Source organism: Brassica rapa, chromosome A02, assembly GCF_000309985.2.
Source record: "Brassica rapa cultivar Chiifu-401-42 chromosome A02, CAAS_Brap_v3.01, whole genome shotgun sequence".
Lineage (NCBI taxonomy): Eukaryota > Viridiplantae > Streptophyta > Magnoliopsida > Brassicales > Brassicaceae > Brassica > Brassica rapa.
The window spans coordinates 28,470,243-28,717,055 of NC_024796.2; the positions used below are offsets into that span (position 1 = coordinate 28,470,243).

Here is a 246,813-nt window from a genome sequence, read left to right on the forward strand (position 1 = left end):
AAAAGCATTTAAAAGTCATAATATTTAAATTCATAATACAAACCAAAATATTAAAAAAACTACATATCATCGAAGTAGTCGGTGGGGTTGCTCGGCTGTTGACGGGTTGGATCGGACTCTTGGGGATCTCGTACTGGCAACCCAAGAGCGGCTCGTCTCTGACTCAACATTCTCTGCATAACCGGGTTTCCCACGGCCATCACGTCTAGCAAATCCTCAAGAGAGTCTAAACGAACCTGCTGGCTATCCATTCGAGCTTTCATCTGAGAAGTCTCTTCATCCCGTCTCGAAGTGTATGACGAAGTTGCCCTTGCAACTTGGTTAACAGAGCCTATACCGACTATTCGTCCCTTCTTTCTAGGAGCCAGCTATAAAATTAAAACATATATTAATATAGTTATTAAAAATAATGTAAACAAAAATTTTTAGTTGTACTACCTCTTCGAAGATTCTGTCGGCTTCTTCGGTGGACAATGTGACGGGTAATCCATCGGGAGACTCCTGAGTTAGTTGCGTCTCCCGTTCTTCAATCCGAGTAGCCACTGCTTGAGCGAGTTTCTCAGATGCAGGATCCACAAAAACTCCGTCGGATGTGGCGTGAGTCATCTTGAATAGGTCAGACAGAGATGGTAAGACTCCCGTCTTCTCCAACTACAAAAAAAAAATATTAAAAATTATATTAATTGAATATTTTAAAATAAATATTTAAAAACAAAACTTACAACTTCTAGACGGATGCCTGCATGTGGTTTTTGGCCGGTTCTGTGAAGCATGGGCAAATTACCATCTTTATCCTTCGTTCTTCGAGAAGCCGAGCACGAATTGGCCTTTTTGATCGAAGAGGGGTGCTTCCAGTAGGCGATGAGGCCATCCCACACATCCTTCGTGAGCTCAGTGGGCTTTCCCTCATACCCGTCGAGCTCCCACTTGTCCTTCCAATCGGAGACTGTGTTGCAGAGGCGGATCTTTGCTTTTGCAACGAATTCCGCCTTCACCATCTCGGTGATTCCCAAAGACCAATGCCACTTTTGCTGAAACACAAAAAATTTGAAAAAATTACAATTAATAATAATATTTAAAAAATATATACATATTTAAAAGTGAAAATTTAATTAAATTTAAAAATCTTACCGCAAACATTTTAAACCAAGTGATCTTAACGTGATTTGGAGTCTTGCTCCAGTTCGGATATGCCCCGTCGTAGTAACCCTTAATCGTTTTCGAAACGCTCCGGCCAACACGGTTGTTAGCCCCAAACCTGAAAGGAAAACAATTTAACCGTTAAAAAATAAAAATAATTTAAATTTTAATGTAATAAAAATTAATAACTTACCAATAAGTTCCTCGGGGTCTATCGGGGTCTAGAACATCCAAACCCTCCCGTCCAGGCTGGGCAAGCAAATCCTCTACCGTATATCTCGCGAATGGGGCATATGAAGGCACACGCAAATCCGGATGAACTGCACCTTCTGGGACAGGCTCAGGTGCAGCCGCTGGAGGAGGAGGTGGAGGCATATGCGGTGGAGGCATTTGCGGTGGAGGCATATGCGGTGGAGGAGGACTCCAAGCAACTCTCTGAGAAGGCTGAGAGTCTGGAACTGCGGTGGAGGATGATGGACCGGAAGACGATGGACCGGAAGAAGATGTACCGGAACCATCGTCGCCAAACAAATCTCTATAGCTAGGTGCTCTGGATTTTCTTCTAGGAGCCATCTAAAAAAACTAAAATAAATTTAATCAATTACGACATAATAAAAATATTATTCCGTTACCTAACTAATCACCTAAACTAATTACCTAACTAATCACCTAAACTAATTCCGTTACCTAACTAATCACCTAAACTAATTTAAAAAAAAAAAAAAAGAGAGAAGAGAGAGTTTACCTTAGAGAGAGCAAAGGAATTTGGGAGGAATGAGCGAGGCAGCCTCGCTCTCGGCGTCTCCTTATATAGATTAGGATTCGTCGTAAAAGCGACGTAATTTTACGACGAATTTACCAGGCCCGCGTTTTTCCATTTACGACGAATTTACCAGGCCCGCGTTTTTTCATTTACGACGAAATTACCAGGCCCGTGTTTTTCGTTTTACGACGAAATTACCAGGCCCGCGTTTTTCCATTTACGACGAAATTACGACGCTTAACCCTAAACACCGAGAATGAAATCCCTAAACCCCAAAGTCACATATCATCTAACATCATATCTTATTTCATACTACTTCTTACTCTTTCTTTTAGAAAATGTTACAATAGAGAAATCCAACATTTGATACATATATTACATCACTCTAAATCGTTTTCGTTCTCATCACTATTACATCACTCTAAATCGTTTTCGTTCTCATCACTATCATTACAATCATCATCGTCGCTTCTCTCGAACTCGTCTTCACGTGCTTCATCTGTCGCATCTTCGGGAATATCTTCATATTGAAAGTTTTGCGGGTCGATCAAAAGGATTTCATCAGTTGGTTGTTCTGGTACCTCAACTTCAGTGATAGCGTCTTCTTCTTGCAAGGGCGGTTCTTCTCCAACGACAATGCGTCCACGAGGTGTAACTTTGATAGCAGTTACCCAGTTTATCCCGGAAGTTCGAAGCCGAGGATAAGGAAGGAAGCTAACTTGCTCGGCTTGTGAAGCTAAAATGAAAGGCTCAAATTTGTTGTATCTTCTCCCAAAATTGACATCCACAACACCAAATTTGTTATACCGAATCCCTCGGTTCACAACAGGATCGAACCATTCACATTTGAAGAGGACGCATTTTAGCTTCAATAACCCCGGAAATTCCACTTCAATAATCTCCTGCAATATCCCGTAAAAGTCTGTTTCACCTTTCACACATATTCCGTAGTTACTCGTTGCCCGATGTCTCCCATACTCGTATGTGTGAAAGGTAAATCCTCGTGTGAAATACATAGGTGATGTGGTGACCTTTGCAACTGGACCTTGAACCAATTCGTGAAACCATACGGGATAATAAGGATCGTCATAATCAACCTGCAAAAAACATATATATATTCTTAAACACTTACTTAATTAATATAATAGTATGAGATATATTACCTGTGATTTTAACCACTTGACAAAGTGCTTATCTTTACGTGTATCCACATCAGTTGCAGATATTCCTGGTATTGCTTCTTCAACTTGAGATACAAACATCCTGCAAATTGAACAAATAATCAAATCATACATAATTAATTTTAATTCATATAATTAACATTCACAAAAATATTTACCTTTCAAAGTAACGGGTCATTGCATCCTCGCAGTTGAGCAGAATATAAGTGTGGGCACTATGTTTATCTTCTTCACATGACCACCATACTTCTTTCGTTTTACCACCAAACCGTCCAATTTCGCAGAAAATGTCAGGAACACCATCAATTGGATATGATGTCGGTACTCCACCATCATCATATCTCCTAGGAACTCTTTTTCTCGTACGAACAGTTGGAGCAAAGTAGTATGATGTGAAGTTAGATGTTTCGGCTGTCAAACTCCCTGCAATTATTGAACCTTCTACCTTTGCAAGATTTCTTGCTTTCCCCTTCAAATGTTTCATCTGTCGCTCATACGGATACATCCATCCGTTGTGAACAGGTCCACGAAGCAATGCTTCATACGGTAGGTGGACAACTAGATGCTCCATGACGTCAAAAAATGAAGGAGGAAATATCTTCTCCAGGTTGCACAATATGATCGGAATGTTCTGATGAAGTTGTTCGATGACTTCTTCTTTGAACGTACGTGTGCTAAGATCTCTGAAAAATGCTCCGATGGCTGTATATTTTAAAAGGAATCAAATTAATAACATTTCGTAACATATGTATATATATAAATTTATAATTACCTGCAAGTGCTTCGTGGACATTTGCTGGAAGGAGCTCGGCAAAAGCAAATGGAAGCAGTCGTTGCATAAACACATGACAATCATGACTTTTCATTCCGGAGAACTTTTGACCTCGTTCAATACATCTTGACATATTTGAAACATAACCATCAGGAAACTTAACTTCCGATGCAACCCAGTCAAACAAGGTTGTTTTGGCTGCTGATGACAACCGGAAGATGGGAACAGGAACGTTTCCATTGCTCTTGATATGTAACTCACTTCTTGAGCAAATATCAGGTAAGTCCATCCTTGACTTTTTGTTATCTTTTGTCTTCCCAGGGACGTTAAGTAATGTATTCATGATGTTCTCAAAAAAGTTTTTCTCGATATGCATGACATCCAGATTGTGGCGTAAGAGAAGATCCTTCCAATAGGGTAGCTCCCAAAATATACTCTTCTTATGCCAATTGTGAGATACACCATACCCATCAGGCATATTTCCAGGAACATGCCAATTTCCTCCAACCTTAACTGTTTCCTGAGCTCCGTAATAATCAATGTCCGCTTCGATCTGCTGGCCGGTGAGATATGGAGGAGGACTGTCTCTCACAATTTTTTTGTGTCGAAACAATGTCTTATTTCTTCTGTACGGATGGGCAAGTGGAAGAAACCGACGATGACAATCAAACCAACAACTCTTCCTACCATTCTTCAGTTGAAAAGCATCCGTGGATCCAAGACAATACGGACAAGATAATCTTCCATGTGTTGTCCAGCCAGACAACATCCCATAAGCAGGAAAATCACTTATCGTCCACATCAGAACTGCTCGCATCGTAAAATTGTTTTTCAAGGAACAATCGTACGTCCTCACCCCTTCTGACCACAATTGCTTTAGCTCTTCTATCAACGGTTGAAGAAAAACATCAAGAGACCGTTTTGGATGCTTCGGCCCTGGGATTAATATGGTCAAAAATAGAAATTCTTGTTCCATGCACATATCCGGCGGTAAATTATACGGCGTAAGAATGACTGGCCACAAAGAATATTGTCTACCAGACATTCCAAATGGACTAAATCCATCGGTGCATAACCCAAGATAGACATTCCGAATATTTGTAGCAAAATCTCCGTGTACCTTGTTGAAATGTTTCCACGCTCTTGCGTCTGATGGATGTGCAACCTCACCATCTCTCTGGACATGTTCGGCATGCCACCTCATCGACGCAGCAGTCCTCTCAGATTGATATAATCTTTTCAATCTGTCTGTAATTGGTAGGTACCACATCCTTTGGTACGGTACCCTATTCCTCCCACGGCCTTGCGGTTTGAATCGTGGTTTTTTGCAGAATCGACACTCTTCTAACTTGTCATCTTCCTTCCAGTAGATCATGCAGTTGTCGATGCAAACATCAATCATCTCCGAGGGTAACCCAAGACTATAAACCAATTTCTGAATCTCATAATAAGATTCAGCAGACACGTTGTCTTCTGGCAAATACTCTTTAAACAACTCCGCCCATGCATCCATGCAATTCTCAGGTAAATTATGATCCGTTTTAATATTCATCATCCTAGCTGCTAGAGACAATTTAGAGAGACCTTCTCTACAACCAGTGTAGATTGGTTGATTTGCAGCATCTAGCATTTCATAAAACCTTTTTGCATCCAAATTAGGTTCTTCTACATTTCCAGTTCCATCTGCTATTGTTGTAGTTGTTTCTAAAAATGCATCACTAATCATATCTTGAACCCTATCATGATCTACCATCTGCTCCTCTTGATGATAATTATGTTCATTATGCACATGATTCAGTTCTTCATTATGATGAGCATCCTCAAAATTAGCATTACTACTACTAGCTTCATTTCCCCCATAACCCTCTCCATGTTGATACCAAATGTAGTATTGTGGTGTAAATCCTCTGTTTACTAAATGATTCCATACAGTTTCACTACGTGCAAATTTTGAATTCTTGCATTTTGAACAGGGGCAGAACATCTTACCGCTTTCCTGCGTGATCGGTGTACAGCCCGCCTGGTGCATGAATGTCTCTAGCCCGTTCAGAAATGCATTCGTCACTCTCCCGTCGGAATCTTTGTGCAAATACATCCAACTTCGTAACTCGTAAATACTACCGCCACCGACCATTTTTTCTTCTATTTTTTTTTTAAATTTTTTTTTTCCGTTTGGGTCTTGTGAGGAAGAGAGTTGTGTGTTGTGAGGAAGAGAGTTGTGGGAAATGACATATATATAGAGAAATTTTCGAGTTGGGTAGTTGAAATATAACAACGATTTTACAAGGAAACTTTTACATGGATTTTACATAGTTTTTTTACAACGACTTTACAACGAACTTCGATAAGTTTTTCACCTAAATATAACGGTAACATGATTCGTTGTAATATTGATGTAAAGTTTTCTTTTCGACGTACTTACGTCGTAATATTACATGGGGTTTACGACGAAATTTGGTTTCGTTGGTTTCGTCGTAATTGCGTTGTTAACCCACCATTTACTATTTCTAAGACAACGATAAGGAACCTGTGTCGTTCGTCTGTCTGCCAATTCAGTGGAACGACAAGGAGAAAGTGGACGGAAGTGCAGCTGGTTTGTACTTGAGAGGAACCTTTGACGATGATCGGAGGTTCCACTCAAGTATAAACCAACTGCACTTCCCTCCATTTTCTCCTTGTCGCTCCACTGAATTGGCAGACAGACGAATGACTCATGTTCGTTATCGTTATCTTCGAAATAGTAATTGGTGGCTGAATGAGGAGTTGTGTGTTGTGAGGAAGAGAGTTGTGTGTTGTGAAGAAGAGAGTTGTGGGAAATGACATATATATAGAGAAATATGGTAAGTTTTACATGGATTTTACATAGAAAATTTACAACGCGTTTACAACGAATTTAGGTAAGTTAAAGCACATTGAATACACGTTTTCACCTTTATATAACGGTAACACGATTCGTCGTAATGTCGATGTAACGTTTACAACTATTTCGCATTCCACGTACTTTCGTCGTAAACTTACATTGACTTTACGACGAAAACGTTTCGTCGTAAATTACCATGGAGTTTACGACGAAGTTATGTCTCGTCGTAATTGCGTTGTAAAGCGTATGTAAATTTACGAGGAAATTATTTCCTCGTAAAACGCCGTTGTTACTGCTACGTTTTCTTGTAGTGTGATAGTAACAGGTGATAAAAAAATTAAACACTGATGACAATGGTAGTCCAGTAGTGAGTACTACGTACCAAAGTAGAACCGATCATTGCCATTTGAGAAGACTTCGAGAGAGAGCATCCCGACGATCTTGTCTTGGTGTTCAAAGAAGAGCATTGAAGCCAATGAAAAGTGTTAGTTTCTGATTTGTTTCGAGTGTGAATTTCTCTAGGCATTGTAGAAGCTTCTTGTCTGTGTTTCTTTCATGTGATAGTTTATCTGACATGAGAACTGAGATAAAGTGAAAAGTAGACAATGTTGAGAAGCATTTTTTCCCAATGTAATTTTGGAGCATTCTTTTGTACTCTCTACATGAGTGAAGATCGAATGAAATACAAATAATATGATAACTATCCTCCATTCTGATAGCAACAGTAACAGTGCAAGCCACACACCAATCTGTTCATAGTATAACAAGCAGACAACATTTTTATTTTGATGCATCATGATCTGGCTGTGGGAATATACCACAACGGTCCAACCACATAAATAAACTATCCTAATGATAAAAAAAATGTTACAGTATACCCCTTCTTGAAGGGACAAACGTATAAAGAGAAACAAAGAAAGAATCAAGAATGGTTTTCTTGTTTAGATGGAGACAACAACAGAGGAATAAGGTTCAAAGTGACTTCTCTCAGTCTTGTTGTTTGTCATAGCCAAAGGCAAGGTCGAAGATCTTTCCATAGTCATCCACAAAGTGAACATCAAGCCCTTCTTTCACATTCTCCGCAAGCTCATCAAAGTCTCTCCGGTTTGCCTCCGGAAATATTATAGTCTTCACCTGACTCCTCCTGGCCGCTATGGTTTTCTCCTTCACCTGAAAATAATTCTGTGTAAGAAACTTGCAGCAAGTTCTGTACTAATAGGTTCAAAAATCATTAACAGAGTGAGACTAACTTACCCCACCAATAGGAAGGATTCTACCAGTTAGAGTGACTTCTCCAGTCATTGCAAGATCTTTCTGAACAGGTTTCTTCATGGCAAGTGATAACAACGACGTGATCATAGTGCAGCCTGCACTTGGACCGTCCTTAGGTGTAGCTCCTGCAGGAACATGGAGATGAAGCTTGGAGTTCGCAAAGAACTGGTTCTCTGGTTCTTTCTCAAGCATGATCTTTCTAGCGACCGTGTGAGCGATCTGTGCGCTTTCTTTCATCACATCGCCGAGCTGACCAGTTACATTCAAACAACCTTTACCTTCACCTTCCTCCACGACAGTTGTCTCTATGTACAACGTTGAACCACCCATTGATGTCCAAGCTAGACCCATCACAACTCCTACCGGTGTGGGCTCATAGATCTTTTCTGCGTGGAACACAGGCTTGCCTACATAATCTGCAAGGTTTGATTCATCAATCATAACCTTTTCAACCGCTTTCTTCTCGTTTTGAGCCTCTTCCTTTGGTTCTTTAGCAGCGGGGGCAGGGCTCTCTTCGACAACATGGTTCTCGGTGGATTCAACGTCAAGCTTGGTCACAATTTCAGCTTCTTCGGCATCAACTGCAACTGCAGGCTCTTCTGGGACTACTCCTTCACGTACTAGTTTAAGAGCAATCTACAAATGAAAAAGTAACTCATGTTAGATGCGGGCTTGAGAGAATAGATTGAGAGTAGGCATGCAGGTTCGGATAGTTCGGGTCAGATAGTTTGGTTCGACCAAAATTTCGCCAAATTGAACAAAAAAAAGTCCGGTTTGGTATTCGGATAGTTTGGTTTTTAAATCTTTTACTGAAACTAACCGAAGTTTTTGGTTTCAGTTATTTTCGGTTAAAAAGTTTTGGTTACTTAGGTTCGGTTCGAAATTTTGGTCAGTTCGGTTCGAAATTTGGTTAATATTTTTTTTTTTGAAATGCCGATTGTCGAACCGAAACCAAAAACCGAAGTTTTTTTATAAACCTGCCGAATCAAACCAAACTTTTCTTCAGCCAGGCCTAATTGAGAGTCTTGTAGCAAAACTCACCTTCCTGTAAATCTTCTCGATCTGTTTCTGGAGATTCCTAACTCCTGCTTCTCTGCAGTAATTTTCTATCAGTGAAAGAAGAGCTGCATCACTCACCTCAACCTGCAAGTAGTACAATAATTTTAAGAAAATTCCAGAAGAAAGTATGTAATTCCAAAACAATTACTCAAAGACCAGAGATAATTGGAGAGTAGGATAAAAGTGGAGACCTGCTCAGGCTTGATGCCACAATCTCCACGTGCGGTTTTTTCCAAATAGTCTCTTGCGATATGAACTTTCTCATCAGTGATGTAGCCAGCGATGCTAATCACCTCCATTCTGTCTAGCAGAGGATTTGGAATCATGTCTATCACATTTGCTGTGCACACAAATAAAACCTGTAGCGAAATGGATCAGCTCATATAAAACAAATGATTACCATATCCATTAATTGGTGGATCAGATCATATTAATAACCTTTGAGAGGTCAATGGTAACGTCGAGATAGTGGTCAAGAAAATTTGCATTTTGCTCTGGATCCAGAAGCTCCAACAAAGCACTGGCTGGGTCACCAGCATGGCCTCTCCCAAGCTGCCCAGGATATAAATAAAACAAATATCGTTGCAATGAAGGTGACAAAACTTCAAGAAGCTAATACAATTACTAACAAGATATATTACCTTATCAATCTCATCGATTAGAACAAGAGGATTTGCTGTCCCCACGCTCTTGAGACATTGGACCATCTTTCCTGGCATGGCGCCAACGTATGTTCGTCGATGCCCCTAAACATTGTATTACAAGAATGATTTGCAGTTTCATTTTTTGACTAAGACATGAAGCAAAAGTGTTTATACTACCTTAATCTCAGCGACATCTGCTAACCCTCCAACAGAGAACCGGAAGAACTTGCGATTAAGAGCACGTGCAATAGATCGACCAATGCTAGTTTTACCTACTCCAGGAGGACCCGAGAGGCAGATGATTTTCCCTGGTTACACATTTACTCAAACTTCAGAAGCAGGGCTTATATAAACAGGAAAGGTACCACTACTGTGTAAGTAATCAAACCTTGTGAAGTGCCTCTAAGCCTTCCAACAGCAATAAATTCTAGTATCCTTTCCTTTACGTCAGATAAGCCATAGTGATCCTCGTCAAGGATTTGTTGTGCCCTCACAACATCAAAATTTTCATCACTGCAAATTTTAATAAACAGATTCTCAATCAGTTAACACAAAGCATATACCACTGGTGCCTTAAGATGATCATGTATTCTCATCCCTCTAATAAAGTATAAAATAAAGAAAGAGTAGAAAACCTGTAATTTCCCCAAGGCAATATGGTCAACCAATCAAGGTAGTTACGGGTGACGTTAAACTCGCTTGAACTCGCCTCTAACAGCTGCAGTTTTGTGAGCTCTTCCTCTATGACTTGTAACACATGCGCTGGAATCTTTTCCTTGTTAGGATCAATCCTTTCCTTAAACTTTTCTGCAATTAAGAATCGGACCATAAGTTGCAGTTACTAAAAACACTGACGCCTCATGAATGTGTGGTGAATCTCTTATGTGGATATACAATCACTACTTGAGAATGAAGATACTTTTAAGTTAGTACTAACCAGACAGTGCAGATTTGTCATCTGTCTCCACACCAAGCTCCTGCATTGGATCACTTCAGAATTAAAAATGACTACCAAATACGCTAATATACTACACAAAACCTGGTATGTGGAACGAGACTAACAAGAAAAATTTGTGAAGGATACCTTCTTAATAGCCTTGAGCTGTTCATTTAGCAAGTAACGGCGTTGCTCACCGCTAATTTTTTCTTCAATTGCTTTTGCTATAGTTTCCTGTAAAGGGATTAAAAACAAATAAGAATCTATTGCCATTCAAACAGCTATCGGATAGGTAGGCTCCTTACCTGAATCTTGCTAATTTCCCTTTCTTTTTTCATCAATTCCAGCGTCAACCGCAGACGTTTATGAACCTGAGTCGAGGAATAAAAGAGATGAGGTTTTGACTAAGCATGTAATACCAGTAATGGTGAAAACTCCTTACATCAAGTTCTTCAAGAACTTCTTGAGCTTGATGCCTATTTGCACCACATATAGCCGCTCCAAAATCCGCTAACCGTGGATAAGTGAATTCACCTATATGCTACACAAGTTTGAAAGACATCTAACTAAGATACTTTTATATCCTGAGACTTATGTTTATCATGAAGAGAAAATAATACCTGGGTATATGTCTGGACGTGGTCTCTCCATAGTGAGCTTGTCTTTAATACATCCCTAAGCGTGGAAATAACTTCGAAGGATGTTGCCTTGATGACATCATCGTCCATGTCAAACGGCTTATCCTGCACAGAGAGCAATAAAAAAGGTTACATTCGTTACATAACTTCAAAAAGGAAAATCAAACAAAAGTCTTGCATCAAACGAGGAAAAGCATAGAAGCAGAAATGTACCTTAAGATGATCGACTTTGACTGTAAGTGGTTCTTCACTCACCTGAATAAAGAACATTAATTTATTTCAAAACAAAAAATTCTACAGACTATGAATCCTATTTCTCTAATCACTTACCATCTCCGTTATGCGAAGCCGTCTATGACCAACGAGGATAACTTGGTCCCCTTGGATACTTGAAATCTGAAAAATCAGCAGGGAAATAGTACTGCTAGTCATATCTTTTGATTTTATCACACGGAGAACAAAAAAGAAGCTAAAGAGCAGTAGCAGCAACACTACACCTGAGCAAGTGTGCCAACTTCGTGAAGACGTTTAAGCAAATCTTTCCCTTTCAGCTCATTTATGTTTTTCTCCACGTCAGCGCTTGAAGATGAATCAGTTGACGGGTCATCCTTCAGAAGGAAAGCTCCTGCATATGGAGCTTGTCGTCTTCTGCTCTCTTGTAACGCTGCCAGTACTTTAGGATCCTGACCACAGCAAAAAGCAGAAGCTGGTCAGTCAGAGACGCAAAATCTGAAATCTCCGAAACCAAAGATAATGTGATCGCTATGGTTGCACAAAAGTAGTTTTAGCTAATAATCCAAACTCACCACATGACCTATACATGAAAGATTACAATACAAGAAACAAATAGGCTGCAAATCAAAGTCTGTAAGCTAAAAATTTACCTATACGTAGAAATACAACAAGCATGTATGTCAACTTTTATAACTCATTTCTACTTACTGCCTCTACTAGACACCAAAAAATTGAATCTACTTCTAAGTCTTCTAGAGTTACAAACGGTTCAATTCCATGATATTTCTGAGGGTCTAAGTGAGACCAAGTTTTGTATAATGCATTAAGGTTATAAAAGGATGAATAGACAAACCTTGACATAGATTGGCATGTAAAAACCAGGAAAAAGAGGCCTATGTGCCACCGGCAATGCTAGAACCTGCAATTACAAAAGAAGAAACATAAATCCACTAAAATAGTAATGATTCAAATGTATAATTCTCCCAAAAGCCACTAGCTTTGCTTCAATCTAGATTCAAAAAATGCTATAAGAAACACAAAACCACCGTTGAAGCTTTCAAAAATTCTCCACTAATAGAACAAAGATGAAAAATCATCTCTCATAAGCAACACGCACTCAAAAGTCATTACAATTACAAAACACACGTACTAGACCACTGAATATGAATATAACCAAAGTTCACAACTTTTTAATCATCTCAACAAGAATGAGAGTTGAATCGCCAACAATCCAATAAAAAACATAACCTTTTGAGTTCCCCAGCCAGGGAACAAAATCAAAGTTTGAGCTTGAACACAATTGAACTAACACACATTCTATAAACCACCAAAGTTTACAACTTTGCAATCATTTAACCAAGAATGAGTTTTTTTTTCCCAATAACAGTTGAATAGGCAACGATACAATAAAGCCACAACCTTTATTCAATTAAGCTTTGAATACAATTGAACTAATACACATTCTAAAAACCAAAGTTCACAACTTTGTAATCATTTCAACAAGAATGAGTTTTTTTCCCAATTCAATTGAATAGCCAAAGATACAATAAAGCCCCAACCTTTATTCAACTGAGCTTTAAATACAATTGAACTAATACACATTCTATAACCCAAAAGTTTACAACTTTGTAATCATTTCAACAAAATTGAGATTTGCCCCAATTCAATTGAATACACAACGATACAATAAAGCTACAACCTTTATACAAATTCAATTGAGTTTGAATACAATTGAACTAATACACATTCTATAACCCAAAAGTTTACAACTTTGTAATCATTTCAACAAGAATAACATTTTCCCAATTCAATTGAACAGCCAAAGCTACAACCTTTAATGCAATTCAATTGAACTAACCGTTAAGCAATCTTCGGGTCTAGGGTTAGTGGGCACAATCGCCGACGAAGACTTCGCGTCAGACCCATCCGAATCTGACTCCGCCGCCTTCGCCTCGGCCTCAGCCGCCGCCGCAGCCGCCGCGTCGGAGGCGTTACCGGAGCAGAAGAAAACGCGGCGACCACCCAGCGAGTTCGATCTCCGATTCAACCCGGTGAGATGACTCAGCGCTTTGAAGAACGGAGACGCCCCGGGACGAATCGCCGGGGACAGATGGTGGTGGGCCCGTGAAGCGGTGGAGGAGGAGAAGAGCTTCAACATCGGGGGAGAGGAGGGAGAAGATCTAGGGCGAAAGTTTGGGACTTTGAGGTTAGTTACGCCTTGCCTTTGAGGCAAGAAACCATTAGAGAGCGAAGAAGGAGAAGGAGGTTGAAGACGGAGGAGATGTGTATCAAAGCCCTTCATAAACCTCGACGAAGAGAAGAGAGAACAACCATTTTTGCCTCGCTGTAAAACTACGTCGTTTTAGGTTCTTAAAATAAATAAAACACGTCGTTTTAGGTCGGCGTCATTAGTATAATTTTTTTTTTTTTTGAACACAACGTCATTAGTATGAGTAATTCTTGTGTCCACCCCCTAGGTTAAACCTATAGGTTAACCTAGCCAATAATAACTTGCCACATCATATTTAGTTTTTGGAAGAAAAAAAAGGTTAAAAACATAAATGGAATTATCTACAAAATTAAAAAGAGAAAAAGAATTAAAAAAAAAAAGAAAACAGAATATGACGTGAAGTTGTTTAACGCCGTGGAACACAATCTTATATCTTCCGCTACTCTGAAGGTAGCAAGCCATATGAGCTTTACAACCACACCTTGTGATTGGTCGGGTATATGATCTCTTGACTTTAGATTCTTTCCTAACCCCCTTTTTTGAACATACATACAGAATCCTTGCTGCCTTATTATCTTCTTTTTTCTTTTTCGTCCTCCTTTGTTTTCTTACGTTGAAACCATGATTGCATGCGTACTTACAATAAGCTATATGCGCAGTCTCATCAGAACTGAACTTCATCCCAATAGAAAATTCATCTTTCTTTTCATTCTCATTGTTTGCTTCTATAGCATTAACACCTTCAGTTTCAACTTCATCCTCTATGTTGGCTATTTCATATTCTTCCTTAGATTCAGTGACTGAAGTGTCGTCTTCCTCGACTAAAAACTCAACCAATTTTTGATGTTCCTCACTAGAATCACCTGAAAAGAGATATAACAACAGATTAAAAAAGACCTCATCATCTTATTGTCGACATGTGAGAACAAAAGTCATAAGAACACGTGTTTATTTTGTTACCTACAACTACTAATATAAATTGACTAAAGGAGAATCAACTTTGCCTGTAGCAATAAAACCTCATGTCCCTGACATGCTGACACCTAACTTCAGTTATCGTTTTTTGCACTAAAAGTCACCTTCTCAAGTCACCTTCTCATTCCCCCACAAAACTAATGGATTCAACTCTTTTAATTATGAACAGGTAAACTTAATGACGAATTCAACTATTTTAATTATGCATTTTCTTATTCTATAATTTGGAATAAATAGAGTTCCAACCATCAACCAACTTTTGATATATCAAAGTGGAATCACCTGAGACAACTTGTAAAGTAGATCCATACTGACCACCAAAAATAGCTTCCTGACCACTTAATTGATTATTTTCCATTCTTTCTCAAATTTTCTGTAAAAGCAAAGAAATTAAAAATCTTGTTAGGGTTTAGTTGACAAAAAAAAGATTATTAGGGTTACCAGTACATTGATCGGAGGTGAATTCGAGATTGGATTTGAAAGCAAGGAATTAAAGACTCAGAAAATCACAAACACAGATTCATCTCTTCTCTGTGATCTATTTTTTCTTCAGCCGACGAAGGAGAAAAATTGTATTCCACGGCGTTAAACAACTTCACGTCATATTCTGTTTTCCTTTTTTTTTTTTAATTCTTTTTCTCTTTTCAATTTTGTAGATAATTTCATTTATGTTTTTAACCTTTTTTTTCTTCCAAAAACTAAATATGATGTGGCAAGTTATTATTGGCTAAGTGAACCTATAGGTTCACCCTAGGGGGTGGACACAAGAATTACTCCATTAGTATCATTACAAATGATTGGCACAAGAAAGCAAATGGTTCTCTACTAATCTCATTACAAATGATTCTTACACTAACGAAACAAGCCACACTATCATCATTACAAGATGTGTCCGTCTTTAAACATTGAAGAGAAGTATTGTGTGCTTGGCCTAGATTATTAGTTAGCTCAACAAAGTAACAACAACCAAATTATGATGATTATATAATAACAAAGAAATAAATAATTTGAGATGTTCAAAAAAAATAATAATAATAATTTGAAAGTATGGAAAAAGGTTTAAGACCATCTCCAATGGTACTCTATAATTTTCTCTATATTTCACTCTAAAATAGAGTAACTCTATTATAGAGTTGGATTTGCTCCAATGGTTCACTCTATAATAGAGTTACTCTATAATAGAGTGAAATATAGAGTATTCTTATTTTTTCACTCTATATTTGGAGTAAAAAAATAAGATTACTCTATATTTCACTATATTATAGAGTAACTCTATTATAGAGTGAACCATTGGAGCAAATTTAACTCTATAATAGAGTTACTCTATTTTAGTGTAAATTATAGAGGAAAAAATAGAGTGCCCTTGGAGACAACAAACGGAAAACTCCGCGTGCTTATTCTGTGTCTCTAGAGACTTATTTAACATTAACAGAAACACACATAAATAAAGAAAATGAAAACTACTCCAATCAGTGAGCCGAATCAATTTTCATAAAGTATACCTTTCCCTTTCCCCAAAACATCTATATACTTGATCAACGGCTTAGGCAATTCTGTCACCGGTTGGTGTTTGCTATCAATAGACGTTTTGGAAAGATCTTCCAACCCCTTAAGCTCTTTGGCCACATCAATCATCGTACGCATGTCTTGTCCTGGAAACCTAATGCATCTCATAGCAAGTTCGAAAAACGCTTCCACTTGCACACCCGAAAGTTCATTCTCACCGTTCCAGATGCTCGAATCTATCACATCCCTGAACTGATCGATCAAATCTTCAGCATAAGCAGGAGGAAATGGGAAGCCAATCTGCCCAATGCTAGCCGATAACCACACAAGGCCAAGCTCGCCGCCTAGTAGAAACAGCATTGTAACTCCAAAGCTATAGACATCAAACTTTTCCGAAACTAAACCTGTTCCGTTATACTCCGGATCAGTAGATATCCCATGAACTACTTTATCATCAATCACAGATGATTGTCCCTCGGGGATTGATATGCTCAAACAGAAAGAGGAGAGCTTCGCCGTCCCATACTCGTCCAAGAAGATATTTTGAGGGCTTATATCCCTATTGATTATGACCCTAGGGAACGCTGAGTGAAGATATGCTACCGCGTTTGCGATTTCCTTGGCGATGGTCAACCGTGCAGTCCAAGGTAGCGGATCACCGTCCTTGTCCTCAAGTTTTAGAGGTCCTTTCTCCGCATACTCACAAACCACAACCGGTTTATAAAACTCCACACAGCAACCCACCAGCTTCAGAACGTTCTTGTGACCACTCATCATCGATAAAACAGCGATGTCGCGGTAAACGTTGTCAGGAGAAGGGAAAAATACATTATCTCCTTCCCATTTCTTGATGAGTACTTTTCGCTCTTCAATAGTACCCTTGTACCATGTGAATCTATCTTTTGCTATGACATGATCTGCATCGAAGTTGTTTGTTGCTTTGATAATTTGGTCAGAAGAAAACATTCGGATTGGATTGTATTTACCATCTGAAGATGCGATTAGCTCCTCTACCAACAAGCTAATTCCGTTTTTGTCTGAATGTTTACATTCTCCACTCTCCGTTTTAAAGAAACACTTCATGTCTTCGGAGATTACTAACTTCTTGGTACTAATGAAAAACGGAGGAATCTGACAAAGATTTAGACAAACGTATATTCAGACGTAATAGCCTCTATTGTGCTTAAGAAGAGAAAAAAAGTCGACGCAAATTGCGATTGTTTGTTATTGGGGGTAAAGAAAAAAGTATCACCAATCAGGCAAACTACTTCAAGTCTTCAAGACAATTTCTTTTGTCTTCCTTTGTCCAAGTCAGCAAGATAGCTTCTTGGAAGGTCTTACCCATTTTATTTTGAGTAAGTTGCACGCATATATAATCTCTCTGTTTCTATATATACTATTATTTGCAAAGTAAATTTTTTGGAATCGAACTCTCACGTTAAAAGTTAGAATAGTTAATATCGTTTATACTTTTAATTAATAAAACTAGATTTTGACCCGCGCTTTCAAAGCGCGGGTTTATTTTCTTTTTTTTTTCAATTGAAATATCATATTTTCATATATTTGTGTTTTATTTTATAAAAGACTTACACTTTTTATCTTTATTTATCGTATTTTATTTTAAATGACTATTTATGTTTAAAAAATTAAATTTTAATTCTTTAATGAATTAAATTGGTATAATTCTGATAAACTAATTTTATTATGTGGTTAATATTTTAATAAAAACATTATATACTTTTAATAAAGATTTATACTTTTCATTAAAAAATTCAATTTATTTTTTTTATGAATGTTTAAATTATATTAAGAAAAAAAAAACTAAGGATAGTTGAAAAAAAATTATTTGAACTTGGACTCAATGGCCCAAAAGGAAAAAAAAAATATGAGAATTGGATATGATTTCTTAATCGGCCCAAATGGCCCAAGAGAGATCTGATGTGGGCTGGATAAAAAAAAAGACCCAATATAGATGTGTTATTAAAATTACTTGATTACCCTTAATGAAACTTGCAATGTTAGTAAAGAAAAGGACATGCTAAGGTAAAAATGCAAATAGGATCCTGCTTTAATAGTATAGATGTATAAATAAATTAAAAAATAAAAACGAAATTTTAATTGATTTGATTAGATAATTGATTAATATTACTAATAGTAAGAATTATCCAAAATCTGAAAATATAATTAAAAAAAGAGATAATTTTTGTATATATTGTACTGTTATCTGAAAAAGTCTTTTAGTAAAAAATTAAAAATATAAATTATATAACTAAATATTGCTCAAATAAAATTCTTAATTATATAATTAAAAATATAATATTAAATTATCCAAAATCTAAAAATATAATTTAAAATAATAATTTCTATATATATATATTGCATTTTTATCTGAAAAAGTATTTTAGTAAAACGTTAAAAACATAAATTATATAATTAAATATTAATCAAATAAATTTCTTAATTATATAATTAAAAATATAATATTGAGTTATTTTAAGATTTATTTTAGTAATGAATATAGTGTACAAAGAACTTTTCACAAAATTTATGAAAATGTTTATGTCCGCATCGCATGTGTGGGCAGAACACCTAGTAATATAGTATATGAGTTTAGATAAATTAAATAGTATCTTATGATATTAAATGTGATTTAGTAGCCCATTGGCGCATTATATGTAATACTCTATTTATATGTGGCTTTATTTTTCACTAACCTTATCGGAATGAGTACATTGTAATTTGTAACAACTCTTAAAGACCTGATTAGGTATCCATGAAAATTTAACTATGCCTATATTACTTTATTAGACATAATTGTGTTTTATTTTAGAAGTAACATATAAGATTAAAAAAATAATCAGGTAAACAACACTATTTCTTTATTTTTATTTGACATAACATTTTTAGTTGTACACTATTGTTTAAGTGCATATAGCAATGATAAGCACTCATAATGACTTCAAAGTTCATGGACCAAACTTGGCCTGAAGTTCTTTGACAATGTTTTCATCCAACTGGAACGCCCTGGCTAGAACTTCTGGATATATAGGAGGATTTGATCCGAACACAGCGTTTGCGATTGTGATTACACCAGCATTCTGACTACTCAATCCTGCAAAAGCAACGGCAGGGACTTTCCCAATATTTACCTGAAAATGAATCATTCCAATGGGGAACACAAATACGTCGCCAGGATGCAATACTTTGGCGAATAAACGGTTATTGTCTTGATTGGAAGAAACAAACCCGACGTATAATGTTCCTTTGATAAGGACAAGGATCTCTGAGCCACGGGGATGCGTGTGAGGTGGGTTTTGTCCATGTGGAGCGTAGTCTATGCGCACCAATGATATGCCCATGGTGTTTAGCCCTGGGATCTGATCAACATTAACCGTGGTCACATTGGAGCCAACTTGATTACTGGTGTTCCCAGGCACGTTGAGGCCAGAGAAGAAAAAATCTTCTGCATTGACTCGCATCGGATCTTTACAGAACCTACCATTCACAAAAACTGCATGTAGAAATATATTTCAAAGATCATACATTATTACAACGTTAGGATCAATTTGAATGGAGAAAATAAAGGAAATAGATGAAACATGGTTTTTTTTCATACCACCATTTAGGTCATCAATGGCGACACAGAAATCTTGGAGTGGACTTGGATCATAAGCTTCAGCAAAGGAAATTACCAAAGCCAATATGGCAATAGGAATGAGGATGAGAGCCTTAAAAAACCTCATTTTTCAAATAAAAGGCTATATGTGAATGCTCTCTCTAGATTCGTTTACGTGTGTGGTTTGCGAAGCATGGTGCTTTATATTTATAGGACAAGCTCATAAGTCATATATATTATATTTGACATGGTTTAAAATTATTATTTTATGTTTTCGTATTTCACATGTTGTAACTGGTAGTTCAGATCGTTTAATAAAATGCATTAAGTAATTAATGAGATTACAGCGAATCTGGTAGACTCTTAGTTACATAAAAAAAAGTTAAACAAAAGAGACTGGTAGTTGGAATTACTTTAGGAAGAATGGAAGATACTGGCCAAATGGGTAGATGGCAAAATAACGTAGGCTATAAGCCTATAATGTTAGGAGAGATCCCACAATGGCTTAACTTATCTAACAAATGTTATCTAATTTGCATTTAATTATGTACAAAACACAACAGAAGTGTCACAGGGAAGATTTAGATTGCAAATAGTGTCAGTATAAGATGCATTAACGGACTGGACAAAGGAAATACACAAGATTATTAGGGAATGAAGAGGAACCAAATGAGAAGTCACTTAAGTGATTTTTGATTTTTTTTCCTGTTGTCAAATGATTTTTTATTATGTATCGCTCATATGTGAAATTTAAGTAAACTATTATAATTTGATTGGTTGATGATTTTTATTTATTACTTATTTTATTTAGTTTTGGAATCAAGCTCTCACAATCTGCACAAAGTAACATTCGCAAAATGTCACTATATAGCCTAGGCCAAACATTGGATTCTAGAGAGAAGTTTGCTAGAGTAACACTAGTAACAGTGTCAAGGGGGAATCTTATATACACTTACATCAAACGTAAACATATTTTTCTTGTACTTTTCAGCATGTCCAGAAGTATACCACAGTTTCATGTTGTACATATTCGGCGTTATAACCTGCCAAGTGGAAGGTTAGTTTAGCCGCTACACACTTATCAATTGCATTAAAAATATGAGATGAGAGCGTAGAAGAAACCTCTGTGTAACCCCTTTTCCAATATTGCTCTTTAATGAATTCCATCAACTTGTTATATACACGAGTGCCTAATGGAAGAAAGAACCAACTCATAGGACTGAAGATCAAAGATGGTGAGTATATATATCAGTATAGGTAAACGCAAAGAGGGAAGCATAATATATTAGCACTGGAACGAACCTGAGTGGATGACAAAAGAAGAGTTCCTGCTTCTGGCCTAAAATTCTATGGTCATACTTTTTGGCTTCTTCAAGAAACTGAAGATATTTCTGCAACAACCAAGACAAAGACAATAGATATAAACAATTTAGTAAGAGTTTTTATTAAGAATTTTTTTTCACAATTAAGGGACCTATTTCTATGTAAATTATCCTTCATAAACTAAATCACAAGTCACTTGCCCAATAAAACTTTGACACATGTATTTTGTTTTCAGAAAAAAAAAGCAAACAATGCCAATAATTTTTTTTTTCGGTTCTCAGTATTTCTAAAACTATTTCTTAATTTTCTCAGATCACCACAACACGTTCGATTTTCAAAGAAAATAAAGTATTAACCTTAACTTTCAACACGTTTCTTGCTCCTAAATTTTCTCACATCATGTTTTCAAACGGTTTCAACTTTCAACTATTATCTTATCTATTAAAATAGAAGTCATAACTTATTTCATGCGTGATTTTTTATTTGGACCATCCCTTAGAAAGTTACTTAAATGAATTTTTTGTATAAATATTTGAATTATTTTAAAACCAACTAATTAAATAGATATTTCTTTATTTTCTCTAAATTTGCATCAAAATAAAATCTTTTTATATCTTTTTTACAATATAAATTTATTATTTTCACTAAAACAAACCTTTTATTTTAATTATTTAATTAATTTCGTATTTATTTAAAATAAAAATATATTTTCCATCTAACCTATTAATTTAGGGTCCTAATTTTTATCTACTATTTAAAAGTCTTAGTAGGACCATTTGATTAATTATTTAATATGACATAATGATTATTATTAAAATCTGTTGAGAAACTATAGATTTAAATTTTATTTTTAATTATAATAAAATCTGTTGAGAAAATATTTACCCAAATCTTATTAAAAGTTATAAGTATTTTTTTAAATCATGCGATAATTAATTTCGTAATTAGTAATATAATATGATTATACATTAATATTAATTAAAATTTTATTATAAAACAAAAAAAAATCTTTGCTATTTTTATAAATTTTATAATATATTTTTTAAAATAGAAGTACTATATAATTAAATAAAACAAAACTATATAAATTGGTAAATTAACCTACTTTATTTTAAAATTGCTTTCATTTGAATAAATAAAATAAACTATCATTGCTTTCATTTAAATAAATAAAATAAACTATCATTCACCGCTAAAAAAGATTAAAATTCATAAATTATTTACATTTTATACAAAAAGTATTAGCATATATTAAATTTTTATATCTACAACTATATATTATTTAATAATTTGAAACTCGTATGCAACAATATATTATCTAAAATGATTATGTACAAAATATAATAGTCATAGCTAATTTTAGTTCATGCGATATTTTACAAAATAGGATATTAGGAATAATAGTAATTCAAAAGATATTAATGAAAAATCTATTTTAACTACAAATTTATTGAGAGTGGTCTTTTTTCATATTTTATGTTGTGGCACCTACTGATATCCCTATGTGCAAACATAATTTATTTCTATGTGCAAACATAATTTATTATTGAAAATATTAGCATATGTTAAACTTCAAACTCACAAGTCCTTGGGCTTTCTGAGATAAACTCATGTTTTCTTTCAACTTTGAGATAAATTAATAATGTATACAATGATAGTGAAACTAACTACACAATTTTAAAATAATGAAGACATTGCAATTTTGGCAGCCAATAATTTTCCTTAAAATTACATTAATATAAACTCATGTTTTCTTTCAACTTTGAAATAAATGAAGAATTTATACAGTGATAGTGAAACTAACTATACAAAATTTTAAAATAATGAAAACATCACTAATTTTGCAACCAATAAATTTCCTCAGACATCACATAAACTCAGAAAGTAATATAATAATGCTAATTATTGGTTTTAAAATTTTAATTGAGGATTCGCCGGTTAAAATCTTGATCTAGAGATTAGACCGGAAGTCAACTTCAAACTCACAAGTCCTTTCTGAGATTTGAGTTTGAATTTATACTAGTGAGATTATATAACTCATGTTTTTTTCTTTCAACTTCAAAATAAATGAAGAATTTATACACTGCTAGATAAACTAACTATACAAAACATCTCAATGTATACTTTTCAAATCAGTTCGCAAGAGGATCAAAGGAGAAGAGCCTTCTTTGTTCATCAGTAGGATTCCTCAGCAACCTACAGAATATCAAAGAGGCCGCAACTACTGATAAAAGAGACAGAACCGCAAGAAACCCGAAATGAGAAGCGTCATTGGCCGCAATGGCTACTCCCAGCATCAGTGACTCAGCTAGGCTAGCCACTGATATCTCAGTTGCACCGATGAGGTTAGCTTTGGACGATGGGATACCCGTTTGAAGAATCTGAGCTCCCACTACGCCGTAAGACATGTGGCCTAGCCTTGATAGTACCTGAGAAGTTGTTACCCCTTTTGTGTCAAAACCAAAACTGCAAAGAGAGGAAAGTGTTAAAGAGATAACTTACGATCATGGACAAGAAGAAGAAGAGTGGGCTCTTTTGGGATAGAGAAGAGCTCCAGTACACAGCAACAGCTACACCAAGGAGTGAAGCTTGGAAAAACAATCCTACTGCACCCGCCTGCATCGTTTTCAAAACGCAAATGCAACAAAACATTAGCCAGCTTGAACGCTAACACATTCTTAAGAGACTTTATACCTTTAGAATGCCAAATCTTTTGACCAAGTTTGCTGATAAGAAAGTTGCAGCGACTCCCATCACAGCACATAGTCCAGTAAAACCCCCAATAACCGATGGATTCACACCTGTTGAAAATAAAGTTTAGTGATGATTTTGGTTTACTTGGGTATCACGGTTTAGAGAAGCATACATCGTTGAGTTAGAAAGGCAGTCATCAAACTGCCTGGAGTGAGGACGATGTTGAAGCAGAGAAGGACATAAGCAAGACTAGCGGGAAGAACCGGCTGTTGAATGTATTCTTTCCATCCAAGCTTGATAGCTTCCATGCCCAAATCAACTGATGAACAAAGCAAATGGTTCATATAATATACTTACCCAAGTATTATATAGTAAAAGGTCTTCTTACATATACTCTCGGTTTCAGAACGAGGTCCTTCAGAAGCACAGCTGCTCTGGGAACATTTAGGACGGTCCAGAACTCCAGAGGAGAACTTGTTGGTCAGCCAAATGAGAGCCGTCTGAATAAAAAAAAAGAAACACATTTTGTCTATTAGAAACACATTGTGTTTCCTTTATTAAAGGTTATAGAGCGTTTCTCCTTACCATGGTAGGCAAAGAACCCATCATTAGAGTAGCAGCAAACTTTAAGCAGGTCACAGGGTCATATTTGGATAAAAGGATGCCAAATAACATAGTCCCAGCGATCTGTTTAAAAGGTAACAATCTTGTCATTTGATGAACTGATAGTGTTTAAAGAGCATAAACACACACATAAGGCCGAAGATAGAGTTAGTATACCTCGCAAAGCAGATCAATCCTGTTGAGAACAGCATTTGCTTGTGCAAGAGCAATTGGTCTGTTTATTCCCGCCAACTACCAAATGCCAAAATTAATTACTTCAGGTTGTCTAGACCCTCAAATTTGTTTTAAAAAAAATTTATGAAACTTTTACTAAATCGTCTACAACTCCCAAAATCTCAGGACCGGCCCTAACGAAAAATATAGGTATTATATTGTGGCATGACAAAGAAAAAGCATACCAATACAACCCAATCACGTTCTATGGCGACTCCAGAAGCTATCCCACATAACGTGTCAATGGCCCCTGCGAATATCAGTGCAAAAAACCAAGGCTGCAGAAGAATCGATGACCCCAGCGTGGAAGGAACCGTGTAAGCGTGAATTATCATTCCTGCAGACAGCACTTGAGCAGCTGCCTGAAAAGTAGATACAAGAGATGTTTTATGACAGTAGTTAACTAACAAGTTCATGTCCGATCATTGAAAGGGTTTTACTACCTGAACGACATTCAAGGAGATGTATGTAGGAACTCTCGGACTATGATCCATAAACTTCCCAACGACTGGACCGCAGATGATTATCGCCAGTTTGGTGACGAACCCCATGACTGCCACAGGTAGTAAGCTCGGATGGAGCATCGCAATGGCGGAAGGCCAGGCGAAATTCCAAAGTTGTTCAACCAAGTTCCCCACCAAACAACTCGCGTATAAGACTGACAAGTCAAATAAAACCAATGTTCAAGAAATCGCTAGGCGGTAATTAGATGTTTTATAGGAGATTCGGGTGTCTAGGCGGATTTTTCAAACGCCTAGACCGATTTTTAAAACAATGAGTAAAACATCTATCATGGTTTCTAATCTAATGAAGTTAATGAGAGTGAGATCTAACCATATAACCCTTCAGGGTGAGCAGGGGTGGCTGCGAGTGCAGTCTGCTCTTCCTCAGACAAGACCTAAGAAAACAAAAAGATTGATTTGGTTAAAGCAATAACTGTAGAAAAAGGTTGGATCTTTATCAAAGGGGATGTAAGTGTAACATTACGGGGAGTGCTGTTAAAACGGTGTCTACGTAAGTGCACTCAGTGAGTAAGCTGAGAGACTCGGTTACAGCGATGTTTGTATTATCAAGATGAACAATTGGGATTGGATGATCCTCTGGTGGTGATGGCAAGTCCTCGTCATCGGTAGTAGTGACAAACTCGTGACAGACGTCTGTGTTTGTAATCGAACATCTTGAGGTAAAGCTGTTTAGCCTATCATTCAGAGTAAAGGAATGTTTTTGCAATGAGTAGCAGTTACCATTCATCTCAAATGCAATAGACATTGTAATGAAACTAACAAACTAATAGAGAGACAGAAACATAGTTTGAATGTGTCTGAACTTGAATGTCTGTCTGAACTGAAACTTGGTAAGGCAATAGACATTGTAATGAAACTAACAAACTAATAAAGAGACAGAAACCTAGTTTGAATGTCTGTCTGAAGTCTGAACTGAAACTTGGTAATGCACACCTATCATGAATAAGGCAAATTCTTGCAAAGTAGCAATTTGCACTCATCTCAAAAACGCAATAGACACTGTATTAAATTACATGGTGATTCTCACCGGTCTGAATCAGCAATCAAACTAACAAAAGAGACAAAACCTAGTTTGAATGTCTGTCTGAAAATTGGTAACGCAAACTCTTGCAAAAGTAGCAATTTGCATTAATCTCAAAACGAAATAGACACTGTATGAAACACGTGGCGATTCTCACGGGTCTGAAACAGTAATCAAACTAACAAAGAGACGAAACCTAGTTCGAATGTATGTCTGAAACTTGGTAATGAGTTCGAATGTATGTCTGAAACTTGGTAATAATAAAGAGTCAAACACAAACCTGCGATAAGAAGATGAAGCTGGTGAGGTTAAACTTAACCATCTACAAGAAGGGAAACGATTGCGAACTCCAGACAAACCCGCCGGCGATAAAAAGCGGGTTCTTTGGACAGGACAGTGAAACAGGAGTTCGAAAGAGGGAGATTGTCTGAGAAGAGCCATGGAAACAACCATTTCTAGAAACTAATTATCCTCTCCGTTCTCTTCGGCTTCTAGAAGCTCATGCAGCCTCCGAGAACAAAAGAAAAAAAATCAAATGAATTCGAATCGTCTCTGGATTATTTTTTCTTTTCCCCTTATGGCTTCATCGCCACTAGATTGTTTTCAACCTCAGGGAGAGGAAAAAAAAAATCCAGAGAGAATCTTTGGTTATGAGAATCAGAAAGAATAAATTAAAAAAAAAAAACCTTATCTATGACTATGGTGGTTCATCACCGTAACACGAAAGAGCTCTCAAGTGGGCAAAAAGGAAGAGAGGGTTTGTGTAAGGGAGATTAAGCCACGTAGATTTTAATTTCACCAATGATATCTAGCCACGTTGGCTTACTAAATCCTCCATTGTTTTTCTTGTGGCCCATTTTTTTGTTCATAAAAGCCCATTAAAAACATACGCAGGTGAACGTTCTAGCCCAGCTCGTATATAAAAATGATTTGATTGAATTGAAAGCCCAAAACCATTAAGCAAAAGATAATGTTTAGTGGAAAGATAAGAATGAAAATGTTTTTTTTTTGGAAATAAAGTCAGGATTAAATTTCTATGTTTTCCATCTTGTCTATTAAGAAAGTCAAACCAGGTAATTTTTTGTTTCCTTTTGTTTTATAGAGACAAGCCTTTTTTTCTTATGTTCCGAATTTGGATTTGAATGTAATTTTAATAGAGTAGATTCATGCATCCCATAATCCTATATATAAATAATTTTTTTAAAGCAAATCATTTCCAAAAATGTAAAATATATTTCAGTTTTGATTGTTCCAGTTGAAAAGTTTATATATTTTCTTTTTGCTTATATATTAGAATCATACAAATGGAGAGAAAGAAAACTTCTAATGTCTTCATTTTATCATTTTATCTTTAATATTATGAAAACATAAATTAATATAAATATTTTTTAATGATTAAAATTGTAAGAAAATATAATATATAATACATTAAAATGTTGCGGATTCTGATTAATTTTAAAATACACAATTGCATCACCTATCACATACATTTAAAGACAATTAAAATTTATTTTAAACCAGCTAATGTAAATTTTCATGAATCAGCTCGAGTTTATAAAATTGACAAAATATATAAAGAAATTGTCTTCTTATTATAAATATATCATTTGGCTTATAACTAAAATGTTATTTTATATATTTTGAATATTCATATAGATTTTTTTGGTGCGCAATATTGAAACAACTAGAACATACTTTAATGGCCGTTTAATGACTTTAAATTTTTACCAGTTATTAGACATTATTATATAAATATTTTATTATATAAATATTTATATTTATATATCTTTAGTGCACAACGATAATGATACTGAAATAACTATAACATAGTTTAACGGTCATTTACTTATCTCTACATATTTTACAGTTAATTAAGACGTTGCTATATAGATTTTGAATATCTGTATAGTTTTTTTGGCGTGCAACTGTTACAGTTGAACTGTATCGAAACAACTATGTAATATATGTTTGTATTCTAATGCAAAGTTTAATTCATGCATACTTACAAAGAAAAATAAGTCATAGACACTGATATTCCCATTCATCATCAACTGGAATGCATAAGAGAAACACAAGTTCTACATATAATCTAATACATTTATTTTCTAATCACCCCTACTTCCCCAAGATAAAAAAAAAATATATTGTTTTACATGCCATTAAACTTTTTATTGAATATATCAATGATCTTTAACATATCATTTTGAATCTACTCACCCACACCCTTCATTCCAACACCGAGAAACAAAGCATGTTAACGTTAAAATCCCAATACATACCAATCACCATGCCAGCCACAAGACTCCTCCTCTTCACAAATTCTTCGATCCAGGTTTCACTCGTAGCAAAATTATCTTCATGAATGTCCTTCCAGAATGAAAGAGTGTGGACTGTGTTTGTATCGAGATCATTCACCTTTACATCGAAATGAGCAATAATACTCATATGTGCTAAATACATGACATCTGGTATGTGTCTCAGTATAGTAGCCTTGATATACAACATTGGAAGTTGGAGTTTGCCTCCGTACCATACTTCATGGGGCGATAGGTTTTTGGTGATATCCCAAGGATCAGGAGTTATGGGACGGATATCGATTTCTTGAGGAAGTAGTTGATCATTGTTGGCGTTTTCTTCTTGGTGTTTTGTTCGAAAGAAGGTGTAGAACATTGTTTTGATCATCTTTGAAGTAGCTACAAGAGAACTATAAGTTTTTGTTGTTTCTTTTGGTTTTGTGGTGATAAAGTTGGATGATAATATAGGTAGTAAGATTGGTTTGATAAGGCTTAGGGTATCTAAGAGTGGTTATTAGAAGAAGCTGATGTGGTCTTTTAGAGTTGTGAGAATCCAAATGCATATATTGATTTACATGATTTCTGGTTTGGTTATCTTAAACACTTGGTGGATAGAGTCTTGAATAAGATGGGCCTTGTGGGCTTTCGTTTATGGTTTTATTAGAGAAAGGAAACCCATAAATATGCAACAAACCTTATGTTTATGGTTATCCAAAGAGATCATTAAAAAACATAGCAAAAACATTTTCTTAATGTTAAAAAAAACATTTTCTTATCTCTCTCACGCACGTTCCTACATTTCTTCTTCTTTACTCAAATCATTGTCAGACCTTAACAAGTCTCTTTGTTGGCCAACGGTTTGGTTCTTAATAACCGGGACACCAATCCATTTGTGAGCCTCATGAACCAAGAGCCTTTTTAATTGATAACAACTCTATTATGATAACAATCCGAACGAAGAAAAGAAACAATCACGCCTTTATAGCGTCAGCTCTAGGTCTCCATAGCCCTAGCCTGTATTTGTGGCTATATTTTAGTATCAGTTTTCTCTGCAAAACCAGAATTCAAAACATGTGATAGTGACTGGAAGTATGAACAGGCAAACATGTAAGCATTTTGTTTTGGGTGATAATAATGATACTCCCCACTAGCAAGCTAAACCCAAGTTCCAGTACTAGGATAGAATACAACAACAATACAAAAGAATCTGAAACCCTAAGTGTCCTACTTTTCTACAACAACAATACAAAAGAATGCGATCGCAATCTGTGTAAACCATACATTAGAAGAGAGACGTGATAAAACTTACATGTTTGCATGGGATGCCAAACTTCTTGAGTCTGAGTGTACGAGCCACAAGCAGTTTCAAAAGATCACCTATCGCGGTTTCAAGTTTTGGAATGTGAGTCTCAACTCCTCTTCCAATTCCACTCAAGAACTCAGGAACCTTCACTGCATATGTCAGAAAAGATCAATCAAAAACTTAAAGTTTCAGCCTTTTTAGCCAAATTGGATTAAAATATTCACTTAAAATCATAAACGTTCAGCCTTTTTAGCCAGATTTGATACGAAATTCACATATGGTCTAACTGGTAACCATCACTTGAACATTGGGAACATATTAGGAAAAGAACGAACATGAATGAAATTATATGACTGAAGAAGAAGGTAATTCCTTAGCATATATAGTGAGGAACAAATTTGCTTTATATTTTTCTACAATAAAAAAGAATGAGAAGTAACGAAAAAGAAAAACTATTTCTTATGAATGGTAAAATTTCTTTCGAATGTTAAAGAATGCATAGTTCATCTTCATACCATTCATAACCTGAAAATCACAATGTATATGTTAGAGAAGAATTGCATACCCCATCAAGACCCATCAAATACAGAGCTCGACCCAATATCAACCAACAACTCGGCCTAGGACAATTCGGCCCAGCCAATTAGGCCAATGTCGAGTTGGAGTGTTTTACGAGGACTAGAGAAAGGGGATCTTGAAATCTTAATTTGCGGAACCTATGAAAATGGACAAGTTATACATCTAATTTACTTAATAATGTCATATTGGCTTATAAAGATTTTAGTTTACAACAATCATAAATAATTGAAAAATATTTCCAGTAATAATCATAGCCACTTTAATAATAAAATTTTGATTAAATATTATAAAAACTGTAATTAAAATATAATTAGAAAGAAACAACAATTAACTAGATATTTAATAGCTTGTTTAAAAATTTTAACTCCAATTTATTTTTAAAGTAGAAAGTAGAAAATTAAAAAATTAGTCCATTCCACATTTAAAACCATGACTTAGAAAAATGTTTTTGCATATATATGTTTTGTAGAAGAAAAATGTTAGAGAAAATAAAGTTAGAAGAAAAAACATAAAAATTAAAAAGAATTCTCTTAAAAACTTTATCTATAAAATAATCACTTGAGATATATAGCAAAGAAAACAAATAAAAACGGAATGTGTCTCAAGTCGAGGGGAAAAAGAATGTTTCAAATCAATATAAACATACAAAACACATGAAAATTCAGCCCCATAATCTTACATATACAGCTCGTTAAATTTCTACCCAAATGTATGATATCAAGATATGATTTAACACATGTTTATATTAAGTAGAATCATCAATATACTTATTTTCATTGGTTTCATATGCTTATAAACATCAATTGTATGAATACAACTATCATTTTCCTTACATCGAAGCAAATACATGAAAGTGTTCAATTCAAAAGTAAACAATATGTTTATTCAATCATGAAAACACAAACATATATAATCTATAATCTATAATCTAGAAACTAAAGACATGAAAAGAGTTTCCTGAGATGAAAGCAAAAGAAGAATCCATAAATAAGCATCTCATCAGACTGAGATGGGTTGGAAACGCGCCCTCAAACCGAGATGAGTTTGGCTTTGGTGCACAGCTTGTACATGAGACTTGACAGTTCCAACAAGGTTGGATCCAACACGTTCAAGTGAGATGATGGATATCACCGCCTTTTATACGCTTCCACGATCCTTCTACCGAAACAAAGGTATACTGTCTCGATTTACCAAAGAAAAGAAGGGAGTTGTCGACAACGCATGAACTGAGATGCATGTCAGTTTTACAGATGTCATCTCTAGCAGTTTCCAAAAAGTGAAATTATAGTGACTAATCAATTCATTAAAATTCTAAACCAAGAATTAACATTATTATAGACATACAATAAAAAAACAAGAAATTTAACAAATTCAAAATCCATAATCTACGTACGCATAGATAAAAATCATATTAATTATAATTATCCAGACAAAACACCGATAAAGAAGATTATTATTATTTTTGAGGTTTCTGTTCATAAGTTTTTATAGAATAATATGTGCTCTTACATAATAGTGATATGCAAAATAGAACAAAACTAAATAAACATTAGAATACTTTTTAGGTGTATAATACTAAAAGCACTAAAAATTAAGGAATCTACTTTGCTAAAGCTATCTTGGATAAAAAAAAACAAATGCTAACGATCAAAAGAGTCATTATGACGCAAAAGCAAATCTTTTTCAGCGGCCCATATTAGAGTCCAACTACGGCCCATTAAAACATAACCGCCTTTTAAGACCGGAACTCACGAACTAACACTCCTCATATATGTTCAGTCGTTTCAGATTTTCCCAATCTCCTCCTTCTGTTCGATTCCACTCCGACCTTACAAACATGTCGAAGGATCATCAAGCAATCGCAATCAACGATGCGGTTCACAAGATCCAGCTCGCTCTCCTCAACGGCATCACTTCACAAACCCACCTCTTCTCCGCAAGGGCCCTGATGTCTCAATCGGACTACGAAGACGTCGTCACGGAGCGAACCATCGCCAAGCTCTGCGGCTACCCTCTCTGCCGATCCCCCCTCCCTTCCGACGATGTTTCCAGGAGAGGGAAGTACCGCGTCTCCCTGAAGGAGCACAGGGTCTACGATGTTCGGGAGAGTAGGAAGTTCTGCTCGGGGGAGTGTCTTGTGAGCAGCCGTGCGTTTGGGAAGAGTCTGCAGGAGGTTCGTACCTCGGAGTTTGATGTGGTGAAGCTTGGTGGGATTGTTGGTTTGTTTGGTGGTGGTGGTGGTGGTGATGTGGTGGAAGAGGAGGAGGGTTTGGGGTTGGGGTTGGGGAAGTTGAGTATTTGTGAGAAGAGTGATGTGATGAGAGGTGGGGAGGTGGATTTGGAGGAGTGGATGGGTCCTTCTAGTGCTGTTGAAGGTTATGTTCCTGTTGATCGAAGCAGTTGCAAATTTAAAGATGGCAGTAAGGGTAAGTTTGATGATGGAAAACCATATTCTTCACTTACTATTTAAAAAAAATCAATGTTCAAGAAATCGCTAGTCATGAGATTATTGATCAGTCAGGCGCCTAGACCGATTTTTTTTAAGCTTCTAGACTGATTTCTTTTAATAATTGTTTCATTTAGGTATATACCAATTTTTAGAACATTGAGAAAATTGTAACTGGACATGTTATCTGTTTGGTTTTTGTTTTCTTATGTTTGTTAGTAGTTTGGTTTACTGTCTCTATACTGATTATGATATGAGATTTGATTGTTGACAGAGTCCAAGGCTAAGAATAAACAAAAGAAGCAGGAGGAACCGTCTTTTAACGAGATGGGTTTTACTAGCACGGTTATTGTTCCTGATGAGTGTAGTGTTCCTAGCAATTACAACTCTAAACAAGGTAAGTTCGATGATGAAACCATATCTGTTGGTGTCTGTCTCTATACTGCTTATAAGTTGGATGATGGAAACCATATTCTTCACTGACTATAAAAAAAATGGCTAGTCGTCAGTTAGACATTTTATATGAGATTATTGATTAGTCAGGCGCCTAAACCGATTTTTTTAAAGCTTCAAGACTGATTTTTTTTTTTTTTTAAATTGTTTCATTTAGGTCCGATTTGATGACTACACCATTTTTTAGAACATTGAAAAAAATTGTAACTGGACATGTTATCCGTTTGGTTTTTGCTTCTTATGTTTGTTAGTAGTTTGGTTTACTGTCTCTATGCTGCTTATAGTATGAGATTTGATTCTTGACAGATGCTAAGGCTACTAAGAATAAACAAAAGAAGCAGGAGGAGCCGCCTTTTAACGAGATGGGTTTTACTAGCACAGTTATTGTTCCTGATGAGTGTAGTGTAAGCAATTACAACTCCAGACAGGGTAAGTTTGGTGATGAAACCATATCTGTTTGGTTTTGTCTCTGTCTCTATGCTGCTTATAGCATGTGCTTGGTTTTGAACAGATTCCAAGGCTAAGAATGATCAAAAGAAGCAGGAGGACCCGCCTTTTAACGAGATGGGTTTCACTAGCGAAGTTATCATTCCTGATGAGTGCAGTGTTTCAAAGGTTCCGCCACAGACCAAACAAACTCCTCCTGTGGTGAAACCTGAGGATGGCCAAGGGAAAACACCAAAAAAATCGAGTAAGCACTAAGAAAGTGTTAAGAGTAGTAGGCCTTACGACAAAGTTATCCCTAAGAAATGTAGCTGTATATGTTACTTACTTGTATCATGAATCATTTGGTTTATTGTTAGGGGAGCTTTAGATGTTGTGATGGTTATTAACTTATTAGGCTATTGCTGCTGATGTGTGTGGCAATAGATACTGTTATATACCATGCTCTTTGTTTATATGGATGGTTTTGAAGTTCATTACCACATGTTGCAGGGTTTCGTCGTGAAAAGGAAAAGGAAAAGATCGATTTGGCGAGCTTTGGGTTTGATGCAATGGGCTGTGCGAGCCCTGTCACTGGGATTGATGGATACAGCGTTGAATACAGCGTGTCTAAGCAGCCACCATCTTCAACGGAAGACCCTCTTGATGGCCAAATGAAAGATAGTCTCAAGACTCTGGATGAGAAAAGTTCCTCTTCTGCGTCTAAAGGGAAGGGGTTTAAGCCTCCACCACGGCGCAAACAAGCTTCTCATGCAGGTGAATCAAGCAAAGGGAAAACAGTTGTAACAATCACGGAGAAGGACATTCAAAGTTCTCTGGTTGATGAGATGGGTGTAATGAGCGATGGATACAGTGTGGAATATAATGTGTCTAAGCAGCCACCATGTTCAATGCCGTTGGACAAGAAAAATGCTCTACTAGGATCATCATCTAGTTCTAATACAAAAGCCTTGGGAAAGAAAGTTATTTCTGATTCTTGTGAGGGACTTAAAGCTCATCAGGATATGTGTTCATCAAGTGAAACCGTCACTAAGTCATGCCTTAAAGTCTCTGGCTCCAAGAAGCTAAGCCATTCAGTTACTTGGGCTGATCAGAGTGACGTCCGTGGTGATCTTTGTGAGGTTAGAAGCGATGATACAGAGGATGTGAACAGTGTCTCACGCCTTGCATTAGCAGAAGCATGCGCTAAGGCGTTGAGCCAAGCTGCTGAAGCTGTTTCTTCAGGAGATTTAGATGCAAGTGATGCTGGTAAGTCCCCATAGGAAGTGTTAACTATGCTATAAGTTTCTGAATATTTGCACTTTTGTTATGTTTTATATTAGCTGCAAAAGCTGGAATCGTTTTGTTGCCAAGCACACATCAACTTGATGAAGAAGTTTCCGAGGAGGAAATGAGTGAAGAGGAGGAGGAGGAGGAGGAGGAAGCAACTCTTCTGAAGTGGCCAAACAAGCCAGGGACGCCAGATTCTGATTTGTTCGACCGTGATCAATCTTGGTTCGATGAAACTCCAGAGGGATTCAATCTAACTGTAAGTCTTTTTGTAGTTAACCATCAGGACTATAACATGGGAACTAACGTTCACTGAACTTTCCTCAGTTATCACCTTTTGCTATGATGTGGGACTCCCTTTTTGGATGGGTGTCATCCTCTTCACTGGCGTATATCTATGGGAAAGATGAGTCTGCTCATGAGGAGTTCGTGTCAGTTAACGGGAAGGAGTACCCCAGGAGGATTAGATTGGGAGAAGGGCTTTCCTCAGAGATCAAGGAGACGATTGCTGGATGTCTTGCCAGAGCTGTGTCTACAGTTGCCACTGTTCTCAAGCTGCCAGTACCTATATCCGAGTTAGAAAAGGGACTAGTAAGTACTCTCCTAAAAGGAAACTTTAGTGACCGCTGGGACGAAATTAATATAACATGGGGTTACTGGCTTCGGCCCGAACCTCCTGATATTTAAAAATAAAATGGCATTTGAAGCTCTTTATCTAGTTGTAACATAGTAATATCATCTCAGAGTTATGCTGGGAAGTTGTAATGTGGTGGTTGTGATTTGGTGTTGAGCAGGGAAGCTTGTTGGAGACAATGTCGTTGACAGGGGCAGTTCCGTCTTTTAGGGTTGAACAATGGCTAGTGGTTGTACTTCTGTTCCTGGACGCGTTGTCTGTGTGCCGGATCCCTCGGATTGCACCTTATTTATTGAACAGAAACAAGGTTAGTAGTTGCAGTTAACTTGAACATATAGACAATAAGTTGAAGTCTATTGAGTTGATTTTGTTGGTGAAAATTTTAAAAACAGGTGTTGGAAGGAAGTGGGATTGGTAATGAAGAGTATGAGACAATGAAGGAGATTCTGTTACCGCTTGGCCGTGTTCCTCAGTTTGCTACACTATGCGGGGCTTAGACAAAACCCGGTTTAGAGTTTTACTTGGGGAATATAAAAGCAACTTTGAAAAAATGAAAAAATCATTCAAAAGCTGGCTGTTATTTGGCTGATGGATTGTTTAGTTGGAAGAGAATGTGGTAAAAAAAAAATAAAAAAATCAGAAGTCAGGCTTGGGTATGAGTTTGATAAAAGCGGGGTGAGAGATGATGTGTATAAAAATGAAAAACTTTTTAAGTCGTGATTAGTGAGTTAGACCATCTCCAATGGTTTAGTCTATTTTTTTATTCTAAAATAGAGTAATTCTATAATAGAGTTTGAGTTTGTTCCAATGTTACTCTATTTTAGAGTAAAAAATAAAATGATGAACAAAAAAGAAATAAGTTACTCTATATTTAGAGTAATCCTATTTTTCACTCTATTATAGAATGAAAAATAGAGTACCATTAGAGTATTTTTTACTCTAAACTCTATTTTAAAGTGAAAAATAGAGTGGGGTTGGAGATGCTCTTAAAATAGTTGAATTGAAATGTGAAATTTGATTGACTCGGTTTTTACTGTTTTTAGTCTAAGATGGTGTTGATTCTATAGGACTCCCGAGTTTTTTCCATGTGAGAAGGAAAATAATAATATTGACCAAGGTTCTAAAAATCGGTCTAGGCAGTGTCTAGGCCTCCGTCTAGGCTGCAATTCAGTCATATCTAAAACGAAATGATTTTCTTAAATTCGATTTATACGATTCAAATTAGTTTAAACTTATCCTAAATTGATTAAAATCAGTTTAAATCGGTTTACATTTGTCTAAATATGTGAAATTAAGAAATAATATTATTACAAATCAACAAATTTATCTATTTCTTATTTTTTGTATATCTAATTTTCATAATTTTTCATAATAATTTTATAACTGAACATAAAAACTAAAATATATCATATAAATGTATAATATAAATAAAATAAAATAATGTCCTAACGCTTAGGCGAGTCCGAATAATCCGCCTAGTCGCTAGTTATCTATAAAGCGCTTAGTAATCTTTTAACGAATTTTAGAACATTGATATTGACCAAAGCAATATTACTTGCTAAGTATTTGGAAACGAATTAATAAACTAATTTCTTTTTTTTCTTTGTTATTTCACAAATAAGCCTTTTTTTTAGTTACTTTTCCAAGAACATTCATGTACAAACAAATAAAAATGGATTTTGAATAGTGGCATGTACAATCATAGTTATTTTGGCTGCCACCAAGGACATTCAGTTCTTTTATATATTTTCTTCGTTTCAGTTTAAGTGTCGTTATAAAGTAAAATTTTAGTTTCAAAATAAATGTGTTTTGTAATTTTAATATAAAATTTATTGAATTTATATTTCAATATATTTTTTTGTTGGTTGAAATGTGATTAAGTATATTGGTAATAATATTTTTATTTTAATAAATATATAAAATTAAATATATTTTTTTAACTTTGTGTGCAAGTTTAAAAGAACAGTTAAAATAAAACAAAAAGAATATATTTTTAAAACAGAAACATCACTTTTATATGCTGAATACGCATGATCACATAACATAAAAAAATACTATTCTAAAAATAAGAACGTCATCTAATTTAAAACAAAAGAATTCTTTTAAAATGTCATATATTTGAAAATGCCTAGAGTACAATAATCCTGAACATGAAAAAATATATGGACCTTTATCAAAAATCTCTTAGCCAAAAGAAAAATCAATCAAGATTAATCCATTCAAATCCCAAAAGAATGAACCAAAAATTTCTCTCTATATATTCCCTATAAAATTCGATAACATCACTATTGGTGGTGGATTAATTTATACTTTAATTATAGCTTAAAATATACAGTTTACTGGCTAAAAGATTACTATATAAGATTTGGATATTTGTATGAAAAAGTCTTCAAGATATTCATTAACTAAGAATTGTTATTATGTAGGTAGAAGCTGTTGAATATATTCCTCAAAAGAAGAAGAAACTCTTTGTCATATACAAACACATTTTCAGTGTGTCATCTTCCTTGATTTTGCATTAACATTATTGGACAACCTCCACTAAACCATAGTTGAGATTTCTTATTTATAGAATTATATGAACTTACTGTAGTTTAGTATACGATTTAATATAGTTATTGTAATACTTTAGTTATGTTGTTATAGTATTTGACCTAACGTGTTTACCAATTTGTTCAACAGAGATATTTAGTATTGAAGTATAAACATATGTTACTAGAGTCCATTTATATTAAAATATGCAGCATGTTACAATTTAAAGAAAACGTATATTTAAGTTTAAAATTTGTATATGATTAAGGGCTGAAGACAAAAATTGAACAGTTTTTCTAAAAAGCCAAAAGAAAATCATGACACTAAAAAGACCTTTCTTATTTACTTTGACTGATTTTAGGCAGATGAATCTAACTGTTAGAGTTTGGCACTTCGTTGAAATTTGAGAGAGCGATATCTAGAAGCATAAGTAAGATAAGGAAGCAAGAACCAGCAAAGAAACACTACTATGTCTGGACATCTATTACAATAATTCTATCTTTACATGTAGCGAAACATAAAATAATACACACTTTTTGTTTGATTCTATCACTCGAATAAAAATTGTTTGAAGAAAGATCAAAAGGAAAGACTTAAAGAGACAGAGAACTTGGATGACTTTAGTTAGGAATTAATAACAATAAAATAAACTAGAGCAAAGACTCTTAAGCTAAAGTGAATTCGGACCCCTTTGAGATTAAGCTTGTTTGATGAAATCTCAACAACCGTCTGATTGTAATATACCAGCTTCCACGTTTCTTCGTCTTCTTCCTTATTCCTCCATTTCAGATTCTCGCATAATATCTCTATTACTATGATTTTCTCATGATCAACACTTTTATGTTATTGTAGAAAATAATTAAATGAAAACATTTCATTGTACCAACAACGGATTAGCGAAAAAAACGTTATACCATAATCCTCATTATATGATTGATTAATTAGACAAAGATACATAAAGCTAATTATCTGTACAACGAGTTAGAAAATAAATTATACGAACATAACTTGTTAACATGTAGCTAATAATTTGCACCAAATGTTAGCAAAAAAAAAAAAAAAAAAAACATGTAGCTAATATTGAATAAGAAATTGCATGCAATAATATACTCCATAAAGTGTATGGATTTTATATTGTTTTATTACTACTAGCAGGTTTGAGTTACAATAAACGACACATAATCCCACAAAGGAATAGGTCCAAATAATTGCAAGCGACACATAAATGAACGTTGGTCCTACAATGTAGTAGCAGCTGAACGAAACTTTATTTTTTCTAAAATTTTTTATTTATTTTTTCTTTGATAATTTCTAAACACAACGTACCAACCAAGATTCTAACCAAACCGGACCATAAAGAACTCCCACAAAAAGCTGTTTTGCTCAGTCACCCTATAAATACACCCTCAAACCCCATCTCTCCACATAAACACAAACACATCAACCTTAAACAAATTTACAGTTTTTTTTCTTACATCTTGGTGTGTTCTTGTTCTAACTAATGGGAGGCAACAGCAGAAAGAAGTTCTCTCTCTTCAGCTTCTTTAAATCACGAAGGTCATCTCATATGATTGAAGCAGACGCATGGGACGACGGCGTATACACAAGAAAGGCATGGGCCAGCGACGAGGACAAGCGATATTGGGTGGCTGAGCCAGGTATTGACCGTAAGGCTTCTGCCTTTATCGCCAAGTTCCATGCCTCTCGTGTTTCTGAGTCCGAGTGCCAAACTCTCCCTCCTTGCCACTCTCATCATAACTAGCAATCATCACAATCATCATCATGATGATGATAAATGAAAGAATGCTAATAGCTAGCTTATTTTGTTTGGTTCTATGTATATTCTCTTTTATTTGATGTTCATGATGATGTCCTTACGATGATTTGTTTATAAAATGTGTTATATGCAGTTTAAGTTAATTCTATCTTACATTAATTACTATATTATAAATAGACTTGACCAGTCTATAATTCGCTACGTTTAAATGTTGAACACTATATATGATCCATAGAAATATTTCAAATATACTCACTCTAAACAAAAAAAATCTTATATAAATGATATATGCCAAGAACATCATGCCAAGACGTTCGGAGTACTAAGATAAATACAATGATATGGTTCTAGACTTCTAGTCTAGCTAGTAAACATCATGCCAAGACGTTAGGATCTTACACTATAGCATCGATCTCTAGGTAGCTAGTACTTGCACTAACACCTTCGCAATAAAATATAGCTATTCTGTTTATTAAAATTTTTAGCTACTATGTATAAGTAACCATCGTAAAATACCAAAAACCAAAATACCTATAATCTAGTATTATCTGAAGACGACTGTTATATTCGTAGTCAGTATGTAACATTTTGTTTTTGTATTACTTTGATACATTTTTTCAATTAGTAATTTAGTATCCAAGTAGCAATTAGAAATGACATGTATTTATTAGGGCTAATTAAATAAGAACAAAGATTTAGAGCCAGCTGTATAGAATATATAACAAGATGTGGAGGATATTATTTTCCCACATATATTGTAGCTTGTATTATTTTTACTCTTCCTCTCACCTTCTTTGGTTTTAAAAACATCTACATTGGTGAAAATCTACATAAATTTCTCAACAATAATATTTTATTTATTTAGTTTTAGTGAATTAAACTGTTATAAAAAAACATTTACATGTGTAGTTTGAATTTCAGAAATAGTAAAGACCATTTCTCATCTTTCTTTATTTTTAATTTTTAATTTTTAATTTTTAATTTTTTAGTAAGAAACTTCATGAGATATTTTCATGAAAAATGGCCTTAGCTTTTTGTTTTCTTGATTTTATATATTTAACGATAACCACTAAGGATCCTGTTTAGCTCTTTTGTTTTTCATGACTCAAAGGCGTTTGCCATTGCATGCATAGATCATGAAATGGATATATAAATCTCTACGATATATATGAACACTTTCTTTTACCATATATATGTAGGAATAAGCATATAAAACTTTATATATGAATTCATCAAACCATTCCTTTCTCAAAAAAAAAATGAATTCATCAAACCAATTCTCTATAATCACAAGAGAAACACAAATCTGTTAAATTTTTTTAAGTAGTTTAATGGTCCTGGTACGTATCTTCAGCTTTCCTTAAAGGTGAAGTGAATAAGTACTAGCCACAAGTTTATGTTAACTAAAAGTAACATTGGAATCATAAAAAGCCATCTGAGTTTTAGCTGCAGTATCTTTGCAGTTGAATGATTCGGCAGTAGCCAAATATCTCTTCTCTCTATCTGAATTGGCCAAAATGGTTTCCTGTATATGTTCTTTCTTCTCGTTTACATCTGTCAAGTATACCAACCCGGTCTGTTACTATTTGGTTCAACGGTATTTTTTCCGGTTGAACATAAAGAATTTCGGGAAAAATATCGATAGGCCCAAACCAGGGCCAACCATTCGCATTGAAAAATCCGGTATTTTTTAAACCGAAACATACCAAAGTTAACTTATAATCGAACGACGGAATCTAGCCGTAATATAAACACAACAAATTCAGGAGCATGAACAATAAAATTGATGTTATAATCATAAAGAGAACAACTAAAGGTAGGTTTTACTCGATTTGTTGATCACATCAACAACGCACAATGCATGATGATCGAAAGCCACACATAAACTGACAAAAATATTTCTTAGTAATTACAGTCAAAATGTCAAATCTATAGCTTATTCACTTTTTATGGGTTGGATTCTTATTAGCTTGCAAGTCCCAACAAATGGAAGATATATAATTATATCAAGAAAATTTAATTGACAAGTCTTTGAAAATAATAATATCATATTTTCTTTGAAATATATTAAAATATATCACTAAGAAATTTAAAAGGTGCGTACCTTTACTAATTATAAGATATCTATAATATAAGATATCTGTAATATGGTGCGTACCTTTACTAATTATGTAGTTTTTGAAACAATTTGTTTTGAGCTGGGTCTAATTCAAAATGTCAAATCGTTACTAAAGTGGATCATCAGTGGAACTAACCTAATAACATTGCAAAAATTTCGTGATCAATTATTATCTTAAAAATTATATAACTTCATCTAGCGAAGACCATGTAATAGTTGATTATACTCCATAGTCAATTCACTGATGAAAGTCAACTTTAGGGATGCATTACGTATTTGGTAAATTAAATGTTTTCGTATATGAAACTGATCTTTTTGGTGTATACAAATATATGAAATCGATTTTAACGTAAACAATTTAACTAAATTTCTAAATAAATCATTCTTATAAAATATAGGTACACTAGTAAATATTCATCATGTTGTTTTGTTGGTAAAATATATTCTTTTTTTTGTCGGCTGTTGGTAAAATATATTCATTTGGCAAAAAGTATAATTTATCATACATTTTTACATGTCCCAGTCAATAACAAACTCGAATAGTAATGTAATTTCTCGATCAATGTTAGTAACCATCCGTTCAAATTAAACACGATACATTTTTGAAAAACCAAGACACGTGATCATCCAAGAATAGTAGTGATATCTCTTACTTAAAGATTTGATCTATAGATTCTTTAATAGGATATATATATATATATGCTTAGACCTAGAAGAAACACAAGACAAAACCTAGAGTGTAAGTAGGCTATAAATTGTATACCAAAGTTGTTCTAAAATCGGAATAAACAGGTTCATTATTTGAAGATCAAGTCAAGCCCATCAATTTGGTTTTGAAACATTTTCTGTCAAAATGGACAAGACATCACTCCCTTCGTGTCTTTCGTATTAGAACCAACCATCTAAAATCTCTTCTTCTTTTTTCTACTATCGTTTTTATTTCATTTTCAGCTTTTTGTCTGCTATTTGATTTCTTTCCTTGGAGTATCTATTTACATAGTTGCCGAATCATATGGAATTAATAATTAGATGAATAAAGAGGATCGGTATAAAGAAGTTCTACCGCACACTGTAAAAGCAAAAAGACTGATTGTTGCTGAAATATAGCATTCACGTGTTAACCACTTTCTATCAAATCGAAAAATGTAAATATATCAACTAACATGATGTTTCTTTGGACTTTGCTAAGGACTACCAGATTTTTAGTAATACAAATGTAACCAAAAGAAAAAAAGAGGACGACTTGAGAACTTAGATTTCAGTAAAAAAATTCTGCAGAACAATGCAATAATACTAACTTTTTTTATTGGAAATTTTCCTTATTTTTATTTGATTTAAAACGTATTATTCCAAAATTTTCCATAAGACAAAATTGTGGTCTATTTTATTAATTTTTATTTTTCTTTATTTTTTCCTTATATTTATTTGATTTAACACATATTATTTTTGAAGTTTCTTAGGCTGTAAATAGTTTCAACTTTCAAGTATATATATACTTGGTTAAGTAGTAATAAGTTAATCAACTAGACAAATCAAGACATATAGCCAGCCTATTAATTGGATTGTTTTAGTATTGTGTTGTTTCACCACTGGAATTAAAATTCACATAATTAATGTTCTTGCCAAAGAACTAGAAAAAATGAAATGCCATTCAAGATAAAATACATTACTTACATGTAACTAAAACATAAAATGCTTAAATATATTTATGTGATTTAAGACATATTATTCCAAAGTTTCGTATAAGACAAAGATCTGGTCTATTTTATTTATTTATTTAGTTTTTTCCTTAGTTTTTCCTTATATTCATTTGATTTAACACATATTATTTCGAAGTTTCTTAGGCTGTAAATAGTTTCAACTTTCAAGTATGTACATAATTTGTTAAGGAATAATAAGAAGTTAATCAACTATACAAATCAAGACATATATCATATTAGTTAGATTGTGTACTGTGTTGTTTCACCATTGGAAATTAAATTCACATAATTCATGTTCTTGCGAAAATGAAAATGTCATTAAAGATAAATTACATTACATGTCAAAGCAATGAATACATGTAACTAAAAGACAAAATGCTTAAATATATTTATTTGATTTAAGACGTAATATTTCAAAGTTTCGTATTAGACAAAAATATGGTCTATATTTATTTAATTTAACACATATTATTTTGATGTTTTTAGGCTGTAAATAGTTTCAACTTTCAAGTATATATGTACTTGGTTAAGGAGTAATAAGAAGTTAATCAACAAGACACATCAAGACATATAGCCTATTAACTGGATTGTGTTAGTATTTTGTTGTTTCACCATTGGAATTTAAATTCACATAATTTAGGTTCTTACCAAAGAACTAGAACTTGAGAAAATGAAATGTCATTAAAGATAAAATGCATTACATTTAAAAGCAATGAATATTGAATACATGTATAAAACAAAAAAAATACTTAAATATATTTTTATTAATAGCTTGACGAAACAGAAACATGGTCAGAGAGACCTCTAAGGATGTTCACCAATGCTCACCATTGTTGCTGATTCAGATCCAAGCCCCCAACGTTCTGATTCATATTACTTTGAATCTGCTGTTGACGAATCATATCGCAAAATGCGGTTGAAGAAGAACCCAACTCAACTATAGGCATGGCAACAGATGTTGAAGCAACAACATGAACAGATGAAGAAGACGCTCCGTCGTTCTTACTAAGAATCTCAATCCTACGATTAAGATTTCTTAGGTACTGCTCAATGACATTACCACAACCACCAAGATCATTTTTCTCAATACGAGATGGTGAAGTCTTGCCACTAAGACAATCAAACATTACCTCTTTCATCTCCAACTCTTTGTTCTCTTTGGTCAGCTTCTTACATGTCTCAGATGCTTTGGAGATACTCTGTTTAAGATAAGACTCTTGGTTCAGCATCTTCTTGGTCCTGTCCATCACCGGCAACCTCTGCAACTGGGACAGAACATTGTCCATATCTTCTCTCGATGGCCACACCTCCGGGGTCAAGTCGTATGGACTGTCGATGATTACACCAACTGGGACGCCACAGAGAGTTGCTAACTCGTTGGCTTTCTTCAAGATACCTCTCTTTCTTTTCTTGTATGTTGCTTTCCTTGAGGACTCATTTTCTATGAAAGCCATCTTCACCTTTTGTCTTGTCATGATTAACTCTTTGTTTTTTTCTTTTTTCTTGTGTATATTATAATTTGATAACAATGGAGTATTGTTTATATATACATATCAATGTTTGAATTATTTTAAATGGATGTATATTATCTAAATCTAAACATATTTATCTACATATGAATATCATACCATTTCAGGGATATTATATCTGAATGCAAATTTTGTTTGGAGGAAGTCATTCAGTTTTGGAGTATAGTTACATTTTCATAGCCAAACTTTCATGATAAGGACCAATACTTGTATTAACAAGTATCTGGTTATGAATTATGACTGGCAAGTGGATGCAGTTAAAATTATTTTTCATAATTTAGGAGAAATATGATTTAGAAATATTTAGAACATATCTATATCTATATTTTTGTAAGAATATATTATATATAAAATATGCATACATATAGCAGAAATAAAAATTATTAGATATTATCAATTATAAACAGTAAGAAAATCGAATAATATTTTTATATCAGATTTAGAAGTTCATGAAAATAAAAGTTAAAATAAAGTAAAAAGTGAGTAGAAAAAAACAATAAAAATAATTTTATTATTCAAATCTATAATTTTGCTTTTATCAATTTAAAATATGTCGAAGTTAGTGTAGTACAGTAATCAAAATAATGAAGTGGTTATGAAAATGAAAAGAGTTTTTTTTTATGATCCGGATATCCAAACACCTTACGGAATCTGACTAGTGCTTAATGACATCGCCGCCGAAGGCATCCCAGAGGGCCGCCAATTTTACCCCATGTTAATTGACGGTGACCACACGCGGGGTTAATACTTTTCCTTATTTTAAGTTTTATTTTTTTTTTAAATTTTTTTTATGATACTTACACATTTGTATCTAGCAAAATAAAAACTTATTGGACAACAAGAATGTCAGAAACTTAATTAAAAATACGTCAAAAAATTTTAACGATTAAAATATATATTTTAGATTTTATTCTGCTTTCGAATCAAAATAAGTCAATTTAAAAATAATTATGTGTAATTTTTTATTACTATTTAAAATCAATAAAAACAATACAAACAAAAATATTATATTTAAATCCACAAATTTATATAAACTTTAAGATAGAAAAATAGAAGACACCTGTAGACATTTAGCTATGATTGGATAAAATGCAAAAAAACTATAATAATAATTAACATTCAAAACAAATGAAAATATAATTTTAAAATTACATATATTAGTTCTTAATTTATATGTATGTTAATAAAATTATTTAAACACAGCTTCTAACTTTGAAAATGCTGAAAAAACAAATATGAAAGAAATGTAAATCGATGAATTTAACAAGAAAATATATAGATAATAACTAATTAAAAAATAAGAAGATATTTTGATATCTAATAGCTATAAATATGTTTAGTATAGAAATCTAGAAAAATATGGTAGATAGTCTTGAATAAAAACTAAAATAGGAAGGGATTTTTTTCCTAATAAAAAGATAATTAAAATAATAACAAAAGGAAACATTTAGACCAATTCCTTGACTTGAATAAGTTTTTAATTAAAAAAAAAACTTATTTGTTATGATTAAAGAGCCCACATATGGGTCTTAGACCCAATTTACAAAAGCCCAATTCAAATAAACCTCATAATTTGATCATTGATTTCGATTCCTATCTCGCCGCACTTTTCTCTTGTATGTCGCAGTTCGCTTTTCCATCATCGCCGGTGAGTTTTCGAATCAAAATAAGTCAACTTAAAAGTAATTATGTATAAATTTTTATTACTATTTAAAATTAGTGAAAAAGAATACAAACAAAAATATTATATTTAGATCCACAAATTTATGTAAATTTTAAGATAGAAAATAGAAGACATGTCTATACATTTAGCTATGATTGGATAAAATGCAGAAAATAATAATAATTAACATTCAAAACAAATGAAAATATAATTTTAAAATTATATATATTAGTTCTATTTCATTATATGTATAATTGATATGTATATTAATAAAATTATTTAAACACATCTGCTAACTTTGAAAAATGCTGAAAAATAAATATGAAAGAAATATAAATCATCTATGAATTATAATAACTAATTCAAAAATAAGAAGATATTTTGATATGTAATAGCTATAAATATGTTTAGTATAGAAATCTAGAAAAATATGGTAGATAATCTTGAATTAAAGTTAAAATAGGAATGGATTTTATTCCTAATCAATACAATGTTTCTTGTCTTACAAATATGTATTAAAATAATAACAAAAAAAAAACCATTTTTAAAATAAAATAACTTATTATGAGCCCACCTAGTGGTTCTAAGCCCAGTTTCAAATAAAGCCCAATTCTAATTAAAGCCCAATTCTAAATAAAGCCCCATAATTTAATAATTGATTTCCATTCCCAATCTCGCCGCTTCTTCTCTGTAGCAGTTCGCTTCTCCATCATCGCCGGTGAGGTTTTGAAATTTTCTGATTGCTTTATTCCGTTCCGTTGATATCATTCTTACTAAGTTTCCAGACGATCAAATCAAGCCTTTACAGTTTTAGAGTTATAGTCCTCAAACATCTTGGTGTCCACCAGGTGTTCGATCAAATGTCTGAGAGAAATCAATATCAGAGATTATACTTTGTTTCTTCTGGATTTGATTGGTAGTCTATTGAAACTATCGAACTTTTGAGGGAAACTGAGATGTATATTCACTCTTTGTGATTAGTAATCTCTTTGCTAATTGTGAGTTTTAATTTAAAAATGTTTCTTTTTTTTTGTTTTTCTTATTATCTTATAGTTAATCTCTCTGTTTGGTGTTGTGTATGAGTGCTTCATAGCTTGGCGTTGTGTTTTTTTTTTTCATTTGGTGGGTTTGTAAAGCTGATGTAAGTTTTTTTTTGTTTCCTTCAGGAGAAAGACATGAAAGTCAAGATCTTGCGTATCCTTCTACTTCATTTTCTCTGCATATCATGCATCCAAAGCTTTGATGTTTAAAACATGATTTTTTTAAAAGATGCAGCTTAGGTTTCATGATTCATGAGATCTAAAGCTATTCTCTTTTCATGAAACTCAGTTTTGATTAACTGATTTTGATGAGTTTCTAATAGATTTTTTCGGTGAGGATTCTTGTTATTAACTCTCAACTAGTTCATATAGGGTAGGCGAAGATTAGCTCAGAGTTTCTTAATTTTAGGATTTTATTTTCAAAGAACTGTTTCTTCCTTGACTCTAAGTGCTACAATGTCTCCTGACTTAAAAAAAAAAAACAGAGTAAGTTTCTTTGTCCCATTACTACGTTTATTATATGCATTCTCGATTCCAGTACATGAACTCTTACATTGTAGGTGGCATGCGGTTGCGTCATGGACATGGGATGCTCAAGATGAGACATGTGGGATATGTCGTATGCCATTTGACGGTTGTTGTCCAGACTGCAAACTCCCTGGAGACGATTGCCCTCTAAGTAAGTTCCTCTCTTTGTCTATTTCAAAATTAAAACCCCTGCCTTAAATATTCTTACGCCTTGATCATTATGGTTATTGAGCAGTTTGGGGAGCTTGCAACCATTCGTTTCATCTTCATTGTATACTGAAATGGGTTAACTCACAGACGAGTCAAGCTCATTGCCCCATGTGTCGTAGAGAATGGCAATTCAAAGAGTAATAAGGAGTGAAGAGAGACCCTTTGTGTTGTGCCTTGATTAAATGTCTAGGTTTCCATCATTGTTGGATCATTGTTCCGAATTTTGTACGACCCTTGATGGATTGTTAATGGATGAAAAAATTACATCTAGACATACTTTTTCATTGTCAACTTACATCTAGACATACTTTGAGCATGTGCCATACTTTCTCTTGACAAAATATCTAAAAAGCCCTTTACATCTTTATTTTGTTTTCTCTCTACATTTCTTCTCTCCCACATATCTCCTTCGTCAAACACCATATCTCTTTTTCAAATTACAGAAACTATGATTTTTTTTCCTTTTCTCCTTCAATTTTCATTTTTCATTTTTCATTTTTCATGCATTCTTGTTTTTGCTCCTCTTTCCTTTTCTCATTTTCTTTCCTTTTTTTTCTAATTCAGATCTGTGAATTTTTTAAAACAACATTATCACCGTCATCACCGCAACTTCTTTCATCGCCATTGCCACAATTCTTCTTGCGGCCACCGCCGCACTTGCAGAACCACCACTACAATTCTTTCTCCACCGTTTTTGAGTAAACCCTGAACCCATAAACACAGATTTTGACCACATGAACAATAATCATGACTACATGAACACTGACTGTAACTTTGACCATATGAATACTGACCCCGATTCTGATCATATGAACACTGGCCCTAACCATCCTTTCTCTCCTAGAAATCCATGATTATGTGGTTTCCAACCGTAACCACCAGCTCAACGAAACCCCTAACCACGAAAGAGCAACCAACCTTTCACTATAACCCTGACCAAAAATGTCTGTTTTTATTAACCACATCAATCCTAAATAGACAAAATTTGCTCCTGACCACGCATTTCTGACTACAAAACCCAACACACAGATCAAAGTCATTTACTATTAATCCAACAATGTTTAGTAAATCTCAAACATACATAAACCTACCTAATATTAGTTACAAAAGGAGTTGCTTAACCCCTTTAGATTTAACCAAGGTTAGAAAACTTGTCCACCAAAAGGGCTTTTTGGGAAGTGAAATAGTTAAAGCAAGGGAAAAAGTACACCTCATTCACAAAGTATGTGAATATGCAAGAAACAATAAAAAAGTACCCTAACATGTAAACGTCTCTTAATGGATGCATATATAAGTAACTAACGATAAAAAATGTAGCAAAGAGTTTTTGGTCCATTTTATGCGGGCCCATGTATAGGGCAACCTGATTATAATTGACATGATTACTTGGTCACTTGAGTCAAGTGAGATTAAGACAAGTAAATTTTAACTTCTAAAATGTTGACTGAAAGTTCGATACGTGTTGATTACGTTAGGTTTTATGGTAGTCCTCGTTTGAAAACTTAACTCCATTATCAACTTTACAATACTTAATACTCACTTCGTCTCGATTTAATTGTCGTTCACTTCGTTTCGATTTAATTGTCGTTGTAGAGAAAACATTTAGTTTCAAAATAAGTGTTGTTTTAGAGTTTTAATGCAAAATTTATTAATAAGATTATTCACTTCATTTATCTATTGGTTGAAATATGGTTAGGTGTATAGGTAATTGTGTTTTCAATTTGAAAATATACGAAATCATTTTTTTTTTGAAACACAATTTTCATTAACTTCAAATTCAACGATTACAAAGCGATGAGAGAATTAAACATCCTCTCAAAGACAATTCATAAAACACACTAGGAAGTACAACTAAGCATAATAAATTTTCACATGAAGTTGACAGCGAATTCAAAACAAAGCTTAGATGCGTCGATAAGACTTTCACGACAAAGTAGGAGAGTTGAGAGATAGTCATAAGTAACGTCGAGAGACAGTCCTCACCAACGAGAAAAACCCAAGTATTCTCGATTGCACCTTCAGACCCCGTACAGACCGCTCCACAAGGTAACAAACCGGTGAGTAAACTGAAACTAAAGCTCGGAAAAGAATCCTAAATTTTTCTCCATTCATAGAAAGGAGACATGGGAGTGAAATATTCTCCAACACATAGGAGGAGGTGAGGATTGTGTGCCGACAAGTCCTTACTAGTTTTTGATGGCTCTGAACTGGATGCCGGAGTGGATTCCCACCTACATCGGACGCCAAATAAACAGACAGATAGCTCGTAACTGGACGCCGGAGTGGATTTCCACCTACATCGGACGCCAGATTTACGAACAGATGGCTCAGGACTGGATGCCGGAGTGGATTCCCACCTACAATGGACACCAGCTTTACAAATAATTGTGAGAGAAAGTATAGACCCAATCTCATAACTTTGTGGTTTCGCTCGATATGGACAGAGCAACCCCGGTGATATAGATTGGAGCATCGGGTTCAGTACATCGCCTGGTGAGTGAACAGTTTCGATTTGGTGAGATGAAGAACGCCGGTTCAGACCTCTGGTCGGCAGTTGTTGAGGTTACGTGAGGCATAGCTTGACGGAAGCTTTTCCGGAGAGGCAAAGGTCGCACCCGAGCAAGACCTGAAGGCGTAGACGGTATAGATGATGGATGGTAAGGCTGGTGGATGTAGTTGAACGGTGGAGAGATGGTCAGGGGATTCCCCCTGAGAGAAACAGATCTTGTTGAAATGGATCTGTAGTGAGAAAGCCAGCACCTTCGATCTTTGACGCCAAGAGGCCTTCGAGAAGATGTTTGAGTTGAGGTGTTGTTGGTAGCAGCAGCGACGAGATTTGACCAAGTTGTTGTCACCACGGAGACCCGAGGGAGAAAGCAGGCGGGAGATTGTGGTGGATCTGGCTGGGTCGGAGCATATCCTAGATACCACGGCGGTGAGGAGAAGATCCGTGTCTTTGTTAGAGAAACAAGGCAGTGAAGGGTGGTAAACTGGAGAGCATCCCAGGAATCTCTGATTGAACTAGCAGTTCCGGCGAGCTTTCTAAAGTGGCTAGAAACCATAGCGCTCACCGAGGCTCTACCCGGATGAGATGGATCTAAGACTAGCGAGGAAGAACCAAAAAAATACAAAAGATAAAGAGAGAGCATGAGAGGAGGGAGGAGAGGTCGATGCCAGCGAGCACGAGCTCCACCGACGTCGGAGGATGATGACAAAACGGGAGTCTCGATATTCGGGTCTGAGAGCGTTTTCAAATTTCAAAATCTTTCTTTCTTTCTAGTTAAACTTTATACGAAATCATATCCCCTATATATTATTTGAGAAGCATTGCAACATTTTTTTGTAGCCACGTGTCATCACTACAATGATTCTTAGAATCCTTAGAGAAATAGGTTGGTCCATCTAAATATATAATAAGTTTTTTATTAAACCACAATAAATATATTATTAATTACATTATTAATGTGCTTTATTATTTCCTTAAATAAGATTACGGAATTGCCTAATGTGGCTAAAGTATATATGACAATTAATAATTTTGAATAACAAAAATTTGAGAAAAATAAGTGTGTATTATAATTATATTTGTTTAATTTTAAGCTATTAAAATAAATTAAACAATCATAGTAACCATATAATAAAAATTAAAAAAATTATATATATATTATATTTTAAATTTTTAAAAACAAGTATAAATTACTAAAATCGTTAAAAGTTTCACATTCAAATTTTGTGATCTATGATTTAAAACTTTTGTTATGACATGATACAAATAATTTAAAAATAATATAAGTTGAAAGTCTCATTTAATAAGTATCAAAAATAAAAGATATATAAATATATGTATCATTTTAAATTAAACTATATGCCATATAAAAATACATAAATATCTTAATTTTGAAATATACTTTGAACATTTTTTTGATAAAAAGTTTGAAAAAATATTGACAACTTAATTTTTTAAAATATTATAAATTACTTAAACCATTAATCCCACAGTAAAAATTTTGTTATCACTAATTTAGACTTTTTGCTATAACAGATCCAAATGATAAGAAACAATATGAGCAAAAATCATCATCTAATAAATATTAATATTAAAATATACCATATATATGTTACTATTATTTAAATTTAATTATATATCATATCAAATAGAAAATTTTTTTTCGATTTATAAAATTTTTTTATATGTTCGCACCAATTTAATTATATAAGTAGTAGATAATGAATTTTTAATTATTTAATATATATTTATTATTTCATAATATGTTATAAACATATAAAATATAAAATAATTTATATATATAATGTTCATCCCGCGCAAGGCGCGGGTCTTAACCTAGTGTTCTATTAATCTGTGTGCATATGACAATTAAAATGAAATGGAGAGAATATAATTTTTTAATTAATACACAAGATTTTTTTAATTAATACACACTTCATGATTTTATTGTTTCGAATAAAGACTGAAGCATTTTTTAATTAATACACAATGGATATCATCAGACATAGTTATCTTGATAATCTGAGTGATTATTTATTGCATGACATGTGGCTTTGGGAAGATAATGGTGTATCTTTAAATAAGCATTCTATATCCATACACAATTACATGTCACCTAACTCTATATTTCTGTCTTTATTTTTTCCTTTTGAACTTAACTCTATATTTCTGTCTTATGGCCACATTTCTTGATTAATGGTTTGTCTGATAATAATTTTTTTGCGAAATGCTTGTTGCATTCTTCCTCCACGGCCTTAAGGAAAAAAAAATTTACTCTTTATGATTTAATATCAAAAAACAACAGTCTTTATTCAAAACAATAAAATATTCAAGGACAATATGGTACACGACACAACATTACCTGATAATCATAACTGATTTAAAGGCGAAAACCTTTAATCATTACAATATGAAAATTCAGAATTGCAAACGCAAAAACTTCAATCCAAACCAAACCTTGTTAGCCAACCATTGTTGATCCTATGACCAGAAAGATCAGCAGCGGCGGCAGCGGTGGTGGTGAGAGGCATCTGACTGGTGATTAGTAGTTGGTGATAGCCATTATTTTTGTCATCCATCGAAGCAACGATTGCAGGATCTTGACCATCACTCATCTGCTGAGGTTGTCCCATCAAAAGACCCACGAACGATTGGTTTGAATTTGGATACTGATTCGAACTCTGTCCCTGATCATGATTCAAACCTGTATACATATCCTGGCTCGAACCATAGAACATAGGCTGAGTCTGATCATCAAAGTTAGCAGGAGTTTGGTATTGAAATGGTTCTTCAAGATTCATATTCATATCCTGGCTCGAACCATAAAACATAGGCTGAGTCTGATCATAAGAGTTAGTAGAAGTTTGGTATTGAAATGGTTCTTGATGATTCATATTCTGATGATGAACATGATCATTAAAACCTCCAGGAGCTTCCTCCTTCACACTCATATCCATACCATCAAATTGACGCATATGATCATAAGCTTCAGTAGGGTTACTTACCAAACCCTCAGTTCCGACAACAAAAGGACCAGACGCATCTGTAGCAGCGACATTAGGAGGAACTGGCTCACCATTCGCCTCGAGGAACTCGATCCTGTGACTTAGATTTTTGACATAATCACCAATAAAATGATTTAGTTCTCCAATAAAACATGGATCATCATAGTGATGCGGCTTTAGCGTCTCCCCCTTGAAAAGATCGAACATAACCTCTCTAAGCTCAATCTCTCGATTCTCCGCTTGTAGCCTCATCGCTTTCGCTTGTCCCTTCTGGATCCTCTCCTCCAGATGCCTCTCTTGGTCGTACATCTTCTTGCACCGTTCCTCCGGCAGAACACCCATAAACGCCGAGTGCACTGCTTCAGCGTCTTCCCTTGACGGCCAAAACTCCGTCTCCGTGTTGTCGCAGCTGTTGATAACCACACAAACTTTGACACCGCAGAGAGTCGACAGCTCGTTGGCTTTTTTAAGTAAACCTTTCTTCCTCTTCCTGAAAGTTTGGTTCCTTGCAGTGCTATTAGTCATGGGCTCTATTTTTATCCTTCCCCTTGGCATTGTTTTGTGTTGGTGAATGATAGAGATATGTTGGCACTTGATAATGCTCTTGTTTATATAGTGTAATGAGGCTGGTATTACGTATGCAGGTCTTATCACTTTCTTTGGGATCATTAATGCAAAATTGCAGTAATGTATAATTATAATAGTTACAAAAAGAATGTATATATACTCATTAACAGTTGTCAGGAAATCATTGGATAGAGCAGATAATAATCATGTAACTTTAGATATTATTTGTATAACTCAAGATATGTTTCTCTTAGTTGAAGCAATTTAACCAACCAATAAGGAAACAGTAAATTTCAATGCAAATTTAGAAGAAAATGTTGCCAGCTAATGCTGCGTAGGTAGTAGAACTAAAATTACAGAGATATATCCAAAGGAAAATTTATACAATTCTAATAATACTACTAAACATGCTTATTTTCTGAATTAAAGAAAAAAACTTATTATATTAGTTAAACCAAAATTATAAATTTGAGACTCATTAAATTACTATAGCTTGTGTAACACAAGATAAATCGAATCTTTATAAGAAACCGGAAATGGCTAATCACGTCTTTATTTTTGGTTTGGAAATCCGCAAAAAGTCTTAAAGAATATAGGAAACCGGAAATGACATGTTCTTTCAGAAACTTCTGATACTTCAATTCTTGATATTATTTTTCCATCATTTAAGAGTAGAATACAATGTTGAAATACAAACAAATAAAAACAAAGGATTGCGGTTTAGCTTCTTTTGGGTTTATTGATTATATAAGTAACAAAATTCCTTCGCTACTCTAAACCTCTCCTCCCAGGATGGAGTGTATTTCCCTTTTATTGGATGAAAGGTAGTTTGTTAAAAAAAGATCATATGCAATATCTCATAAAGTTTTAGTTGAGGATTATAGAACTTTGGTTAGAAACTTTTGAGTTTGTATTAGGTTTGGTTGCTATTTATTATGTTGAAGATACCTTTTATTATATAAGTTGCACTCATTAAACTAATTAGTGAATTTAGGCTAATCCGTCCCGTCAATATATATTTTTTTACACTAGAGTAGTTTGAGATTTCTGAGTGTTTTCTGTTTTAAATTGTGTTATTTTCCCTCTTTCCTCGTCCTCTTGACTTGTCATAATGTAGCTGTAGATAAATTATTTTTATTCATTAATAATTGATCATCTTTTTATTGAGATTGTTTACTTAGTACATTATAGATGGAAAAAGCTCCTTATGTATGGAGCAAGTAGAAAGAGTGAGAGACATGCATAGAGATGATCTTGAGGGGAAAAAGTGTTTCATGCATCAGAAAGCCTCTTCTTCTGACTCTGGGAAGATAGGCTTGAGCGGAGGAAATCTTGTTTCGCAGAATTCTTGACAGTCCCGTTAATGAATCTCTGGTACCATTTGCCAGATTCTTTGAGGTTTCTGTCGTCGAGATCTTAATATGAGAATGGGGAAGCATTCATAAAACATAAATTACTGAGGTTTAGCTTCTTTTGGTTTTCTTGATTATATAAGAACCAAAATAAAATAAAATCATTTGAATGATAGGAAAATCATATGTAAAATACTATTAAATTTTAGTTGAGGATGATAGAACTTTGGTGTAGCTAGATTTGAGTTTGTATAAGGTTTGGTCATTGTTTATTATGTTGAAAATCTATTCTAGTATATAAAGTTGAACTTATTAAGTTAATTTAAGCTGATCGGTTTGATGTTTATATATTTATTACACAAAACTAGTTTGGGGTAATTATTTATTTATTTTCTATGTGTGTCTAAGTGACGTTTTTGGTTTAAATTGTGTTATTTCACTCTCTCTCTCGATCATCTTGACAAAATGTAGGTGTAGACAATTTTTTAATTCATTAGTAACTGATCATCTTTTTATTGAGAATATTTATTTAGTACATTATTATAGGTAGAAGAAGCTCCTTATCTTTGGAGCAACTAGAAAGAGTGAGAGACATGGAGATGATCTTGACCGGGGGAAAAAGTGTTCATGCATCAGCGAACCTCTTCTTCTGACTCTGGGAAGAGAGGCTTGAGCGGAGGAAATCTTGTTTCACAGCGTTCTTGACGGTCCCGTTGATGAATCTCTGGTACCATTTGCCAGATTCTTTGAGGTTTCTATCGTCAAGATCTTCCCAATTAACGTAACTGAGTCCAAATCTGACGGTAAAGCCTTTACAGAATTCATAATTGTCTCCAAGAGCCCATGCGAAGTATCCTCTCACGTTGACACCCTTCTCCCTGAAAACAAGAACAATCATATATAAAAATGTTACCAAGAAAGAAGAAGAATATAACAGATGTAGAAAATCATTTATAGTAGCATCCACTCACTTGATGACCTTGCGGAGAAAACATAAATGACTGCAGAGATAATCAATTCGCTTGTAATCGGCAATAGCCTGCTCACGGTTTTCTTCACTGGGGGTACTAAATCCTAAATAAACCGCCACATTAAAAATATTCCACAATAAAGTCAGTTTCTTCGACTAATATCAAAATACAATAATTATTATGTGGTATAAATGAAAAGAGTTCGTAAAACTCACCGTTCTCGGTGACATAGATTAAAGGGTCTCCGTATTTGGTTTTGAAGTAGTCCATTACGTAGTAAATGCCTTTTGGGTAGTAATAGCTGTTGCCGTTTACCTTGTCTTCAACGAACTGTGAAAATGGAAGTAAATAAATATACACATCAATTAAAAAACATAATTAGGGTTGTTATACTGAAAACTGAAAAAATGAAAGAAAAACAAATCTTAGGGGGTGGATCATTGATATATACCAGTGGACCAAGAAATTCACCACGTGAGTTATCATCTGTAAACACAAGGATGAAATAACAGATGGTCACTCACAAAGTACGTTGCAACAAAAAGGAGATAAAAGAATATTTATATGTATAGAAAGGCTGTATCTAATTAGTGGTAATAGACTAGTACATGTGAGCTTTACGCCAGCGTCCATCATGGCAGTGTGTGTCTCTGAAGGATATGGGTTAGGTTTTGGCTGGGCGTACTGAGTGACGTAATAGTTGAGACCAAGAAAATCATATGAACCGGCAACGAGTGCGGCTTCTTCCTCGGTAAAGTTGGGAAGCCTACTACCCACAATCTGCCTCATGATGTCTGGGTATCTACCCTTTGTTAGCGGCTCCATGTACCTGATCCATGTATATGTTTTAATTATATATACATACACTATATACTGTTACATTGTTCTGTAATATATATATATACCATCCATGGAAGAATTGGTTCATCCTCTCAGCTGCTTCTATGGAGGCAGGATCAGACTCATCAAATGGAAGAAACCATCTTGTTATCATCACAGGTCCAATCTTCCCTTTTTGAAACTGTTGGTCACGTGATATATATATGACTATACATTAGAATCAGATATGTTAGATTTGCACCACCTTAATATGGAGAGACCACTCACCTTATATTTGGTCCTGTAAAGATCGACGACCGTGGCATGAGCAAGAAGCTGGTTATGTGCAACGATGTAGGGTTCTGTTGAAGAATTTCCACCGTAACACCTGTGCTTGGTATCAACCATAGGAGAACATCGACCGGGTGCATCTGTTCCGACCGCATAGCCTCTCGTAGGGACTGTGTATAACTGGTTGATCGTGATCCAGTGCTTTACCTTTCCACCAAATTCTTTGAAACATAGATCCGCGTAATCTTTGAAATCTTGTCTGCATATGAATATATAATTATTTCAGTTAATACATGTAATTAAATAAGACCAAACCTTCTTCTTTTTTATTAATAATTTTATAATCAATCTCTTAAATTCATATATAATATGTCTGCATGGCACATACATGATCTGGCGGTCCAAGAAACCTTCATACTCATCTTGGAGTGTTTGAGGAAGGTCCCAGTGAAAGAGGGTAACGAAAGGCGTTATATTCTTTTCGAGGAGTGCATCTATGAGTTTGTGGTAGTAATCAAGACCTCCTTGGTTCACTCCCCTACTCACCTTTCCTTCTGCTCATGTATATATATGTCGTACATTAATTAGTACTTTTTCAACTAAATGATCCCAATTAAAATACAAACGAATGGATAACATGTACATACTTGGAATGATTCTTGACCACGCAAAGGAGAACCTGTAGCCAGTAGCATTGAGTTCACCCATCACGTCTACATCTTTCTGCAGTTTACATATTTTAATCACATGTCAATTCCACACGTATAGTTTTTATACATATATAGTTCAATCATACGAGTATCAATGTATTAACCTGCCATCTCGTATAGGACTCACAAGTAGTGTCTCCATTCTTCAAATCTGACCCTGATTTCTCTGATAGTAGTTACAAATACATTAATACATGTACATATAAACCGACGTTCATCTCATGTGTATATATACACTGTGACGTACCTGGATATCGGTGACTGAAGCCATCCCAAATGTTAACACCACGACCTCTTCCTCCTTCGATCTGAAATGAAAAGAAACAACCATGCGAAGTTGCATTTTAGTATTTTTGAATTGTATTTATTGATACGTCAAAAACATTTGTTGCATGCCTGGTAAGCAGAAGATGCAACACCGAAGATGAAGTCTTTTCCGAAGTTTTTACTGCTTAAAATATCAGTGTTACTACATGTGAATGGATTGTTCTCTTCGCAAGTAATTTCTTCATCAGCTTTGCAACTCGCACCAGCTAATAGAAACACTAAAGCGAGTCCATGAAGAAGCTTCATGGTTAATCTGTTGATGTAGGTGTTGTGTTAATGGAACCTTGTGACCATCTAGGGTTTATATAGCCCTTCCAAAAGAAGAGTGACGTATGCATTTTTCTTTGTCTAAGTGTTCTGATATTTTGGGAGAGGTTTAGCTGAGATGAAACCCGTGTGATCATTTACTTTAGCTCAGTGTTCACCGATTGATTATGTTTTTTTTTTTGTTTTGTTTCCAGTTTTTAGCATGCCTTGTTCTTCAATCAACCATTACATTGGGAAAAAAATACAAGATGTTGCATTTTTTATCGGGATGAATTGTTAATGATTTATTGCTACTTTTCCTAGAGTTAATTTTAGGAAATAACCTATGAAGTTGAACGGAAGCACGTCTTTGGACAAATAAATCTGGTGTCATTTTCTTGTCATATTATTTATATTGTTTTCAAGTGTAATTTTTTTTTGTTACATTCCATATCTGGAACACACAACTTGGAACACGAATTGTCTCACATCTTCAAATTGATCCGTCGACAGTGGTGAATGCAGCATGTATATATCGAAGGTTTGCGCAAAACTAGAACGACACGTATCATCATTCATCAAGATTTGTTGTATTAAATAATGTTCAAACATTCGTCATGATTAACGACATAAATTATTGAAGATTTTTATCGAAATATTATCAAGTGTTGAATCTAGACTAACACTGATCCAAGGCCACACTTATCACGAGCCTCACCGCTCATAATCACAGCATATCTTATTTTGGTTTTGAGTCTTTTTACCTCTCTATATATGCTTTTATCACATGAGACCGGACTCTACGAAAGACAAAAAAATTTGCATTTTTTTAAAGAAAACCAAAACCAACCACATTTTTTGCATTTTTCCATCGTTTCTAGATAATCAGAGCCGTATGACCGAGACGAATGATAAAAATATTTTCAATAAAAATAATAATACGTTTTATTATAGAGAATAAAAAAACCATGACTTCTGAATAAATACAAAACCATGACTTCTGAATAAATAAGATAGTTACTTTTTTTTGAAAAAGATTTTACTATTTAAATGCAGGAGACCGAAAATATTTTACAGAGATTGAACTCAGTAGGCCAAGTGGCCTTACATATCTAAAAGATACAAACTTGAATCAGTGAATTAGCTGGATGGGTTTCACGTAGAGAACCATAACTGAAGTAGAGAAGAAGAGAAATTTGGCCTGTCGATTCTTAGACTGGAGATCCTGTTTTTTACCGTAAGCTTTATTTGAGCTACCAGGCCGTCTGGTGAAGTGAAATGAGCATTGTGCAGTCGATTGTTCCTCTCTGTTCAGAGCGCATAAAGTGTCGCCTGCCAGCATAGAAGAAGAAAAGTCGTTTGGACTTTGTTTGAAGTATGGCTCTTAATTTGGGGAAGTATTGCAGTCCATTGACGAGATGAGGCGAAGTGACATTTTGCTGCCATGATTCTCCAAACATCCCAAGCAAAGTTACAGTCAAAGAAACAATGAGCAATTGACTCATCAGCAACATTGCATAGGAGGCAACGGGGGTCTGTTTGTAATCCCCAACTGAGGATCCTGTCACGAGTGGGGCATCTGTTCCTGACCATCAACCACACTAAGAACATGTGTTTGGGTATACCACCTGAGATAGTTACTTGTATATTAATCTATAGTTTAAATCTATACTTTAAATAAAAATAAATACATTTTAATTATATTTTTCATAATTAGATATTCTTTTCGACAAAGGTTCTATTGAAGTGCGTGAAACAGACAAAGCTATGAATTCAAACATGAGGTAAAATAATCTGTTCATATTTTTGTAAGAACAAAATATTTAAATGTATGCTCTTTAGGCTTTCGATATATTAGGATGGGCCATAAATAATAGTTTCAGTTTAAGTAACATTCACGTTACCAATTTGTACTGGGGTTTTCTTAGGTTAGTATGCTCTTTCTGCAAACTGCCATGAAAAGATTGCACTGTGAATGTTAAGCTACGAGTTACGGACAAAAATCAACTTGACCGAACAACAAGGAGTCGTCATCTTTAAAGCATGCGCAAACTTCTATGGATAATCCCAATAGACAAATACATACTTATCAAAAAAAAAAAAATCTACATATTGCAATAGCAATGATACACTTTTATACTTGTAGTGCGTATGGTGAGTTTAAAATGGTCTATTACATTAGATAAGCTTTTCAAAGTTTGTATAAATGCTATAAGGACCATTTCAATAGTTTTTTGGCCCACAGATTCACAGACCTTCCCCACCAACTCAATGAATACGACCATTTCTCACCTAGTCCCACAGATTCATAGAAATGGTCTATCGATTCTATCTTTGATAAGGTTTTGGTTCAGGAACAGCGGCGAACCTACGCTATACAGAAAGCGGAAAACTGCCACTACTGTAAAGTAAAACAAATTTAATTACACCAAGATTGTTAAGATTCTGCAGTTTGGTTGGTCACTCAGCAAAGGCTCGAATCTCCTCTTGACCCCCTCCCTTCATTTTTTCTTCTCATTTCTTTATTTTACTTTTTTTTTACTTTTTTGTGTACGTGTTATATTCATTACTTTTCTTGTTCTTTTTCTTTGTTGTTTCATTATTTTTCTTGTTAATTTTTTTTGTTCCTCATTCTTTTCATAGTTACTACTATTTTCTAAAACAAATAGTTATAATACTTTTCATTTCACTTGGGTAATGGGTTCATTTTGTTTTCTTCATTTAGTTATAAAAATATTTTTTAGTATATTATCTCTCTATGTTCTCTTCTAAATTTTATCTTTCTTAAAAAATAAAACATAACTATGTAATATTATTAAATAAAAAATGTTTTTAATTAATAAATTATTTTTATGCCTCCACTCAAAATATTTTCTAGATCCGCCGGAAACATGGTTGTTCATGAGTTCTTTTGTAATGTGAATATATTTCTGCTTAGTGAGACTGTGAGACAAACACTAAGGAATTACTGAAGACTTTTTCAATGGATATGATCATATGCTTTTTTTTTCTTAGTGAGAGAAACATTAACGAATTATTCAAGACATGTATCTTTTTTTTTGTAATATATGCTTCTGCTTAGCGAGAGAAACATTACTTAATTATTGGACAATTGTTTTTTTCAATGGATATCATCAGACATAGTTATCTTGATAATCTGAGTGATTATTTATTGCATGACATGTGGCTTTGGGTAGATAATGGTGTATCTTTAAATAAGAATTCTACATCCATACGCAATTACATGTCACCTAACTCTATATTTCTGTCTTTATTTTTTTCTTTTGAACTTAACTCTATATTTTTGTCTTATGGCCACATTTCTTGATTAATGGTTTGTCTGATAATAATTTTTTTGCGAAATGCTTGTTGCATTCTTCCTCCACGGCCTTAAAGAAAAAAAATACTCTTTATGATTTAATATAAAAAAACAATAGTCTTTATTCGAAACAATAAAATATTCAAGGACAATATGGTACACGACACAACATTGCCTGATAATCATAACTGATTTAAAGGCGAAAACCTTTAATCATTACAATATGAAAATTCAGAATTGCAAACGCAAAAAACTTCAATCCAAACCAAACCTTGTTAGCCAACCATTGTTGATCCTATGACCAGAAAGATCGGCAGCGGCGGCGGTGGTGGTGGTGAGAAGCATCTGACTGGTGATTGGTAGTTGGTAATAGCCATTATTTTTGTCATCCATCGAAGCAACGGTTGCAGGATCTTGACCATCACTCATCTGCTGAGGTTGTCCCATCAAAAGACCCACGAACGATTGGTTTGAATTTGGATACTGATTCGAACTCTGTCCCTGATCATGATTCAAACCTGTATACATATCCTGGTTCGAACCATAGAACATAGGCTGAGTCTGATCATCAAAGTTAGCAGGAGTTTGGTATTGAAATGGTTCTTCACGATTCATATTCATACCCTGGCTCGAACCATAAAACATGGGCTGAGTCTGATCATAAAAGTTAGTAGGAGTTTGGTATTGAAATGGTTCTTGATGATTCATATTCTGATGATGAACATGATCATTAAAACCTCCAGGAGCCTCCTCCTTCACACTCATATCCATACCATCAAATTGACGCATATGATCATAAGCTTCAGTAGGGTTACTTACCAAACCCTCAGTTCCGACAACAAAAGGGTTCGCATCACCAACGACAGGACCAGACGCATCTGTAGCAGCGACATTAGGAGGAACTGGCTCACCATTCGCCTCGAGGAACTCGATCCTGTGACTTAGATTTTTGACATAATCACCAATAAAATGATTTAGTTCTCCAATAAAACATGGATCATCATAGTGATGCGGCTTTAGCGTCTCCCCCTTCAAAAGATCGAACATAACCTCTCTAAGCTCAATCTCTCGATTCTCCGCTTGTAGCCTCATCGCTTTCGCTTGTCCCTTCTGGATCCTCTCCTCCAGATGCCTCTCTTGGTCGTACATCTTCTTGCACCGTTCCTCCGGCAGAACACCCATAAACGCCGAGTGCACTGCTTCAGCGCCTTCCCTTGACGGCCAAAACTCCGTCTCCGTGTTGTCGCAGCTGTTGATAACCACACAAACTTTGACACCGCAGAGAGTTGACAGCTCGTTGGCTTTTTTAAGTAAACCTGTCTTCCTCTTCCTGAAAGTTTGGTTCCTTGCAGTGCTATTAGTCATAGGCTCTATTTTTATCCTTCCCTTTGGCATTGTTTTGTGTTGGTGAATGATAGAGATATGTTGGCACTTGATAATGCTCTTGTTTATATAGTGTAATGAGGCTGGTATTACGTATGCAGGTCTTATCACTTTCTTTGGGATCATTAATGCTAAATTGCAGTAATGTATAATTATAATAGTTACAAAAAGAATATATATATACTCATTAACAGTTGTCAGGAAATCATTGGATAGAGCAGATAATAATCATGTAACTTTAGATATTATTTGTATAACTCAAGATATGTTTCCCTTAGTTGAAGCAATTAAACCAACCAATAAGGAAACAGTAAATTTCAATGCAAATTTAGATGAAAATGTTGCCAACTAATGCTGCGTAGGTAGTAAGACTAAAATTACACAGATATATCTAAAGGAAAATTTATACAATTCTAATCTATACTAATAAAAATGATCTTTTGAGGCTCCATAGAGCGTCCACATCAGCAAAAATAACTTATCCCGAAAGATGACACGTGACATAAAATATAGTTTTTACATTTTAATATTACTAATTTTTAAAAATTATAAATAATATGTAAACATACAGCATAAAAATAGAAAACTACATTAAACATATGTAAGATTACCATTTTTCACTTAAAAAAAAAGATGGTTTATCTCCATAATGTAACATTACCGTTTTATAAAAAAAAACAAAAAACATTGTATATAATTTCGAAAATAATAAATATATGTAAACATACAACATAAAAAATGAAAATACTACATTAAACATATGTAAGATTAACATTTTACATTTTTATTTTTTAAAAAATAATATGTAAACATACAACATAAAAAATAAAAATAAACTACATTAAACATATGTAAGATTACTATTTAATTTTCACTAAAAAAAAGACGGCTTATCTCCATAATGTAACATTACTATTTTGTAAAAAAAAACATTATATATAATTTCTAAAATAATAAATAATATGTAAACATACAACATAAAAAATGAAAATACTACATTAAACATATGTAAGATTACCATTTTACATTTAAAATAACAATAATATGTAAACATACAACATAAGAAAAAATAGAAAAACTACATTAAACATATGTAAGATTATCATTTTCACTAAAAAAACGGCTTATCTCCATAATGTAACATTACCATTTTATAAAATAAGAAAAAAAACATAAATATAACTATTTGACTATTTGTCCAAGTTCTTCTATTAAACATTGCCGTTTTACATTAAAAATAGAAAAATACATTAAGATTTAAACATCTTTCTTAAAATATAAAATATAGATATTAACTAAATATAAAGTATAAGAAAGAGATATACTCAATATATAGAAAAATAAATAATAAGTAAATATTATAAATATATAAATATATGAATTATATATACAATAATAAGTAAATGCACAATTTTTAAAAAATGGAAAGAGTACATTAAATATTAAACATCTATCTTAAAATGTAAAATATAGATATTAAGTAAATAAAAAGTATAAGAAAAAGAAATACACAACTTAAAAACAATGGAAAAAGTATATTAAAATTTAAACATCTATCTTAAAATGTAAAATATAGATACTACGCAAATAGAAAGTATAGGAAAAGGAAATACACAATTTAAAAAATGGAAAAAGTACATTAGTATTTAAACATCTATCTTAAATTGTAAATCTATCTTAAAATATAAAATTATTAGTAAATATAAAGTATAAGAAATAGAAATACACAATATAAATAAAAATAAGCAATAAGTAAATATATAATATAAGTAAATACCCAGTTTAAAAAATGAAAAATTACATTAAGATTTAAAAATATATCTTAAAATTTAAAATATAGATATTACGTAAATAGAAAGTATAGCAAATGGAAATATACAATTTAAAAATATGGAAAACGTACATTAAGATTTAAACATTTATCTTAAAATGTAAAATAGAGATATTAATTAAATAAAAAGTACAAGAAATGAAAATACATATACAGGAAAATAAACAATAAGTAAATAATGTAAATATATAATATATTAATTATATATATAATAATAAGTAAATACACAATTTTTTTTAAAAAATGAAAAAAGTTCATTAAGCATTAAACATCTATCTTAAAATGTAAAATATATAATATTAGTAAATACACAATTTATAAAAATGGAAAAAGTACATTAAGATTTAAATATCTATTTTAAAATATAAAATATAGATATTACGTAAATAAAAAATAGAAGAAATGGAAATAAACATTTTAAAAAATGGAAAAAGTACATTAAGATTTAAACATCTATCTTAAAATGTACATCTATCTTAAAATGGTAGTAAATTATATAAAAATGGAAATACCACATCAAACAAAAAAAATAAAAATGTATAGTTTTACATCAAGAAAGTCCCTATAAAACTCATTATTCCATCAACATCAACCTCACACTATCAATGAAAACTTCAAAGCATTCGAGCAAAAAAAATGGTTCCGCCATCGACTCTTGCCGTCCCAAAAACCTTTAATGACCTTGAAAGAGATTTTATATAACAACGAACTTTTTGTTAGGTGGATTCATTGTTGGAAAACCCGCAACTTCTAAAAACCAAACTTATTCATGGGAATTGAATTGCTTTTCATAGACTCAAAGGTATTCTTACAAATTTAAATTAATCTAATCTATAATTTTATTGTTAATATTCATACTAACTCTTTCATGATCAAACCATTACAGTTAATAACCATTCAAGCGTTTATCCCGAAACACTTCCTTCCTCGCCGAATCATGTATTGGTTCATGTTGGTTTAGTATTGTTTTTGGTTTATTAACCGGTTTAGGATGGTCCTATTGTAAATATAATTTAAGTTGGCTTAGCATATATTATGCTTTAAATAACTTAAATTAAATAATAGTAATATTAGGCTTAAAATATAATTTTAGAGAGTTTTCAAATATATTTTACAGAACATTATAGGTGATGAATTTAATTTATTAAATTCGTTTATTACTGAGTTATAAATATCAATGATGGATTGGTGAGTATAACATGAAGACAAAAATGTAAATATTTGATTTTCAAGATAAGAAATTCAGCTTTTATTCAGTTACTCAATATATAATATCTTAATTTTTTTTTTAATATACATAATTTATATATATAGATTAATCTTCCAAACTTAAACTATTATATTATATATGAATAATTTTTTTAAATAAAAATAATTTCTGATTTAAAAAATAAAAATAAAAACAACAAATGGTTATTTTCAAACAATTGATGTAATTTACATTATACTATCATTTAACAGGTATTAGATACATTTTGATATATCATTATTTTCGAGAAAACAATAAATTGTTAAACATTAATATCATCTAGGTTAAGTATACGAACAACACAAATTCAAACATCACAAAAAATATTTACATAAACATTATAATACAATAATTTAATCAAAAAATACAATTCAAAAAAATATTATTCTAAATAATAGTTATATACTTAATATTTGAAAATCCAAGATATTTTTGCTAAAATTGTACTTACCTGGCCAAGGAAATCGACCATCTTTTTACGGATCGATCGATTGTTGAGCATGTGGTCGATCCGAAAATACTCTGCAGTTTAATTAAATATCTAAAACTTTTATTCTAAGACTCAACAGATAGTTTTACTAAATATGATAACTAGATAGCCAACAAAATTACAAAAAAAATATTTAAATAGTAAAAAAATATGTTAATTTAACGTGTTAAAATTTAAAAATAAATTTTAATTATGACATGCATCTTAATATTTATATAAATATATATCATAACCTAAATATAAATAATTTAACAACTTAAATTAGAAAAAAATAAAAATCCCGGGCGTAGCCTGGGTTAATCCCTAGTAATACTACTAAACATGCTTATTTTCTGAATTAAAGAAAAAAACTTATTATATTAGTTAAACCAAAATTATAAATTTGAGACTCATTAAATTACTATAGCTTGTGTAACACAAGATAAATCGAATCTTTATAAGAAACCGGAAATGGCTAATCACGTCTTTATTTTAGGTTTGGGAAATCCGCAAAAAATCTTACAGAATATAGGAAACCGGAAATGATATGTTCTTTCAGAAACTTCTGATACTTCAATTCTTGATATTATTTTTCCATCATTAAAGAGTAGAATACAATGTTGAAATACAAACAAATAAAAACAAAGGATTGCGGTTTAGCTTCTTTTGGGTTTATTGATTATATAAGTAACAATATTCCTTCGCTACTCTAACCTCTCCTCCCAGGATGGAGTGTATTTCCCTTTTATTGGATTATAGAACTTTGGTTAGAAACTTTTGAGTTTGTATTAGGTTTGGTTGTTATTTATTATGTTGAAGATACCTTTTATTATATAAGTTGCACTCATTAAACTAATTAGTGAATTTAGGCTAATCCGTCCCGTCAATATATATTTTTTTACACTAGAGTAGTTTGAGATTTCTGAGTGTTTTCTGTTTTAAATTGTGTTATTTTCCCTCTTTCCTCGTCCTCTTGACTTGTCATAATGTAGCTGTAGATAAATTATTTTTATTTATTAATAATTGATCATCTTTTTATTGAAATTGTTTACTTAGTACATTATAGATGGAAAAAGCTCCTTATCTATGGAGCAAGTAGAAAGAGTGAGAGACATGCATAGAGATGATCTTGAGGGGAAAAAGTGTTTCATGCATCAGAAAGCCTCTTCTTCTGACTCTGGGAAGATAGGCTTGAGCGGAGGAAATCTTGTTTCGCAGAATTCTTGACAGTCCCGTTAATGAATCTCTGGTACCATTTGCCAGATTCTTTGAGGTTTCTGTCGTCGAGATCTTAATATGAGAATGGGGAAGCATTCATAAAACATAAAGTACTGAGGTTTACCTTCTTTTGGTTTTCTTGATTATATAAGAACCAAAATAAAATAAAATCATTTGAATGATAGGAAAATCATATGTAAAATACTATTAAGTTTCAGTTGAGGATGATAGAACTTTGGTGCAGCTAGATTTGAGTTTGTATAAGGTTTGGTCATTGTTTATTATGTTGAAAGTCTATTCTAGTATATAAAGTTGAACTTATTAAGTTAACTAGGCAAAGAGCCCGTGCGATATCGCACGGGAACTCATTTTATAAAGAATATATTATAATCTATAATTTATAATTTTATATGCCTGATAAAAAATTAAATCATATAAATAATTAACTTTAATTTTGATGATTAAAATATGATTTACAAAGTATTCAAATATATATATATATATATATTTTTTATAAACCTTAATGTTCCCTTTAATTTTTTATCAAAACACATATTGTAACAATTGTGTCTTCATCCTTTTTAAGTTTTTTCATACATTTTTCACATGATAGTTATCTTCAACCACTTTTTGAACAAAATGCAATTTTTTTTGCATGATATATAATTTTTTTTCCTATTTAAGACATAATATTAAAATTATTAGTTTATAATTTTAAACAATTATAATTTATATGTTGGTAATTGTTATTTTGTATATTTATCTACCTGCTTTATTTATTGAAAATGAATATTCAGAAAATTGAATATTGTAATAAATATATGTTGATTTACGTTAATATGACCCGTCTCATTTATAATATTTTTTTTTTAATTTTTGGGAGAGTTCTTATAAAATACCAACACTTATTATATAAACTAACACATTACTTAAATAAAACCAATATTTTTTAAAGCAATCCCACTTTGAGATGAAAAGACACCTTGTTTAGATGAAAAGTTGCAACTTTGACATTATTTTTTTCACCATTTTATTATTAGTAGATTAGTGAAAACTTGATTTGAAAAATGCATGGGAGATACGATTTATAGATTTTTTAAAGCCTATTTGAATAGTCACAACCTTTCAATATGAATAGTCGTATTCTTCTAATACTCACAACTTCTTACTTTTTAAAAGATACTAGTGAATAGTCACAACTTTTAGACTATTTTTAGAAGGACACAACCTTACAACATATAACTTTTAGAAAAGACACAACCCTCTACACATATTTTTCAAAAGACACAACCTTTCAACATAATTGAAGTTCACAACCTTAGGAATTAATTGGAAAAGACACAACCTTACAACATAGAACTTTTAGAAAAGACACAACCATTTACACTACTTTTTCAAAAGACACAACCTTTCAACATAAGTGGATTTACAACCTTAAAAATTAATTGGAAAAGACACAACCTTCCGACATAGAACTTTTAGAAAAGACACAACCCTTTACACTTCTTTTTCAAAAGATACAACCTTTCAACATAAGTGGACTCATAACCTTTGGAATTAATTAGGATTGCTATTATTAGTACTAGGATTCGGACCCCCGCGAAATCGCGGGGGAGGATGTCTTAATTTCGACACTGCTTAAGTAAACTGCCGCAATGTCTCTATGACACCTCCTCGTCTCATCGTCAGATCTACTGTGCAAGAGTGTGGACTCGCCAGATTTACTCGGTACTACATCACTGATGTGTTTCTATCATACTAAACCGTCTCAAGCATTGATGGTTCTTCACAAAATCGGCTCTACGGCTCTCCTTCTCCTTTCCTCGTGGCCGTTACTTTTCTGCAGAGTCGAGAATTTTAAAATCCATAAATTCCCAGAAAACGTTGATCGAAACGGGCTGATATCGAGATAACTCTATGTTAACACTATTATATGCTATTGAAATTAAGTTTTAACGCAATTAGGGTACATAATTGTAATAATTATACAAATGGCTTTACTTCAATTTCAACACTACTTTAATCAACTACCGCAACATCTCTATGACACCTCCTCTTCTCATTGCCAGATCTACTATACAAGAGTGTGGACTCGCCAGATTTACTCGGTACTACATCACCACTGTGTTTTTATCACACTAAACTGTCTCAAGCATCAACGGTTCTTCACAGAGTCGGCTCTACGGTCACCATTGCATCTCCATCACGCTATAGCGTCTCAAGCATTGACGATTCTTCACAAAGTCGGTTTTACAATCGTCTCATCCTTTTCCTCATCGCATGAACTATTGTGCAAGAGTGTGGATTCCCCAAATTTGTTTGATACTACGTCCTCGTTGCGGTTCCATCAGATTACACCGTCTCAAGCATTGACAGTTCTTGACATAGTTAGCTATGTGACCCGTTCACGGGAACTGCTATCTTCTACAAAGATTCATAGACTTTTCACCTTCAAAACCCATTTGTTTGGTTTTTCAACGTCGCTTTCGACTTCTTTGTGTTCCTTCGAATACATGCTTTAGGACTACAAATGAAAATTCTCTTTAAATCTTTTCTCTCTTTAGTCACATCTATCTTTCGTTATGTTTCAGCTATTTTAGTTTATCAGTTTACTGTCGAGAATCTCTTCTCCGATGTTAACCAACTTAGCCCATATAAGTATTTGGTGTTAAAAAAAGTTGTATATTTGATTTCAAAAAGAAAATTTAAATTAATATATAAAACGGTAAGTCAAATTATAATATATAAAATTAATATTGAAAAGAACGTATAAATGATATATTTAAAATGAAAAGAAAAACATATTTCAAAATATTTTAAACTATTGCATATTCATCACAAATAAAATGTACTATGCAAATTTTATGCTCAATATTGTTAAATATAAATCAAATGTACATATTAATTATGAATACGAGAGTTCAAATAATTTACAGTGTCAAAAATGGTATAATATATCTTTGGTGGAAAATGAAATTAGGTTGTAGGTCAAACTATGCGATCATTACGAGAATACAAATGAAAGAAGATAATTATTTTATACTATATTTGGATACTTTTTTAGAAATTAAAACAAAAGAAAGGTTTAAAATGAATGTTTGGCTGTATAGAAGAACATAAAACACCATAATCTTTGAAACTAAAAAATAAAGTATATCTTGAACTACTAAACAAAGAAACCACAAAATGTTTAAATATCTTTTAGAAAAGGAAAATTTTAAAATTGAACATATACGAATTGCGATGTCGAACTTTAGTGTTCAAATGTATACACTGAGAAATAACCATTCAAATGTGAAACAAGAAAATAGTGGAACAAATAAATGTGCATACTGTCATGCAACAAAATTTTAATATTGGAATATAATATAGGAAATGAAAAAATAAGTGTTAAAGGTATTAATTATTTGATTAAATAAGTGGTTACTAAATAAATTAAATATATATTTAAATTTATAATTGGAATATAACCTTATCATGAGTTTTTACTTTTTAAAATGTAGAGCTCTTCCGAAAATTGAACATACTCAAAATTTGGGTCTTTTGGATCATTTTATACATTTCTAGTTATAGAATTTGAAATATTTTAATATTCTCTCAGTGAATTGGAATTCAGTTCTACTATAATTTAGATAATTATAATTAACATAAACATGTTTAAAAAATCCTAAACTGGAAGCATTGTCAAACTTAAACCTACAATTGAGTTGTTGTGATATGAAATGAAATAAACAAATTTTAAAGACAGCTGTTAATATTTTTTTACTATAACAAGCAGTTATAGCCAGAAAGAATTCGGAAGAAAATAAGGTTTAACAATCGTTGTCAATTTTTCTTTTATTTTTTGTTTCATTTCAAATGTCTACAGTAGTTGCCATCCTTCTTAAGAAACAGTAAAAACTTTATATATTAATATTTGAAAAATTTATAAGTTAACGCAATCTTTACAAATGGGTCGTATCATACCAATGATATAATTTTATATATGTTTTTTTTTTTTGAAAAAGGGTTTTCAAATAATTTTTTTTTTATATATGTAGAAAAATAGAAATTAAAATTAACAGAGATTGAGTTTCCTTCATAATAATGTGACTGATATTATAATCAAGGTTTTTTGTTTGAATTATCTTCATCATAATGTGACTGATATTAAGATTAAGGTTTATGGTTTGAATTACCTTCATCATAATGTGACTGATATTTAAATTCACTGAATAGTGCACACATATTTCGGGCCTTTCGAGTCAGGATCCATTCACACCCATTCGATTAGACCTGTTTGCATCTGTTCATAACTCGTTTGCACTCACGACCAGTTAAAACGATTTTGACTGTTTGGAAAATTGGTGGCACATGTTTTGTTACTTTTTGTTTGCACATTCTTCTATTTCTTAATAATCTCATATGCTCATAACAATAGTATTAAGATAATAAGAGTAATGGACAAAAAAATTTCAAGGTGGTTGCTATCTTGTCTTTAGTAAGATTCTTGTCTTTAGTAAGATTATTCCAGCATGAACACCATTTAGTGGATTTTATAACTTTGTAATAAATGAATATCACTGAGAGAAAAAGTTTACATATCACCATGTGCATAAAGGAATGTGTTGTTTAAATAAATAATTGTTCAAGGAAGAGTTGCCAAGTATAAATTTATTGATGACACCAACAAAAGTATTTTATGTTCTTTTAGTTCATAAAAAAAAAAATTATTCCCATTAGATTGAAATTTTATTTTTCTGTAAAAAAAGATGCATGTGAAAAAGGTGTGTGTTTTTAGAAATTAAAAATCATTTTGAAGAGTGTATCTTTCATAAATTAATTGAGACGTGTAAACGGTGCGTCGGAAGGACATGATTAAACAGTTTTTTCTCTTTCAACCTATGAACCAATCTAAGCATAGACCTGGTCCATCCAACATCACGTCCATTCCTTTAATAGAGTTTTATGGTTGGAAAGAAAGAAAACTCGATCTCTAAAAAAATAGTTTAATTAGTCTTTTATATCCCACATGCAAACGAAGATGTTCCCTTTTGCGGCTAAGAGCATCTCCAAAAGAAACTCTATAACTCCAAATATAGAGTTTTTTGCTCTCCAAAAAGGAAATTCAAAACTTCAAATTTGAAGTTTTGAAGAGTGAAACTCCAAATATAGAGTTTCACTTTTCAAAACTTCAAATTTGAAGTTTCATCTTTTTATTTGCATTTTGGTTCTTACAATTATACATCATATTTATAATTCTTAAATATTTTTTTTGTTTATTGTTTTAATCCTTAAAACTTTTATATCTCATAAATATTTCAAATTTGTTATATAAACTTAAGTTTTACACATGAAATTAAATAAAAAAAATTAAAACAAGATTTATAATATTTTAAAACTAGAATTAAACAACAAGAATATTACAAAAAACCATAATAAAAACTTATTAAAAAGACACATGAAGACATAATTATTACTCAAATTTAAATATTATAACAACACTAATAGTCTGGTAAATTTGCTCCGGAAACTCCAAAATCTCCAAAATATTGTTCAACAAATTTTGTGTAACCGAAGATGATTGTTGTTGTTGCTCTTGACGCATTTTTCGTATGATTCTTTCTTGTTCAGATCGAATGTATTCACGAATATTAACGTCATCGATAGAAGCTAAGTTTTTTAGCAATATTTTATTTTCCTCTTTTATTTCTTTAAAAGCTAACTTTTTTGCTTCATTTTGCAGTCGTAATTCAATCATCTCATGACCTTTTTCCCTGCTTGTTGTACTTTCGTTTAAAAGATCAAGGATTTTTTCGTTTGATGATATCAAACTATCAGCAGACATATTATGAGGATATCCGGTTTCAACAATTTTTGGCTCGTAATCTACAAATAAAAAATAAAGAGAATCATTTCTTACTTCGAAATAGTTGATCATATATGGGAGCATTATGGAAATAATTTTATGCAATAATGTAATATTTGCTTGCAGTTTAATATTTAATTATGTACTTTTATTTATAATTTTATATTTTAGTGTAAGATTTTTTTTTTAATTAATATTTCTGTAATATTTATATATATGTATTAATTATTTATAGAAGTTTTATGAATTTACATCAACTATGACAAACATAAGGATCATAGTGTAAAATATAAATAATTTTGAAGTTAGGTTTGAAGTTTTATTTTTGGAAAAGAACACATTGAAACTTCAAATATAAAGTTTTGGAAACTTCAAAATAGAGTTCCTTTTTGGAGATGCTCTAATAAACACTCAAATCATCCAGTCATTCCCATCTAATTATTCAGTCGACTGATTAAAATAACGATGGAAAAACGTAACTCCAGCCTTCCGTACTTTTTCTTTATAACATAATACTACTTGCCGTTGAATTTTTTTTAAATTTGCTTATCATGTATCTACAAAGTAATAGCCAAAAGAAAATGTTTTGAAAATCAATTTCTTCCTTACTTTTTTTTGAAGAGGCAAAGCGTTTAATTTGCCGCAACCAAACCGGTCAGAATCCAAAGCAAACAGCGTTTGAAGAAGATTGTACGGAGACCAAAGCGCGTCTAACTGACAAGGCCGACTAGTGTTGAGTCTAGCCCATGGTTTGCCTTCCCCACTCCAGTCCACGAAAATTTTCTCCTCCCAAACCGTTTGTAAAACCAAAAGAAGTGTTTCAAAATTCATAATGAAACGGACACAAACATACACGATGAAAACAACATCAACACTAAAGTATAACCAAACAAATAAAATTTTCAACATAAATTAAGAACATGTATGAAATAAAAGACGATAAGTTAAATCAAAGAGTGAATAATTAATTTGAACCAGTTAATCGGCTTCTTCTCTGCATACTTCTACAATCTATTCACTGCATTTGAAACAATGCATCTCTATGTTTGGAAATTTGTTAAATACAAAATATCATTACTTCTATTCAGTGTCGTACCTCTCTGAGATGAACTGAATCGTGAGTCTAACAGAGAGTAATCAAATAATGATGGGAAGTGTTAGGAGAAATGTCTTCTCCTAACACTTTTTTTTTTTTTTTTGCAAAAAAAAAGTGTTAGGAGAAGAAATCTAAGCCAAAAATTGTACTTACTATAATTGCAGAAACTCCTAGGAGACATTAAATTTGATAATTAGTGAATTGAAGAGAAAGAGCAACACCATCAGGTTTGAAATTATAAGAAAAGAAGAAAGGGCGAAAGGAACAATGATCTGCAACAGAAAAAACAAACTACAGATTTCGATGTCGAGGAAATGGTGGGAGGTTAAAAGCAGAAGGGAGAAGTTAAGAAAACGTGAAACATATCTGAAAACCGATACAGTCTCTCTTCAATATATAATTTTTGAAAAGTTGCAATTCTTAAACGAAGTTGATGACGGTTCCACTGAAACACTAAGTGTGAAAAGATATACAAAAGTAAAGATAATTTCTACAATTTGTCATAAACTCTGGAAGGGATTTCCCTCTGCAACATCATGTGCGAAAAGAATTGTAGGTAACAGTTGTAAGCTTTGGTGGTTTTTACAACTTTCTATTATCAAATACATACAACTTACTCTATTTTATGAAAAGGTTCAATCAAAGGGTCGTTAAATGGTAAAATCTCTGAAAAGATACAACTTTTCACTGAATGAACATGTTTTTTGCTTAAGTGAACGGTTTTATCACAGGTTTCTACTATGAAAGAGTTCAAGTACGGGTTTGATGGTTAAAAAATCTGAAAAAATACAACTTTTCATTGAATAAACATGTTTGTTGTTCAAGTGAAACTATGACATCATACTCAGGATCCTAAATAAAATCATAGCCGTTAGATTAGAAGTTAGAAACAAACTTCACCGTTGGATGTTAACTTTTTTTTCCTATAAAAAGTTGATGACATCATCAGGTAAAAAAACAGGTTTGCTATTATATATAGATTAGTAGATTAGTGAATTTAAGCTGATCGGTTTGATGTTTATATATTTATTACACAAAACTAGTTTGCGGTTTGGAGTAATTATTTATTTATTTTCTCTGTGTGTCTGAGTGATGTGTTTTGGTTTAAATTGTGTTATTTCACTCTCTCTCTCTCGATCATCTTGACAAAATGTAGTTGTAGACAAATTTTTTATTCATTAGTAACTGATCATCTTTTTATTGAGAATATTTATTTAGTACATTATTATAGGTAGAAGAAGCTCCTTATCTTTGGAGCAACTAGAAAGAGTGAGAGACATGGAGATGATCTTGACCGGGGGGAAAAGTGTTTCATGCATCAGCGAACCTCTTCTTCTGACTCTGGGAAGAGAGGCTTGAGCGGAGGAAATCTTGTTTCACAGCGTTCTTGACGGTCCCGTTGATGAATCTCTGGTACCATTTGCCAGATTCTTTGAGGTTTCTATCGTCAAGATCTTCCCAATTAACGTAACTGAGTCCAAATCTGACGGTAAAGCCTTTACAGAATTCATAATTGTCTCCAAGAGCCCATGCGAAGTATCCTCTCACGTTGACACCCTTCTCCCTGAAAACAAGAACAATCATATATAAATGTTAGCAAAAAAGAAGAAGAAATAACATATGAAGAAAATCATTTATAGTAGTATCCACTCACTTGATGACCTTGCGGAGAAAACATAAATGACTGCAGAGATAATCAATTCGCTTGTAATCGGCAATAGCCTGCTCACGGTTTTCTTCACTGGGGGTACTAAATCCTAAATAAACCGCCACATTAGAAATATTCCACAATAAAGTCAGTTTCTTCGACTAATATCAAAATACAATAATTATTATGTGGTATAAATAAAAAGAGTTCGTAAAACTCACCGTTCTCGGTGACATAGATTAAAGGGTCTCCGTATTTGGTTTTGAAGTAGTCCATTACGTAGTAAATGCCTTTTGGGTAGTAATAGCTGTTGCCGTTTACCTTGTCTTCAACGAACTGTGAAAATGGAAGTAAATAAATATACACATCAATTAAAAAACATAATTAGGGTTGTTATACTGAAAACTGAAAAAATGAAAGAAAAACAAATCTTAGGGGGTGGATCATTGATATATACCAGTGGACCAAGAAATTCACCACGTGAGTTATCATCTGTAAACACAAGGATGAAATAACAGATGGTCACTCATAAAGTATGTTGCAACAAAAAGGAGATAAAAGAATATTTATATGTATAGAAAGGCTGTATCTAATTAGTGGTAATAGACTAGTACATGTGAGCTTTACGCCAGCGTCCATCATGGCAGTGTGTGTCTCTGAAGGATATGGGTTAGGTTTTGGCTGGGCGTACTGAGTGACGTAATAGTTGAGACCAAGAAAATCATATGAACCGGCAACGAGTGCGGCTTCTTCCTCGGTAAAGTTGGGAAGCCTACTACCCACAATCTGCCTCATGATGTCTGGGTATCTACCCTTTGTTAGCGGCTCCATGTACCTGATCCATGTATATCTTTTAATTATACATACATACACTATATACTGTTACATTGTTCTGTAATATATATATATATATATATACCATCCATGGAAGAATTGGTTCATCCTCTCAGCTGCTTCTATGGAGGCAGGATCAGACTCATCAAATGGAAGAAACCATCTTGTAATCATTACAGGTCCAATCTTCCCTTTTTGGAACTGTTGGTTACGTGATATATGACTAAGTTAGAATCAGATATCTTAGATTACACTACACCATCTTTATCACGTATTGAGACAACTCACCTTGTATTTGGTCCTGTAAAGATCGACGACCGTGGCATGAGCAAGAAGCTGGTTATGTGCAACGATGTAGGGTTCTGTTGAAGAATTTCCACCGTAACACCTGTGCTTGGTATCAACCATAGGAGAACATCGACCGGGTGCATCTGTTCCAACTGCATAGCCTCTAGTAGGGACTGTGTATAGCTGGTTGATCGTGATCCAGTGCTTTACCTTTCCACCAAATTCTTTGAAACATAGATCCGCGTAGTCTTTGAAATCTTGTCTGTGCATATTAATATAGAATCATTTCAGTAATGCATGTAACTAAAACCAAGTCTTTTTCTTCTTTTATTAATAATATAAGAAGCATGGCACAAATATAAACATACATGATCTGGCGGTCTAAGAAACCTTCATACTCATCTTGGAGTGTTTGAGGAAGGTCCCAGTGAAAGAGGGTAACGAAAGGCGTTATATTCTTTTCGAGTAGTGCATCTATGAGTTTGTGGTAGTAATCAAGACCTCCTTGGTTCACTCCCCTACTCACCTTTCCTTCTGCTCATGTATATATATGTCGTACATTAATTAGTACTTTTCTCAACTAAATGATCCCAATTAAAATACAAACGAATCGATAACATGTACATACTTGGAATGATTCTTGACCACGCAAAGGAGAACCTGTAGCCAGTAGCATTGAGTTCGCCCATCACGTCTACATCTTTCTGCAGTTTACATATTTTAATCACATGTCAATCCACACGTATAGTTTTATAGTTTTTATAGGGTGAACGATCTATTTCCCCACGAGAACTATCGTATAGCATCAGATCTCCATCAAACTATGACCTCGTGTTAAAACTCCATGAATTTAAAGTTGTCAACTTATTTCTCTCCAAATTATAAGTTGTAAATTGATTTCTCCCCAAATCTATAGTTCAAAACTTAATTGTCCATAGACCATGGTTTTAATCGGTTTACTATTAACCTACCAATTTTAAACTAATTAAAACCTTTTTTAAAAAAAACTGATTCATTAAAAAATTGAATTAAAATTGCCAAAAAAATTTGTTTGTCTAATAAAAAATTCTGGGAATCACTTTTTTTTTTGTGAATCGCTTTTTTTTTAATAAAAAATTAGTTTGAGATTTGTATTGGTTTAATTGGTCGGTTAACCGATTAAAACCATGGTCTATGGACAATTACGTTTTGAAATATCGGTTTGGGGAGAAATCAATTTACAACTTATAATTTGGAGAGAAATAAGTTTACAACTTTAAATTCATGGAGTTTTAGCACGAGGTCATAGTTTGGTGGGGATCTGATGCTATACGATAGTTCTCGTGGGGAAATAGATCGTTCACCCGTTTTTATACATATATAGTTCAGTCGTATATATGAGTATCATTGTATTAACCTGCCATCTCGTGTATGACTCACAAGTAGTGTCTCCATTCTTCAAATCTGACCCTGATTTCTCTGATAGTAGTTACAAATACATTAATACATGTACATATAAACCGACGTTCATCTCATGTGTATATATACACTGTGACGTACCTGGATATCGGTGACTGAAGCCATCCCAAATGTTAACACCACGACCTCTTCCTCCTTCGATCTGAAATGAAAAGAAACAACCATGCGAAGTTGCATTTTAGTATTTTTGAATTGTATTTATTTATACGTCAAAAACATTTGTTACATGCCTGGTAAGCAGAAGATGCAACACCGAAGATGAAGTCTTTTCCGAAGTTTTTACTGCTTAAAATATCAGTGTTACTACATGTGAATGGATTGTTCTCTTCGCAAGTAATTTCTTCATCAGCTTTGCAACTCGCAGCAGCTAATAGAAAAACTAAAGCGAGTCCATGAAGAAGCTTCATGGTTAATATGTTGATGTTTGTGTTGTGTTGTGTGGAACCTTGTGCCCATCTAGGGTTTATATAGCCCTTCCAAAAGAAGAGTGTCGTATGTATTTTTCGTCTTAGTATCTTGATATTTTGGGAGAGGTTTAGATGAGATGAATCCCGTGGATTCACTTACTTTAGCTCAGTGCTCACCGATTTTGCTTATATTTCTTGTTTGTTTCCACTTTTTAGTCTTCCATTATCTATTGCAGATAATTCTTTTAGTTACATAGCACATATTTTATGTAATTTTTTTATTTACATAGCACATATTTGTGTTCCTTTACCTGAACACGTACTACTTGGAACACGAATTGTGTCACATCTTCAAATTGATCCGTCGATCGACAGTGGTGCAATGCAGCATGTGTATATCGAAGGTTTGCGCGAAACTTGAACGACAAGAATTATATATCAAGATTGGTTGTAGTAAATAATGTTCAAAGCTTCGTCATAACGCCATAAAGTTATTGAAGATTTTTATCGTAACATTATCAAGTGTTGAATTAATCTAGAGTAACACTGATTCAAGGCCACACTTTCACGAGCTTCACCGCTATCACAATATATCAAAAAAGGAAAAGAAAAAAACAATCACAACATATCTTATTGGTTTTGATTCTTTTGACCTCTCTATGTATGCCTTTAACACATGAGACCGGAGTCTCCGAAAGAACATTTTTTGCTTTTTTTCTGTATCGTTTATAGATGATTGGAAGGGTTGCAATGCAAGAACCTTGTGTTAACCTACAAGTTTATTCAATAGTTTAGCTCTATACTTATTTTTTTATGTTTTTCAAAATTGGATATTCTTTTTGACAAAAGATTCTTCTATTGAAATACCTGAAACAGTACTAGCTATGACTTCAACCATGAAGATGACTTCAACCATGAAGTAAAATAAACTGTTCATATTATTTCAAGAATAAAACATTTAATTAAATTTATGTGCTTTAGGCCTGCCTTCTATAATAGTTTCAGTTTAAATAACATTTTTTTAGAACTACTAGATTTAAATAACATTTACGTTACGAGTTTACACTGGATTTTTCTTAGGTTACACGCTCTTTCTGCAAACTGCCATGTAAAAAACTGCACTACATTTAAGCAAAAAAAAAATGCACTACATTAAGCTACGAGTTACGGACAGTGGCGAAGGCAGGTTATAGGGTGTAGGGGCATGTGCACCCTCAATTATATTAAAAAAATACATACCCCAACTCTTATTGCATGCCAAAACATACCTTAACTAATCAAAAATTTGAAATTTATGCCTAGTCTTTAGAAGTCAACGCCAATTTCAATATATACTATTATTTGCGAAGTAAATTTTCGCAACGGAGCTCTCCCGTTAAAAATTAGAGTAGCTAAAATCTATGTTACCCCTAATAAATTTTTATATATATTCTATTATATAATAAAATGAATTTTATTTGCGAAGTAATTTTTCGCAACAGAGCTCTCACGTTAAAAATTAGATTGGCTAAATTCTATGTTACCCTTAATGAATTTTTAAATAAAATGAATTTTATTTTAAAAATCTTATATATTTTTTAAAAATAATTATGATGATTCTTATATATTATGTTGTTATCTTAAAATAATATTTTACTATTATAAAAGTAAAAAAATTAAAAGAAGTTATTTTTTTACAATATTATATTTAAAAAAAAAGATAATTCTTATATATACAAATATATCTTAAAATCACTTCTTAGAAAATATCCTTATACAAATATATTGCTCCATTAATATTTACTTAGATATTATTTTTATCTTAAATTTTAACTTTCAAAATAGTAAAATATTATTTCAAGATAACAACACAATATATAAGAATTATCATATATTTTTAAGAAAATATAATATTGCAAAAATCATGTCTCTTAATTTTTTTTACTTTTACAATAGTAAACTATTATTTTAAGATAACAACACAATATATAAGAATCATCATAATTTTTTAAAATATATAAGATTTTTAATATAATTTTTTATTATTATATAATAGAATATATATAAAAATTCATTAAGGATAACATAAACTTTAGCCACTCTGTTTTTTAACGTGAGAGCTCCGTTGCTATAAAATTATTTCAAAAATAATAGTATAGATTGAAATTAGCGTTGACTTCTAAAGACTAGGCATAAATTTCAAATTTTTGATTAGTTAAGGTATGTTTTGGCATGCAATAAGAGTTGGGGTATGTATTTTTTTATCAACTCATAGTCCAGGCATGAATTTTAAATTTTTGATTAGTGTAGGTATGTTTCGACTTGCAGTAAAAGTTGAGGTATGTATTCTCTCAGCAACCCCTAGTTCGGGCATGAATAGGCCGTTTTCCCCTACATTAAGCTACGAGTTACGGACAGTGGCGAAGGCAGGTTATAGGGTGTAGGGGCATGTGCACCCTCAATTATATTAAAATTTAAAATTTTGTATGTAAAGCATAAGAAACAGTCGTCATATTTAAAACGTGAGCAGCCTTCTAGGTATAATCCAAATAGACAAACACTGTAAAAAACTTTTTTACCACAGTGTTATTTGTTTCTCGCTTGTTAGAAAAAAAACTGTCTCCAGATATCCCCTCAGTCGGTTGCTCTCCTAGATTTCTCCTTCAAGATTCGCGGATCTATGGAGAAAAGATGATTTGAGGCTCTCGTTCGGGTCTTCTCCTCGGTATGATTCTCTCAACACCAAAGCATGGCTGCTCTTCTAGTCATCTGATTTCAGAGCTTTCGGCTCTCTTGTTCTTCAACGGTCCAAAAGAGGTCGAATGATGCTGCGCCCTGCCTTTTCCTTGCTTTGAAGCCGAATTTGTTTGAGTGGTCGGCTTGTGTTAAGGAACCAGAGTTGAGTGCCATAAACCTCTGGCTTGCTTCTGCCACCGTCACTCCACGCTTTAACTGTTGGTTTCTTTTCATCTGATAGGGTTTTGAGGGAACCGTCACGTTACTTTTGGAGTTGTTCCGCGTCTGGAGTAGACCTCACCTTATGTTATCCGGACCAGGACTTAGTCAAACCTGCTTTGCCTTGATTCCTTTCGAAGTCGCCTTCTGGATAAGCTTTGGTTCCTATCCGGCTGATTTACTCTAATGTGTGATGATCTTGCTGCAGATACCCGCAAGAAACCATTTTGTGGAAACCATTTTTCATCCAATCAAAATTTTGGTTTTTGATTTTGTTTTTGTAAAAACTATTTGAGTTGCCAATCAAGATTTTCAATACATAGATTCCCTAAAATTTAGGGAAACTAGTTTTTGAAAAGTTTAACCAATTTATGAAAAAAACCAAAAACCAACTTTTGGGAGCTTTTATGAAGAAAAACGAATTTTGATTTTATTTTGTAGAAACTACTATATTTTAATTAATAAATAATATTTTCATAAAAATAAAATTATCATAAAATATTTTATATATTAGATATTATTTAAACAATAATGTGAAATATTTTAATTTGTGTTTCATATCTGTAAATCAATTTATATATTTTATAAATAATATTATTTAATTTTAAAACTTAGCTATTAGTTTCTATAAACAAACAATTGAATTATTTTAATAATTATTAGTCACATTAAAAATAACAAATATTATAAAAACATAATATGTTTTATTAATACAATATATTGTATAATCCTGAAATATAAAAATTGCCATTCAACTTTAAGAAAATATAAATAATTTATATAAGAAAATTTATTTTTGTATAATTTATAATATTTATATAAGAGAAACTATTTATTCAAGTTTTTAAAATTAAAATATTTTATATAAGAAAATTTTCTAAGTAGTTTCAAAATTTAATTTTTTTAATTTTGTGTAATTTATATATATTTTATGATTTATATTTTATATAATATATAATATATTTTCATAAAAATATAATAATTAAAATATCTTATTGTATTTTATTTTAAAATAATAATCACAATATTTTGATAAGTTTTAATTGTAAAATCTAAATACTTATGGCTATTTTGTTGTATTATTTTAAAGTAATCTATTAACTAATTTTTGAAAATAAAAAAATACTGCAAAACCAAGAACCAAAATCAAAATCTAAAAACCAAAAACTAAAAACCAAAAGCTGAAAACCAAAAACCAAAATCTAAAAACCAAAAACTAAAATCTAAAAACCAAAAACTAAAACTAAAAACTACTGAAACAATCATCACCTAAGTTTCAAAATCCTGGATGGTTTTTAGATTTTAGATTTTAGTTTTTGGTTTTTGGCTTTTGGTTCTTAGTTTTTGGATTTTGATTTTTTTAGTTTTTGGATTTTGGTTTTTTGAAGAAACACGAATGGCAGATTTTAGTTTTTGATTATTTTTTAATTTAAGAAAATATTTTATTTTAATTTTGATTTTACTGTTGTTTTAGTTTTCACATTAGTTTGGATGATGATTTTCAGTTTTAATTTTAATATATTTTATTTATTACTTTTTTGAAGTTGAAATAAAAAATAATAACAAAAATCAAAATTTAATTAAAACAAAAAGTAGCTTCTGAATTTTATTTTTTTCTTTAGAGTTTTTGTTTTCCTAAAATTTGATTACTGATTTATTTTTGTTTTCTATTATTTTTAAATTTTTAACTTATAACTAAAATATTTTCCCTTACGAAACATACAATTACTAAGAGAATATATCACATCTTTAAACAAAATAATACTAATAGATTATTAACAAAACATGCAAATTTTACATAAAGTAAACTTAAATAATTAATTTAGTTTTCATGACAAATTTAAAATATTTTTCTGAATATAAATTATTTTTTATTATATATGTTAAAAATATTATGTTTACTAAAAATTATTTGCTTATAGTAGTTTCCATTTTTTTTTATGAAACAAATATTTTTTGAACTTCTTTTAGTTACATGTACGAGAACTTTGTTCTTGTATATAAATTTCATTTTTTTAAATGCTGATTAAGAAAATGAAATTATTTTATAAAAAAGTTAAAAGATGAAAATCTAACGTGATGTTTGTTGTAGAAACTTGGAAAAGGTGGTTTTAGCTTTTCTTAAGAAAATAACAATTTGTTTCAAAAACCAGTTTCCCTAAATTATAGGGAATCCATTTCTCCAAAAATTTGATTGGCTAAAAAGTGGTTTTTTTTAAAACAAAAACTAAAAACTACCGCAGAATCTGCAAACAATCATTGGTTTTCTGAAATCATGTTCTAGCTAAGGCTTCAACAGTTCTTTAGGTGATGATTAAACATTCTTAGTCTTTGAAAGTCTTTTTAATTTCTTTGGGTGGGGGGGCTTTCTAAGACCTTTGCTTTGATTACCTATCCTAGATGCATTAGAATTTGATCTCTCAAACTATATTTATATTTCATTGTATCATTATCTTGAGAACTACTTATTGCAATAGAAATGATAGGTTTTATTACTTGTAGTGCGTATGGTGAGTTTAAAATGGTCTATTACGTTAGAGAAGCTTTTCAAAATTTGTATAAATGCTATACAGACCATTTCAATAGTGTTTTGACCCACAGATTCACAGACCCTCCCCACCAACTCAATGATACGACCACTTTTCACCTAGTCCCACGATTCATAAAAATGTTTCTATCGATTCTATCCTTGATAAGGCTTTGGTTAGGAACAGTGAAGACATGGTTGTTCATGAGTTGTCTTGTAATGTGAATATCTTTCTGCTCAGTGAGAGAAATACTAAGGAATCACTGAAGACTTTTTTTCAATTGATATGAGCATGCATCTTTTTTTTCTTAGTGAGAGAAAATTAACAAATTATTGAAGACTTGTATATTTTTCTGTAATATATATCTGCTTCTGCTTAGCGAGAAAAACATTAAATAATTATTGGAGATTTTTTTTTCAATGGATATCATCAGTTATCTTGATAATCTGAGTGATTATTTATTGCATGACATGTGGCTTTGGGAAGATAATGGTGTATCTTAAATAAGCATTCTACATCGACATGCAATTACATGTCACCTAACTCTATATTTATGGTTTATGGCCACATTTCTTGATTACTGGTTTGTCTGATAATATTTTTTTGCGAAATGCTCGTTGCATTCTTCCTCTATGGCCTTAAGGAAAAAATACTCTTTATGATTTGATATAAAAAACAAAAATTTTTATTCAAAACGATAAAATATTCAAGGACAATATGGTACAAATACAATATTGCCTGATAATAATAATAGCATAACTGATTTAAAGGCGAAAACCTTTAATCATTACAATATAAAAATTCAGAAATGCAAACGCAAAAACTTCAGTCCAAACCAAACCTCGTTGGCCAACCATTGTTGATTCTATGACCAGAAAGATCGGTGGCGGCGGCGGTGGTGGTGGTGGTGGTGGTGGTGGTGGAAGGCATCTGACTGGTGACTAGTAGTTGGTGATAGCCATTATTGTTGTCACCCATGGAAGCAACTCTTGCAGGCTCTTCAACATCACTCATCTGCTGAGGTTGTCCCATCAAAAGACTCATGAACGATTGGTTTGAATTTGGATACTGATTCGAACTCTGTCCCTGATCATGATTCAAACCTGTGTACTTATCCTGGCTCGAACCATAGAACATAGGCTGAGTCTGGTCATCAAAGTTAGCAGGACCTTGGTATTGAAACGGTTCTTGATGATTCATATCCATACCCTGACTCGAACCATAAAACATAGGCTGAGTCTGATCATAAAAGTTAGTAGGAGTTTGATATTGAAATGGTTCTTGATGATGAACATGATCATTAAAACCTCCAAGAGCCTGCTCATTCACACTCATATCCATACCATCATATTGACGCATATGATCATAAGCTTCAGTAGGGTTACTTACCAAACCCTCAGTTTCGACAACAAAAGGGTTCGCATCACCAACAACAGGACCAGATGCATCTGTAGCAGCGACATTAGGTGGAACTGGCTCACCATTCGCCTCGAGGAACTCAATCCTGTGACTGATATTTTTGACATAATCACCAATGAAAAGATTCAGGTCTCTCATAAAACTTGGATCACCATACTGATCCGGCATCAGCGTCTTCCCCTTGAGAAGATCGAACATAACCTCTGTAAGCTCAATCTCCCTATTCTCTGTGTGTAGCCTCATCACCCTATCTTGTCCTTTCTGGATCCTCTCCTCCAGATGCCTCTCCTGGTCGTACATCCTCTTGCACCGTTCCTCCGGCAGAACACCCATAAACGCTGAGTGCACTGCTTCAGCGCCTTCCTTTGACGGCCAAAACTCCGGCGGCTCCGTACTGTCGCAGCTGTTGATAACCGCACAAACTTTGACACCGTAGAGAGTCGACAGCTCGTTGGCTTTTTTGAGTAAACCTTTCTTCCTCTTCCTGAAAGTTTGGTTCATTGCAGCGCTATTAGTCATGGGCTCTATTTTTATCCTTCCCTTTGGCATTATTTTGTGTTGGTGAATGATAGAGATATGTTGGCACTTGATAATGCTCTTGTTTATATAGTGTAATGAGGCTGGTATTACGTATGCAGATCTTATCACTTTCTTTTGGATCATTAATGCTAAATTGCAGTAAATATAATTATAATAGTTACACAAAGAATATATATACTCATTAACAGTTGTCGGGAAATCATTGGATGAGGCAGATAATAATCATGTAATTTTAGATATTATTTGTATAACTCAAGATATGTTTCCCAAGTTGAAGCAATTAAACCAACCAATAAAAAACAGTAAACTTCAATGCAAATTTAGAAGAAAATGTTGCCAGCTAATGCTGCGTAGATAGTAGGACTAAAATTACAGAGATATATCCAAAGGAAAATTCATACAATTCTAATAATACTACTAAACATGCTTATTTTCTGAATTAAAGAAAAAAAACTTATTATATTATTTAAACCAAAATTATAAATTTGAGACTCACTAAATTATTATAGCTTGTGTAATCCTCCCTCTATTTTTTTTAAAAGTCGTTTTAGAGAAAAAATTTATGTTCCAAATTAAATGACGTTTTCGGTTTTCTATGTAAAATTTATTAACACTTAATGTTATATGACCAGTGATAATATACCTTCTATTTTTTTATTGGTTGATTTGTGGTTATGTAAATAATTAATGATGTTTTTGTTTAGAAAATATAAAAAATTAATGATTTTTTAATCTATGTGGACAATTCAAAAACGACTTATATTAAAAAACGGAAGGAGTACAAGATAAATCGAATCTTTATAAGAAACCAGAAATGGCTAACCACGTCTTTAATTTTGGTTTGGAAAATCCGCAAAAAGTCTTAAAGAATATAGGAAACCGGAAATGACATGTTCTTTCAGAAACTTCTGATACTTCAATTCTTGATATTATTTTTCCATCATTCAAGAGCAGAATACGTTGGGACGGATGGCGGCTTCATGCGTGCATTCTGTTGTGATGGGAGCTCTGTTCTCAGATAATAGACGCTCTCAACGGCTAGGCGCCACTCTCTTTCTGAGTTATTCCAGCTTCTTCATGATTTCGTGCCGCGGTGAACAAACAAAAAAAGAGGGCCGTCTCAGCGGAAGGAGAAGGACCTGCAACGGCAGAGACTACTGACCCTCTTCTTGTTCACAATGTTGAAATACAAAGAAATAAAAACAAAGGATTGGGGTTTAGCTTCTTCTGGGTTTATTAATTATATAAGTAACAAAATTCCTTCGCTACTCACGATGGAGTGTATTTTGATTTTATTGGATGAAAGGTAGTTTGTTCAAAAAAAAAAGTAACAAAATCAAATAAAATTATATGAATGATAAAAGATCATATGTAAGATCTCATAAAGTTTTAGTTGAGGATTATAGAACTTTGGTTTAGAAACTTTGAGTTTGTATTAGGTTTGGTTGTTATTTATTATGTTGAAGATACCTTTTATTATATAAGTTGCACTTATTAAACTAATTAGTGAATTTAGGCTAATCCGTCCGTTAATATTTTTTAACACTAGACTAGTTTGAGATTTCTGAGTGTTTTATGTTTTAAATTTTGTTATTTTCCCTCTTTCCTCGTCATCTTCACTTGTCATAATGTAGCTGTAGACAAATAATATTTTTATTCATTTAATAACTGATCATCTTTTTATTGAGATTGTTTATTTAGTACATTGTAGATAGAAGAACCTCCTTATCTATGGGGTAAGTAGGAAGAGTGAGAGATATAGAGATGATCTTGATGGTGGAAAGTGTTTCATGCATCAGCGAGCCTCTTCTTCTGACTCTGGGAAGAGAGGCTTGAGCGGAGGAAATCTTGTTTCGCAGAATTCTTGACAGTCCCGTTAATGAATCTCTGGTACCATTTGCCAGATTCTTTGAGGTTTCAGTCGTCGAGATCTTAATATGAGAATGGGGAAGCATTCATAAAACATAAAGTACTGAGGTTTACCTTCTTTTGGTTTTCTTGATTATATAAGAACCAAAATAAAATAAAATCATTTGAATGATAGGAAAATCATATGTAAAATACTATTAAGTTTCAGTTGAGGATGATAGAACTTTGGTGTAGCTAGATTTGAGTTTGTATAAGGTTTGGTCATTGTTTATTATGTTGAAAATCTATTCTAGTATATAAAGTTGAACTTATTAAGTTAATTTAAGCTGATCGGTTTGATGTTTATATATTTATTACACAAAACTAGTTTGCGGTTTGGGGTAATTATTTATTTATTTTCTATGTGTGTCTAAGTGACGTTTTTGGTTTAAATTGTGTTATTTCACTCTCTCTCTCGATCATCTTGACAAAATGTTGTTGTAGACAATTTTTTTATTCATTAGTAACTGATCATCTTTTTATTGAGAATATTTATTTAGTACATTATTGTAGGTAGAAGAAGCTCCTTATCTTTGGAGCAACTAGAAAGAGTGAGAGACATGGAGATGATCTTGACCGGGGGGAAAAGTGTTTCATGCATCAGCGAACCTCTTCTTCTGACTCTGGGAAGAGAGGCTTGAGCGGAGGAAATCTTGTTTCACAGCGTTCTTGACGGTCCCGTTGATGAATCTCTGGTACCATTTGCCAGATTCTTTGAGGTTTCTATCGTCAAGATCTTCCCAATTAACGTAACTGAGTCCAAATCTGACGGTGAAACCTTTACAGAATTCATAATTATCTCCAAGAGCCCATGCAAAGTATCCTCTCACGTTGACACCCTTCTCCCTGAAAACAAGAAGAATCATATATATAAATGTTACCAAGAAAGAAGTAACATCTGTAGAAAATCATTTATAGTAGCATCCACTCACTTGATCACCTTGCGGAGAAAACATAGATGGCTGCATAGATAATCGATTCGCTTGTAGTCGGCAATAGCTTGCTCACGGTTTTCTGAACTGGGGGTACTAAATCCTAATTAAACCGACATAACATGAAAAAGTACACAATATTTGAAAGTCAGTTTCTTGGATTTATTTCGAAATACACAAATTATAGTAGATGTTATAGATGAAAATATATGCATGTAGAACTCACCATTTTCGGTGACATAGATTAAAGGGTCGCCGTATTTGGTTTTGAAGTAGTCCATAACGTAATAAATGCCTTTTGGGTAGTAATAGCTGTTGCCGTTTACTTTGTCTTCAACAAACTGAGAAACGGGAGTTAAGCGTATACATATCAATCAAGAAAACCTAATTAGTGGTGCTTATATTGAAAATTGAAAAAATAAAATGAATTAGAAATCATAGGGGTGGATCATTCATATTATACCAGTGGACCAAGAAATTCACCACGTGAATTATCATCTGTAACCACAAGAATGAAATAACTGATGGTCACTCACAAAAAGGAGATAAAACATTTATATATATCAAAAGGTTGTAACTAAGTGGTAATAGAAAAGTACATGTGAGCTTTACGCCAGCGTCCATCATGGCAGTGTGTGTCTCTGAAGGATATGGGTTAGGTTTTGGCTGGGCGTATTGGGTGACGTAATAGTTTAGACCAAGAAAATCATATGAACCAGCAACGAGTTCTGCTTCTTCCTCGGTGAAGTTGGGAAGCCTACTACCCACAATCTGCCTCATGATGTCTGGGTATCTACCCTTTGTTAGCGGCTCCATGTACCTGATCCATGTATATCTTTTCATTATACATATATACAATTTATACTGATACATTTTTGGTAATATAAATATATATATATATACCATCCATGGAAGAATTGGTTCATCCTCTCAGCTGCTTCTATGGAGGCAGGATCAGACTCATCAAATGGAAGAAACCATCTTGTAATCATTACAGGTCCAATCTTCCCTTTTTGGAACTGTTGGTCACGTGATATTTGACTAAGTTAGAATCAGATATCTTAGATTACATTACACCATCTTTACACATATTGAGACAACTCACCTTGTATTTGGTCCTGTAAAGATCGACGACCGTGGCATGAGCAAGAAGCTGGTTATGTGCAACGATGTAGGGTTCTGTTGAAGAATTTCCACCGTAACACCTGTGCTTGGTATCAACCATAGGAGAACATCGACCTGGTGCATCTGTTCCGATAGCATAGCCTCTTGTAGGCACTGTGTATAGCTGGTTGATCGTGATCCAGTGCTTTACCTTTCCACCAAATTCTTTGAAACATAGATCCGCGTAGTCTTTGAAATCTTGTCTGTGCATATTAATATAGAATCATTTCATTAATGCATGTAACTAAACCAAATCTTTTTCTTCTTTTATTAATAATATAAGAAGCATGGCACAAATATAAACATACATGATCTGGCGGTCTAAGAAACCTTCATACTCATCTTGGAGTGTTTGAGGAAGGTCCCAGTGAAAGAGGGTAACGAAAGGCGTTATATTCTTTTCGAGGAGTGCATCTATGAGTTTGTGGTAGTAATCAAGACCTCCTTGGTTCACTCCCCTACTCACCTTTCCTTCTGCTCATGTATATATATGTCGTACATTAATTAGTACTTTTTCAAATAAATGATCCCATTAAAATTCAAACGAATCGATAACATGCACATACTTGGAATGATTCTTGACCACGCAAAGGAGAACCTGTAGCCAGTAGCATTGAGTTCGCCCATCACGTCTACATCTTTCTGCATTTTACATATTAATTTTAATCTCATGTCAATCCACACTGTAGTTTTATACATATATAGTTCAGTCATGAGTATCAATGTACTGAGAAATTAACCTGCCATCTCGTATATGACTCACAAGTAGTGTCTCCATTCTTCAAGTCTGACCCAGCTTTCTCTGATATTAATTACAAATACATTAATATGACTATATGAGTATATGTAACCAACATTCGTCTCACATATAAATATAGATGTCGCTGTGCAAATGACATACCTGGGTATCGGTGACTGAAGCCATCCCAAACGTTAACACCACGACCTCTCCCTCCTTCAATCTGAAATGAATAGAAACAACCATGCAAAGTTGCATTTTAGTGTTTTAAATTTTATTTCAAAATTATGGTGTGACAACATTTGCTACATGCCTGGTAAGCAGAAGATGCAACACCGAAGATGAAATCTTTTCCGAAGTTCTTACTGCTTAAAATATCAGTGTTACTACATGTGAATGGGTTGTTCTCTTCGCAAGTAATTTCTTCATCAGCTTTGCAACTCGCAGCAGCTAATAGAAAAACTAAAGCGAGTCCATGAAGAAGCTTCATGTTTAATCTGTTGATGTATGTGTTGTGTTGTGTGGAACCTTGTGCCCATTAGGGTTTATATAGCCTTTCCAAAAGAAGAGTGACACCACTATTTTTTTGTCTTAGTATCTTGATATTTTGGGGAGGTGCAGGTGGGATCATGAGTCCCGTGGGTTCACTTAATTACTTTAGCTCAGTGTTCACCGATTTTTGTAATATTTGTGATATGATTGTTATGTTCCCACTTTATAGTCTTTCATTATCTATTGCAAATATTATTCTTTTGTTAGATAGCACATATATATATTTGTGTTCCTTAACCGGAACACGAATTGACACATCTTCAAATTCATCCGTCAACAGTCATGCAATGATGCAATGCAGCATGTAAGATTTGCGCAAAACTAGAACGACACGCAACGTCAAGATTCGTTACTGGAAACGTATATCGAAATATTATCAAGTGTTGAATCTAGATTAACACTGGTGCAAAGCCACACTTATCACGAGCCTTACCGCTCACAAGATCACATCATATCTTATTGGTTTTGATCGGTCTATTTCTGCTTTATCACATGAGACCGGTGCCTCCGAAAGACTAAAGAAAACGAAAACCAACCCATTTTTTTGCCTTTTTTGTATCGTTTTAAATGTTTGGAAGGGTGGAACGGATACGGATCCGACTTCCAGCTGATAGATAAGATTGACCTATAGTTTGTTCCATAGTTTTTTACTCTATAAAGTTAGAATACATACATTTTGTTATAAATACCATATTACATATATTTAGTTTCTATAGATAACATCATTACTGTTTACGTGCCATCAAGTTTTTGAAATAAATTATTTACGTAGCACATATATACATTAACTTGTATTTAATATTGCTTTAGGTAAATTTTACGTGCTCTTGCATGAATATAACTATTTATGAACTAAATATATTATAATAAGTAATTAATATTTTACTTTTAATTTTAAATTTAGGGAGGATTATTAGGAGATGAATTTGTATAGATTTTGTGAATTTTGAGAGTTAATAGATTTTAAAAAGTTAAGTGGATTGTGAAAATTTATATACATTGACTTATGAAATTTGATCATAACTTTTTTACATTGATATAGATTTTCATGAATTTGTATTACCTCTTTTCTATAATTTCTTTTGTAAAATAAATATAATCTATTTATTTTCTAAATCATATAGCATGATTATTTATTTTTTGCTTTCAAATTAAAAAAGAAAATAATACCGATACATACAAAATTGAACAATTTTCTTAAATATCCATTTTAAAAGATTTTGTCACAAAAGAGCATTAAAAAAATGACCAAAAAAAAATTCATTAAAAAGGTAAAAGATTATTTTACCCCTTGTTGTATAGATGTATAAGTAATAAAAAAATAAAAAGTTGTTTTTATATAATTTCGAATTATATGTTTTCAAATTCAAACATTTTTATAATTTTTATATTTTTTCAAATTTTTTTTTGAAATTCGAAAATGTTTTTTGAAACTATTTAAAAAAAATATTTAAAAATTATTAAGATTTGTAAATGTAATGTAAAACTATAATATTTTCAATATATGATATTTTTAAAAATAATTATTCAAAAATGTAAAAGTATATATAAAAATGTAATGAATTATAGTTTTGAACATATAATTTGGATTTAAGGGGCAACATATATTTGGTAAGAATAATTATTTTGTTTTCTAGTTTTTTTATCACAAGAATTTTGAAAATCACATAAATACATATGATATTTTGAAAGTTGTGTCTTATGAGTAAAAATGAATATAATTCATCTCCCAATAACATTAGATTTAGTTAGAATTAGAGAATCAATAATAACTAAACTTTTTGAATAACAAGAGATTTGTAGATTTTGAAAATTCTTAAACCAATAACAATGAATTCTATTAAGATTTTTGAAATCCAAGAACCAATAACAATGGATTCTTAAAAATTTTAAAGTTGATGAGAATTCACTTACCAGTAACCCTTTAGTTATTCCGGTCTGACATTTTATAAGTTTTAAATTATATACCCTATGCTCAAATAAAATTATAAATCCTTGTTTTATATATAGATTTGTATAATGTACTACAACAATTGAAATTGTCGCTTAACCGTCCGAGTCTAACACAAAGGTGTAAGAAAACGAATAAGAAATATTGATTGACTCAATCTAACATGTAGTGTAGTGGTTAATAGTCATGGTTTGGCTACGTTATCACGTAGATTAACCCCTATAATGAATGTTACTGATAAAAAATTGAAGTTATCACCATTTCCAAACCCATTTGCTTTTGAGGACATCTACGAATTCCTTACGGCTACCCTCGTCCCTTACGACCCTTCTTTGATAGAACCCATCTCTCTTCGATACCCAAATGCACTCATCGCGTCCATCTCCACACTCTCTCCGAAACCCGCTCTGGACAGAGAACACTGTCACAACGTCTTGGCTCGTAGTTCCAAACCCGCTACGAAACTGGCACCTGAACTCAGTTTTCTGGAACGGCCACATGTTCATTGTCGTGAACTTCCACACCCGTGACTTCATTGGCTTTATCACGTCCCACCCGAGGTCGTTCTCGTTCGACCAGCACCGCACGGACAGCCTCGATTTCCTGACACCAGACACCCCTGAGATTTCGTTCTTTAGCTCTAGACGACCAGCCTTGGTTGGTGATGGTAACAATGTTGCGACCACAATAGCCGCCATGAAGAACCACCAGGTTTGGTTTCTCCCCATTTGTACTAAACGATCGTTATGTTTTCTTGAATGTGTGTTTCGTTGAGTCTTGGGGCTCACGTAACAAATAGGGTCAGGTGAATGTCCATTATATGGCAACTAGACCGTGTTACTGTTGCCGCTTCCATAGTTAGAAGTACTAGAAGCTATTTTCATCTATCTTTGTAGATAAAAACAGAGAGCAAACCCTAAAGGTTATAAATAAAGTGTGTTGTTTTGAGAAGCTTTGCCCACAGTCATCTTCATTCTCTTTGAGATTTTTATGACCTAGGGTGAAAAGTTTAGAGCGTTATGTTTAAATGAATGATATATCATTACTGCATAGCATAAGTTTGTAAAGTTTCAACTTTGACATTTCAATAAAATTTCACTGCATTAAATTTATTATTATTTGGATATGTTGTTCAATTCCACATCAGACGCGCAATGGCTTGTCTTAAATTCTTTAATGGGCTACTAATTGAGGTTCTTTGATGGTTATCATGCAGAATTAGAGATATCAAACAGGTTTACCCATACCGTTCCGTCCCGTACCGCGGCGGGTTAGTCGTCGAGCGGATCACAGCGGGTTTGTCCCGCGCGGACTGTGGTCTTCAAAATGCCGGCCTGTACCGCAAAATATATAGGTCTTCGCGGGCCATCCCGCGGGACGTCTCCTTATCAAACCACATGCTACAGTTTCTTTCATGAATGTTCATATAGAAGAGTTGTGTAATAGATCTGAAGAGAGATCATTAAGCTTCACTAAAGCCTTATCAAAATCAATGCTACAAAGCTCCGTTTGTGCTTGCGTTTTTGAGTTAAAAGTCTTCTTTTTTGTTATAATCATAAGCTTTTGTTAAGTTTGAATCTGATTGAATTATTGTCTTTGTAATGATTTGACTTACGTGTTATATGTCTTCATCAAACCAACTCTCTTTTTAATTTTTTGGATTGCAAAAAAATTCGTGAATCACTTTGCCAAATTATACAAGTGACGTGATATGCAACTAACTTTTTTCCTAAACAACACCATTGTAACCAAATTTAATTTAAGAAAAACACCACTTTACAGTACTAAAAACAAAACCAATCAATTTAAACAAGGTATATCATATTGTAATAAAGCAATTCATAGTTGTGTGTAATAAAAAGAGAAAACCAAATCAAAACACCACCAGAACTCGCTGGAGCTAGAGTCGTCATAGCCAGAACTCGAATCATCATCACTGGAGCTCGAATCATCATCGCCGGAACTCCTCATGTTTTATGGGGGAAAAGTCACAAGAATCACTTTATTTTCACTATCTTTCTGGTTTTTAGATAAAATAAGACATGAAGAAAAAAATGTGGGTCCATGTAAAAGGCCCAGTCCCGCAAAAAGCCCATCCCGCAAAGACCCGTTCCACGAGGCCTGTAAATTTGCGGACCTAGAAAACCTCGTCCCAATACCGTCACGCGACAGTCTTTTACGGGATAGGCCCGCAGTCCAGATCCATAATTGCCATCGTGATGCAGAATCTACATCCATAGAGATTAACGTTCTTTCTCATTTCAAATTTTAAATTACACACTGCTTGGTTTAATTAACACGACTAACAAACATACGGAGACAAAAATCACGACACTGTACAAACTTCATACTGATCAACAACATCAAATTTTTTTTTTTGATAAAAATGTAAAGATATTATTATCAATTTTCAAAATTTTTGACAGAAATACAAGGGTAACAAGAAGCAGAACAAAGAAAATTAAATCTAAACACCAACTCGAACTAGGCTAACACAAGGACACACACAACACGCAAACCCGCAAGCCGGAAGCCTCAACTAATCCGCACAACCTCTTGCCGCAAAAGAAAGAACCACAGTTATAACGAGAGTCAGAACCCGGTAATTTCGGCCTTCCCGATGATTCACTCTTAAAGATTGGTTCGACCAAGAACAGCTCGAGGAAGACATCTTGAGCATCTGCCTGCACAACCAGACAGGTACGCTAGAGGCCATGTACGCCCGCATCAACAAGATCGAGCATTTATTGGACGCAAAGCTCAGACAGAGCCACGCGACAAAGACCTGCACAAAATAGGGTGAGAAGAAGCTGCACCTCTCTCCTTAGCACTCCAGACCACCACAAACGAGCCGGATGAACACATCCACTAGAAACAACATCAAATTGTTTATTAGCTCCAAACTTTCTGGAGGGTTTTTTAGCAAAAAAAAAAAAAAAAAAAAAAAAAAACGTTCTGGAGGGTAATTACAAATGATGGTTCATCTATTGAAGGAATTTATTTTATCCTTCATTTAAGTAAAAAAGGCCTTCGTAAAGTCTAAAAGATAAGCTGGTCTACATAATTTATAAGTAATTTGCGTAATAATTTGTATTTGATAACCCAAAAAAAAAAGTACCCGCAAGGTAAGTAATAGCAAGCTAACTAATTAGAGGCTGTCAAGTAGATGAAACATTCGCATTGGCTTCCAGATTTTAAAAACTATTATACATATAGGTTACATGGCTTTCAGATTATCTTATTATTTTATTAAGGTTAATTAAAAGTGTTTATAACTCAATAAATCTTAGAACCGTCCATGATAGAGGGGGCCTCAATAAGCAGAAGAAGAAAGATTTGAAATGCAAACCACATTTAAATAACTCAATCACAGTGTTCATCAAAAGCCTTCTTTTCATTACCAAGCAGTCTAGTACACCTGAAACCCCAATGATACATTTGGCCACCAAAATCATTGTGAACCCCCGCGCCTACGTGGGCTTCCCTGGGCCACACGGTCGCTGCGTCTTGGCCAAGGTTTCCACTTAGCTTCAAGGTATCTCCTCGGTATCAGCCGTGGATACCTCTCCTCAAAATCCCATTCCTTACCATCAAAAATTATCCCTTCAGGTGTAACCTCATGAACTGCACATGCCTTTTTATCATTACACATCTCGGCATCTATCGCGGTCATACGAATATCTACGTCCGCTGTACCGCGCACGGACCTGAAATGGCAGCGGTGAATCTCCTCCTCTAGCTTCTGGCCACCTTCCAAGAGTACATGGAGGGTATGGCCCAATGGTGGCTTCTTGGCTCGTCTCCATCCGTATTCAAGGCCACTGTTTAAAGCTTGACAGAAGTAAACGATCTCTGGACGTTTCAAGCCTTGCATTTCATTACGGATGTTTAGCTCCGTTGTGACGAAATGTGACCTCCCGGCGTAGGAGAATGCGGTGAAGTGCACCACAAGGAACCACGCTAGGGTTTTTATAAACCTATCACTGTTAAACGTCATTTTTTCCCCTTCCTGTGATAATTTGTCTCGTGTTCTTTGCCTTGGGATTTGGTTTGTTCTCGATGCTTAGCTTTTAAAAATGTGTTTCAAAACTGAAATCTGTTGAAAAGACCATATAATTATATTTTGTTAATTGTTATTTCTTATGTGGACAGCTTTGATATGAACAATAAAAACGGCATAAATAATAGTCCATAAGAAAGATGAATAACGGAATCGGTATGTAAAATTTAACCTTTTTAGCTGGAAACTGCGTTCAAGCTGCGAGATTGTTTCATTGGTCATGAAACATCCAAATTACTCTCTACATAATTTTTTGATTAACAGTGTTCTTATATTTGTCTTGATTTTTGGCCATTCAATATTTTTTTAAAAAATACATTTTTCAAACGATTAGTTTGCTTCAATAATTTTAGGCCATTCATTTAAAAGAATTCTTGGCTTTAAGATAGTTAGAACATCATTATTTTGGTTTCATAAGTTGGATAGAGTAAACGTAAATAAAAACTTATATTAAAGTTTAGTTATTGGTTTTAGTATAGCTTTTTAAGTTATTAAGTTACTCTTAAACTAGGTGTTTTGCCCGCACATGCAGGCATAAACTTTTTATGAATACTTATTAGTTTATGTTTTATTAATCTAAAACCAACATAATAAATTATTATTTATGGTTTTAAATAGTTAAATCAAACATCAACATATTTATAAATGTCAAATATTTTTTTATCAAAATATATACTTACTATTGTGTTAATTTTTTTTAAAACACTCATATCTAAGAAATAATTTAGAAAATATCTTTATATAATTTTTTTTGCTTGACTAATATTTAATTATCAATTGTTTTTTATCTTAAATTTTTAACTTTTATAATAAAATATTGTTTTCAGATAGCAACACAATATATATAAGAATAATCTTATTTTTTATAATTCTATTATATTATTTTGTAATCAATTATTTAATGTAACATATAACATATAAACTTTATACTATTAAAATAAAATTCATTTTTAATTATATATAAAATTCAGTAAAGATATTGTTTAAAATTCGTTTTTAATATAACATAGAAATTTAATATTATTAACATTCGTTTTTAATTATATACAAGATTTATTAAATATAATTTTAAATTAATATATTAATGACTCAGCTAATAACAAATAATAAATCAATGATTTAGCTAAAACCTAATAAAAAAATGACAAGTAAGCAAAATTACCTAAAATTATGGAGAACATGACAAATAAGCAAAATCACTTCATAAATAATAGTGTAGATTAAATAATATTATTTTTTGTGTATGTATTTTAAGTGATTCAGTTTGACAATACTACTAATTAATAATGATGCTACAAAACCAGCAATAGGATGAAGACTATAGTTTGAGTTCTCTTCTAACGATTTCAATCATCATTAGCCACTATAAAAATATAAAAACTTGTAATAATGAGTTGTTAATGACAATAATATTTGGTGAATCTTAATTCAAGAATTTTTCGAGGACAAGTCTATCCGCAGTGACTTATATTCATCTAAGAAACCATATGCTACATTTCAAAAGTGTTTTTTGTAGATGTTTTGTGCAGTTCGGTATCAAGTACACGATTTTTCAAAACCATATTTGTAGAAATCATACTAAATGCTCTGGATATCGTTTTCAACTTCTGATTTTTTCCTCAAATCTAAATACATTTTTTCATGGGAGAACCAAAAAAAAAAGATACATGTATACACACACGTTCCCATAATACATCAAATATCAAACGAATCACTTGTTGATCATCTTGGGCAACTTAGGTTGAGTGTGGCGATGAGGCCAAGGAGTCCAAGGAAAAAGCTCATTAGTATCTTTCATTAAAAGACCTTCACGCCTTATCGCTAGAACACATCTATAACCAGGACATCGACTTCCAAGCGCAGGAGTTATCTCAATATCAAGATTAACATAACCCAAACTAGACCGGAAATGGCACCGGTTAACAACCTTTGCGTTCGGGTTAACACAGTAAAAGAAGAACTTGGCGAAAAACACGTCTCCAGGAAGAGACCTAGTCCAGTGTTTCCGACCAATGCTGCACTGGAACCCTGCTTTTGGTTTCTTGATCCCTTTCAGCTCGTTGATAGCTTCGAAGATCACGTTGGTTCCGTCTTTGAGTTCGAAGTCGGAGCTGTAGTATTCGCTGGGATGAACCGCTTCGTAATCAGCGTAATGGTTTATCAGAGGATTCTCAACGTGGCTGGTGGCTTGTATCACAAGGCACAGACATAATAGGGCTCCAAAAATCAGTTTGTTTCCCATTTCTTCTTTGCTTTTAGGTTTTTTTTTTGTAAACTGTCTTTGTTTTTTGAGGGTTCATCTCATTTTTTCCTTATATACAAAAAGTGATTATTTAGAGACCGTTATATGCTCAGAATAGAAGGATGTTGTTGTAACTTTCTTTATTTATCAATATGTTTGTTGAGTTGGTTGATAATCTACTAATAATAGCAATCCCAATTAATTCCAAAGGTATTGAGTCCACTTATGTTGAAAGGTTGTGTCTTTTGAAAAAGAAGTGTAAAGGGTTGTGTCTTTTCTAAAAGTTCTATGTTGAAGGTTGTGTCTTTTCCAATTAATTTCTAAGGTTGTGAATCCACTTATGTTGAAAGGTTGTGTCTTTTGAAAAAGTAGTGTAAAGGGTTGTGTCTTTTCTAAAAGTTCTATATTGTAAGGTTGTGTCTTTTCCAATTAATTCCTAAGGTTGTGAACTTCAATTATGTTGAAAGGTTATGTCTTTTGAAAAATATGTGTAGAGAGTTGTGTCTTTTCTAAAAGTTATATGTTGTAAGGTTGTGTCCTTCTAAAAATAGTCTAAAAGTTGTGACTATTCACTAGTATCTTTTAAAAAGTGAGAAGTTGTGAGTATTAGAAGAACGCGACTATTCATATTGAAAGGTTGTGACTATTCAAATAGGCTTTAAAAAAATCTATAAATAGTCTCTCTCATGCATTTTTCAAATCAAATTTTCACTAATCTACTAATAATAAAATGATGAAAAAAATAATGTCAAAGTTGCAACTTTTCATCTAAACAAGGTGTCTTTTAATCTCAAAGTGGGATTGCTTTAAAAAATATTGGTTTTATTTAAGTAATGTGTTAGTTTATATAATAAGTGTTGGTATTTTATAAGAACTCTCCCAAAAATTAAAAAAAATATTATAAATGAGACGGGTTATATTAACGTAAATCAACATATATTTATTACAATATTCAATTTTCTGGATATTCATTTTCAATAAATAAAGCAGGTAGATAAATATACAAAATAACAATTACCAACATATAAATTATAATTGTTTAAAATTATAAACTAATAATTTTAATATTATGTCTTAAATAGGAAAAAAAATTATATATCATGCAAAAAAAATTGCATTTTGTTCAAAAAGTGGTTGAAGATAACTATCATGTGAAAAATGTATGAAAAAACTTAAAAATGATGAAGACATAATTGTATGCAATATGTGTTTTGATAAAAAATTAAAGGAAACATTAAGGTTTATAAAATATATATATATATATATATATATTTGAATACTTTGTAAATCATATTTTAATCATCAAAATTAAATTTAATTATTTATATGATTTAATTTTTTTTATCAGGCATATAAAATTATAAATTATAGATTATAATATATTCTTTATAAAAATGAGTTCCCATGCGATATCGCACGGGCTCTTTGCCTAGTTAAATATAGTAAATTTCTTAACCATAACTGTTGCTAATCTGGAGTCTTATGTTATGTACATTTCATCAAGTCTCATCCCACAAACTTACAAGCCAACACACATTGTATACGTGACCATTGCTTTGAGGACTTCCTATACGTTGTCAGTATACAACCCATCTACATTTGAAAAAAAAAACTCCATTTAAGACAACAACATAGCAAAGTAGTGAAAAAAAACTAATAAAGACTTAAACTTTGTCCAAAACAGAGCACATATACAATGATTCATACAGAGAAAGCTTACAGCTTCAGCTCCTTGTTTCATCAGAATGAGAGATTCGCTCCCAAGTTTTGACTCACAATGCATTCTAAATCTCTACACAAACACCAAATCCAATGCAAAGGAAGCTGCTTTCGCAATAAATCACATTACATAGCAACTCAAGGGAAAAGCAGAGAGAGAGTGAGAGTGATAGAGCAAGGTGAAGAGAGAGGACTTACCAACGAAGACTGTGAATCGAACAAGAGATATCTCAAGCAGTAGTCAATCGCCGCAAAGAAGAATGAGAAGATCTCCAAAGGAGTAAAACCCTTTGCTGCTCACACTCTCCCTCTAAGGCTTTAGATATTCTTATATTTACCTCCATATTATTAAGATAACATAGAGACCCACATTTAAGGACATTTGGGAAGAAACTTTTTCTGTTACAGTCATTTAGGAATTATAGTCTTTCAAATGAAGTTTGATGAATGATGATGACCACCTCAACAATGGGTATATAGAGAAGTTTCCTAATTAAATTAGGAAAATAAATAGAATTTTTTTGAAAAATAGAAAAGTTAAGGAAAGAAGAGAGATAAGTCTTTCATTTGAAAACTCAAAACAAAGTGAGAGACTCCAAAGAAAATTTCACTTTATCAATTTGCTAAATTTCATTTTGTTTAAAATGTAATTACAAAATTAACTTATACTAATAGTATATTTTTGAGATATCATTGGTAAGAATTGATAACAGTTACTCTCTATCGACTTCTTCATAATGTTGTCAATGTGTTTCATGAGATCTAACCATTTACTTTTAGGATATATTTGATGTTCGTTCTAGATATCATAATCTCAGCAGATCCTTTTAAAAATCATATAATGCTAGTGGTATCTCACTAATAACAAACTCATATTGTTTAAATTATACCCTTAAGAACATCCATAGTCTCAACTTTTATTAGTGTAAGATTAAACACACATAGCTGTAATCATATAACAGAACTGGCCTTGTAACGGTACGCCTGTACCATTTAGTAAGAGAAGAGTGTTGTATCGGTTAAAACTATAGTATGTGTGCGGTCTCTTGTTTCTTCCATTATGGATGTTTTATGGGTTCATAACTTCACACTATTACATGTCTCCACTTAAAAATCAACCTGAACGTCAACATGATATTGGTATGTTGTGAAAACATAAAGATAAACTAACGAGGAATATGAGAGACACTTGGTTCGAATTCTAACACAAGCCATTATATTTAATTTAACATTAAATTTATAAATAAAAAACATCTCAAATCATATGTTTGAATGTACAAAGTTCTTTGTCATATCCATACGTTAGCTTTCATCAGCACGAGTTAAACCAGCATCATTACCTAAGTTCTTTAATCGAATAAGTAGTGGGACAACATCCTTCCCAAGATCCGGTCTATCTCTTTTTCTAAGCTCAGCGCATCTCAACGACATAGCTGCAAAAGCTTGAGCCTCTTGTAGAGGCCAATCGGGCACGGTCGGGTCAAGCATGTCCTTTAAAGTTCCTCTACTGATCGCCCTCGAGACATGGTGGGCCAGCCCCATGGGAGGCCTTGCGGTAATGATCTGAAGCAGCATTATCCCCAACGAGTATATGTCTGATTTTGTGGTTAACATTCCTGTCTGTTGATACTCAGGGTCTATGTAACAGAATGTTCCTGCCGCAGATGTCATGTGGTATTGCGTGACGTTATTAGCTACTGACGCAGGGACTAATCGTGCTAAACCAACGTCACTGATCTTGCTCACGTAGTTTTTGTCTAGGAGTATGTTGGCCGGTTTGAGGTCGCGGTGAACTAGAGGTTCTGGTTTAGCTTGATGGAGGAATGAGAGGGCGGTAGCAATCTCTGCCGCTATTTCGAAACGTTTCCTCCAAGAAAGCGGTTTAGAGTTTCCTCTCCGGATGAGTATGTCCTCTAAGCTCCCATTTTCCATTAACTCGTAAACCAAGCATCCATATTCTGGACATGCACCAAGGAGAAGGACCATGTGAGGATGCCTTATGCTACTTAGAACTTCAACCTGTAACATGAGAGTATACAAAATCATGAGACTAAAATGATAATATTTTAATAAGATAATTTTTAAAGTTTTTAGAAAATATTTCCACTAAAAAATTACGGTATTATTTATAGCAAGAGACTTTTGTTGAAAGATAATCAATGCGGATGCCCTAAACTAAGCAAATAATATTGGATAACAAGAAATATAAAAGTAGAAACCCTACCTCTTGTTGAAATTGTTTTTTTCCTTGAGCAGCATCTGGTCTCAAGACTTTAATGGCAACAGGAGTGTGGTCAAGTTCGCCTTTGTACACAGGTCCATAACCTCCTTCTCCAATTTTTCTGTGATTTGCAAAGTTCTCTGTGGCTTCTTCGATCTCTTCTATGGAGTATCTTCTGTAACGAACATCGTTGTGTGCTAAAGCATTCATTGCACGGTCTTTATCCTCTGATTCATTTCTTGCTTTTATCTCTGCTTGCTTTCTTCTTTGTCCTTCTAGCTCCGCCATTCTCTGAGCTTTCTCAGCTGCCTCTAAGGCCGTTCTGCACTTTGCCTTCTCCATTTCTGCCACTGCCAATGCTGCTTCTTCAGATAGCTTGGCTTTCTCGAACTTAAGAGCTTCTTCTATTTTCCACTGGTTTAGCTCGTTTGCCTAGGAAAAAACCCATAAATATCATATGCAACAAGACACTTTTTCTGTTCTTTTTAATAGATAAGTTTCAGGAAAATTTTTTGTTTCAATTAGATGACGTTTTTAGTTTCTAATATTAAAATAGTAACATATTGTATTATATCTCTTTATATTTAGTAGTTTATTTTTTTTTACTTGGTTCAAATGTGATTAAGTGGATAGTTAATTATGTTTTTGGTTAGAAAATAGAGAATCTAAAAAATTAATTTTAAAAAAAAAATTATGTGCATAAACCAAAACTTCAAGTAATAAAAACAGAGGAAAGTGTGATGTTTTGATTTTCATAATCGTAGTCATAACAACTTAAAAACTGATGGAGTACCTTTCTTTTTGCTGTAAGTGCTTCTTTACAAGCTGAGCTATACATATCCATAGTTTGCTTTAGTTCAAGCTTCAGCCTTCTCATTTCAGCTTCAATATCTTTCTGTGAATAGAGTAAGAACCAAGGACTTAAGAGACTTATAGTTTTATTTCTTAAAAATTAGAAAGAAGATCATTACAGAACGTACGGTTGTTTGAGCATTTGACTCGTCTGAAGAACATGATGCGCCATATACATCTGAATTATGAGAAGATACATCAATAGAGCCCCTCATACCACCTTCAGATTCGTCAGAAAAGGAACTTTGTATCGTGGGATTCCTTTGGAACGCAACTTGGGTAAAGGCATTGTTAAAATCCATCGACCCATTTATAGGGGCTTTGTGCCTTTCTTGCGTGGGGTTGGTGGGGGTACGATTGTGTGGGTATATCTCTGTAGGTTTTCTCCTTGCACTACGTTGGCCGCTAAAAAATTATAGAAATCTTACGTGTTAGATGATATATGGGTTCATAAGGTCTCACACTCAAGGCCGTATGTTTTAGCATGAGCAAGTGATTGGAATAAAATGCAAATGATAGAAGAAACGAAAGATTAGTTTACTTACGTAGGCACAGGATCTTGCTCGCTATCCGATAACGACTGGATTAGAAAGCCAGAGGAGGGTACACGAGGAGGTGCAAGTGTGTTGGTGATAGGTCTTTGAGCTGGTCGAGAAGACTGAACTTTTCCTTTGGATATTACGTAGACTGAACAAAAATCAGGTATCGATTTCATTATGGCACCTTGCACGTCGTGGTGTTTACTAAACATAAGAGACCTAGCAAATGTGTATGTGTTCTTGGCGGATGCTCCCAACACAAGATTGTTAACCAGGTTGCTATTAACATACTCCAATATTGCTTTCGCCACGTCCGAATCGTCTATAACAGCCTCCGACATGGAAATCTACTAAGAGTAACGTTAAAAACATATTCGTTTCATGCATGAGATAACGACATGAAAGAAAGATTATATTACCCCTTTGCGTGCACAATATCCTCGATATGGAATGAAAAGCTGGTTCAGGTCATCACTGGCTCCATTCCCTCCATCTACAGTTTCCAAAAAAAAAATCTTTGATATATACATGATGAGAATGCAGGACTAGTTCTGGCTAAAGTCGGATAAAACATTCGGCTTAACCCATATTTATAAAGATTTATTATTTATAAGTTGCATGCCTCCCAATGTCCTCTAATTCTCAGACCAGGCCCTGTAAAAATAAAGGTAAGATACTTACAATTTGAACTTTTGAGACGAACATGAAGAAGAATGATGAGTGGGTTGTGAATGGTATTGGCTAGATGGTCGACGGCCCAACGAACCGCGTAATGGCTATGCTTCTCTTTGTCAATGGCAATCACTGTTGAGTTTACCGGAGAATGGCTATCGTCTGACGAGTACGGTGGAGCCATCGTCGGCAGAGTGCAACTCAAGGCAGAGGAATTATTCTCAAGGTCAAGAGAAGAGAAAGGCTTCTTGCTTGCGGTCTAAGTTTCTCCTCTCAAATTCAACGATTGGTGTTATACGAATAAACGATTATCCTAAAACTTAGCTGATCAAAGGATCAAGTTTCTATCGACCACTGATTTGTAACACCTTTTCTTTCGGTAAAAACGAAAAAAGGTATTTTTAGATACGTATTGTTAATATATTCTCGAAACTACTTTACATTATAAAGAGTTCTTTCTATTTTCAACAAATAGTATGAATTCTCCTAAAATATATTTGTAACAACATCATAGGCTCATAGCACTAGTTTCCAGCAGTCAACGTTTCAACGTAAATAAAAATGCATGTTAATGAATACAATAATGCTTATTTTTATAATATAACCGATTACACAATTATCATTTGTTTATTTTAATTTATATCTCTTGTAATTATTGTAATTTTGTTATTAATGATTTCAACATGATTGGTTCTTAGTTAAATTTAAAAACATGCATTATATTGAAAAAGTAAAGGTTTCCTTATAAAACTGTAACCAACTTCGTGCTGTCCCTGAACTTCAAAACATAAAATGCATGACGTTTTACACAAACGCAGAAGACAAAAACAACACACAGTTTCCTAGCTTAGCTTTCATGCCTTCATTTTCTATCTTCCTCCATGGTCACTGTCCTGCATCACCATTCACCAACAAAAGATGATGATTCTCTACAGGCAAAACCAAGCATTTACTCTAGCTCTTTTTTTTAAAGAATGTTAAATTTATTCAAATACAAAAACTTTTTTACAACATGTGTATCTCTGTTTTTTTAGTTTTGTTTAAGTATAAAGTGAAAACAAACAAACTTTAACCCATCACTACTCCCTGGTAGCAAACCAGGTCGTTAGTTCTGTTGTAAACCGTAGACTCCTTCTGTTTTACTAGCTTTAATGTCTAAATTTCAGTTTATTGACGTTTTACAGCATTACTCGGGTTGAGATGTTATGACTTGAACCAAAGAGTGTCCTCTAATGATAGAGATGGTTTATCGGCAGATTCAGAGGGAGAGCCGTAAGTAGAGCTCTCTACTTGACAAGTAACCATTGTGTTCATAAGGAGTTGGTATAGTAATTTTGGTTTATATTTGCATTGATATTTCAAGATTGCTAACTTATAAAATGGTATGAGGGTCTCTGGATTATATTACCACTGATTCTCACTTGTAACAACATAAGATGCTGTAGAAGTACTACTGATTCATAATAAATCTCTCAAAATTTGTGAATCTGTCAACCAGTTTACATTAAATACAAAGAACTTAGAAGCAGTATAAATATAATAAACATTGTTAAGTCTCAAGAACAGATTCATAAGAGCACATACCATGAATAGCATTGGTTATAGTAAAACCAAAAAATTTATAAAATCATTAGGAGCATTATTACATGCTTGAGTGATTGTGGGAGCCCTCATAAGTTGTTATAACAAAGCTTGGATCATCTTTATCTCTTTCAACCCTTTTCTTGACTGGACAGGCATCAGCTGCACATTTGTAGTAGTTTCTGCAAATATAATTACAATTAGTCTCAAGAACATATTTTATTTTCCGGCCACAAGGGCGGATGCCAATGTCTGAAACAGCTCAACTCTAACAGGCATGTCATGTTTTTTTTCTTTTGGTTTCTCAAATTTGGTATGCTTCTTTAGAACTAACAGATATTTCTGTGTGTTTTTCTTGGTCACAAGAGTATGAAAAGATGTAATTATGTTAAGAAAATGTTGTTCTTGTTCCCTACCTGGGATGTGGGCTGTTCTTCACCATCTTCTTCCCATACTTTCTCCACTTGAACCCATCGTCAAGCACTTCAACGTCAGACCTTGTCTTGAATGCAACTCTCTCTTTAACTTTCTTCTTTTCTTTCTTTACTTGAGTTTCTTGAAGAAGGAAAAAAAAAAACAGATTCAGCTTAGAATGACTTGTAATCTCCATTTTGATTCACCTAAAGAGTCTTAGGTTCAAGTCCTAGTGTCTAAGATCAGCATAGACTACAATCAAAGACATGTTTTAAGGGAGTGTGTTGTATATGTACTGTGTAGACAGATCTTTAGATCACAACCAAAGATTCATATGAATCATGATTCCATTTTCATTCAAGATGAACCTTTCTTTCTTATATGGTTTCCACAGAACGAAAGAGAAACTTACCGGCAGAAGCAGGGGCAACAGAAGCTTTAGTACTTGGAGATGTGGGCTGAATGAAACTGCTAGAGGAACCGGAGAAGAAAACAGCATCAACATTGGTCTGATAACCATAAGAATGATTCATCCCGGAAACAGCAGAGACAAGATCATCGTCCATCCATTCATCTGACAAGTATAGATCCGGAAGTCCGAACCCTGAGTGAGTATCATCGCTGAAACTCCTCGCCAAGTTTGTCTCTTCATCATTCATAACTCAAACACTACTATCTATTCATAAAAAGAATAATGTTTCAAGAAATCTTTTTTATTTTTGGAATATGAAGACTTAACTATAGAAAGGAAGCTTCAAGGTAAGCGTTAATAAAATATATAATCTGTAGAAACGTGTACTTTGTGGGTACAAATTTCATAAGGAAGCTTACATAAGAAAGATGATGCTGCCTCAAAACATGTTTGGTCTTACAAAGACTTGTGGTTGACTTGTGTCTTGGTCCACAACTACTTTTTTTTTTTTTTTGCAAGTCTTTTCATTAAGTCTCTTGGTGCAAGGAACTTAAGGCTTAAGTTACGTTCCCACAAAGTAACATCATCATCACTGAGAATAATACCAATGCATTCTACGGATTCGAGACTGTTGAATTTTCTAGTCGAGAGGACTTTGTTATTCTTCCTACTTCATAGACCCTAGTAAGTAGTATAACTTTTGCAGTAGTCACAGGATCATAATTTTTTCTGAGTTTAGTAAAAAGAAAATGTTATGAGAGGTGAAAAGGCTTAACTATACATATCAAGTATCTTGTAAATTGTAAGTTTGTAACCATTCAGATTGCACTATTATACTATTTTGGATAAAGACTTAAAGAGTTATACATACGAGATATCTATCTCTAGATTGTTAGACCTAAAAAAACGGTTGTGATTATAAAATATCTGAATCAGATGAATAGTGAAAATTACAAAAAGAAATGATTAATTATTTTTTTCACTCTATTTTCCCCTATTTAAAAAGAACAACATGACTTGATCTTATTTCCATTTATTTACTAGAGCCTAACATAAATTAGATACATCTAACACTACTAAAAGCAGAATACGAAGAGCATACAGGCTATCCACGTCGGCCATTTAATCAACCAATGGAGTGCCTTTTTTTTATCCACGTCAGCCAAGTTTGGGTTGATCTTGGGTCTTCTAATTTAAAATCCGTAAGCCCATCATCATTTGTAACCAAGCCCACACGATGTGTACCCCTAGGCCCTAGCTCTATCTCATCTCATCTCATCTCTTCCCTTAGCATCCTAAAACAGTTAGGCGATCGATCTATTCCACGACTCATTTCTTTGCCTTTTCCCCTTCTCAAACGGATCGATCAATCGACACCATATTCATGAGTGTGCAATGAATCCGCTGGACAACTCGCCCACTATTGTGACTCACTGAGTCATTCAGCTGGATTGAAACCGAAGATCCGCCGTCGAGGAGCTTTGCTTCGCCGAATGTCGTCGGAGTCAAAGGTCGAGTTTTTACGGAAGCTGGTGAAGGTGAAGGATGGTTTAGCTTCAGATGTTGTGGAGAAGAGTGAGAGTAAAGGCAGGAGTAGAAGGAGTGAGAGTTAAGGTCGCCATTAATGGAGCAAGGTTTACAGATTCGATTGAGTTTGATTTGATTTTTTTCTAGGGCTTGAAATGGGAGATGAGATCTACTGTTGGAGGGAGAGAAAAGTGTGTGGTGCGGGCAGAGAGAGAGAGAGAGAGAACAGAGAAGCAAGCACTTGGACAAAGTGAAAGCGTTAAAGGTAGCGACTTTTGTCTCCTTCACTATGGTAAACCCCAAAAATGCTTCATCTTTCTTCTTTATTTTATGCTTTCCTCTTTCTCATTAAACATCAATTACTCTGAAAATGCATTATCATCGTTTTGGTTCATCATCATTTGTAAATATTAATCAAAGTTGTAAATGATGGCAGGATGGAGCTTTGATCATCGTCATTTGTATCACCCGTAGTGGGTTTTCAACTAATGAAACATGAGCCGATAAAAAGTTAACTCTGAAATGCATTTATAAATAAAGTTTAGCTATGTGTTTGGCAAATTTATTTTTGTTTCTTATACAGTATTTTAAATATTTTAATATAAATTTCACTTTGCAATATATTAAAGTAGAAATCTTTTTTGATGTCAAAATAAAATCTATACTATATAAAAGTTGATGCTATAAGCCATTGAGAGCATCCACGTAAAATGTTAAACGACCAATCATAGTATGACAAATCATTATTTTGGTTTACTATTTTGAAAAATGTTAATATTACAAAAAAACAATCATTTATTTCAAACTATAATATAAATCTATATCAAATAAGGTAAATTTACAAAATTATAAATACTATATTAATTTAACATAATGTTTAACATTTTTCAAAAATTAAAAAGAAATAACCAAAATAATATTTAATTTAAAATATATACTCATGATTTAAATTTAAATAACTATATAAATCTAAATTTAAACTCATGATTTTCAAAATTTAGGTTATATACTATTGAAAATATTCAAAATAACATATACTATGTATAATTTGATATTATTAATAATTCAGAATGTTCATATATTATTTTAAAGCACCAAAACATATACCAAGTGTCTTTTTTTGGTATTTCTAAAAGTGTTAATATTACAAAAAAATTTATTTCAAAATAAAATATAAATAAGTACTCAAATAAATTAAACTTACAAAATTAAAAAAACCATGTACTATATAAAAGTTGAGGCTATAAACCATTGAAAGTGTCCATTAGAATGTTAAACGACCAATCGTAATATGACAAATCATTATTTTAGTTTACTATTTTGAAAAATGTTAATATTACAAAAAAAACAATCATTTATTTCAAACTAAAATATAAATTGATATCAAATAAGGTAAATTTACAAAATTATAAATACTATATTAATTTAACATAATGTTTAACATTTTTAAAAAATTAAAAAGAAATAACCAAAATAATATTTAATTTAAAATACATACTCATTATTTAGATTTAAATAACTATATAAATCTAAATTTAAACTCATGATTTTCAAAATTTAGGTGATATACTATTGAAAATATTCAAAAATAAAATATACTATATATAATTTGATATTATTAATCATTCAGAATGTTCATATATTATTTTAAAGCACCAAAACATATACCAATTGTCTTTTTTTGGTATTTCTAAAAGTGTTAATATTACAAAACATTTTATTTCAAAATAAAATATAAATAAGTACTCAAATAAATTAAACTTACAAAATTAAAAAAACCATGTACAAATCTATACTATATAAAATAAATTTTCGAAAACTAACATAAAAATAACAAACAAATATAATAGTTAATTTTAAAATGTAATATTTTCAAACAATTATATCTATATAAATCTAAAACACACTATTTACAAATTTAGGTTATATAACATTCAAAAAAAATATGTACTATATTTAATTTGATGCATTAAATCATTGAAAATATCCACATATTATTTTAAAGCACCAAAATATGTCAAATTACCATTTTAATTATTATTTTAAAAATTTCAAGATTTTCAGAAAAAATGTTTATTTCAAAATAAAAAGAAAACTACTATTCAATTTCGTGAAAAAGGCAAAATTATTAAAGGAATCAATTTGGTATATAAACTAAATCTTTGAAAGACCAACATAAAATTAACTAACAAAAAAATAACTAAAAGAATTAGTTTATTATAAAAATTAAATCTTTAGAAGATCAACATAAAATTAAGTAACTAAAATAATCTTAAAAATATAAGGATTTCAAATAATAAAGACAATATAAATCTAAAGCACTATTTCATTACATATGAATCTATAACATATGATTTCAAAATTTAGGATATATATAGTGTTCACATAGAATTTAAAAATATCATTATAATAATATAAAACAATCAGCATTTTAATTTGATAAATTAAATAAAAATATTATTTTATTAAAAATAATTAACTTGATATATAAAATAAATATATATTTGACATTAAACAGAAAATAACAAAAATAAAAATATTTCAAAAAGAAATAAAGTTAAAAAACAAATTATTTATTAATAATCACATATGTAAAAATAAATAAAAATCAACAAATACTATAAAAAGATAAATTAAAATTTGTAAAAAAATATCTTTAAAGTTAGACTGATATTTATAGCTAATTATTTAAAACTAACATAATAAGAGATTGACACGAAAAAATCTAATTATGTCTGTAACCTTTAATACGATATGGACTATATCTTTTAAAAATCAGAAATAACTTAAAATATCAATAATAATATTTAATGTCAGCATCATAAGTTAATATTTTTATAAACCTTAAATTTTCTTAAAAAAATAAAAAAATTAAAAAAATACTTACTTGATATATATGCTAACTCTTCATTAATTAACGTCAGAATTATAAAATTATGTCTTAAAGTATGTCAAAACATACATATAGCTTATAAATCAAAATAAAATAAATAATTAATATCATAGTACTTAATATGAGCCAATAAATATAAATGTAAACTGAAATTTAGTATTTGTTTTTTATTTATATCGGTCTCAGCTATAAAATATTGTAAATTTATAATATGTTATATGAGTTTCTTAGAAAAATAATGGTTGATTGTGATTCTTTTTTTTTTACCGAGCCAATTTATTATTTAGTTTACAATAAGTTACAAAGCTCTGTAAGAAATAAGTGATTGTAACAATAGTTTACATATGTAAGAAATATATTGTTAAACAAGTTGTTTATTTCTGTTTTTTTAAATCTTTTACATATGTGTTCTCAAGCTGTTTTTATCAATAAATGAATAAACATAGTTATATAGTAATCAAAAATTTAAATTTAATAAATTTTGACATATATGTTTATAAGAAAATCATTATCAAAATATTCATTAAACTAATCAAATATGTTTTTAAGAAAAACTCTAAATATTTTATAATCAATAAGCTTTTTTGAATATGGTCATTAAAATTATGCAAACTATATGGTGACTTTTCATAAGTCTTTAGTGTAATTCACCGATAGAATTTGTAGGACATATGCTTATGAAAATTTATTAAAGCAATTAACATAACATATAAAATTAAAAATGATCTCACCAAGTTCTATCAATGAAAGATACTTGAAACAAAATGTTATTAAAACATACGACAACATAAAATAATCAAAGAGGCTAATAATTAAAGTATATTAGTTTAAAATTCTAATAACATTTACAAATAATATTGACATTAGAGTATAGTCTCACGCTCTCAGTGACAACAGAAAATAAAGATATGAAAAATATTCATTATATATTCGTCAGTTGGAAAATATAATATCTAAGTTTATGAAATATGATGTGAACTAATAAAACATCATAATCACGCCATTAATTAATATTGTAACTAGATCAAGTAGAAGATGTATATAATATATTATAGTTATATATGTTTATTTTAATAAATAAAATATTATTTAACATTAGTTTAAAGTTGTATATATTTATTTTTCTTTTTGTTATATATAAAATAATATTACTATTTAAATTTCATAAAAATATTTATTATGATTTAACTCTAAATATAATACAAACAAATATGCATTTAAGCGACTTCAGGATGATTATTTCAAATAGAGATATTCACAAAAATATATAATAAGTTTTCTTTCATTGTAAAAATTTGGTTAATACAAAGTAAAGCTAGATATTGTGCATATACATTAAGTTCTTATGTTTTTCAAATAGATAGATAGATAAAACAATTATAATAAAAATTATTATAACAGTGTATTATTTTTTAATATGAATAAAATGATCAATATATATTTTTAAAATAAGATTAATAAAAAATATATAAAAAGATTAATAAACAATATAAACATGTTTATAAATACACTTACGCAGTTACATATACAAAAAAAGATATCTAAATATTAGTTTTTTAAAGACTATAATTGTATAAAAAAAATCTAAATAAAAAAATAATAAAGCATACTTCGAATAAAACTTCATATAAAAATGCATATAAACCAATTGTACTTCATTATCTTAAAATTAGTATAAAATGATACAAATTATTAAAATAAACTCGCGCGTAGCGCGAATCAAAAATCTAGTATATACAATTTTTGATCAGAGAAAAAGATACATATATAAATTCCAATGGTCCAAAAATTGGTTTAGGTAAAGCTTAAATTAGTTAGCATGCTAATCTAATCATAACCGAAACGATTTTCTTAAAATCTGATATAAGTTGATTAAGTTGGTCTAAACTTTAGACTGGTTTGAATAGATATAAAATATTTTAAATCAGTTAATTCAATTAACATCAAAGAAAATTATGACTAATATAATTATATCATCTTCAATATCAATTTTTTTATTATAAATAAGTGATCTTTTCCTTTTCTAATTTTTAATTATTTTTAAATTTTAATATATCTAATTTTAATTTTTTTTATTATTAAACGCAAAATTTTAAATATGTAATATAAATATAAAAATAAAGAAAAAATTATTAACATATAAGCCTCACCTATATTCCGAATAATTCACCTAGGCACTAGTCCTATTTAAATCTCTGACTACTGTCTACGGACTTTTTAAACACTGAATAATAAGTTCATTTCAAACTGATTAAAAAAAAAAAAGAATAGGAATAATTAGTTCTACACAATTCTCATGTAAACCACTGCGGTATAATTTTGGTCCGGTTTACTTAAACCGTCGCATTTAAAGAGCTAACCTGAAGCAGAGGTTTTAGAGAACTTCAAACCTGAGGGTTAATAACATGGCGCGTCACAAATCAAACGCGCCGCCGAAACTCACACAACAGCCGCGGAAGCCACAACAATCCTCCGGCGCCGAGAGATCAGCTTTATACGCCAGAAGAGAAGCGGCCAAAGTCCTCCACACCGTTCTCCGAGGCGACGCGGAGCGCCGAGCCGTCGCGTCGATAAAGTCACTCGTCTTCAGCCCTTCCGTACGCAACAAACGCGGCACCTTCGCTCTCGTCTGCGAGACGCTAAAGTGTAAGTCTCAACGAAGCTCATAGCTCAATGCCCAAACAGTCAAAATCGAATTTTGAAGCTTCGTGTATGTTGAACTAGCTTTGTCTTGTATGCAGATCTTGATGTGATAAAGGATGTTCTTGAAATCGCTAACGTGTTGAATAGCAAATGGAAGGTAATGTGTTGGTTAATAAAAACCAATTTATGCTATTCAAATCGGTTTAAATCGTTTAAAATCGGTTTAAATTAGTTTAAATTGGTCTAAATTTGTTTAACGAAATCCATAAATTTGTCCATTTTTTTTTGTATATCTAATTATTTTTCAAAAATATTTAATATAATCGTGAAATATATATAAATTATATCAATATTAATTGACGATATGCTTAGCTAAAGCTTCTAAAAATCCGCCTAGTAGCTAATCCTCTGTAAAGCTAACGGTTTTTTGAACATTGTGCAAAACTGTAAATGCTTAGTTTTGTTTTTTTTTTTGTTTGTAGAGGCAAGAGCCATTGGTCTACATCATTTGCTATGATATCCTTTTCGGCAAGGTAATATCTTTTGGGAGCTTCTATAGAATCTAGCTCTATGTTTTGTGTTTTCTCAAGGGAGATTCTTTGATTGCAGGAGACTCCATCGATTGGTGATGCTGAGAAGTTTCTCATGCGGCGTAAAGATGCTCTACTGTCAGGTTTAGCCACGCTTTTAGTGAGGAAGAAAGTTAAAAGCGTTGAAGAGTTGCTGGATCTTTCTCAGCTTAATGGTATATGATACACTAGCATCAACGTGTTACCTGTTTTTTTCTTTTGCGTGTTTTTATTCTGTTTATTGATTTTAAAAAATTTGATGCAGGTCATATAAAGCAACGTTATGTTCGTGTAAATACACTTAAGATGGATGTAGATTCAGCAGTGAAGGAGCTGGAGAAACTGTATAAGGTACGTACCAGGTTATTAATTAACCTTGCAGAGTGTTAGTGTGCTAGAGGTCTGTTTGTTTAGGCCGTACAGGATGAGTTAAAGCATAAGAAGGAAGGTGTTAGATTCAGTGATTGTGAGAAGGAGCTCACTTTTTTTTTCTTTTCAATGTGAAAATAGGTGCAGAAGGATGAGACAGTTCCTGACTTGTTGGTGATGCCACCTGGCAGCGATTTGCATGCTCATCCTTTGGTTATGAACGGGCGTATATTTTTGCAGGTAAACAGTGAAAGATCGTTGTAAATCTCTGTTTAATATATAGCAGTGTCCTAAGCGAAACGATTTATCTACACCGACTTTTGAAGAAATCGATATTGGCATTTGAAAAAACTGGTCTAGGCACCTGCCTAATCAATAATTTCATATAAAACGATGAACGGCCACCTAGAACATTGATATATAGTTTATTTTGCTGATAATTTATTGCTTCGAATGATAGGGAAAGGGAAGTTCAATGGTAGCAGCAGCACTGCAGCCAGAAGCAGGATGGGAGGTAGGCCACAGTTCTCACCCTCACTTTTCATTTAGTGGTTGTCAATGCACTTATTCTCTCTTGTGTCTGCCTAGTTACCATGCTAAATTTTGTATTGTTTGTGAAGGTTATTGATGCCTGTTCAGCTCCAGGCAACAAAACTGTTCATCTTGCTTCTCTTATGAAAGGACAAGGAAAAATCATAGCATGTGAGCTAAATGAAGAACGAGTAAAGCGTTTGGAACAGACTATTAAGCTGTCTGGTGCTACCAGTATCCTTATTTTGCCTTCTTATAGAGTATACTCTTTTAGCTTATGTTCGATAGTTTTGTTCCTAGTGAGTTAAATTACATGGAATTAAAGAACAGATCTGATTAGATAAATGCTTCTAACATCTCAAGTCATGTCTGTCCATGATTGCTTTGCTTAACCACAAGTTGTAGATATTGAAGTCTTTCATGGTGATTTTCTGAGTCTAAATCCGACAGATCCTTCTTTTGCAAAGGTAAAGCATTACTTACTTGCAGTATTCTAAAAACCGGTCTAGGCGGCAGCCCCTAGACATTCACCTAGTTGGCAAATCGGATATAGAGTTTTTTTAGACCGATTTTTAAAAATTTGGTTGCCTGCCTAATCAATAATCTGATATAATTCTAACTACCGGTTAACGATTTCTCGAACATTGCTTAATTATGTGGCATGGTTATCTATTGTAAAATAATTTCTTGATCTTAGATCTTGCAATTAGGAAAAATGTTGTCTGAGTTCATTTTCTTCATTTTCTTCTGTTTTGATAGTGTTACGCGTAGAAAGTCACTCTCTGAAATGAACAATAGTAACCATTTAAACTTATTTGTCTAGAGTCCAGTTACTCCTGTAAGATAAGCAGATGTGGTCATTTGAACCGTTGTTCTGAATGCTTGTGTATGGCTCATTATCGCAGGTTCGAGCTATATTGTTGGATCCTTCTTGCTCTGGCTCTGGAACCATTACAGATCGTCTGGACCATCTCCTTCCTTCTCACTCAGCAGGTCTCAACTGATTCTTCTGTGTATGTATCTGTGTGTTATGTTACGTAATGACTGAACTTTTAACACGCTTTTCCGTGTAGATAACACGAACTATGACTCCATAAGACTCCACAAACTCGCTGTTTTCCAGAAGAAGGCTCTTGCTCATGCACTCTCCTGTGAGTTTACATACTTCTCTCATGTATGTTGAATTAGTACTCATCTCATGCCTATATACACTTGTAGTTCCACAGGTTGAGAGAGTAGTATACAGCACATGCTCAATCCACCAGATAGAAAACGAAGATGTGGTCTCTTCTCTATTACCTCTGGCTTCATCCTTAGGCTTCAAACTCGCTACCCCTTTTCCTCAGTGGCAGCGTCGCGGTCTCCCTGTATTCGCGGGATGTAAGTATCATCTCCCTTTCAACTCACCTGATTGGCTCTGGTTTCTCTAACAAGTTGATCATGTTGGCTTTGGCTTGCAGCTGAGCATTTACTCAGGATGGATCCGGTGGAGGACAAAGAAGGGTTCTTCATCGCTTTGTTCACCAAGACAAACAACCTTGATAATCCAAAAGCGTCTGAGCTTCCAGAAGGAGAGTGTAGAGGAAGACGCAAAAGGTTTTATCCATTTCTTTGGCCCAAAGTGTTCTTCAGAGCTTGGAATGGGAGGTTGCACGGGTCCAGGAGGTGAAACTCCGTATTAAGTCCCAACTCAGAAGACCCAAGTCCCTTTTTTAAAGAATGAAGAAACTCTTTTTTTTTTGTAAACGAGACATCATTTTATACATTAGTCGTCAATCAAATAACACTACTGGATCCCATTATTGCTCAAACACTCCATTCACCTCTTTTCTTAGCTCACTGTGATCTTCATTGAGTATTGAGTATTGAGGTCAACCTCTTTAGGTCGCTTTTGAGCACTTTGTCTACATAAGTTCATGTAGGAATCTTGATTGGTTTAAGTAAAAAGTTATGAGTTTAGGTGCTTTGATGAGAGAGGGGGAAAGAGTAACATCATCTTCTCAGGTACATATAGGCATGGGCGGGTTTGGGGTATTTTAGTATTGGGATCTAGAACCCGTTCGAGTTTTCTTTTACATATTGGATTGGGTTTGGATATTTTTTGTCTGAGTTCGGTTATTTCAAGTCGGGTTTGGATATTTAAATTTAAAAAAAAGTTCAAATTCTTTATTGCTCAATGTTCTTGTACTAAAAGAATTTACCGTTAACTTAATTAATTTTTTATTATTTAATAGATTGGACAATTAACAGATTTAGAGAAAAAATTTAAAAATAGAAAGATGCTAATTTGGTTATGTTTTGAGATTTTAGATGTGGTTTTTGTTATGCATGGAAAAAGAAGTTTGACATGCATTTTAAGTAAATAGCAAATCACTTTGTCCGCAATTATATATGTTATCTTGAACTATACGCAACATCAATATAAATATTTTGAATAAAATGAGAGAATTAAACTAGGAGTATAGTGTTAAGTATACATATGTTTGTTATCTTCGGATACTACCGATTCGGATTTGAAGCCGGATATACAATCTCTACTAACCCAATATACGTTTATCTATTTTGCTACTTCATTTCGGTTTGAGTTTTTCGTGTCGGGTTCATGTAGAGTATCGTCAGGTAAAATGCCCATGCCTAGGTACATATATGCCTAAGGAAGTAGCTTAGCAAATGCTTTGATAAATCAAGGTTTTTCTTCCTCGGCGCTGCTCTCTTCTCCGATGTATCCACCTCTCTTTACCCTACCATAGTCCTCAAAACAAGGAAACAAGTGTCTACGAAGACCTTTGGGACATCTTTGCTTGGAAGTTGGAAGCATCCTGGCTCGCAACAACAGTGATCACAACCTAAGAATCCTTGAAGCGCCTAGCCACAATTCCTAGTCTTGAGTTTTTATGTTTCCTTTGTTAAAATGAAGAAACGTAATGGATAACATGACATTTTGATTGAGTTTAAAAATGTTTTCCTCTCTAAAAGACAACACATAAACAGAGAGTAAGGATGAAACCCCACTTGTATAAATGATAAATAAATGTCTTCCTAAGAAGGCAGAAAAGAAGAGGCTAACTTACGCCTAAGATAACCAAATGAGATGAGGTCTTTTACCAACAAATAAAAATCTAACCAAAACAGTTAGAAGGCTGTTCATCAAATACACAGAGGCGGCAGTTAAAAATCAATTTAGGACCGACCCCTCTTGTTGTTGCTGCAAGATGGGCACTTATACTGCTTGATGTGCTCAGCCCTGGCCGGCGTTATCTTCACGCACTTCCCATGGAACCAATTCTCACACATGTCACAGCAGATCCAGAACTCATCACGTGCATAGGTCTCACCACATGCCCCACACGCTGTATCACCTTCCTCATCATCATCATCATTCTCCTCTTCCTCCTCCTCTTCCTCTTTGGGCGCTGGCTTTGCGATGGGCCGAGCCTCTGATCCTCCTCGCTGTAAAGGGACAAAGGTTTTAGTTAGATGGACAATACAAGTGTTCATGCCATTAAAAAAAAAAAACACTTTACCTTGGAGTTTGATTTGGATCTGTTGCTGCTGTTGTTGGAAACAGAGTATTTCTCCTTTGACAGTTTCCTAGCAAGAAAGTCAGTCACAACCTCGAAAACCGTTGGCAGGTCGTTCACCATATTGAAGAGGCGTTTCCTGCAACAAAAAGGTTGGAAAAAAACATCAATCACACTACAAGAACATAGAGAGACGAAGATAAGAAGAGAGACATTACCTATCAGCTTTGTCAAAGCCAAACCTGGCTCCGAAAAAGAAAGCAACTGCCATAAGCCATGCGTCACTGTGGACAGCGACGAGGGACAGCCAGTCCTTCTCCAGCATCCCGTTTCGGGCGAAGTTGATACCCAAAACAGGCTCTGGGAGCTCAGGGGGAACCTCTTCAGCTGGTAGATTCACTTCCCAGTCCTCACTAGGGAGCCCATAAAGGCACAAGTTCTCCTTCTCTATAATCCCACAAAGCAAAAAATTAAGGACAAGCCATTACATCTCTAAACATGAAAGATCTATAAAATTAAGGACAAGCCATTATCATTTTTTTAAAACATTTATGATGTCACAAATTAAAAATCTCATACAAGAGCATCAAAAACACCAAATCTAAAGCACAATCAAAAATCATTGATCAAAATCAAAAGCAATGATCAAACACTAAGAACAACAAACAGAATCAAAGAGCAGTCTCTGTTCTCTCTCCCCTGTTTCTATACAACTCAAAAACATCTCTATTACAACCACAATGGTGAACCCACAAGACAAACTATAAGGTAACCCAAATCATGAAATCACAGAAAGGAACAAACTTTTTCTTGTTTCAATTGAGTCAAGTCAAATAAAAATCAACACTTTACTAAAAAACAGAGAAGAGAAACCATCAAAACAAACCACAACAAAGACAATTCAATACTTTGAAAAAACAGAGACTTTCCATCGTCGGAGAACAAATCTATGAAGGGAACACTCACCGGGATCACAAAGGCGGTGGAACTCATGAACATCTGCGAGAAAACCAAATAAAAAAATTGAGAAAACAGAGGAGAAAAAAAAAAGACAAAACAAAGGGAAAGTAAAGTGTTGATGAAACCAATGTTTTACCGGTGGTTAAAGCCTTAATCATGCCATTCCTACGCCCATTATAATCTCTGAAAACCTCCTCCACAGTGCGTGGGTTGTACGCGCCATCTCTGTTCATAATTCTTACAGAACAGCTTGTGTTCTTCACCGAGAGAAGAAGAAGACAGAAGACAGAAGCCTTTGACTTGGCTCTGAAAATTGTGTTGCGAGAATGAGGGGACCCAGAGGACGATGAAGCGGATTAAATAAGATGAGGAGTCCGCAGATGAGAGGACGAATCTGATGTGGGAGCAAGCACGATAGGCGTTACACTACAAACCTGTAAAGTCTTGACGCGTGGCTTTGCTGATTTGTTTTAAGGCATTGACTGACAGCCGGTGGTGTCTCCGGCGCCTCACGGTTGTGTTTTAAGCGCTTTTCGGGTCCGAACGGTAACACACGAAACAACTGCCGTACAGTTTTAATAGTAACAAAACGTATATAGAAGTTTTTATTACTGTTAGCTACAATGCAATGCGGTTTTAGTCGTTACCGTTTTGAAATCGATTACTTCACTATATATCGCTATCTAGTTAAAACAAAATTTGATCGTAGTCGAGTAGAAAACATTCCTAATGGTAGTGTGTTTTCTGTGTTTTATCTTTTGTGTTTGGAGATGTTCTATTAGATTATCGAAATCTTGTGTTCTTTCGCGCCAATTTTTTTATGGTAATGTACAGTTTCATAACGGTTTTTGTTTTGTTTTTAGTAATTTCCTTTTTTCTTTTAAAATAGTAGTTAACGAAAAGTTTGAAATTCAAATAGCTTTCGCGCCAAGTTTTATTTGTTGACGAAACAATATTTCCAACTGCCGTTTTTCCAACAAAGTACTATTTAACAAATTGTGTTGGTTAATATGGTATTTGAAAGATATATTCGACCATTAAATAACAGTTTCTTAATTTATTTTATCAAAATCCTATGTTCATTTGCGTTTACAAGATGGAAGAATAACAAGTTTAACTGTTAAATTAGTCTATTTATTAGTTTCAAATTTTGTTCACGAAAATTACTTAAGATTCTTATAATTTTTTCTATTTCAAAAAATAAAATAAAATCTCACTATATTACTAATAAAATTGTAAGGGATGTCAATTAGTTAAATAAATTTGACATGTATTCAATATTTAAATTGATATATTTATTAATTTTAAACAAAATGTAACTTTTATTTGGTAGATCTTGATTTTTTTCTTTAATAGTTTTTTCTCAAAATGCTTATTTTTCTTTATTATTATTATCCAGTTTTAAATATATATATACATATATAAATATAAATGTTTATCTTCACACATATAAATGTTTCTTTTCACATTGAAAACAAATCTCACTTACCAATTCATTTTTGACATATGCTTATTGTTTAGTATGTTACTTTAAAAATAAATATAAATTTCCTTTGGGAAAATTATTTCTTTTTAATTATAAATTTTGTTAAAAGAAAAATATACTTCTTTTTATTTGTTCTTTTCCTAAAAATGCATAAGCTTTACATATTATTGAAAGCAAATCTCAATTACCATACTTACATCTAAGTATCTAACTAAGAAGTAAAACAAAAATAGCAAAAAGAAAAAAAAAGTAATAGTAAACAAATATCTTTTATAAATATGATAAATTTATGATTCAGTCATAAAAAATTTGGGAGTGTTTTATCAGGAAATAAATCAATGTGATACTTACCTTCAATACATGATATTTTTCCTTATAAACAAGATAAAACAGAATAACAGAAAATGGGATAGAATATTCTCAAGATCTATACTATTATTTGCGAAATGATTTTTCGCATCTGATCGCTCAGTTTAAAATTTAGAATAGCTACTATCGTTTATACCCTTTGAATAATTATATAATTAATTTGGTATCTAGGTACCATCCCTGAAAGAAAGCCATAGAAACATGTGTTTTCGATCATGTTTACAGTAAGTAGAATTTTGGGGTTTCATTTACCAAAATCCCTTGTATCTTTGTTGGTAAATGACTCTGAAATATTTAGAGGTGTAGGGCTTGAATTTGTTAGTACTTTTTCAGCCACTCATTTTCCTTTATAGTTTTTGGGTTTCCGACCCAAAATATTTTAGAGATGGGTCTGCTAATGATAATAAAGGAATCACGTCAAAGTCAGAAGCTTGTTATTAGGACTGGATTGCGGGTCAAATCCGCCCCGCTGACCTGCAGGTTTCAAATGTTTTTTTTGTCAAAATATCCGATCTGCACAATCTGCAAACAAATATATTTATACCCGCACCTGCCCCGTTTAATTCTACGGGTAACCCGCGGGACCCACGGGTTATATATATATTTTAAAAATAATTATTTAATTTTGAGAAATTAGGACGTCTACCAACGACTTATACGATATTTAACATTCTACCAAAAGACACCTTTCCGGTCACTGTTTATATTTTTCTTAGACGCTGCTACCCCTATATCGTCTCATTCGGCATGAGAATGCAAAACCTAGATAAAAGATACGAAGTACTTAACTCTGGATTTTGTCAGTCCTTAATGCTAAAGCGATACTAGTAGATTTAGTAAATCTTCCTCTTCTCCAATAGTATCTCCAATTTCCGAAAGATATCTCATTCTCCGACTACTATCTTCTCTCTTCTCAATATCATTGAAATCCAGAACCAAACCCTAGTTTCTGCAAATCCAGTCATCAAATGGAAGGAGACGAACACTCAACTGCACCTCTCCGCATTCCGGACCAGATTTTTGCAGTAGGCCATGAACCAGTCGGAGTTAGGGTAATGTCATACCACAAACCCTATGTCATTAGGCAAATACTCAACGCTCTCGATCCCGAAGAACTAGATACCATCAGAAGCTCGCCATTTGGAAAGCTTGTTGAGATCGGTGAAAATCCCTCTTTCGAGATAAGATGTCTTTCTTGCTACAACGTGTTTACATTTTGTTCTTTTTATCGCTCTTTCTAGCCTTCATGTTTAAAAAAAAAATATTTTTAATTCATTAATTAGCGTAAACCTAATTCGCTTTTTTTCTATTATACTTAGATTAAATTAATGAGCATATAACTTGTATATATACTACTTTTGAGTTCATTTGTATACTTAAAAGTTTTTGTCGTTAAAGTTAAGTAACGTTTCTTACATAACTGTTCGGTGTAGAAAACAAGAATATGCTACGGTTGAATGACATACACTTGGAAGCTTTCAGTCTCCATAATTACTGAAGAAACCACGTAGATTTAAAGAAGAGGCCGTTGGCTAGAATACAATATGTTTTCTCCTTTTACGCTTTAATGTGGTTTCATTTTCGTAATTATATTATGTGGGCAAGGGACCCGATGAATATATGAAAGAAAACAAAAAAGAATTTTGGTGGTTTCTGCAAAATCTGTGCATCGATGTATGCTAAATTTAATGGGAAAAGGCGTTTAAACTGTCTCTCTTTTGCTTGCCGGTGGATTATGCCGTGGCTCTGACGGAAAATGTGAGAATGGCCTGTCTATAACATTGACGGGTTTTGGCTTTCTCGCTTCCTTTATGAGATAAGGCTACACACGTATATAACATACATATGTATATGAAAATTTGAAATCCAAAATAGACCCTCAAGCATATATCTGATAGATATGGCGTGGTCCACACTGACCTTATTATTAACATGCATAAAGTCTAAGACCTAACTTGCTCCCACACAAATTAAAGATCAAAATTAGTACTTCTACGTTAATTAATCAAAGGAATTTAAACTTAATTAGATACCTATCCTCGGACTAATCAGAAAGTCTCTCTCTCTCTCTCTCTCTCTCTCTCTCTCTCTCTCTCTCTCTCTCTCTCTCTCTCTCTCTCCCCACACGAGGATGGCTTCTCGAGCAATGTAAAACTCATCAAGCACCCCAATGTGATCCGTATGCTTGAGGTTCTTAATAGTTTCCCTTCTTCTTTTACTCTTTGCTTCAATGTTTAGAAATCTATTAGCTTTGTTGCACGTTCTAGTAGATTCGTACAAACAATCAAAGATTCTTTGAATTTATGGGAACATAAGTGATCCGCATGTTTGAGGTTTTGATCTGACTTGCTTTCATGCTTAGAATCTATAAGATTTGTTGTCCTAGATTCATACAAATAATCTTGAGGTTCCTTTGAAGTTTATGGGAAGATAAGTGTTCCTTGGCCAATTTACATATATAGTAATAGTATTTTGTGGCCAGCAAAACTAAGATCTACATTTTTTTTTGGAATTCGTTATTGGTAGAGAGCTCTTCGATAAAATTGTAAGCTTTTCTCAGTTTTATCATCGAAGATGGTTTTGAAGAATTATAAGGACTTGATTCTATGTATCTAGGCAAGCAAGGGGAGGTTGAAGGAAGATAGGGAGAGGATCTACTTCCAACAGCTTATTAACGCTGTTGACTATTGCCATAGCAGATGGGTTTATCATAGAGACGTTAAGATTAACCTCAGCCTCTTAACTCGGGTTCTTTGCTTCGGGTAAAAAGTAATTTTTAGGTTACTTTAGATTTTAACTAAGAAAAACCAAGAACTGTCTCTTAAATAAGAGTTATAAGAGCCGTCTCTTACCCAAAAATGTAAAAAAAAATGTCAAATCATGAATTAAGAACCTCAGCTAAGAAACCAGAGTTAATCATGCCTTAAGAACATCCCCATTAGTGAACTTATGGGGGTTATACAGATTCTCAAAAAAAAAATATTAAAATAATATATAGTGATGAACCTGCCTCTCTCCAGTTCTCTCCAGTGAACCTGCTTCCGGCGAGTTCATCACTGTTTCGCGGACCCCACGACATGTGGCGGTCCGCGATTAGTTTGATTTTTTTTTTTAAATCAAACATAAAAAATTATAATAAAAATTATAAACTTGAACTTCAAGAAGGAGTTCACTAACGGGGATGCTTGTGGCTTTGTATAGGAGTCTTGTGAATGAATCGATTGGCATTGTGATTCAATGTGTTTAATCTACTTCCACCTCATGGTTGCAGCCTGAAAATTAATCCATGTCATCTTCTCATATTAATCAACATAAAATTGTATGAGTTCAACCGTTGAATAAAACTTTTCAACATACCATTATGGAGTAAAATATGGAGTTGAGTTGGAGCATTCCTTACTCCATATTCACTTTTACTTCATTTTAGAGGAAAAAATAGAGTAGGGATGGAGATGTCCTAAGTAATAGTATAAACTTTTAATACTGCAAAGTTCCATACAAAACTAAACAAAAATTCTTCAAAACCAAATTTTAAAACGAACTATTGGGCCAAAACTTTTATTGGGCCACAAAGGGTCGCGAAAAAGCAGGGGAAACCCTAGGCATATATCAATCGCCTCCTCTCCAGCTCCTCTCTCTCACAAGCTCTTCTCTCTCTCTCCCCTTCCCCTCCAAGGTCAGAGTCCGTTTCTTTGTTACGATGATTGTTTTCTCCGATTGTCGTCGATCTTTAATTGTTGTATTGAATCTGCTTAGTTTTTAGCTGTTAGATGTTTATATGATCAGTGTACTGTTTCCCTATGGTCTTTGTTGTTATTTTTTATTTTATTTTTTTGGTAATCGATCTGTCTCGTTTCTTTAGATCTGATCATAGAAACGTTTAATGATGATAGGATCCGTATAAATACCATTTGATTATGAGCTGTTACTTGTCTGTTAGCTCAAGATTATTTTGGTCTTAAAATGTTTTTGGAATCGTTTCATAATCAGTTGCCTAATTTATTCTTAATATTGTTTCTGTGATTTGCAGACATATCGTACGGTGTCTACAAATCAGAGTTTGTCAAAATGGTAAGCCTTTACTTGTTCATATCTTTACTTTTTTCTTTTTGTTGTTGATTATAACCCTTTTCTTTTTTTTAATTAACTTGTAGGTGAAGTTTACATCCGATGAGCTTCGTCGGATCATGGATTACAAACACAACATCCGTAACATGTCCGTTATTGCCCATGTCGACCATGGTACTTACTGTCTTTTTTTTTTCATACAATTATTATTATTTTTTTTTTTTACTTAAAATTTTTTTTACTAGTACTCGGTTCTCTTATGCTTTTTGTGATTGACGACAGGTAAATCCACCCTCACTGACTCCTTGGTTGCTGCTGCTGGTATCATTGCTCAAGAAGTTGCTGGTGACGTCCGTATGACTGATACTCGTGCTGACGAGGCTGAACGTGGTATCACTATCAAGTCCACGGGTATCTCTCTCTACTACGAGATGACCGATGCTTCCTTGAAGAGCTTCACTGGCGCCAGAGATGGAAACGAGTATCTTATCAACCTCATTGACTCTCCTGGCCACGTTGACTTCTCCTCTGAGGTCACTGCTGCTCTCCGTATCACCGATGGTGCCCTTGTTGTCGTCGACTGTATTGAGGGTGTCTGTGTTCAGACTGAGACTGTGCTTCGTCAGGCTCTTGGTGAGAGGATTAGGCCCGTGCTGACTGTGAACAAGATGGACAGGTGTTTCCTTGAGCTTCAGGTTGACGGTGAGGAGGCTTACCAGACGTTCCAGAGGGTTATTGAGAACGCTAATGTGATCATGGCGACGTATGAGGATCCTCTCCTTGGTGATGTTCAGGTTTACCCTGAGAAGGGAACTGTCGCCTTCTCTGCCGGTCTCCATGGATGGGCCTTCACGCTGACCAACTTTGCGAAGATGTATGCTTCTAAGTTTGGTGTGGACGAGACTAAGATGATGGAGAGGCTGTGGGGTGAGAATTTCTTTGACCCTGCTACAAGGAAGTGGAGCGGCAAGAACACTGGGTCCGCTACTTGCAAGCGTGGGTTTGTGCAGTTCTGTTATGAGCCCATCAAGCAGATCATTGCCACTTGCATGAATGACCAGAAGGATAAGTTGTGGCCTATGTTGCAGAAGCTTGGTGTGCAGATGAAGTCTGATGAGAAGGAGCTCATGGGTAAGCCTTTGATGAAGCGTGTCATGCAGACTTGGCTCCCTGCAAGTACTGCGTTGCTTGAGATGATGATCTTTCACCTTCCGTCGCCCCACACTGCACAGAGGTACCGTGTTGAGAATCTCTATGAAGGTCCTCTTGATGATCAGTACGCCACTGCCATCAGAAACTGTGATCCTAATGGCCCTCTCATGCTCTATGTTTCTAAGATGATTCCTGCCTCAGACAAGGGGAGATTCTTTGCTTTTGGTCGTGTCTTCTCTGGAAAGGTGTCCACCGGTATGAAGGTCAGAATCATGGGTCCCAACTTTGTTCCTGGTGAGAAGAAGGATCTTTACGTCAAGAGTGTTCAGAGGACTGTCATCTGGATGGGTAAGAGGCAAGAGACTGTTGAGGATGTTCCCTGTGGTAACACCGTTGCTATGGTTGGTCTTGATCAGTTCATCACCAAGAATGCTACGCTGACGAACGAGAAAGAAGTTGATGCTCATCCTATCCGTGCGATGAAGTTCTCTGTGTCCCCTGTTGTACGTGTTGCTGTTCAGTGCAAGGTCGCTTCTGATCTTCCCAAGCTTGTTGAGGGACTTAAGAGGCTGGCCAAGTCTGATCCTATGGTTGTCTGCACAATGGAGGAGTCAGGTGAGCACATTGTTGCTGGTGCTGGAGAGCTCCATCTTGAGATTTGCTTGAAGGATCTTCAGGATGATTTCATGGGTGGTGCGGAGATTGTCAAGTCAGACCCTGTCGTCTCATTCCGTGAGACTGTTTTGGAGCGGTCTGTGCGTACCGTGATGAGCAAATCACCAAACAAGCATAACCGTCTGTACATGGAGGCTAGGCCCTTGGAGGATGGTCTTGCGGAGGCTATTGATGACGGCCGTATTGGTCCAAGAGATGATCCCAAGATACGTTCCAAGATCTTGGCAGAGGAGTTTGGTTGGGACAAGGATCTTGCAAAGAAGATATGGGCGTTTGGACCTGAAACCACAGGGCCCAACATGGTTGTTGACATGTGTAAGGGAGTTCAATACCTGAATGAAATCAAGGATTCTGTTGTTGCTGGGTTCCAGTGGGCTTCAAAGGAAGGTCCTCTTTGTGATGAGAACATGAGAGGGATCTGCTTTGAGGTTTGCGATGTGGTGCTCCACTCTGATGCTATCCACAGAGGTGGTGGTCAGGTTATCCCGACAGCGAGGAGGGTTATCTACGCCTCGCAGCTCACCGCCAAGCCCAGGCTGTTGGAGCCGGTTTACATGGTGGAGATCCAAGCACCAGAAGGAGCTCTTGGAGGAATCTACAGCGTGCTGAATCAGAAGCGTGGACACGTGTTTGAGGAGATGCAGAGGCCAGGAACACCGCTGTACAACATCAAGGCGTACCTGCCAGTCGTTGAGTCATTTGGATTCTCGAGTCAGCTTAGAGCAGCAACCTCAGGACAGGCCTTCCCTCAGTGTGTGTTTGATCATTGGGAGATGATGTCGTCTGACCCACTGGAGGCAGGATCGCAGGCTTCAACGTTGGTGGCTGACATCAGGAAGAGGAAGGGTATGAAGGAACAGATGACTCCATTGTCTGATTTCGAAGACAAGCTGTAAGCAGCAAGCAGCCAACAAGGGTCACTATGGTCAACCCTTTTCTCTCGATCTCTACTGCATTTTGTTTACTGTTTACTCTGTTTTGGTGGTTATGATATGACTTTTATCTGCGGCCAAGTCCGCTTGAATGTTTTGCTTTTTTTAGTTGAGAACTGGTTTATCTCTGTGTTTACTCTTTGCACTACTACTCTCTTATTATCCTGTTTGTATTGGAACGTTGTTATAATTCGAGCTTGTTACCAGCAATGACATGAAGATATTAGGCCAGAAACAACCTAGAGCTTGTTCTCAGACAGTTCTAGTGACTCGAGCCAAGTAACGTTAGTGAAAGACATGCTGATTGATGCCCTGTGAATGAGTTAGTTGTTTGATAAGTTGAGAGCAATCAACGTCTAAATAAATCCTGGAATCTCTCCTGGCCTGGGAAGTTGTTTATGCAAGAAGAAAACCTTTTTTTATTGATGTTTCAACTTAAGGATTACATCAACCTTGTTTTATATAACCAAGGGACAAAAATCTAGAAAGAAGCTTTATGCGAGAGGTCAACCATGATCATCAGGTTGAGATATGAGAGCATGGACGGACCCTGTTTCGAACGAATAGTACGGACTTTCAAATTTAGCAATGCCTTGTGCCACAAGAAATTTTTAGTTCATTGCTTCTGTCACTTAGAAATAGTAGTAGGTGGAGCAATTCATGGGAGATCTTGGACGGCTCCCTTTGATTCTCTGTTGTTGGAAATCAAGTACTCTTTAACACATTAAAGGTCTTGAAGAATCTGGAGAATACGCTGATGTTACATCCTACAAGAGCAAGGTCTTCATGTTCTTTGGAAAGTCATCAGCGTCTGGATATAGAAATGTTTATTTAATTTTGAAATGATTGTTTCAACATTAGATCATTAAAAGTTTCAAAATATGTATACTATGCGTGTGTTCCTGTTTTTAATTTGATGTTTATTTTAACTTTTTGAAAGTATAAATTTTAGTGATCACACCACTCCTTACAAGAGAACAGTTAAAAGTATTCCTAATCACATCTTAATTTGAATGACGAAAAAAGATGCACTTATCCTCTGAATGTACTGGATGAATCCTTATAACTTTAAAATAAATTGCACTCATTCTTCTCTACATTTCCCAGTGGAGTCCAAAGGCATTTGGATTGAACGAGGGAGTCGTTATTTTTATATTGGTCTATATACAAGTTGATTAATATGAAAGTAATTTAAATCAATACATAAATTGCACTCAGTCTTCTCTACCTTCGACATCGAGTAGATCATGCAATTATTTAAGTAACGTAAAACGTTCTGCCAAAACAAATAATCATATTTTGAACATTTTCCAACCACTACTTGGTTTCAATTATTGTTGATTTAATCGTCTGCTAAATATCTAAGCTAAAATGCTGTCATCCTTTAATGCTTTCTTCAATTCTCTAGCTGCCACCATAGAAAAAAACTTTAAGGAAACCCCCACTTGTGAAGCCTAATCATTTTAAAAAATTTCAACTTTTAATTAATAAACGTGTAGAAATGTTATTTTTTTCCCATGATGAAACCACTTTCACTATTTTATATTTGTAATTAACGAGTTCAATAAGTGCCATGATGCGTCTGTCTATATAAATGTAAAGCCTTCCCAAAAGCAAAAACCAGATCACATAAAAATGGATAGTCAACAAAGGAGTTTGTGTTTCATTTCTCTAGCTTTTCTCTTCATCACTTGCTCTTCAGCTGAGTTCCTCATTCAACAGGTCACGCAAGGCAGAGGAACTGAGAACAACAGTTCTTACAGTCTCGACGCGAATCTTGGTTAGCTTCTTTGTCTGAAACCGTTTTCTTCTTTTGATTTTCTTGATGACAGATTGAAACTTACTTGTAGGAGTGACAAGAGTGTTGAGAGACGAGCGACCATCGAGTAAGATAGTGACAATAGCTGGCTACTCCGTTATTAAAGGAAGAGGCGAACCCTACGAGTCCTCTGTTTTTGAAGCTGCTGGTTACAAATGGTAAAAGATCTTTACATTCTTTTCATTTATTTAGCTTATTTATTAATTGAGATTATTTTCATGGCAAAAATAAATAAATCAGGAGAATAGTTTTGTACGTGGTTGGTAATGCTAACGATGGTGGAGCTGGCTATATATCACTTTACGTGAGAATCGAAGAGACTGAATCTCTTCCCTTTGGTTGGGAACTCAATAATGTTGATCTCAAACTCTTTGTCCACAATCCAAAGCTGAACAAGTACTTGACTGTCACAGGTATATTCATAACCGATCCTAAGATTTATGGGGCTTAAAGCAATTACACATTAAGGGTTAAATGTTTTTTTTTTTTGAAACACTAGGGGTTAAATGATTAAAACATATGTGTTGTTAATCAATTTACGGGCAGAATGATTTATACATATTAATTAATTAAATTTTGGGGGCCGATGCAAATGTTTAATCCTTATGCTCATGATCGGTCCTGGATATATTGTCATCATTCATCCTCCTTTGGATTTTCATACTTTGTTTTATACATCTATTTGGAAATTGTTAACTTGGTATAAATTAGTTTATTAACCTGAGTTGATTGTGGATCGTAGATGGGGCATTGAAGCGATTCAATGGAGTGAAAAAAGAGTCGGGATTTGGTCAATTGATTGCTCTTTCAACATTCGAGAACACCAACGAAGGGTACATTGTGCAGGACACTTGCTCTTTTGGTGCTGAGATCCTCATAGTTAAACCAGCCGAGGTACAAGAGAAAGTGACGTTCATATCAAACCCTCCAGACAATGTGTTTACTTGGAAGATACTTCGTTTCTCCAACTTGGAAGATAAATTCTACTATTCTGCTGATTTTCTCGTTGGAGACCGATACTGGTTAGTACTTGATCTCAAAGCATGCAAATGTCATTCTAATTCATGCAGTGACCAAGTGTAGTAACCAATGTTCTAAAATTGCTAGACCGATGATTAGCGCCTAGACAAGTGTTAGGTACCATCTAAACTGATTTTTTAAAAATGCTTTAGAAAAATGGTTTTATTTATGACCTATTTGTCGTAAAGGTGCAGTGTAAGCGTTGTCTATACCGATTTTTAGAACATTGGTAATAACTAGCATTCTTTTGGTTAATGTATTTTCAGGAGATTAGGGTTTAACCCGAAAGGAGATGGAGGAGGAAGACCACATGCACTTCCAATCTTCTTATTTGCTCAAGGCTTTGGGCCAAACACAGTCGCTACAAACACATGGGGAGCGGTTAATCTGCGCTTAAAGAATCAACGAAGCACCAACCATAGACAAATATATTGTAAGAAAACATAACAAAATAAAATGTTTCTCTCCAAGAGAAAAAAAGTATTAGTGAAACTAATAGTTGATGTATTTTTTTTCAGCTGCAGCTTGGTACCCTATTCGAAGCGGTTATGGCGTGGGAGTAAACAATATCATATTGCTAGCAGATTTAAACGATGCATCCAAAGGGTATTTGGTGAATGATGCTATCATCTTTGAAGCTGAAATGGTTAAGGTCTCTGTGACCAACATCGTCTCCGTTTAGTGATCTTTACTTGTTTTGTCATGGATGAAACAAACTTTATGAATAAAAGAGACGTTTGATGAATTTGTAATAAGACGAAGTTATCAATGCTTGTGCTCCATGTTTTGTTTTCTACTTTGTTATCAATGAAATGTATTTCTCTTGGTAGTTTTTATCAAAGGTCAGATGCTGGGAAAAGTTGGAGTGTTTAGTTGTATGCAGTGTTCGAAGAATCAGTGTAGCTTATCAGTGCGTAAGCGCCCAATTATGTAAACCGCGCACCACCCACCTAATCACTAGTCTCCTATTGAACGCCTCATTTAATCGATTTTTGGGATATTGGTTAATAGATAACCAGATGCCGCTTTGCGATCTCTGCCTGGGGTAAGAAACAAGCTACTAACAGCAGAATATGCATTGAGAGGCTAAAAGGGGAAGTGGAACTGCAATGTCGTACAAAACAGAGAACGACTCCCTTATCTCACACCTCAAAGGGGAACTCCTGAGAGCTTACAAGGATGAAGAAGAATTCTGGAAACAGAGGAGTAGACTAATGTGGCTTGCAGCTGGTGATAGGAATTCAGGGTATTTTCACACAATTTGTTAAGGAAAACGAGCTAGAAATCGCATTGATGTACTAGAGAACTCTGTTGGTACTGTCTTCTATGAGGAAACACACATTGTTCAGGAGATAACCTCGTATTTCCAGACAATCTTTACTTCGAACTCTAGCCCAGACCTCTCACTTGATTCATCGGCTATTGTTGAGCAAGCCATCTCCCCGTGTATCTCAGCTGAAACTAATGAACTACTGATCAAGATACCAACAGCGGAGGAGATTAGAGTGGTTATGTTCTCGATCCATCCGGAGAAAGCATCCGGACCAGATGGGTTCTCGGCATGTTTTTTCCAGTCAAACTGTCTACAGTAGGTCCTATTATCGTCAAAGAGACGCAAGAATTCTTCAGGACGGGCGTTCTCCCAGAGTAGATTAACAACACCCCCGTGAAACTTATACCGAAGGTCCAGAGCCCGAAGCTGGTATCAGAATAAAGACCCATTGCTCTTTGCAATGTGGTCTATAAGCTGATATCAAAGATCTTTGCTCTATAGTTGAAACCGAATGCCCATCACTAATACTTTTAATAAATCATAAATTATTACTTATTTTATTTTTACTTTTTTACTTTCATCATCTTCTAATTATATAATTTGGATTTTTGCGACAATTGTTTTGTTATTATCTATTAATATATTAATTGATCGAATAAGTTGGTGTTTGGTAATTTAAACAAAAAGACAACGAGTCAACGACTGTATTGGTCTTTGTTATTATGTATATATTTTGCAGTTTCTTTTAATTCGTGTACCCGTTACTCTATCTAACCAAAGACATGCAGAGTTTTCAAAGAAAGTCAACTACTTTAGTCTTTTTTTTTTGTAACACTTTTTTTTTGTAACACTAACTACTTTAGTCTTTATTGATGAAATAAACTCAAAAACTGATGTGAAAGTGTGGAAGGAAATATTACAAGAAAACAAAGATGATTTTCGACGAATTCTCGGAGGATTTTCCGTTCGGAGTTCTTTAACTCGGTTAAATTTTTTTGCTACCCATAATGAATCATGAAATTTTTAGACTTTTATTTTATTATTTTTATTCACTTGCATCATCTTTTAATTATATAAATTTGGATTGTTTTGACATATGTTTGTTGTGACATATTTCATTTATTTCAGTTTAATTATTGTTGTAGAGTTAAATTTTCGTCTCAAAATAAGTGTCATTTTATAATTTCAATGCAAAATTTATTTTAATTTTGATTGAAATATGGTTTGCTATATAAGTAATGATCTTTTATTTTGGAAATATGCAAAATGTAATGTTTTCTTAATGTGTGTATAAACTTAAAACAATAATTAAAATTATACGAGGGAGTATGTTTGTTGCGACCTATATGTTTTGTTATTAACTTATTATCTATTAATATATTAATTAATTGAACATATTAGTATTTGATAATTTAAAAAAAACAACGACTGTTTTGGTCTTTTTTTTATGAATAGAAATGTTTTGGTCTTTGTTAAATATAAATTTTGCAGTTTCTTTTAATTCGTGTACCCATTAACCTAGTAAAAAAACATGCAGTGTTTTTAAGTAAGTCAACTACTTTGGTCTTTACTGATGACATAAACTCAAAAACTAATATGGAAAGTGTGGAAAGAGAATTCTAGAACATTTACAGTCCATGAATGTTTCAATGTTTTTGATTCTAAATGTGAAACAGAGAAGTCTCTGATGTTGACAAAAAAGTTTAATGCTACTATTTGCGAAAAGTGATTTTTTTACATTAAGTTGAAAGTTAACTTTGTTAAAATCGTTGTTGTTATTTTTATGCATGTTGTTATTTTTACGCATGAGCACATTTATCCAAAACTGAAAAGCCAAACCAAAGCGAAAACTAGGTTTTGTTCAAGTTTGGATCCTATAAATTGTCCAGAGGAACCAATATCTCTAATATCAGAATATGAAACTGAACCGGAACAGTACTGAAAACCGAATGGGTACCAGAATTTTTATAATACAATTTATATACTTATAAATATTAATTATTTTTAGTTTTCAAATAATAGACTATATGTTAGATGGTACACCTTTTGATTAGATACTAAGAAAAAATTTGGTAGATATCTAATTATGGTTTTTTTCTGTGCATATGAGTGTATCAAACTTAAGTTGCAGATACATATAGCTAAGTTATGGCATAACTTGCACCTAAGTTAACCTAACCGGAGAGAGATGACATACAATAATAAATGTTAAACGGTACATCTATGACTTTGATTGCAAGAAATAGTATATGTTAGATGGAAAAATGTAAGTTAGACGGTAAAATGTAATAAATGTTAGACGGTACATCTATGACATACAATAATAAATGTTAGACGGTACATCTATGACTTTGATTGCAAGAAATAGTATATGTTAGATGGAAAAATGTAAGTTAGACGGTAAAATGTAAGTTAGACATACAATAATAAACGTTAGGGTCCATGTAATACAAACAGTAAATATTAACTAGTATGTTAGATATTAAATTATGAATTAGTGTTGGTAACAATATTAGGTAGACAAACGTATTAAGGCAGAATTGTCCAAAGCAGTCCCAACCATTGGTAAAAATGGTACAGAGCTATGTGTAAGATTACGATCTAATCATATAGGGTCTCAATCATATATTTATATTATAGACGAAATCGTTGCATTGAATTGTTCAATTTATCAAAGGTATAGTTTAGGGTAGTAATATATCATTAATATTTGTAACTCCTATGAAAAAGCATCGTAGATGGTACAAAATGTGTTAAGTGGTAAGGTACAACTTAGGGTCTACATAGGAATAGTAAATTGTAAAAATTAAGTTAGATGGTGGTAATCTATACTTTAGGCCTTAACTTTTAATTAGGATAGATGGTAAATATTATGTTAGCCAGTACTCATATACATCATGGTTGGTTTGTTCTTTTTAGTAACATGCAATACAAACTTTAGAGTCGAGATTGTAGATGTTAGCTAGAAAGGTATATGTTGATTTATTTATTAGATTGGTAATAACAGTGTCACAAGTCAATTATTATAGACAATACACACTAGCCAATATCTCTTAGGCAAATCATTCAGGATATGGTTAATACATGATAAGAAAAAGTGGTAACATCTAACAATTTATGTTAAACAATATCTTTTATCAGATAAGATCCATTAAACATGAAGTACTAATTATTTAATTGGTTCACCAAAATCTACAGTTCTCATTGGCTGACTTCTTATTTCTCTCTGGATAAAATGGTTTTGAAGAACAATTCCACCTATATTCTCAACGTGTTCATCCTCTCTGGATAACATTACTTTTATCATCATGAGTTATAGAAGAAAATATATTTATGTATAATGTTTAGTGTGGGAAAGGGATACGTTCTGACAAGAATATATTGGCTAAGATATCATAGGTTACTAGATCAGTAGGGGTAGTGGTGGTATATTGAAAAGACCATAATGTCATGACCAGTGTTTGGGTAGTTACCCAATTTCGCATTTTCTCGTGTATATACTGCCTAATTTCTTTTGAAAAAATAACTATGTCCGCTACCTAGTTGTTTAATAAAACCCATGTTCTAAAACTCGCCCGAGTTACAGTTTAATCGGACGAATACTCACTCCTCGGCAACTCACCGTGGCGATTTCATCAAAATCGAATGAAAAATTGGACTTATCTTGGTTTTTTTTTTTTTTTTGGATTTTTAGCTCTTGAAATCGTATATGAGATAAGAGATCTACAAATTTACTGAAGAAACTAGTAGAAAGCAGCAAAATTTAAGTGATTGGTGATAGATTTATTATGTTAGCTATGGTAGAAAATGCAGAAACCAAAACGATGGGTAAAGGAAGAAGAAGACTTAATTACTATTTTGCCACTCACTGAAAGAAAACATTAAAATAAAAATAAAATAAGTTTTTTGCTGTTCGAACACATGATTTGCAAACATAACTAACACCCCAAAACCATTAGACCAAGCTATATTTGTAGAATTTTAGAAAACTTGTTACATAAGCTTGTACTATCTTGTATTATATGTATAAATAAAGTATTATACGTATCAAATACGGAAAATTCCTTCCCGCATACTCCCCGATATTTTTCCGCTTTTTCGATAAATCGCTATGTCCGGGTGCACCGCATGCGTAGCACCTAGCGAGTTTCCAAACAAGGAATAAAACCGGTGGTTCTTGAAAAAACAAAACATAAAAACTGTAATAACCAAATGGAAACTGATCTTTGAACACCCAAACAGAAAAAAGTATAATCAATTTTACAAAATGTTTAAGAAAATCCTCATTTGTGAAGCCAAATCCTTTTAAAATAATAATTTCAACTTTTGACCAAAACAATAAAAAGAACGTGTAGAAATATTTGTTTTCCAACGCTGAAACCACTTTTACTATTTCATATTTGTAACTAATTCAATAAGTACCATCATGCGTCTGTCTATATAAATGTAAAGCCTTCCCAAAACCAAAAACAAGATTCACAGAAAATGGATACTCAGGAAACGAGTTTAGGTTTATATCTTTCGCTTTTTTTTGTTAGCCTTGTTGTCCGAAACCGTTTTTTCATTTGTATTTTCTTGATGACATACTGAATCTCAATACTTGTTGACAGGAGTGACAAGAGTGTTGAGAGAAGAGCGACCATCGAGTAAGATAGTGACGATAGCTGGCTATTCCGTGATTAAGGGGAGAGGCGAACCCTACGAGTCCTCTGTTTTTGAAGCTGCTGGTTACAAATGGTAAAAGATCTTTACTTTTTTTCATTTATTTAGCTTATTTACTAATTAAGAGAATTTTCATGGTAAAAAATAATAATTCAGGAGACTAGTTTTGCACGTCGGTAGAGCTGGCTATATATCACTATACGTGAGGATCGAAGAGACTGAAACTATTCCCTATGGTTTGGAAGTCAATGTTGATCTCAAACTCCTTGTTCACGTTCCAAAGCTAGACAAGTACTTGACCGTCACAGGTAAATTAATGGCCGATTCTGAGATCATTTATGATATATGAGATTTATGAAGGAATTACATATAGAGGTTCAAATGATCATAACATGTATGATTCCTGAAAAAAAAAAACATGTATGTTTCTTAATCAATTTGCGTCCAAATGATCTATACGTATATATATATAAATTAAATTTTGAGGGCAGACGCCAATGACCGGTTGTAATCATTCATCCTTCATTGGATTTTTATTTTGCTTGCTGGAAGTAGGCCCGGCTTAAACTTTTCGTGGGCCCTGTGCTTTAAACTAAGATAGGTTTGTAAGAAAATTGTTTACAGTAATGATAAAATGAAAAAAAAAAAAAAATCTATGTGCTAAAATTTGTGGACCAGAATTATTCAAATAATTTGGTTTTCAGTTTCGGTTAAAGGCGTGTATGTGTGGTTTCTTCTTCCCAATGACGCTCCTCTGCATATTTTGTTGAGCACTCTCTGCAATATTTGCCAGATAACAACATCTTTTTGAAAATACTGGGCCCCAAATCTTAAAGAAATTTGTAGAATTTTTTTTGGACCCTGTGCTTTTGCATTGTCAGCACTCCCTTAGAGCCGGCACTGAGTGGAAGTTGTTAGAGATTAGTTTATAAACCGAGTTGATTATTGTGGATTGCAGATGGAGCAGTGAAGAGATTCAACGCAGAGAAAAAAGAGTGGGGGTTCGAACAATTGATTGATCTTGCAAGTTTCGAAAACACAAACGAAGGGTACATTGTTCAAGACACTTGTTCTTTTGGTGCCGAGATCTTCATCGTTAAACCGGCCAAGGTACAAGAGAAGGTCACGTTCATATCAAACCCTCCACGCAATGTATTTACTTGGGAGATACCTCATTTCTCTGACATGGAAGATAAGTTCTACTATTCTGATGATTTTCTCGTGGAAGACCGATACTGGTTAGTACTCATGATCTCAAATCTTGCAACTATCATTTGTATTCATGCAGTGGCCAAGGGTAATAAATAATAAAAGTTCTTTTTGTTGATGTATAATCAGGAGATTAGGGTTTAACCCGAAAGGTGGGAGTGCACTTCCAATCTATTTATATGCTCAAGGCTTTAGGCCAGACGCAGTCGCTACAAACACTTGGGGAGCGGTTAATCTGCGGTTAAAGAATCAACGAAGCACCAACCATAGACAAATATATTGTAAGAAAACATAACAAAATAAAATGTTTCTGTCCAAGAGAAAAAAGAAGTATTAGCGAAACTAATAGTTGATATATATTTTTTTTTCAGCTGCAGCTTGGTACCCTATTCGAAGCGGTTATGGCGTGGGAGTAAACAATATCATATTGTTAGCAGATTTAAACGATGCATCAAAGGGGTATTTGGTGAATGATGCTATTATCTTCGAAGCTGAAATGGTTAAGGTCACTGTGACCAACATCGTCTCCGTTTAATGATCTATACTTCTTTTGTCATGGATCAAACTTTATGAATAAGACGTGTGTGATATAAGTTTGTAATAAGGTGAAGTTTGCCAATGCTTGTGATGTAATTTTCATTTCTGTTCATGGTGTGTTGTTTTCTACTTTGTTATCAATGAAATAAAACTCTCTTGGTTTTTAAGTTTTTATCAAAGATGTTGGAAAATGTTGGAGTGTTTTAAAAGTTTTTTAAAAAATCTTATAATTTGGATCCTTATATAGATATAAGAATTCGACCGAACATATATAGCCTAATGACTTTTTTTTTTGTAATTGATATAGCCTAGTGACTTGCTATAGTATATACTAGATTTTAACCCGCACAGCTGTGCGGATGTATTTTTTAAAAAAATATGATACTATTTGCTTTTTATGTCACTATTTAGGGTTGGACAAAAAACTCGAATTCGAAGAATCGAACCGATCCTAATCCGAATAATTAGTACTAAATCCGAACCGGAATTGATTAAATATCCAAATTATTCTAAATTTTGGTATTTGAAGAACTGAAACCTAATCTGATCTGAACCGAAGTATTTTGGGTATCCAAAATAGATTTATATACTTAAATATATTAATTATTTTTAGATTTAATATATATAAAAATATCTAGAATATATATGATACTTCTAAGTTCGCATAAATGCTTGAAAATATATACAAATAATCAAACGTAAATATCTTAATTAGTTAAAAAATACTCAAAACTCCAAAAATACTTAAATAATTATTAATTTTCTATCCAAATATTTAAACCAAACCTATTTAAATTGGTTATCCAAATCCGAACCAAATCCTCAAAGATCTGAACTGAACACGAAATCCCAAAAATACCCAAAAACGAACCTGAAAGCCCACCCCTAATCACTATTATATATATATATATATCTTATATGTGTCATCATAGGTTACAAAATATGTGTTATCATATAATTAATCATATTTTATACATACCATCAAATAAGTTTTTTTATAATTAATAATATTTTATATGTACAATCATATAAATAATCACATATATTATATTTTAAAATTTAATATGAAATATAAAAACCATAATTTAAGTTGGTGTTTGAAATTGGGCGTTGTATTGTATTTTTATTATATATATTGAAAATATTTTTATAATAGTTATTGAAAAATATGTTAGTAAAAATCAAATTTTGAATATATGTATATTTTTGAATGAATTTTTGATATAAATCAATTTTAAATTATTATTTTGATTTGAATATATATTTTAAGTAACATAGACTCATTAATTTTTAATATAATAATGGACTTCTAAATTTTTAGTAGCATAAACCCATTATTTTTTTTCCTAATTTATTACTATTTATGTTTCCAAACAGTACTATTTTCTTAACTACTATTCATATTGCCAAACAATCTCATTGTGTACTTCAACTTTAATAATATAGAATCATAGATTATCCTATTACCTTCAACAAATCTAGGAAAGAAACATGCATGTCATGGTTGTATAACGGAGGGGAAATATAAGTTTATCTCATAAATTATATAATATCCACATTGAAATATATTATATTATCGTTTTTTTTTCTTTTTGTCAAAGAAATTGCATTTCAATAAAGAGAATTAAAGTCTGGTTGGTACAAGAGAACCAAAGATATACTTTGCTAAACCATCCTAAAAAAAGTTACTACGGTGACGAAGCCTAAACGACACTGACTCCATCCAGTCCGCCATGAGTTTGATATCCGAGACGATGCCGTGAAGTATCAGTCACTCAGCTTCAAGCCCATCAGTTAAGCCCAACTTGAAGCCCATAAGTCAGTCAGAGACAAAAGCTTCTCAACGGTCTTCTTCTTCAACCTGCAAACAAGACAAAATCAATTGTACACAGGCAGCTCAGCTAAAGCAAAAGGAAAAGCACAGCACAGCTGGCAAACCACAGCCTGTCTCTAACAAGAATCGATTTGAAGCACTCCAAGACAATGAAGACCAATGAAGAAAACCCTAGACTTTTCTATCTATAAATATGTTATCAAGTTGTAATAACAATCTAAGAAAGCAATAACAAAGAGCAAAAGACTCACCTTTCTTTCATATCTCTGTCTACTTTCATGGTATCAGAGCTCTTGGTAGCTCGATCATGGATTTAGAACCTTATCGCCCTCCCTCTCTCAACATAATCCACTGTGTGACTGTCAAGCTCACAGAGGAGAATTTTTTCTTTTGGAAGCGTCAGTTCCAGTCCTTTCTCAGTGGACAGAGGCTCTATGGCTTTGTCACTGGTTCCGAGATTCAGCCCTCTGAGACTCTCATGGCTCCAACAATCTCTGGCGTTTCTACCCCCATTCCAAACCCCGACCATCCGCTTTGGTTCCAAAAAGACCAAGTTGTCCAAGCGTGGCTTCTTGGTTCCCTCTCCGACTCCATTCAACACTTGGTTATGCACTGCTCAACAGCCAAGGAGATCTGGAGCACCATCGAAGAGCACTTCAACAAACCCACAAACTCCAGGTTGTTTGAGCTTCAACACAAGATGCAGACGGTCTCAAAGGCAAATAAAACCATGGCTCTCTATCTTCAGGAGGTCAAGACCATCAGTGATCAACTCTCTTCCATTGGCTCTCCGATGACAGAAGCGATGAAGATTTTTTCTGCTCTCCGAGGCCTTGGTCGTGACTATGAGCCTATCAAGACTTCGATTGAGGGGGCCATTGATACTCATCCTCCTCCAACGTTTGACTCTATTGTTCCTCGACTGGTGGCCTTTGATGATAGACTTCTAAGCTACACCACGAGCCAAGAGGTCTCATCTCACATGGCATTTGCGTCCATGCGTACAAACTACTCTCGTGGACGTGGATACAGAGGCAGTGGTGGTAGAGGTCGTGGTTACTCCACCAGAGGCAGAGGCTTTACTCAACATATCTCCTCTTCTGATGGAGACACGCGTCAGTCATGTCAGATCTGCGGCAAGACAGGTCACTCTGCTCTCAAGTGCTACCACAGGTTCAACAACAGCTATCATGAGGAAGAACTGCCCCAGGCCCTGGCAGCAATGCGTATCACTGATGTGTCAGACGATGCTGGTTCTGAGTGGTACCCAGACTCCGGTGCTACCAGTCATGTTACCAACTCCACACGTCATCTGCAGCAGTCACAACCCTACCACGGAGGTGATACTGTGATGATTGGTGATGGCAGTTACTTACCTATCACGCACAAGTGATCTACTGTTATTGGTTCCTGTTCAGGTAAACTTCCTCTCAATGATGTTGTTGTTTGCCCTCAGATTGCCAAATCCCTGCTATCTGTATCAAAAGTTACAGCTGATTATCCTTGTTCTGTGAAATTTGATAATATTGGGGTTCGTGTTAAGGACAAGAACACAAAGACGGTACTTACCACAGGAAGAAAGCTTAATGGGTTGTATCGGTTGGAGAGCAAGCAGTCAATAAAGGCTCTCTACTCCTCTAGACAACGTTCGGCTTCAGATGAAGTTTGGCATAGGAGATTGGGTCATCCTCACCAGCAGCTTCTCCAACATCTGTCAGCAAATAAGCGCATTTCAATAAGCTCCGTGACCAAGAAGATGTGTGCATCATGTCAGCTTGGGAAGAGTAGTAGATTACCTTTTCAGTCTTCTAGTTTTGTAGCAAAAAGGCCTTTGGAAAAGGTTCATTGTGATTTGTGGGGACCTGCACCAACTATGTCAGTTCAAGGCTTTAGATTCTATGTAATCTTTGTCGACCATTGGTCAAGATACTGTTGGATCTACCCTATGAAATACAAGTCAGAATTTTATTCGATCTTTTGCAAGTTCCAAGCTCTAGTTGAAAACCAACTGAGGTGTAGAATTGGTACCTTTCAGTGCGACGGTGGCGGTGAATTTATCAGTTCTACCTTTCTCGAACACTTGCAAAAAGATGGAATCAAGCAGCAGATGTCCTGTCCCTACACACCTGAGCAGAACGGCTTGGCTGAACGGAAGCATCGTCACATCACGGAGCTTGGTCTCTCTATGATGTTTGACAGTAAGACACCTTTGAAGTTTTGGGTTGAAGCCTTCTTCACTGCGGTCTTTCTCGCTAATCTTCTTCCTACATCAACCCTGCCAAATCATCAAACTCCTTATCAGAAATTATTTGGTAAACGTGCTGAGTACACATTTCTTCGTACCTTTGGTTGTGCTTGCTATCCTTCTCTGCGTGATTATGCTCACAACAAGTTCGATCCTCGGTCTCTGAAGTGTGTGTTTCTTGGCTACAATGATAGATACAAAGGGTATCGCTGTCTCTATCCCCCAACTGGACGTGTTTATATTACACGCAATGCGTTGTTTGATGAAGAAGAATTTCCTTTTGCCAATGTCTACAAGCAAAGCCATCCTTCAGTTCTAACTCCATTGCTCAAAGCTTGGCAAAAGAGCTTCATCCCTACTGCACCGTCTTCTCAAGCTCCTCAGCTTACACCAGTTGAGTCTGTGGTTCTTCAGTCTGATACATCTCTGTTTACGGCTGCAGACTTTCCTCCATTGGTCGCAGCTGCAGCGCCTGTTCCATTAGAATCAGCTTCACCAAGTCCTACTCCTTCCTCAGCTTCTGCTCCTTCACCTCAAGAGGTACCTGTTCCACATCAAGGACACTCAATGATCACCAGAGCAAAAGCTGGCATTGTCAAACCAAACCCACGATATGTGTTGCTCACGCAGAAAGTGGCTATCCCTGAACCACGTTCTGTTGCTGCAACACTTAATCATCCTGGTTGGCACAATGCAATGCAAGAAGAGTATGATACCTGTGAAGAGACGAACACGTTCACTCTTGTGCCTCGCACTCCTGATATGCATGTTCTTGGCTCAGGATGGGTTCATCGTGTGAAGCTTAATGCTGATGGCACTTTGAACAAGCTTAAGTCTCGCGTGGTGGCAAGCGGTAACGAGCAGGAAGAAGGTGTTGATTACTTAGAGACCTACAGTCCAGTTGTTAGAATGGCATCAGTAAGGACTATTCTACACATGGCTACGGTGCTGAATTGGGAAATTAAACAAATGGATGTTAAGAATGCGTTCTTACATGGAGATCTCCATGAGAAAGTTTTCATGAGGCAGCCTTCCGGGTTCGTTGATAAGCAGAAACCTGATCATGTATGGAGTCTCAACAAGGCTATCTACGGATTGAAACAGGCTCCCCGAGCCTGGTTCGACAAGTTCAGCACCTTCCTTATCGATTTTGGATTCCGCTGCTTCAAGTCTGATCCCTCCCTGTTTGTCTACACCACAGAAAAAGACATCATCATCTTAATGTTGTATGTAGATGACATGGTGGTGACAGGGAATAGTTCTGAAGTACTCTCGAAGCTACTTCAACAACTTAACAAGGAGTTTCGTATGAAGGACCTGGGAATGATTCACTATTTTCTCGGCATTCAGGTTCAGAGTCATGATAAAGGCTTGTTCCTATGTCAACAGAAGTATGCTGAGGACTTACTTGCTGTTGCTTCGATGTCTGATTGCTCTTCCATGCCAACTCCTCTTCCCCTGCAGCTCAACAAGGTACAGGATCAAGGTGTGCCGTTCTCTAATCCTACCTACTTCAGAAGTCTCGCAGGGAAGTTACAGTATCTTACCTTGACGCGACCAAACATTCAATTCGCTGTCAACTATGTATGTCAGAAGATGCATGCTCCGACAGTATCTGATTTCACTCTCCTGAAAAGAATACTCAGATATGTCAAAGGCACACTGACGATGGGAATTTCACTTCACAAAGATACTGATTTCACTCTCACCGCTTATAGCGACAGTGACTGGGCAGGATGCAACATCACTCGTCGATCCACTGGTGGGTTCAGCACATTTCTCGGTAAAAATCTAATCTCCTGGTCCTCTCGCAAACAACCTACGGTATCTAAGAGTTCAACTGAAGCAGAGTATCGCACCTTATCAGAAACAGCTTCAGAGATTACCTGGTTATGCTCGATCTTCCGTGAGTTGGGAATTCCGCTTCTTACAACTCCTCTGCTGCTGTGTTATAATCTGTCAGCAGTCTTGCTCTCTGCGAATCCTTCATTTCACTCACGCACCAAGCACTTCGCTCTTGACTATCACTATGTCAGAGAACGAGTTGCCTTGGGAGCCTTGGAGGTGAAACACATTCCGAATCATCAACAGATTGCTGACATCTTCACCAAATCACTACCACTTGAAGCTTTCTCGACTCTTCGTGGCAAACTCGGTGTCGACTCGATCGCCACACCTAGTTTGAGGGGGCCTATCAGTCACTCAGCTTCAAGCCCATCAGTTAAGCCCAACTTGAAGCCCATAAGTCAGTCAGAGACAAAAGCTTCTCAACGGTCTTCTTCTTCAACCTGCAAACAAGACAAAATCAATTGTACACAGGCAGCTCAGCTAAAGCAAAAGGAAAAGTACAGCACAGCTGGCAAACCACAGCCTGTCTCTAACAAGAATCGATTTGAAGCACTCCAAGACAATGAAGACCAATGAAGAAAACCCTAGACTTTTCTATCTATAAATATGTTATCAAGTTGTAATAACAATCTAAGAAAGCAATAACAAAGAGCAAAAGACTCACCTTTCTTTCATATCTCTGTCTACTTTCATGAAGATCCAAGAAGAGCTTCTGCCAATTGCTGTCACCAATTGTTGAGAGTTGGATTTAAAGATCATTTTCGTCAAACCTAGAGACCCTGCATGTTCCATGGTCCCTCTCATTGCTAGCCCCTCTGCCACAAAAGGTGAGATCACAAATGAGATTGCTTTACTATGAGATACAAGTATCTCCCCATTTGCGTGGTAGAAACTCCACGAGATACCAGCTAGAGTGGATCTGATCCTCCAGGCTACATCAGATCTGAAAATATATTATATTAACGATTGTTTTCTATAATATTTAAATCACATGGTTAAATCCGTTGAAGGTGTTTAAACAATTTTGTCCTACTATAGTTACAAAAATTACCATGGCAAAGGAAGAACAGAAAGTTGAAGCAAATCAGAGAGACGACAATAACGCAAAGATGAAACGAACGGTCCCCCGATGGCATCAGAGAGAAGTGAAATCAGATAGACTTCGATAGTCGTGCTTGGGAGAAGTGGTTAGGGCGAACTGCCTTCAGAAAACGGTAACTAACCCCAAAAATACTTTGGCTATATTTATTTTTCATTTTTTGGAGTAAAACTTATATAAAAAGGAAATAATAAAGGAGAATTCTCGTAAATAGCCATTTTTAAGTTTTATCACAAAATAGCTTTTAAAAAGTAACTAAAATAGTCCATTTTATTTTGAAATTTTTAATATATATTTTGAACTTTTTAAAAATTTGAAACCCTATCTCCAAAACTTTATCCCTTAACTCTAAAACCTAAGTACAGATTAGATAACCATAGGGTTTATACATTTTTGACCTTTAATAAAATTTATTTTGGTTATTTTCTTTATTGAGAGCTATTTTGTGACAAAAACTTCAAAAAAAAAACTATCATAGGAAATTTTTCAATAAGAAACCCTTTATATATACTGAGCAGTATTAATTATATGTTTAAAATTATATATAAAGGCCCCCAAATTATTAAACTTGCCTTAGGTCTTTATGAACGGTCCCACGGCAGGTGATAGTGTTATTACCTTTGACATTGAGTGTATCATGCAATTATTTAAGTAATCTTCGGTAAGATCATAAAAAAATCATAGTTTGAACATTTTCCACCCACTACATCTAGATCTTCCACAAATCCATACATATATTGTTTAATAAGACTTGTGGTACTTGGAAAAACATAAAAACTACAATAACGAAACTGATCTTTTGCACACCCATTGTTACAAAATCTTTAAGAAAATTCTTTCCGCTTAAACAGTATGATCCATACAACCTTGTGAATAAAGAGACGTTTTCTGGGGTTTGTAATAAGACAAGTTGTTATATGTTTGTGCTGTAATGTAATAGATATCTCTGATATTCGTTTAAACATAGCATTTTCAATGAAAACTTACTATTACAAAAATAAGTACACTAAAAACAACAAAATCGTTAATGCACACGTTTCTTTTTATTATTGACGGTCTAAACATTTTGAATCAATTAGATAAAAAGAACAATACGGTAGAAAGGAAAATTCATAAGAAAAACATTTTTGGACATATAACAAAAACTTATGTGCAAGAATTGCAACGTATATGTAATCCTAATCAATAAGCAAAATTTGCAAAGAGACAAGAGACAAGGGCAGCCACCACAGCTACGGCCGAATTCGGGAGAGAAGCAGCGTGGCTAGGAGATGGACCGGGGACTCCGGCGGCAGGAATCGTAGTAGTGGACGGAGGAGAAGAGGGGGAGGACGAATCCGAGGAGATTGGTGGATCAGAGAGTGGCCTGGAGGAGGTGGGGTTAATGACGTTGAGGTCGAGCTTCTGACCGGCCTGACAATGGCCAGGAACGCCACAGAAGAAGAAATGGTGGCCGTGATTGGTGAGTGTGACTGAGTCATTGCCAGTGGTGAAGGTGGAGATTGGGTTTGAGTTGTTGCAGCTTCTGTACATTGCGTGTGTCACTCTCATTACGTTGTGGAATTGTGGGTTGTATTCGAACACTGTCATAATCAAAAAGTTTAGTTTCAGTTCACTCAATTTGCCTAAAAGTTAACAACACTTTATATGGGAATACCATGAAACTAAAAAGATAATAATTTTTTTTTTTATGTTTATCCATTCTATTCGACTGCTATACTATACTGTATTCTACTCTCTTTTTCTTTCTCATATTTTCACAAGGATGATGTATCGGCTAAGAGCAGTTTAAAGAAAGATTAGGTTGGCTTAGACTAAAATAATTTCCACTGCTAATATCATATATAACGTTTATATATATAATTATTTATCAATCATAAGTTAAGAATATGTATTTTTAAAAATCAGTTCTAAACTTAATAAGCATTCATACTTTGGGCAGATGTAAAAATATAACAATTTATTCCTGTTTATATTGAAATAAAACGAAAAGTCATAATGATTAGGGCGTGAGTGGTACTATTACTTTCAACCTAATGCTTACGCACTTACGCATTAAGGACCCACTTTCCGTCAGTCTCAGAATAATTACGTTTAGAATGAAGATCTGCTCATCTCAATGTATAATTAATGTGTTAAGAAAATTAAGGAACTCACAGACGGTATCACCAATGTGGAAAGTTTTGGTTGAGGCCCATAGCTTATAATCTACGTTGGCTATGGTTGTCCAGCCTGCTGAGTCGCCGACTTTGTACACCGCCGCTTCACTCAGCCTTATGATCACCACTATACATGCCAAAGCCACCACTATCCTCGCCGCCATTATTTTCACTCGTCTGCTTCGATCTCTGGTAGAGAGCCCAACAAGGTTTTCTCCTAGAATTTCTCTTTTTTTTTGCTGTGTATACAATGAGGTATGAACTAGTGGTGTGTATATGTATGGGTGGCCACTTTTTTTTTGTTAGTTGGCTAATTTGGAGAAAGGAGTGACTGAAAAGCAAAATACCGACAAGGATTGCTTACTTTACTTGTTTATCTTTTATTAGTGATGGATTTAATTCATAATACAAAGACTATATATAACTTAAATGTATTGATTTTTGTGCACACTAGGTTTGTAGTCTCACATAGTAAATCAATACACTCATTATCAAATGATTTGAAGTTGGAAACATATGAATCTTGACACAATATTAGATCCTGAAAAAAGCAAAGATTAATCTGACCCAAAAATTAATTTTATACCAGAATTTTATGTACAGAAATGATTTATAAGGACCACTATTTGGAAGAATGATAATAGAAACCCTCACATCAACTATGAATTGGGACTTGATCTAACGTATAAAGACTAATATTCATTTATTTATGTATTATTAATTGGTATTAGAGTTTTTTCACTTGTGAAAACTTAAAAATGGATAATTTAGTACGAAATACTGGAAGTCTTCCTCCTGCACTAAAGCCTACTCCACAGGTTTGATTAGTTAAGCTATTCTAGAAATTTCTATTTTCTAGTTTTTTTTGTTATAAACAGAATTGGAAAATTTGTTAGTTTTCAAATTAAAGAGTTAAAACACACACACACACACACACAACCATAATTTATAAAATTTATATTCGTTAGTTATATAAGTTGTAAAGTAAGTATCACATGCTTTAAACTTTTGAAGTTTGGAAGTCTTGTAAGGAAAGAATGCTAAGTTGGTTGGTGTACTAATTTGAATCATCTTTTAATAATTCTACTTCCCAATTACTCTTTCTCCTACATCTTGGTAACCATATTTCTTTACTAGTTTAAATCATATGAAAAGAAACTTCTTTGTTGTTGTCAAAGTTCTTGTAGCAAAATTTCTGGTAATTTTATCACTGCAGCTATTGAGATACTAACAAAAATCTTTTAATGTCCATAGGCTCCATACTAAACCAATTTCAGTCCATTAACATAGCCTTCTACTTATACAGAATCAACAATGCATATTTAGACTTTGAAATATACATTGTCACGCTCATATAAAAATAACAAACATTCGTTGCATAACATGAAGTACTTAACGGTCAGGGAACCGAGTTGTTTGTTTGATTAATGATTCCTCACACACCAAACGGCTCCAAGTACTGTTTGTGTGACTGGTTTAATGTAAAAGACTGGTCCAACGGTTTACAAACCAAACGGGGAACCTATGATTAAAGTAAAATGCATATTATATATAAGATAAGAGTCATCCGATCCTATGACAAAAGAGTCACTCATCTCTTAGTTGGGAAGAATTTGATCGTTGTCTACATCTCCTGCTGTCTCAATGTTAGATTCATTTTCTGTGGTTTCTTAGATATTTACTTGGTTCCCTTAAGAGTACAGTACTCTCGCTTTCGCTTCTTGTTTACGAGATTGAGAAGCTCAGCCCAAAAGGCCATTAACTTTATATATTATATATGTTAAAATCCCATAAACAGTGTAGTAAAAAAATTTTAACCAATTAAGACTTAACGAATCCCCTAACCAGTCTAGTAATTTTCTAACCAATTAAGACCTGACCGGCTTACATACGTAACGGCATCTCCAACTTTATTCTATTTTTATTATAAAATAAAGTTTATAGTAAAAATGTTTCAATGATGCTTTATTTATCACTCTATAATAGAGTAAAAAAAATAAATTTACTTAATAACTTGTTTTTTTTGTTTATTAGCCTACTCAAAACTTTATTGAGTATCATCAAAGTAAATTCAAATTCTATTATAAAGTTATTCTGTTTTAAAATAAAAAATAGAATAAACTATATCGGAGATGGTCTAAATATAGTTCTCAAAGTCAAATTCTTTAATTTTTAACAAACATCAATACTATTAAAAGGGAAGGAGTCTAAAAAAAATGTACCTATAAAAGTTGTTTGGACTCTTTTATTTAACTTATTATTTTTTGGTCTTACTTTAAATTTATACTAACAATATGTTACCATATATTTCTCTAACAATAATTTAGTCAATTCTTTTATTTATTTAAATCTCACTCCTAAATCCTAACATTACTATTATTATATTTATCATTTTGATTTTTAATCGTAAAAGCATTGAGACTAATGTTTTATATTATCACTTTTATCATATAATATATGATTTAAAGCAAGATAAATTACTTATATTATCAGTTTTGCGATAGTATCCGTTATATATTTCTGATAATACATTAATCATTCTAAACATATAATATTTTAAATATTTTTAACAGATCTTAATATTATTTCTTAACATTTTCTCGGAAAAATATTTCATCAACCATGTTTTTGTACAATAACATTAAAAATATATATCAAAAGGTTGTTGGACCTGATATAGACGTAATGGGTCCACATCTGTTCGAGTATTTAAGATCCTAAAAGAATTTGAAATATATGAAAAATCTGAAAAATATTCGAACCACGAAAAATATTTGAAACTTCAAACAAATACCAAAAAAATTCAAATACCTAAAAATTTAAAATTTTATTCAAAATCTAACACGATGAACTGAAAAATACCCAAAATTTTATCCAAATACCCTTTTTTTTTTAATTTGAAAAATTTACCTGAAATCAAAACTCTAATCGTAAACCAAAAACTTAAAAATAATATCCATAATACCGGAAACATATTCGGAATATCTAAATATACCTAATATACACGTATTTATGATCGAGTCTAGGGTAGGACCCGGACTCAAACAAAGACCTGCAGGTCAAAAAAAACCCAATAGGTTATCTTCTCTGGACCTGAACTAAACCTATAATTTTGGGTCGGTTCGGTTTGTTTTTTTTATCCGGATATAATTCTCATGTCGAAAAGAAACTTACGTAAAAGTGTACATATAAAATCTCAAATAAACTAATTTGTAGATTATATAGCTGTTAAAAATTATGTTTTTCGATATAATAAAACTTTGTATTATAATATAATCCAACAACCCCGCGCTTGGAAAGCGCGGATCAAAATCTAGCTATACACTTAAAAACTCTTACTAACTTCTACTTTGATAAGGGAAAACACCAAAAAAATGATTCTGCTAATGAAACGTATACTTTTTGAATTTGAATCCAAACTATAAAATACACATTACATGAGAAACAAAAAAAAATAAAAATCTTAATCATAAATAAGGAGCATTGCTATTTCTTTGCAACTGTTTTTGGAAAAGTATATTAAAAACGAATCGTATTACTAAGTCTAAAACTGGTGTACTTTACGTACTTTCTAAGAAAAGAATGGCTTTAACACAAATCTATTATCTCTGTTTTTTTTTTGTTTTTTTTTTATCATGGCCACATCGGACTGAAAAAAAAAAAATCAATGAAAAGTTATGAGAAAAAGAAGATATTTTTCTAGATATGTTTTTGGCAATTTTTTCTAGACTTTGAAGAAGATTTGAAAAAAAAAAGAGAAATCTCTCTTATCACCACCTCCAATGGAGAGCATTGGCAGCCACTGTTACACCTCTCCCTTCGCCTCCATCACAAGAAACTCCTCTCTCCCCAGACTCCTTCACTTCACTCCCAGAGCAATCCACATTCGCAGCCAATCAGACTCTCGTCGTCTCCTCACTTGCTCTGCTTCTTCCTCCACCATGTAAAGTCTCTTCCTTTCCTCCTCCTTTCAATCAAAACCGTTGATTAATTTACAAAAATCGAAACTTTGACCTGACCCAGTGAGGAGCACCGGAAGAACAAAGACGGGTCGGGTCCGTCGAGAAAGAAAGTGAAGCTGAACGTGAGACTTAACCATCAAGTCAAGTTCGGTGAGCACGTGGCTATCTTTGGCTCAGCTGAAGAGATTGGCTCATGGAAGGAGAAGTCTCCTCTCACTTGGACTGAAACGGGATGGGTTTGCGAGCTTCACCTCAACGGAGACCAGGCTCTGGAGTTTAAGTTCGTCATTGTGAAAACCGACGGTTCTCTCTCATGGGAGTCCGGTGACAACCGTGTCCTAAACCTCCCAAAGTCCGGAGCTTTCTCCGTTGTATGCCACTGGGACGCTACTAGAGAGGCGCTTGATGTTGTCTCTCAGGAGGAGGTTGGTGAGGGAGAGAGTAGTGAGAACGGTGCGCAGCTTCGGAAGAGTGCGTTGGCTGGGGAGTGGAAAGGGAAAGAGGCTTCCTTTATGAGTTCTAATGAGCATGGGGATAGAGAAGTTGGGAGGAGTTGGGATACTAGTGGTCTTGAAGGTCCGGGTCTCAAGATGGTGGAAGGTGATCGCAACTCTAGGAACTGGTGGAGAAAGGTATTACTATGAGTTTGGATGTGTACTCTTTAGTTAAAAGCAATGTTCAAGAAATCGCTAGGCGGTGGTTAGGCAGGCGCCTTCTAAAGTATTATTGTTTAGGCGGGCGCCTAGATTCCATTAGCCCATATCCATTTGTCCATTTATTGTTTGTGGACAGAGTGTGATCATGTCCATTAACGACCATGTCTAGTTACTAGTAAATTTAAAAATCACTAGTAACTAGACCGTCTATAAAAAAAAATTGGTTTGAAATAGTCGTTTCAGACCCAATTTTTAGAAAGTTTGTTAAAAGCTATCACTTTTGGGTGAAACTGTCTCTTATTTGTTGAATCTGTTCATGTGTTCAAAGCTTGAAATGGTACGGGAGGTTATAGTTGGGAGTGTTGAGAGGGAGGAAAGGTTGAAGGCGCTTATATACTCTGCAGTGTATTTGAAGGTTTCTCTCTTTTTTCTTCTTTATAGCGTTATCTGGGAGTTCACCTTTGTTTATCTTCGTTTTGGTTTTGTTTGGCATCTTATGCAGTGGATAAACACAGGACAGATTCCATGTTTTGAAGATGGAGGGCATCACCGTCCGAACCGGCATGCTGAGATCTCCAGGCTTATATTCCGTGAGTTGGAGAACATTTGCAGCAAGAAAGATGCTACTGCAGAGGTGACACACTATTGTAATGTTTAAGAAATAGCTAGGTGGTAACTATATAGGATTAGCGACTAGGCGGATTATTCGGAGCCTAGAAGAGACTATTGATATTTAACCAATGTTCAAGAAATCGCTAGGCTGTAATTATTCATTTTACATGAGATTATTGATTAGTCGGGCGAGACCGATTTTTTAAGTCTAGACTGATATTTTTAAAAAATCGTCTTGTTTAGGTATAGACGGATGTTTAGAACATTGTTTTAACCGTTTACTAAGAGCTTCCAAGGTCTCTGCCTTTAAAACATGTAGCTATTGTTGACTTAGTTGCAGCTTCTCTAAGTTTGATATTGTTTTATATGGTAGGAAGTGCTTGTTGCTCGGAAAATCCATCCGTGTTTACCTTCTTTCAAAGCAGAGTTCACTGCATCTGTCCCTCTAACTAGAATTAGAGACATCGCCCATCGTAATGACATTCCTCATGATCTCAAGGTAATAATATTCTCTTTAGCTGTTTTATGACCATAGTTACTGTTATAGTATTCATATATAACACATCTTTGTTCCAGCAAGAGATCAAGCACACCATACAAAACAAGCTTCACCGCAATGCCGGTCCAGAAGATCTAATTGCAACAGAAGCAATGCTTGAGAGAATCACTGAGACCCCAGGAAAATACAGTGGAGACTTTGTGGAGCAGTTCAAAATATTCCATAATGAGCTTAAGGATTTCTTTAATGCTGGAAGGTACTTACATTTTCTGAAGCCAACCCTTTTCTTTCATCATATGTGTAATGATTTTATAGCTCTTGTATCTTGTTGCAGCCTCACAGAACAACTTGATTCTATGAAAGTTTCTATGGATGAGAGAGGTCTTTCTGCTCTCACTTTGTTTCTTGAATGTAAAGAGGTAAGAATTAAACACAGTCATTGCAAAGTTTGTTATTGTAGTCTCTTCATGAGTGAAAAATTGAAATTTATATTTACCAGCGCCTTGACGCATCCGGAGAATCAAGCAATGTTTTGGAGTTGATTAAAACTATGCATTCTCTGGCTTCTCTAAGAGAAACAATTGTTAAGGAACTTAACAGCGGCTTGCGTAATGATGCTCCTGATGCTGCCATTGCAATGCGCCAGAAGGTGAGCTCTTTTTAAAAAAAATACAATTCAGCATATTATCAATTAGCAATTTGTTTATTTATATAGTTTGCTACCTTTTTGTTTAGTGGCGTCTTTGTGAGATTGGCCTTGAGGACTACTTTTTTGTTCTACTAAGCAGGTCTGCATAAGATATTTATTTATTTCTTTTGGAGCTTTATTTCTCAGCCTCACGTCTTGTCAATGATTTTGAGTAGATTTCTCAATGCTGTTGAAACTATGGGAGGAGCTGTTAAACTGGCGAAAGATGTGGGATCAAAAGACGTTTCCTCGTGGAATGATCCTCTAGATGCTTTGGTCTTGGGTGTTCACCAAGTGGGTCTATCTGGTTGGAAGCAAGAGGAATGTTTAGCCATTGGAAACGAACTACTAGCGTGGCGAGAGAGAGACCTACTTGAAAAAGAAGGTTTTCCTTCTCTCACTTATCTCAACTCCTTCTCCATGTAAGAGCTATAACTAGGAGCTGCTTATGCTCATTTCTTATGTAGGGGAAGAGGATGGGAAAACCATTTGGGCCATGAGGCTGAAAGCAACACTTGATAGAGCAAGGAGATTAACAGCAGAATATTCTGATTTACTTCTTCAAATATTTCCTTCTAATGTGGAGGTACACATAATCACATATTCACATGCTGCTTATGGCCACATTGTTTTGTTCTACTAGAAAAAGACTTATTAGACCAAATCATCACTTTGCTGCTAATATTAATAGAACTTGCTTCTCGTTTCAGATATTAGGAAGAGCTCTAGGGATTCCAGAGAACAGTGTCAAGACCTATACAGAAGCAGAGATTCGTGCGGGGTAAGTCTGTCCTTTACTTCCTTGTACTTAACTTAAGCCGTACAAGCAGCCTCATGAAATCATTTGAGAATGTTTCTCTTTCTGTATATTCCTCTGACCAAAGCTGTGGTTCTACCTTGTAGTATAATTTTTCAGATCTCAAAGCTCTGCACTGTTCTTCTGAAAGCTGTTAGAAACACACTTGGTTCTGAGGGATGGGACGTCATTGTACCTGGATCAACTTCTGGAACATTAGTTCAGGTACGTGGAGAAGGCAAAAGAACAACATAGCTTTGGTCTTCACTTTATTGCTTTGTTGACTCATACTGTCTGGTCTCAGTGCTAGTGTTTTAAAAGATAATGTTATGTGTGAACTCTTCTTAAGTACAACTTGTTACTGATAATTGCAAATGCATAAAACAGTTAATGTCTTAGTGTTCTAGAACCATATGCTTGGCTTTGTAACTTGGATGAGAATTCACAATTGCATATTTTTCTCTTGGGTTTTGTGACTGCAGGTGGATAGCATTGTGCCAGGTTCATTACCATCAACTGATGGTGGTCCTGTTATTCTATTAGTCAACAAAGCTGATGGAGATGAAGAGGTTTTTAACCTAACATTCAACCTCAGCGTGAGTCCTAACATCAGTACTAAAGATTACATTGTAACAGGTAAGTGCTGCTAATGGGAACATAGCTGGAGTCATGCTTCTCCAGGAACTTCCTCACTTGTCTCACCTCGGCGTTAGAGCGCGGCAGGCAATATAACCTTCACCCCCTTATTTCATTTCCCAAAAAAAAATCTACTAAAGAAGTGCATTGTTGACGCACTCTTTTTCCCATCACACAGGAGAAAATCGTCTTTGTGACATGTGATGACGATGAAAAGGTGGCTGAGATACGGCGACTTGTTGGAAAATATGTGAGGTAAATTCATTCTCACGTTATCCAAGAGACTCCATGTCTCTTCCCTAATGTTCTTTATAATGTGAACCTTACAGTTTGGAAGCATCTCCAAGCAATGTGAATCTGATACTGTCAACTGAAGATAACAAAAGGACGGATAAGAAGAGTGTATCTGTCGATGATGAAGAGTCAAAGCCTGTTTCCTCATCTTCTAATAGACTCCTTTACTCATCCAAGGTCAAAACTCTTTATATCTCTTGTGGCTACCTACACTTTCACACTCAGATTGCATACCGATTTAGGAAATGTTCGTTCACAGGATATCCCTAGTGGAGGAATCATAACACTTGCTGATTCAGATGTATCAACATGTGGTTCAAAAGCTGCTGCATGTGGTCTTCTTGCATCTCTAGCAGCAGCCTCTACTAGAGGTAAAAGTTTTCTTTAGGCCTTCAGATTTTGTAACTGAACCAAAATTTTTGGTTTTTGGTTCGGTTATGGTTTTGAGTTTGGTTTAATTCGGTGAGATTTTGAAAATTATTTGGTTTTCTGTTAGGTTCGGTTTCTGATTTTCAAAAAAAAAACACCAAAATATCTAAATTTAACCAAAATAACCAAATCAAATTAACCAAACTAACCATAATAACTAAACTAACAATTTAACCGAAAATATCCGAGTTTTTAGAAAATTACACTAAAATTTAAGTGAAACAAAAAAAATCGGTTATTTTCGGAAGTAAAATTAAAAACCGAAATTAACCGAAAACCGGACTGATTTTTGCGGTGTACTTTGGTGGGAATGTGCAAACCGAACTACCCGAAACCGAAAATATCCGACCCAAATAAACCGAATCACAGGGTTCTTAATGTCTTAATGGGATTAAATTGAGTGGAACAATATCTGATTCCTTTGTGTGGTTTTAAAATGAATCTGCAGTGCACAGCGAACACGGAGTTCCAGCATCATTCAAGGTTCCAACCGGAGTTGTCATACCTTTTGGCTCAATGGAGTTAGCTTTAAAGCAAAGCAACTCAGAAGAAAAGTTTACATCTCTCCTAGAAAAGCTAGAAACCGCCACACCTCAAGACGGTGAGCTAGACAGCATATGTGATCAGATCCATAAAGTGATGGAATCACTTCAAGTCCCTAAAGAAACAATCAACAGCATAAGCAAAGCCTTTCCCAAAGACACTCGTCTCATTGTTCGTTCTAGCGCCAACGTTGAGGACTTAGCTGGAATGTCAGCAGCAGGACTCTATGAATCAATCCCCAACGTGAGCCCCTCAGATCCTTCAGTGTTCTCTGCTTCCGTTTGCCGAGTTTGGGCTTCTCTCTACACAAGAAGAGCTGTTCTGAGCCGTAGAGCTGCTGGTGTCTCTCAAATAGAGGCTTCAATGGCGGTTTTAGTTCAAGAAATGCTTTCTCCTGACTTATCTTTCGTTCTCCACACGGTGAGTCCTTCTGATCCAGGCACTAACCTCGTGGAAGCTGAGATTGCTCCTGGTTTAGGTGAGACTTTAGCTTCGGGGACGAGAGGAACACCGTGGAGATTAGCTTCTGGTAAGCTTGATGGGATTGTGCAGACCTTAGCGTTTGCTAACTTCAGTGAAGAGCTTCTTGTGTCAGGGAAAGGTCCTGCTGATGGCAAGTATGTTCGGTTGACCGTTGACTATAGCAAGAAACGGTTAACGGTTGACTCGGTGTTTAGACAGAGACTTGGTCAGAGACTCGGTTCGGTTGGTTTCTTCTTGGAAAGAAACTTTGGTTGTGCACAAGACGTTGAAGGTTGTTTGGTTGGTGAAGATGTTTACATTGTTCAGTCAAGGCCACAACCTCTGTAAAATATTTTCTTTTACTTTTATATAAAATATCGAATAATAAAAATGTCAGAAATCAAATCGGCAATTGTGTATGTTTAATAGTGACATATATATTTACTAATCATGTTTGTGGAATTATCAGATTTTAAATAATTAACTTAACTAATAAAATATCTTTGAGGAAAGAGATGCAATCTGTAAAAGATTTTGTTATATCATTCTATCAATGTTTTGTTAAAAAAAATAATACGTAGATTTTTGATAATCTCAGAACTTTCAATGAATTTTAGATATTTAATAACTAATGTGATATTTATTGCTAAAATTAGCAGAAAACATCTCTAAAACTATAATCATATATGATTATTTGCTATTCATGTCTCTTGCTCCCATTGTGTTTTGGCTAATTAATATCTCAATACATTGACATTAATTGATCTAAATCTAAACTCTAAGTATCATGAAAAGTTAAAGATCTTTGATCAATCTTGGTGTAATAAAAAATGGAAAATACCACTAGATCTCCTCAGAATCCAAAACAAAATCCAACTGATCCTGTTTTTGGGTGTTTTCATAAGTTGATGAATCTTATCGTTATCAATGTCTTCTCCTTTTAAATAGAGACTGCAACGAGTTTTTCAGATTCCATCACAAACATATTTGCTTAGAAGTCTATAATATTTTCTTAGAAGTTTTTGAGATGGCTGGTGAAGTTCCAAATTTGGAAGCGTCGAAGTTAACAGCTTTGGTCGTCGATGACAACTTTGTAAACCAAAGTGTCCATCATAAACTTTTGGACCGTCTCGGGATTAAAAACGACGTCGTATCTAACGGCCAAGAAGCCGTTGACGTTCATTGTTCCGGCAGAAACTATGATCTCATCCTCATGGACATGGATATGCCCATCATGAATGGTATTCAGGTATATTGATATATCTTTCACTCATCCATAATAAAGAAGCCTTAGGAAACTGTTCTACTTAATGCTGGAATTAGACTCCTTATAAATGCATTTTAGTATTTTTCAATAACTGATGGATTGTTTTGTATTGATTAATTGAATATTTTTGTATTAGGCCACAAGGAGACTAAGAGAGATGGGGATAGAGAGCAAGATAGCAGGAGTAACAACTAGAGCTGAGGAAGAAGAGGTGAAAGAGTTTATGGAAGCTGGACTTAATGACTTTCAAGAGAAACCTCTCACCATTTCTAAACTTGTCTCTATTCTTCATAATCTTGAGCTCTACGTCCAAACCTAGTTAATAATATCTATTTGTTAACCTTCACTTTATAACATACTTATAGTTTTGAATATCCATAGTTTCAAATAGTAATTGCCAAAGCCGATAAAGTTTCGAGCAAGTGAAGCTTGAATTTACATAATACTTTTTTTGAGGTTTATGATTAAAAGTAGGTTACCGTGCATGATTTATCACAAGATCATCACCTCTATCATTATAAAATTGTTAACCAATTGGGATGCTTTGTAGCGAGACGAATAAACTTTTCATGGAAATAAGCGATGTGCCACGTGAGTAGACTTAACTTGAATCGTTAAATTCGAAGTACCTTGCTTGACTTATGAAAAAAGTGTTACACAAAAGCAAGAACTCTAATAAAATCTATGACAATGATACGCAAGGTCCATATGTTAGGCTCGTTTGGCTCATAGACCTAAGAATCCAGACCCGGTCTAGAGGCCGCATAAGCAAATTTACTAAGTTGTAATCACAGTTCAGCATGAACACTCCATCTACTGCACAACGTTGTCAAAGAAACCTTTAAGCATATTTTTCATTGTGTGGCATGTATGAATACTATTTCAGATTAGTAAAGCTTATTTATTCATTGGAATCGTAAAAAACTAATGCCCATCATTAAAATATGAAGCCAGTTCTCAAAAAAAAAAAAACTCTAATATATGTATGTTGACGATTAGATATTCTTAATGACAAGCTCTCAACTACTACAAGAATTCTTTCTGTCAATCTTTTTTTCTTTGGCAACAACTTTTTTTTTTGTCAAACTAAGTACTTTTAGTTGCCGAGGACACTAAGTTGGAATTGCCGAGGAATGGGAAGTAAGTGGACGATAAGTTATTTAACGGAGATATGGCATAAACATAAGCCAGATTTTTTATTTTTATCAGAGACAAAGCAAGAATTTGAGTTTGCTCAAAAATTTCAAGGTCATTTTGGATTTGATAATTTGGTCACAGTGGATCCTGTGGGACGAAGTGGTGGATTAGCGCTTTATTACAATAATGAGTATCAGGTTAATGTGTTATATTCAAGTAATCGCATGATAGATGTGGAAGCAGTGGCTCTTGGGAAAACGGTATATATGACGTTTGTGTATGGAGATCCAGTCCAAGATTTACGAGAAAAAGTGTGGGAACGTTTAACTAGATATGGGATTTCGAGATCCGAGCCTTGGTTTATTATTGGTGATTTAAATGAGATTACAGGAAATCATGAAAAAGAAGGTGGTGCGTTGCGAAGTGCGAACTCATTTGTTCCTTTTAATAATATGATAAGGAATTGTGGTTTACTGGAGTTCCCAGTCAAAGGAAATAAGTTGTCCTGGCAAGGCAGAAGGGGTAAGGGTAAAGGGGCAGTCACGGTCAGATGTCGGTTGGATCGTGCATTAGCGAATGAAGAATGGCATACGCTATTCCCCTGTTCTTATACAGAATATTTAGGCCTGGTGGCATCGGATCATCGTCCAGTAGTGGCTTATTTGGAAGATAAAGTTATTAGGAGGAAAGGGCAGTTTAGATTTGATAAGAGATGGGTTGGACAAGAAGGTCTTATAGAATCAATTACAAGGGGTTGGTCCGATAATAATGAAGGAACAAGAACTGGTATAGTGGAACAAATTAGTAACTGCCGCCGGGAGATAGCCAAATGGAGGAAAAATAATCCTCCTTATGGGAAGGAGAAGATAGCGGACTTGCAAAGAGCGCTTGAAGAGGTACAAACAGATGATTCTAGATCTCAGGAGGATATTATGGAGGTATCTAGGAAATTGCAAGAGGCATATCAGGATGAGGAAGAGTATTGGCATCAGAAAAGTAGAAATATGTGGTATTCATCTGGAGATCTTAATACAAAATTCTACCATGCTTTAACTAAGCAACGAAGGGCTCGAAATAGGATAGTGGGGCTACATGATGGGGAGGGAAACTGGATTACAGAGGACAATGGAATGGAGAGAGTGGCGGTGGAATATTTTCAAGATTTATTTACTACCACTGCCCCATCGGAGTTTGATGAGTTCCTTTCAGAGGTAACACCTGGTATAACTCCACAGATGAATCAACGATTACTGCGGATAGCGACAGAGGACGAAGTTAGAGAAGCTCTGTTTATGATGCATCCAGAAAAAGCACCAGGACCGGATGGTATGACAGGCCTCTTCTTTCAGCATTCTTAGCATATTATTAAAGGAGATTTGGTGGAGATGGTGAATGATTTTTTGGTGTCTGGAGAGATGGATTCAAGGTTAAATATTACTAATATTTGTATGATCCCAAAGACAGAGAGACCTACCAGGATGACGGAGTTGCGACCTATCAGCTTATGTAATGTGGGGTACAAAATTATTTCGAAGGTTTTGTGTCAACGGTTAAAATTATTACTACCTTCTCTAGTTTCGGAAACGCAATCGGCATTTGTGGCAGGACGGCTGATCTCTGATAATATCCTTATAGCACAGGAAATGTTTCATGGATTACGGACCAATAAGGCGTGCAAAGGAAAGTATATGGCAGTCAAAACGGACATGAGTAAGGCTTACGATCGGGTTGAATGGGAATTTATTAAGGCATTATTACAGAAAATGGGGTTCCATGAGCATTGGATTAAACTTATGGTAGAATGTATATCATCGGTTCAATATCGGGTTCTTTTAAATGGCCAACCTAGAGGACTCATTATTCCACAGCGGGGATTACGTCAAGGAGACCCTTTATCTCCCTATTTATTTATTCTGTGTACTGAGGCTCTGATAGCGAATATTAAGAAGGCGGAAAGGGAGAAACAATTAACAGGAATAAAGGTAGCCAGGGCATGTCCTTCAATATCGCATTTGCTTTTTGCGGATGACAGTCTTTTCTTTTGTAAAGCGCAAAAGGAGGAGTGCCATACCATTCTAAGGATATTAAAGGATTACGAGAAAGTGTCAGGTCAATTAATAAATTTTGATAAGTCATCAATTCAATTTGGACACAACATTGAAGAATCTGCCAGACAGGAGCTAAGAGATATTCTTGGTATACAAAATCTGGGAGGGATGGGAAATTATCTGGGTTTGCCGGAGAGTCTTGGGGGTTCTAAAATTCAGGTTTTTGTCTTTGTACAGGATCGACTAAATAATAGGGTCAATGGTTGGACTTTTAAGTTCTTCACGAAAGGAGGAAAAGAGGTGATCATCAAGTCAGTGATCACGGCTTTACCGAATCATGTAATGTCTTGCTATCGTTTACCCAAAGCTACTGCAAAAAAGTTAACAAGTGCGGTAGCACAATTTTGGTGGAGTCCTGGTGGTAATATAAGAGGAATGCATTGGAAATCATGGGACAAAGTATGTGTCAGTAAGGAAGATGGAGGGTTAGGTTTTAAAGATATCACTGATTTCAACACAGCGATGCTTGGTAAACAATTATGGAGGCTGATAGAGAAGCCAAATACTTTATTTTCTCGAGTTTTTAAAGGTCGGTATTTCAGGAATGCATCACCCCTGGAGCCGATTCGTTCATATTCTCCGTCATATGGTTGGCGGAGTATTGTTTCTGCTAGATCTCTGGTAAGCAAAGGACTAATCAAAAGGGTGGGAACAGGATCTTCTATATCTGTATGGAATGATCCTTGGATCCCAACCACTCGCCCGAGACCAGCCAATAAAAATCAACACAATCTTTACCCAGACCTTACAGTGGTTTCTCTTATTGATCCACATTTGCGGAAATGGAATTCGCCGGTGATTCGGGCTTTGGTGGATCCCCAGGATGTGAAATTTATCGAAAGTATCCCACTGAGTAGAACTCAGATGGCAGACAGAGATGGATGGCATTTCACAAATAATGGAAAATATACGGTTAAATCTGGATATCATGTAGAAAGGATATACCCAGATAAGGAAAAATCACCCTTAGTGTTTGGACCCACAGTGGATATTTTGAAGGCACATTGTTGGAAAATACGATGTCCACCAAAGATTAAACATTTTCTATGGCAACTGGTGACGGGATGTATTGCAGTTAAGAAGAATCTACAAAGGAGAGGAATACCCGGGGATATCATTTGTGCAAGATGTGGAGCTGAGGAGGAATCGATTAACCATGTTTTTTTTGAGTGCCCCCCAGCACGCCAGACATGGGCTCTTTCAAAGGTTCCAACAAATCCAGCTTTGTTTCCAATAAGTTCTCTCTTTGCGAACATGGATCACCTCTTTTGGAGAGTTGTGCCACAGATGAAGGATCATCAATTTGCATGGATATTATGGTACATATGGAAGGGAAGAAATAATAAAGTTTTTAGTAACCTGGATGTTGAACCGTTGGATACCCTTAAATTGGCTGAAACGGAGTCAAATCTATGGGCTGAGGCACAAATACTAGATGAGACTAAGAGGAGTCCACATGTTGAGGCGATGAATCTCCCTTTAATTCCAGGAAGATGGTGTTTTACGGATGGGTCCTGGAAGGAAAATGATATTTTCTCAGGACAAGGATGGTATAGTACTCTAGAGGGATTTGCGGGTTTGATGGGCGCAAGGAATATTAGGGCTTCCCTTTCTCCTCTTCATGCAGAGATGGAAGCACTATTATGGGCAATGGAATGTATGAAAAACTTACGACAATTTCAGGTTACGTTTGCAACGGATTGTTCTCAATTGGTGAAGATGGTTTCGGAACCAGAAGAATGGCCAGCATTTGCAAGTTATTTGGAAGATTTCAACAGCCTGAGAGAGAGTTTTTCCAGAGTAGAGATCATCTATGTTTCAAGAACGCATAATAAGAAGGCGGATAGCTTAGCTCGCAGTGCTAGGAAAGTATCGTCTTCGGTTGTTCACATGGATCAAGATTTCCCAGTTTGGTTCACAGAGTCAATATGAGTCTGTAAAGTCGATGACAAAAAAAAAAAAAAATATACTTTTAGACAAATTTTTGTTTCACTATAATTTTATCAAAATTTTGTTTTATGATCATTTTATCCTGAAATTTACTAAAAATGTTTAGGCATGATTTAATAATATAAAATAATTATGTGCTTAATTTAAAAATGTCAAATAACAAAAAAAAGTATTATATTGAAAAAAACAAAACTAAAAGTAACAGACACATGGACGTTACTTAAAAAGTAACCAACAGAAGATTAAATAAATAATTAAAACGGAATGTATAAAATATATAAAAACATATGTATGTGCGCTTATTTATATCGGTTTGCCTTTCCTTCTCCATTTCTCACCTTTCAGCGTCTAATCAAAGCTCTCCGTGTTCCCTTTGCTTTCAGGTTCGCAGATCTTTCTTCCATTGTCTCTTTCACAGCTTCTTATAATCCTGTCTGAAAATTGCATGCGAATCTCTAAAAACATATGTAAAATGGGTTTGTGTCTTTCACTCATGTCATTGTCCCAAATGCTCGATCTCTTACAATTCAGCCAAAGCTTGCATCTTTATTAGATCCTTGATTCATTCTCCAGATTTAGATCTGCGCTTAAGTCACATGAATTCAGATTCGTCTAGATAGAATCAAAAGCACATATTTTTAGAATTGAATTGTTTCAAAGTTCTCATTTTTATGTTCTGTCGGATCTGGGTTCTTTGTGTGTTGTTCTATATACACGTCAGCATTTGTCTGTGCTTACATCACTTGATCTTTTATTAGCTTGTGTTGTAGAATTTGCTAAAGCTGTTTTAAAGTTTCCACCTTTATGTTCCCTTTAGATCTATGCTTTTGGTTCCATTAATGGAGATTTTAATGAAAAATGATTTAAATCCTTCTTATTAATCACAGGTAATATTTGAACGAATTGATTATTAGTACCATGGGATCCGTTGTTGATGCTGCAAACAAGGTAATGATTCCACACTTCTGATGGAATTTTATAAACCATTTTAAGTATGTAGAAGATTGTTGTGTGACTATAATAATGATCTTATTGTTAAAATAATCCTAATTATTGTTAAAATAATCCAATTACATACAGTGATTGTTCTGCTTATGAGATACATTGTTAAAGCCTATTTTGAAGTTTGTTTGTGATCTATTTTCTCCAGGAGGTAAATGGAACCTCAAGTGCAAAGAAACCAAATGTTATTTTTGTTCTGGGTAAGTTGCATTGTCCTTATGAACCATGAGATTCTCTCTTAGTTCTACTTATTGAAAGTTATTTGTACATCTTCTGAGGTTTATGTTCTGTATTATGTTGAGCAGGTGGTCCAGGCAGTGGGAAAGGTACACAGTGTGCCTATATCGTTGAGCATTTTGGTTACACACATCTCAGTGCTGGAGACCTTCTCAGGGCTGAGATTAAATCAGGTTCTGAAAATGGGTATGGCCTTAATCAGCTTCACATTCATTATCCTTCTTGAGATCCTTTATTTTTGTGTAAGTGTTTTGTCTTTTTCCAACAGAACTATGATCCAGAATATGATCAAAGAAGGGAAGATTGTACCTTCTGAGGTGACAATCAAGCTTCTCCAGAAAGCAATTCAGGAGAACGGGAATGACAAGTTCCTCATTGATGGGTTCCCTCGCAATGAGGAGAACCGAGCAGCATTTGAAAAAGTTGTAAGTTAACATTCAAAATGTTTATGTTTGGCAATACAAATTGCTTAAATGACATGTCTTTGGTGGTTTCTGTAGACTGAGATTGAACCAAAGTTTGTCTTGTTCTTTGATTGTCCTGAGGAAGAGATGGAGAGACGCTTATTAGGACGTAACCAGGTTAGTAATAAGCGTTTACTCAGTGTAGCCTCTTGTTCCATATATATACATATATTGATTGTTAACTCTGTTGAAGGGGAGAGAGGATGACAATATTGAGACTATAAGGAAGCGTTTCAAGGTGTTTCTTGAATCTAGCTTACCAGTGATTCAGTACTATGAAGCTAAGGGGAAAGTTAGAAAGGTAAAAATCTTTTTTCTTCTATATTTGCTTGAAGGTCAAGCAGTTGTAAGTTGTAACAAAGTGTTGTTGTTTCTACTTGGCTCTTCAGATTCATGCCGCAAAGCCCATTGAAGATGTGTTTCAGGAGGTGAAGGCAGTCTTTTCTCCTGAAGCTGAGAAGGTACAAACCAATAGCTGCAACTGTCCTCTAATCACTAGTAGTCAAAAATGAAATAAAAGATTCATTAGAACCATATGTAATGTAGAAGCGTGTACCTAATGTTTTACAAGTTTGAATCAATGGATTCTTGATTGGTAGATTCTTGAGTTAACGAATCTATTAACGTTTTATTTAGGTTGCAGCCTAGGCAGCAGCATCAGTAAAGAGATATCCAGATTAATTGATCAGGTATGTATGTTTTAACAGTCAATGATAATCATTTTCCAGCTCATGTTCTGATGTATAAAAGTAAAAATTTAACTAGAGAATCTGGAATAAAGGCTGTGGAAGCTGATGCTTTGTTATATCATATCTATAGTATATAGTTCTGTAGAATCTTTAGGACAGAAGGGGTTTATAGTTCTGTAGAAATCTTTAGGACAAAAGGAGTATGTAAGTGATGATTATTAATGTCAGCTTTGTTTAAAATTTTACAGGTTGCTGGGCAGTGGCATCTTTACTAGGAAGTCCATGCTTGGCCGTATTTTTTTCTTCTATATAACCATATGATTACTGTTATTATTGTAATGTAATACACATTCTACCTTTTTTTTGTGCAACTTAATACATATTCTACCTATATTATATAATTTTTGTTTTTGTTTTGGTATTTGGTGGGATTTGTGAGATTGGCTTTCTGTAATAATTTCATTAAAATTTTGAATTCATGGGATTTTATAATAATCCTAGATTAATTTCTATTTATCTTAACTTTTTGTTTTCACCAAAATCCTCATATTGTTTAATTAATTATCAAAAAGATGTATCTAATGTGCATATATACTAACTCCTTGATGTGTTCCTCAGGAATGTGTTCTATGTTCCACGGGTATTGAAACTCATCACCACCTCTTCTTTGAATGTGAGTACTCTTCCAGCATCTGGAAGCATTTTGTGCAGGCTATCCTACCTGCTACACCCCTTGATGTGCATTCAGCAGCTGCCATGATCTCTCACCTCCGCCACCCTTCTCAGGCTCCACCTGTCATCAAGCTTATCTTTCAGTCCGTCATCTACCTCATCTGGAAGGAACGCAACGCCCGGGTCTTTACCTCTGCCTCTACTTCTGCTGCTGGTCTTCGTTCCGCCTTAGACCGCCTGATACGAGATCGCTTGCTCTCCTTTCCATCCCCGGACCCCACTCCGTCGCTGCTGCAGTTCTATTTTTCTGGCCCTAGGCCTCCTTAAGGTTGTTCTGTTCTTGAGTTAGGTTGTTTTGTTTCTTCTTTCTGCACAATAAGTTGTCCGCAACAGTTTTAAATCTCGAAAATGGTATAAATTTAACATTTTACCAAAAAAAAAATATATATATATACTAACTCGACTCAGTCTGTTATTATTGGCTCAACTTATCTATAATTCTCAACTTGAATTCATATCACCTACCTCGTGAGCTAGTTGGTATAACTCCAGAGACCACACCGTTCTCTTTTGGCTGCTGGTGTGCATTAGAATGGTAGAGCCTTCTTTTCATGCACGCCAAGAACGGTGCACACAAGTCTCTGAGTCATTAGGAAGTTCATCGTGGATAACCTGTTACAGAAAATCTAACACCCCAACCGCCCCGCCATTGGATCTCACGTCTCGTAAGCATGATTAACAAATACAAAATTTAATAAAAGAAGTGAATTTAAAAGTATATTACAATATTTAAGTTTTTGTCAGCATAATATATTAAATTAAATAACAATAAATTTTGGTTGGATTAAACTTTTTAAAAAATCCATGAGACAACACTAATGGTCTTTTGTTCATTAAAAATGACAAAAACAATTTTAGTAAACGTTTTTAACGTTGATAAAATATGATATTAAAAACTACGAGAAACATTACAAAGAAAATATTACAATTAGAATTTTTATTTGCTTTATAGGGATTCACGTTTGAGAATATCATTTTGGGTCGTCTTATAAAATCCACGCTTGACGGTAATTCGTAGACCATACTAAAAATCTTATGTAGTTTTTTCTCTTTTAATCTACATATACTGTCTTCGGTGAGATTCAAAATTCATACCTCGTGATGTAGAAGTAAACTATGCCTCGCATGTTTTCATAATTTTCAGTCACTAAATGACATAACAAAAAAAAATGAATAACAAGAATGCAGTTCAAACAATAGTTAGCCAATCCTATTTATGTCAAACCAAGCAGAAATCTAACCAACCTAACAAATCAAACAACAAAAACACAAAAAAATACAACAATGTACTATATATAGAGGCAAAACCTCAATATATAAACACCTTCCTCTCTATCACCAATGTACACATCTCATAGTCATACAACAAACACAAATCTTAGAGTTTTGTTTTGAACCAAAGAAACTTGTAAGAGAAAAATGGCGGGAAAAGTGTATATGGTCATGGCTTTGATAATGATGGGATTTGTTTTACAAGCATGCAATGGAATGAATGTTGATGTTGATGATGGTGATGATATCAAGCCAACAGAAGATTCAAGATTCTTTTGCTTCAGAGTCTGTTCCATTAGATGCGGCAAACAGAACAAGCCTTGTTACCAAGAATGTTTGCCAAAATGTGGTCTCCCACGACGACTTGCTAAACCAACAACATCTCCATCATCACCTTCCTCCACCGTTTGATGGATCAAGCTAACTGCTGAAGATTTCGTCTATCAAGAAGGAAAATTTGAGAATTATGATAAACTTTGATTATATCTCTGGTATTTGTGTGACAAGTGTATTCAAACTTGTTTTCTATTATAAGGACATAGACCACCTTCTATTAAAACACATGTGATCCCGATTCACATATAACAATAGAAACGTACAACAAAAAACAAAACAAGAGAGTAGTGTATTTAGACTCGACTAACCACGTAAATCATACAAAACAAAAACATGGAATCTGATCAGTATAGCCTAAATATAAAAACATCTATCAGTTTTCCCGTGTTTCTGAAGCAATCTCCCTTGCTCACTTTCTGCCTCTATTTTTTTTTTGCACTATGCTTATTGTTAAACCTTGTCTGAAGCACACATCTTCCGTGATTGCAACAAGCACGAAAGGGTTCGCATTAATAACACCAAAAAGGACAAGGATGTCTCTCTCTCAAGAGCAGAAACCATTAAATAAGAACATATTAGAACCCTCTCTTGTCAGGACAATCTGCTGTCATGTGTCCTGAACTCCCACAATTGAAGCAAGCACCTCCAAAATTCATGTTTTACGTACATACATCAATCAATCACTTCAATAGGGAAAGTGCACAGATTTTAACATAGATTTATTTGAAGCTCAAAGAAAAACTCAACTCTCTCGGGAAGGAGCTCTGCTGCTTGATGGTCTTCTGTCATTACCACCGCGAATCAACCAATCATTAGAACAACTTCTGGAACCACCTCCATGGGACCAGCTGCTTCCTCCTCCACCACTGCTTCTACCTCTTCTGTTATCATCACCTCCCCAACTATCACGTCCTCATAATGAGTCTCCTCTACCTCCAAATCTTGACCCTCTAGTTATTGTTATAATACACATTTTGCCTAGTATATAATTTTTGTTTTCTGTTTGTACTTGATGGAAATTTGTGAGATTGGCTTTCTCTTATTTATTTCATAAACTTGAAATCATGGGATCTTAAAATATACTATATTAGTTTGTCCTTATGTTAACTTTGGTTTTTCACAGCTAGTACGTGTAACTCATCAAATCATTAAAATTTCTGTTTAAGTAATTTACCATGAAATTGCTTGGAATTTTTCGATTGATTATGTATTCAAAAAATTTCTAAATACTACTGGATTCTAATTTGATATAGAAAATTCTAATTGAATAAAACCAATTCATAATTAAAAATATTGTAAGCATGATTAACAAATATAAAATTTTATAACACTGAATTTTAGAATCTTGGAGAGTCTCATCTTGCCAATGAGATGATGAACGGGAAAGAGTGGCTTAGTCAATACATCAACCAATGGATGTTCAGTATTGATATGTAAAAGTTTGGTTCCGCTATTACTACTCACTGTAGAAATGTAGAATCATTGATTAAATAAACGTAGATTTTTGTTAAATTTAAATTTTATTAAAATCCATGAGACCACAATGTAAACTATACCTCACATATTTTCATATTTTCCAGCCACTAAAGTACATAACAAGAATGCAGTTCAAACAATACTTAGCCAATCCTATTTATATCAAGCCATACATAAATCTAACCAAACTAAACATATCAAACAACAAAAACAAAAAAACATGTACTATATATAGAGGCAAAACCTCATTATATTAAAGCCTTCCTCTCTATCCCCAATCTACACATCTCATACAACAAACAGAAGTCCTAGAGTTTAGTTTTGAACAGAAAAAAACTTGTAAGAGAAAAATGGCGGGAAAGGTGTATATGGTCATGGCATTGATAATGATGGGATTTGTTTTACAAGCATGCAATGGAATGAATGTTGATGTTGATGATGGTGATGATATCAAGCCAACAGAAGATTCAAGATTCTTTTGCTTCAGAGTCTGTTCCATTAGATGTGGCAAACAAAACAAGCCTTGTTACCAAGAATGTTTGCCAAAATGTGGTCTCCCACGACGACTTGCTAAACCAACAACATCTCCATCATCACCGTCCTCCACCGTTTGATCTTTTTTCTTCTATTTGTGATTTGTGTCTTTTAAGTTCTAACTATATATCAATTGAGCCAACTGCTAAGTTTTCTTTTATATGTGTTTATCAACATCATACATTTGTAATTGTGGATATAAATACAGGAAGAATGGTTCAGTTGATTAATTTCCAACATATTAGTAAGAATCATGAACATAATATTATTTAAGGGAGGAGATTAACCTCTATTGGAGGTAGTAACACTATGCTACATGGAATTGGAAGCGGTACGTGGAAGCAGAATCGTATGGAAACGCAGAAGCGAGTTTTTTAAAACAAATTAGGAAGTGGGTAGGTGTTGGAAGCGCATATCCAAATATATATATATATATATAAATGATTTTATAAAATTTATAACTAAAAGTATATTATAAAGTATAAGAATTTTTTTAATATATATTATGTATACAATGTCATAATTTTAAAATAATAATAAGAAACATTATCAAATGGTTTGAAAATCAGTCGTAAATTTTCCATAAATTTGATGTAATAATAACAAATGATTGTGGAATTATATATGTAATTATCACATTAACCAAAAATCCATTTTAAATACAAAAAATTTTTTGAATCAAAGTTCTCACAAGTTCTGTTAAATATAATCTGTCAAATCTTCAAAGCCTAATTATTTATAAAGCATATATGGACATTATAAGAGATTAATAATTAATATACATACGGCTGTATTTTTATATGAATATGAAATCATTATATCGATTTCTATAAAATGTTTTATATTAATTTGTTTTTATGAAAATATAAAAAGAATTGATCAAACATATATTACAAATTCTATAGTTTGAAAATTATCAACCATTAGTTATTATTTTTAATATCATTTAGGTTATTTGGCAAGTGATAATAATTAGTTTTAGACTTACTTTTTATTTTAGATCTAATGAAAATAATTAAAAATTATAAAGTTTTGTTCATTATATTATATATTTTATAAATATAAAAATAATTGATCAAACATTATTATTCTTTATATAATTTCAACAAATAGTTACCATATATCATTATTTGTAATATAATTTAGATTATTTGGCAATTGATATTAATTTGTTCTAGATTTATTTTTTATTTTTAAATATAAACTAAAATAAATAAAATTAAACATTATTGACCAAGAAAATTATTAAAAATTTTCTTAAAACTTCACAAATAATTGACATGTAAGGAAAAGTCAATTAAGTGACTTCTCGTTTAATATATAAGATAAAATAACTTTGTAAGCCATGATAGATAATTTTATTCTTTTTTTTTATAAATGACTTCTAAGACATATATGTACATTATAAGACATTAATAATTATTATAGTTCTCTATATACAAATGTAATGTTTTTATATGATCATTAAATCAATATATCAGTTTCTCTAAATTGTGTTCTACTAATTATTTTATGTATTATATAAATATAGAAAAAATTAATCAAACGTTATTACACTTTCTATAATTTTTACAATTAGTTACCATACACTATTATTTGGAATATCATTTAGACTATTTGGTAAGTGATATTAATTAGTTTTATACTTACTTTTTATTTTAGATTTAATTAAATTCACCACGGTTAGTCGCTACTAATTTTACCGTGTTTTCAAACATGGGTCAAAACACACGTGATCACGATTCACATATAACTATTGTAACATACATAACACTGATCAAAATTAACTGAATGCACATATCAGCTAATAAATTTAATATAGAAACATTCAAACAGACTTTCATCAATGTGAGACGATTTTAAGAGAAAAGTTATATTATTTTAATATTAATAATTAAAATTAAAATTAAAACTAATACGAAATGAGCTATATAATAAAAATAATATTTTATTTTTATTCTTATATGATTATATCTATAATTTTAATCAAATTATAAAATATTTATTATAGGCTGGAATTGTGCGATTGGCTTTCTCTTATTTCATAAACTTGAAATCATGGGATTTTTTATATACTATATTAATTTCTCTTTATGTTAACTTTTTCACAGCTAGTTTGTATAAATCATAAAAAATATTATTTTAGTAATTTACTGTGAAATTTATTGGAATTTTTCAAATGATTATGTATTCAAAAATGTTCTAAATAGTACTGGATTCTAATTAGATATGGAAAATGTTGATTGAATAAAACCAAATAATAATCTCGTAAGTATGATTAACAAATATAGAATATAATAACACTGAATTTTAGAGTTTTGGAGAGTCCCATCTTGCTAATGAGATGATGAAATTGTGATGGAAAGATCGGCTTAGTCAATTCAACCAATTGATGTTCAGTATTGATATGTAAAAGTTTGGTTCCGCTGTTGCTCATTGTAGAGTCATTAATTAAATATCTGTACATTTTTGTTTGATTTGAATTTTATTAAAATCTATGAGACAACAATGATCTCTTGTTCATTAAAAGAATCAATACTAGAAAATTGTACATCGCATGTTTTCATATTTTTCCAAGTCACCAAATGACATAACAAGAAATGAAATAACAAGAATGCAGTTCAAACAACAGTTAGCAAATCCTATTCATGTCAAGCCAGACAAAAATCACAAACAGAAACAACAAATATACTATCTATAGAGGCAAAAACTCATTATATAAACGCCTTCCTCTCTATCACCAATCTACACATCTCATACAACAAACAGAAGTCCTAGAGTTTTGTTTTGAACAGAAAAAAACTTGTAAGAGGAAAATGGCGGGAAAGGTGTATATGGTAATGGCATTGATAATAATGGGATTTGTTTTACAAGCATGCAATGGAATGAATGTTGATGTTGATGATGGTGATGATATCAAGCCAACAGAAGATTCAAGATTCTTTTGCTTCAGAGTCTGTTCCATTAGATGTGGCAAACAAAACAAACCTTGTTACCAAGAATGTTTGCCAAAATGTGGTCTCCCACGACGACTTGCTAAACCAACAACAACATCTCCATCATCACCGTCCTCCACCGTTTGATCTTTTTTCTTCTATCTGTGATTTTTGCCTCTAATATTGATCGAGCTAAATGGTAAAGATATCTTCTATATGTGTTTATCAAAAGACAAAAATTGAGAATTATGATAAACTATGATTATGTATCTGATACTTGTGTGACAAGTCAATTCAAACTTGATTTTCTATTATAAGGACATAGAAATACAAATGTGATCACAATTACAAAATTAGAAACATGGAATCTGATCATTATAATAACCTATTATTAAAACATCCATCAGCTTTGCCATGTTTCTGAAGCAATCTCTGAAAATGTCAAGTGAGGAAAACCTTCCCCCCTGCTTACTTTATGCACATTGCACTATGCTTGTAGTTAGACCTTGTGTGAAGTATACACCCTCAGTGATTGCACTCTCTACCGTCTGAAACAAACGGTTGAAGCAAGAACTAAAGGACTCGTCTTAAGAACACCAAAAAGGACAAGGACCCCTTCCTCTCTCTCTCTCAAGAGCAGACACCATTAACTAAGAACACTTTAAAACCCTCTCTTGTCAGGACAATCAGCTGCCCTGTGTCCTGAACTTCCACAATTAAAGCAAGCACCTCCAAAACTCCTAATTCACATACATCAATCAATCAGTTGATGCGGGCAAGTGTGAAGATTTTAACTTAGATTTGTTTGAAGCTTTAAAGAAAACTAACCTTTCCCGGGAAGGAGCTCTCCTGCTTGATGATCTTCTGTCACTACCACCACCAATCAACCAATCATCAGAACTTCCTCTAGACCTACCACCACCACGGGACCAGCTGCTTCCTCCACCACCACTGCTTCTACTTCTTCTGTCACTATCACCTCCCCAACTATCACGCCCTCGTGAAGAGCCTCCTCTACCTCCAAATCTTGACCCTCTAGAACCTCCTCCTCCTCCTCCTCTAGGCATCCTGTCTCTGCTAGAGAACCGTCCATAGTTATCACTAGACGGTCCATCGTCTTGCAGCGGAGGCAACTACAATAAAAACCCAAAAGATGTCAAGTGTTGTTAGTCAAAAAGGGTCTTATTGTGAATATGTTATGTTTGTATCAAAAGAGTGAATACCTTTGTTATCATGGAGACACTGTTTCCTTCTGGCATCTCTTTCTCCAGTAGATCTTTCGCTATGTCCTCTGGTAGATCAAAAACAGCTCCTTGCACCTGATAATATATTAGCAGAATCAGAGATCTCTATAAGACTACAATTTTGAAAAAAAAAAAAAAAAACTGCTGATGTAATGATCATTTCAATGTTACTAACCCTCTCATCTGCAATCAAGAAGATTTTTCCAACTTCATCCGCAGCTGGACCGTAAACATCTGAGAGAAAACCAGTGACAGACCTCGCTGACAAGAAGCCTCTGGAGTTTGTTGAATCTCTTATCAATTGCAAAGTCACCCATCCCTGCAGTGGATGTTGAATGTTTATAGGACTCTCAAGAACTACCCAAAAAGTATGAATGAGGATCAAACCTGTTCATGACTGAGGAGAGATCTAGATGAAGGTGGCTGAGAGAAACCGCTGAGGTGAGCCAGAGCTGCAGCTAAAGCATCAGTTCCTTTCTCCTCATGTAGTTTCTGAGCAGTTGCTGAGAAGAACTTTATAGACTCAGGATGAACACCATTTAGAGTAGACACCACTTGGTCTGCTGACGCTTCCAAGACATCTCCAACTGTTGGTGGGCTAATAAACTCAAATCTACAGCCTACATCACGCTCCAGAGACCTCACCGTCCTCATCTGACTACTAGAGTGCATTAGAATCGCAGAGCCTTCTTTTCCTGCACGCCCGGTACGTCCAGAACGGTGCACAAAGGTCTCTGGGTCATTAGGAAGTTCATAGTGGATAACCTGTAGAAGAGAAACGTCAGAACAAAGAAGACTTGCTATGGATAGCTTCATATTGAAAACTTACTAGATCTACATTGGGGATGTCAAGTCCACGAGATGCAACATCAGTAGCAACTAGAACCGTGAACTTCCCTTGGCGGAAACCGTTGAGTGTTCTCTCTCTTTGATGCTGAGAGATATCTCCGTGAAGTGCCTCGGAAGCTATACTGTTTGATAACGCTAGAGAGACCTCATCTGCATCTCTCTTTGTTTGGGTGAAAACAATGGTCTTGCCACCCTTTGCATACACCTTCAAGTTTTTGAAAAATAGAACAAATCAGTATAGAACTAAAGACACTAGGCATGGGATTTTAAACCGAACCAAACCAAAAACCAGAACCAAACTAACCAAATTTTGTACCGAACTAACCAAATCTGAACCGAACTAACCAAATTTGAACCGAACTTATCCGAAATTTTAACAAATTTGAACTAAAATCTAACCAAAATCAAAAACTAGGATTTTCAAAAACCGAACAAACCAAATACCAAACCAAACTTTATTTTGGGTTAATTCGGTAAGATTTATGTCAAACCGAATTAACCGAACTACCCGAACTAACCGAACCCGAAAGCCTAAAAGACACCAACCAATCATCAACCATGTTTAAGGAAATAGCAAACTATAAGCTGAGTCATACTGTTATAAGGTCGCTAAGAATAGTGCGCTTTGATGTCGACGTAGCCGAGATTGCATAAAGTTTGATCCCCTCAGCGAGCTTCTCATCTTGGTCTCCAACCAGATCAATATTCAATGGACTGTCAAGATACTTCCTAGCCAACTTCTTCACCCAAGCAGGCATAGTTGCTGAGAACAGCATGCTTTGTCTCTTCTGCGGTAGATTCTCGAGAATCGACTCCACAGCCTCCTCAAACCCAACGGCAAGCATCTGGTCAGCTTCATCAAGCACCAAGTACTCAACTTCACCTAGCTTGAGGCTTCTTCCTTCTATCAAGTCAATGATTCTTCCGGGAGTTCCAACAACAACATCAACACCACGAGTGAGAGCACTCTGCTGGATGGTGTAGGAGACACCACCGTATACACAAACGGTGCTTAGATAAGGCGCAGACTCCTTGATCTCCTTCTCTACTTGCTTGGCTAGTTCTCGTGTAGGTGCAAGGACAAGGAACTTAGGAAGACGACCAGACTTCCTACTCATAAAAGAGAAAACCAAACATTTAGAAAACCATCAATGTAAACCAATGTTCTAAAAATCGGTCTAGGCAGCCGCACAAGCTAGCAAAGCCATTTTCTTAAAATCCAATTTATGTGATTCAAATCAGTTTAATTTGTTTAAAATCAATTAAAATCGGTCTAAATTAGTTTAATCAAGTAATAATGTTAGTGTAAATCCATAAATTTGTCTAATATTCTTTTAATCTAATTTTTATAATTCGTCAAAATAATTTTACAATTAGACACAAACAACTAAAATCCCCTATATATTATTTGAGAAACATTACAACTTTTTTTTGTAGCCACATGTCATCACTAGGATGATTCTTAGAATCATTAGAGAAATATGTTGGTCCATCTAATTATATAATAAGTTTTTTTATTAAACTAACAATAAATTCATTATTAATGTACTTCATTATTTCCTTAAATAAAATTTACGAAATTGCCTAATGTGGCTAAAATATATATGACAATTAATGATTTTGAATAATAAAGATTTGATAAAAATTAGTGTATCTTCTATCATATTTGTTTAATTTTAAACTATTAAATAAATTAAATAACTACAATAACTATATAATAAAAAATTTAAATTTTTCTGTATATGTTATATTTTGAACTTTGAAAAACGACTATAAATTACTAAAACTGTTAAAAGTCTTACATTCAAATGATTACAAAATTATATAAGTAAAAAGTATAATTTAATTAATTATTAAGATTGATATATATATATATATATATATATATATATATATATATCGTTTTAAATTAAACTATAAACCATATAAAATACATAAATCTTTTAGTTTCAAAATTTACTTTGAACAATTTTTTGGTAAAAGTTTTGAATGAACATTGACAACTTATTTTTTTTATTAGAAATTATTAAAACTATTAATCTCACAATGAAAATTTTGTTATCAGTAATTTAATTTTTTTTCTATAAAAGATACAAATGATTAAAAAAAAACTATATGAGTAGAAATCATCATTTAATAGACATTCGTATTAAAAATATACTAAAATATACTATGTATGTTAGTATCATTTAAATTTAATTACATATCCTATCAAATATTAAAAAAAAATTGGATTAATAAAATTGATTTATATGTTTACACCAATTTAATTATATATTTAATAGTTACTAACTTTTAATTATTCAATATATATTTATTATTTTTTAATATGTAAAAATATTTAATACATAAAATAATTTATATATATAATGTTCATCCCGCGCAAGGCGCGGGTCTTAATCTAGTATCTAATAAAATGTAAACTATATAAAAAATAATTGGTTAAATCGATTTAAACATTTTAAATCGGTTACAATTGGTCTAAATTTGTTTAATCAAACAATAATGTTAATGCAGATCATAAATTTGTCTTTTTTTTGTATATCTAATTTTTATAATTCATCACAATAACTTTATAATTAGAGACAAAAAAACTAAAATATTGTAAAATATATAAAAATTTATATCAATATCATCCTCTAGTCACTAATCCTCTATAGAGCTACTAGTTACAGCTTAACAATATCTTTGAACATTTGAGTAAACAAAATGAATGTAAGGTAATAACAAAAAAAGACCTGAAAGCAGAGTAGTCTCCAGCTTGTTCAGTTAGGCGTTTGATGATAGGGATACCGAAAGCCAAAGTCTTCCCAGTTCCCGTCTTAGCACGAGCTATGATGTCTCGTCCTTGCAGCGCAGGAACCAGCACAGCCCTCTTCACACACAACACAAAAACAGTAGTCAATTGTCAATACAGATAAAGGACAAGACTTTAAGAGTTTTCAGAGTGAAAAGGATGAGACTTTAAAACCTGAATCGGGAAGAGGTGAGTGATACCACGCTTCTCGAGTGACTCGCCGAGACGCTGAGGCAAACCGAGTTTCGAGATAGCGAGCTCTTCACCATCGTCTTCTTCTGAGCCGTTGTCGGAAAGGCCGAGGCTTTTGAAGGCTTCTTCGCTGAGAACGGAGTTGGGAGTTGCGACGGCGGAAGAGGAGTGGATGAGACGAGTTGTTCGAAGAGAGATGGGAGAGGAGAAGAAAGGGTTGTCTAGAGAGAGAGGTGAGAAACAAGACCTCTTTTGGGAAGTGGGTTTTGAGGTTTCGAGGTGGGGGACTTGGTAGAGAGATGGAACTCCCACCGTCGACGCCATTTTTGGATGCTCGCCGGAGGAGGAGGAGGATAAGGTGAGAGTTTTTGAAAGGTTTTCGTAACCTCCACACCTTTGCTTCTCTTATGTTTTTGTTTCTCGCCAAGTGGCATAGATATGATGGGCCTTTTATGGACCGGGGTATGTATATTCAGGTCCATTCTGAGCTTGTATATTTTCTTGAGAAAAATAGTTTTTTTACCCGAATTACCTATCAAAACCTGAACCGAAAAAGCTGAAAACCAAACCTGAAACCGAATCTATACCGCTATACAAAAATATCTGAATGAGACTTGTGAGCTTAGTATTTTAGGGTTTAGAAAATCTGAAAATATATGAAATTAGTTAAATATGTTAATATTTTTATATATACTAAGATAATTTAGATATTTTATGACATTCTAAAGAATTTTGTAATTTGTTTTATTTTTATTTTTATTTTAAATAATATTAGTTAGTTTAGATCATTTAACAATTTTTAATTAGATTTGTGAATGATTAGATTTGGACGATTTTATACATTGGTTACAATCTGACCCGAACCGAATCCAGAAGAAATCGAAGCGAACCCGACCTAATAATATTTAATATTTAGTAAAACATGAATGAAACTTATAAGCATAACATCAAAATCTCAGCGTCCGAATCAACTAAACTGAAATCTACGAAGCTCCATAATGTCCATGCCTAGTTAGACAAGTTGTGTTATTTAATGTACAAACTATATAATAAAGAAAAAAGTCTCTCAAATATATGTTGTTTATTAATATAAATATAGATATGAATGTTATTTTTTTAAAATATATATATAACATTTTGTATATTTATAGTATAAATATTTTTTTGTTTAAAGATAACATTTTTAAAAATTGGTTTTTATAATTTCTCTACTTTAAAGAAAAATATACATGTGAGTTGAATATATTTCCTCAGTCCCACACTTTCACCACACCTTTGACAAGTTTTATACAATTTCTCTCTCGCTGATGTAACGAGTACAGCTATAAAAAAAAATGAAACTTGCCGACAAATGATATTGTAGTTTTATAAAATGTAATTTAGAATAATGAACCGTCTATTAAAATCACTGGATTTGGTAGACTCGTGAGAAAATTAAATCATTCCAAAAATAAAATAAAAAACGTTAGAAAGCGAAATAATTAATCAAGGTTTGATGTATACACAGCCTGGATTAGATGGACGTTGATTGGATTCCAACTCGTTGATCTAAACATCTTAAAATTTTTTTTTATCTCTTTTCGAAACTTGCTCTGCTGTGATGAAGCCCATCTCCTCCTAAAGCTTGCTCCTTTCTCAAGAAAGGAAGGAAAGGCTTATCAAAACCCTCATCTCCAAATCCACAATCTTCCTCAAATTTAGGTTTTTTTTTTTTTTCTGTTACTACGGTTACATTGCTCTCTTCCCCATCTCCAATTCACACGAATCATCGAACCCACCACGTAAAGTTACCAACTTTGGTAATCACGATCACGGATCTTCGATTCATCAAACCCACAACGTAAAGTCACCAACTTTGCTTTTCCCCCCTTAGATCCGTCTCAGGTTTGCACCCAAAACCTCTCCTTTTGCTTGATTACATAGTTTGTTGATAGCGAGATTCGCGTTTTGTTGTCCTGTTTGCAGAAATGGCGGATTCGATTCCGTTTTATCTCAACATTGTGGCGTTTCTGTGCACTGTTGGAGCCATTGCTCTTGCAATATTCCACATCTATAGGCATCTCTTGAACTACACGGAGCCGACTTATCAGAGATATATTGTACGCATTGTCTTCATGGTCCCGGTTAGTACTCTCAGCATCTCTAACCTGTTGACATTGTTTAGTTCTTAACATGTTCTTGATTGGTTTGCTTCTCCTCACTGTGCTACAGGTGTATGCCTTTATGTCATTCTTGTCTCTTGTCCTCCCTAGAAGCTCCATCTACTTTGATTCCATACGAGAAGTGTGAGTCTTCCTAACACTCTTAGTTTAGAAGTGTTAACTGTGTTTTACTCTTAGTTTGGAGTCTCTTATTAGTTCATTTTTAATGTCAATGGCCTTGTGACATTAATGTTTCTAATGAATTTTTATTGGTGTGTTTCAGTTATGAAGCTTGGGTGATTTACAACTTCCTATCCCTGTGTTTGGCTTGGGTTGGAGGTCCAGGAGCAGTAGTGCTCAGCTTAAGCGGTCGCTCTCTACAACCATCATGGTGCCTCATGACTTGTTGCTTTCCTCCATTAACACTCGACGGGTAAGTTTACATTTATCTAATAGTATCTAGAGATGTATAACTGACACATGTGCCATGTTACAGGCGTTTTATTCGAAGATGCAAGCAAGGTTGTCTGCAATTCGTAATCCTGAAGCCTATCCTAGTGGCTGTCACACTTGTGCTTTACGCAAAAGGGAAGTACAAGGACGGGAACTTTAACCCTGACCAAGCGTATCTCTATCTTACCATCATCTACACCATATCCTACACAGTGGCTTTGTACGCGCTTGTGCTGTTTTACATGGCGTGCAGAGATCTGCTTCAGCCGTTTAATCCGGTCCCAAAGTTTGTGATCATTAAGTCGGTGGTCTTTCTAACTTACTGGCAGGTACATTTTGGCTTCAACTCTTGGCTTTTTGCTAATTGCTATCTTCCACATATAATGTTTTTTAGGCATGCGGGTTTGGTTAGTTTGGGTTATTCGGTTCGGTTAGTTCGGTTCAACATAAATCTTACCAAATTAATCCGAAATAAAGTTCTGTTTTTTATTCGGTTAGTTCGGTTTATGAAAATCCTACCAAAGGTTTTGATTTCACTTAGATTTTGGTTTAATTTTGTTAAAATTTTGGATAAATTTGGTTAATTTCGATTAAATTTGGTTAATTTGGTTATTTCAGTTAGTTCGGTTCAGATTTTGGTACGGTATAGGTATAATTTTTTTAAAGAAAAAAAATCAAAGTAACTATTGCGAACCAAAAACCAATTTTTTTCAAAAAATCTACCAAATCGAACTGAACTTCTAACCGAACCAACCAAAATTCAGCGGGTTCGGTTTGGTTCAAAATCTCAGGCCTAATTTTTTTTTGCTAATTTTGTTCCCTGACCCTCTTCTTTGTACAGGGTGTTCTAGTCTTTCTTGCTGCAAAATCTGGATTCATAAAGACTGCAGAGGAAGCAGCTCATTTTCAAAACTTCATAATATGTGTGGAGATGCTCATTGCTGCAGCATGCCATTTCTATGCTTTCCCATACAAGGAGTATGCGGGTGCCAACGTTGGTGGCTCTCGCAGCTTCTCAGGGAGCCTAACACATGCTGTAAAACTAAATGACTTTTACCATGACACTGTTCACCAGGTAACTAACTAACTCATGTTGTTTTGTGATTTAAATAATTTGCTTTCCTGATGATTGGTTATTATTACAGTTTGCTCCTACTTATCATGACTACGTACTCTATAATCACAACGAGGGTGGTGAAGAGGGGACAAAGAAGTACCGGTCGAGAACCTTTGTGCCAACTGGCCAAGAGATGGATGCAATGAGAAAGAACAAACCAGTGTTTGCAAACAAGATAGATGGTGTTTCGGTTTCAAGTAGTCTATCTTCAAATGCAAGCTCGCCGAAAAGCTCCAGCGTGACATCTGATCCTGTGCGCTCTGAAGCTGTGAAGTCTTCTTTGCTCGTTGACGCCTCGGATTCTCTTGATACAATGTATGATATGACGCTCATTGACATTGATATATCTAGTTTCCCAAGCAATGTCCCCTCAGCTAATGAAAGTGGGCCTAGATAGGAGCAGAAGAAGAAAAGATGTAGAAAGCACCGTTTAAAGGTACAAAAAACGTGCTCCTATGAGTTGGATTCGGATGAATCTTCTCAGGTGTGTTCTTAGTTGGAAGATGTTAGTAGAAGACTTGAGGATAAATGAAAAGAGCTTCTAAACCAGTTTGCATTTACTATTTGTAGCTTTATATGATGAGTCTTCTACTTGCATTCTCTCTTGCAGCATGTTTCATGTTTCTTGTGAATTGCTTAAGCAGCCAGAAACGTTATTCATATACGTGTAACTAGTTGAGTTGCAGAATCTTTGGAAGTTTACATTTTGTGTGTTCCATGGCGTTTGAGAGCATTGTAAGGCCTTGAAACTGTTTCAATGGCTAAGGTTAACCAACCACTTATCATAATTTGAATTAATAAAAAGTTCAAACAAATTCTTTTGATAAATTTTCTTTTAGCACTAATATTTTAAAAATCATAGATCTATTGGGACTGATGTCTTTTGCATTTATCCTCTCTTCTATTCATGTTGCCAAATGATTACACAGCTAGCCACTCAGTGGCTTCTCTTCATTTAGATATATAACTTCTTAAACAATCATTGCACATGGCTCTCAGTTTTCCTATAAACTATAACATCAATTATTTATTATTTTCTCTCTATGTGACAACCATAGCCACATAGGTCATGTACATGGCAGGTGCAGTCTCTCTCTGACTCATGTGGTTAAACAAGAACTTCAAAACTTTCATAAGACTTGGGGATTTGTGGTTTTTAATAAACACAAAGCAGGAATATAGCCATGTGGTTTCAGAATCTTTCCCTCACTCTCTTATCATTTTAATGGAGCCCCTTTCTCTCATCAATCATCATCCAATTGTTTTTTGTTTGTATTACTCAGCTGTATCTCATTGCTTTCATTACTCATTTAAGTACTTCCTTACTCTCAGTCACAATCTTTGAAAATATTTCCTTCTCTCTGTTTTGTACATCTTCAAAACAACAACAGTAAGCTCAAGATGCTACAGATTATTGGTAAGACCCGGTCAAGATCAGCATGCCGCTACCAGAAGCTAAGTCATCATTACGAGAAGGCTACCACAAGAGCTATACGACATCACGAGGGGAAGAAAATAGAGGGTAGGTCAAAAGGGTTTAGACTAAACCGACCAAGGAAGCTGGTTCTTAAGGCACTTGTTTTGCCAAGAAGGTTCTTGAGCATTTACTCACGTATAACAGATAAAATGAACAGAGAAGGTTTCTATTTCAATCTTATTATCTCTTCTCACTGGGGCTTCCCTATATTGTTAGAGAATAAGCTGAGGTTTTGACGTTTGTGACTTTTGTATAGACCCAAAAAGAGATCAAAAAGAGAGGAATGATGAAACTGTACCCAAAGGCTACTTATAATGTTAAACCAAATGCTTATGATGGTTCGGTCTGTCTTATTTTTTCCATGGTTCAGACTTGACATCAAGTAACTAGCGAGTCCTCTCTACTTTCTTGAGTTGCTTAGCAACATTTTTGAGAAAATATCAAAAGTATATGGTTGTGTTGGTTGCTCAATAATGAATCACTCATACTTGGTCCACAAGCTTTACTTCTTGTCCCGCAAGTTATCTTTGATACACTAATACACAAATCTTATATTAGTAAGCCAGACAGAAAGTGTCTAAAATTTAATGTTAAGTGTGTATTCAACTGATCATGGGACTGAACTTATGTATATCTTCATTTATACAGAAGTTCATGTTACGAGCAGCTTCTCAACAGTTCACACTTCATCGACCATAATCTCACTAAGACATGCCACAGGTCATGTTGATTGCAATGTTTAGTACATTATATGGCATTTTGTATGGGATTAGTCGTTGACAATACAAGAGATAGAGTAGTAAGCCCACTTTAAACATATTATTTAGTATAATTGCTGGAGATTAAGCGTGACAGATAAAGCATCAATTAAAGAAGAGATAAAAGGCAAGAAGAGAGATAGCATGATAAAGGAGATAACCACTTTACAGAACATAAAGACTTTACAAAACAGAATGTGATGATTTGTGACAACCACCTTGTGTTTTTATATGTGTTATAATCAGAAGCAACACATTTAAAGATTGAAGCTTGTCTGTAAAGTAAAAAAGTTTTTTTGGGTCACTTTTAAGGGAATCAAGAAGTATCATTATAAAGCTGTAAAAGGGTATAGCATTTTCAAGAAGAAACCATTTTCAAGAAGAAACCATATCTGAGAAGGACAAGGCTATATGAGGAGTTTGGTGTATAGGAAGATGTGGTGGATTGTTCATGGAAGGAAGAACAAGAGGAACTTACACCGCGATTTTGAGGTATGTTTTGTGAAAACATGAGCTTCTGATTCACATAATTTTCAATATTAGACATGGAGTTTAAAACAAAAAGTGTTATGATTTGGTAGAATAAGAGTATATGTGACTTGGGGAAAGACTTGGAGGATATACTAAAGGGGAGACTAGAGACTATAGAGGAGGAACCTGAAGCGGAAGAGCGAGAGTGGTTAGGAGAATCTCATAAGCCAATGTTGGTTAAGGCTAAGATGAAAGTGGAGAAGGGAAAAGCAATAGTAAAGGCAAAAGTGAAGAGTGGTAAAGTGTTTTACATGTTGTGTGTTATTGGTTTAGCCTCTAAACGTGGTTTTAATGATCTTGTTCTTCACTAAATCCTAATTTTTTTTTTCATCTTCTTGACGAACGTGTATATATATGTGTGTATTTTATCTCTGTTACACTTGTGTAATATGTAGTTTTGTGTTCATTCTTGTGACATTTACTAAATGAAAAAAGTTGAAGTGATGAATCAACCATGCATCAACTAATAGTATTAACTTCTAAAACTCATGAACTTCACATAGTATATAAATTTTGTTTTAAAAGCTTTAGGATTGATATGAGTGATGTTTCAAATATCAGCTAGTATGAGATCTATTTTCCTAATTATAGCACTCTTTTTATTCTCTCTTCTTACGATTCTTGCAACCACCGTAACCGAGCCACGTCCAACTCCTATATTGAGACATGACAACCAAAGCAGCGACCTCTTCTCTGCCATTTCCGACATGAGAAGAGAATCTTACTATGGTTTTGTCACCCTTCTCCATGTCCTCAACGATACAAATGTCTTCAAGAACCAATAGATTATTTTCTTGATGCCTAACGACGAGGATCTGTCTCATGCAGACTTGAGTCAAGAGAGTCTTGAGACGTTTATCCTAAGACATAGGATTCCTGCTTGGCTTGGGATCAACCACATGCTTCGTTTCCCGAACAAAACACTTGTTCCTTGTAGCATCCCTGATAAAATGTTCACCATTACAAAGTCTGGTGGGTCGGGACTTTTTGTGAATAATGCGAGGATAGTTTCTCCTAATATTTGTCAGAACTCTCGCATATCTTGTCATGGAGTCAGCAACATTATCACATTCATTGAAGCCTCCTTTTCAAAAGGAATGTTAGTCTCACTTAGTCTAGGCACTTGAAGCTGTCTCTATGTTTTCAGAAAATTTGGAGGGTGTAATTAATGTTTTCAGAAAATAAGAGTTGTAGATTTCTCAAAGTCATGTAAAAAGAGTTGCAATGTGCCCATTAAACTCTATACTATCTTGTTGCAAATTTTTATTTCCAAAGAAATTGGTTGAATAATTCATCATGTATGTTCATAACTGGTTCTCATCAAAGATATGTTGTCAGAAACCAACTTCGGTCGGGACAACAAAATCAAATATGTATCCATGTTGTGTTTAATGGCAATTGGTTAAATAGAGAATGGTAAAAGTTCTGGCTTAGAAGATTGTAATACATATATCCAGTATAGATTTTTTTTCATTTTTTAACATGGAACTATTACTACAAATATAAATAAGTACCTATAAATATTAATATATCTTTTGTCGGCCTATAAATATTACTATACCTTTTGTCGGGGTAGTATTTAATTATATCGATGTATCTCAAAAAAAATTAGAAATTTGCACTAAATTATTTTATAAGAGATGTTTTAATGTGAGTTTTTGTGATTTTGAGATATCTATACTATTAAAAGGGAAAGAGTTTTAAAAAATCTACCTATGAAAAGTTGTTGGACCCTTTCATTAGACTTAACTATTTTTTTGGTCTCATCTTATTTTTCTCAAACTATGCAATATTTTTAATGAAATCATTTATTGCTTCTCATTGTTTAGGAAACTGAATATAAATGATATTTATGAATATAAAAATAGACTCTATGAATTCAGTAATATTTTATTAAATTAACTTTCCGTAAATTTTTTTTATCGTATTTTTTGAATATGAAAATTTCACAAACCAATATTGCATTCTAATATAGTACTACATAATAATAGAAATGTTGTTATTGAATTCTACGTTGTTGTATAAAACATAGGTTTCTAAGACAACCTTTATCATAACATATATATATATATATAATATATATATATATATATATATATATATATATATGTATGTATAAGTTTGTAGACAAGTGTTTGAGCACGATTTATAACATCTGAAATATTCTTTTTATACAAACTTGCATAAATATATAGGCCTTTATTTTTTACATATAGATTCAGTAATATTCTAAAAGAATGCATTGTTAATAAGTGCTAACCTATTTTACCAGCTACAAATTCATATCATGTAAACCCAATTATTATTAATGAAAATTGATGATGAAATTTAAATAATGTATATACAATATATATATAATATTAACTGACTTTTATACAATTTATATATAAACTTACTAGAATTGCAAAGCATCCTATATTTATATCAAACCAAATATTTCATATAAAACAACTAATTAAATATAAATTTTAAACACTTAAGTAAATAAAAAATCATAAATTTAAAAATATATTAGAAGTTTCATTCATCTCTTAAAATATTATTGAAGATTATTTATTTTTTCTACCAGGTCAACGAAATGTCGGGTCACACTTGATTGCGGATTTTTTCGAAGTTTACATGCTTTAAATTAACGAGTTTTCATTAATCTAAACCAGTTTAGGTACAAGTCATCATTTTTATCGGTTCGACCACGGATCCAAACTCGATATAAAAATATTGTTCTCATCTAATTTAAAATAATTTATTTAAAATAATAGACATTGAGTCTAATCAAACCTTATAATGTTTAAAAAAAATCAAACGATTAAAAATATAATTACATTAAATAACTAAATAAAAATAATAATTTTATTTTTTGATATAATACAATTTTGTCACATAATAATGGATAACAAGACTAAAATACTAATTCATATCATATATTTTTATCAGAAAAATAATCCGCGCTTTTAAACGCGGGTCAAAATCTAGTTCCAGTGTTATAATTTATATTATTTTGTTGTCAAAAAAATAAATTACATTATTATATTATATTGGATTATTACTATCTTTTGGATAATTGGAAAGATTTGACTCGAAAAAGAATAAAGAAAAAGACCAGCGATACCGTATCTATTAAATTAAATTGTAAATTAATAAAGTCGTTAATTAATTAATTGAGAGAGAACAGCGACAGCGAAGGTTTCTGATTGGAAACGAAACCGAAGTGAAGCCGTGTAGGAGACAGACAACAGCAAACAAACAAACAAAAAAAAAATCAAACTCCTGTTTCTCTCAATTACTCAATTTCTCATCGACCATCGTCCTCTCCTTTCGATTCCGATCTTCCTTTTTTTCTTTCTGAATTCGAAAACGGCGTCTGGTTAATGCCTGGAAGCCACGGGGAGATTACGGTGGTTGAACAGAACAGAGTCGATAACGACAACAAGAAGACAAGGAAGAAGAAGGAAGAGGATGATTCTGAGAACGGGAACCAATTAGTAAAGCCCTTGATTTCAAAACCCAGGAAGCAATTTACAGACAGGTTCAGAAAGAAACACAAATCACGTTATGGGTCGTGTAAAGGAGGATGCTTTTCTGGGATGAGACCTCTCAGAAGAGAGGAGGAGGAGGAGGAGGAAGAGGGTTCTCCTTCATCTTCAGCTCGTGATATGCTGAGAGTTATGTTGGAGAACAATGATTACTTCTCTGACGAGTGCAATCCACATCGATGATTACTTTTTTAATTTGTTGTTGCTCAATTTGTATAGTACTTTTTTCTTCATCTTCTGGTTAAGTCAATCAATGCCTATGAGTGTTTTTCTTATGATGATATCTAAAAAAATAGAAGATTCTTGTCTTAACAGAGATTTTTTTTTTAAAAAGCAAATTCTCAACACAACTATCATTAAATGGGAAGAAGAATCAATAAGAGTTTCTAACCCAATCTCATTCTCTCTTCTCACTGGCTAAGATTTTGACTTTGTATATATATATACCAAAAAAAGAGATCAAGAACAGAGGAATGATGAAACTGTGACAGCAAGTGGGAAGAGCGAGTCCTTTCTACTTTGTTGAATGCTTAGCAACATTTGTGAGAAAGATCAAAAGTATATGTTTGTGTTGGTTGCTCAATAGTGAATCGACTTTACATCACTCATATTTGGTCCACAAGCTGTACTTCTTGTCCTGCAAGTTATCTTTGATACACTAATGCACAAATCTCATATTAGTAAGCCAGAAGTGTCTAAAATTTAATGTTAAGTGTGTATTCAAGTAATTCAACTGATCATGGGACTGAACTTATGTATACCCTTCATTTTTTATATATAATTAGGAAGTTCACACTCAATATAATCTCACTAAGACATGTCGGCATTAGAAAGAAGAACTTATGAACAAACATATCATAAATAGGACACATCAATAAAAAAATTAATATGATATAGAAAATACACCGACTAAATTTTTTTTTCCTATTGTATTATCGTTTCAATATTTGTTTAAATCCCTTGAAATAATTATGTGTTAACTCTTATGGAAAATCATTACAAGGTATGATTTTGGTTGATCTACAGAAATTTTATTTTAAAAAAGGCGAAGAGTCACTCTATATTTTATGGTATAATCACAAAAGTGAAATTATGCAGAATAAAAGAATCTGTTTGAGATCATTTAGATCAGAAATTACCAAAAAGCAAGTAACAAAAAGAACATTTATGAATATATGAATGAGCCCTAGTTCCCTACAAATTAAATTTGAAAAATAAATGATTAACACCAAATCATATAATTAACGTGAATCAATAACGAAATAAGTTAATATATTTACAACGGTATCAACCAACACCAATTTAATTGAAACAATTTTTTTTATTTTTTCATGATTCTAAAGTATCAACACTTTTACTCTAACTTTGTAGCAATTTTTAGCGGGCTCAATATCTCTAATAAGAAAAAATGAAACAATCTTCTTTTTTCAAAAAGACAACATTTGAAAGTGTTTCATCTTCTCTATTAAAAGAGAAGTACAATTTTTATCTACTATAAAAAATTATACTAGGTCCATTTCGTCAATTATCTCTATTTAATTATTCACATTATCTATTAAATATACAACACTTCTAAAAATTCTTAATAATTATAAAGATATTAATATTAAATCAATTTTAATTGTAGTTTAAGAGGTTGATTGTTTGCAGATTCTAGATTAGATTTTGGTTTTTGTTTTTGTTTTTGTAGAATCTACTTCTTCTCCAATCAAGAATTTTGGTAAAATAGATTTCTTATTTTTTAGGGAAACCATATTTTAACTTTTATACAATTTCACTCATAGAAACCAAAATCCATATGTTATGGGTTTCTAATGCAAAATCAATAACTAAAATCTAAAATCTAAAATCTATAAACTAAAAAAAAAAAATCCAAAAACCAAAATCTAAAAACTAACAAAACAATCATCGCCTATTATTTACTTTTAGTTATTATGAAATCTTTTAGAGAAATATTTAACAAAATCTTACTAAATTTTTTAAATATATTTTTAAAGTAATGCATGATTATTTTCGTAATTTATTAATATATTATTATTAAAAATAAATTTTAACAAACTTTTATTACAAAAATAAAATTATAAGCTGTTTTATAAATTTTATAATTGGTAATATATGAATTAAAATGAAAATTATATTGAATTGGTAAATTACTATAATATACTAAAATAATATGATTTTGTCATCTTTTTAAAATATAATATACTAAAATTAATATAATATACTAACATAATATGATAGATGTTCTATGTATACAATATACTAAAATAATAAAAATGCTAAAATATACTTTAAACACAACATGACATTATAAATTGTCCTGAAAAATATACTTTCTATAGTATAACTAAATAAAAATTTAAAATGTAGTGTATGCAAACTGTAGAAATTTTAAAAATATATATATACTGAAGGAGTTTCTCTATTTGATTATTTTATATTATGAATTTATTTCACCGAACTAAAAAATATATTAGTATATAATAACAATTAATAACAAAGTAAAATGTATAAAAAATAATTATATATAAATAATGCCGAATAATAAACCTAACCAAAGATTACAGAGTTACAAAATATATATAACCCTAAAATGTAAATCATATATTTAAAACATTTACGATATATCAAAATTATACATTTATATGATAAAAATTATCTCAACAGAGATTTTTTTTTTTAAAAAGCAAATTCTCAACACAACTATCATTAAATGGGAAGAAGAATCAATAAGAGTTTCTAACCCAATCTCATTCTCTCTTCTCACTGGCTAAGATTTTGACTTTGTATATATATATACCAAAAAAAGAGATCAAGAACAGAAGAATGATGAAACTGTGACAGCAAGTGGGAAGAGCGAGTCCTTTCTACTTTGTTGAATGCTTAGCAACATTTGTGAGAAAGATCAAAAGTATATGTTTGTGTTGGTTGCTCAATAGTGAATCGACTTTACATCACTCATATTTGGTCCACAAGCTTTACTTCTTGTCCTGCAAGTTATCTTTTGATACACTAATGCAGAAAATCTCATATTAAAAAACCAGAAGTGTCTAAAATTTAATGTTAAGTGCATATTCAACTGATCAAGGGACTGAACTTATGTATAATTAGGAAGTTCACACTCCATATAATCTCACTAAGACATGCCGACATTAGAAAGAAGAACTCGTGAACAAACATATCATAAATAGGACACATCAATAAAAAAATTAATATGATATAGAAAATACATTGACTAAAAATTTCTTTTCCTATTGACGTTCCAAGATTTTTTTTTAAATCCTTTGAAATAATTATTTGTTAACTCTTATGGAAAATCATCACAATGTATGATTCTGGTTGATCTATAAACATTTATCTTAAAAAGTAGAGGAGTCACTCTATATTTTATGGTATAATCACGAAAGTGAAATTATACAATTTTTTTTTTTTGAGATAACTTTGATCGAAAATTACCAAAAGACAAATCACCAAAAGAACATTTATCAATAGATGCATGAGCCCTAGTTCTCTACAAATTAAATTTGAAAATAAGTGACTAACACCAAATCATATAATTAATGTGAATCAGTAACCGAAATAGTTTAATATATTTACAACGGTATCAACCAACACTAATTCAGTTCAAATGCTCATCTTCCCTAAAGTAAACACTTAACCAAACATTTACTCATATCGGGTTTACAAAAAACTATTTGTACGGGTCGAGATACAAGGATTTGGAGTGAGTCTTGGGTTCCAGACTCAGTGGCTCGACCACCTAGACCTGCTGACCACATTGTTTACAGACTACCCCAACTTCTTGTTTAGTCTTTTATTAGGAATGATACCAATGAGTGGGATATACAACTTTTACGGGAATTCTTTCACCAAAATGATATCTCTTTGATATTTGAGTTAAAACATTTTCACTCTCTTACTCCGGATGGATATGTTTGGGACCACACAAAATCAGGAGTGTATTCAGTTAAAACCGGTTATGACCTACTCCGATCGACCAAGCTGAGTCTTACACATGAAGCGGTTTTAGAATCGAGTATCACGAGCCTTCAGAGCCATGTGTGGAAGATAAAAGCTCCGAGTAAGATGAAACATTTTTTGTGGCAGGCTATCTCGGGCAGTGTGGCGGCGGCATAGAGGCTCACTTATCGACACCTTGGCACCGCTAGGATTTGTCCTAGATGTGCTGGTCCAGTGGAGTCGATTAATCATCTTCTTTTTGAATGTCCCCCATCCTTGTAGGTTTGGAGTTTATCGGACTATCCGTCCCTTCCGGGTTACTTCCCGAGTACATCTATATACCAAAACATGAACTTTCTGTTTTGGAAGAGAAAAGTGGTGGCTCCACTAAGACCAAAATTCGATATTTTCCCTTGGATCTGTTGGTACATTTGGAAGACGAGGAACGACAAACTTTTTAATGGGAAAGTCGTATCCTCGATCGACACTCTCCAACACGCGTCTTTTGAGGCAGAATATTGGACGAACGCTAACAAAAAGGAGGAGGCAAGCGAGGATCATGACGATCCTCCTACGTCATCCTCCTAATATAGAGATTGAGACAGTGCCCCCTTGGATACCTCAAATCCCTACCTGTCAAATTGATGCGTCATGGATCGATAATGACAGTATCAATGGCTTAGGGTGGAGTCTTAAGGATCAAATGGGTTCTGAATATTTCGGACTACGGGCATGCAGTAGGAGCCTCTCAGCCTTGCACGCTGGATTGGCCAACATTCACGTCAGAGCCCGAGATGTTCCAGAGATTACAGGAGGATTTCGAGGATGTGAGTGTGTCCCATATTCCTCGGAGTAAGAATAATCGGACGGACTCGCTAGCAAAAGAAGTAAGGTCCAAAGGCTATATTTATTTCCATGTAGATCATACCCGGCCAGACGGAGGTGCTCTGTGGAGAATCAGCTCGTCCGACCACCTATTGATCTAGTTTTAAATGGGTAGCTGACAAAAAAAGAAAACTATGTGGATTCAGTTCTGATTCGTCGACTCTCTTGAAAACAAACACTGATACATGAAAAATAGTCATAACCAAAAGGATATAGTAGTCACACTCCATATGAGATTGAAGCATACATGATACATGCTTGCCTAACACTGTTACCTACAACTACAACCGCTATTAGAAATGAGCTAAGTATTGCAAGGAAACAGTGGTGGTCTACTAATGAAATCAAAACATGTGACGTCTCTCTTTCTTGTAGAAATATCTGAAAGATTATTTTGAGCATTAGGTAAAAGCCAATTTCTCGTTGTCTAAAGAAGACTAAATTCAACACAAGTTGGGATGAATAATGTAAAGTTTGATACTTTATGGACTCTAGTGGTTAAAAAGTAACACAAATTTGAAAAACTTGTAATCAACTCAATACATTGAACATTAGGAATGGCAATTACTCTGTTTTGTGTAAAGAAAACTTATAATTCAATCCAAGTTGGGATAGATTCTGACCCGGCCCTGATAATCTCCAAACTGTTTCTGTAGCCTAGTGGTATTATTAGTTAATTTGGAATCTAACAGCGTGAGTTCGATCTGTGGGTGGGATCATTACCGGTTTTACGTTTTGAAATAGCTTCTGGGTCCTTATAAAGTCAGGACCGCTCTCCACTTCTAAAACCTAGTCCTAAGACCCAAAAGACTGTCTTTTTTTTTTTAATCGGTTTTGTCGCCGCCCCTCATCTCACAAACACAAAGGAACAAGAAGATGGAAGGGATCAAGCTCTCTTTCCCACCGGACTCTCCACCACTTTCAGTAATCGCTGCTCTCTCCCTCTCATCCTCTCCGGTAACCATCGACTCCTCCGCCGCAACCACCGTCCCTACTTTCGTCTTCTCCGACGGGTACTCCCTCTTTTCCCCAATCTGATTCCTTCTTTCTCTTTGAAACTAAAAACCCTTTTTTTTTTGTCTTGATTTAGGCGGAAGCTGAGTGGGACATCAGTTCTTCTCCGATACGTTGGTCGATCAGCGAAGTCTCTTCCTGGGTTTTACGGCCACGATGCCTTCGAATCTTCACAGGTCTCAAACACGAACTCTTCTCATTGTAGAAATTTGTTAAAAATGGACAAAGTCTCAACCTTTACTCTGTTTCTTCTTCTCATTGTAGATTTTGTTCTTAAAGTCTCAACCTTTACTCTGTTTCTAATTGTAGATTTTGTTTAAAAAGTCTCAACCTTTACTCTGTTTCTTCTTCTCATTGTAGTTTTTTTGTTTAAAGTCTCGACCTTTACTCTGTTTCTTCTTCTTCTCATTGTAGATTTTGATTTACTTTGTTTCTTCTTCTCATTGTACATTTTGTTTTAAAGTCTCAACCTTTACTCTGTTTCTAATTGTAGATTTTGTTTAAAAAGTCTCAACCTTTACTCTGTTTCTTCTTCTTCTCATTGTAGATTTTGTTGTAAAGTCTCAGCCTTTACTCTGTTTCTTTTTCTCATTGTAGTTTTTGATTTACTTTGTGTCTTCTTTTCATTGTAGATTTTTTGTATAAAGTCTCAACCTTTATTATGTTTCTTTTGCAGATTGATGAGTGGGTAGATTATGCTTCTGTCTTCTCCTCTGGCTCAGAGTTTGAGAATGCTTGTACACGTGTTGATAACTACCTTCAAAGTGGCACCTTTCTTGTTGGTCATTCTCTTTCCATCGCCGATGTTGCTGTTTGGTCAGCTCTTGCTGGTATGTATCCATCATCTTGCTTGAACATAGTTCGTTAGTTGCATTATGCAATGTTCTAAAAATCAGTCCAAATCGTTCATAGCTCTTTTTAAAACCCAATTTAAGCGGATTAAATCGGTTTAAGCTATTCTAAATCGGTTAAAATAGATCTAAGTTGGTCTAATACAATCTGAATTGGTCGGTTAAATCAAGTAAAAATGTTAGTATAAGTCCACAAATTTGTCTGATTTCGTTTTTATATCTAAGTTTTATAATTCATCAAAATAATTTTATAATAAAATCTAAACATTAAAATATCTACTAAATATATATAATAAATGAATAAATAATTCGTTAAAGTTTGATGCATAATCTGCCATTTCTTGAATATTAGTTACAGTCTCTAACACACTGTTATCAGGATCCGGTCCAAGATGGGAGAGTTTGAGAAAATCTAAAAAGTATCAGAACTTGGTCAGATGGTTCAACTCAATATCGCTAGAGTACGCAGAGCCTCTCAACAAGCTAGCTTCATATACTGCGAAGAAGCCTTCAGGGAAGACTGTTTCTGCTGCACCAAGGACCAAGGACCAACAAGCAGACAACGCTAACGACAAAGGAAAGCCTGAAGTGGACTTGCCTGGAGCAGAACTCGGAAAAGTCAAACTCCGGTTCGCTCCAGAGCCAAGCGGCTACCTCCACATCGGCCACGCCAAGGCCGCCCTTCTCAACAAGTACTTCGCCGAGCGGTACCAAGGAGAAGTCATCATCCGCTTCGACGACACCAACCCCGCCAAGGAGAGCAACGAGTTCGTCGAAAACCTCGTCAAGGACATCGGTACCTTGGGGATCAAGTACGACCGCGTGACCTACACCTCCGACTACTTCCCCGACCTGATGGCCATGGCCGAGAAGCTCATGCGCGAGGGGAAGGCTTACGTGGACGACACGCCGAGGGAGCAGATGCAGAAGGAGAGGATGGACGGGATAGATTCCAAATGCAGGAACCATACCATCGAGGAGAATCTGAACCTCTGGCGAGAGATGATCTCTGGAAGCGTGAGAGGGTTGCAGTGCTGCGTCCGCGGGAAGCTGGACATGCAAGACCCCAACAAAGCCATGCGTGACCCTGTTTACTACCGTTGCAACCCTATGTCTCACCACCGTATAGGGGACAAGTACAAGATCTATCCGACGTATGACTTCGCTTGTCCCTTTGTGGACTCCATTGAAGGGATAACGCATGCGCTTCGGTCTAGTGAGTATCATGATAGGAATGCTCAGTACTATAAGGTTTTGGAGGATATGGGGTTGAGGAGAGTTGAGATTTATGAGTTTAGTAGGTTGAATCTGGTTTACACGCTTCTTAGTAAGAGGAAGCTTCTCTGGTTTGTTCAGCAAGGGTTGGTTGGTGGGTGGGATGATCCACGGTTTCCTACGGTGCAAGGGATTGTTCGTAGAGGTTTGAAAATCGAGGCACTGATTCAGTTCATTCTAGAACAGGTAAACATTTTACTTCTCTTTGTTTTTATGTCTCTTTTAAGTGTTCTGTAATAACAATTATGTTTTCATCAATAGTTAGGTGTTTACTAGAGGACTAGCTACTAATCAAATTATTTGGACATAGACCGATTAACAAATTATTGATTTATTTTTTCATATATTTTACATTTATATTATAGATATTTTGGTGTTGTTTAATTATAAATTTTAGATGAATTATAAAAATTAGATATACAAAAAAGAAAGAATTAGACAAATTTTTGGATTTTAACTAACATTAGATATTTTAGTGTTGTTTAATTATAAATTTTAGATGAATTATAAAAATTAGATTTACAAAAAAGAAAGAATTAGACAAATTTTTGGATTTGAACTAACATCATTGCTTGATTTAAACCAATTTAGATTGATTTAAACCCATTTTAAATTGTTTGTTACCTATTTAGAACAGTTTAAATCAATTTGAGTAGCATAAATCAAATATTTAAACTTGATGTTCTGTAATAACAATTATGTTTTTATTAATGTTTCCAGGGTGCTTCAAAGAATCTAAACTTGATGGAATGGGACAAGCTCTGGACTATTAACAAGAAGATAGTTGACCCTGTGTGTCCTAGACATACGGCTGTGATCGAAGAGAGGCGTGTGCTGTTGACACTAACCGATGGTCCTGATGAGCCGTTTGTCCGGATGATACCAAAGCACAAGAAGTTTGAAGGCGCTGGAGAGAAGGCAACCACTTTCACCAAGGGGATATGGATTGAGGGAGCTGATGCGAGTGCCATCTCTGTTAACGAGGAAGTGACTTTGATGGATTGGGGAAACGCCATTGTGAAGGAAGTCACAAAGGACGAGGAGGGTCGTGTCACTGCGTTGTCAGGCGTTCTGAATCTTCAAGGCTCTGTGAAGACTACTAAGCTGAAGCTCACGTGGCTTCCGGAGACTAATGAGTTGGTTAAGCTCACTTTGACAGACTTTGATTATTTAATCACCAAGAAGAAGGTAAGAATCTGTTGATGATGTCTATTGTTTCTACTCTTGGAATCACTGATGTGTTTTTGGTTTGCTGCAAACACAGCTGGAGGAAGATGATGAGGTTGCTGCTTTTGTGAATCCTTACACGAAGAAGGAAACGTCGGCACTTGGTGATTCCAATATGAGGAACCTGCAGCGTGGTGATGTGATTCAGCTTGAGAGGAAAGGCTATTACAGATGTGATGTGCCGTTTGTCAAGTCTTCAAAACCTATCGTCTTGTTCTCAATCCCAGATGGAAGGCAACACCAGCCATTGGCTGCTAATTGAAGAAACTCTTATTGATTCTTCTTCACATTTTATGAAACTTGTATTAAGGAATTTGCTAAAAAAGAAATATCTGTTTTAAGACAAGAATCTTCTTTGCTTTTAGTTTTAAGTACATCTTTTATTACAATGGAGCAACAAAACAAAGAAGAAGAAAGATTGTGTTGTGTTCTGTTCTTGTCTCATTTCTTGGGTTGGTATCTGGACTTGATCTTCTTAACCTGTTTGGGTTTGAACTGGAAAGACTTAACAAGAATGTCTTCAGGAAGAGCACCAAAGAGAGAGGACACAAGCGACTGTGTTCCAGGCAACTGGCTATCAAAAGCTGCTATTACAGAAGCTGGAGCAGACTTAGCAATGTTCTTCTGAAAATGTAAAAGTCCTTTGGGGAAAACGAAGACTTCTCCTTTGTTAACGTATTTGGCGACGAGTTTTCCAGCGGTTGTTACAAAGCCGACGTAGAGCTGACCTTCTAGGACGTAGATGATCTCGGAGGCGCGTGGGTGGACGTGCGGTGGGTTTAGGCCGTTTGGTGCGTAGTCTATGCGGGACATGGAGAGGCCGAGTGTGTTGAGTCCTGGTAGCTTCTCTACGGTGGCTCCGGTTACTATGGCTCCCGTGGAGGTGTTGGAAGCGGCGGAGGGGGAGGCTAAGCCTTGGAAGTAGAAGTCTTCCGGTGTTACTTGTGTTCCGTCCTTGCATGTGTATCCGTTGACCTTGACGGCTTCATTAGTCAAAGATGGAAAAAAGAAAATGTTAAAAATAGGAAATATAACCAAATAAAAAAATGAAAAATATTAATTTTGAAAATAATATTTTGCTGTGGAAATTGAAACACAGGAAAAATGATTTGTTATATGAAATGTAATCAGGAGTTTAAAAATATAAAACAAAATTAATTAAATACCATTGGACAAATCAGCTACACAAATATCTTGAAGCATGTTGGACTCTGAAGCTACGGCCATGGCTGAGACCAACATGGTAACAACAACAACTATATGGGTCGCTACTGACGCCATTGTTGTTGTTATTGTTTATCTTCTGAAAAAAAAGAGCTTCTTCTTGAAGATGAGTGTTTATAATTAAGAATAAATCAACGGATGGAGAATCTTTAAAATTATATGTTCTTATAAGTCCTGAGTCTTTGAATGTTTATTTTTAGACTAATTGTGAAAGGTGTAATTAGGCCTTAACTTAGACAATTAGTTGTTTGTTAATATGTAGGTTAGTTGTGTGATTAACAGAGGGTTGTTTCATTGGAAATAACTTGTCATCCTCCTGGTAATTACAAAAGTCCAAATCACCAAATTCAAAATAATAACTTGTTCCAACAAATAAATAGAAAATGTGGAAGTTGGCTGGTTATTTCTTTATATAAGTTCAATCTTAGTAAAGGCCGACAGAGATTTTTCTGTTAAAATGTCATTGTGTCACAACATACTAATATGTTAATAAATATAAAATAAAGGGTCAATTACAAATGGATATACACTGAGGACTAGCAACTTGCCTCTTTAACAAAACCACATGTTCAAGTTGAGACCATAGTAGATGTTATATATCATCAACCAGGTAAGTCTCACCAAGAAAAACTATAATTTAATAACTCAAATGTACATATATTAATGAATTTATATGTAAACACATGTATCACTTATGTATACAGGTACCAATGAGTTCGTTGACGCAAAAAGTGTGGGATGAAAAGGCTTATTTAAAAGTCAAGTCGCTTCTCAAAACTTTTACAGAGAAGCTTCTTCTATTAAAGGAAGATGTTGAGAAATGATGAGAACATCAAGAGACAAAACTCTATATATGTTTCTAAGTTTCCTCTCCTCTAATCATATTTCTAAATCATATATTCTTCCCCATTAATCTTCTCCATCATGACGGTTAAGGTAAAAAAAGAAACATGATCATACCTACTAATATGAAAGCCATATGGTTTCTTGTCATAACTCATTCGGTTTTATTTGGTTTGGTTTTGAGCAGAAAGTCGAGATGCAAGTGGACATCAACTGTGGAAAATGCAAAAACCAAATCATGCAAGCTGTCACAGAGCTAGAAGGTATTGCTTTTTTTTTTTTCTTAAAAGAAGTGTTAACAAATCCACGGATATAATTGTATAAAGACTGAGATTTTGAATGCAGGTGTGAATCAGGTTGTACTGGATGAAGAGAAGAGCTTGCTAACAGTGGTGGGTACAATGGATCCCATCTGCATTGCAGAACAGCTTAGGAAGATCAAACAGAATCCAGTAGTAGTCAACATTGGACCACCAAAACCTCCAGAGGCCAAACCAGAAAAGAAGCCAGAGTGTTGCAAGCCTTGCCTTCCATACTATAACAATACATGTGACCTTCCATACTACAACTACAATACCCGTGACATGGTATCAGTTAGCACCTACGAAAGCGGAAGCGGCTGCACCATTGTTTGATAAGCTCTTTCCATCTCATTTCCTGCTCTTTGTGGTCAAGACAAAGTGTTTCTCCTGTTATCATGTTTCATAATTTTTGTTTCTCTTCCTGTAATGAATCTTTGTTATTAGCTGAACCAAGGCTTAAAATATTATTGAAAATATATAATTTAACATGTAGATGTGCTTTTACAATGGTTACAGAAACAGAGAAAAAAACAAAAAGCAAATAGACTGCTAAAACTTGGGAACAATCATCACAGTAGATTATCTACTAACTTACACAGCCTTCAGCTTGATAACAACTTGGAATGTGACTTACTTCTTCTTCCTCCCACCACCACCTCCCTTGGCTTTCTTATTGCTGCTCCTTTAGTGTTACTCTCTGGGGTTTCCTAATTACCAAATAAGAAACAGTTTGTCAAGCACCAAATGAACTATGTATATCCAGAAACATGTGAAACACAAACTAGAATGCTTTAATGATCCCACTGATATGCAAGATAGTTTCACTCATTTACAAGTCAAAAGAGAGGATCTTAAGAACTAATGGGTTCAATTAGACAAACCTTTCTCTTAGTTAGCAACTGGCTTGAAAAACGACTCCAGCCTGCGAAATGTTTCATAGAGAAATGAATGGAAGGAGAGTTACAACCTAAGTTCACCACTCATTTGTTTGAAAGGTGCAAACCTTCCTTGTGAGTATTTGTTCTTTGCAGATTTGATTTTCTCTACAGCCTATATAAAAAATAAAAAAAAATGACAAGAATAAACGATTTGAACCTGTATGGTGATGCAGAACAAAGTATGAATAACATTACCTTGGTTACTCTATCTATGTTGAATCCATTTTCATTCACCAAAAACTGAACTATACCCTGTGGCAAAGAAGAAGAAAGAAATCTGAGGTAACTAAAATTATCTTCCTGAAGAATCTAAATGGGTTTTGCAAAGTGCAGCACATTGCGCTTCAGCTTCGGAAGTGGCCTGTATGTATACAAAAGCATCAGTCTCCTCTTTCGAAAATTGAGCAGTTTCAATTATCAGTCTCTTTGGGGCGTGTGCACTGTGTTGTTTTGTCACCTAAAGAGTGGAGAATTACACAAGGTATCATCAAGAGTCCTAGATTCAATTGCTTCGAAGTGGATGGTATAGAAACTAAAGGCAAGCACGGCTGACAATCCTCAATAGCACCAGTCAAATCCGCAGTTGCATCTGCTCTCTTCGAGTACCTGAACCAAGAAGGTTACCAACATAGTAAGCAAAACTCATTTGTGCAGCACTCAAGATACTAAAAGCTTACCGTTTAGCTAGATTTACACAGGCTTGATTCCAGCTTCAAGAAGACGGACTGTTCCATTAAACATCCCTTGCAAATGGCTACAACATTACACAAACAGGAGACAACACATTAACATAAGAACACAAATGCTAAAAGACACAAACAGGGTAACACATGATAGAGTAACCTAGTGACTTCACCAGCTTCATTGGTAAGCATCTCAGTCCCAGTTCTCCCCACCACAATCTACAACATAATCGATTCACTAGGTGTGGGCTTTAAAGTAGTTTAGGCCCATGGGCTATGCATTCTCTTGGTTAGTCAAAGAGTTTTGGTCCTTTGTTGGACTTATTTTGGAGGAAATATGTAAATATTCTAATTAAGAGATCGATGTCGTCCTGTGGCGAGTGATCTTTTAGTTAAAAATCATATGGAGATTGAGCAAAGGAAAATGTACTCGAGTTCCCTGATTAATAAATTTTTATTGTTAAATTATTTGTATTGTAGTCATTATAATATATGCCAGTAAGGAAAAGAAAAAAAAAGAGTTTAAGACTATGACCAATATTAAAAGTACTCGTGTTCAAAACATGCAACTGCATACACACAGTTCTTCTGAATGTTTCAAACACAAATGTTTGAGGTTATAACTTTTTATTGGTAGTTTTATTTTGATATTTTTCCATAAGAACCGACTCTGAACATAATCATTTTAAAAGTAGTGTTGATAACCAACACAGTTCAAATGAAATTTTAAGTTTGTCTAACCCAAGTTTTTTCCCCCGTAAATTAAACACATTTTGTTTCTTTTTTGGAGCTTTAATATGAATTTGATGTAAGTTTTAATTAAGTCCAATATGAAAAGATATGTTTTTGAAAATATTTCAACAAGTTTGATCAATTCATATATAGGTTTTGGTTGTTGTATTGTAGCCAAAACATTTTATGTGAATTATATGTAATTAAGTTTGAAAATATAATATTAATTCGAATATCATTGTTATCGTACGAAATGTTTGTTTTCAAAGATTTTATTATAGTACTCTCGCGTTTTAAATATCAAGCCCCCATGACTGGTTGATTGATAATGCAACTTTATAATATTGCCTTGACACCACCACACCGTTGTCTTTATCAATAAGCTAGATTTTTGTTTACGTTATCGTTAACTCCATCTTAAAACGACAACGATCCTTCTGAAAAATATGATACAAAAACAACCCCATACACACATATATATATGCTCTTTTATTTTAAAGACAAGTTGAGAAACTTAAAACAACAATGATCGAATAAAACAATAGAGCTATAGTGATATTTTTTCTGATTCTAATATAGAAATGAATATTATGATTAAAGTAGGGCCTCGATTATTTTGGCTCACATGCAAATTATGAGGTGTAAGGATAAGAAAATTCCTTTTTTACAAGTCTTCAAAATAAAAATGATCAAGTCATAAACGTTTGCTTTTGAAAATTCTAGAGAGTCTCTGTATTTATATTCTCATTCAACAATTAATCAACTTTGGAGGAAATATTAAAAGAATGGTCTTTTTGGCTTTGTATGACATCGCTTTGTCTCTATTGATACTTGAAATGAAAAATATAAAAAGAAACAAAGAATCATCAATATATTAGAATTAAACTAAAATATATCATCATAAATTTGAAGAATTAATAGAGTCGGACCGAAAATATAGGCATTTCCTTATCAATTATCAAAGAGAGCAAGATAAAGAGAAGCCGTAGGCGTCAGTCTTTCAAATAATAGCCGACAATATATGCAACTTTCATCTCTTCTTTTGATTTTGGTTTACGAAAAAAAAAACTGTATAATTGCTCAGTCACATCATTTTCATATAAGGCTCGATACACAGATATTCAATAAGTCCATGATCATGACCATCATCACCATTTTAAGGCTATAGCATGTCAAAATTTTCATCAATGCACATTTTTACGTTACTCTTGTTTAACTGACAAGTTGGTTGGGGTTAGGCACTTAAACTGATATGTCCTAATTAACTAGTAATAAAATCTTGAATGTAACGACATTTTTCTTTGTTAAACATTAGCTTTTTGCATGGCTTTTCTAGTTTTATCAACACTGTATCAGCAACAAGGGTCCCAAGCATAGGACTTTTGGTCCACCACCAAAAAAACACCAACCCAAAAGCTGCCCTCATGTGAATTATTTTGGGATATTGTCAGAAGAGTACATACACACCTTCGAATTACGTATTCACCATCGTACAAGATCAAGGGTCCCTTCTACCCCCATGACTTCTTTCTTCTTATGTAAACGATGACCATAAATCGAAACCTAGACTAGTTTGTGGAACTTTCAATTGTTATGTTAATTTCCTAGACACTGAGTGTATTAGACTTGTAAAAAGCTTATGGTCATTTATAATTTTATCAATTTTGTATTTCTAAAATAAACTGATGAATGACGATCTCAGAAACAAAATATGATTTGAAAATCAACTATAAAGAAATGTATTAAGTTTGTTACAAAAATATATATTTAGTTCAAAAAATTAAGAAACAAGTATGTGTAAATTAGTCTTCTTTCATGCACGGAAACTTTGAACTCCAATTGGTCTTTCACATGCTCTCTCCTCGTTTTGCATATTACATCTTCCTATTCTCACACGTCGTTTTCAAAACTGTGGGAAATCGATTTTGAGAAGTAAAAACAATGAGTATGAGAACTGTTCACAAGTGAAGCACATTTTTATCACTCTTTCTAAAGGAGACACAAAGATATGGACTTCGATCCATTCTGAGGTATGAAATGTTTCATTCACACATTTTTCACTTATGATTCAATCTCAATAGCTAAACCGGCTAAATCTAGAGAAGTTTTTTGGGATAGAGAAATATCAGGTCTTGACTTCAAATTCTGAAACTCGACAAAAATTAACCGTCTATTATTTTTTCTGTCTACAATCAACTAGAGAAAAAGTAATAATTAGTAAAACCCAAAACTTCTTAGTAAAAAAAAAAGAAATTCTCTAGGATAGCTTTTTAGTTTATTTTCACAAAAATAACTCTCAATAAAGAAAATGACCAAAATAAGTTTTATTAAAGGTTTTTAGTAATTAAACTCCCCAACTAAAGATTAATCGTAAAAAAGTCTCAACTAAAAATTATGTGAAATAAACCCTCAACTTTAATTTCGTTAACATATGTTACCCTCCGTCTAAAAAACCGTGACGGAGGGTGACATACATTAACAGTTTATAAGTTGACGTTTATAATGTTGAAAACTTAGTTGAGTGGTTTTTTTACGATTCTAAAATAGTTGACGGATTTTATTACTAAAAGTCATTAAATGGTTTAAAAACTTTATTATCATTTATACATTGTTTTATATTGATATAAACCTTTAAAACTAATTTATAAATTTTTAAAAAATTACTTTATAACTGATTTATAAAGCTTCAGAAATATTTTAATACATTTACATATGATTTATAAGGTTTCACAATGATTTTATAAGTTTTTACAATTTATGCTACTTGTTAGGATAAAACAATCTAGCATTCTTCGTGATTCTACTGAAACATAAAGTAATACAATAAATCAAAAATAATATATCAAATATATTATTTTATTGATCAAGAAAACAAAAATATAAAGTATTTGTTCAGAAATCAATCAGAATAAAAATAATCATGCATTATTTTTGGGGGATAGGAGGAAGTATGAGTCGGAGGACGGAAATCATGAAAATAGAAAAAAATGCGTTCTACTCTAAATAGAAAGATTGACTTCATAGATGAATTATCCTCGACACTACTTAAAACTTAATATAACTTAGAAACTTTAAATTTTTTGATATTTGACAATGACGACGTAAACACACAAATTTTTTTATATCACTATTGCCAAATATGAAATTATTTAATATTTTGAAGTTATATTAAGTTGTAAGTATTACTAAAAATTATTAATTTAGGATGTATAAATTAATTTTATAATAAATTAATGTATTAAAATTTATAAATTAGTTTTAAAGGCTTATATCAATGTTAAAACAATGTATAAATGATAATAAATTTGTAAACCATTTAATGATTTTTAGTGATAAAACCCCTCAACTATTTTTAAATCGTAAAAAAAACCATCAACTAAGTTTTCAACATTATAAACCCTCAACTTATAAACCGTTAATGTATGTCACCCTCCATCACGGTTTTTTAAACGGAGGATAATATATGTTAACATAATTAAAGTTGGGGATTTATTTCATAAGATTTTTAGTTGGAGGTTTATTTTACGATTAATCTTTAGTTGAGGGGTTTAATTACTAAAAACCCTTTTATTAAAGGGTTAACTAATCTAGACTTATGGTTTAGAGTTAAGAACATCTCCAATGGTGCATCAAAATGAAGGAAAACATCAAAAAATGAGGGAAACTTATCTCCAATAGTACATCACTTTGAGGGAAAAAATGAGTATATGAACAGTATTCCATCAAATTTGAGGGAACACTATTCACAACTTCATTTTGATGTCAAGTTTTTTTTATTTACATAATAATCTTTTATTTTATGACAATCTTTATTTTATGCATAAACAAAACATTAACACTAAACAAAAATTAGATTATTTGTCAAATTAATTTATCCTTTCTTATAGTATTATAAGTTCTAATATTCCATATATCTATAGTAAACGTAATGATTAAATAGTAATTCTAAGATATGTGAATTCCTAGCTTTTACAAAACATATTCCAAAATCATTTTATTGAATTATATTCTAAATTTATGGATATTATCATATTCATAAATGAAAATACGGTCGATATACTTTGTAATGTAAAAAACAAAGAAAAAAATATGAGGCACACTTGTTAATATATGTTTAATAGTACAAATTTGTGGGTTCATTGCTCACGCATGCATCTCGTTGTCCGGAATCACTTTTCCGAATAAGTCCCCACTCCAAGTTAGGATCTATTAACCTCTTCTTAAAGAAAAACACCGCCCATCTTGACCGGGACATTTTTACTTTATTTTCTAGGTTGTGTTTGTTCTTTTTCTGAAATTTTTTTATAATCAGTGAATAACATTTCTCAAGGAAAGATATATAAAAAAATTAACGTGACACTCTATTAAGATCAAACTCATGACAAGGAATAAGATGAAAAATTAACTACATCTAAGCACGCGGAAAAATACATTAGGAGAAAATTTACACAGCCAAAAGCATATATATAAAAAAAGGTGTTTTCACCTCTTTGCCAGGAACCTAAGCATTGTAAATAGTCCTTTCCACCGTGAGTTAAATCCAAGTGGCGGAAGTTACAGCCGCAACCCCTTTACCACTAGGCCAACTCAACCTTGGTAAAAAAAAAAGCATATATATACTTAATTAAATACATGCAGAATATTATATATATTTATATATGTCAATCAAATAAACTCCGGTCCGTGAACGTGGATAGAAAATGAAAAAAAAAACACTATTTAGGCACTCTCTAGCACATGTTAATAATCTAAAGGCTCTGATGAAACGCCATGTTATTAAGCTTCTGAAGGTTTGTACCGTACAAATCAACCTCAGCATTATGCAGTAATCTCGCGGCGCTTTCGTTTAGTGATGACGATGATCCCAAGTAGTACTTGGCAATGTCTGGCTTCACTTCTGCTTTTAAACCAGTTTCTGAACTTTGGTTATGTTCTGTGTAATGAAGAATCTCTGATGGCCATGACTTCATGTCTTGATGATAATGAGGATCCATTACATGATTATTATTATTATTCATGATTTGACTAGCTTCTGTGTAATGATTACCAAAGAAAGCATTATAAATACTGTTTCTCTGAGATGGAACTGTGTTTTTGCAGTAGCTGAGCTCCCAATTGTTTGGAACAGGGTTGAAATTTGAACTCATCTGGTCTAAAACTGTTGGTGTAGTAGTACTTGAACTGAAGCAAAACGCAACGTTTTGATTAGCCGTCGTCTTGATCTCCGGGAACCAACACGGACCTGGTTGTGATGAGATGACCATCGACTGATCATGGTTGTTTATTATCAAACTCGTTGACTTTGATACTTCTGAAGTAGTTGATGACGTCAGCTTCTGATCTATGACGTTAAGAGTTTGAAGGTCGCTTACTAAGGGTTTATGTGTTGTTGGGTCAATGCCTTTTATTTTCAGCTTCTTTTTAAGACATGAGTTCCAAAAGTTTTTGATCTCGTTGTCTGTTCTTCCTGGTAACCTAGTTGCAATCTGAGACCATCTACACAATTCAAAATCGATTCAGACAATGAAATATGTTTCAAATTTTACATTATTATTATATATGTATTCAAAACTCTATATAAATTTGTTGTTAATTTGTTAATTAACCTGTTCCCTAACGCAGCATGGAGCTCAATAATCAAGCTCTCTTCATCTTGAGAGAATGCTCCCCTCTTTAAGTCTGGTCTCAAATAATTTATCCACCTAAGCCTACAATTCTTTCCACATCTCTGTAAACCTATATGATCATACCAACCATAAATATAAACATTTAATACATATCTTTAACTTTTCAAATATAAGAGCACATGATGAAACCAAACCTGCGAGTTTGGGGACAGAACTCCAACAGCCATGACCATGTCTAGTTATGTAATTGAGAAGTTTCTCATCTTCTTCAGGAGACCAAAGTCCTTTTCTAAGCTTTTGCTTATAACAACAGGAATGTCTTCTCATACTTATATATAATATGCATATGAATGAAGCAATTGATATATAAGAGTAATGAAGAAATAAGAAGCAACTGATTTTTTCTTTTTTTGAGAAAAGAGGCTATAGATTGCTGTAAATATAGGGAGTATTATGACATGTGAAGGTTCTATAAGGTGATAGAGGAAGGAAGATGATGGAGAAATTATTATAAAATGAGAGTAAATGTGATTGGCGATTTCGGGTGTAAAACTTTTATAATCCTTTGCTTGATATAATTGACACCTTTTATGGGACCACAATATAGGAAAAAAAAAACAAGAGATGAACTAAAAACCTAGTAGAAAACTGTTTGTTTCCTTTACAAAATAGAAAGAAAAGTGGTTAATATTTTAGAGATCAAAAATCGTAAATTTTTATTATTTTTTTCTAAATATATAGATAAAAAATAAAGTCATACATTGGCTGCAAGAATTTATCTATAAGACTACATTTAAATAACAAATTAACATTATTCTATTTCTATCGTAAATTTATAAAAACTATTACCCTCGTTTTATTACACTGTGGTTTTATAAATTTTCACACACATAAACGTACATACTTAATTTTTTTTGTTGTACTTTCCATTAGTATACTTAAAAAAATTAGTTCTCCACTTAATAACCTAAATACAAAGTGAATTTTGATTTGGAGAACAAAAATAAAACTGTATTGTCTAACGAAAATAGTATAAAACTTAGTGGTTAAAATAAAACGAATGCACACCCTTGTTTTTTTTTAAAAAGAAAGAGAAAACTTAATTTCTCCAGCTGATTAGATGACTATTAATTCTAGTGTTGACAAAAAGTTAGTGTTCAAGGATACAATATACTATGGCCTTTAATTTGGCGCCGGTGGATAGGATTCATGATAACACTCGATTGAGTTTCGCTCCGTCGAATATACCGAGTTGTATAAAAATATATATCTATACTATGACCCAAATTCAGAATTTCCTATAATCAGCAGAAGGAAGAGAAATACTAAAGGGAAGCCATCGGTCTCATATCCATGGAAGCATTGAACGAACTTAAAATTATTTGTCTCCACACAAAAAATACGAAATGTTGATATATAATTTGTTTTGACAAAGAAAATTAATACTTTTGGTACTTTTCTTTTTTTTTTTGAACAAACCATACTTGCATTAAAATTTAAACTGCGTTCATGAGTTCATACAAAGCTGATTTCGCTAGAGAATCAGCCTCAACATTACGAAGGCGAGGAACATGCTTAAAGGAGATAGAGACAAAGGATCTACAGAGGATATTAATATCATGAAGAATGCTTTGGATGTCGATGAGCTTCTCATTTGAAGAAATAGCTGAGATGAGGGTTTTAGAGTCCGACCAGATGGTGATCGATCTACACCCTACCGACACTGCATCAATGAGAGCAGTTTTGACCGCAATGGCTTCTGCTATAAGGGCAGAGCCGACATGGCTGCGGTTTGAGGACATCATGCGGGAAGTACCCCTTAGGGGATCATGAATGATCCATCCAGACCCTCCAAACTGTGTCGTCACACTCCAAGCTGCATCCACAAAACACTGAGGTTCCATGGGTGGCGCATTGACAAGGCTGGACTTACTGTTGAGCAATGTGGGGGGTTTTGAGGCCGGGTTCTTGCATTGTTGCGCGTTTTGCCAAGCTCGAGCTTCCTTGATCGCCACAGTAACCACTTCCTGTTCAGAGAGCAGAGCATTATCAAAACAGAGCTTATTCCTTGCACTCCACAGATACCAAAGGATCCAGGGGAACAGGGCAGCATCTGAGAGCCCCAGTGGAGGTAGATTAGTCATGCGAACGTGGTGTTGGAGAAGTTGCGTGCTCGATGTTATAATAATAGTGGATGGGGGGATCAGCACCGGCGTGAGATCCCAAACACTTCTAGCGAAAGGGCAGTCAAGGAAGAGATGGATGTCTGTCTCTTGTTGTCCACATCGCTTGCACCTGAAGTCTCCAATGATCCCTCTAGCTGAGAGGTTAGCTCCAACAGGGATAGCACCATTCTTAATTTTCCAAAGGAAATGCTTAAGTTTTTGTGAAGTTTTGACATTCCAGATACAAGCTTTCCAATTGAAGTCCTGGTTAGGCGCAACATTATTGATCTTTAGCATAGCATACCCTGATTTAGTAGCATATTCTCCTGATTTAGAAGCGAGCCATACAAGGTCATCCTCCATATTAAAGGCGCTTGGGATGATCATCCTGATTTGGTCCTCATACTGAGGAAGGTGTGCTCTTATGGCATTGAGATTCCAAGATTGAGTTACTGGATCCATAAGATCTGAGACCACTAGATCTTTGTTCTCCTTTGTAGGGGGACCTATTGGGCTAAGCGGGGAGCTTAGAGACATCCAAGGTTCGCTCCAGACACTGATCTTCTGGCCTGAGCCAACCACCCAACCCAATCCTTTCACCAGAACGTCTCGTCCAATCATGATACCACGCCAACCATGCGAACTAGAGGAAGGTTGCTTCGCTTTCAAAAAGTCTGTGGTGTGGCTATATTTACCCAAGAGAACCCTCGAGAGAAGTGACTGGGGGAACTTTAGGATGCGCCATGCAACTTTTGCTAGGAGGGCGTCGTTAAAAAGTTCTATCTCCCTGAACCCCAGTCCCCCCGCAGATTTAGGCCGAGTGAGAGCATTCCAAGAAACCCATGCCATCTTCCTAATCTCTGGTTTTGCATCCCACCAGAAGCGGGTGAGTATAGACTGTATCTGTTTGCATAGGGACGAGGGGAGCTTGAAGCATGACATGGTGTATGCCGGTAGGGCAGCGAGTACGGCTTTGAGCAGGACCTCTTTGCCTGCTCCGTTCAGAAATCTAGAGGTCCAGCTCTGTGCTCTTTGTCGGATTTTATCCACCAGACCCGCAAAGATGTCCCGTTTTCTCCGCGTGAAATGTTCCGGAATACCGAGATATTTTCCTGCCCCGCCTTCACTCTCAATATGAAGAAAGTTCTTAACTCGTATTCTGGTGGCAGCAGGGGTTTTGGAGGAGAATGTGATAGCTGATTTGATCTTGTTGATACACTGACCCGACGCAGTTTCATACCGTTGGAGAATGGAGGCTAGAGTCGCACAGCTCTCTTGGTTACTTTGGCAGAAGAACATTGTGTCGTCGGCGAAGAGGAGATGATTTAGAGCTGGGGAATTTCGCGCGACTTTAATACCACTCATCAAACCATCCGCTTGTGCTTTTTGGCAAAGTCCGGAGAGTACCTCAGAGCATAAGATAAAGAGGTACGGAGATAGCGGGTCTCCTTGTCGCAATCCCCGCGAGGGAAGGACCTTCCCCTTTGCCCCTCCGTTTATGAGGAATGAGTAAGACACTGTTCGAACGCATTCCATGATCCACTGCACCCACGTTTGATGGAAGCCGAGTCGGTTCAGCACCTGTTGGAGGAAACTCCACTCAATCCTGTCATAAGCCTTACTCATATCGGTCTTGACTGCCATAGCACAATGTTTTTTCGCCTTTGAAGTCTTCAGATAGTGGAGGACTTCATGCGTTATCAGTACATTATCGGTGATTGCACGATTGGCTACAAAGGCAGACTGATAAGGCGATACCAGTTTTGGGAGAAGGGGTTTCAGGCGCATACAAAGCAACTTTGCGATGATCTTATAATGTGTGGAACACAGGGCGATGGGTCTGAAGTCAGATACTTTCTTTGACACCTTTACTTTCGGAATGAGACGTACATGAGTTTCATTGTACCGACGATGAAAGGAGCCAAGTTCAAAGAAGGATCGAACTTCAGTACACACATCAGAACCTATAATATCCCAAAAAGTTTGATAGAATGTGGCGGAGAAACCGTCGGGGCCTGGGGCTTTGTCTCCATTAATGGCAAACACAGCTTTTCGAATTTCCACATCAGACGGGATTGAGATGAGAGAAGAGTTCTCTTCAGGTGAAATCACAGGGGAGAGGGCATCGAGTACCACTTGAGAGTCTCCTGTCCCAGTTGAAGTGAACAGGGACTGGTAGTAGTTAGCTATAGTTGCTGTGATCCGCTCCTCTCCATGAACTGTGTCTCCAGCTTCCGATTCAATAACCGAGAAAGCATTGATAGCTTTCCTTCCTCTTGTGACAGCATGGAAGAAGCTGGAGTTCCTGTCACCATGTTGTAGCCATAAGATACGGCTTCGTTGTCTCCAGTAGAGTTCCTCTTCTGCGTAGGCCTTATCTAACTCAGTCGTAAGGATATCGATAAGGTCCTGATCAGGACTTGAACTTGACAGCGCTGTATCTAGGTCCCTTTGAGCTTCTTGGATTAGGCCGTTACTCCGCAGGTTTTGAGTCTTAGTCCACTCAATCAAGTCTTTGCGAATGCGACATAAGCGGGAGAGAATGGATATATTCGGTTCCCAATTCTCCTTGACAAGGTTTCTCACCTCTGGTTTAGAGGCAAGTCGACGATCAAATCTGAATAGACCTCTTTTCTTTTTTGTGGAAGCATCAAGATACGTGATAAGAGGTCTATGATCTGAGCCCTCAAATCTGAGGTATTCACTGAAGGCGGAAGGAAACGATTCGAACCAAGAACAGTTACCCATTGCTCTGTCTAGTCTGGACTGAATGGCATGGTTATATCTTGTTCCTCGCCAAGACAGGTGATTCCCTGTATGCTGAATGTCCCATAGCCCGGCCTGAGCAACAAAGCTGCGAAAGGCTACAAAGGAGCCTTCCCAGCGCCTAGGACCTCCTACTTTTTCTTCATTGTCAAGGAGATCGTTAAAATCCCCAGTAACACACCAAGCATTTCCTCGATCTCCTCCCAATGTCATCAGGTTATTCCAGAAGTCAGCTCTGTTCTTCTGTTGGGGGGCTCCATAAACGAAAGTAACATAGAGAGGTTCCGGTCCTGTGATAATCTTTGTATCAATGAAATTCGGTGAGGATTTTAAGATCTCCAAGTCTATATTATCTTTCCAGGAAAGAGAGAGACCTCCACTGAGTCCCTCAGGAGAAACTAAATAGTGATTTGAAAACAGAGTGTTTTTAAAATGACTCAAAACAACATCATCTCTGTTTTTGGTTTCCATCAGAAACAAGATGTCCGGGCCGTGCTTAGAACGAAGCTCCCGAAGACGACGAACTGTAGGAGTGCTTCTGATCCCCTGACAGTTCCAAGCCATGAAGGCTAAGGAAGAATGTTTGGGTCGGTTTGAAAATCCGACCCTTGACGAGTACTTGATGGAAACGGCACCGTTGGTGGAGCTTGACCACTGGTCTGAGCACCTCCTTTACTGGTTGTGGTATTCTTTCGACGAGGAGAGCCCTGAGCACGGGTAGTGCGCCTCTTCTTTGGGGCTGTTGCTTGAGTAGGGCTCTTCAGCACCCGTTTCTTTAGAGGAGGCTTGTCAACTACCACCCGTTTTCCAGCAGCTTTTCCAGTTGCTTTTGCAGCCGTCGGTTTACGGCCTCTCCTAGGTGCCACTGGTTGGTCCTCCATTCGCAAGGATTGACCTGACCCTTCCATCTGATTGGGGACATCCATCGTAATGGTTATGTGGCGACGATCCTCGCTCAATGTCCGGATTGGAGACGACTGGGGGAGAGAGAGTCGTTCATGAGCTGGGGCTCTAGAAGAAGATGCTTTGCCTGAGCTGCCAGCAAGGTTATTCTGGAGATTATCTTCCAAGTACTGAATCTCAACCTCTTGGAGTCTGCCTGAGTCTGAGTTCGCCACTCCATTTACAAGGAGGGGAACTCGAGAGGCGGAGCCAGAGAGCCTTTGCAGTGCTGAAGTGCGATCTTGGGGTGTAGAACCTGAGAGCCTTTGGAGAGCTGAGATACGTTCCTGGGATCCAGCAAGTTTCTCTTGAGGCGTTATTTGAATATGTTCTCTGGGTGGTCTAGGAGATGGAGTCTTTGAAGTTTGGGATGCATGAGCACTAGAAGATTGTCCCGGTTTCTCTACCCACACTTGTTCACCTAGCCTAGCTTGACCCGAAGATCCTCTTGTTAAAGATAAACGCTGCGACGCAGGGGGTCTGGGGGAAGCAAAGGCACCATGCGTTGGGTTGTCTCCATATTTTGAGGCCTCTAAGCGAGCTTCGTATTGGGGAGCTCTCTCAGTTGGAGTTCTATCTCTGAAAAGAGGCCTTCTAGTACCTCTGTGCTGGTGGTTACGACGAGCGTCATCAGAGATAGCTGAGTCTCTACATTTGTCTTTGCCATAGTGATCATATCGAGAAGAGGAGTGATTTCCAATTGCTTTTTCATGCTTGTTTCGAAAAGCAATGGTTGAGGGGTTCCCTCGCGCCACTTTCCTATCATCTTGAGCACGCTTAGAGGCAACAAGTCTATCCAAAGTACGAGATTGACTGATGCTCTGGTGGTTATCTCTTCGATCAGGAGGTCTGGAGTAGGGACAGTCATCCTTCTCATGTGACAGAGAAAGGCAAGAGAAGCAATGTTTTTCCAACTTTTCATATTCCAGCTCGACTTTCTTGATATCACCTGAGGGTAAACTTATGTCAAGAACCATGTCTAGAGGTTTAAGTCCGTTAATCGAGACACGGACTCTTCCTCTGGTGGCTTCTTTTGCTTCCACTACACCCAGTTCCGAACCTATGGAGTCCAGAGTGGGATCGGTCCAATAGTGGAGAGGAAGACCATGTACCGTAATCCAGAAGGATATCATGGCAGGGAAGTTTTCAGAGACATTAGGTTCCCATCGCTGGAGGAGAATCATCCATTTCTTAAAGTGGTATGGGGACTTCTCAAGGACCGATTGTAGATCTCTCTCTGTTTCAAAACAGAACTGAAAGAGGTGGGGGCCTAAGGGCCTTCCCGTGAATCGGCCTACGGTGGACCAATGTTGGAGGAAAAAATCCACCAAAGCTCGGGTCTTTTGGATGTTAGGGTTTGTGACTCTTCCAATAATAGTGAGGTTATTCTCTTCAATAAGCTTGGAGTTATCAGAGGAAGGAATCACCACAGGAGGACGACGAGAAGGTCTGCTAGGTTCAGAGACCCACTTGCCTTTTTCACTGCGAGAGAGACGGTGAGCCATAGTTGAGGAGAGAGCTGCTGGGATGGAACTACAGTAGACTCTATTCCAGGAAAATGAAACTACACACGGCAGTAAACTTGAGGAAGGAGCAGGAAACTACACTCGGTAGTAGATAGGGGGATGCAAGACCAAACTAAGCTGGTACGGTTGCTCTCACATCAGCTTCTAGCCACACTCTATTCATCGTTATAGGTAAGATGTTTGGTGGGGAGAATTCCGGTGAGAGCTCGGCGGCGACGGTCCCTCCGACCCGGGTCGGGGGAAGAACCCGGCGAACTTTTGCTCAGAGAATGTTATGAACCGTTGGATACTTCTAAAAGTAGAAGCAGATTCAAAATAAACCGAAGAGTTGCAGAGGTTTTTAGCTGAAAGAGGTGAAAGCTGGCCCGAAAGCTGACAAGAAACTAAGGACGTTTGCTCGTGTACGCTGGGTAAAAACTATCCTCGGGTCTCGTGTCTGAGAGAGAATCGCTTTTGATGATTCAACAAACTCCCGCGTTTACTTTTGGTACTTTTCAAAGTTCTATATTTTCTCCTACTTTTAAACTCAAAAATATTGGGGAAAATATAAAACTTTGAAAGGTGCCAAGAGTATTAATTTTCTTTGATGTCCAGAAAATGTAAAAGAGTTGTACCAAAATTAAAGATTTGTTCAATTCAAGTACGCAAAGTGACGGTGAAAAATAACCATAAATGTTTACACTATGCAATAATTTGGTCGCGTAACCACTAATAGTCTACTTTACATAGACATTAATTAATTTAATAGCTACCGACTTGTAACTTGTAACCTCTCTTCGATCTTAAATTGATGGTGTTGATATAACGTGTAACGAAAAGTTAACAAGGTAAAGGTAAAACCAAAACAACAACAATTTAAGTTTGAATTTTGAGCATGTTTCTACAAGAGAACAACAACAATGTGTCTAGAAAGAGAAATGTTTTCTAAATAATATCATGATTACTTTAAAACAAATACATATTTTTTATAAAGCTACTAGCTTTAGTCGAGTGTTAATAAATTATTAAATCATCAGCATAATTGAAGAGTATCATTAACACGAAAATACTCAAAATCCCTTGTATTTACAATATGTCACATACAACCTGTCTCTTGTGACATATTGTTGTAGGCCTATATTGTTGTAATAGAAGAAATCGCGTAGTTTACAACAAATCTAATCATAGTCTGACGATATACTTTTGTCCTATGTATCATGTATGTTTGGTGGAAGATAATCAATAGGTAGAAAATCAAGAAGAGGGCAAAGGGAAGAAATCTTATACTAATTGGTAATTTAAAGTCAAATGTTTGACCATTAAGTAGCCGTATTCAGGAGAATCCCAAAATGGAGGTGCAGCTGCCCCACAAAAAGTTACAGCTAAGTCTATTTGTGTTGGAATCAGTGGCAGATCTAGAGATGAATGTTTTTTTGGTAAAAAAAAAGGTGTTTTCACCTCTTTGCCGGGAACCCAAACATTGTAAATAGTCCCTTCCACCGTGAGTTGAACCCAAGTGGCGGAAGTTACAGCCGCAACCCCTTTACCACTAGGCCAACTCAACGTTGGTTCTAGAGATGAATGTTATGGGAAGCATTATCAAAATTGTTTAAGGAACCAACCGGGGGATGAAGGACACTATCAAAATTTTACATGGAATTTTAAAAATTATCTGGGGCATCTGCCCCACCCTTTGACAAGCCACTGGTTGGAATAAACGGATACATTGCAGCTAGTGGCTAAAGCCCCTCTTTGCACCCACTGAACCAAGGTGCGAATGTCCACCTGCTTGTTTTTAATATTTTTCCTTTCTTTACTTTTAGAATTTCCTTTTTCTATGTGTTATATTTCTTTCTCTACCTCACATTATCTTCATACTAATCTTTTTGGTCATATGTTCCTTTCATTTCAATTAAAATTTGTTTTTCTTCTAAGGAGGTTTATTAGTTTCCTTCTTTCAGTTGTACAAAATTCTTTTAACTGTATTATTTAGTTTATTTATTAAATGTTATCCCCTATTTATTAAAAGAGAAGCATTACAACATATTTTTTTAGCCACATGTCATCACCACAATCATTCTTAGAATCTTTAGAAAATATGTTGGTTCATATAAATATATAATAAGCTTTTTATTAAACTAACCATAAATTAATCATAAATGTTATTCATTGTTTCCTTAAATAAAAATCACGGAATTACCTAATATGGCTAAATTATATATGACAATTAATGTTTTTGAATAATAAAGATTTGATAAAAATTAGTCTATTCTCTATCATTTTTTAAAATTTTAACTTATTAAAATAAATTAAACAACCACATTAACTATATAATAAAAACTTAGATTTTTTCCTATATGTTATATTTTGAATTTTTAAAAACGAATATAAATGACTAAAGTTGTTAAAAATCTCACACTGAAATTTTTGTGATCCATAGTTTAAAATTTATGTTATAACAAGATACGAATGATTACGAAATTACATAAGTAGGAAATCTCATTTAATAAAATATTATATATATGTATATTAATATTAATATTTTTTAAAAAATAAATTATATACCATATAAAATACATAAGTATTTTAATTTCGAATTTGCTTTGAATTTTTTTGATAAACATTTTGAACAATTATTAACAACTTAATATTTTGATTTTAAACTTTTCATTGAATGTTCTTAAAATTATAAATTACTAAAAATATTAAACATCCCACAATTTTTTTTATTGTTATCATTGATTTAAAAAATTTGTTATAAAGAAATACAAATGATCAAACATAATATGAGTATTAAATATTTTTTAACAGATATCAATATTAAAAATGTACTATATATCTATATATCTATGTTAATATCATTTAAACTTAATGTTATACCATATAAAATAGAAAAAAGTGTTTGTCTGGATTAATAAAATTTATTTAAGTATTTGTACCAATTTAATTATATACGTAATAGTTACTAAATTTTAATTATTCAATATATATTTATTATTTCATAATATGTAAAAAATATATAATACTTAAAAATAATTTATATATAATATTCATTCCGCGCAAGGCGCGGATCTTAACCTAGTCTTTATTAAAATATATAAAATATATTCATGTAAAAATGCATTGATGTAAAATATTAAACTTTCCATTTTTCTACATAAAATATTTTCTAGATCCGCTACAGCCACCGCCCGTATTGTCCAGTAATAGTTTTGCTATAGCGGTCAAATGGCCCCACTACGACAACTGAGCTGTATTTATTGGTGCAATATGTTGGAGGAAAACGTTGTAACTTAGGTTTAGACCCGGTGCTTTGATATTCTTTAGCTTATAATTGACAATGATGTATAATATACATGGATTTGGATGCAAAGTTAAGAAAAAATATTTAAATAAACTTTTGACATTCAAAACCAACATGCTAGTGACTCATTAGTAGTTACTTGTTTTCAAAAGTTCACAGAAATAGTAAGAAAAATACCAATGATGAGAAAAAATGGAGACGAATCAAAGAAGCCGAAATAAAAGTGAGAGAGGGCATCATTTTGTAGTAGAATGATGATTACGAGAGTGGGACAAAAACAGAAAACTCATGATTTGGTCACAAGAATATATATATATACACATCCATGTTCTAAGTACAAAAAGCTGTTTAGAGAGGCAACACCATACGAAAATTGCGAAGAAAGAGATTGTTGAAACATCACTCTCGTGTCCAGTTCCATTTAGAATGTGTGTGACACCACGCTATTTTCCTCGTATTTATTTCATGAATACTAATAATGTTTCATATCTTTAGTATAAGTATTGAGCTGAAGCATTCGTCTGTATGTTTTGCAGTTGCTTTATATGTTATATATGTAGGAAATACTTTATAAGTATGCCTACTATTGTTATTATCGCTATAAAAGCTAGTTATCAAAGTCATCACTTAATCACCATCAGTTAGTTATCAATAGCTGCCTATATCATATACATATGTATATACTTTTACTAAAAGTTTCTAGCATAAACTTGTAGGTAAACTGTATGGAATTGGTTAACATAACATGCGGCATGCATATACAACACTCAGATCATCTACGACAAAACTGGAGGCATTGATATTCAATAAGTTTTATTGGAATACTGAGACACATATACTGACCATATTAGATGAAGTTAATTAAGATCAATAAACCACTGGTTAATTGACTTGTTAAACTAGTCACATGCAACTAAGAGCATCTCCAACCCATTGATATTTTTACCTCTATAATAGCATTTAGAGGTGAAATTACTCCAACCCACCTCTATTTCTTCCTCTATAATAGAGATCTCTATATTTTTCTCTATTTATAGAGAAAGAAATAGCATTCCTTTATTTTTTACTCTATAATTGGAGATTACTATTATAGAGAAATACATTGGAGCATATCTCACCTCTATTATACAGTTCTTTTATTTTAGAGGTGAAAATATCAAAATACATTGACGATGGTCTAAGAGCATCTACATTGAGGGTTCAATGCCCAGGTTCACACATTTCCCAAAAACAAAAAATATTTTAATATTCCCCTTTTTATGAACTCAGTCCTTGCAGGTTCGATGGGATGAATCCGGTTCAGCACTGTAACGCGGGTTCCACGCCACGTGGCGGCCCGCGATTAGTCTGCTTATTTATATATATATATATATATATATATATATATATATATATATATATATATATATATTTTTAAATCAAACAAAAAAAAATAAAAAAAAATAATAATAAAAAATTAAAATTATGATCCCCTTTCAAAGTTCATTGATGCAGATGCTCTAACCCCTTATAGATAAAACTTCGTCTAAAAACAGTTTAAATTTCTGACGAGGCCAGTTTTCAAAAAAAAAATCTGACTGTTTGTTTGGGTTTCTATACAGTAGCTAGAATAGTATATCATGGAGATGCAAAGTATTTCACATCACTAAAAGCAGTTTAACCCCTTCTAGAAACGCAAGTATAAATGCAACCAAACCTAATTCAAAAATAGTAATATATATTCACATGTAATCCATGCTCTTTAAATTCGGCCTAGCTGATTCCGCAGCATACTATACACATTCACATGTAACGTACGTAGCATACTATATACATTCACATGTAATGTATTTTTTAATATAGAAGATAATTCAGATCTATGGAAGGTTCAGATTAGTCCTCTAATTAATAAGGGAAAACGTAAATAAAATGCACACTCTCTCCGGATATTCAAACGAGATCCAAACCATAACTTTATGTCTGCGTGGTTACAAAGATATATTATATAGAGAGATTACTTTGAACCTTGGCCCTTTAGTTTCTCAAAATCCATCTACCATTAGACCACCCAAAAAAAAAAACGTACGTAGCAAAAAATGGTCACTGATATAACTAAGCACGTGTTGTTTTAACTCCCAAATGTTCGATGTTTCATTTGAAGACAACGATGGAGATCATCGCCGACCAGGAGATATTAGCAGAGGTCAAATAATATAATTACATTTTCTGATTTACATGAGGTCCTAATCGCCCGAAATCAAAAATATCTTCAAACATGATCAGTGATCAGATCACTTTTTAAATCACGGAGGTTAAGTAAGAATTATTAATTATATTTCCCTCTAAGGGAAAACCACTCAGTTAGTGTTTATTTTGCTCAAAATTTTTTATAAGAAAAGGTATTCGACTTTACTTGATTTCCGCACACATATAACGAAAGAGACAATTCTCGTAGCTTTGGGAAAATTGGGTCCACGTTAACGGAATCTTTAAAATGATTTTTTTAGTTTAACCATTGTTTAGTGAAAAAACCATTTCACGTCATTAAATTGTTGTAACGAAATGTTGTTGAACTCTTAAATATAATTGTTTCTTAAAAACGATTTCTAAAATAATGTTATTGCGTGCACAAAAAAATAATGTTGTTGAAGTCTTAAATATTGATTTCTTTTTTTTTTTTTTTTTAAAAGGGGTTTCTTCTTCTAGTTTTCTGCAATAATTAATCTCATTAGTTAACCTCCGACTCCAACAAGTCATAGTATTATATTCCTTCCGTTTTTTTATATATGACGTTTTAAAGAAATTTTTTTGTTTCAAATTATTTGACGTTTTCAATTTTTTTATGTAAAGTTTATTACTAATTAATGCTAGATGACCAATAATATTATAGTTTCTATTTTATTATTGGTTAAATTATGGTTAAGTAAACAATTAATAATGTTTTTGTTTAGAAATTAAATGTTTCTTAATCTATGTGCACAATCCTAAAGCGTTATATATAAAAAAAAACGGAGGGAGTATTAAGAAAAATATATACTTCCTTTTCAGTTATTCCCCAAAAATGCTATCAACAAAATCATTTCAAATTTACAAGATTATAAGTGAAAGATCTGAAACTTCACAGATATATTAGATTAAAGTTTGAATTGAAAAGTTCTTTTTCTTTTTCTCCAAACTGATTCGAGGAGATTTTCATGTCTCTATAGTGGTTGGTATATATAAATCTTTTAGTTCTAAGTATAGCAAAAGCCAGAACAAGCAAATTCTAAAGGACAACTTTGAGTTTTAGTTAACGGCAACAATTAAAATGAAAAAGTTAGAAAAATATTTTTAAGAAGGTGGCATGAGTTTTCAAAAGATAAAAGAAGTAATAATAAAAAGTGTTTTTGTCTAGTTAAAAAGTATGACCCATGATCATACTCATGCATAATTACATTAAGTAGGACCGTAACTCATTTTCGACATATTTTCCTTTTATTGCTAATTTTCCTTTTACTGCTTATTTTCTTAACGAGTTCTTATCTTACGTACGTATTTGCATCCATATTGACAAACTCATAGAACTCGTATGACTGTTTTTAGTTGAAACAAACAGTCAAAATACACTCATATCATTTGTTCGTTTACTGGTTAATAAGTTAACCGTATAACTTTATAGTATTTGGGTATCTACATGACAACACCTGCTCTCTACGTTTTAACTATGAGTTAAAGAGAAGAAAAAAAACTATGTGTTTAAGATAGTGATTATAAGAAGGTATGTTGTCTGGTTGAAGAACATGAGCCATCAAATGAATAATTACATGTGTGTTTGGTAATTAATTAAGTTGGGGCAAAATAATACATAAATCGAAATAATAGTCAATCTCTGATTAGCTAGACTCTTTTTTTTTTTTGCATCCTCACTTTCTTAAACATTCCCATCAGTCACTTTTATGTTTTCTTTCTGTAAGTCTATGTCTCAATTAGAGGGATCTGACTCTCCTTTCTCCAATGTAACCTCTCTTTTCCTTTCTTTTAGTGGGGGTTAATTATCACCCAATATAATAATTATTATGTAAATGTGACGCGTATCAGCTTCTTATTTGATACTTTTCTATAATTTCAATTAATTAGCTTTAATAAATTCACACATTTTAATGTTTGATTCAAGAAAAGGCCTGAAGATTTTGTAAATATTCTATAGCCCAAATTTCTTATCTCAGGTATGTAGGTTGTTATGAAATTTCATCAGCTAAAAGCCTTTGGATTAGGCATGTTGGGCTTAGTCATAATCCGGCTTTTAATATATTTTTTTCTTGTCATCTGAATTTTTATGGATACTTTAGAATTGATACAAAGTAGCATAGAACCATAATAGTTCCAAGTTAAAAATCTAGTCATTTAACTTTCAGCAATATATAAACGGGAAACATTTTTGTCTGCTGAATTACACGGTCAAGCTTACCAAAATATAAAATGAATTTATGCTGTTGAATATATATCAAGAATTTGCGTATCAGAAGTCTCTGAAAGAACATGTTTACATGTTTCACGGACATCTTTACAAAATTCTGTAAGGTTTCCTGCGGTTTCCTAAACCAAAAACAAAATCATGGTTAACCGTTTTCAATTTCTTATCAAGTTTCGGTTTTTGTTGGTTAAAAAAAATGTGGTAAACTAATGAGCTTAAACTTATAATTTTGGTTTAATTAATATAATAAACTTTATCTAAACTATTATTTATGAAGTGATTTTACTGATTTATCACATTCTCCATGATTTTAGGTAATTTTGCTTATTTTTCATGTTTTTATTAGTTTTAGATTAAATCTATCTATACTATTATTTATGAAGTGATTTTGCTGATTAGTCACATTCTCCATGATTTTAGGTAATTTTGCTTATTTGTCATGTTTTTATTAGTTTTAGATTAAATCATCAATTTATTTATGAAGTGATTTTGCTGATTTGTCACATTCTCCATGATTTTAGGTAATTTTGCTTATTTGTAATGTTTTTATTAGTTTAGATTAAATCATCAATTTATTAATTTAAATAATATAAATATTTCAAAATTTCTAATTAGAATTATGATTATAGTTATTTTAACTTTCACAAGATTTTTATTAGTTTTTAGCTTAAATCATTAATTTATTAATTTAAATAACATAACTATTTCAAACTTTCTAATTGGAATTACAATTATAATTATTTTTAAAAAGTTAGAACCAATTCTTATTTTCATATGATGTAAGATGTTTTAAACTCTATAGTTTCAATTTTCTCATTCATTCCGAGTTGTCTTGATTATAGTTTTTGACATATATATTTATGTACTTTTGATATTTGTTTTTTATAGTTGGAGTTCTATGTTTTTCTTCTTTCTTTGAGTCTGAAATATTAGGAGCAAATCACTTTTATTACATGGAATTTGGAACTATGAATTAGGTATTCGGAATTACTTCAATAGTTATTTCACGTGTATGTTTATTAATGTTTTTTTTTGTCAACAGTTTATTAATATTTAATCTATAAGAAAAATATGCTTTGATATTTAATTTAGAGAATTGCCCATGTAATCATGTTATGAACATGTATTTAATGGTTTAGTTTCTAAAATGGCTAAAATTAAAGATATTTTTAATGAATAATTAGATTTATCATTATATAATTAACCATAAATTAACTTTAATAATAAAACTATCATTATCTATTGTTTATTTTATTAAAAGTAAACTTATGAAATTTTAAGATAAGTCAATGTATATATTGATCAAGTAAACCAATGAAATATTGTTATTATCTCAATTCGTTTTTTTTAAAAAAAATCTTCAAAATTATCATCGAACTTTAGTTTTTTTTTTTACTTTTTATTTATTTTGTTCTTATTTGGATTTTGTGTTTTTAATGTTTTTTTTGGTAAGTTAATTCATGTTTATGGTTCAAAAATACAAAGTAGATTAAGAGAGACCAAAAATTCACATTCTTACTTTACTTTATTATGTGGAATATTTGATATGTAATTATGATCTTATGGTCTCATAGTTTTATAGTTTTTTTTAAGAAGACGTAGGTCGAAATAAAAATCGAAGAGAACTGAAATGATTAAGAATATAAAGAATAAGTTATCATGATGTTTAAATCATAATACATATATTACTATTTATTTGTAAAACGATCATGCCCACATGGGCGGACAAAATACCTAGCTTATTTGTCAAGTTTTAATTAGGTTTAAATTGAGTCATTACTTTATTAATAATTTTAGTTGAGTCCATAATTTATTAATTTAAATAATATAACTATAAAATATGTAATTAGATATATAATTATATTGATTTTGCTTATTTGTCATGTTTTCCATGATTTTAGTCAGTTTTGCTTATTTGTCATGCTTTTATTATGTTTTAGCGTAGTCATTGATTTATTAATAATTTTTAGTTGAATCACTAATTTATTAATTAAAAAAATATCTGTAATGAATTTTATATATAATTAAAAACGAATTTTGATTTAATAATATTTAAATCTATATGTTATATTAAAATTCTTATTTTATTATTTGTCATATTTTTTAGGTTTTAAGCTTTTATATAGGTCATTGATTTATTATTAGTTTTTAACAGAGTATTTATTAATTTTCACAAAACCCGTAATGAATTTTATATATAATAAAAAACGAATTTTATTTTAATAATATTAATTTTATATGTTATATTAAATAATTAATTATAAACTCAATAGTAAAATTGTGAAAATTTATTTAAAAGTTAAGAGAATTCTTATATATATTGTGTTGCTATCTGAAACAATATTTTTATTATAAAGTTAAAAATTTAAGATATAAAATAATTTATAATTAAATATTATTCAAACAAAAATATTTATATAAAGATATTTTCTAAACTATTTCTAATATATGAGTGTTTTAAAACTCTTAACACAATAATAAGTACATAGTTTGATGAACATTTTTTGACATATATATATAATTTCATGTTTGATTTAAATATTTAAAATCATAAATAATAATTTAACTTGTGACTGAGTTCAAAACAAATTTTCTTGCTTTTACTTTAAACAAGTTTAAGTTTAATCCGTGAAACATTATAGGTTCAATTGGTGTCCATTAGAAAAAAAAATGAACTAAATAAAAAATAAAATTTCTTTTGAGGAGTTGAAACAATAAAAAAAATATGAATTTTTGTTCAATTTGTTCCTTATCAAAATCGCATAGGAAAATTTTTTCTTATAAATTTTTTCTTTCATGGAGAATTTAGAAGAAAAAAATGGGATCTACCTTTCAATAATTTGACTAAAATTTTAACATAACTGGTATAAATTTTGAGGAACAAAGAATTCACCATAATTTTTTTCCTTCAACATGTTCACCAACTAGAGTTTTATTATGCCAATTTTTGGATTAATAAGATATAAAATAATAACTATTCATAAGATGATTATGCCCGCATGTGCGGACAAAACACCTAGTTTTCCTTTATTCATAAAAAAAACATGTTAGTATTATTAGAATGTTATGAATTTCTTTTAAGATTATTTTTGTAATTTCCGTCATACTACCTACCTATGCAGCATTAGCTGGCAATATTCTCTTCTAAATTTGCATTGGATTTACATGGTTTAATATCTTCCACAAGAGGAAAAAAATCTACAGATAAGATCATATTTGAAATTACATAATTGTTATTTCCCAAGTCCAATGATTTCCTTACAGTTGTAAAATTCATTAAATTTCTGTTTCTGTATAATCAAGTAAAATTATTATTTTTAATCATCAATTTTACATTTATACTGAAGATTTATAATTCTATTATACAGAAAAAATCACAAACATTACATAACTTCAAAATTTATGAACAATGTTAAAATAGTTTTAACAAAAAAAAAGTAAGATTGATATGCTTGGATAAATAGAGAACTTGAAAATATAACTATATAAGTAGTAATGAGTAATTACACAAACTCGCCAGCTCACTAACAATGTATATACAGACTTGGTCATGATGATTATATTTATTGCAACTCATGACTTCAATATTAGCATTAGTGATTTCAAAAAAAGTGATAAGACATGCATAAGTAATACCAACCTCTCATTACACTATATAAACAAGAGCAATAGAGCACAATCAAGTACCAACATAACTCTCTCCTTCACCCACACACAACAATGTCGACAAGGGGAAGGTTAAAGCTAAATTTCATAGATAACAAATCAGCAAGAAACCAAACTTTTAAGAAGAGGACGAGAGGTTTTATGAAGAAAGCCAAAGAGCTGTCTACTCTCTGCGGTATCAAAGTTTCTGCGGTTATCAAGAGCTGCGACAATGCGGAGCCGGAGTTTTGGCCGTCAAGGGAAGGCGCTGAAGCAGTGCACTCGGAGTTTATGAAGGTGGTGGAGACGCAAGGGTTCAGTAAGATGCATAACCATGAGAGTTATCTGTTGGAGAGGATCCAGAAAGACGGAGAGAAGGCAAGGAGGCTACATGCTGAGAATCGAGAGATTGAACTTAGAGAGGTTATGTTCGATCTTCTCAAGGGGAAGACGCTGATGCCGCATCAGTATGGTGATCCAAGTTTTATGAGAGAGCTGAATCTTTTCATTGGTGGTTATGCCAATAGGGTAACTTACAGAACCCAATTCCTCGAGGGGAGTGTTGAGCCTGTTCCTCCTAATTTCGCTGGTGCAAATGCACATGGTCCTGTTGTTGATGATGTGAACCCTGTTGTTGTCGGAACCGAGGGTTCGGTAATTAACCCTACTGAAGCTTATGACCATATGCCCCAATATGATGGTATGGATATGAGTGTGAATGTGGAGGTTCCTGAACCATTTCAATACCAAACTAATGCTAACTATTATGATCAGACTCAACCTTGGTTCAATGGTTCGAGCCAAGGTATGAATGTGAATCATCAAGAACCATTTCAATACCAAACTCCTCCTAACTCTTATGATCACATCCAGCCTATGTTCAATGGTTCGAGCCAGGGTATGAATATGAAATATGAAGAACCATTCCAATACCAACCTCATGGTAACTTGTATGATCAGATGCAGCCTATGTTCTATGGTTCGAGCCAGGATATGTATACAGGTTTGAGTCACGATCAGGGACAGAGTTCGAATACAACACAACAGTTCATGAGCCTATTGATGGGACGACCTCAGCAGATGAGTGATGTTCAAGATCTTGCAAGCGTTGCTTCCATGGATGACAACAATAATCGCTACCAACAACTACCAGTCACCAGTCAGATGCCTTCCACCACCACCACCACCACCGCCGCCGCCAATCTTTCTGGTCATAGCATCAACAATGGTTGGCCAACAAAGTTTGGTTTGGACTGAAGTGTTTGCGTTTGCATTTCTGAAATTTCGTATTATAATGATTAAAGGTTTTTGCCTTTAAATCAGTTATGTTATTTATCATTATCAGGCAATATTGTATTGTGTACCATATTGTCTTTGAATATTTTATCGTTTCGAATAAAGACTTTTGTTTTTGCTATCAAATCATATAAAGATGATTGCTTCCTTAAAGCCGCGAAAGAAGAATGCAACAAGCATTTCACAAGCAAATATCATTAGCCAAACCATTGATCAAGAAACGTGGCCATAAGACAGAATACAGAGAGTTATGTGACATGTAATTTTGTATGGATGTAGAATGCTTATTTAAGATAAAACATTATCTTCTTATAGCCACATGTCATTCAATAAAGAGTCACTTAGAATATCAAGATAACATAATTCTCCAATTATTCCTTAATGTTTCTCTCGCCAAGCAGAAACATATTCACATTACAAACCACAACTGATGAACAAACATGTCCTTATTGTTCCTAAACCAATCTTCTCAAAGATAGAGTCCATAGACCATTTTATGAATGTGGGACTAGGTGGATTGAGTTGTGAATCTGGGGTCCAAACACTATTGAAATGGTCCGTATAGCATTTATACAAACTTTGAAACGCTTCTCTAACGTAATAGACCATGTTAATGTCACTACACACAGCACATGTAACAAAACCTGTCATTGCTATTGCAATATGTAGTTGTTGTTTTTCAACAAACAAGAAACAAATAACACTTGTGTTTGTCTATTGGGATTATACATAGAAGTTAATTTGCGCATTTTTTAAAGATGACGACTGCTTGTTGTTACGTCAAGATGATTGTTATCCATAACTCGTAGCTTAACATCCACAGTGCATTTTTTCCATCGCAGTTTGCAGAAAGAGCATGTTAACCTAAGAAAAATCCAGTATAAATTTGTAACGTGAATGTTTCTTAAACAGAAATTATTATTTATGGCACATCCTAATAAATGGAAAGCCTAAAGCACATAAATTTAAATGTTTTATTCTTATAAAATATAAACAGTTTATCATAATTCATGTTTGAAGCCATAGTTTTGTATGTTTCATGCATTTCAATAGGTTAACCTTTTGTCAAAAACAATGTTCTTTTCTTTGGAACATAAATTTCACTAAACTCAAACTCAAATACTACAATGCTAAAAAAAGAAGTAAGCATCCTCTTTGAGACACATTATAAATTAAATTGACAAAAGAAATTAAACAGGATAAGTCTTCATATGAAGTTGACAGGAATTCAAGACAAACCTTGAATGCGTCGAAAAGCCTTCATAACATATAAACAATAGCTGAGAATTAGTCACAACTCACAAGTGATATTAAGAGCCAATCCTCACCACTGATAGAAACCAAAATAGTCTTGATTGCACCTTATGGCCCTGTATAAACTGCTACACAAGGTGGCATGGTTGTGAGGTACTCTTCTAAGCAAAGGAAGAGGATGAAAATGATACCGAAAATTCTTTCTAATATGATGGTATTGCAATAATCTCAGGGTATAGATCTCAGAAAACCCATAGGAAATCTTTAAACTTAAATTAGTCAGAGAAATCAAAAACCAAGTATTTGTGTCTCATGCTTTCCTTAGGAATGTCAATTAGGTTCACCCAGTCCAAAACCCACAAAGCTCTTAAATATTTGAGTCTGGCCTGGACCATAAATATTTTGGGCCTATATGTTGAAGTTGGACCTAATAATACTTTTTAAGCTTTTTGAACTTTTTGGAATAATTATTATAAAATTGTATATGTCATTTTCACCATTTTAAACTATCCAAGTTTTCATAAAAACTCAGATTCAACTCTCTATCTTCACATATAAAGTCAGTTCAAACTTTTATTCTTTAACAAAAGTGTTTTCATACACTTTAAAACAATATAACAAACAAACCAAATTTTTTTTGTCAACCAAACAAACCAAATTTAATAAGATAATCAAATGTAAATTAAAGCTAAGTATATAAGAAAACAAAAAAAACATGTTTTACCTTGAGGAGAAGGTACCTTTGACGAATTTAGAATAGAAATTTTGTAATGATCAAGCAGTACAGTACATTCTTAACTTATATATTTGTTTGGATTTTGTATTTTAAAACAATACTAGCTTAAGACCCGCACAATTGCGCAGGATGAAAGTTATGTATAAAACTAATTTTTATCTATTATTATTTATTTGTATTCATTTACGTATTATGTATATAATTAAATTAGAGTAAAAAAACAAAAAAAAACAATACATCTTGTTTATTTATGATATTTTTTAGTAAATAAATAAAAACAATCGTTTTATTTATTTTATATGGTACATTACTAAACTTCAATGACATGAACATAGATATATAGTATATTTTAATATAAATATTTATTATTGAGAATTCATATTCATGTGATAAACACAAAATTTCTAATGTGCGATTTTTTGAATGAAAATTTCAAAATTAAAATATTAAGGTTTTAATAATTTTCAATACAATTTAGAAAATATCATATTTAAGTATTTTTCTATGTTATATTGTTTAATTTTAAACTATATTAATATATAATATGAATATCTAGTAAATGAGACTTTATATTTATACGATTTATGATCATTTGTATCTTGTTATTACAAAAAAAAGTTAAATCATTGATCACAAAATTTTAGTGTGAGACATTTAATGTTGTTAGTAATTTATAGTCGTTTTAACAATTCAAAATATAACATAACAAAAAAATTAATTTTTTTAATATGATTAATGTGGTTGTTTATTATATTTTAATAATATAAAATTAAACAAAAAAGAGCTAAGATACAAAAATCATTATCAAATATTTATTATTCATAATCATTGATTGTCATATATACGTTAAATCATATTAGACAATTTATTATCTTTTATTTAAGGAAAGTGCGAGAATATTCTTTTGTATATTATTTATCAATTTAATAAAAAGTATAATATAAGTTAAGATGGACCAACCTGTTTCTCTAAGAATTCTGAATTTGAATTTCATTCTCATGGTGACACGTGGCTACAAAACAATGTTGTAGTGATTCTCAATTAATATATAAGAGATATCAATATCAAGATTGACTACTACCACTAGAATAATACTGTTTATATTAAATGTAAAGTTTTGGACTTTTAGAGTCGGTCCTAATCCAAATGGGTTTAAACTCAAAACATATAATGCTCAAATGGACTGAGTGAGAAAGTTCTAATTTTTTGAGCTTATATAACTAAGCGTACATCTGATACTTATATGTTAATTAGACGGGTTCAAACAACGAGTTTCGGTCATAATTGACATGTCGGTCATAATTGACATGTCTAGCTTTGCTTTAGAAACCTGGGTTTTGGTAGCTTCGTAACTCGGTTGGCAGCTTCAGAAAGTGTAGTGGCCAGGCCCACGAAGATCTGAAGCGCGGTCTGCTGATTGTTTGGTAGTGGGAGTCAACAAGAATGTTTAGTTATGTGAAAATATAACTAAAATGTATGAATTCTAAGTTCTAACATAGTGTAGAGTGAACTATGCAATAAAATATAGGTTAATATACAAACATCAATATTAGAAATATATTAGAAAGATATGTATTTTGCGAACCAACTGTTACGAACCGTTGAAACTTGACTATGAAATCCAAACTGAACAAGGTTATATAAACTTTATTGTGCTAATAAATATATGATTTAGATATATATATCATAAGATTTATATAAATTTTTATTCCTAGTTGAAATAGGTTTAAGTTTTGTGGATCAGAGCATTCGATTCTTAGGGATCAGAATTAAAGCTTCCGCATTATATGTTTTAAACTTTGATGATGCTTATCATTGGTGGTGTTGACGATGAGGAAGGTAATGATGAAGACGGAGACGATACAGATGATGATGTTGACGTGAAGCAACATAAGCTTGAAATAATGTTCACGTGATTTCTAACTAAACTTAATTAGTGTTTGGTTTTATTAATTAAATCTTTAGTGGGTTTTATTGGTGTTACCAGAGCCGTGCGAGCAATAATAGGAAATATAAGCGATCAAAAGAAATATGTCCTCATTCGTAAAGAAAAAATATCTTAAAAAATTAGTCACTAAAATTCCTTAATTAAAGTGATTTGTTAGAGAAAATGAGATGAACCTATTTTGTTAACATGATATTTAAGCTTGAGGACATATACGTGAAGTTGTTTTGTTACCCTAATTTCTGTAAAATTTTCAAAATCTTTTTTTTTAAGCTTTTAAAAGTAAATTTGATATTTAATTGGTGAACTAAAAGTGGATTAATAAATGTCTTTTTTGTGGTTCATATTTCTGCTTACTAATATTACAAAGTTTTAATGTTTAACCAATATAAATATATATTATTACTTAGACTAATTAGTTAAATACTAATATGTTACCAAGTGTATTTTGAGGAAATGATGCCCTAGGCCAATTTTTCATTTTGATGAATGGAGGCACGGATCTGGGTGTTACGTGCAATAGTTTTCTACGTGCTTTGTTATTTTCCAAGAAATTTTTATAGTTTGGTTTGGTGTGTGAAAGAGTTTCAGAGAGATTTAATGGTGTCAGTCCTCTAACCTTTGACATATGCACCTGCGAGTGAGGTCAAAGTACCGAGAAAGGTTATGTGCACTTGCACGATATCGCGAATTGAGATAAAGGTTATCAGGACGCACGAGATCTATTTGGTGGATGACCTCATTCACACGATATCGCGAATCACTTCCTGATAGGTCACCCATCTTTCTACCACTCCAGCTTAGTATGATTATCTCTGGAGTTTTAAACGGAAGTGTGCCCGAAAGGATAAGCGCACTTTGTTGAAATAGGTAGCCAAATCAATTCACAGTCTTTCCATGTATAATAGAAATCAGAATGTTACAAATTTTGTCTAAGATTTATTTATAGTATGAATATTTCAAACTGTTGTTTTTCCATTGTTTGAGATTTGTTGGTTATAGTTTCCATTATGGGGGAGTTTTGGTAGAAAACGCTTACTTTTTTAGGTCAATTTGTTTAATTCAAACATTTGAACGGGGTTCTCATTTGTATTTATTTTAAACACACATAATCAGTATATATATATATATATATATATATATATATATATATATATATATATATTTGACATACTCATATATAATACTAAATATAGATAATAAGAGGAAGAAACAAAACAAAATTGTTTATAGAGATATTAGTAAAACATTATATAATTTCATGTTATTATATTTTATTTATGAATAAGTTTAATAATTACATTAAGATAAATAAATGTTATTTTACAATATTATTGTACTTTATAAATATAAATTATGTTTGAATTTTGTTTTTCTAATTAAATTTTATTTATTAATAATTATAATAATTACATTAATATAAATAAATATAATTTACAATATAATTACATTAAATTTTTGGTCTGATAATTAAATTTTAGTTTTGAGTAATTACATTAAGATAAATAAACTTTAGTTTTACAATAATATTATACTTTATAAATATAAATTATTTTTAAATTTATAGAGATATGAGTAAAACATTAGATAGTTTCACGTTATTATATTTTATTTATGAATAAGTTTAATAATTACATTAAGATAAATAAATGTTATTTTTACAATATTATTGTACTTTATAAATATAAATTATTTTTAAATTTTTGGCTATAAAGTTTTTAAATTTTTTTTGGTTATTATTTAAAAATATTTTTTTTTTTAAATTGTTTTAAAGATATCTATTATTCTGTAAAAAACATATTTGGTTAGGATCCCAAAATCTTAGGACCGGTTATGTTGATTTCAGACAGTTTTAAATTTTTAGTCAATTTGACAAGGGTGTAATAATCAAAACATATTGACTTGGAAAAGTTCATATTTTCCTTCTGTTTTATAATAAGTGTTATTCTAACTTTTGTTTTCTTGTTACACAAAAAATATCACTTTAGAATTTTAATGCAAATTATACTTAATCTTAGATGAACATTAACTGCAAACTGTATTGATTTTATAAATAATTTTATTTATCTCAAATACTATTGGTCAAATTAATATAATTAATAATAATTTAAGTACGTTTCAGTCACTTTTTTTTTGAAATGTCAAAGCGACATATATCAGAGCAAGATGAAATAAATCGCATTGGATGTATTATCTCAATTATTAAAAGACAAGTACCAATATAAATTGCCCCTTAGTTTTTAAAGTTATTTACATTTGAATGCCTTTGAAGTAATAAATTTACCTACCTTTTAGTATTCTTGTCTTTTATAGTTTAATTAATGCATTTTCCTAAAATAAAGTATAACAAATTATGTTTATTTATTTAAAAAATGTTTCCTATAATCTGGATAAACAATAAATTATACTTAATCAATATCAAAAATGTAACAAAATTTTATTATTACGGGGTGGTTATTTTTTATTTTGGTATATTAACTACGTCTAAAAAACATAAAAGTATTATAAAAATACATAATATAAACCACAAAATTTTAAATAATATATTGAATTATTTATCGCATAAAGCAAATATAAAAATAGATAACCATTTTATTTTACATTAAAATTTTGATCCATAAAAAATACATTTGCACGAACACACGAGTTATATTTAAAAATAGGGTTGTAACAGTTGACTGATCAAAAAATAAAATAAAATTATTCATTATAAATTCTAAAATGATTGTGTTTAGAAATATATTAAATAATTATTTAATATATATATATATATATAAAAATTTTAAAACATATATTACCATTTATATAAGATAAATATTTTTTTTTGCAAACCAAAAATGAATACTTGCGCGGGTACGCGGGTCAAGCTCTAGTATTAATTAAAACATCTAGACTGAGAAGGGAAATTAGTTAACTAACATGATAAAATAGTAAGGGTGAAATGGATCAGATATTCAGGAAATTTTAAGGTATTTGGATCCGAATCTAGATCCTTATCCGGCAGATCCATGTTTTTATTATTACGGTTAGCTAGACTTTTTTTTTTTTTTGCATCCTCACTTTCTTATCCCATTAGTCACTTTTATGTTTTCTTTCTGTAAGTCTATGTCTCAGTTAGAGGGATCTGACTCTCCTTTCTCCAATGTAACCACTCTTTTTTTTTTCTGTTAGTGGGGGTTAATTATCACCCAATATAATAATTTTTATGCAAAGGTGACGCGTATCAGAGGGTCTTATTTGATACTTTTCTATAGTTTCAATTAATTAACTTTAATAAATTCATACATTTTAATGTTTGATTCAAGAAAAGGCCTGAAGATTTTGTAAATAATCTATAGCCCAAATTTCTTATCTCAGGTATGTAGGTTGTTATGAAATTTCATCAGCGAAAAGCCTTTATATTAGGCATGTTGGGCTTAGTAAATCATAATCCAGCTTTTAATATATTTTTTTCTTGTCATCTAAATTTTTATGGATACTTTAGAATTGATACAAAGTAGCATTGAACCATAATACTTCTTCTGATTTATAAAGATAGACTTTCTACCGTTTTCACACACAGTATTACAAAAACACATTAAATCAATATAATAAATATATCGTTTTCGGCAATTTTCAACTTTCAATATCTTTTAACCAATAATAACTCAATAAAATCAATTAATGTTTTTTGAAATTTACAATTTTTCCATAGTAAACACAACATATCTATATTTGTGAAAAAAAAATTTTTTTAAAAAGATTTATATCTTTTTGAAACGGAGGAAGTAATTCCAAATTAAAAATCTAGTCATTTAACTTCAGCAATATATGAACGGGAAACATTTGTTTCTGCTGAATTACACGATCAACCTTACCAAACTATAAATGAATTTATACTGTTGAATATATATCAAGAATTTGCGTATCAGAAGTCTCTGAAAGAACATGTTTACTAGTTTCATGGACATCTTTTCCAAATTCTGTATGGTTTCCTGCTGTTTCCTAAACCAAAAACAAAAACAAAAATATGGTTAACCGTTTTCAATTTCTTATCAAGTTTCGATTTTTGTTTGTTTTAAAAAAACTGTAGCAAACTAATGAGCTCAAACTTATAATTTTGGTTTAATTAAAATAAAAAACTATATTTTCCTTTTTTCATAAAAATCATGTTAGTATTATTAGAATGTTATGAATTTCTTTTTAGATTATTTTTGTAATTTTACTACCTACCTACGCAGTAGGGGTGGGCGTTCGGGTACCCGTTCGAGTTTGGGTCGGGTATTTCAGATTTTCGGGTATTTTGGTATATAGGTGTAGAAACCATTCGGTATTTCTGTACTTCGGATCGGGTTCGGGTATTTTTAGTTTGGATTCGTTTATTTCGGATCGGGTTCGGATATTTAGAATTTGAAAATAAAAATTAAATTTTTCATTTCTCAAATTTCTTGTATTTAAAAATATAACTTTCACTTAACTAATTTTTTATTTTTAATAGATTGAATGGTTAATAGATTTGGACATAAAATTTTGAAACTAAAAAGACATTAATTTGGTTATTGTTTTTATATTTTGGATGTAACTTTTTCTTAATTCTTGAAACAAAAAGTTTGACATGCATTTTAAGTGAGTAGCAAATTATTTTCTCTATAATTGTATGTATATCATATGAACTTAAACAATGTGTAGTATCAATATAAATATTTTATATAAAATGAAATATGTAAACTAGAAATATAAAGTTAATTATACATATGTTCGGTTATCTTCGGATATCCATTCGAGTCTAGATATTACCAGTTCGGGTTTGGATATCCAATATCTCTTAATTCAATACCCGTTCCAATATTTTGCTACGTCAGTTCGGATTTTCGTTCGGGTTTTTCGGATCGGATTCGGGTGAAGATTCGAATATCGGGTAAAGTTTTCACCCCTACTATGTAGCATTAGCTGGCAATATTTTCTTCTAAATTTGCATTGGATTTACATGGTTTAATATCTTCCACAAAAGGAAAAAAATCTAGAGATAAAATCATATTTCAAATTACATAATTGTTATCTCCCAAGTCCAATGATTTCCTTACAGTTGTAAAATTCATTAAATTTATGTTTCTGTATAATCAAGTAAAATTAATTTTTTTTATCTTCAATTCTACATTTATACTGAAGATTTATAATTCTATTATACAGAAAAAAATCACAAACATTACATATAACTTCAAAATCTATGAACAATGTTAAAAAAAAAAGTATTAGCAAAACAAAAATAAGATTGATATACTTGGATAAAATAGTTATAGAAAACTTGAAAATTTAACTATAAGTAGTAATAAATAATTACACAACCTTGCCAGCTTGGTCATAATTAAATTTATTGCAACTCATGACTTCAAAATGATCCCAAAGAAAGTGATAAGACCTTCATAAGTAATACCAGCCTCTCATTACACTATATAAACAAGAGCAGTAGAGCACAATCAAGTACCAACATAACTATCTCCTTCACCCACACAGAACAATGAAAAGGGGAAGGTTAAAGCTAAACTTCATAACTAATAAATCGTCAAGAAACCAAACTTTTAAGAAGAGGAAGAGAGGTTTAATGAAGAAAGCCAAAGAGCTGTCTACCCTCTGCGGTGTCAAAGTTTGTGCGGTTATCAAGAGCTGCGACAATACGGAGCCGGAGTTTTGGCCGTCAAGGGAAGGCGCTGAAGCAGTGCACTTGGAGTTTACAAACGCGGTGCAGAGGCAAGGGTTCAGTAAGATTCATAACCATGAGAGTTATCTGTCGGAGAGGATCCAGAAAGATGGAGAGAAGGCAAGGAGGCTACATGCTGAGAATCGAGAGATTGAACTTAGAGAGGTTATGTTCGATCTTCTCAAGGGAAAGACGCTGATGCCTCATCAGTATGGTGATCCAAGTTTTATGAGAGAGCTGAATCTTTTCATTGGTGGTTATGCCAATAGGGTAACTTACAGGACCCAGTTCCTCGAGGGGAGTGTTCAGCATGTTCCTCCTAATGTCGGTGGTGCAGATGCACCTGGTCCTGTTGTTGGTGATGTGAACCCTTTTGTTGTCGGAACCGAGGGTTCGGTAATTAACCCTACTGAAGCTTATGATCATATGCGTCAATATGATGGTATGGATATGAGTGTGAATGATCAGGCTCCTGATCATGTTCATCATCAGAATATGAATCATCAAGAACCATTTCAATACCAATGTCCTACTAACTTTTATGATCAGACTCAGCCTATGTTTTATGGTTCGAGCCAAGGTATGAATACGAATCATCATCAAGAACCTATTGAATACCAAACTCCTAACGTTTATGATCAGATCCAGCCTATGTTCACTGGTTCGAGCCAGGGTATGAATATGCATTATCAAGAACCATTTCAATACCAACCTCCTGGTAACTTGTATGATCAGACGCAGCCTATGTTCTATGGTTCGAACAAGGATATGTATACAGGTTTGAATTATGATCAGGGACAGAGTTCAAATCAGTATCTAAATCAGCAGATGAGTGATGTTCAAGATCTTGCAAGCGTTGCTTCCATGGACCAACAACTACCAGTCACCAGTCAGATGCCTTCCACCATCACCACCACCACCGCCGCCGCCGATCTTTATGGTCACAGCATCAACAATGGTTGGCCAACAAGGTTTGATTTGGACTGAAGTGTTTGCGTTTGCATTTCTGAAATTTCATATATTGTAATGATTAAAGGTTTTTGCCTTTAAATCAGTTGTTTTATTATCTTTATCAGACAATATTGTATCATGTACCATATTGTCTTTGAATATTTTATCATTTCGAATAAAGACTTTTGTTTTTTTTATCAAATCATATAAAGATTTTGTTTACTTAAAGCCACGAAAGAAGAACGCAACGAGCATTTCGCAAGCAAATATCATTAGCCAAACCATTGATCAAGAAACGTGGCCATAAGACAGAATATATAGTTATGTGACATGTAATTTTGTAGGGATGTAGAATGCTTATTTAAGATAAAACAGTATCCTCTTATAGCCACATGTCATTCAATAAAGAGTCACTTAGACTATCAAGATAACATAATTCTCCAATTATTCCTTAATGTTTCTCTCACTAAGCAGAAACATATTCACATTACAAACCACAACTGATGAACAAACATGTCCTTACTGTTCCTAAACCAATATTCTCAAAGATAGAGTCAATAGACCATGAATGTGGGACTAGGTGGAAACAGGTTGTGTTCATTGACTTGTTCATGCTTTTGTATGGTCCAAACAATTTGAAATGGTCCGTATAGCATTTATACAAACTTTGAAATGCTTCTCTAACGTAATAGACAATGTTAATGTCACTACACACATCACAAGTAACAAAATATGTCATTGCTATTGCAATATGTAGTTGTTTTTCAACAAACAAGAAACCAATAACACTTGTGTTTGTCTATTGGGATTATACATAGAAGTTTACGCATGTTTTAAAAATGACGACTGCTTGTTATTACATCAAGATGATTGTTGTCCGTAACTCGTAGCTTAACTTCCACAGTGCATTTTTTCCATGGCAGCTTGCAGAAAGAGCATGTTAACTTAAGAAAAATCCAGTATAAATTCGTAAAGTGAATGTTACTTAAAAGGAAACTATTATTTATGGCACATCCTAATAAAGCGAAGGCCTAAAGCACATAAATTTAAATGATTTATTCTTATAAAATATGAACAGTTTATCATAATTCATGTTTGAAGCCATAGTTTTGTATGTTTCATGCATTTTAATAGATGAACCTTTTGTCAAAAATAATGTTCTTTTTTTTGGAACATAAATTTCATTAAACTCAAACTCAAATACTACAATGGCAAAAATGAAGTAAGCATCCTCTTTGAGACACATTAATATAAACTAATTTGACAAAAGAAATTAAACAGGATAAGTCTTCATATGAAGTTGATAGAAATTCAAGACAAACCTTGAATGCGTTGAAAAACCTTCATAACAGATAAACAATAGCTGAGAATTAGTCACAAGTGATATTAAGAGCAAATCCTCACCACTGATAGAAACAAAAATAGTCTTGATTGCACTTTATGGCCATGTATAAACTGCTACACAAGGTGGCATGGTTGTGAGGTACTCTTCTAAGCAAAGGGATGAAAATGATACCGAAAATTCTTTATAATATGATGGTATTGCAATAATCTCAGGGTATAGGTCTCAGAAATCCATAGGAAATCTTTAAACTTAAATTAGTCAGAGAAATCAAAAACCAAATATTTGTGTCTCATGCTTTGCTTAGGAATGTCAACTAGGCTCACCCAGTCCAAAACCCACAAAGCTCTTAAATATTTGAGTCTGGCATGGCCCATAAATATTTTGGGCCTATCTATTGAAGTCCGACCTAATAGGACTTGTTAAGTTTTTTGGACTTTTTGAAATAATTATTATAACATTGTATATGTCATTTCCACCATTTTAAACTATCCAAATTTTCATAAAAGACAGATTCAACTCTCTGTCTTTACATATAAAGTCAGCTTAAACTTTTATTCTTTAACAAATGTGTTTGCATTTACTTTAAAACATTATAACAAACAAACCAAAAAAATTTTTGTCAACCAAACAAACCAAATTTAATAAGATAATCAAACGTAAATTAAAGCTAAGTATATAAGAGAACAAAAAAAACATGTTTTACTTTGAGAAGAAGGTACCTTTGTCGAATTTAGAATATAAATTTTGTAATGATCAAGCAGTACAGTACATTCTTAACTTATATATTTGTTTTGATTTTGTATTTTAAAACAATATATCAATATCAAGATTGACTACGACCACTAGAATGATACTGTTTATATTAAATGTAAAGTTTTGGATTTTTCGAGTCGGTCCTAATCCAAATGGGTTTAAACTCAAAACATATAATGCTCAAATAGACTAAGTTCAGCTTATATAACTAAGCTCAAATCCGATACTTATAGGTTACTTAGACGGGTTCGAACTACGAGTTTTGGTGACGTGTCTAGCTTTGCTTTAGAAACCTTGGTTTTGGTAGCTTGGTAATTCGGTTGGCAGTTTCAGAAAGTGTAGTGGCCAGGCCCACGAAGATCTGAAGCTTGGTCTGCTGATTGTTTGGAAGTGAGAGTCAACAAGAATGCTTAGTTATGTGAGAATATAACTAAAATGTATGAATTCTATGTTCTAACATAGTGTAGAGTGAACTATGCAATAAAATATAGGTTAATATGCAAACATCAATATTAGAGATATATTAGAAAGATATGTATTTGGGAACCAACTGTTACGAACCGTTTAAACCTGATTATGAAATCCATGAAATCCAAACTGAACAATGTTATATAAAATTTATTGTGCTAATAAATATCTGATTTAGATATATATATATATATATATATCATAAGATTTATATAAATTATTATTCCTAGTTGAAATAGGTTTAAGTCTTGTGGATCAGAGCATTCGATTCTTAGGGATCAGAATTAAAGCTTCCGCATTATATGTTTTAAACTTTGATGATGCTTATCATTGGTGGTGTTGACGATGAGGAAGGTAATGATGATGACGGAGACTATACAGATGATGATTTTGACGTGAAGCAACATAAGCTTGAAATAATGTTCACGTGATCTTTAACTAAACTTAGTGTTTGGTTTTATTAATTAAAAGCTTTAGTGGGTTTTATTGTGTTACATGCAATAGTTTTCTACGTGCTTTGTTATTTTCCAAGAAATTTTTATAGTTTGGCTTTGGTGTGTGAAAGAGTTTCCGAGAGATTTAATGGTGTCAGTCCCCTGACCTTTGACGTGTGCACCCGTGAGTGAGGTCAAAGTACCGAGAAAGGTATGTGGTGGATGATCACATTTGCACGATATCGCGAACCGATAAAGATTATCAGGACGCACGAGATCTATTTGGTGGGTGACCTCATTCGTACGATATCGCGAATCACTTTCTGATAGGTCACCCATCTTTCTACTACTCCAGCTCAAATATGATTAACTCTAGAGTTCTAAACGGACATGTGCCCGAAAAGATAAACGCACTTTGTTGAAATAAGTAGCCAAATCAATTCTCAGTCTTTCCACATATAATAGAAATTAGAGTGTTACAAATTTTGTCTAAGATTTATTTATAATATGAATATCTCAAAGTGTTGTTTTTCCATTGTTTGAGATTTGTTGGTTATAGTTTCCATTATGGGGGAGTTTTTGTAGGAAACGCTTGCTTTTTTAGGTCAATTTGTTTAATTCAAGTTTTGGATTGACAGAGATAAGGAAGATTATTTACGGGTCTATAGTTGAGCTCACATAATGTATTCTCATTATCAAGACCAAATATGAGCTGAAATTTTCATCTTTCCATATCTAAGAGTTTTTGCCCAAAAAAGTTTATTGACATTTTTGTACATTATTGACATAGTGTCCACGATATACGTAGTTTACTTTGTAATTGCAGATTTGTTTGTTGCATCCACATTTATCGTGTAGGGAAGTATTGAAGATATATTAGGAAACAAGATATGTATCTTACGAACCAACGTCGTTGAAATCTGATTATGAAGTGAAACACATAAAGTCTATGAAATCCAAACCGAAAATTTATTGATAAGTTATATTCGTAATTGAGATAGATCTAAGTCTTGTGTATATATAGAAATCTCTTGTAACTTATAAGACACAACACAATAATATATTTATTCTATAATTCTACAATTAATCTTATCTTAGAGCATGAGTAGTGAGAGTACCTCCCATGATTTTTCAAGATAAAAATAGTTAAAAAAATCAGAGACGAATAAGAGAGAAAGAGAAAATAGAAGGGACGATTCTTGAAAGGAGACGTCTCTTAACAATTCATGACAATGGTCATGTTGTGAGTGGTTACAATTTTATTGTGTTTAAAATTTAATGATATTAATAAAATAAATCAAGAGACTTTTGTTAGAGATGTAACCAATGTGGATGCCCTAAGGGTTCCGTATCCTTCCCAACCCTTCCAATCATTTTAAAACAATACCAAAAAAGGCAAAAAACAAATGTAGTTGGTTTTCGTTTTCTTTTGTCTTTCAGAGACACCAGTCTCATGTG

General features: G+C 33.6%; 43 protein-coding genes, 1 long non-coding RNA gene and 1 pseudogene across 54 annotated transcripts; 22 read left to right on the forward strand and 23 right to left on the reverse strand.

Moving 5' to 3' along the window:
- Nucleotides 1-2,161: 2,161 nt before the first annotated feature.
- On the reverse strand, nucleotides 2,162-5,034 carry LOC117131795. The gene is made up of 4 exons (XM_033284477.1): nucleotides 3,857-5,034; nucleotides 3,243-3,786; nucleotides 3,067-3,166; nucleotides 2,162-3,000 (listed from the first exon to the last, which is right to left on the reverse strand). The coding sequence occupies exons 1-4, from the start codon at nucleotides 4,899-4,901 to the stop codon at nucleotides 2,320-2,322; spliced, it is 2,370 nt and encodes a 789-aa protein (XP_033140368.1). The 5' UTR covers nucleotides 4,902-5,034; the 3' UTR covers nucleotides 2,162-2,319.
- A 2,367-nt stretch (nucleotides 5,035-7,401) lies between these two features.
- Nucleotides 7,402-13,802, reverse strand: LOC103854689 (lon protease homolog 1, mitochondrial). Its single transcript, XM_009131653.3, has 19 exons — nucleotides 13,359-13,802; nucleotides 12,354-12,419; nucleotides 11,764-11,949; nucleotides 11,597-11,662; nucleotides 11,480-11,521; nucleotides 11,249-11,371; nucleotides 11,071-11,169; nucleotides 10,934-10,999; nucleotides 10,776-10,862; nucleotides 10,629-10,668; nucleotides 10,327-10,498; nucleotides 10,080-10,204; nucleotides 9,869-9,999; nucleotides 9,689-9,793; nucleotides 9,486-9,599; nucleotides 9,239-9,406; nucleotides 9,030-9,131; nucleotides 7,971-8,624; nucleotides 7,402-7,886 (listed from the first exon to the last, which is right to left on the reverse strand). Exons 1-19 carry the CDS (start codon nucleotides 13,800-13,802, stop codon nucleotides 7,704-7,706), a joined length of 2,973 nt encoding a protein of 990 aa, XP_009129901.1. The 3' UTR covers nucleotides 7,402-7,703.
- A 12-nt stretch (nucleotides 13,803-13,814) lies between these two features.
- Nucleotides 13,815-17,777, reverse strand: LOC103854690 (non-functional pseudokinase ZED1). The gene has a single exon (XM_009131654.3). The coding sequence runs from the start codon at nucleotides 17,292-17,294 to the stop codon at nucleotides 16,188-16,190; it is 1,107 nt and encodes a 368-aa protein (XP_009129902.1). The 5' UTR covers nucleotides 17,295-17,777; the 3' UTR covers nucleotides 13,815-16,187.
- Nucleotides 17,778-18,987: 1,210 nt separating this feature from the next.
- LOC103854691 (germin-like protein subfamily 1 member 16) lies at nucleotides 18,988-22,122 on the reverse strand. Its single transcript, XM_009131656.2, has 3 exons — nucleotides 20,950-22,122; nucleotides 19,828-20,870; nucleotides 18,988-19,722 (listed from the first exon to the last, which is right to left on the reverse strand). The coding sequence occupies exons 2-3, from the start codon at nucleotides 19,952-19,954 to the stop codon at nucleotides 19,178-19,180; spliced, it is 672 nt and encodes a 223-aa protein (XP_009129904.1). The 5' UTR covers nucleotides 19,955-20,870; nucleotides 20,950-22,122; the 3' UTR covers nucleotides 18,988-19,177.
- A 1,029-nt stretch (nucleotides 22,123-23,151) lies between these two features.
- Nucleotides 23,152-26,679, reverse strand: LOC103854692 (solute carrier family 40 member 3, chloroplastic). The gene is made up of 12 exons (XM_009131657.3): nucleotides 26,507-26,679; nucleotides 25,669-25,879; nucleotides 25,516-25,579; nucleotides 25,125-25,339; nucleotides 24,867-25,043; nucleotides 24,625-24,699; nucleotides 24,430-24,531; nucleotides 24,233-24,344; nucleotides 24,017-24,163; nucleotides 23,845-23,951; nucleotides 23,653-23,766; nucleotides 23,152-23,579 (listed from the first exon to the last, which is right to left on the reverse strand). Exons 1-12 carry the CDS (start codon nucleotides 26,677-26,679, stop codon nucleotides 23,283-23,285), a joined length of 1,794 nt encoding a protein of 597 aa, XP_009129905.1. The 3' UTR covers nucleotides 23,152-23,282.
- Nucleotides 26,680-26,709: 30 nt separating this feature from the next.
- LOC103854693 (B3 domain-containing protein At5g26805) lies at nucleotides 26,710-31,958 on the reverse strand. The gene has a single exon (XM_033284601.1). The coding sequence runs from the start codon at nucleotides 28,906-28,908 to the stop codon at nucleotides 28,453-28,455; it is 456 nt and encodes a 151-aa protein (XP_033140492.1). The 5' UTR covers nucleotides 28,909-31,958; the 3' UTR covers nucleotides 26,710-28,452.
- LOC103854827 lies at nucleotides 28,951-30,120 on the reverse strand. The gene is made up of 3 exons (XM_009131787.2): nucleotides 30,111-30,120; nucleotides 29,830-29,972; nucleotides 28,951-29,569 (listed from the first exon to the last, which is right to left on the reverse strand). The coding sequence occupies exons 1-3, from the start codon at nucleotides 30,118-30,120 to the stop codon at nucleotides 29,492-29,494; spliced, it is 231 nt and encodes a 76-aa protein (XP_009130035.1). The 3' UTR covers nucleotides 28,951-29,491.
- Nucleotides 31,959-32,159: 201 nt separating the features above from the next.
- On the forward strand, nucleotides 32,160-36,371 carry LOC103854695 (putative RNA polymerase II subunit B1 CTD phosphatase RPAP2 homolog). 2 transcript variants are annotated; one of them, XM_009131659.3, is made up of 9 exons: nucleotides 32,161-32,828; nucleotides 33,123-33,245; nucleotides 33,608-33,730; nucleotides 33,813-33,992; nucleotides 34,238-34,993; nucleotides 35,068-35,273; nucleotides 35,342-35,605; nucleotides 35,809-35,955; nucleotides 36,041-36,371. In XM_009131659.3, exons 1-9 carry the CDS (start codon nucleotides 32,174-32,176, stop codon nucleotides 36,143-36,145), a joined length of 2,559 nt encoding a protein of 852 aa, XP_009129907.1. In that variant the 5' UTR covers nucleotides 32,161-32,173; the 3' UTR covers nucleotides 36,146-36,371. The 2 variants fall into 2 exon arrangements, with proteins under 2 accessions (XP_033140361.1, XP_009129907.1); XM_033284470.1 differs by lacking the exon at nucleotides 33,123-33,245 and having other exon boundaries at nucleotides 32,160-32,828.
- An 838-nt stretch (nucleotides 36,372-37,209) lies between these two features.
- Nucleotides 37,210-40,122, forward strand: LOC108870829. The gene has a single exon (XM_018656579.2). It carries the CDS (start codon nucleotides 39,682-39,684, stop codon nucleotides 39,940-39,942), a length of 261 nt encoding a protein of 86 aa, XP_018512095.1. The 5' UTR covers nucleotides 37,210-39,681; the 3' UTR covers nucleotides 39,943-40,122.
- A 4,316-nt stretch (nucleotides 40,123-44,438) lies between these two features.
- Nucleotides 44,439-46,951, reverse strand: LOC103854696 (agamous-like MADS-box protein AGL80). The gene has a single exon (XM_033284591.1). It carries the CDS (start codon nucleotides 45,249-45,251, stop codon nucleotides 44,601-44,603), a length of 651 nt encoding a protein of 216 aa, XP_033140482.1. The 5' UTR covers nucleotides 45,252-46,951; the 3' UTR covers nucleotides 44,439-44,600.
- A 650-nt stretch (nucleotides 46,952-47,601) lies between these two features.
- Nucleotides 47,602-50,998, forward strand: LOC103854697 (anaphase-promoting complex subunit 11; the record flags this gene model as incomplete). Its single annotated transcript, XM_033285320.1, has 5 exons — nucleotides 47,602-47,686; nucleotides 48,135-48,162; nucleotides 48,569-48,687; nucleotides 48,772-48,874; nucleotides 50,196-50,998. Coding segments are annotated over 5 exons (384 nt in total), but the record flags the coding sequence as incomplete, so codon positions are not given.
- A 2,695-nt stretch (nucleotides 50,999-53,693) lies between these two features.
- LOC103854828 (MADS-box transcription factor PHERES 1-like) lies at nucleotides 53,694-54,782 on the reverse strand. The gene has a single exon (XM_009131788.2). It carries the CDS (start codon nucleotides 54,780-54,782, stop codon nucleotides 53,694-53,696), a length of 1,089 nt encoding a protein of 362 aa, XP_009130036.2.
- Nucleotides 54,783-56,648: 1,866 nt separating this feature from the next.
- LOC103854829 (myrosinase) lies at nucleotides 56,649-59,540 on the reverse strand. Its single transcript, XM_033284501.1, has 12 exons — nucleotides 59,364-59,540; nucleotides 59,215-59,275; nucleotides 59,072-59,133; nucleotides 58,905-58,980; nucleotides 58,646-58,811; nucleotides 58,255-58,516; nucleotides 58,053-58,168; nucleotides 57,756-57,976; nucleotides 57,599-57,633; nucleotides 57,363-57,477; nucleotides 57,148-57,250; nucleotides 56,649-57,054 (listed from the first exon to the last, which is right to left on the reverse strand). The coding sequence occupies exons 1-12, from the start codon at nucleotides 59,538-59,540 to the stop codon at nucleotides 56,802-56,804; spliced, it is 1,647 nt and encodes a 548-aa protein (XP_033140392.1). The 3' UTR covers nucleotides 56,649-56,801.
- A 3,574-nt stretch (nucleotides 59,541-63,114) lies between these two features.
- Nucleotides 63,115-64,866, reverse strand: LOC103854830 (MADS-box transcription factor PHERES 1-like). The gene has a single exon (XM_009131790.3). It carries the CDS (start codon nucleotides 64,366-64,368, stop codon nucleotides 63,115-63,117), a length of 1,254 nt encoding a protein of 417 aa, XP_009130038.3. The 5' UTR covers nucleotides 64,369-64,866.
- A 12,240-nt stretch (nucleotides 64,867-77,106) lies between these two features.
- LOC103854698 (myrosinase) lies at nucleotides 77,107-93,318 on the reverse strand. 4 transcript variants are annotated; one of them, XM_033284499.1, is made up of 12 exons: nucleotides 93,066-93,318; nucleotides 92,915-92,975; nucleotides 92,754-92,815; nucleotides 92,580-92,655; nucleotides 92,322-92,487; nucleotides 91,955-92,216; nucleotides 91,753-91,868; nucleotides 91,449-91,669; nucleotides 78,059-78,093; nucleotides 77,823-77,937; nucleotides 77,608-77,710; nucleotides 77,107-77,517 (listed from the first exon to the last, which is right to left on the reverse strand). In XM_033284499.1, exons 1-12 carry the CDS (start codon nucleotides 93,240-93,242, stop codon nucleotides 77,265-77,267), a joined length of 1,647 nt encoding a protein of 548 aa, XP_033140390.1. In that variant the 5' UTR covers nucleotides 93,243-93,318; the 3' UTR covers nucleotides 77,107-77,264. The 4 variants fall into 4 exon arrangements, with proteins under 4 accessions (XP_033140390.1, XP_033140388.1, XP_033140389.1 ...); XM_033284497.1 differs by lacking the exons at nucleotides 91,449-91,669; nucleotides 91,753-91,868; nucleotides 91,955-92,216; ... (3 more) ...; nucleotides 92,915-92,975; nucleotides 93,066-93,318 and adding exons at nucleotides 78,216-78,436; nucleotides 78,521-78,636; nucleotides 78,724-78,985; ... (3 more) ...; nucleotides 80,263-80,323; nucleotides 80,412-80,664; XM_033284498.1 differs by lacking the exons at nucleotides 91,449-91,669; nucleotides 91,753-91,868; nucleotides 91,955-92,216; ... (2 more) ...; nucleotides 92,754-92,815; nucleotides 92,915-92,975 and adding exons at nucleotides 78,216-78,436; nucleotides 78,521-78,636; nucleotides 78,724-78,985; ... (2 more) ...; nucleotides 80,120-80,181; nucleotides 80,263-80,323 and having other exon boundaries at nucleotides 77,265-77,517; nucleotides 93,066-93,278.
- A 1,620-nt stretch (nucleotides 93,319-94,938) lies between these two features.
- On the reverse strand, nucleotides 94,939-96,708 carry LOC103854701 (S-protein homolog 13-like). Its single transcript, XM_033284600.1, has one exon. It carries the CDS (start codon nucleotides 95,981-95,983, stop codon nucleotides 95,510-95,512), a length of 474 nt encoding a protein of 157 aa, XP_033140491.1. The 5' UTR covers nucleotides 95,984-96,708; the 3' UTR covers nucleotides 94,939-95,509.
- Nucleotides 96,709-98,706: 1,998 nt separating this feature from the next.
- On the reverse strand, nucleotides 98,707-100,088 carry LOC103854833. The gene has a single exon (XM_009131793.2). The coding sequence runs from the start codon at nucleotides 99,250-99,252 to the stop codon at nucleotides 98,707-98,709; it is 546 nt and encodes a 181-aa protein (XP_009130041.1). The 5' UTR covers nucleotides 99,253-100,088.
- A 903-nt stretch (nucleotides 100,089-100,991) lies between these two features.
- On the reverse strand, nucleotides 100,992-102,583 carry LOC103854834. The gene has a single exon (XM_009131794.2). It carries the CDS (start codon nucleotides 101,555-101,557, stop codon nucleotides 101,027-101,029), a length of 531 nt encoding a protein of 176 aa, XP_009130042.1. The 5' UTR covers nucleotides 101,558-102,583; the 3' UTR covers nucleotides 100,992-101,026.
- Nucleotides 102,584-104,230: 1,647 nt separating this feature from the next.
- On the reverse strand, nucleotides 104,231-108,924 carry LOC103854835 (U-box domain-containing protein 51). The gene is made up of 7 exons (XM_009131795.3): nucleotides 107,570-108,924; nucleotides 107,308-107,381; nucleotides 106,895-107,235; nucleotides 106,478-106,754; nucleotides 106,291-106,392; nucleotides 105,501-105,929; nucleotides 104,231-105,295 (listed from the first exon to the last, which is right to left on the reverse strand). The coding sequence occupies exons 1-7, from the start codon at nucleotides 107,742-107,744 to the stop codon at nucleotides 104,579-104,581; spliced, it is 2,115 nt and encodes a 704-aa protein (XP_009130043.1). The 5' UTR covers nucleotides 107,745-108,924; the 3' UTR covers nucleotides 104,231-104,578.
- A 93-nt stretch (nucleotides 108,925-109,017) lies between these two features.
- On the reverse strand, nucleotides 109,018-110,826 carry LOC103854702 (probable WRKY transcription factor 50). The gene is made up of 3 exons (XM_033284599.1): nucleotides 109,968-110,826; nucleotides 109,558-109,696; nucleotides 109,018-109,323 (listed from the first exon to the last, which is right to left on the reverse strand). The coding sequence occupies exons 1-3, from the start codon at nucleotides 110,212-110,214 to the stop codon at nucleotides 109,203-109,205; spliced, it is 507 nt and encodes a 168-aa protein (XP_033140490.1). The 5' UTR covers nucleotides 110,215-110,826; the 3' UTR covers nucleotides 109,018-109,202.
- Nucleotides 110,827-114,096: 3,270 nt separating this feature from the next.
- Nucleotides 114,097-120,406, forward strand: LOC103854703 (probable 28S rRNA (cytosine-C(5))-methyltransferase). Of its 2 annotated transcripts, XR_004455172.1 has the most exons (14): nucleotides 114,097-117,033; nucleotides 117,129-117,187; nucleotides 117,513-117,563; nucleotides 117,640-117,775; nucleotides 117,865-117,950; nucleotides 118,110-118,208; nucleotides 118,429-118,482; nucleotides 118,589-118,733; nucleotides 118,905-118,966; nucleotides 119,405-119,492; nucleotides 119,573-119,650; nucleotides 119,718-119,879; nucleotides 119,960-120,279; nucleotides 120,310-120,406. XR_004455172.1 is itself a non-coding variant. In XM_009131668.3 (13 exons), exons 1-13 carry the CDS (start codon nucleotides 116,793-116,795, stop codon nucleotides 120,166-120,168), a joined length of 1,470 nt encoding a protein of 489 aa, XP_009129916.1. In that variant the 5' UTR covers nucleotides 114,097-116,792; the 3' UTR covers nucleotides 120,169-120,387. The 2 variants fall into 2 exon arrangements, 1 of the variants encoding a protein (XP_009129916.1); XM_009131668.3 differs by having other exon boundaries at nucleotides 119,960-120,387.
- Nucleotides 120,407-121,421: 1,015 nt separating this feature from the next.
- LOC103854705 (PHD finger protein ALFIN-LIKE 4) lies at nucleotides 121,422-123,373 on the reverse strand. Its single transcript, XM_009131669.3, has 5 exons — nucleotides 123,117-123,373; nucleotides 122,987-123,019; nucleotides 122,239-122,467; nucleotides 122,024-122,159; nucleotides 121,422-121,949 (listed from the first exon to the last, which is right to left on the reverse strand). Exons 1-5 carry the CDS (start codon nucleotides 123,211-123,213, stop codon nucleotides 121,680-121,682), a joined length of 765 nt encoding a protein of 254 aa, XP_009129917.1. The 5' UTR covers nucleotides 123,214-123,373; the 3' UTR covers nucleotides 121,422-121,679.
- A 5,019-nt stretch (nucleotides 123,374-128,392) lies between these two features.
- Nucleotides 128,393-131,872, forward strand: LOC103854706 (elongation factor 2). Its single transcript, XM_009131670.3, has 4 exons — nucleotides 128,393-128,511; nucleotides 128,866-128,906; nucleotides 128,990-129,077; nucleotides 129,186-131,872. Exons 2-4 carry the CDS (start codon nucleotides 128,904-128,906, stop codon nucleotides 131,624-131,626), a joined length of 2,532 nt encoding a protein of 843 aa, XP_009129918.2. The 5' UTR covers nucleotides 128,393-128,511; nucleotides 128,866-128,903; the 3' UTR covers nucleotides 131,627-131,872.
- Nucleotides 131,873-133,188: 1,316 nt separating this feature from the next.
- LOC103854707 lies at nucleotides 133,189-135,342 on the forward strand. The gene is made up of 6 exons (XM_009131671.3): nucleotides 133,189-133,442; nucleotides 133,513-133,639; nucleotides 133,722-133,894; nucleotides 134,224-134,503; nucleotides 134,768-134,934; nucleotides 135,020-135,342. The coding sequence occupies exons 1-6, from the start codon at nucleotides 133,298-133,300 to the stop codon at nucleotides 135,181-135,183; spliced, it is 1,056 nt and encodes a 351-aa protein (XP_009129919.1). The 5' UTR covers nucleotides 133,189-133,297; the 3' UTR covers nucleotides 135,184-135,342.
- Nucleotides 135,030-139,921, reverse strand: LOC117131820. The gene is made up of 2 exons (XR_004455217.1): nucleotides 136,626-139,921; nucleotides 135,030-136,581 (listed from the first exon to the last, which is right to left on the reverse strand). It is a non-coding gene; the product is annotated as an uncharacterized LOC117131820 (long non-coding RNA).
- A 244-nt stretch (nucleotides 139,922-140,165) lies between these two features.
- Nucleotides 140,166-142,361, forward strand: LOC103854708. The gene is made up of 6 exons (XM_009131673.3): nucleotides 140,166-140,284; nucleotides 140,385-140,511; nucleotides 140,593-140,744; nucleotides 141,395-141,674; nucleotides 141,775-141,926; nucleotides 142,017-142,361. Exons 1-6 carry the CDS (start codon nucleotides 140,260-140,262, stop codon nucleotides 142,178-142,180), a joined length of 900 nt encoding a protein of 299 aa, XP_009129921.1. The 5' UTR covers nucleotides 140,166-140,259; the 3' UTR covers nucleotides 142,181-142,361.
- A 7,854-nt stretch (nucleotides 142,362-150,215) lies between these two features.
- On the reverse strand, nucleotides 150,216-153,442 carry LOC103854709 (mavicyanin). Its single transcript, XM_009131674.3, has 2 exons — nucleotides 151,366-153,442; nucleotides 150,216-150,791 (listed from the first exon to the last, which is right to left on the reverse strand). Exons 1-2 carry the CDS (start codon nucleotides 151,529-151,531, stop codon nucleotides 150,391-150,393), a joined length of 567 nt encoding a protein of 188 aa, XP_009129922.1. The 5' UTR covers nucleotides 151,532-153,442; the 3' UTR covers nucleotides 150,216-150,390.
- A 1,236-nt stretch (nucleotides 153,443-154,678) lies between these two features.
- LOC103854710 (phosphoglucan, water dikinase, chloroplastic) lies at nucleotides 154,679-161,456 on the forward strand. Its single transcript, XM_009131675.3, has 19 exons — nucleotides 154,679-155,310; nucleotides 155,391-155,961; nucleotides 156,314-156,400; nucleotides 156,488-156,619; nucleotides 156,971-157,096; nucleotides 157,174-157,352; nucleotides 157,431-157,515; nucleotides 157,596-157,745; nucleotides 157,832-157,884; nucleotides 157,961-158,169; nucleotides 158,252-158,370; nucleotides 158,495-158,565; nucleotides 158,688-158,805; nucleotides 159,063-159,149; nucleotides 159,217-159,303; nucleotides 159,395-159,471; nucleotides 159,546-159,687; nucleotides 159,770-159,881; nucleotides 160,388-161,456. Exons 1-19 carry the CDS (start codon nucleotides 155,150-155,152, stop codon nucleotides 161,290-161,292), a joined length of 3,471 nt encoding a protein of 1,156 aa, XP_009129923.1. The 5' UTR covers nucleotides 154,679-155,149; the 3' UTR covers nucleotides 161,293-161,456.
- Nucleotides 161,457-161,709: 253 nt separating this feature from the next.
- Nucleotides 161,710-162,605, forward strand: LOC103854711 (two-component response regulator 24-like). Its single transcript, XM_009131676.3, has 2 exons — nucleotides 161,710-162,193; nucleotides 162,348-162,605. The coding sequence occupies exons 1-2, from the start codon at nucleotides 161,972-161,974 to the stop codon at nucleotides 162,528-162,530; spliced, it is 405 nt and encodes a 134-aa protein (XP_009129924.1). The 5' UTR covers nucleotides 161,710-161,971; the 3' UTR covers nucleotides 162,531-162,605.
- A 5,063-nt stretch (nucleotides 162,606-167,668) lies between these two features.
- Nucleotides 167,669-170,309, forward strand: LOC103854712 (UMP-CMP kinase 3). Of its 4 annotated transcripts, none has more exons than XR_004455203.1 (10): nucleotides 167,669-167,785; nucleotides 168,291-168,354; nucleotides 168,557-168,608; nucleotides 168,714-168,831; nucleotides 168,914-169,070; nucleotides 169,146-169,226; nucleotides 169,303-169,410; nucleotides 169,499-169,570; nucleotides 169,746-169,962; nucleotides 169,997-170,282. XR_004455203.1 is itself a non-coding variant. In XM_009131677.3 (10 exons), exons 2-9 carry the CDS (start codon nucleotides 168,325-168,327, stop codon nucleotides 169,755-169,757), a joined length of 630 nt encoding a protein of 209 aa, XP_009129925.1. In that variant the 5' UTR covers nucleotides 167,669-167,785; nucleotides 168,291-168,324; the 3' UTR covers nucleotides 169,758-169,798; nucleotides 170,047-170,309. The 4 variants fall into 4 exon arrangements, 3 of the variants coding, with proteins under 3 accessions (XP_009129925.1, XP_018511769.1, XP_009129926.1); XM_009131677.3 differs by having other exon boundaries at nucleotides 169,746-169,798; nucleotides 170,047-170,309; XM_018656253.2 differs by having other exon boundaries at nucleotides 169,746-169,796; nucleotides 170,043-170,282.
- A 248-nt stretch (nucleotides 170,310-170,557) lies between these two features.
- On the forward strand, nucleotides 170,558-173,833 carry LOC117131807. The gene has a single exon (XM_033284612.1). It carries the CDS (start codon nucleotides 171,950-171,952, stop codon nucleotides 172,211-172,213), a length of 264 nt encoding a protein of 87 aa, XP_033140503.1. The 5' UTR covers nucleotides 170,558-171,949; the 3' UTR covers nucleotides 172,214-173,833.
- A 71-nt stretch (nucleotides 173,834-173,904) lies between these two features.
- Nucleotides 173,905-174,791, forward strand: LOC117131808. The gene has a single exon (XM_033284613.1). It carries the CDS (start codon nucleotides 173,965-173,967, stop codon nucleotides 174,226-174,228), a length of 264 nt encoding a protein of 87 aa, XP_033140504.1. The 5' UTR covers nucleotides 173,905-173,964; the 3' UTR covers nucleotides 174,229-174,791.
- A 1,603-nt stretch (nucleotides 174,792-176,394) lies between these two features.
- Nucleotides 176,395-177,650, forward strand: LOC117131806. Its single transcript, XM_033284606.1, has one exon. It carries the CDS (start codon nucleotides 176,797-176,799, stop codon nucleotides 177,229-177,231), a length of 435 nt encoding a protein of 144 aa, XP_033140497.1. The 5' UTR covers nucleotides 176,395-176,796; the 3' UTR covers nucleotides 177,232-177,650.
- LOC103854713 (DEAD-box ATP-dependent RNA helicase 3, chloroplastic) lies at nucleotides 177,374-182,576 on the reverse strand. The gene is made up of 9 exons (XM_009131679.3): nucleotides 182,149-182,576; nucleotides 181,916-182,052; nucleotides 179,774-180,287; nucleotides 179,158-179,382; nucleotides 178,716-179,093; nucleotides 178,504-178,647; nucleotides 178,308-178,403; nucleotides 177,913-178,217; nucleotides 177,374-177,824 (listed from the first exon to the last, which is right to left on the reverse strand). Exons 1-9 carry the CDS (start codon nucleotides 182,488-182,490, stop codon nucleotides 177,746-177,748), a joined length of 2,220 nt encoding a protein of 739 aa, XP_009129927.1. The 5' UTR covers nucleotides 182,491-182,576; the 3' UTR covers nucleotides 177,374-177,745.
- Nucleotides 182,577-183,383: 807 nt separating this feature from the next.
- On the forward strand, nucleotides 183,384-186,595 carry LOC103854714 (transmembrane protein 184A). Its single transcript, XM_009131680.3, has 7 exons — nucleotides 183,384-184,050; nucleotides 184,132-184,289; nucleotides 184,378-184,451; nucleotides 184,591-184,740; nucleotides 184,804-185,089; nucleotides 185,602-185,835; nucleotides 185,906-186,595. The coding sequence occupies exons 2-7, from the start codon at nucleotides 184,134-184,136 to the stop codon at nucleotides 186,272-186,274; spliced, it is 1,269 nt and encodes a 422-aa protein (XP_009129928.1). The 5' UTR covers nucleotides 183,384-184,050; nucleotides 184,132-184,133; the 3' UTR covers nucleotides 186,275-186,595.
- Nucleotides 186,596-186,944: 349 nt separating this feature from the next.
- LOC103854717 lies at nucleotides 186,945-189,091 on the forward strand. The gene is made up of 2 exons (XM_009131682.3): nucleotides 186,945-188,604; nucleotides 188,694-189,091. The coding sequence occupies exon 1, from the start codon at nucleotides 187,279-187,281 to the stop codon at nucleotides 187,588-187,590; it is 312 nt and encodes a 103-aa protein (XP_009129930.2). The 5' UTR covers nucleotides 186,945-187,278; the 3' UTR covers nucleotides 187,591-188,604; nucleotides 188,694-189,091.
- On the forward strand, nucleotides 188,548-188,954 carry LOC117125664. The gene is made up of 2 exons (XM_033285321.1): nucleotides 188,548-188,604; nucleotides 188,694-188,954. Exons 1-2 carry the CDS (start codon nucleotides 188,548-188,550, stop codon nucleotides 188,952-188,954), a joined length of 318 nt encoding a protein of 105 aa, XP_033141212.1.
- Nucleotides 189,092-189,138: 47 nt separating the features above from the next.
- Nucleotides 189,139-191,011, forward strand: LOC117131803 (annotated as a pseudogene).
- A 1,000-nt stretch (nucleotides 191,012-192,011) lies between these two features.
- Nucleotides 192,012-192,359, forward strand: LOC103854718. Its single transcript, XM_009131683.2, has one exon. It carries the CDS (start codon nucleotides 192,012-192,014, stop codon nucleotides 192,357-192,359), a length of 348 nt encoding a protein of 115 aa, XP_009129931.1.
- A 5,419-nt stretch (nucleotides 192,360-197,778) lies between these two features.
- Nucleotides 197,779-201,823, forward strand: LOC103854720 (glutamate--tRNA ligase, cytoplasmic). Its single transcript, XM_009131686.3, has 6 exons — nucleotides 197,779-198,034; nucleotides 198,112-198,211; nucleotides 198,712-198,865; nucleotides 199,266-200,347; nucleotides 200,882-201,349; nucleotides 201,426-201,823. The coding sequence occupies exons 1-6, from the start codon at nucleotides 197,898-197,900 to the stop codon at nucleotides 201,648-201,650; spliced, it is 2,166 nt and encodes a 721-aa protein (XP_009129934.1). The 5' UTR covers nucleotides 197,779-197,897; the 3' UTR covers nucleotides 201,651-201,823.
- On the reverse strand, nucleotides 201,452-202,691 carry LOC103854719 (probable germin-like protein subfamily 2 member 5). The gene is made up of 2 exons (XM_009131685.2): nucleotides 202,555-202,691; nucleotides 201,452-202,371 (listed from the first exon to the last, which is right to left on the reverse strand). The coding sequence occupies exons 1-2, from the start codon at nucleotides 202,667-202,669 to the stop codon at nucleotides 201,830-201,832; spliced, it is 657 nt and encodes a 218-aa protein (XP_009129933.2). The 5' UTR covers nucleotides 202,670-202,691; the 3' UTR covers nucleotides 201,452-201,829.
- A 661-nt stretch (nucleotides 202,692-203,352) lies between these two features.
- On the forward strand, nucleotides 203,353-204,251 carry LOC103854722 (heavy metal-associated isoprenylated plant protein 2). Of its 2 annotated transcripts, XM_009131687.3 has the most exons (3): nucleotides 203,353-203,548; nucleotides 203,643-203,718; nucleotides 203,801-204,251. In XM_009131687.3, the coding sequence occupies exons 1-3, from the start codon at nucleotides 203,537-203,539 to the stop codon at nucleotides 204,088-204,090; spliced, it is 378 nt and encodes a 125-aa protein (XP_009129935.1). In that variant the 5' UTR covers nucleotides 203,353-203,536; the 3' UTR covers nucleotides 204,091-204,251. The 2 variants fall into 2 exon arrangements, with proteins under 2 accessions (XP_009129935.1, XP_033140498.1); XM_033284607.1 differs by lacking the exon at nucleotides 203,353-203,548 and having other exon boundaries at nucleotides 203,565-203,718.
- On the reverse strand, nucleotides 204,220-212,299 carry LOC103854721 (transcription factor MYB86-like). 2 transcript variants are annotated; one of them, XM_033284552.1, is made up of 9 exons: nucleotides 211,932-212,299; nucleotides 211,717-211,846; nucleotides 205,539-211,606; nucleotides 205,373-205,449; nucleotides 205,032-205,301; nucleotides 204,891-204,947; nucleotides 204,761-204,807; nucleotides 204,639-204,679; nucleotides 204,220-204,464 (listed from the first exon to the last, which is right to left on the reverse strand). In XM_033284552.1, exons 1-3 carry the CDS (start codon nucleotides 212,062-212,064, stop codon nucleotides 210,859-210,861), a joined length of 1,011 nt encoding a protein of 336 aa, XP_033140443.1. In that variant the 5' UTR covers nucleotides 212,065-212,299; the 3' UTR covers nucleotides 204,220-204,464; nucleotides 204,639-204,679; nucleotides 204,761-204,807; nucleotides 204,891-204,947; nucleotides 205,032-205,301; nucleotides 205,373-205,449; nucleotides 205,539-210,858. The 2 variants fall into 2 exon arrangements, with proteins under 2 accessions (XP_033140443.1, XP_033140442.1); XM_033284551.1 differs by having other exon boundaries at nucleotides 205,373-211,606.
- An 18,272-nt stretch (nucleotides 212,300-230,571) lies between these two features.
- Nucleotides 230,572-231,753, forward strand: LOC103854838 (MADS-box transcription factor PHERES 1-like). Its single transcript, XM_009131798.2, has one exon. The coding sequence runs from the start codon at nucleotides 230,572-230,574 to the stop codon at nucleotides 231,751-231,753; it is 1,182 nt and encodes a 393-aa protein (XP_009130046.2).
- A 9,471-nt stretch (nucleotides 231,754-241,224) lies between these two features.
- Nucleotides 241,225-242,391, forward strand: LOC103854839 (MADS-box transcription factor PHERES 1-like). The gene has a single exon (XM_009131799.1). The coding sequence runs from the start codon at nucleotides 241,225-241,227 to the stop codon at nucleotides 242,389-242,391; it is 1,167 nt and encodes a 388-aa protein (XP_009130047.1).
- Nucleotides 242,392-246,813: the final 4,422 nt, after the last annotated feature.

Bases quoted from the DNA above. Each gene is read 5' to 3' on its own strand.
- LOC117131795 (XM_033284477.1), bottom strand. From the start codon at position 4,901: ATGTCTGGTAGACAATATTCTTTGTGGCCAGTCATTCTTACGCCGTAT. The intron at 3,787-3,856 runs GTAATTATAAAT...TAAAATATACAG, and splicing joins TGTCCACGAAGCACTTGCAG to CCATCGGAGCATTTTTCAGA. The intron at 3,167-3,242 runs GTAAATATTTTT...TTCAATTTGCAG, and splicing joins ATGACCCGTTACTTTGAAAG to GATGTTTGTATCTCAAGTTG.
- LOC103854689 (XM_009131653.3), bottom strand. From the start codon at position 13,802: ATGAAGGGCTTTGATACACATCTCCTCCGTCTTCAACCTCCTTCTCCT. The intron at 11,522-11,596 runs GTAAGTGATTAG...TTCTTTATTCAG, and splicing joins GGCTTCGCATAACGGAGATG to GTGAGTGAAGAACCACTTAC. The intron at 8,625-9,029 runs GTGAGTTTTGCT...TTTCATTTGTAG, and splicing joins TCGAGAAGATTTACAGGAAG to ATTGCTCTTAAACTAGTACG.
- LOC103854690 (XM_009131654.3), bottom strand. From the start codon at position 17,294: ATGAAGTGTTTCTTTAAAACGGAGAGTGGAGAATGTAAACATTCAGAC.
- LOC103854691 (XM_009131656.2), bottom strand. From the start codon at position 19,954: ATGAGGTTTTTTAAGGCTCTCATCCTCATTCCTATTGCCATATTGGCT. The intron at 19,723-19,827 runs GTATGAAAAAAA...TTCTACATGCAG, and splicing joins CATTGATGACCTAAATGGTG to TTTTTGTGAATGGTAGGTTC.
- LOC103854692 (XM_009131657.3), bottom strand. From the start codon at position 26,679: ATGGTTGTTTCCATGGCTCTTCTCAGACAATCTCCCTCTTTCGAACTC. The intron at 25,044-25,124 runs GTAGTAAAACCC...TCTACTTTTCAG, and splicing joins TCTCCTTGAATGTCGTTCAG to GCAGCTGCTCAAGTGCTGTC. The intron at 24,164-24,232 runs GTAAGAAGACCT...TTTGTTCATCAG, and splicing joins TTCTGAAACCGAGAGTATAT to TTGATTTGGGCATGGAAGCT.
- LOC103854693 (XM_033284601.1), bottom strand. From the start codon at position 28,908: ATGATCAAAACAATGTTCTACACCTTCTTTCGAACAAAACACCAAGAA.
- LOC103854827 (XM_009131787.2), bottom strand. The intron at 29,570-29,829 runs GTAAGTTTTATC...CTGGTTTTGCAG, and splicing joins TTGGCATCCCATGCAAACAT to AGAAAACTGATACTAAAATA.
- LOC103854695 (XM_009131659.3), top strand. From the start codon at position 32,174: ATGTTCAGTCGTTTCAGATTTTCCCAATCTCCTCCTTCTGTTCGATTC. The intron at 33,731-33,812 runs GTAAGTTTGGTG...GGTTTTGAACAG, and splicing joins CAATTACAACTCCAGACAGG to ATTCCAAGGCTAAGAATGAT. The intron at 34,994-35,067 runs GTAAGTCCCCAT...GTTTTATATTAG, and splicing joins TTTAGATGCAAGTGATGCTG to CTGCAAAAGCTGGAATCGTT.
- LOC108870829 (XM_018656579.2), top strand. From the start codon at position 39,682: ATGGGAGGCAACAGCAGAAAGAAGTTCTCTCTCTTCAGCTTCTTTAAA.
- LOC103854696 (XM_033284591.1), bottom strand. From the start codon at position 45,251: ATGACAAGACAAAAGGTGAAGATGGCTTTCATAGAAAATGAGTCCTCA.
- LOC103854828 (XM_009131788.2), bottom strand. From the start codon at position 54,782: ATGACTAATAGCACTGCAAGGAACCAAACTTTCAGGAAGAGGAAGAAA.
- LOC103854829 (XM_033284501.1), bottom strand. From the start codon at position 59,540: ATGAAGCTTCTTCATGGACTCGCTTTAGTGTTTCTATTAGCTGGTGCG. The intron at 58,981-59,071 runs GTTAATACATTG...TGTAAACTGCAG, and splicing joins AGTCCTATACGAGATGGCAG to AAAGATGTAGACGTGATGGG. The intron at 58,517-58,645 runs GTATGTGCCATG...ATTCATATGCAG, and splicing joins TTCTTGGACCGCCAGATCAT to ACAAGATTTCAAAGATTACG.
- LOC103854830 (XM_009131790.3), bottom strand. From the start codon at position 64,368: ATGATCCCAAAGAAAGTGATAAGACCTGCATACGTAATACCAGCCTCA.
- LOC103854698 (XM_033284499.1), bottom strand. From the start codon at position 93,242: ATGAAGCTTCTTCATGGACTCGCTTTAGTTTTTCTATTAGCTGCTGCG. The intron at 92,217-92,321 runs GTATGTTTATAT...TAATATGCACAG, and splicing joins TTCTTAGACCGCCAGATCAT to ACAAGATTTCAAAGACTACG. The intron at 77,938-78,058 runs GTATATATCAAT...CCATTTTCACAG, and splicing joins GTGAATTTCTTGGTCCACTG to TTCGTTGAAGACAAGGTAAA.
- LOC103854701 (XM_033284600.1), bottom strand. From the start codon at position 95,983: ATGGGGAGAAACCAAACCTGGTGGTTCTTCATGGCGGCTATTGTGGTC.
- LOC103854833 (XM_009131793.2), bottom strand. From the start codon at position 99,252: ATGACGTTTAACAGTGATAGGTTTATAAAAACCCTAGCGTGGTTCCTT.
- LOC103854834 (XM_009131794.2), bottom strand. From the start codon at position 101,557: ATGGGAAACAAACTGATTTTTGGAGCCCTATTATGTCTGTGCCTTGTG.
- LOC103854835 (XM_009131795.3), bottom strand. From the start codon at position 107,744: ATGGCTCCACCGTACTCGTCAGACGATAGCCATTCTCCGGTAAACTCA. The intron at 107,382-107,569 runs GTAAGTATCTTA...TGGAAACTGTAG, and splicing joins TCGTCTCAAAAGTTCAAATT to ATGGAGGGAATGGAGCCAGT. The intron at 107,236-107,307 runs GTAATATAATCT...TACTCTTAGTAG, and splicing joins GATATTGTGCACGCAAAGGG to ATTTCCATGTCGGAGGCTGT.
- LOC103854702 (XM_033284599.1), bottom strand. From the start codon at position 110,214: ATGAATGATGAAGAGACAAACTTGGCGAGGAGTTTCAGCGATGATACT. The intron at 109,697-109,967 runs GTAAGTTTCTCT...TCCTTCTTCAAG, and splicing joins TGTTGCCCCTGCTTCTGCCG to AAACTCAAGTAAAGAAAGAA. The intron at 109,324-109,557 runs GTAGGGAACAAG...TTATATTTGCAG, and splicing joins AAGAACAGCCCACATCCCAG to AAACTACTACAAATGTGCAG.
- LOC103854703 (XM_009131668.3), top strand. From the start codon at position 116,793: ATGGCGCGTCACAAATCAAACGCGCCGCCGAAACTCACACAACAGCCG. The intron at 117,034-117,128 runs GTAAGTCTCAAC...TCTTGTATGCAG, and splicing joins CGTCTGCGAGACGCTAAAGT to ATCTTGATGTGATAAAGGAT. The intron at 119,651-119,717 runs GTGAGTTTACAT...ATACACTTGTAG, and splicing joins TCTTGCTCATGCACTCTCCT to TTCCACAGGTTGAGAGAGTA.
- LOC103854705 (XM_009131669.3), bottom strand. From the start codon at position 123,213: ATGAACAGAGATGGCGCGTACAACCCACGCACTGTGGAGGAGGTTTTC. The intron at 123,020-123,116 runs GTAAAACATTGG...GTTTTCTCGCAG, and splicing joins GATTAAGGCTTTAACCACCG to ATGTTCATGAGTTCCACCGC. The intron at 122,160-122,238 runs GTAATGTCTCTC...TTTTTGTTGCAG, and splicing joins GGCTTTGACAAAGCTGATAG to GAAACGCCTCTTCAATATGG.
- LOC103854706 (XM_009131670.3), top strand. The intron at 129,078-129,185 runs GTACTTACTGTC...GATTGACGACAG, and splicing joins TATTGCCCATGTCGACCATG to GTAAATCCACCCTCACTGAC.
- LOC103854707 (XM_009131671.3), top strand. From the start codon at position 133,298: ATGGATAGTCAACAAAGGAGTTTGTGTTTCATTTCTCTAGCTTTTCTC. The intron at 133,640-133,721 runs GTAAAAGATCTT...TAAATAAATCAG, and splicing joins GAAGCTGCTGGTTACAAATG to GAGAATAGTTTTGTACGTGG. The intron at 134,504-134,767 runs GTTAGTACTTGA...ATGTATTTTCAG, and splicing joins CTCGTTGGAGACCGATACTG to GAGATTAGGGTTTAACCCGA.
- LOC103854708 (XM_009131673.3), top strand. From the start codon at position 140,260: ATGGATACTCAGGAAACGAGTTTAG. The intron at 140,745-141,394 runs GTAAATTAATGG...TGTGGATTGCAG, and splicing joins CAAGTACTTGACCGTCACAG to ATGGAGCAGTGAAGAGATTC. The intron at 141,675-141,774 runs GTTAGTACTCAT...ATGTATAATCAG, and splicing joins CTCGTGGAAGACCGATACTG to GAGATTAGGGTTTAACCCGA.
- LOC103854709 (XM_009131674.3), bottom strand. From the start codon at position 151,531: ATGGCGGCGAGGATAGTGGTGGCTTTGGCATGTATAGTGGTGATCATA. The intron at 150,792-151,365 runs GTGAGTTCCTTA...TGATTATGACAG, and splicing joins CCACATTGGTGATACCGTCT to TGTTCGAATACAACCCACAA.
- LOC103854710 (XM_009131675.3), top strand. From the start codon at position 155,150: ATGGAGAGCATTGGCAGCCACTGTTACACCTCTCCCTTCGCCTCCATC. The intron at 157,097-157,173 runs GTAATAATATTC...TCTTTGTTCCAG, and splicing joins ACATTCCTCATGATCTCAAG to CAAGAGATCAAGCACACCAT. The intron at 159,472-159,545 runs GTAAATTCATTC...TGAACCTTACAG, and splicing joins CTTGTTGGAAAATATGTGAG to TTTGGAAGCATCTCCAAGCA.
- LOC103854711 (XM_009131676.3), top strand. From the start codon at position 161,972: ATGGCTGGTGAAGTTCCAAATTTGGAAGCGTCGAAGTTAACAGCTTTG. The intron at 162,194-162,347 runs GTATATTGATAT...TTTTTGTATTAG, and splicing joins CCATCATGAATGGTATTCAG to GCCACAAGGAGACTAAGAGA.
- LOC103854712 (XM_009131677.3), top strand. From the start codon at position 168,325: ATGGGATCCGTTGTTGATGCTGCAAACAAG. The intron at 168,832-168,913 runs GTATGGCCTTAA...TTTTTCCAACAG, and splicing joins AAATCAGGTTCTGAAAATGG to AACTATGATCCAGAATATGA. The intron at 169,411-169,498 runs GTAAAAATCTTT...TTGGCTCTTCAG, and splicing joins CTAAGGGGAAAGTTAGAAAG to ATTCATGCCGCAAAGCCCAT.
- LOC117131807 (XM_033284612.1), top strand. From the start codon at position 171,950: ATGGCGGGAAAAGTGTATATGGTCATGGCTTTGATAATGATGGGATTT.
- LOC117131808 (XM_033284613.1), top strand. From the start codon at position 173,965: ATGGCGGGAAAGGTGTATATGGTCATGGCATTGATAATGATGGGATTT.
- LOC117131806 (XM_033284606.1), top strand. From the start codon at position 176,797: ATGTCAAGCCAGACAAAAATCACAAACAGAAACAACAAATATACTATC.
- LOC103854713 (XM_009131679.3), bottom strand. From the start codon at position 182,490: ATGGCGTCGACGGTGGGAGTTCCATCTCTCTACCAAGTCCCCCACCTC. The intron at 180,288-181,915 runs GTCTTTTTTTGT...TTTTATGAGTAG, and splicing joins GGAGACTACTCTGCTTTCAG to GAAGTCTGGTCGTCTTCCTA. The intron at 178,218-178,307 runs GTATTCACTCTT...TTTTTATTGTAG, and splicing joins GTGTCTCCATGATAACAAAG to TTGCCTCCGCTGCAAGACGA.
- LOC103854714 (XM_009131680.3), top strand. From the start codon at position 184,134: ATGGCGGATTCGATTCCGTTTTATCTCAACATTGTGGCGTTTCTGTGC. The intron at 184,452-184,590 runs GTGAGTCTTCCT...GGTGTGTTTCAG, and splicing joins TTTGATTCCATACGAGAAGT to TTATGAAGCTTGGGTGATTT. The intron at 184,741-184,803 runs GTAAGTTTACAT...GCCATGTTACAG, and splicing joins CCTCCATTAACACTCGACGG to GCGTTTTATTCGAAGATGCA.
- LOC103854717 (XM_009131682.3), top strand. From the start codon at position 187,279: ATGCTACAGATTATTGGTAAGACCCGGTCAAGATCAGCATGCCGCTAC.
- LOC117125664 (XM_033285321.1), top strand. From the start codon at position 188,548: ATGTGGTGGATTGTTCATGGAAGGAAGAACAAGAGGAACTTACACCGC. The intron at 188,605-188,693 runs GTATGTTTTGTG...ATGATTTGGTAG, and splicing joins ACTTACACCGCGATTTTGAG to AATAAGAGTATATGTGACTT.
- LOC103854718 (XM_009131683.2), top strand. From the start codon at position 192,012: ATGCCTGGAAGCCACGGGGAGATTACGGTGGTTGAACAGAACAGAGTC.
- LOC103854720 (XM_009131686.3), top strand. From the start codon at position 197,898: ATGGAAGGGATCAAGCTCTCTTTCCCACCGGACTCTCCACCACTTTCA. The intron at 198,035-198,111 runs GTACTCCCTCTT...GTCTTGATTTAG, and splicing joins ACTTTCGTCTTCTCCGACGG to GCGGAAGCTGAGTGGGACAT. The intron at 200,348-200,881 runs GTAAACATTTTA...TAATGTTTCCAG, and splicing joins TTCAGTTCATTCTAGAACAG to GGTGCTTCAAAGAATCTAAA.
- LOC103854719 (XM_009131685.2), bottom strand. From the start codon at position 202,669: ATGGCGTCAGTAGCGACCCATATAGTTGTTGTTGTTACCATGTTGGTC. The intron at 202,372-202,554 runs GTATTTAATTAA...TGACTAATGAAG, and splicing joins TGTAGCTGATTTGTCCAATG to CCGTCAAGGTCAACGGATAC.
- LOC103854722 (XM_033284607.1), top strand. From the start codon at position 203,592: ATGGTTTCTTGTCATAACTCATTCGGTTTTATTTGGTTTGGTTTTGAG. The intron at 203,719-203,800 runs GTATTGCTTTTT...TTTTGAATGCAG, and splicing joins AGCTGTCACAGAGCTAGAAG to GTGTGAATCAGGTTGTACTG.
- LOC103854721 (XM_033284552.1), bottom strand. From the start codon at position 212,064: ATGAGAAGACATTCCTGTTGTTATAAGCAAAAGCTTAGAAAAGGACTT. The intron at 211,847-211,931 runs GTTTGGTTTCAT...ATGATCATATAG, and splicing joins TTCTGTCCCCAAACTCGCAG to GTTTACAGAGATGTGGAAAG. The intron at 211,607-211,716 runs GTTAATTAACAA...TGAATTGTGTAG, and splicing joins CATGCTGCGTTAGGGAACAG to ATGGTCTCAGATTGCAACTA.
- LOC103854838 (XM_009131798.2), top strand. From the start codon at position 230,572: ATGTCGACAAGGGGAAGGTTAAAGCTAAATTTCATAGATAACAAATCA.
- LOC103854839 (XM_009131799.1), top strand. From the start codon at position 241,225: ATGAAAAGGGGAAGGTTAAAGCTAAACTTCATAACTAATAAATCGTCA.